At 47.5% G+C, this 218263-nt stretch overlaps 2 protein-coding genes across 3 annotated transcripts; one reads left to right on the top strand and one right to left on the bottom strand.

Moving 5' to 3' along the window:
- The first annotated feature begins 11833 nt into the window (after positions 1-11833).
- On the top strand, positions 11834-22731 carry PHETA1 (PH domain containing endocytic trafficking adaptor 1). Its single transcript, XM_054995804.1, has 2 exons — positions 11834-11897; positions 19158-22731. The coding sequence occupies exon 2, from the start codon at positions 19242-19244 to the stop codon at positions 20085-20087; it is 846 nt and encodes a 281-aa protein (XP_054851779.1). The 5' UTR covers positions 11834-11897; positions 19158-19241; the 3' UTR covers positions 20088-22731.
- A 5237-nt stretch (positions 22732-27968) lies between these two features.
- On the bottom strand, positions 27969-191942 carry CUX2 (cut like homeobox 2). Of its 2 annotated transcripts, XM_054997110.1 has the most exons (21): positions 119277-119384; positions 116997-117044; positions 90715-90793; positions 71626-71763; positions 69020-69143; positions 66228-66304; positions 65029-65095; positions 61175-61223; positions 60949-61053; positions 59506-59697; positions 58094-58152; positions 51876-51924; positions 51668-51767; positions 48951-49610; positions 45545-45646; positions 40913-41688; positions 39709-39868; positions 34177-34446; positions 32569-32757; positions 30841-31114; positions 27969-29697 (listed from the first exon to the last, which is right to left on the bottom strand). In XM_054997110.1, the coding sequence occupies exons 2-21, from the start codon at positions 117030-117032 to the stop codon at positions 28923-28925; spliced, it is 4281 nt and encodes a 1426-aa protein (XP_054853085.1). In that variant the 5' UTR covers positions 117033-117044; positions 119277-119384; the 3' UTR covers positions 27969-28922. The 2 variants fall into 2 exon arrangements, with proteins under 2 accessions (XP_054853085.1, XP_054853084.1); XM_054997109.1 differs by lacking the exons at positions 116997-117044; positions 119277-119384 and adding an exon at positions 191864-191942.
- Between the last annotated feature and the right edge of the window lie 26321 nt (positions 191943-218263).

The raw sequence follows: 218263 nt of genomic DNA, 5'->3' as shown, positions 1-218263 counted from the left end.
AAAGCTATCTGCTCGCACGTGCAAGTTCCCAGCGGCATACAGGAAAAGGTGGCTTTGGTGTACACCAACGGCAGCTACATGCTCCAAAATAAAACCACTTGGAAGATTTCTTTCCCCCACCCTGTTAAGAAAAAAAAACTACTACACAATGCCTAACAGTATAGGAGGAAGTCCACTCCCACCATCTCCTCCGTTTTAAAAGCTGAGTGGGTATGTTTAAGAGTTATTGAGATGGAGGCAGAACTGCGTAGTTGGTGGAGAACAGCCAAGGACTCCTCCGGGCATGCCCAAACGGTTCCCCCTGGCACAGAGAGGGTGCTGCCAGAGAGCATTAAAAAGCTGCACACATATACACTCTGTGTGTGTGTGTTGGGTGTGTGTGTTTGAGAACTTGCTGGTCTTTGGCTAGAGGGGTGTGGTCAACAGGCAATTTAAGGTGGGAGGCACCACATTGATCTTGTGGGGTGGGGACAGACAGGAAAGATGGACAAGGAGAGGGAGCAAATGCGTGGCAGAGAGGAAAAGAAAAGGAAAGTGAGGGCGAATTATTTATTTCACATTTCTATTCCGCCCTCCCCGCGGGCGGCATCAGGGCGGATCACAACCCATTAAAATGCAATAAAATTCCATTTCCATAAAACATTTAAAAACATCACTATAATAAAAATGTATTTCTAATGATGCAGTCAGCCTTACAAACTGAAGCAGGATGGTGGACAGCCTTCGCAGGGAGGGTTAGAGTTTATACACCCCCTTGTTGTTTCAGGCCAGCAGAGGCCCAGACCTCAGCCATGTGCCCGGCGGAACAGCTCTGTCTTACAGGCCTGGAGAAAAGATAGGAGGTCTTGCCGGGCCCTGGTCTCAGTAGACAGAGCGTTCCACCAGGTGGGAGCCAGGACTGAGAAGGCCCTGGCTCTGATCTAGGCTAAGTGGGCCTCCTTGGGGCCAGGGACCACCAACGGCTGCTTATCCCCTGATCGGAGTGTCCTCCGGGGAATATACGGGGAGAGACGGTCCCGCAGATACGCTGGTCCCAGTCCGCATAGGGCCTTATAGACTTATTAGACTCAGCGCTAAAGTTAAAAGTGTTCCTCTTCTCTGCTGTGTTTCTCAAATTTTCTGCCTCAAAGGAATCCGCACCTGCCGGAGAACCCTGGGGTGTGGCTGGCAGGGGCTGCGGGGCACAGTCTAAAGTGCAGAGCCAGTTCAAAAGGGGTGCTGGCTAGGTCCGGCGCACTTCCCTCAGCCCATGCCATGAATGCACTCAGTCCTGCCTCATAAGAGCAAACACAGCGAACAATCTGCCACTGGGACCCGTCTTCTCTTTGAAGAACCCTTCAGAGGGATGGCAGAGGGACTCTCCCGCCAGGATGCCCAGAAGACGTTTCTAAAACATGGGCCCAGCCATTCTACCCACCTGGGACCGTCTGCCTGGCTTTACCAATTGTTGACAAACGTACAATGCAATTCTAAGCAGAGTTGCTCCAGCCTAAGCCCGTTGAAATCAATGGGTTTAGACTGGAGTAACTCTGTTTAAGACTGTATTGTTAGTGTGGCTTCTGCAAAAGAGAATCTGAAAGAGGGAGAAGAGTTTTGCCTAAGTGCCAGATTTTTTCAAATGCCACCTTTCGTTGCTTGCAAAGAGAATTGTTTTGACCACTGGAGAGCAAGCAGTATTCTAGCCCTCCTTGATCAGGGGAGGGACAAGATCCTACTTGCATTCTGCAGCTGGGAGTGCTAAACAAACTGGCCTCTTTGCTCCGGCAACCAAACTACCTGCCTGCCTTGTTCATCAATAGAAGCAGCAGTAAAAGACCTCCAAATGTGGGTCAAACATCAAGCCTAGGGCAGGCATAACAGTTAACCCTGGTTTAAGGGTTGCATCCAAGTAGCTACACTATGCTTAAGGATTAGCTGTCAGGCAAGGTCTGAAACCAGGTGCCTGAAGTAGGTTTGCAAATGTTCACTTCAAGGTTCCCTGCCTGGTGACTTTCTTTCTATACAGAGGCAGAGCTCAGTTCAGTTAGCTAAAGCCAGGTTTCCCTGGGCATTTGGGGTCACGTAACAAGCTACAGTTTGCACTGAGCACAGTTTAGCATTATATCTGTTCTGGGCCACAGCACTTCTCTTCTACAAGCTTCACACCTTTTGCTGAAGCAAAGGTATCCTTTGGAGCTCCAAAGAATTGTTTTCCATACCATTAGGGACACTCTCTGGTTAACTGCCACACACTGTAAAATCTGTGATTCCAGCTTTTATCTATTATTGCACCAAAGATTAAAGCATCCAACGACACGCCATCAATTTTTTAAATAAAAGTATCAAACCTGGGATGTCATATTTGGTCCTACTCTTTAGCCCTGACCTGGGTGGCCCAATCTCATCAGGTCTTGGAAGCTAAGCAGGTTGGGTTAGTACTTGGATGGGAGACCACTTGAGGAAGTCCAGGGTTGTTAGGCAGAGGCAGGCCATGGCAAACCGCCTCTGAACATATCCAGCCTTGAAAACCCCTTGAGAGGTCGCCCTAAGTTGGCTGTGACTTGATAGAACTTTACACACACTAATTCACGGGGCTATGTGCATAGCCAAATGTTTAGTTCACTAATAAAAACAGTGCATTCAAATGAACAATCAAGGCTTACAATCTATCACTGGATTATTGGTAATGGCAAATGTTAACGTCTTTAAAGGAGACACAAACTACAGCTTTGCACCATCAACGTGCACAAGCAAAGAAGACAGTAGCTCCTGCCCCGAGGAGCATGCCCACGGAAGGGGTACACGGTGGCTTACTTCAGTTGTGCCAGGCGGACAAAAATCACTTAAGGGCACAGGAGGCCAGCTGGCTGCTGGAGGTGGAGGTGTGAAGGCTGCAGGAAGGGAGACAATGGGAAATCAAAGAGGGTCTGGCCCAGCCCCTCTTCAAGCTTCCCGTTCCTCATTTGTTCCACAGAGAAGTATATTTTGCTTGGGGAGGGGAGGCCCGTCCCTCAGTAATGAGAATCAAATGTTTCGGGGAGACAGGGATGCATCCTCTGCAGAGATTAGGGAAACTGAGGAATTATCTGGGCCTTGAGCAGTGGAAAGGAGGAGACGGCCATTGGCAGGCAGAAGCTCCGCTGCGCCAAGGAGCAGAAAAAGTGGGGCAGCTTGTTTGGCGACCCCCCCCAAGGATGAAAGGTAGCTGCCCTCTTTTCCATCTGGTCTGCCTAGCTGCTGGAAGGGGCAGGGGTCATCGGCCCTAGCCGGTCCTCTTACACACCCAGACTTTCGAGAAACTCTCTAGCTTAAAGGGGTTTCCCATTCTTGGATCTTCAAGAGCCCATTAAACAGATGACCATGCCCGGCGCACACAAGGTGGGCAGACACTTCCGAGAAGCGCAACTGGCAAGCTCAGCCTGTGCCTGGCCCACACAGCCCCAGTACAGAATAAGGGGTCCCGACAACCGTGGCTTCAAGGAAGAAAAACGTGTCTGGTTCTTAAGAATTGCAGAAGTCTTATAGACACTTGGTATCCCTCCCCACAAGCAGCCGTGGGGCGGGTGGAGGGGGTGACTGGGTGGCACCCAGAATCCAAGCCCCTTGAGTTCTGAGCTGGATATTCAGGAGGGGGGGGGGCTGTGCTCCTCTGCTGGCTCTCGGGCTGCGGGGAGGGGATCGCGAGCAGGAGGACAGAGGCAGAGACCCCCTTCCCAAAGATCTGCCAGGTCAAGCACAGGAGCAGAACCCTGCGAAAGCGGGCAGCCTTCCCTGCAGGCAGAAGACAAGGTGGGGGACGGGGAGGGGGCACAGGCCAGAGGCCGAAGGGAAAGGCCTCCTGCACCTTCCCATCGACCGGGCAGCAAGAAATCCAACAGGTGCAGCTTTGCCCTGCCGAAGGACGCGGCACCTGCTGATTCCGGCCGCGCCACCCGAGGGGGAGACGGGCTTTGAGCCACCCCCATCCCCCAGCCGGATTCGAGCCGACATCTAGCTGGGCCCTCGGGACGGGGCTCCGGACCGGCCCTGCGCCGCCCCCTTGGCGAGCCGCGCGGCCCGAGGCCGAACTCTCCCCTGGCGATCGCTCCCGGGCTGGGCAGAGATCCCCGCCCGGGAGGGAGAGCGCTCTCGCGGCGCGAAGCTCAGCCCGGCGCCGCTGCTCGGAGCGCAGCCGCCGGCGGAAGGAGCGCGGGGCAAGTCCGAGGGTTGCCAGCTCCCGGAGGGACGCTCCCGGAGCGTTGGGGTGGAGCCTGGAGAGCGCGGGCTCGGGCGGGGAGGGGCCTCCGCGGCGTTTCATGCCAGGCGAGGCGAGGCGAGGCGAGCCGCGCCGAGGAAGCCCTTCCGGGAGAACTCCAGCCCGCCCCCGCGGGAGGTTGGCAACTCACCTGCACGAGAAGGCGGCGGCGGCGGCGCTGCGCTCCCCCCGGCCCATGGCGCGCCTGCCCAGCGGCCCGGCCACCCTCGCGGCGCGCTCCCTCCTCCGGCCGCGCCTCGACGCCGCTCGCCTGGGCAGGCTTATGTAAAGCCGGGCCCGGCGCCGAGGGGCGGGGAGCGGCGGGGCGGGGAGCGGCGGGGCGGAACGGAGCCGCCCGGCGGGCCCCGGCTGCCCGCGCGCCCGACGCCGGCGCCCTCCAGAGCCCGCCGGGCGCCCCGCAGCGCCGCCAGGGCCGGGCGGGGAAGGGCCGAGCCCGGCCGCCCCTGGCCGCCAACGGACGCGCAGCCCGGGACGCCTCTGCCCCGGGGACCCGGCCGGGGGCTGCCCAGAGCGCGCCCGCCCTGCTCCGAGAAGCGCCCGCTGCGGCCGAGCAGGGGCCGTCAGGCCAGGCAGGGGCGCCGGACGTCGCCGAGGAAGGGCGCGGCCGCCCTGCGCTCCTTTCGCTCGAGGGGTCCGAGGGGGCCCTGGGCCGAGACCCCTTTGGGCCAGGGGTAGGGAGGAGGCCTGCTGGTCAAGCTAGAGAGGGTCTCAATAGTCTAAGAGTCCAGTAGCACCTTGAAGACTAACCAACTTCACTGTAGCATAAGCTTTCTAACAGCAGCTCTCTTAGTCACCAAAGGCATCTGACGAAGAGAGCAGTGGTTCTCGAAAGCTGACGATGCATCTGACAAAGAGAGCTGCAGTTCTCGAAAGCTGACGATGCATCGGAGGAAGAGAGCTGTGGTTCTCAAAAGTGGATGGTGCATTTGACAAAGAGAGCTGCGGTTCTCAAAAGCTTATGCAATAAACTTGGCTAGTCTTAAAGGTGCTACTGGACTCTTTACTATTTTGCAGCTACAGACCAACATGGCTAACTCCTCTGAATCCAAAGCCATGTATAAACAGTTTTGTGTTTAATTTCATTGATTCCTACTTTATTGGGGCATTTACTTCTTATCACAATTAGAGATTTTGTTTTTTTTAAATGGCCAGATGTTCCAAGCATGTCATTTAAAAAAAAATTAAAATCAAACATTTTTACTAAAGCAAAGCGTTAGGGGATTTTTATAACCATATAGTTTTAGCTGTCCGTTTCTTGTAAGTTTGGTTCTTCCGAAGGGCTCTGTGGAGCTACATCTCCCTCCTCCTCTCCACCCCTAATTTGCCCCAAAGCTTTTTAAAAAAATGCAGCTTGCACAGCCACATAAATAGCCAGGCCAGATTTCCAGAAGCTCCTTCACAGCCCAACCCAGGTTTTATTTTAAATGTTTAGGGAAACAAGATCTTTTGTTTTCCTGGGTGCTCCGCTTAATAGTATCGGCAGCTCTCATTCGACACAAGGGCACTTCTGTCTCGCAAAGGCTTTTTTCTTTCTTTCTTGGCTTTCTCTGAGTGGCTTTTGCAGGATGAAGCCAGATCCCTGGAGAATTGCACCGTGTTACTCAAAACCGGTTTATTCACAGATTGGACAGGTTGAGGCAGAATCAGAGACGCTGAGCTGCAAGCCCAGGCAGTGCTGAGGGCCCTGCGGCCTGCTCAAGCGGGCAGGAGCTGGGCTTCCTTGAGTAATAATTGCATGCTCTCAAGTCGCAGCTAACTTATCGTGACCACACAGGGGGGTTTCAAGGCAAGAGATGAGCAGAAGTGGTTCACCACCACCTCTGTCCTCTGTCCGGCCACCCCAGTCTTCCTTGGTGGTCTACCCATCCCAGTACTGGCTGTAACCAATCCTGCTTCGCTCCCAAGCTCTGACAAGCTCAGGCTGTGCTCCCTTTGGAGTCTGGCAAACGCCCAACCAGACCGCCCCCCTTTGGAGACGGCCTCAAGAAGCCACAGAGTAAAGATCTCCCTTCTGCCCTGTGCTTAAGTGGTCTTAAGCTAGCCACGCAGAGGCTACGTGGCCATCGGACAGCAGTGCTGATTCTGTGAACCTGGGCAGATCATGAGAAGGGAGGGCAGGAAGGGTTGCATCAGTGCTTAGTTCTCGTGGCCCCTTCTTACATGCCCAGGGTAAGGCCGATTGCAACCTTAGGGTCAGGTAGCAATTTTCCCCAGGCCAGTTTGGCTAGGGATCCTCATGGGATACCCTAGCTGTCATGGATTTTATAAGAATTGAAGGTGTTGGAATTCTGCCACTAGCCATCTACTCCCCCAACAGCAGAGAGGCTTTCTGTAGGAAGGGTAGAGATATGTGTGGATAAGTCAGCCAGGCACAATGGTAAAGAAGACGACAACACACAACATTAGATGACCTGGAAGGAAGTATAAATTTGCTAAAGGATTGCAATAGGGGCCCTGACAACAGCCAATTTAATAAAAGTTTGCATGTCAAGGATTTTTTGTCTACCCTTTCTGAGTAGATCCTGATGAAGTTTTGCCATCTTCTGGGCATGGAGTAAGGATCCCTGTGTGTGTGTGTGTGTATCGGGGGGGAGGTCTTTGGGAATGTCCTGCATTTTGCAGGGGATTGAACAAGATGACCCTCGAGGTCCCTTCCGACCCTATGATTCTTAGCCCACCCTGTCAGCAGGGTAGTGCCCTCTGTAGTTGACAACCAGGGCTTCCCTATGAACCTGCCCAAGAATCACCACCTTCTGCTTCCATTTTGCTTGCTCTGGTTGCCCCTGCTGTCAGAAGGGAGGTGAGTAGCTACCTGTGAAAGGGCCTTGCCTGGGGTGGCCCCATGAGTGGGGCTGCAAATGGTCTCTGTGGATTTGGCACCAGGCTCAAGCTTCTCCTGAATGTTTGGTTAGTTTAGTAGAGTTACCCCTGCCCCCTTCCTCCTGTAGTGTGAACTGGTTTTCATGGAGGATGGTTAGATAAGGAGTCTATCGATGGTTTAACTTTTGGAAAATACCTTAATTATTGGATAGTTGGCCCTGACCTGGAAAGCCCAGGTGAGCCTCATCTCATCTCAGATGCTAAGCAAAGTCGGCCTTGGTTAGCAATTGGATGGGAGACCTCTCAGGAAAATCAGGATCTCTATGCAGTGGCAGGCAATGGCAAACCACCTCTGTTAGTCTCTTGCCAGGAAAACCCCCTCAAGGGGTTGCCATAAGTCAACTCTGACTTGAGGGCACTCTCCACCACCATTGAACAGTCAACACTTGTGTTTTTTTGCGGGTTTCCTCTGGAAGCTTTTGGTTCAGGGAAAAGAGTAGAACTCTTGTAAAGAAGTAAAGGGAATATTGTCCTTTCAGAGGGTAGGGTTCAGCAGAGACCCTGTTACAGCAAACAGTCCCACACTAGAGGGACCACTGCTGTAACTCAGTATACGGCAGCTTCGTGGTGGTACAGCATCAGCTTTACATACAGAAGGCCCCGAGTTCAATCCTCTTAAACATTCTCAGGTAGCAGGAGCTGGGGCATCCCACAGCCCTGCCCAAGACCCTGGAGAGGCCCTGCTGGCCAGAGGAAGTAGCTTCAGGCCAAACGCTGCATCGCGCTACGTGTGATTATTCTTATTATGTGTTGTTATCAGTGATAAGGCAGAATCTATGCAACAGGGGAAAGAGGAGGTTTACTTGGGGGGCAGGGGACACGTACAGTGTGTGAACTACCTCCCCAGGGTGCAAAGACAACACTGGGCCAAAGGGGGCTGGGCTGTGGTCCAGAAAGGCAATTCTTCACATCCTGCTTTATGCCTGAACCCCTTTCTCGTTGCCACGGCTTCGGGTTCAGCACTGATTTTTGCCTCTTTCTTTCCTGCGTCATTCTGATTTGAGCCCCCACTGACAGACTTGTGTGCTTCTAAGGGGTCCAGTCACCCCCACCCCCCATTTCCTTTTTAAAAAACACTGCAGGAAAGATGACAGCACAAGCGCTCGTGCCTTCTCCTGCAAGTAGTCAGCTGGGGCTCTACCAAGGCCCAAGCCAGGGGCGGGCAGTGCCAGGCACCAGACGGGGCTCCCGATAAGCACTGGAGCTCACACCAGCTGAGAGTCCCAAGGAAGCAGAGGCCAGCCCCCTCCAACGCTTCCCTTTCTCCCCTGACAGCAGAGATCAGGGGGCTCTTCTGGGGTCCCCTTTGGCCAAGCAGGCGTTTCTGCTTCCCCCTTTCTTAAGCAGCAGGAAACTCCAGAGCAAGTATGAAGGGGTGAGGTAGTCACTTTTGACAAGTTATATCATACACCTACCCCCTGCCTTGTACCCCTCCCCCCCACCACCCAGAAAATCTGGGAAGCAGCCCTCTTTAAACAGAAAGGTCTATTTGGTTAAGAGAGATAAAGTTTTAAAAAGTGAGTCTGACGTGCCACCTAGTGGCCATTTCCATTATTGCCCTCGGCATTTGAAAGCCCTTGAAAAACCGAGTGGCGCCTTCCAGATTAACAAACTGTAAACTTTTTAAAGTCCGATGCTTATCAGCTCAGTGAGTGGGCGAGGAACACTCCCAGCTGTGGGCAGAGAGGCATCTTTTTATGGACGGGACACTTAAGTGCATCTGATGAAGTGAGTTCTGACTCACCAAAGCTTATGCTGGAATTAACCCTGCCGGTCTCTAAAGTGCCCCTGGCTCCTATTTTATTGTGCTGCTACAGTCTAACATGGCTACCTCTCTGAATTAAAAGTCTATGGTGTGGTCCAGGCATAGAGTTCTGAGTTAAAACAATATGAGAGGGAGTTCTAGGAAGGCAGAAAATCCCATTTTTATGGAGCAGTAGGAAGAGGGAAGAGGGCACCTGCAAATCTTTATTCTCCCTCCCTTTGGCTGTCAAGGAGGGCCACCATTTGCATGGAGCAGTGGCTGAAGGATCCTCCCACACCAGCTCATTCCCTCACTAGCTGGGGGCAAAGGGCACCTTCCATGCCAGCGGGGACAGCAGCAAAGGTTTTGGCAGAGCTTCCCCTCCTCTGCTCACCCAGTGGGTAGACTCAGGCGGAGGCAACGAAGGGCACTGCAAAGGCCTCTGTTGCTGACAACCTAGGAGGAGGAGATAAAAGTGCCCTTTGCCTCTGCCTTGGGTCCCCTGGGGCACAATAGCTGTGCTATGTAATAAGATCCAGAGGAGTTAGCCATGTTAGTCTGTAGTCGCAAAACAGTAAAGAGTCCAGTAGCACCTTTAACACTAACCAACTTTATTGTAGCATAAGCTTTCGAGTACCACAGTTCTCTTCATCAGATGCATCATCAGCTTTCAAGAACCACAGCTCTCTTCATCAGATGCATTGTCAGCTTTCGAGAACCACAGCTCTTTTTGTCAGATGCATCATCAGCTTTCGAGAACCACAGCTCTCTTTGTCAGATGCATCTGACAAAGAGAGCTGTGGTTCTCAAAAGCTTATGCTACAATAAAGTTGGTTAGTCTTAAAGGTACTACTGGACTCTTTACTACTGTGTAATAAGGGGGCTCCTTGGAATTGGGTGAGGGTCTATGCTAATGAGAAGGCCCAGGGGGCTGCATGTGGGACCTCCCACTGCACCAGTTGCTGCTCCTTGGCATACATGACAAATTGTGCCACAGTGATGCTGGGCAACGAAGGGATGAACAAACGAGCTGGTGACATTGCACAATCCTTTAACTCACATGGAGACACTATTACTTCCTGCTGGATGTTATTCCTGTTGCAGGGAAGCATCACGGCCTTTATTGCGAAAGCACCAATGTTGATAATGACCAGACTTGAATGATATGTGCAAATGAGAAGACTGAAGGTGAACTCCCCCCCCCACCCCGTGCCTTCTCCTACTTTGAGCAGGATTGTAGCCTTGCATCCAACCTCTGCGTGTGAATTTGGAGATAACCTTAGCAGTGGAGCAAAGGGTTGTGGCCTTCCCTAACCCCCATCCCGTACCTCTTCTCATATATGAATAAATAAGAAATTAATATTAACAGTAGCACTTGGGAGAAACCTGTATTATCTCAATAATCCTTACAAACACCCCGGAAGGGCAGGCCACTGGTGTTATTCCCATATTGGAAATGGGGATGGGGCATCCAAGGCCAAGAGGGTAGCTTGTGGCAGAGGCAAGATTTGGACTGGGAAATTGGCCGCCCCTCCAGCCCCGTTGCTTCTCTTCCTGCACGCTGGTTCTTTCCTGGGTGGGATGGCACGCACACCTGTGCAGAAATCTGGCCTGTAAGAAGGCAAGGGCAGCACGCATCATACACAGGGCAACCCACGCAGCCACCTGGGGAACCAGGCTCCAGGTGCGCCTCTTACTGCAGCTGGAATGAGCACCAACAGTTCTGGGTGTGCTTGTCACAGCAGCAGGAACCAGTTCCAAGAGACCCGTCAAACCAGCAACACAGACAAGCGTGGAGTTCGTCTTTCCTTCTACTTCTCATGAAATGTTGCATCTTCAGTGGGCGTCCAACCAGCAGCCCGGCCTCACAGAGGTGAACATCTCAAGATCAGTAGGGATGCCATCCACATTCAGCACAACACGGTCCCTTAGTGCTTCATGTGCCTGAGATAAATCAGGCGGGCAACTCGGGGGAGAGAGTGCAGATCAGTGGCAGGGCGTCTGCTTGGCACCCAGCAGGTTCCAGGTTCGATCCCCAACATAGAGAGTGGGAGGTGTTGGGAAAGGCCCGAGACGCCAGAGAGCCAGGCCCAGGGACTGATCAGCGCAAGGCCGCTTCATGTACTCCAACGAGCTACATAAGAGTCTCTCGACAGGAGACATCTGACACATGAAGAACACCTGTCCAGAGATGCAATGTTAGCTGGGAAGGGTAGTTTAGAAAGACAGAGCAGGCGGCAGGGCAAAGGCTGTGCTATACACTGGAGCTGTGTGAAGGGGCTGTGAAATGCCAGAAGGGAAACTTCAGCCCATTATAACCTCTCCAGGTCCAAGCCCAGCTCTGGAAGGCAGCTCCAGCCCATTTCCATTCCTGGCTGCCCTCTGGTTGTGATCCCACACAGTTTTGGACTGGAGAGGTGAAACTGACAGAGCCTTTGGGGAGGTGAAGAGGAAATTAACAAAACCCTCTGTGGAGCGATCTCTGCCGGCTCTGTCTTTTACAACTACGCTCCCCGCAAGCATTACCTCTCCTTACACTTAATCAATACCTGCACAGGCGTCTGGTACAGAGCCGCTAAGTCACAACCGTTTGAGAAAATCCAGGCGAGGTTTCGCAGGGGCCTGCAGGGCGCCAGGGGGCTGCCGGCCTGGGGCCCTCTTCGGGCTGGGGCTGTTTGTATGCAAGGAACCCCTCTGGAGTCGGGCAGGGCTGGCGCCCAAGGCTGACCCAGCAGCGCCTCGCCAACGGAGGGAGAGGGGCCGGCCCGTGCCCGGGTTTATCGCCCGCCTCCGGCGCCGGGATAGGCTGCCCCTGGCCAGGGAGGCTCTGCTGCCGACCGGCGGGGCCCGCTCCGGCCTCCCGGCTGGCTCCGAGGCGCCTGGCTCTTTAAGATCCCAGCTCCAGCCTCCGGGACTGGCGGAGGAGGAGCGGCCGAGGGGGCAGAGCCGGAGGAGGAGGAGGAGAAGGAGGCGGCGGCGGGCGGGCGATGGCAGAGCCGCCTGGGCAGACAAAGGGGCGGCGAGCGGGGGCGCCGGGAGGTGAGTCCGTGCGCGGCCGGGCTGCACCCCGAGGTGGCTGGGAGAGGCGCGGGAGGGGGCGCAGCAGCTGCACCCCCCCCCCGGGGAAGGGGGCTCGGGGAGGAGGCCTGGGGGCGGGGGGGCCGCAAAGGCAGCCTGGCTGGGGGGGGGGGCAGGCCCAGGATTCCTGTCCAGGTTCAGCCTGCACCGGGGGGGGGGGGCTTGGGGGGTCCTGAGAATGGAAAGGGGGCTGGGGGGGGCTCTGGGGGCTGAGAACACACGGGGGGATTTTGCGGGGGGGGACTAGAATTTGGGTCCCCGCCCGAAAGGGAAGGGCCGGGGGTGGGGGGCAGAGGTGGCGCCCCTTCGCGTTTTTGGGGGGGGGGCTCCTTCCTTCCGAGCGGCTTTTTTAACAGCCGCATCACTTGGACGCTTTTGTGCCCCTGGCTGGAGTCCAGCGGCGCCCCGGAGATTTCAGGGGAGACGCCTGGAGAGCCGAAGCCCCCTTGGCGGGCCCCGAAAGAGACCCCTGGGCTCCAGTCCTGCTCTTCTGCTGCAGACCAGGGCAGGCTGCCCCCCTGAAACTTTATACCCTGGTCTGCTTTTACTGGCCGTAAGGTTTTTCTTGATATTGATTGTTTTTACCATGATTTATTTATTTAATTGAATTTATAACCCACTCTCCCCACAAGGGGCTCAGAACCAATAGATCGGAACAGCAACCAATAGATTACATTAAAATCCATTCGTTACATTAAAAACATAAACATCGGTACAAGAGGCTGCAACTTTTAACAGCGACCCATATGCCAAACCGGATCTAACCCATCCCATGGGATAGGAGATGGCATGTCTTAGGTGGGATTGGGAGATGGGGGCTGCATTCTCCCTGCTTTCTCCTCTCTGCTGGGGACCCAAAGCAGCTTTCAACGTTCTCCACCCTCACAACAACCCTGCAAGGCAGGTTGAGTGTGCAAATGGCCCAAGGTCACCCAGCAAGCTTCCGTGACAGAGGGCGGATTCGAACCTGGGGCTCCCAGATCCTGGTACACTACCGCTACACAATGCTGGCTTTCAACACCACGCTGGCTGTGGATTTTCTTCTTATTGATTTTGGGACGTCACAAGCAGGTCTGGAGAGACAGCATACAAGCTTTCTAAATAAAAATAAAGAATAATACAGAAAAGGGTCGCAGCTGGGTACCAGCTACCAGTGGCACTGAAATTTCCCTGGGCTGAAATGTCGGGGGCTTGGGATGGAGCTGGCTGGAATCTCAGCAGCTTCCCAATTCAAGGACCGTTTAATGATAATTGGCCCTTTAGTCACCATTTTGCCTCCCCCCCCCCAAAAAAAGCTGGGTAATACCGGGTGGGCATAATGCTTGCTCAGGAATTTGTTGGAGACGCTTAAATGCTCCGGGTACAGCCGTTTGTAAGAAGTTGGTAGCAGTTCTGGGTGCCCCAGGACATGGGGAGGGGGGCATGGACTGAGCAATCCCTGTTCGTCTGTAGAAATTTTATTTAAGCCTCCCTCAAAGAAAAGGGATCTGCCCTCCTACATGCATAGAGTTGCCAGCTCCAAGTTGGGAAATTCCTGGAGATCTGGGGGGTGAAACCTGGAGAAAGTGGGGTTTGGGGAGGGAAAGGACCTTGGCATGGCATAATTCCATAGAGTCCACCCCCCAAAGTAGCCATTTTCTCCAGGTGAACTGATCTCTGTGGCCTGGAGACCAGTTGTAATTCCAGGAGATCTCCAGCCACTACCTGGAGGCTGGCAACCCTATACATGCAAGAGAACGGGGGGGGGGGGGTGCCTCTTGTAAGCACACACAGTTTTTGTAGGTGCTTGTGTTACAACCATTTTAGAAAAAATGCCCGTCTACTGATCCTGTAAGCCGTGGCACCGTTTTAGCAAAGGGTTTAAGTCAATCGCTCGCATTCTTGTCCTCAACAGTGCAACCACTCCGTGTAGCTGCAGAACTACTTAGGAGGTTAGCCACTGTGCGTTGGTGCTGGAAGAGCTGGACTCCCTCCCTCCAACTCCAGCTGCCGGCAAGAGATAGAGGGACACCTCCCTGCTGCACCACCTAATATCAGCTAACCCCCGTTAGAAACTCTCTGCTCTCTCATGACCCCTGCCAAGTTCCCCTGCAAAACTGAACTTTCTCAACCTGCACGCTACAAAGGAGGCATGTGATAAGATGCCCTGCCTTCTTCTTAAATAGTATTAAACAACTGGGGGAACTCAATATATATGACAGCATGGCATCCCCCCCCCCCCACCACAGAGAGGGATAAATGCTTCTCTCACGCACATCATTTTCCCTTATAGAAATCCCCCTCTGCAGGGAGCTGCTGTTAGCCACCGAGTGTGTTGGGAAGGGAGGAACATGTACAATATATATGCATAATATAGCTGTACGATATATATGTACAATATATATCCCCCCCCTTCCTGCCATGTGGCTGATAGTGCTGCGGGGCGACTGTTTCTGTCACAGAAATAATTCTGTGTTGGAAAAGTGAATCTTCTCAGATTCACATTCGGCTTTCCGATGACTTCTTTTTCATGTTACTGAAGCACCGGGAGAGCAGATCACGGATCTCCTAGCGCCATTTGGGCCTCGGACCATCTGCCAGGGTTCAGGACCGTATTATTCATAGGGCTGGCTAGGCCGAAGCCTAGGTCAGGGCCGTATTATTCATAGGGCTGGCTAGGCCGAAGCCTAGGTCAGGGCCGTATTATTCATAGGGCTGGCTAGGCCGAAGCCTAGGTCAGGGCCGTATTATTCATAGGGCTGGCTAGGCCGAAGCCTAGGTCAGGGCCGTATTATTCATAGGGCTGACTAGGCTGAAGCCTAGGTCAGGGCCATATTATTCATAAGGCTGACTAGGCTGAAGCCTCGGGGCCCCACAGGGAAGAGGGGCCCATCATTTTTTTTTGCTGAGGCACCCCCCCCACATAAATTACGATTAATTGATTCTCTTATATGAAGTGAAACAAATTGTCTTATATGAAAACGAAATATATATATATTTAATAAACAACAACAACGTTAAATTTATATACTGCCCTTCAGGACAACTTAATGCCCACTCAGAGCGGTTTACAAAGTATGTCATTATTATCCCCACAACAAAACACCCTGTGAGGTGGGTGGGGCTGAGAGAGCTCTGAAAGAGCTGTGACTGACCCAAGGCCCCCCAGCTGGCTTCACGTGGAGGAGTGGGGAGTCAAACTCGGCTCTCCAGATTAGAGTCCTGCCGCTCTTAACCACTACACCAAACTGGTTTAATTGTTTTAGCACAGATCGTGTTGTTCTGGCTGTATCCCAGAAAGGCCCAATGTGCTTCTCAGTTTGGTGTAGTTATTTATTAATAAAAAATAAAAAATTATTCACTTCAAAATATTACAGTATTGAACAATTATACCCACCAAATGTGCTTTCCTGAAGAGTTCTACTTGTGCAATAAAAATATTTTAAAAATTGTGAATAGAATTCTTCAGGAGACCCTCAAAATGGATCTAGGGCAATGTACTGCAGTCTAGTACCTCCCGTACCAGGGTCAGGCTGTCAGCTGTAGCGGGGTGAAAGATTGAAGCACTGGAGGGGCCCCGAAATACCCGAAAGCCTCAGGGCCTGGCCATGGGTGAATATGGCCCTGGCAGGGGTGGTTCCGTGCCTGTCTCCAGCATTTGGGAAACGCCCACAGACATGGCAAATAGAAACTTTTAACTGAGTATCAGAAGTTCAGGCTGTGTGCCACTTTTTCTTCTCATGACAGTGGGGCATCCCCTTTGCCCCATAGGAACGGAGCTCGCTCCCTGGGGCTGTAAATTGCCAATTGCTTCCTCTGTTCCAGGGACTTTGTCACTCCAGGTCTTGCCCACGAGGAGCCAAAGTGTTTGCAACCTGGAATCTGTAGCCAGTCCCTGGCTGTGGGGCATAAAGGGGCCTGACTGCTTTAATCTCTTTGGCCTTGCATTGTGGACGCTCCCTTGGCACCAAGAGTCAGTCATCAAGGTGCGTTTCCTTGAAAGCAAAGCAGAGAGTCAACACAGCCCCCACGGGGCCTTCAGAAACCACCAGTCTTTGACTAAAGCAAACTGCTCCTGAGGACAAGAAGTGGGGGGCGGGGAAGGGGAAGGGGAGGAACTGTGTGAGTTACTCAGCACGGGATGGACAGGATGAGTTGTTCGACCAGATTAACAACCCACTTCAGTGCCAAGTCCTTTATCTATTTTTCCCCTCCATTTGAAAAGCAAAGGCAGGGAAACTGGAAGTGAATGAGCTTGCAAAAGTATTGTTTTGGCTCTGTCTATTGTTTTTTTCTGAGCTCACAAGTAGCAGTCCAGGCGTGATACCGCTTCTCCTCTTGACTCACAATATTGTCACTGTCCTTAGTGGGCACAGGATCTAAAAATACAACTTGGATATAAGCAAATACCATTAGATAGTCTGCACACACTCGAGGAATTTGGTGTTGATGTACAGTATTTGACAGGGCTGGCCCAGCCCATATTTGGGGGATGGCACTCTTTGCTTAAACTTGTATCTTGCTTTTCCACCAAACAGCATCCACAACAACTCTTAAAAAAATATAGGTAAACTAATTTGCAAAAAGAGACACACGAATCTACTAAAAGCAACAAAATGTCAATTTAAAAAGCAGCACAGTTATCAAGCTATAGAACAAACAGATAACAATCCACACCCCTTCAACTGCCAATGGACAGTCTCCTAAGGCAGCCCCAAGCAGAGCACACAGAGGAAGTCCAGCCTGGATGTTCCTAGGACATGCAGAACACCATGGGCCAATCTGTTCTGGTCACTCAGCCTAAAATGACAAAAGCTATTATTGGTGACTGTGGAACCACACATCTCCCTGCCGCCCCCCATCTCAAATGGGTAAATGGGGAAGGGTATGGCTCAGTAGAAGAGCTTCTGCTTGGCATACAAAAGGTCCCAGGTTCAATCCCCAGCATCTACAGTTAACAAGGACAAAGCAATGGGTGGTAAGAAGGACCTCTGCCTGAGACCCTGGGAGCCACTGCCTGTCTGTGTAGATAATACTGACCTTGATGGACCAAGGGTCTCATTCAGTATAAGTACTAAAGAGTCCAGTAGCTCCTTTAAGATTAACCAATTTATTTGTAGCATAAGCTTTCGAGAACCTCAGCTCTCTTCGTCAGATGCATCGTCAGCTTTCGAGAACCACTGCTCTGTTCGTCAGATGCATCGTCAGCTTTCGAGAAACACAGCTCTCTTCGTCAGATGCATCTGATGAAGAGCGCTATGGTTCTTGAAAGCTGACGATGCATCTGACGAAGAGAGCTGTGGTTCTCGAAAGCTTATGCAACAATAAAATTGGTTAGTCTTAAAGGTGCTACTGGACTCTTTACTCTTTGGCAAATGCCTGACCTTGCTGCCCCTGGGAACTGCCCCTAGGTTCTGAAGCTGGGATGCAGCAGGGAGATTTTAAAGCTGGGACTGGGGAGAGCGTGTTGGATCTGGTGCTTTAGGACCAAACTGCACGATAAGTTTCCTAATGAGTTGGGTCTGGGGACTGATTCGCTTTCCCTGCATCCACACAACAGCTGCAGGGAACAACTGCAGGGGCCTGATTCGACTCGGGCCTGCTGCACTTGCAGACATAAAATACTGTCTCTGCAACTGCTGTGCAGCTACCGGGAAAGTCAGTCAAGTCCAGTAAACCAGCAACTAGTTTAAAAAAGTTTGGCCTCTCATTGGCCCTCCCGGCTTTCACAGTTGCCACGTGGGACTCCGAAGGCACTGCAGCTCAGAGCCATCCAGCATATGAGCACAATAGCCTGCATGCTCTCTGTCACAGAGCTTGTGTGCATAAGGTAGCTTTTGAATTGGGATGTGCGGGACACCTGGTTTTGTGAACTTTTCCCTGAGGATCAGTAACAGTGAAAAGGTTTCCCTGTAAGGCAACTCCGCCTGCCTCCAGCTCCCTGGAACTGTCAGTGATGCTGCCCTTTCTCTTCCCAAATGAAGTGCTTGGGATAAATGCTTTAAATGGGAGAGGGGAATGCAAAAAACAGAAAGGTCAGAATGGGCTGGAAAGGAGCTTTGCACATTTGAAAGGGCTGATCTCATTGAAGCCAGAGGCGGCAGTGAATTGAATGGGTATGGGGCAGCTTCAGCTATTGAATATTTCCTGGGCGGTCTATTTATAGGGAGGTCCCACCCCTATAAGCCAGTTTGGTGCAGTGGTTAAGAGCGGCAGGACCCTAATCTGGAGAGCCAGGTTTGACCCTCACTCCTCCGCTTGAAGCCAGCTGGGTGACCTTGGGCTAGTCACATCTCTCTCAGAGCTCTCTCAGCCCCACCCACCGCACAGGGTGATTGCTGTGAGGATAATAACAACACACTTTGTAAACAGCTCTGAGTGGGTGTTAAGTTGTCCCGAAGGGTTGTATATAAATCGTTGGCATCTCCACGGAAGAATCTCAGACTGCAAGTCTTGGGAAAATCTTGCCCTGACTAAGACCCCATGGAGCCTTGCCAGCACCGGACTCAATAGAAAGCAGCTTCGGATATTCTCTGTGCGGGGCAACAGAGACGGGCCGGCATCTGCATTCCACCCTGTCCTCCCACGCACGAAACCAAACCTTTTTCATGGCCTAGATTCAGTCAGCACCACCTCCTGCCGTGCTCATGTTTTAGTACTTTAAACCACAGAGCGTCATGTAGCAGAATGCGCATAGCTATGCACTTTCAGAAATCCACAGGAATTGAGGTTCCTTTTTTGTGAATATTTTGGTGTTGGTCTGGGTCATGCCGGAAGAAGGAGCCGTTTTCATTTCCAAACTGTGTTTCAGGGGATCTGCTTAGTGGCCCTGGTTTCCTGATGAGTTGCAAATCAGGAGTGGAGCTGTCAGAGGATGTGAGCGCATATGCGCTCACATCCTCTGAGAGCTTCATTCCTGATTTGCAATTCATCTATATATTTTATTTCAGTCTCTCCAGCTTAGTTTAGCTCCAAGGGTACCATCTGGCTATCAGTTGCTGAGGAAGAACTGCCGTTCCCCACAAAAAGTGAAGACCGCTTTTCTCTCTTGAAATCTGGAAAGCGGGCATCTCCCGGCCCATTCAGAAGAGGTGGCTGCTCTGAATCCAATAACAGCAGCTATTCTGTGGCCAGAGATGTAGAAGTGGCAGCCGTGCCCCACGTCAGATTCCTGGAGGGTGTCCGCCAGTTACTTATTGTGTCTATCTGGCGCTGGCTAATTCCTTCTTCCTCTTGTTCCAGATCTCTGTGTCTTTGGTTTGGGGAACTGTCAGCCAGAAGTCTCTGACAGCACCTCTGCTGTTCCTTTTCAAGGGGGAGGTGAAAATGAAGCTCAATGAAAGGAGCTTGGCCTTCTATGCCACCTGCGATTCCCCCACGGACAAGGCCGGCTTCCTCTACAAGAAAGGCGAGCGCAACACGGCCTACCACAGACGCTGGTTCGTGCTGAAGGGAAACATGCTCTTTTACTTCGAGGAACGAGAGAGCCGAGAGCCGGTGGGGGTCATCATCTTGGAAGGCTCGACGGTGGAGCTGTGTGACTCCACCGAGGAGTTTGCCTTTGCCATCCGCTTCGGCTCTGCCAAGTCCCGCACCTACATTCTGGCAGCTGAGAACCAGGCAGCCATGGAATCGTGGGTCAAGTCTCTGTCGAGGGCCAGCTTTGGCTACATGCGGCTGGTGGTGAAGGAACTGGAGAAGCAACTGGAAGAGATGCAGCGGAATCTCTCTGGCTCCCACCGGCTCCAGAGGAGATTGCCCCTTTGCCGGAAAAATAAATCCGCTCCGAATTTGGAGCCAACCGCCTCAGGCCGAGACTTCCCTCAGGAAGCGCCAACCCTCCCGATTTGCGTCCCACCGAAAGAAAATGGCTGTGCTTTATGGTATAATTCTGAAGGCCCCTGCAGTCTGCCCAGTGGATACCCCCCGGTTGATCCAGGGATCATGAGGATATCAGGAGATGACAGCTACGAGGGGGGCCTCAAGCCGCCACCTTTACCGCCACGGAGAAGAGCCTTGTCGGGGAATTCCGGTGCAGCTGGAGGCTCTGGGACTGATGGCCTCGCGTACCCCAGCAGCTCTTGCTTTTCCCAGCTCCACAACTGGTACGGCAGGGAGGTTCTGGAACTGCGAAGGGCCTGGCTGGAGGGGCAAAGGGCTGGCGGTCTATGAGTTGGATCTTTGGTTGGAAATGATGAGCTGTGTGGGAGCACGGCCGGGCAGTGACCAACGGTCATCAGGTGCCGTGACCGTGGGGTGCGGCTGCTGGAAACTTCGCTTCTCCTCAGTCTCATGCTGGTTTGGCCTGCCTCCTGCCCGATGCGCAGGGAAAGGAAAGCGCCCTCTACAAACTGGTGCCACTCTCCATTGCCCGGGGGCCAGCAGCTCTTGACTGTCCCGGATTGGGACACTTTCTTAAGAGATGCCACTTTTAGAAAGCCCTCACCGATAATCGTTGGCCTCTTCCTAGATAAAAATATGAAGGAGATGCAAAACAAATAATCTAGGCAAGGCCGTTCAGCAACAAGAGGCTCACTCTCCTACGCAGGATATGCATCTTGTTCTTGAACGGATTTTCCCCTTCTTGGCTTTGCAGCCGAGGCCCGGGCAGGCGCGGGGGTGAGGGCGTGTTCTTTTAAGCGTACAGGACAGGCGGAGGCACATATGGAGAAATGGGAGCAGAAATGTCGTGGGGCTTGTATGGATTTGTTTACAAGACTGTTATTTCTAAACTTCTTTAAATGGTTTGTTTCCTCTGCATGAGGGGAGGGCAGCTGGGGATTTCTGAAGAGAGGCGCTGGGGCCCCTCGCTCGGGCTGTGTGGCCCCCCTGCTACCTGCTGGGGCGGCTTTGCTCATTAATGCCGAAGGACACTGAGATGGGCTGACGTGGCTTAGTGGTGAAGGAAGGCACTCTGTACATGCTCTACGATGGGAAGCTGGTTTGTTATAAGGCAGCTCTGGCAAAGATGGAGAGAATGGGGGGGGGCAAATGGGTGTGGTTAAAGGGGGAGGGGGGCTTCAGGGACTGATCAATCATGTTTCTCTTCTGACACCACTGATGGTGTTTTATTCTACTACACAGAGTAGTCCCATGTGCCTCCAGCAACTTCCAGGTGGCAAATCGAACCCTGGCTGTTTTTCTCCTGCTTTAACTACCACATTTATTATATCATATAGGAAAACAGAAACCTAAATATTAAGGAGGAAGGCAATGAATTCTTGGTGCATTTGTGGCTGTCAGGGAACAGCAAAACTATCGGCTGGAGTCAGGTAGCCTGGTTTCTGTAAGCCAGGAGGGGGCAAAAAAGAGCAGGCGCATGGCATTCATCCTGGTATTTCTCCAGGTAGGCTGTCATTCCACTGGTGCTGAGACAAGGCAGGTTTCTCTTAGGCTGCAGCAAAGGCAATGCATAAAAATGGCCCGGGGGGGGGGGATGGATCAGTGGCTCCGAAGCTCCTGCTTCTGTGGTCTCTGCTGCCACAAACCGGATTCCTGCTTGTGCTGCCCCCTCTATAGGTTTACTCTAGGGACAGGGCTTCTGCTGCAGGCCACACTATAACATTTCTTTCTGCGTTCAATGTTGGAAAATGCATTTATGCAAAAAATGTAACAGAACCTCCACCTTACAATCTGAGGTTTTCCGGGTGCATGACTGAGAGCGCTTGAGCTACTTGGAAGTTGCAACAGAGCCGTAAACTGTAAGATCAATAACAGTAGATAAGCTTCCTCAGAACAGCCGCTTGCTACCGATTCCCTTGCAACTTGCATCTGCAAATGAGGGTTTTGGGGGGGGGAGGTCGGGGGGGGGTCATGTTCTCAGTCCAAGGAGGGCACAGCCTGGGCGTCTGATCAGATGTGGACTCTAAAACAGAACTCTGGAATCTTCTTCAATCCGTGAAGTACCCTTGGCAGAGAAGTTGTCCTGGAAAGAGTTTCCTGAAGGTACGAGATTTTGGAGAACCACCCTGCTCTGCTTTTGAAGCTGTTTGCAGCTGTTTAAAAGGAAGTGTGTTGCTGAGGCCATATGATGGGGAATCACATCTTCTGTGGTAGGAAGCAGGGTCAGCCATTAGGCAGTGAGTCAGTGCAACCACAGGAGTCAGCAGAAGGATGAGGCATTGTGCCCAAAGGTTTAGACTTTAAAAAAAATATCAGGTAAAGAGACATGACAGACAATCCAGAGTTGGTTCAGGATAAGCACGAGAGGTTTCCTGACCGGCTCTCACAAGCCTTTCTTGTGCACAAAGCTCGAGCAAAGACTTCCTGGCTTGGTCTTACTGCAATTTCTTGTGCTGGCTGGAGGGAAGACCCTCAAGACGAGAGCACTTCTTTCCCAGCCCCCCCCCGGGATTATAAACTGCAGTTCAATCCCCGGATATTTGAATGCACCCTGCACTGCTTGTACGGGGCGTTCATGCCAGCAGGGCTTCTTCCTCCACTTCTCATGCACTTCCTCCACTGGTTGCCTCTCTTAGCTTCAAGCTTCCCGGCACCTGTGCTGATTAGCTCCATGTGGTGGCCAGCATTTACACTCAAAGTTAAAACCTGTCCGAAATGGATTTCACTTCCCCAAAGAATGTCAAGAAATTTTGGGGGGGAGGTATCGAGAATTTGTGGCGAGATAACCCTGGTTTCAGCTCTCGGGATTTCTCGGCTGGGAGCCATGACGGCCACAACAGATTTGGAACTGGTTTAAATTTCCAGTGTAGATTTGTCATCTGGGAGTCGCCAGCTCAGAGAAATGGGCCCTGCCCAGAGCAGCACATTCAACCCTGTCAGTATAAACTGGCATCTCACTTTACTGCACTGTGGCTCCTCCATCCGCAGGGGGGAAGAACCGTAAAATGTGGGGATCTTACCTAATGGGGGGGGGGGAGGATTCCATGGAGCCATCACCATCCAGGCCTTGTACGAGGAAAGTGAAGTAGAGGAAGAGAGCCAGGGTCGAGATTGTGGCTTTTTGCCTCTGTGCTTTGACTTTGCGGGACAGAAATGCTACTATTTTTGTATAGTTCTCAAAGTTCCTGAGCAGCACCAAATCAAACCCAAATTCTGCCTCCCTGTCTAAGAGAGGAAGGTGGACAGGGAATATGTGGAAAGTTTCCTCCTCGCCACTTTTGCGAGGGCATCAGTGAGTGCAACATCCATGCAATCTCCCCGAGGAAGCTTTGTGTAGCTGGTGGTTTGCACAAGGCTGGGCTGCCCTCCTGCCTTCTGGGCTTCTGATGAAGCAACAGTTTGTGGCCCATTCATCTCTTCCCTTCACCTTTCAGAAAGAAAACAGAACTAAAAGTTTACCCTTAAAATAACCGAGAAGCACAAGTAAACATGTTGCTCACCGCACCCCTCTCACAATGTAAAGAGCCTCTGCAACACACACATGGGTGTGATTTGTTAGAAAGGAACTAGCTGGGAAAAAAAGTTTGCTATTCCTGATGAAAGCTGCAAAGTATACCTGGCTGATCAGTCTCCGGGTTCCTGAAAAACGACTGCAAAGTTGGGGAAATGGGCAAGATGCTGTGAATAGTAGTCTTACGATTCAGGTAAAGTGGTGGCAGCCGCCATAGCACTTTTCTAGCTTGCTTTCAAGCTTCCTGCTCTTTTTCACCTGATGGAAGGGGGAGGGGCGTTCCCTTCCCCCTCCCATCAGGTAAAAAAGGTAGCAGGGCAGGAAGCTCGAAAGCAATACTTTTCATGCTATTTGCAAGCAGCAAGAAAAGTGCTGCTTCGAGCTTCGGTTTGAACGGTTTAAACACCCGAATTGTTGTCCCACTTCAGGTAAATCCGAAGTGGGAAACCTGAATCTTTTTCTGGTGCACACCTCTACTTACTACCTCCTTGCAAGACTGTGTCGCAAAATGCATTTATTTAGCCCACCCAATTCTACAGAGCAACTCAGAATAATATAAACCCACCCACCCCCAAAGAAAAAAACCTTTCAGGGCTGCAGCAAAAAGTCTCCTTCACCCAGGAAAATATACCAACTGTGTAAGTTTATGAGACAAAAGGCTTTGGGCTCTCTGAGTCCCCCGTGTGGTTATTAGAATTGTTACAGGGCTTCCGCAAAAGACAGAAAACTGGAATGTGATGTGGTTGGAGCCCAAGAGTCCCCGATTACCAGAAGCACCTGGAAATTGGACATCTTTGCTTGCCTCCTGCAAAACCTGGGTCATGACAGACGCCCACACCTTCCGACTAGAGTCCAACTTCTATAACCTTTCCATTTTGAATTGGGAGCTGCGCAGGAAGGAAGCCCCTGTCTCACGGCGATGCTGAGTCTGCTCCCATGGGATTCTTGTAGAGTCATCCAATACTCGCTGGGGCACCACCACACAGGAAATGCTGCCACATGGGGATAAAAACCACACCCTGCTCAAGACTGGACAAACAAACCTTTGAACACAATAAACTAAGACACCAAACTGTGTTATTAGACAACTTCTGTATTTTTTTTTTTTAGTGGCTCTTTTACAGAACTTGTGGTCCTTTTTCTTTAAAATGTTTAACAAATTTCAATCTTGTAGAAACGTTTTAAAGTACAGTACATGAACCTAAGAAAAGGTGACTGACATCCCACCAGCTGTAAGTACAATAGGATTCCTCTCCGGGTTCAAAAGACGATACCTAAGTGCTTAGTTCAAATCCTGTTCCACAACAGCAAATCTCTAGTGTGGTCAGGGGAGAAAGTCAATGGAACTGAATCAACAATCCATTTCCTGGCAGCTTGCAAGCAACTAACTTCAGTAAAACTTTTTCAGGAGCAGCTAAAACCTGGGTAGACGAGTTTCCCCATGCCTTCAGAGGGCCAAATGGACTGGGCCAAGTATATGTAAAATATTCTCCGTCTTGATAAAACTGCATACAGTGAGAAAGAAAACACCCCTTCTCCAACGCAGGACCTCAAAGCTCGGGCGACGGCCTTCTTGGCCTGTCCTTTTGAAATTATCTTCACCTTGCAAGAGTTTTAATTCATAACGCTGAACAGAATAGCAGTTGGGCAGAAACGGGGCGGTCTGGCCCTTTAACTTACCAGGAAAGTTTGGGCGGGCTGCTGCCCTAGCAGGCCACTAGGGCAGTGGGGGAAAATAATCTAAGGTCTGCTGCCATGGTGCAGGCAGTGCCACAGAATGGTGGCACAGTGGAGGGCACAGTTCAGCTTGCTCCAGGCGTAGGGTTTTACCATCACCACCTACCCCTGGCAGAAAGCTCCACACGAACAGCCATGTCCTCTGAAGAGCTGAAAACAAGCAGCCCCCAGGTTTCTAGGACTAAGAGCCAAGCTACAAGTGACGCCTTACACAGGTTGGGCACTTGTCAGCTTCCCTCAAGTTTTGATGGGAAATGTAGGTGTCCTGGTTTTACAGCTTGGCTCTCCATTACAGCTGCAAGACCAGGATGCCTACATTTCCCATCAAAACTTGAGGGAAGCTGACAAGTGTCCAACCTGTGTCAGGCGTCACTTGTAGCTTGGCTCTAAATAAGCAGTTCTCGACTCTCTTTAGGGGAGAATTGTCCCTTCCACTGCAGGTTAAGCAGTACAACAGGAAGAGATCGTGGATCTCCCACCTTCTATGTTACTCAGCCCACACATGATCTAAAGGTAAATGTTTGGGGGCATAAGGGGGGGGGTGGAGCTCCAATGTCAATCAGAAAAAGAAAATGTGGCAACTGTCAGAAATTTGGGAAATAGGCGTGACAGACACGGAACTCCCATCCGTCCTCCTTTTTAAGTAGCACTCAGACAACAGCAGGGGGAACATCCCAATTCTGCAGATTTTATTCTACCGAAGTGGGGGAGGGAGCAACATATGTGGAAGGGTTAATGTGATCACACACACAGGCAGCAAGGACAGTCCAATAGCACCTTTAACCAACTTTATTGTGGCATAAGCTTTCGAGAACCACAGCTCTCTTCGTCAGATACATCTGACGAAGAGAGCTGTGGTTCTTGAAAGCTTACGCCACAATAAAGTTGGTTAGTCTTAAAGGTGCTACTGGACTCTTTACTATTGGGAGAAGAGGCATCCCGGAGCTCTGTTCCTCTTCCTCTGGTCTGCAGGCCCATCTCGGCCTTCCTAACCTCTTACCCATTTCCCCCTACCTGGCTTGCAGTGGCTGCCATCTGCAAGCCCTTGTTCTTCCCAGCCACCGCAAAAGCTTGCCACCACTACAAATGGCAGGTGCTTGGGGCAAGATGACGGGCCTCTGAATCACCCATTAGGCAACTGGGCAATGTGCTTGTCAGATTAAGAAATGAGCTAGCCTTTATCTGGAGACAAGGAGAAATCCCTTCCTCTGGAGGCGGGGTAGAATCAATGACCAAAGTTCACCAAAGGGAGGGATTTCTCGTCTCTCTTCTACACAGTAGTACCTCCATGCTTTGTCCACTGTCAGCTAAACGTATGCTGCAGCCCCAAGTATGGTTCTGTAAGATTCAGCTGCGCCCATCTGTTTGCAGCCTCTCTCTGCCAGTTTTGTAGTAGGGCGAATCAAATTCTGCAATCCAAACAGATTAATGTAAATTAGCAGAAACTTTTTTTTTTGCATATTATATTCCACTAATTTATTACGGTTTCTTATGCCATTTTGTTATCTCAGGGTGTATCAAAGAGGGGTGCTGGAAAATCCCAAAACTGATACCCCATTACCACCACCACCCCAATTCCGATCAGGGCTGTGCTTATGGCAAAGAGTGTCGCCCTGCCCACTATGCTGTTTTCCCAACCTCACACATGCCCCTCCTTTCTGAAACAGTTTACTTCATTTGGAGAATCATACAGGTGATGCAGGTTTTTGTGTGTGTACGACTGAAGTTAGGAAAATGGCACGGGGGAACAGTTCCTTTCCGCTTGCTGCATCCTCGCTGAATTGCAGTCCTTAAAGCCGCTGCTCACCAATTCAAAAGCCTGGGAAATCCATTCCTGGATCTTCCAGCATCTTGCTTAGTTTGGTATTCATGAGAACTGCGGTAGCACAGTGGTTCGGCTGCAAATCAGAACTCTGCTGGTTTGAATCCCACTACTGCCGTGAGCTCAGGAGGTGGCCTTGGGTACGCCACTCAGCCCCAGCTCCCCAGCTGTATTGTGGGGATAATAACAACACTAACTTGTTCACTGCTCTGGGTGGGGCACTAATCTGTCAGGAAGAGTGGTATATAAGCACATTATTATTATTAGGTTTTATACAATTGGTAGCATGTAGAATAGATACGTGCATAGTTGCGTATGGCTTTCAAAGACCATTTTTTAAGGATATGCACTTTCAAGGCAGCTAGAGGAAAAGAACTGTAGAGGTGGGGTCCAGGGAACTGTCACTGAAAAATCCTATGTACAAAATACTAAAGCTCCAACACTTCCTGACCACTGGATCATAGAATCATAGAATCGGAAGGGATCTCCGGGGTCATCTAGTCCAACCCACTGCATGATGCAGGAAATTCACAACTACCTCCCCCACCCCACCCCCCGTGATATTGTGCTTAGTGACCCTCAGCTTCTGAGATTCCAACAGGCACTGCTGCTTTCCACAGCAACAAGGACTAGAAACTTGATATATTTTTAAATGAAAACCAAGCAGTGAAAGCATTAGTTTTCAGGAAGTTTTCAGAAATACGAGATCCCTGGCTTGAGTGGCAATCCAGTAAGGACTGTAAGCAACACCTAACCCTTGCCATTCACCACATATCGCAACTAACACTGCCCCCCGCCCTTTGATACACAGTAGAGCTCCAGGATGCCCCCCGTTCTACCAGGCACAGGCCTCCACTGAGATGAACAGGGGGAGTTCATATCGGCAAGAGTTCGGGGCACACATCAGATGGCATGGGGGTTCTAGAATGGGTCAAGAATTTTAAAACTTCAGTGCTCCAACTGGCAGGCCCCTCAATTTTTGCTCCTTCCTGTGATTTTCATGCACAGAAAAATATAAATTGGTAGGAGTTTGTCTTGGTTATCATTCAAGTCTATCTTTGCCAAACCAAACTGATCACAGACTTCCAAGCTGCCAAATGCACCTTTTTGAAATATGAAAGATTTCAGTAGTTGGCAGAAATAAGTTTGCCTCCAGCTGCTGCTGAACGCTTCTTTTTCTTGAGTTTTCTTCTCACATGTACCTTTCTTTCGGTTTCTCAAGGGTTGCTAGCTAGAGGAAGCATAAGGACTAAGGAATCAGTTCTGAAACCATGCTACATCTTGTTCAAGAAGGCTATGGGAAACATATTTCTACAACATATACAACGGCACGCAACACTTTTTTTTTTCCTGCGTTACAAAAAAGGGGTTTCAAAACATACCACCAGAACTAAATAATGGATTTAGGTTGGCATCGCAGATTCCAAATTTAGAGTCTTTGCGGACTATAAGACAAGTCTCCGGAAAGGTCGTAGCAATGAGGTGTCTTACAGACAAAGGTGGGGAAAAATGTACCCCCTCTGGCGACTTTTAAGTGTAGTAACATTTCAGTCTCGGGGCGCTTCTCGATGGCTTTGATCAACGAGTCGGGTTACATCTTTTTAATTTTTAATCTCATCCAGTGGCAAACTACAGGACTTCAGTGGACATTTAATGACACAACTGATACAGTTTATAGCTATCTTTTAATATCAAAGCAGCTTGAGCTGTTAATAAATTCCAAAGGTTCCTTTTATTAAAATATCTAAAAGAGGTCTATAAATATTATTTTAATTTTTTTCTTCTAAAAGTGTTCCCAGGGTTTTTTTGTTTTGTTTTGCTTTCACATTTAAAAACAAACAAATGAAAAGTCAAGTTTTCATTTTCCTGCCAGGAGCTAAGAAAAAAGAGTTAATGGGAGTCGCTGTTAATAATTTCCCCCCAACAAAATGGAGCTGGGTTTTTTTGTTTCTTCCTCAATCCTTGACGAAATTAATAAAATATATATGTGTGTTTGTGTGTGTGTATACATATATATATATATTTCTATATATATATTTCTATGTACACTCCACTCTGGTCCCCTGCTTTGTTAGCACATCCCACAGAGTTCGCGTCAGAATTCCCATTCCAGGGCCTCGTCTCGATTAGCTGCCCTTTCTAGCCTGTGAATGATGCTGTTGAGGTTTGCCATCTTCTCGTGCCGTCGCTGGATGTTCGTAGGCAGCCTGGCGTTCTGGGCAACACAACCCGTGTCTGTGGCAGGACTCAAGCTCTGCGCTTTGGCAGCCACTGTGCTTGGTGGCGATGGGGAGATGGGGGCAGAAGAGGACGGGACGGGAGAGACAGACATCATGAGGCCTGGAGAGGAGGCTGCCGACGGAGAGTTCAGGGAGACCTCCAAACTGCAGCGGGAGGACTCGGAAGCAGATTTAAAGCTAATGGGGTCAGGGTGAGGCCTCTCGCCACTGTCCGACTCCAGGGGGTTATGCAAAGAGGAATAATCGGGAGCATTTTTGCTATGCGGGGCGCTGCCCCATGTGAGGCTGGGAGGCTCGTTTGGGCCTTCTGTACATGCTGCTTCCATCTGTTCTTCTTTGAGGACTGATCCAGAAAGAGGCTCTGTCTCTCCATGCAGGCTACTGGGATCCCTGTGGTTTGAACAGGCCTCCTTCTCACCAGCCTCCACCTGCTCTTCCTTGACCTGGACCCGCAGCTCATTTCCCCCTTGGCATTCCGCATCCCTGAATGTCGGTTTCCTGTCCTCTTCTTCTGAGTCGGGACTCTGGGGATGGGGGCCCTTGAGCGAGTTGCCAGCCGGGGTCATGCACTGCTCCAGATCCGTGTCATCTTGAGCTCCCTCCACCAGCATCTCTCGGCGCATCCGGGACCTGCCAAAGAAAAGGTAGTGTGGCTCACAAGGCAGGTTCCTAAATTTTACCAAGAACGAGAGCCACTGTGGTCCAGGGGATAGAGAGCACACTGGGGGTGGACGTAGGAGACCCTGGGCTGAAGTCTCTCCTCTGCCAGTGACTCTTTATGTGGGCTTGGACCAGTCTCTCTCTCTCTCTCTCAGCCAGAATGCCTGGTCTCTCAAATGGGAATAAACATGCCATACCACAGTGAGTTGCAATGACGACAAAAGCGAAAAGCAACGACAATAAAGCTGTCACAAGTTCACAAGAACAGTTAATACTACCAGTAACCTGCTACCCCTTTGCGACTTCATCTGGTCTGCACTAGAGTTGAGCAAACAGCGTGAGAGTGCGCTGCAGTGCCCTTTGAGGTCATTTCTTTAATGGTCAGCAAGTGAACCTATAAATTTTAGAAAAGAGCAAGAGTCCAGTAGCACCTATAAGACTAACAAAATTTGTGGTAGGGTGTGAGCTTCCGTGAGTCACAGCTCACTTTGTCAGACAGAAAAGAACAAGAGTCCAGTAGCACCTATAAGACTACCAAAATTTGTGGTAGGGTGTGAGCTTCCATGAGTCACAGCTCACTTCGTCAGATAGAAAAGAACAAGAGTCCAGTAGCACCTATAAGACTAACAAAATTTGTGGTAGGGTGTGAGCTTCCATGAGTCACAGCTCACTTCGTCAGATAGAAAAGAGCAAGAGTCCAGTAGCACCTATAAGACTAACAAAATTTGTGGTAGGGTGTGAGCTTCCGTGAGTCACAGCTCACTTCATCAGATAGAAAAGAACAAGAGTCCAGTAGCACCTATAAGACTAACAGAATTTGTGGTAGAGTATGAGCTTTCATGAGTCACAGCTCACTTCGTCAGATACTTCCAATTCTTCAGGTATCTGAAGCTGTGACTCACAAAACTCATCCCCTACCACAATTTTGTTGGTCTTATAAGTGCTACTGGACTCTTGCTCTTTTCTACTGCTACAGACAGACTAACGTGGTTACCCACTCTGATCTATTAATTTTACTGAAACTCTGCTCTCTGCTTGGAGAAACAACCACCCAGGTGGAGCTGCTATACGGCATGGCAGAGAAGAGGGGTGCTCCCCTGGCCCATTCTGTACCTGTAGTTATGGAACCAGTTGATCACGGTGTTGGTCTTGAGATTCAGCTGGAAAGAGAGCAACTCAATGGTCTGTTGGGAAGGGTACGGCTCCAGCTGGTAGGCCTTTTTGAGGGCCTCTTTCTCTTCTGGAGCCAGGACCACTCTGGGCTTCTTCATTTGCAGGAGGCTAAGATCTTGGGACTGGAGGCTTGGGCTGGGGCATTCGGAGCGGGTGTGGGGAGACTCGCTGTCTGAACTGGTAGTGATCAGTCCATAGCGGCGCTTCAAATATGCTACAAATAGAACAGAAAAGCAACTAACCTTTAAGAGATGTTCTTATATTCTCAGTTCCTCAAGTGTTTGCTGCTTACAGTCCAGGAGGAATGTCTCATGAGCAAACATGAACTGAGTGGATCAATAGTACTCATTCCACAATTCACGGAGGGCCACATTCGCAATTAACATGCACCAAAGATGGATGCCCTGTGTGCTAAGCCAACACACACACACACACAAAATAATATAACTATACTGTAACCTTTTTAATGACCGAAGTGCCTCGGCTCGTATAGAATTGTCTCTCCCCACCGCTACTGAGCCTTGTGTATTTGGCGTGCGGAGAAGGGCTCCTCTCTCTGCCTTCTCACTCCCCCCCCCCTGCATGAGGCACAGTGAATTGGGGGGGATGAGATTGCCAAGGCACCCAGAGGAATGCCTGCTGGCAGGGGAAGAAAGACGGTAAAACCACCACCACCCTGTTGTGGCTGCTTTGCTCTTCTTCTGGGTTGCGGCCGTGATGGCAGTAGCTCTCCACTCGCTTCTCTCACTCTCTCCCCAACAGCTGCACGAGTGATGAGATGAGAATGCAGAGGGAGCAAAGAATGGAGGGACTGTGGGCGAAGACGGTCCCTTGACATCCACCTCTGGCATGGACGGTGCTCAAGGGGGCGCACAGCTTACCCATCATCCTCCAGTCCCTCCAGCAGTGGCTGTTTCAAGGTGGAAGCCACCTGCTAAGCTCCACGGGTCAATGGCTTTGCCCACTTTCCTGGAACATGGGGCAGGTGCCATATTGGGAAGCCGTGATCAGAACAGCTGCGTTTCGCTCCTGAGCCACCAGGTGGTATTGGATTAGGAGATGCACACGAACACAGGTGTGCATTTTAGGGATGCACCAAATATTTGCGGATTTTATACTTGGGAACCACAAACAGCATATTCACAGATACAAGGGAGTGTTCCAAATAAATGAGGTGTTTACCACAGATCCATAATTTAAAAGAACACCCCCCCACACACAAATTTGTTGCAGAATATAAACTGCACATTAAGGAGAAATCTGCAACATTCTGACGTTTTGAGAAACAATCTAGGATCACAGGCAAGATTGCTCAGTACTGAGATGGGCAACAAAGGTGAGAAACAGCTGCACACCGTGTGCAATAGCAAGTCAGTCAGCGCTTTGAAGAGAGAACACTGCCTGCTTATGCTAGGAAGTGAAATAACATTTGGAAAATCCTGCCACTGCAAAAAATCAGACATCTGCTTTTGTGGATAAGCGTCCTGAACATATAACGCAATTCATTAGCTAAGAGCAAATAGGAGGGGAAGCCTAACACAGGCTCAGTGCCTTTGTGCATCTCTCCATTCAGCACTGGAGACGCAGCATCTCCGCAGATGGTGTCATCTGTAGAGGGGAAGAGCAAGTGCTCCACTGTGGATATGGCCTTGGGTCCCAGATCCTCACCTTTCTTCTCCAACTTCTTCATGTCCCGGAGCTTTTCAACGTTGTGTGGATCATTCAACCACAGCTGCATACGGACAAAGGGTTCCCTCCCTTTTAAGCTCAGTTTGTGCCACGGCTTGGGCCTCGAAAGGAGGTCAGAGACTGATCCCTGGGTCAGACCCAGAATACTCTCTCCAAAAAGTCGCTGGCCTGGTGGGAGAGACAAAGTGGAAAGTGAGAGCACAAAGTGTCCAGCAGTGCGCGAGAAGCTGTTTGGACATTGCTATTGTCTTGGAAGCCACCCTCACCGATGCAAGGCAAATATCGGTCAATTCCACATGGGGCTTTTCCCTTCTGTGCACAGCTGGATGCCTCCATTCTGGGAGCTTCCATCCTATGTCATGCTCTTTCCCAGCACGGTGGATAGAGCTTTTCCCTTTCAGCAAGACTTAAAAGGGGAAATGCTGGCTGGCTGCACGTGGAGTTTCCCCATGGAAGCTCTGTCTTCAAAATGACCAAGCTCAGCTCTGCATCCAACCCACCTCCCACAACCATTCGGGGCTTTTTTTCAGTTCACAGCTAAGCCAGGCACACTGTGCTCCATGGCTCAGCTGTGTGGGAAGGGTGACCAAAAACAGACCCAGTGCAATGAATTGAGAGACAGGGTGGGGTGGCAAGATAGTAAAGAGTCCAGTAACACCTTTAAGACTAACCAACTTTATTGTAGCATAAGCTTTCGAGAACCACAGCTCTCTTTGTCAGATGCATCTGACGATGCATCTGACGAAGAGAGCTGTGGTTCTCAAAAGCTGATGATGCATCTGATGAAGAGAGCTGTGGCTCTCCAAAGCTTATGCTACAATAAAGTTGGTTAGTCTTAAAGGTGCTACTGGACTCTTTACTATTTTGCTACTACAGACTAACACAGCTAACTCTATGAGGGTGGAGTGGGGAAGTAGACAGCAGTGAGCACGTGTCTCTGCCAGCCCCACCCCCAGCTTGCTGCTGATTCTGCGGGTGGGGTGGGGGGGCGCATTTTGTGACCCTGGCTGAGAGCAGTCATTGTGTTTCATTAGCAATACCACTGGAGGGGGAGTGCTAAAAGGTGGAGCAGGCAAAATATTTTTCTAGCTCCATCCTTTTAAAAAAATTAATTCTAACTTTTTGGCTTTGAGTTGTAATGCCCTTTCTCCGTGTCTGTCTTCTGGTAAGTCTTCTAGAGTCAGTTTTGCAGTCCCACAAACTGAGATGGTTGCAGACGCACCCCCCCCAGGTTACCTCCCCGCTCCCCTTGTGTGTGGCCAAGCTAGTGAAAGACTTCCAAGATTTGCAGCAGATCGTTTGGTTGTTCAGATGTGATAACATGCCATGATCTGCCATCAGAACAGAGGTTGTTGCCTCTTCTTCATAGAGTGTTGCTTAAAGAAATCTGCTGCCTGAAGACATCTAGACTACAAACAGCATTTTGGAGCGTGGATTCCCGGTCCAGGAGCCCAGCGGACTGTGGTTTGGTTTCCCTAGAGCTGTGGCCAAGAGTTCTTTGTGGCTTCCCTCCCTCCCTCTGCCCAGCTGGCCTGCATTCCCCCTATCCTGCCATCGTCTGCTGGGGGACTCCTCAAGGATCCATACCGAGGTTGTTATCTGTCAAGACCTCCTTGACCTTCTTGGTGATGGAGTACGTGTCCAGCTCCGGAGACATGGCCACAATTTCCTGGATGCCCACAGATGCCTGGCTGTTGGGACAAACCTTCCCGCTCAGCGAGGAAGCTGACCTACTCTCCGGTTGCTGGTTTTCTTTGCTGCTTTCCAAGGTCAGACTCAATGGTTCCTGGGGGCTTTTCTCTTGCTCAGAAGGACTGGGTGGTGGGGAGGGAGAAGACTGGGCCTCCCCGGGACTGGCTGTACACAAAAAAGGGGGAGAGAGAAATCAGGCAACAGTCAGTGGAACGCGGGAGGCTGAAATCAGGGGTTGCATTTTCTCCCTCTACAAACCTTTCCTCGAGACTTGTAGTAATTACACTACTATTATTTTTTTGCACCACTGTTTGAAATTGCTTTTCCTCCCCGTCTTACTGCGCACTACAGAACAAGTTCCCATGTGGGTCTGCACAGAAGACACGATGACAAAGCTTGGTTTTGAGCGGCTTCATCAATGCCACCATGATCTTTCTTAACTCGCTAACAGCCAACAGCTGCCTGTAAAGATACATTTGCCAGGCATGGCGTGTTCTCTTTGAATGTCTCCTTTTTTCCGCAGATGTTATTCATTCTCACTGTATTTGAAAGCAACTTAGCTAATGGGAAGAGAGAATATTCCTAGTTGCATTGTGGCTGTTTCATACAGGTTATTTTCTCAAGGTTCAATGCTGTTGGGATGTTTCCTTTGCTTCCCTTACCTGCTTTGCTGCAAAATTTTGGGAAAGAACTCACAGCTAAACTACACGAGATGACCTATGCGAGTTTTGAAATATGGGTGCTCCAACATACCCATGTTCCCATTTTTCCAAGCTGAGCCCATGTCCAGTAAGATTGGTGATTGGAGATGGCTGGGGGCACCTTCTTTGGGGGGGCCATATAATGGCCCCCGAAGTCCAATCTTCATGAAACTTGGGGGTCATTAGAGGACAGTAAGGAGTAAGTCCCCAACAAATTTGGTAAAATTTGGTCCAAAAGTAGCCTCTTCCAGGCCCCTGGAAAGCCCCAAATTGTGTTTCCCATTGGAAACAATGGTAGAATTTTACTGAATTTGCTATGTATTGCCAAGGAAGATTTGAGCATGCACAAAGAGAAGGTACATCATGGGATACCATCCCTTGTCTCAGAGGAACAGGGAGGAAACCCGTGCCAGTCAGTACACAGGATCGACTGCTATGTGCCTGAAGTGTGTGAGTGAACAGGAAAGTAACGGGGGAAACATGAGTTAGTGCAATCACGTGCTCTACACGTGTGATTCGTCTTGTGTAGTTCAGCTCTCAATAAAACCTGGATAGCTGTTGTGTGGGTTTGAGTTTCCAGGTCCCGCCCACACAGCAGCCACTTTCCCTGACCCTGTCTCTGGACTTTTTGTTTCAATTCAACAACTGAATATTGTTATATATTGTTACAACCAGGGCTTTTTTCTGGGAAAAGAGGTGGTGGAACTCAGTGGATTGCCCTAGGAGAAAATGGTCACATGGCTGGTGGCCCCGCCCCCTGATCTCCAGACAGAGGGGAGTTTAGATTGCCCTCTGCACCGTGGCCATGGCGCGGAGGGCAATCTAAACTCCCCTCTGTCTGGAGATCAGGGGGCGGGGCCACCAGCCATGTGACCATTTTCAAGAGGTTCCGGAACTCCGTTCCACTGCATTCCAGCTGAAAAAAAGCCCTGGTTACAACAATTCATATCTCAAGTTCTCTAAATTCCCAGCTTCCATTTTTTTTAAAAAAGTCAGTCTCTAGTCCATTTCATTTCAGAAATATAATGGGAAAGGTATATCTCCACAATAAAAGGAGCTAGAGCCTTAGGGTTTTTTTTCTTTAAAGAAAGCTTGAAATTCAAAGAACCTGACCCAGATTATGTCCTTACAATATATTCAACTGCCAATTTTAAAAGAGCTAAAAAAGGCCAAGCGGTAGGTGACAGGGTGGCCACTACAGGGGGAATGAGGCAGGGAATCCTGACATGTGGAAGTCCTGTTGCCGCCACAAAAGGAAAACTATGTAACCTTGTCCCTGTGCAGAAACCATCTTCCTCCTTGTAGTTTTGCATTTGGGCCAGAGAGGAGCAAGGCACATCAAAGGCTGCAGATATGTATTCACATATATGTATGTGTAAAGCAGGGCTTTTTTTCTGGGAAAAGAAGTGGTGGAACTCAGTGGTGGAACACAGGACCACACAATGATGTCACTTTGGTTCAGCTGGAACAAGGGGGGGGAGTTTTTTAAAGTTTAAATCGCCCTTGGTGCCGGAACTCCGTTCCACTGTGTTCCAGCTGAAAAAAAGCCCTGGTGTAAAGAGACATGAAAAATAATTATACTTTCAGCACTTACTATCATGGCCAACTTCTAATAACATAGCCAAGGCTGGGTTTTGATGTAGGGGGAGCCACATTTTACACAGTTCTTATTGCTGCAGGTTTGTGATAGATATTTTAGTACCACCACTGTTTTGCATTTCTATTTTATACTGTCATTTTATTGTTTTATTGGTTGATATTTATATTTAGTCTTCTTGGTATTATTGTAGAATAGTAAGTTGACGGGTGTGCCTCTCCAAAGCAGGGCATAAATTGCTTAAATTAGTAAATGCTGCAAGGAGAGAAGAAATGTCAAATCTTATAGTGGGGTGTGTGTGTATGTGTGAGTTTTGGATTAAAGAGAGTTCTGTGCACAATTAACATAAAACTCTCAGTTGCTCCTCAATCCTAGGCACAAAGTTTTGAAAACATTCTTTTCAAAGAGCCGTTTGATGGAGCCGCACAACAGTTTTATCTTGTTGAACATACTAATTAAGGAGGCTGGAAAGAGAGGCGGATGTGTCAAAACAGCCAGCCTTGGAAAGATGTAAGGAGCAGTCTTATTAAGAAGAACAATTTAAAAATGCAGTGCTGTCTGCGTGCATGTGCGCACTGGTGCGTACATGTCTGTATTAGGAGGATACCGAGCAGTCGGTTTGCTTTTTTGTTGTTTGGGGTTTGGATATCCCACAGTCAACAGGGAAAGAAACAAAAATTATTTTTGTTCATGAAAAAAAGCCCAAATTGTGCTTAATAAAAAGAGAATTATCTTGGAGTTGGTGCGATATTGTGATAACAGTAACAGACTAGGACTGGGGAAATCTGGTTTCTGATCCCGGTTCAGTGATGAAGCTCAATGGGCCAGCCACTGACTCTTTCTTTCTCACCCTGAACTACCTCATAGGATCGTTGTGACTATAGCACCCCAAGCTCCTGGGAGCAGGATAAGAAATTAAGAGAGGTATCAGCTTCTTTGCTCACTGCATTCCTTTCAGGAGGCCCTGCCCAGGGTTAAATATACTTTCAAGCAGGGCTTTTTTTCAGCTGGAATTTGGTGGAACAGAGTTCCGGAACCTCTTGAAAATGGTCACATGGCTGGTGGCCCCGCCCCCTGATCTCCAGACAGAGGGGAGTTTAGATTGCCCTCCGTGCCGCTGAGCGGCACGGAGGGCAATCTAGACTCCCCTCTGTCTGGAGATCAGGGGGTGGGGCCACCAGCCATGTGACCATTTTCTCCGAGGGCAACCCACTGAGTTCCACCACCTCTTTTCCCAGAAAAAAGCCCTGCTTACAAGAAAGTAAAACATTCTTTATTAAACTGCTTTATTGCTGGGTTGAAACTTGTTTTTCAATATCTATTTTTAGGATTAGTTAAATTGCTTTTATAAAAACTACTGAAAAGGTAGAATGAAAAAGTCTCACTAAATGAAAACGAATTATATTCCACAGTGGACAGTAGTTCCACTGGTTTGCTGTCGGAGTACAGCAAGTCGCAGAAAGCAAATTGCTCCAGCAACATCCCTGAAGGTTAGTCCGCTTGTGGCATGAGATATTTGCGAACTGGCGCAGTGCTGAGTAATCTGTGGCCGGTCCAGAAACACCTATCCTCGGCCATGAACTCCACAGGAGATATTACCCTCCCAGCATTTGCCTTCCTTGTTTGCAATACAGGGATAATATAACTGCCTTAAATTATAGGGGTATTATAAGGATTCCTGAAATAATATGTATGAATTACTTCACATTCTGCAAAGCTATACACACAAACACACCACCACCACCACAATTTTGGCACTGCTCCCAAAACATAGTCCGATGTAGGACTCCCACAGGTAGACTCTTGAAATGGCAGAGTGGACAACGGCATATTTGTTTACATTCCCCCCGCAGGACAAAATCTAGCACTTTGCAGAGGGAAGCTGTCTTCTGTTTGCAGAGACTTGCTGATGTAGGTGGGCCTTAAGGAATGTAATATTTCCCCTGCATTCTAAAATGGTACGTTCTTGTCTGCCCCTCCCAGAACTCGACCATTCCCTTCTGTTAATGGGTCTGATTTCTCAACCTTCAAGATTAAATGCTTCTTTTTATCCAACAGCCATTACCACCTCCTACAGGCCTTGAGATATTTCAATCGAGGGAGCTTCCAAAGCTGGAAGTGTTATACCAATATAGGTAAAATCACATAATCAATACTGAATAATACTAGGCCCAAACTCTTGTATTCTCTAGATGAACTTTTAAACTTTGCATGAACTGTCTGTGTGTTTTTTCTGTGTGTTAGGTAATTCTAACAGGTGTGCTTTCATCCTTTGACAGTTAATTAAAATAGTGGACTCTGTCGAGATTAATGCTCCTCTATCAGAGATTCAACCAATGGTGATCATTCAACTTAACTTTTCCTGACACTTCTCGGAGATTTATAGTTTTCTTTTGCAGATGTGAATATAACGTAATTTTTTACTAACTGGAAGGCAGTACTATAAAAATTATGAATATTCAGAGAAGCATAAAACCAATCATTATTTGTTTGTGCTATCATGTGAATAGACCTTAAATATTTGCATATGATGAGGTATAAAATTGCAAACACAGAAAGAATGGCAGGGTCCTGATGGAAGAAATCTCTTGAGAGAATTTAAGTGAGAACTTATTTTTACCTATGCATTTCATAGAAACGTTGAGTACGTTAAACTTGGATTTATTAAGAAATGTTAGCAAACTTATTTCTCATTGCCTTTCTTTGTTCTGTTTTTATAGGATTTATATTAATAGCTGTTTATATTTTGATTACTTGCTTCATTAAAAAACTAGGGTGTATTTTCAGTAAAGTGAAATAAACTCTAGACAGGTGTCTGTGTGTTTGATAAAGAGTTGCAAAGCAATATTGAACCCTATATAAATAAATGTACTGATAAACAGCTGGTTCAAAGAACTTATCTGTTTGACAGGTCTGAAAACTAATTGCTGTAATGTCTCCCGGAGAGAAATACATCTTTCTCTTGGCTAGTAGAAGCTTAGTTTCAGACACGGGCAAAAGCTCGTTACAGAAGGAAGGGTAGGGGAAGTCCTGGGAGCGTCAGATTAGAACATACCACTTCGGAAGACAGGGGGGACCTGAGATCTAGAGTTTCAGCTTGACCCTATGGCCCCACAGCAGAAAACCTACCATGAGGCTGGCCGGCCTGCTGGCTGATCCCCTGGCCGAGCTGGTCTGTGAGCCACAGCTGCATCCGGATGAACGGTTCGCGCCCTTTTTGGGTGAGTTTGCTCCAGGGCTTAGGCCGCGACAGCATGTCACTCACGCTCCCTTGTGATAACCCCAGCACCTACAGCAGAGGACAGAGGCAGGCTTGGTCCACGCTCAGACCCCATCTCTAGAATAGCAACAAAATGGCAGAAGGGGAAACCGGCTCAGCCGGAACACCAAGGGGAATTTTTAGGGAGAGTTACTGTGAAGGCTGCATTGTCCAGAACGTCTTGGGAAAGACGGAAACCTAGCAAAACGTTCAGAGAAAATTCTTGGGGAATGTAACTGAGATCCAGAGAAGGCAGCATGGCCAAAAGCTACGCATGAGATAAAGAAAGCTCTGCTAAAATTTCGAGGGGATCCTTGGGAAACAGAATTCCATTTATGGACCAGCAGCTGGGGACAGAGAAGAGCAGCTTTTGCCATCGCTGTCTCCATATTAGGACACTCAGCACGTGCCACATTTTTGTGTACAGGGCTTTTTTTCTGGGGAAAGAGGGGGTGGAACTCAGTGGGCTGCATTCGGAGAAAATGGTCACATGGCTGGTGGCCCCGCCCCCTGATCTCCAGACAGAGGGGAGTTGAGATTGCCCTCCGCACTGCTGGAGCGGAGCGAAGGGCAATCTCAACTCCCCTCTGTCTGGAGATCAGGGGGCGGGGCCACCAGCCATGTGACCATTTTCCAAGAGGTTCCAGAACTCCGTTCCTCCGCGTTCCGGCTGAAAAAAAGCCCTGATTGTGTGTGTGAAAGGCGCAAGAGGAATACAAAAAAACCACACACATAAAGACGGCAATCAGACTAAGAAGGTGTCGCTGGGAAGCAGAAAGGGTCCTGTCTTTCCAAAGGTGGTAAACTGCAAGTGGAGAGAGCTTCATTCCTGTCTGCTGCTGCTTCACAGCACGCACTCCCCCACCTCACCCCACCCAGTCTTGGGCTTTTAAATGATTTCTTTCCTCGCTCTTAAGCTAACGGCAGTTTCAGCATTTAAAACATATTTGTTGATTATTTGCCCACTTCGCTTTCACATGGAGCTCCCGCTAGCCTCCTCTCCAGGGGACCGGAGGCGCCTCTGGAGTCCCCGGCTACTTTCTGGGCCCCGACTTTTCAGCAACGTTGAGGTACCTTTTCCCCGAAGATACGTTGGCAGATCCCGTTCTTGGCCAGCTTCTCCTTGACTTGCCTGGTCAGCTCCAAGGTGTCCACTTCCCTGTACATGTACATTTCATACTGCTCCGGCGTCAAGGGCGGGACAGTGGGCTTTAGGGTCCTGGGCACATAAGCCGGGTAATAAGCCAGGCGGCTGGAGCTCTGGGCCTCCGAGCTGCCCCCTTCCGACTTGACCTCTAGCGCCCTGTGTGGCTCGTCCTCGGAAGTGGGGAGGTCTTCTTCGTTTGCGACGGTGTCGCCAGCTTCTCCCCGCTGCCACCCCCGCCCATTGGCCATGCTGGAGTAACTGGAAGAGGAGGAGAGGGAGGGTGACACCGAGGGGTAAGGGCGGCTCAGCAAGCTCCTCTCCGATGCCCAGTGCTGGTCGAAGTACGAGCCGGCATCCCCGATCTCAGACTTGACCTTGCGAATGATGCTCTGCACAAAGGCGGCCGGGGAGAGCACCGTCAGGGGCGCCTGGGCCATGCTGCCGCTGGCGTTTGGGCCCAGAAGGCCCTCCTCTTGCTTGATGTAGGCCTGGACGATGTTCTCGCTGACGGCGGCCAGAGTGGCGCGTTCTGCGGGTGGCGTGGCAAGGGGCCTGCTGGAGCCGCCCGACTCGATCTCGAGCAGGGCTTGCTGCTGCGCCTGCATTTCCCGGCGGGCCTGTTCCAGAATGTTCTTGATGGCATCCTCCGAGTTGCTCGTGCCGTTGGCGACAGCCTGGGGCGCTGAGGAGTTCTTGGTGTCCCCTGAGGACGGAGCAGTTAAAAACATGGATGAGGATGGGAAGCGGGAGGTCGCTGGTAGTCAACCAAATCACCCCAATGGAAACGTAATGCGCCAAGACACACCCACAGCTCTGCTCCGTGGCACTGAGCATCTTGTCCCCAGGCGTGGCAGTTGCTGATGCCCCATCAGACCAGGAATGGCCAAGTGGCACGCCATCCTCTCTCCACCACGGCCACTTTCTGAGACAGCTTTATCTGGCAGCTGCACCACGTATGAATGAGGGCGTGCAAACAAGCTCGGCCACACCTTAAGGAATCCCTTTTATACTTTGGTATAGAATAATAAGAACAACCGTGTGCTTATATATTGCTCTTCTGGAGAGATTAGTGTCACACTCAGACTGGTTTACAAAGCCAATGTCATTCTTATTCCCACAAACAGACACCCTGTGAGGTGGGTGGAGCTGAAAGAGCTCTTAGAGAGCGGAGACTGACCCAAGGTCACCCAGCTGGCTTCAAGCGGAGGAGCGGGGAATATCTCTCTCTGATTTGCTATGGAACTACGCCCGCATGCATGGCGTTGCTCGAAGGCTTCAAAAGGGCAAAGTCCTTATTGCTAGACTACGCCTACTTTATTCTGGAGCTTGGCCACTCAAGAGAAAATCAGCTTAAGATGATGTGGGGACCACCTCCCAAGATCTTTTGGGAAAAAGTTAGTGTGGGCCACAACTAACCAGAATGGATGAAAGGAGAGAAGCAGGATTTATATTGTCTAGAAACACAAACCAAAAGCTAAAGGCCTGTGGGTGGCTGCTGACTCACCAATTACCAGAGGGTTTCTACCGCCCTGTGTTGTTTCTACCTAGCCAGAATGCATGCGCATCTTGGGGACCCTTTCAGAGGCTGTGGAATTCCTACATGGAAGTCACCAGCAGAGGGCGATATGCACTACACAACTTTGGACTCTGAGTTAGAGCCAATTACACTTGCCCGGCAAGTGAACAGACTCACGTGTATCACTATGCCAAGCTACAAGTGACGCCTGACACAGGTTGGACATTTGTCAGCTTCCCTCAAGTTCTGATGGGAAATGTAGGCATCCTGGTCTTGCAGCTGTAATAGAGAGCCAAGCTGTAAAACCAGGATGCCTACATTTCCCATCAAAACTTGAGGTAAGCTGACAAGTGTCCAACCTGTGTCAGGCGTCACTTGTAGCTTGGCTCTTTGTGATCAAGTGGAGGGCAAGTGGAGGGCAAGTAAACAGAGAGGAATACATGTGAGTCTGTTCACTTGCCAGGCAAGTGTAATTCGTCACTTGTAGCTTGGCTCTGACTTCTCTCATCTCACACACAACTTCAGCTGCCCCAAAGTGATCGTTTTAAAAGCTTAAAGCTGCCCCAAGGCAGAAGTGAGTAAGTGTCCTGTTTTAAGAGTTCGTTCTTATAAAAGGGTCACCCCACAGCCACAATGGAACTACTTTCAAATTGGTTTAAAATTTGCAGAATATACGTAGAACAACAGGATTTGAATCCAGTAGCACGTTAGAGACCAACAAGATTTTCAGGGTGTATATATGTATTCTCAATTAAACAAATTCAAATTTTACCTGGGGAAAATCTGGATTCTGTGAAGTCATATAAATTACATAAATTAACAAGTTTTGCATATAGTCACTTAGCTGGCTAATTCATATTTCTGTTTGCCATGAGTGTACTCAAGAAAAAAAATCCATCTAACATTGGGGAACATTGCTGCAACTTGACAAATTAAAATATGGCACGGGTAGTCTTTATCCTGTGGGTTATGACCCAGCACAAGGAAAGTAGGAAGGAGAGATGGAAAGCAAAGGAGAAAAGTGGGGGAAATAGAGAAAAGAAAGAATAAGGAAGGAGCAAGAAGCATGGAGGAAGCATTTAAAAATGGACCTTATTTTATAGACTGGAATTAAAAGGGGTGTCTCAAACTTGCTTACTGATTTATGGGACGTTAAGGAGCAACTTGACTCACTTTCTCTTTCTTCTGCTTCAGCCTGCCAACTGTTAAGTTGGAATACTAATTACCCCTCTCTCTTTCAAAGAATGAGGATGAATGTCATTATACTATGTATGCTGATAACATTTCTAAACTTGCACAGCTTGCTAAGAGACTGAGAGCCAGTGTGGTGCAGTGGTTAGAGACCCAAAACTACCTGAGAGTCCCAGAAAGTCTTAGGTTCAAATCCCCACTCTGCTATGCAGCTCATTGGAAGCCACGCTATCTGTTACGGTGGCCACAGGTCCATTATGTGGCCACCTATACCATTTTAGGGAAGAATTTAGCCACTTTAAAGTGGTACAGCAGTACTAAGCAATCTTGCTGTCTTCTGCCTTTTCAAGTGCCAAAATAGCCCTGGGGGGCACTGAAGGAGAGAAAAAGATTGCATGTTGCCACCGGACTGCTGGATTGGGCCTTTGCAGCAATTTTTAAATGGCTAAATTTTCCTCTAAAATGGTGTTGGCAGCCTTCGGTTGGACCTGTGGCTGCCGTACCATGTAGTTTGGCCCCGGGTGACTTTGGGTGGGATATTCTCTGTCAGCCTACCTTACCAGGTTGTGGAGAGTATAAAATGGGAGAGAGGAAGGAAATTACATATGCCACACATAGGACCAAACTAAACATGGCAGCTTCCTTGTGGTTGCCATGACGGTGCTACCATTTTAAAATGCCACAATCAGGCCTGCAACAGGGCAGGTTGAGGGGCTCCCCCTTCTTATCAAGTGCTGCCCCCCCCCATGGCTGGTTTGGCACTTGAAAAAGTGAGGGGGAGGGGAAGAGCACCACGCTATGGGCCCAATCAAGATTGGGTCCTTGTGGTGTTTTTAAATGTTTTTCACATGGTAATGCCGTCTCATGGCCATCACAACTAGTGAGACACTAAAGAGGAGGGCAGGATCTAAACGAAAAAAGAAAGAAAATGCCACCATAAAACTGATAATATGAAATTGTGTCACAAATGACTATGAGCAGAACCACAGGTGACAAAAGGCACAGATTGGACACTTGCCAGCTTCCCTCAAGTTTTGGCGGGAAATGTAGGCAGCTTGGTGGAATGCTGGACAAGTGACAGTTGAAAAGTCCATTGGACAGCAGTCGGAGAGCCAAGCTGCGAGACCAGGATGCCTACATTTCCCATCAAAACTTGAGGGAAGCTGACAAGTGTCCAACCTGTGCTTTTTGTCACTTGTGATTCTGCTCTACATTTCTCGAGTTAAGATCAGAAACTGAATGCCTGCAGGAATAAGACTGGGGACAAATGCCATTTTTTTCTTCAGAGAATGGAAGACACTTTGAAAGAGGGATGAATTGTGGCTCACGCTGCGGATCCATGTCCTGGGCCGTTTCCAGATGGCTTACCTGAAGCCGCTCCATGCCGCAATGTTGTGGATCATGCCGGGGAAAGCGGGAAATATTGTGTTTTCTCGCGCGAGTTTTGCGACGTTGCGCAAAACTCGCGCGAGAAAACGCGATATTTCGCTTTCCCCCCGTCATGATCCACAACATTGCGGCATGGAGCGGCTTCAGGCAAGCCATCTGGAAACGGCCATCGTCTCTTTACAGCAAAACCCTTTTGCGAGGCTTTGTGCCATTTCAAATCCCAGCCGGACAGAGAAAACTGCAGCCGCGGCACAACCAAACAGGTTCTGCACTGAACCGCCACGTCTCTGCCATTGCAGATGGAGCGCTACAGGAGGACCGCAATCAGGCACCCGTCCCACTACCTGTAAGGGGCCTGTGAGAAAGACCCCTTTAAACCACTTGGCAACTTCTAAGACAACAGAATACACGAGACGTGACCCCCGTCGGTCGATACTTCAGGCAGCCCTCTCAGGGTCCGTACCTCCTTTCTGTGACTCAATCTCCTTCTTGGCTTGCTCTAGGATGTTCTTGATGGCATCGTCGGAGCCGGTTTCCGGCGTTCTAATCCTGGGCGTGATGCTGCCTGGTCGAAGAAACACAACAGCAAAGCTTGTCACTGCCCTCCACTTTGTACCAGAGCTCAACTTGCGTAATGTCGAGGAAGTACTTACCAACAACACAAAGGCACGGAGCTACTTTTAGGGGGCCCTGTTTGAAGGAAACGTCTCTCACCACCAGCCTTATTTTGTTTATTTATTCAAACATTTATACCCTGCCTTTCCCCTTGTGGTTCAAAGCGGTTTACAACTCGGTGGCTGAGGAGGGCAAGAGTCTTTTCCCAAGTGATCTTGCAGACACGAACCTGCCCGTTTGCAAGGCTGAAGCTGGGCTTGCAATACTGGACAGGTGTTTTTTTGCTGGAGATCGGGTTTTGTTCCTGCTGACAGCACAACTGTGGAACGCCACCCCCAGGGATGTTCACCAGGTGCCCTCAGAAATACGCTTTATTTATTTAGATATATCATGCCCCACTTTTCTCCCCAGAAGAGATTCAAAGCAGCTTATAACGTGGTTCTCCCTCCTCCGTTTTATTCTAACGGCCGCCTCCCTGTGAGTAAGGGTAGGCCGAGAGAGTGTGACTGGATCAAGGTCACACAGTGGGCTTTATTGGCAATGTGAAGATTTGAACTTGGGACTCCCTGATCCTAGTTTGACACTCTAAACACCACCTTTAGATGCCATGCGAAAGCTATTTTATTTATTGAACCCTTGGATGGACTGTAATCTTGAATTTTTAAAAAGTTTTTATAACAACAATATTTGATTTATATACTTCAGGACAATTTAACGCCCACTCAGAGGGGTTTACAAAGTATGTTATTATTATCCCCACAGCAAACACCCTGTGAGGTGGGTGGAGCTGAGAGAGCTCTGAGAGAGCTGTGACTGACCCAAGGTCACCCAGCTGGCGTCAAGTGGAGGAGAGGGGAATCAAATAATAATAAATCAGTAAGTAGAGGAGTAGGAAATCAAACCCGGTTCTCCAGATTACAGTCCCACGCTCTTAACCACTACACCAATCTGGCTCTTTTATATGTGCCACTCTGAATATTTTCAAATAAATAAATATCCTGGTTTGCTAAAGGAGGCCCTGAGGTCAGAAGAGCCCCCACTCGCCTGGCTTTCCACAAACGATGCGAAACCAAATCATTCAAAAAAACTTTTTACTCAGTCAGGAGCGAAGAATTGTAGGGAGGGGGGTCTCAGATGCTTCGCTAATGAGTTAGGGACCCTAGACTTCACCACTATGTTGCCTTGCGTATTATCCGTTGCTTTAAATATGTACTCCTATGTACTACTTGTGCTTCACGTTATCTAATGTCAGTCCTAGAATGGATTATGTTCTGTTTCAGCAATTCTTCAGCTTTGTATTGGCTCCTTGCTAATGCTACATCTTTGTAAAATCCTATGACATTGTTTATGGAAATGTCCTTGACACTGTATGGAAATGTCCTTGATACTGACTGCGCTAATCTCACACTGTGTAATCCACCTTGAGCCTCAGTGAGAAAGGCAGATCATTAATGACATACATACATACATACATACATACATACATACATACATACATACATACATACATACATACATACATACATACATACATACATACATACATACATACATACAGAAAGAAAGAAAGAAAGAAAGAAAGAAAGAAAGAAAGAAAGAAAGAAAGAAAGAAAGAGCGCGTTACCCCTGGCAAGGCTGGGACAACCTTCTCTCTTTTCCCACTGAACTTCATTTTTTCCATCTGTTAAATGGGAGTTGAGCTTCCCTACATGACAACGTAGATGGTGTCCTGCCGTCTACTGGAACAGGGTGCTCCAGAAACACACTGCTCATGTCTCACCAATGAAAGGGCCCTACTATCTATTTATTAAGGGCTTTTAAAGGAACAGGCCTCAAAAAGCCCATCAAGCCACACAGCATGAAGAATTATGATGAATAATTAAAGGCTGTTTGTCAAAACAGGCAAATAAAACACATTCAGTAAGGCATGGAGTTTTTGAGGCGCTGTTTCCTAAGCCGCAGGGAGTCTTGCTGGAAGCCCTGAATGGCTAAAAAGGGCCAGTTTTGACTAGATCTTCTGTCCGGCATTTGGAGAAATGCTTAAATCAGCTGAGTCCCAATTCCTACGTATTTCTCCTTAGGCCAGGGGCTGCCGTAGGATGTAGGAATGGACACGGGCCCAGACATCTTTAAAAGGGGATGGGACAGAGTCATGGAAGAGAGATCTACCAGTGGCTCTACTAGCCATGGTGACTAAAGGGAACCTCCATATTCAGAGGCAGTCAACCTCTGAAGACCAGTCCTTGGCCTGCACTGGTCCTCCCTGGAAACCAACCAGCCACTGAATGAAACAGGATGCTGGACTCGATTGCAGAAGCAAGATCTGAACCCGTGACGCAGGACAGAAAGCCTTCCGATGTGTATTTTTCCTTGGACTATTTTCTGCCCACGTCTGTAACCAGGACTTTTTTTCTGGGAAAAGAGGTGGTGGAACTCAGTGGGTTGCCCTCGGAGAAAATGGTCACATGGCCGGTGGCCCCGCCCCCTGATCTCCAGACAGAGGGGAGTTTCGATCTCAACTCCCCTCTGTCTGGAGATCAGGGGGCGGGGCCACCAGCCATGTGACCATTTTCAGGAGGTTCCGGAACTCCGTTCCATCCACCTGGATTGAATCAAGACCTGGACTTCTGTCTTATGGTGAAGCCAATGACAATAGCAGGTAAATGACAATTGCCAGTGAATGACAATTGTCATTTGGCATCTGAAATCATTCCACCTTTCTAGATATAAGGACAGATGGACTCACATTCTAGCTGTATCTGAAGAAGTGAGCTGTGACTCACAAAAGTTCATACCCTACCACCAATGTTGTTAGTCTTATAGGTCCTACTGGACTCTTGTTCTTTTCTACTGCTATAGACAGACTAACACGGCTACCCATCTTGATCTACACTACCCGGTCCCTCAGCTACAGTGTGCTGGTCACGCAAGCAATGCTTACCATCTTTGAACTGGAGTTTTAAATCTTAAGTTACAACCACACCCAAGGCTTGTGCTAAGCACTGTTAACTTTCATTCAGACTTAACGATGGATCGTGGCTAAGGCTACCTGGAGTGGGTGAGAATTCGTACACCCAAGGGGCTTTGGAGAGGCAATTGCGTCTCCAGCTCCCAAACCTTTAAGTTTTTTTTACCAAGCTTAAGGAGCAGAGAGGAGCCCCATTTGCACTTCCCCTGGAGGGCTGCTCTCGGCATTAAAGGAAAACCATAAACCGTATCTTCCCCCCAACTTCCTTCCTACTTGGTCCACTCACCTCTCTGGCGCACCTGAATTGTCCTCAGAGCCAAGACGTTCTGCTCATCGGAGAGAAACTGCTTCATCTTGATGAACGGCTCTTTTCCTTTGACCGTGAGCTTGCGCCAAGGCTTCGGCCTGGCCAGAATCTCGCTGACGGAGCCTTGAGAGAGGCCTAGTACGTAATGCCCAAAGACACGCTGGCCAATGTTGTGTTTGAGGAGCTGCTCCTTCACTTGGAAAGCAATCTCGGCCGTATCCAGATGCTCCTCCTCGGCGGAAGCAGAACTGCTGCCTTCGGATTGGTCGCTGGGTGGGCTGGCCTCGTTGGCTGGGACGGTTTGACTGGGGTTGCCAGACAAGACTGCCCCTTTGGCGGCATAGAAAGGGGAAGGGAAAGACATCACGCCACTATTTTCGTTCTTGTACGCTGGAGGCCCCATCTGTTTAGGGAGAAGGGGGTCCAAGGATATCCGTTCAGTGGCGCCCAGGCTAGGGAAAGGAGACAGTGAGCAAGTCCTTGGTACTTCCTGAGCCACGGCAGGACCCAACAGGGGCTGGACAAGGGTGGGGGAGGCAGAGTCGTCCCTGGGCGTGTGCGAAAGCCGTTGAGGGGAAGAGTAGGATTGGTCCATGCCCATGGAGTCCTTCACCGATTCGTCCTCCGAGGGGTCCTCCTCTAGAAACCAGAGAGAGAAGGAGAGATACACACCAACTATAGCTTCCCTAGAAAGTTCTAATTATTATTCTGAGGCAGTTTGATGAAATCTCAAAACATGGAAGAATGGGGTGGGGGCAGTCTTCCAGAAGTTCAATTTTTTTTAAAAAAATAAAGTAACACTTTCTAAATTTCCAAAAGCAGAGGCATACCTTTATGCTTCCACTCGCAAAGGTTTACTTTTTAGACCATGTAAGAACTGGCCACCCCATTGTGTTCGTATGCAAGTGGACTGTGACTCATACAGAGATGCCACAGCCAGCCTACTCTGGGGAGCAATGAAGTCTGCCGCAGTCCTGCATCAGCTGTGATTGAAAGAACCGCTCTGACCTAATGTAGAGATCTGGCTGAATTCCTTACCTTCCCAGTGAAGGCTGATTAGAAAGAGGCACGGCCAGACTCATGCAGAGAGACAGCAGGCAGCTTCGGATTTCTGACAGCCTTTAATTATTTCGTTAATTTGTTTCTTGTGGCACATTAGCAGCTCTTTCATGGTACAGCTTACAAATGGTTGAATCAGGAGCTCAAAATGCTTGTACAGGGACCAATAACTGTGCAACAGCACATCTGTGCATTTGTGTGTGGCTTAGACATGGATGATACTAAAAAGGCCCTTGGGATTTTCATCACTCTAGGGGCTGCCCCTGGGGAAGTGGCGTATTTAGGCATTCAACCTATTTATTCATAATCTTTATCTTCCATCTCTCCTGCCACTCAAAGAAGCGGATAAAAAACAGCAATGATTAAAAAATGGTATAAAAAACAACATATCTACCAAAAACTTTTTAAAACAGCAAATGCAACCAGAAGATGCTGCTCGCGCTTCCTCTCTAAGCTGCAAAAGGTCGGCGCAAACAGATGGGCCTTGTGCTTCTTCTGGAAGCAGAGAGGGGCTTTCTTTTCCAAAGACCTTAGGGCCACAATAGAAAAGGTCCTGCTCTACTCCCAGCTAAGGTTTAAACCTCTCTGAAACAAGCTTGGCCTTCCCTGAATATCTTAACTGGGGTGGGGAAGGTCTAAAAGCACAAAAAGAAGCATGACGTCTGCTGTAGGGTTTCAGTTAAGAGCAGGGCTCATTTTGAGGGGGAACGCACAGGAACGCAGTTCCGGCAGTTCCCCCCAAAGGTCACGTCAGGTGTCCCTGCCCACCTGACTCTCGGCCATTTGGGGAGTGTTTCAGCCTGGATTGGGGCCGAAATGGCCTGGATCGGGCCTCTGATAGGTGGTGGATCACTCTCCCGATCAGCAGTGGCCTGATCCTGACCATTTTGGGCCCCCTTTCGGCCATTTTCAGCCCCTTTTTGCCATTTTGGGCCCAATTTTGGCCCTGAATGGCCAGTATTGGGTCCAAAACAGCCAGGATAGGTGATGTCAGGGGTGTGCCATATATAACTCAGTTATGCTAATGACACTTCTGGTGATGTCAAGGGGTGTGGCACATGCTAATGAGTTACGCTAATGAGTTATGTTAATGAGTTCCTCCAGCTCTTTTTCTACGAAATGACCCCCGGTTAAGAGACTCAGTTATGAATCAGGAAATCTGTTTGAATCTCACCTCAGACATACTATGTATGTCTCAGGCCCAGACATACTAAGTGACTTTAGGGCAAGACACTCTTTTAGCCTCAGGCCCACCTTCGCAATACGGAGATCTACTTTGACGGATGTCGTCAACGTCACAAACAAGACAAAATAGGTGGGGGCGCTCTTGAAAGAGCTATACAAATGCTAAACGTAATTATTAACAAAAATAAAAACACCATTTTGAACTGAGCCCAGAAAACTCAACAACAGTAGTTGTCATTACACACACCTTTGCCCAGCTAGATACGAATCTACCTATAAGCAGAGACTATTAGAACTGTCTGTAAGATTCCTCATGATTTACGGTATGATCTTAGGAGGGGAAAGCTGTCTTTTTAAGGGGGAGAAACTCTCCTCTTGCTAAAACCAACAAGAAACTTCTTAAAAAACTCTATTTTAACCCCCACCCCTCCAACATCCTATTTCCAACCTACCAGTACTGTGGCCAAGGCTGGGTTTTTCCAGAAGGTACTTCTGAGATGGATAGAAGGTCTCTTTTCCCAGAAGCAAAGCATCGCTGGGCTTTGATATGCTCTAAAGTAAGCCAAAAAGAAAGAGCAAGGTTGGGAACGAATTCCTCAAGAAGGTCACGGGATTTTACAAACTTTTTTCTGAGCAGTCCCTCGTGCCAGGAGCACTTGCCTGCGAAAGGCTGCAGTTGGAGGAGGCCAGCTTCATCGCCTTCAAGATGCTGTAAGAGAAAGGGCAAAGGAACGTGAGTTCGAGAAGCTGCCTCATTCTGGACCAGACCTTTGGTCCACCAAGATCAGTCCTGTCTACCCAGAGCCAAGTTACAAGAGACAAATTACACGAGGAGGCGGAGCACGTGAAAGGAGTCGCAATGTTAGTTGGGAAGCTGAGCTTTAAAAGAGATCGGAAGGCTTTGCCAATTTCTCCTCTCTACAGAGCCAGGGAGATGGCTGCTCAGAGGGTTTGTTTATTTCCTCTTTGCCTCCTGGAGATCTTCCCTGGCTCTGTAGAGAGGGGAAATTGAGAAAGCCTCCCGATCTCTTTTAAAACTCAGCTTCCCGGCTAACATTGCGACTCCCTTCACGTGCTCCTTCTCGTGTAATTCGTCTCTTGTAGCTTAGCTCTTAGACTGGCAGCAGCTCTTCGGGGTCTCAGGCTGCTGTGGAATTTTGCATCATCTGGTCCTTTAAAACGGAGACGCTGGGATTGAACCTGGGACCTTGGGTATGCCAAGCAGGTGCTCCACTGCTGAGTCACAGCCAGAATTAGAGGCTGGCTGGAGAAAGGCCTGCATGCAGGTCTCGCCCTCTGTTCGCTCACTGCACGGCTAGGCTTGTAGGGCAAAACAACTGCTGTGGCTCTGAGCTGCATGCCTCAAAGACAGCCCCCTGCTCCATTCAAAGCTCGCCTCTGCCAAGAACTCAACAAGTGGCCTCAGGCAATATTCAGGGCCACCCTGCTGAGCACTGGCAACTCAGATTGCGATGATATATATGAAACACATTGGACGCGTAAAATTTAATAAGGGGATGTTAAGCATTCTTTCAACTACTGGGTAAATGTTCTGCACCAAGATACATACATGCATTGCATACCCCCCACAGGGGCAGAGGCCCCTTGGATTGGGGTAGAGGTGGTTTTGCATGCAATAAAACAACATTCTAATAAACAGGAAGTTAGAAAACGGAAAACATTCAGTTATATGGGAGAAATTAAAGCTGGAGATCTGGTAATAACATGTGCAGGAGCTGAACCAGTGCCTTGTGATCTCCTTGGAGTGGGGGCCAGATTTTACCCTCTACACCCTCTTCCTAGTCTGGAAGCTAAGAGAATGAGCTGTGACCTGGGAGACCTCTGGTTTGAATCTCACCCTGTCACAAACTTACTAGGAAGCAGCTTAGCCCATTTGCAATATGATATAGGCCTCTGTTACTGGGATATTTTAAGGTCTGCAAAAAGATGGTATACCTGAAGAGCTCTGAGTAATGGAAGTGCTACACAAATGCAAAATTTTTATGTTTCAGGTTGCAGCCCCTTTAATTTGGTCCCTCCGTGCACAATGAGAGCCACTGGGAGTCACACAGAATCGCCTCCTTCTGTCCACTCTGTCCTGCTCCACCTTCCATTTCTTAGTCATGCCAGAGTGTAATGCAACAGAGTGAGGGAGTGTCACGGATAGAGCAAATTAGGATACTTACGGCATAAATAGCAAAAAGTCCAGTAGCACCTTTAAGACTAACCAACTTTATTGTAGCAGAAGCTTTTGAGAACCACAGCTCTCTTCATCAGATGCATCATCCGATGCATCTGACGAAGAGAGCTGTGGTTCTCGAAAGCTTATGCTACAGATGCATCTGATGAAGAGAGCTGCGGTTCTCAAAAGCTGACAATGAATCTGATGAAGAGAGCTATGGTTTTTGAAAGCTTATGCTACAGATGCATCTGATGAAGAGAGCTGTGGTTCTCAAAAGCTGACGATGCATCTGATGAAGAGAGCTGTGGTTTTCGAAAGCTGACGATGCATCTGACAAAGAGAGCTGTAGTTCTCAAAAGCTGATGATGCATCTGACGAACAGAGCTGCGGTTCTCGAAAACTGACGATGCATCTGACGAAGAGAGCTGTGGTTCTCAAAAGCTGACAATGCATCTGACGAAGAGAGCTGCAGTTCTCGAAAGCTGACGATGCATCTGACAAAGAGAGCTGTGGCTCTCAAAAGCTTAGGCTACAATAAAGTTGGTTGGTCTTAAAGGTGCTACTGGACTCTGCTATTTTGCTACTGCAGACTAACACAGCTAACTCCTCTGGATTTATGACATAAAGGTTCAACTTGCAAACAGGAACGCGCTTGCCCCTGGGAAGATGAGTTAAAACTAGGGGTGTGCAAGCCAAAAATTTTCGGCTATAGCCGAAAGTAGAAAGCCGAAAGAAGATTCTCTATCGTTAAAGCCGAAAGCCGAAACAAGAATCTCTTTCGGCTTTCGGCTTTCGGGATTCTTTCGGCATTATTTCGGCATTCTTTCGGCTTTTCTCTATGGGAAAATGTCTCCGTCTTCCAGGACGCCTGGAGGAGGCATTTTCCCACCGAATAAGCCCAAAATTGGTGGGGACCTTCCTCTAACCCTTCTCTAACAACCACCCAAGTTTCAGACAGATTGGACTTTGGGGGGCCATGTTATGTCCCCCCAAAGCAGGTCCCCCCATCCTCCCATAAGAAAGCGAAGGAGCAGCATATTGTTAGCATGCTGCTGCTCATCTTTCTTCATTATTTCCTATGGGGAAAAAATGAAGAGGCAGGCTTCCTTTGCCAGGGTTGGCATTTTGCATGCAAAATGCCCCCTTACCCTCAGGGGCCCTTCTCCCACCCCTCCTCCCACCCCCCACCAAGGCTCAGCCTGCTCCCACTTGGGGGGGCCATTTCATGGCCTCCCCAAGTAGGTGCTCTAATCTCTACCACTGACAGCTGGGGGAGGCTTGTGTTGCCAGGGGTGGCATTTTGCATGCAAAATGCCCCCAAGCCCTCAGGGGCCCTTCTCCCACCCTTCCCCCCACCCCCCACCCAGGCTCAGACTGCTCCCACTTGGGGGGGCCATTTCATGGCCTCCCCAAGTAGGTGCTCTTTTCTCTACCACTGACAGCTGGGGAAGGCTTGTCTTGCCAGGGGTGGCATTTTGCATGCAAAATGCCCCCCAGCCCTCTGGGGCCCTTCTCCCACCCTTCCTCCCACCCCCCACCAAGGCTCAGACTGCTCCCACTTGGGGGGGGCATTTCATGGCCTCCCCAAGTAGGTCCTCTCAGCCCCTAAAGTCCACCCCTTACAGCCCCACACAAACCCAATTCCCCCCCAGCTGCCACACACAGACCCAAATCCCCACATTAGCCCCTCACAGACCCAAATCCACCCCCACCTGCCCCACACCCATAACCCCAGGAACAGGCTGGCAAAGGCCAGCCCTCTCCCTTTGTTCCCTATGCTGGGAACTTCTAAACTCTCTTTCCCTGGGCAATTCTGCACAGCCCAGGGGTGCCACAATGGTGGGCACACTTCTGAGTGCCAGCTGGTCCCTGTGAAAGAGCACCTGAACCACAGACACCCTCCCTCAAATTCCCCCACCACCTACAGAGATGGCTGGCCAGCCAGCCCCATTGTTCCCTATGATGGGAACCAACTGCACAACAAAGAATAAAACAAGAACAACACAAAATAAAGTTTTAAAAAAATTATTTTCTCCCTTCCAAAGTACAAGTAGGCAAAGCATTATGACACATTACACCAGCAGTCCCCCACACAAAAATTAAAACAAAACTCACTTAACATCAGAGAATCACAAAACACGATTCCTGTCAAAAACACTTTATTTCTTGAACAGCTTTAGGTTACACAGCAGGGGGGAACACCAAAGGGCATGGCAGCACTATCTTACACAAAAATAACACAACTCACTTAACATCAGAGAATCACAAAAGCACAATTCCTGTCAAAAACACTTTATTTCTTGAACAGCTTTAGGCTACACAGCAGGGGGGGAACACCAAAGGGCATGGAAGCAGCATCTTACACAAAAATAACACAACTCACTTCACATTAAAGAATCACCCCAAAAAATTGCTGTCAAAAGCACTTTATTTCTGTAACTGCTTTAGGTTACACAGTAGGAAGGCACCACAGAGCAGGAAAGCAGTGTACTACACAAAAATAACACAACTCACTTCACATCAGAGAATCACACAAACACAATTGCTGTCAAAAACGGTGAAGTGGGTTGTATTATTTTTTGTAGTACATTGCTATCATGCCCTGTTGTGCCCTCCTACTGTGTAACCTAAAGCTGTGGCAGCTTTATGAAGAGGCAGGCCCTGAGAGGTCCTGAGAGGACCTACTTGGGGAGGCCATGAAATGGCCCCCCCAAGTGGGAGCAGTCTGAGCCTGGGTGGGGGGTGGGGGGAAGGGTGGGAGAAGGGCCCCTGAGGGCTTGGGGGCATTTTGCATGCAAAATGCCACCCCTGGCAACACAAGCCTCCCCCAGCTGTCAGTGGTAGAGATGAGAGCACCTACTTGGGGAGGCCATGAAATGGCCCCCCCAAGTGGGAGCAGTCTGAGCCTGGGTGGGGGGTGGGAGGAAGGGTGGGAGAAGGGCCCCTGAGGGCTGGGGGGCATTTTGCATGCAAAATGCCACCCCTGGCAACACAAGCCTCCCCCAGCTGTCAGTGGTAGAGATTAGAGCACCTACTTGGGGAGGCCATGAAATGCCCCCCCCAAGTGGGAGCAGGCTGAGCCTTGGTGGGGGGTGGGAGGAGGGGTGGGAGAAGGGCCCCTGAGGGTAGGGGGGCATTTTGCATGCAAAATGCCACCTCTGGCAAAGGAAGCCTGCCTCTTCATTTTTTCCCCATAGGAAATAATGAAGAAAGATGAGCAGCAGCATGCTAACAATATGCTGCTCCTTCGCTTTCTTATGGGAGGATGGGGGGACCTGCTTTGGGGGGCCATAACATGGCCCCCCAAAGTCCAATCTGTCTGAAACTTGGGTGGTTGTTAGAGAAGGGTTAGAGGAAGGTCCCCACCAATTTTGGGCTTATTCGGTGGGAAAATGCCTCCCCCAGACGTCCGGGAAGACGGAGGCATTTTCCCATTGAAAAGCCGAAAGAAAGCCGAAAGAATCCCGAAACGTTTCGGCTTTTTTCTTTCGGCTACCCGAAACGTTTCGGCATTCCCCGAAACGTTTCGGCATTCCCCGAAAGAAGCCGAAACACTTTTGTTTCGGCATTCTTTCGGCATTCTGAATGCCGAAACGCACATCCCTAGTTAAAACTGTTGGGAATGTATTATTGTACTACCCTTTTTATGGTGATTTCAGAAAAAAGTCTCACTACTCCTTGAAAAAAATGTCAGGCTGATCTGAGGATTTGTACACAGACTTTCTTTTCTGGGACTGTAATCCTGGGTCCCTGGACAAAGCGGCCAGATTCTGTGCAACCGCTAGAGCCCATCACTCTTCTACATATTACGTCAGTGGATGTTACCCACTCATTTTAATAAGATCCAGGGCTTTTTTTCTGGGAAAAGAGGTGGTGGAACTCAGTGGGTTGCCCTCGAAGAAAATGGTCACATGGCTGGTGGCCCCACCCCCTGATCTCCAGACAGAGGGGAGTTGAGATGGCAATCTCAACTCCCCTCTGCCTGGAGATCAGGGGGCGGGGCCACCAGCCATGTGACCATTTTCAAGAGGTTCCGGAACTCCGTTCCCCCGCGTTCCTGCTGAAAAAAAGCCCTGATAAGATCTATGTAACTTTTAATGTATTAATTGTACGTATTTTAGAACTGGTCTTTGACCCTAATACATTATATTTCTATTTAAAATAAATAAATTAATATTAAAAATTGGAGGGGAAAAATCCTTGCACACAGATGCATGGGGGCATCTCTTTCTGGACTAAGTACATGCTGGATGGGAAGGGAGAACTATGCAGCAGTTCTCCCCAAACCTGAAATGTTTGCAAGCTAGAGGAAGCCTGCAAACTTGCAGCTGCTGTTGACAAGACAAGGTCAAGCACTCCCGTGCTGCTTTCACAAAGACAAGCCCTATCTGATGTGACAACCTTACTTGGGGCTGCCTCTGGGTGTGACCGCCACAGATGCGCAACGTTTCTCCGAAATCCGCAAGGCTGGGTGCATTCATTGTCGCCGGCTCCCAGTGACAGGGCTGAGAAAGGCACTGCAATCTGCTTGCCCCAAAGCTGAACATTTGGGGAGAGAAAAATGGGCAATAACCCAGCACTGACCCCTCAACGGCGAGGAACAAACTATTGCTGCTGAGGTCCCCGAGCGTGGGGAAAAAACAGAACACATAGAGATCACGGAAATCGAGTCACTGAAATGGCGGAAGGGGCTTACCTCAGTTCAGTCTTGATCTCCTCGTAGTCTGACTGGGCTCTTAGTTTGTCTTCCAGTTTCTAGGGGGGAAAGTAAGAATTGCACAAGAGCAGCCCATGTTGGATCAGGCCCAAGGGGCCATCTCACCCGGCACCCTGTTTCCCACAGCGGCCAATCCAACGTCCCCCTCGAAAGGCCCGCAAGCAGGACATGAAAGCCAAACTATACTTCTGTTATTCCTTCTCTGAACATGAAGGTTCCATTTATCCATTGCCGCTAACAGTCACCGGTGGAACTCTCTACCACAGGTTTGTCTCATCCCCTTCCCATTTGAGATGGCTGTTTTATAGGGCTTGGAACTGGCTGTATAAAACAAAGAGTAGAGCAACCTGCTCATTAAGGTTTAAATGGGTCTTGAGCATATCTGTGTTTGAGAGCCATCTAATTCTCAGCCCCTTTGTCCTCAAAAGGATCTGCATGTGTTTGTCCCTTCACTGGCAGATAGCAGAGCCAGGAAGCCAAGACGACCCAAAGGCACCAGCAGCCACCATTCTTCCCTTAAGCCTGATGGACAGGCGGCAAGACGAGGATCACAGAAGTTCACATCTTGGAATGCTCCCTACGTGAAAAGCGCCCCGAAAACAGAAAGCCGGCACATCAAAGAGAAAGGGGGCAGCTGTTCTCCGCCGGGCGATGTCTATTTGCATACAGCTTTCTATGCAAACGATGGGTCAGAGTTGGAATCCCCCACCTGCATTCTGAAATGGTGCGGCCCCCTCTGCCACTTCATTTTTACAAGTCTTACTGCCTGCACCCCCTCAGGTCTCTATTTTGAGCCCCTTAAAAGGGGAAAAGGTGGGATATAAATCCGTTAAATAAATACACATAAGGACCAGTTTTGGAAGCGCTTATCGAGACATGAATGCAGACACCTGGTTCTCTTTCCTGCAGCCCTTGGCATCTTTCCTGGCAGAACCAGATGTCTTCCCGTGGGATCACCTGCCCACCTCCCGCCTTTGCCTCCCCAAGACCTTCAGATTACCAGACAACAGTAAACCCAAGCCAAGGGCCTGATTCCAAAGAAACCTGCCCCACCTCAGTCCTGTAACCCCGACACACCCGTATCTGGAGGAAGGCCGTTTTCACACATCTTTACAGCGCGCAAAACTCATGGAATGAGGGTGTCTTCATGGCGCGATTTCTGACGTCACTGCGCCACAAAAAAGGTATCATGACGGGGCGACGTCAGAAATTGCACCATGAAGACGCCCTCGTTCCGTGACTTTTGCACGATGTAAAGACGTGTGAAAATGCCCGAAATCTGAATCCTTCCAAAAGCAGCTTCGGGGAGGAGACTCAGGGAAAGGGGCTGGCTGTGCCACCCTGCGCCAAGTCTCCGGGGAGACCCTCTGGCGTTCAAATCCCCCGCATACCTCGATGGCCTCATTCTTAGCTGCCACCTGCCGTTCCAGGTCTGCAATCTGATTGGCCGAAGACTCTTCCAGCTCCTGCATGGAGGTTTGCAAATGCTGAATCTCTTTGAGAAGACGGAGGATTTCCCGATCCTTCGCTGCCAGTGCTGCTTCAAGCCGCGGCCCCGGACACAAGGAGTAGTTCACTTTATCCTGCAAAAGAAGAACTCTGAGCGAGCCTCACAGGACAGACATGCAAAAGGACTTTGCAGCAACAGGATGGGAGAGGAAGGAACTCTTGAGAAGTTGCCAGGGCGTAATTATATTCTCTGAACCAGCAGTTAGTGTGTCAGCCTAGGATCTGGGAGACCCAGGTCTGAACCCCTGCACTGCCATGGAAGCTCACATGGGCCAGTCTAACCTACCTCACAGGGTTGTTGTATCTAACAGAAGAGGAGAACCATGTATGCTGCTTCGGTTCCCCATTGGGGAGAAAAAATGGGGTATAAATGAAAGGAAATAAATATTCTCTTCTACTTTGAGCTGTTATTAGGTATCCTTTGGCATACAGATTAAGTTTTAGATTCACTAGTTGAAAGATTTAATGGTAACAGAACTAACTAGACAAAAAGCTGAGAGTTCTATGAGAATCTTCCAAGGTTTTTTTCCCTGTAGAGAGCAGATTCCTGCTTCCCCTACCCGCCTCAATCCGAACTGGGACTGTGAGCGAAGGGTTAACCCTTTCCCTCCTATGCGACTTTCTCGAAAGCTGCTATTTGCCCAGTTGGCAGCAAAAATACCAGCGTGTCATGTACAGTTTGTATCTTCACTGAAACAGGGAAAATTGCAGCTCTACAGGGCTGTTAGAAATGGGGTGGGGGGTGGTAATCCTGCCCCAGATCTTTATCAGTCTTGCATGAACCTGGTACTTGTAAAGTAAAACTTCTTGGGAGTTCCCAACAACATGGAATTGTCGAAGGCTTTCACGGCCCGAGAACGATGGTTGTTGTGGGTTTTCCGGGCTGTATTTTCCGGGCCAAGACCACGGCAATACAGCCCGGAAAACCCACAACAATCAACATGGGACTCCCCGCGCATCATGCCTAGCTTGACCTGCAACTGAAGACTATGCCAGAGCCTATTCCCTCCTGAGCCTGAAAAGCTGCTCCCAACAGGCCCACCCAGCTCTCTCGGCTGCCCCAAGCCTTGGAGGTCCCCCAGTTTTGGTCCCCGAACCCCTGACAGTCAGCCCTCAATTGTTTCTCAAGGGACGCCTGGCATCAAAAACGGACCCAGCTAGGCCACTTCGGACTCTTGTTTCTGAAGAAGGGAGTCCGGACGCTTGAAAGCTTACACCCTGCAAATTTTGTTGGTCTCTGTGGTGCCACTGGACTCAAAACTTGCCAGCTAGGCCTGTTCCTGATCCGCTGGGCGCTGGTGAGCACTCCCCTCTTTGGCCCTTACCCCACTGGGTCCCTGCGGAGAACAGCAGGCCAGGCGCAGGGAGCTGTTGACAGATGCGAGCTGTTCCCGCAGGCTCTCCACCTCCCTCTGGGCGGCCTCGGCTCTCTGCCAGGAGAAGAGACAAAACGTCACAGGGGACCCACCGCTGCGTCCCACCGAGAAGGCAACTCAAGCTCCTCAACCACTGCTCATTCGGTGAAGCAGCTCCCTTCGCCTGGATCCTTACCTGATTGGCTTTTTCAAGATTCGTCATGATCATGGCCACTTCATCTGTCCTGGGACAGCAAAACACGGACAACTGGTTACAAGTCAGAATGCACAACACTTGGAGGAAGGCATCTGTCGAACTACACACCCAACAGGCAGCCTACGCTTGGTCCCTAGCACAAATTCGTCTGACCACTGGGGACCCCTCCCATGATGAGTCGAGGAAAGGTCAAGTGTTTGGCCACAGTCTTGCTCTTCAGGGCCAGGTTAGGAAAAGATTCTAAGAACAGGAAACAATCCACATTCTCAAGTTACGAGTCTCCCCTTTGGTTTAGTATGCATGTGTAACCCTATGGAACTGCCAGAAGCTGCCATGTTCGAAGAATGTGCTGTAGATCCCTTTCTACAAGATGGCACCAGCTTTGATATGCAGCCTGGACTCTCAGGAAAGAATCAAGTTGATGAGAAAATACAGTTCAGTCCAGTGCCAGAGGAGGCACCTTGTTCGCCTGCTGTGGCCCAAACGACAAGGAGTCTTGTGACATACGAAAGCTAACAGATTGAGGTTTGAGATTTCGTAAAATAGCCCAGTTTCTCAATGCATGATTAGCCTGACGGAGCGGACTCTGACTCACAAAGCACAAACTGCAACACTGGTGTTAGTCTTTAAGGTGTCATCAGAGGGGTAGCTGTACTGAGTTTGGTTTTGTGGAAACTATTCCTTTAAATTTATGCATCAAACATTCATAAGCCTGCTTTTCTTGCAGATATGTGGGAACTCAAGCTGAGTAACAACAGTAAAACAGTACAAAAATTGCAAGAGTCCAGTAGCACCTATAAGACTAATACAATTTGTGGTAGGGTATGAGCTTTCGTGAGCTGTGGCTCACGAAAGCTCATACCCTACCACAAATTGTGTATTCTTATAGGTGCTACTGGACTCGTGCTTTTTTCTACTGATGCAGACAGAATAACATGGCTACCCATCTTGATCTGTCTCCATAGAAAGTACAAAAATTGTAATTCTGAAACCAGAATTAATACAGCTGGGAGGGGGGAGGGGGCTTTAAAACATAAAATTCAAGATCATCTTTCAAAACACCCACGGAACAATCACTTTGAGGTGGCCAAGGGTCTGCTCTCTGAAATTTTAAGGGATGTTTAGATCTTCTAACTAGACCCTCTGCCTTCAGAGTAGTCCTCTGGTCTTTTTATCGCTCTCTGATTCCTGAGTTCTTCCTCACCCCTCCCACAGATCTGCCCCATCCAATTCTGCCTGGCGTGCCATCTGACTTTGCAAGAGTGAGCGCCCACACATCTCCTCGGAACAGCCACCTGGGATATCCACTTTTCTGTGGGACAACTTCCAGGATGTGATTCCCCCTCCACCCCTTTCCAGTTGCTGCACTGTCATTTGTCAACAGAGGAGTATTTATAGCCACTTGGCTTCCCACGCACTATTTCGACAGGGGAAACAAAAGCATCCCTGACGCAGGCTCTGTTTTTCGGGGGAGAACAAACACCCGAAGTTTCTAACATGACATCTCCTCTAGGCTGAAGCACGCTGGACCATCTGGTAAACTGACAGCTATGCTGGAGGAGGAGAAGACGCCTCACGGCATCAACCCCAAAAGGGATGGAGCCCCCGAAGGAACGCTGGTGCCGAACAGCAGCAGAGCTTCCTCCCCCTCCCCCCTCCCCCAGCAGCTTCATTCCTCCTCAGACAGAATGCAGCTGCTACAGCCTTAATCGAAGGAAATATTATTTACAGTCCTGCACCCAGCAAACAGGTTCAGGGCACGATCACAGAACATCTGCTTTGGGATGATATGATTAAGCGTTGCAACTCGGTGGCGTAATCAACATGAGAAGTTTGGGGGTGGGGGTAGCTGAGGTTAACATTTGCAAGTGCATCAGAACATTTAAACAGCTGGTAGGGGGGCAAAGCCTCCCAATTTTGGCAGCTTCTTGGGGCTAGTGCCTGCCAAAAAAAGAAACAGGGGCAGGGGAGAGCAAAAAGACAAAGAGGTCCCTGTCACACGTAAAATAAACACAAGCAAATAGGTTTCATTGAGCCTGTTAAAAGTAATCTCTCTCCTTGGGGTGGAGTGTGTGTGGAGGGTTCCTCGTGTTTATGGGAACCTGCCAGTTAGCAGAGAAAGGCATCTCTGTATGCCCAGGTGGCCCCTCTTACACAGAATTGGCAAAGGGGGGAAACTGTTCATGTTCTTTGCAGAGGAGCATTGTCAAGATCTGTCTGAAATTCAGTCTCTGCCCACCCAACCTTTCCTTCTTGGCCTACAGCAACAGTAGCCACCTGATTAGGAAAGGAAAAAAACCCAGTCTGGCCAGCCCCTGTACCTTTAAGAGCACTGGCGCCTCTGAAGAGATGACAAGATGGCACACCCACCCGTTTCTGTCCTTGATCCTTGTATATCTCAACTCTCTGTTCTCTTTGGCTTATCATTCATTCATCTCCTTGCTGCACTATTCCTGTAGCACACACCCCACCCACTCTGCAGTCCTTGTTTGTTCAACCCTCTTCCCACTTACTCCTCCCCCGGCCCAATTTCTTTGTGAGGTACAGCTCCACACCAGTCAGTCCTTTATGAATCTTCATAGCAGTTTCATTTCTAAATTCTGCAACTGATCCTTCTCCCATCCACCCTCAGCAAACAGAATCTTTACCAACATCCCATGACATCACAGCAATTCAACCAATGGCTTGGGAGGAGGACTGCAAGGAAAAACCAGCACTTGCCTAGATGCTTGAGACCAAGGGTGTGCGATTTGGGTTTCTGATTCAGGATAAATACCCGAATTGGGCCCGATTTGTAAAGATTTGGGATTTTTGAATTGGGCCCAGCATGCTGGCCCTGATTTGGCAATGCCGAATCAAAGCTTCCTGAAGCGATTCGCGTTGCTTTGGGAGCTTCGGGGCACTTTCAAATCCCCTCCCCCTCCCATTGGGTGAAATAAGCGGTGAGGCAGGAAGTTTTGGTGTGCTCAGAATCTTTATGGAGCATACCAAAGCAGGGCAATAGTTGCTTATTTCCGATTATTTCCTGCTTCGGAAATTCCGAAACAGGAAAACCGAATCTTTCTGTCCCTGCATGCCCCTACTTCAGACTATGTTACTCATTCATGGGGTTGTCAAAACTGTTCAACTCCTTCCACCTGAGCTAGAAATCTGAGATCAGGTCCATAAGCAGTCAGACACCCTACTAGGTGGTTACCAGGAAGATCTTCAAAACAGGATGTTTGCATATCTCTCCCTGGAAATGGGGGATGTTAAGCTTATCTCCCAAATGTTGACAGGATTGCCACACTATCCAGGCAGTTGAAGCTTCAAATTCGGTGATGAGTATCTTGTTGTGCCAGAGGCCAGCACTCCAGCACAGAGCAAACCTGAGATGTAATGCAATGTTAGTCTTTGGGAGTTCCGCTGTCCCTTCAGCCTGGAACGTGCATCTGTTTGTGTGAATCGTAAGCTAAATGTACTCGCATATGTACACAGAAGTTATTTCTTTTGCCGTCCCATCAATGATCCTAAACAGGGCTTTTTTTCAGCTGGAACACAGTGGAACAGAATTCTGGAACCTCTTGAAAACGGTCACATGGCCGGTGGCCCTGCCCCCTGATCTCCAGACAGAGGAGAGTTTAGACTGCCCTCCGCGCTTCTGGAGTGGTGCGGAGGGCAATCTCAACTCCCCTCTGTCTGGAGAGCAGGGGGCGGGGCCACCAGCCATGTGACCATTTTCTCCGAGGGCAACCCACTGAGTTCCACCACCTCTTTCCCCAGAACAAAAGCCCTGATCCTAACTCATTTGTAATACCTCAATAATGCCGAATGCACTAAGCCGTCCAACTTACTTCGAAGCAGCCTCTTCGTCATACTTGCAACGCAGATCGACCAGTTCCGTCTGTGTTGCCTTTAGTGCTGACCAGCAAGGGGAAAAGAAGACAAAAAGACACACACACAACGGAGGGTAAGGATAATCTCTCGGTTAAGAACGGCCTGTTTGGTTTTGCCCCACTTTTTGAATTCAGGTGGGTGAGCGCCAAGGATGGGGCTTTTCAGTTGTGGCCCTCCTTCGGTAGAATTCCCTGCCCACAGAAATCCACCTGGCCCCTGGCCAGAGCAGTGCCTGTTTGTGCAGGGTTTTGGCCAGTTACATCTAGCAGATCTGCATTATTCTTCAAACGTGGTTGTTTTTATTTTAATATTTATGGGAACAACCCTAAGCTAGTCTATGTGGATGTAAATCCCTTGGTACTAATTCGGGCTTACTTCCAGGAAAATGCCTCAGGACTGCACCCTATACCCCACTTTTCTATTAATAACAACGACAACAACAACAGTGCGCTTATATATCACCCTTCTGGACAGATTAGAGCCCACGCAGAGCGGTGAACAAAATCAGTGCTATTATTATCCCCACGGTACATCTGGAAAGCTGAGGCTGAGAAGAGTGGCTTACCCAAGGCATCTGCTGAGCTCATAGCAGTAGTGGGACTCGAACCAGCAGAGTGCTGATTTGCAGCCCAGCCACTTAACCACTACACTACATGCTTCAAAATTACCTCCTAGAAGGGGAGGTAAAACTGACAGAGCCTTCAGGAGGCGAAGAGGAAATTAACAAACTCTCTGAGGAGCAATCTTTGCTGGCCCTGTAGAGAGGGGAAATTGACAGCGCCTTCCCATCTCTTTTAAAACTCAGCTTCTTGGCTAACATTACGACTCCCTTCATTTGAGCGTCCTCGTGTCATTCGTCTCTTGTAGTTTAGCTCTGAGGCTGAGAAAGAGGGTGGGTGGGGGAAGGCTTGCTTACTGCCACCTAGTTTGCAGCAGGGGTGAGATTTGAACCATCCTAAACGTCAGTCTGTTCATTTAGTCTACTCTATGCCAGCTCTAGCCACTCTACTCTATGGCACTATTCTGAGGCCCAGGGCAGCCGTGGCTACCAGAAATGTTAAGAAGGCATCACTGGGGAGTGGGTGGGCACCAGGGTGAGCTTGGCAAATCGAGGCAACTTGAGCACAACAAGGGATCTCAGGATCCCTTAAGCTACCTGAATGTAGGACTTTGATCTTTTCTTCTGCTTCCCCCAGCCGAGCAGCCAAACTGATCTGTGCTTCTTGTAGGCCCCTGGAAGCGGCATACAGGGAAAAAAAACACATGCAAAATGATAAACATGAAAAATAAGCGATACAATGAGCGAGGCAGCCAAATTCCCTCCCTGAACAAAAGACACATTCTGAACAAAACAGAACCAAAGTTTTGCCCCCCGTGGCTGGCTGCCAAGCTTTACTTTAGGTGATGGATATGCACAGGGCTTTTTTTCAGGGGGAATGCGGGGGAATGGAGTTCCGGCACCTCTTGAAAATGGTCACATGGCTGGTGGCCCCGCCCCCTGATCTCCAGACAGAGGGGAGTTGAGATTGCCCTACGCGCCGCGGGAGCGGCGCGTAGGGCAATCTCGACTCCCCTCTGTCTGGAGATCAGGGGGCGGGGCCACCAGCCATGTGACCATTTTCTCTGAGGGCCACCCACTGAGTTCCACCACCTCTTTTCCCAGAAAAAAAGCCCTGGATATGCAGATAAAACAGATCAGAGATTCTTCCGAAGAGAGCACTCTACATACGCCAACAATTACGATGTGCCTTTAAAAAATTAGTCCTGTCCCTTGTGAAACGTACTGTGCTTAAGCTTCTGTTCAGCCCCACAAAGGATTTTGTTTCTAATTGCCACATATGTTATATAAATAAGAGTGTCTACTCTATAATTTTAATCTCTATGTGAATAAGATTCATACAATATTAATAACGCTTCAGCATTTCCTGTCCTCCTTCTCTATTTTAGGAACACGTCATGGAATTTGGAACAGCAGCCTGTCAATAAACTGTGGCTCCAAGAATCCACTCCTGGCCTGTCTCCCGAGGTCTTGTTCGGAGAACTAAACAAAATGGGCAGCCATGTTAGTCTGTCTGTAGCAGTAGAAAAGAGCAAGAGTCCAGTTGCATCTATAAGATGAACAAAATTTGTGGCAGGGTATGAGCATTTGTGAGCCACAGTTCAGCTGGGGCTCACGAAAGCTCATATCCTACCACAAATTTTGTTCGTCCTATAAGTGCTACTGGATTCTTGCACAGAAGTGAGAAGAGAAGAGGGGGCTCGCCTCTGACCTTTGCAAAATCTCCACGTGAACTGGCACAAGCACCAGGATAGAGGGAGAAGGATGGGGTTCCTATCCTTAAGAGACAGGTCCCCTGGGGGCAGCTTGCTCTTTCTTCCCCATCAGGTCTCTCAAGTTGCTTTAGACTTCAGTGAAGTCCAGTGCAAAGCAAATAAGATACCTGTCCTTCCCTCTGGCATGCAGAGTGAACTAGGGAGACAGGTCGGGGCAGTTACAGACCTCGGCTGCTTACTAAACCATACGAGACAAATTACACAACGATGCTCAAATGAAGGGAGATGCAATGTTAGCGGGAAGCGTAGTTTAAATTTCACCTCTCTATATAAAGCAGACAACGATCGCTCCTCAGAGGGTTTGTTAATTTCACCTCTGTACAGAGCCCACAAAGATCTTTCCTCAGAGAGTTTGTTAATAATTGACAGAGCCTTCTGGGAAGCAGAGAGGAAATTAACAATCTCTTTGAAGAGATCTTTGCCGGCTCTGTAGAAAGGTGAAATTCAAACTACACTTCCTGGCTAACATTGTGTCTCCCTTCACTTGAGCGTCCTTGTGTAATTTGTCTCGCGTGGTTTAGCTCTAAGAGTCTCGACACAAGACATCTGATACATGAAGAACACCTGTCGCAAGATGGAATGGTAGCTGGAAAAGGTCATTTAAAAAGACACAGTCAGTGGCAGGGCAAAGGCTTTGCTATACATTGGAACTGTGTGAAGGGCCTGTGAAATGCCAGAAGGGAAACTTCAACCCATTATAACTCCAGTCCATTTCCATTCATCACTGCCCTTTGGTTGCGATCCCACACAGCTTTAGACTGGAGCAGGGGTCATTTCATAGAAAAAGAGCTGGAGGAACTCATTAGCATAACTCATTAGCATATGCCACTCCCCTTGCCATTGCCAGAAGTGTGTCATTAGCATAACTGATTTGCATATGCCACACCTCCTGACATCACCTATCCTGGCTGTTTTGGACCCAATCCTGGCCATTCATGGCTGAAATTGGGACCAAAATGGCAAAAGGGGGCTGAAAATGGCTGAAAAGGGGCCCAAAGTGGTCAGGATCAGGCCGCTGCTGAGTGGGAGAGTGATCCACCACCTGTCAGAGGCCTGATCCGGGCCGTTTTGGCCCCAATCCAGGCCGAAACGGGCCCCAAATGGCTGAGAGTCAGGTGGGCGGGGCCATCTGTCATGTGACCTCTTTGGGGAACTGCCAGAACTGCATTTCTGTGCGTTCCCCCTCAAAATGAGCCCTGGACTGAAGAGATGAAATTGACAGAGCCCTCCCAGAAACAAAGATGAAATTAACAAACCCTCTGAGGAACAATCTCTGCCAGCTCTGTCTTTTTAAACTCCATTTCCTGGCTAAAATTACTTTTCCCTGCACTTGACAAACACGCACCAAGACATCTCACATAGAAAGAGTCTCAGCCAAGTCAAAGTTTGTGAACCCCAGGAAGGAGGGCTCATCAGGGTGTGGGGAGGAGGGGACACAGTATGTGGAGGACTCTGCAGGCTGGTGAGAGGTTGAGCTTCACTTGCCTCTTCTGCCAACCTTGCCGTCCTCCAGTGCGCATGCGCCCACAACACATATGCACAAGCCGGCTTCAATTCCCAAACGGATTTTAAGGCAGTTGTCCCAGCGGCTCTGCCACTCAACTACTCACGTACTTTTGCTTCTCAACTTCATTTCTTTGCAGCAGGTTTTCCGTCAGGAGTGCTTTGCTGCTGAGGCTCGTGAGCTTGGCTCCCTCCGGCCCAGCGAGCCCTGCTGGAGGTGTCCCTTCCCTCTGCTCTGTGGGTAAAAAAAACCACATCAACAGCATGACATCCTCAGGCAGGGAGGGAGAACAGGAGCGGAGGGTGGCGGAAAGCCTTCCAAGGCCAAGAGATCAATCTTGGTAGAGAATTAAGCATCCAGGCTCCAGCTACAGACTTAATACATAGCCGGTCAATTGCATTTCAGAGTCCCAGCAGGAGCATGGCGTTCTGAGAGCAGGCCTGGTGTCTACTGCAGTGGTTCCTTCCTGGCTAGGTTAGGTCTGCTAATGGCCTCCTTCGAACCGCTTCAGCTTCTAATGATTGAGAAGGCTGCCAACAGCCCTGCGGGGCTGAGGAAATTGTGCCAGAGCGGGCCGTGCCAACCTTGGGTTCAGCCATGCTGCAAAATTTCATCTCTCTTTTGCATTTTTGCTCTCCAATGGACAAGAGTTCCCACTACCCCCCTGCCATACTATGAATTGTCTACAAAGCTGTGAAATGAAGTCCCCGAGTCTCAGATCTGATCTCAGTCGCTGAGAGTCTCTCTACACGAGACACTTGACATGTGAATACGTGATGCAATGTTAGCTGGGAAGGGTAGTTTAGAAAGACAGAGACAGAGAGGTGAAATTGCCAGAGCCTTCCGGGAGACAAAGATCAAATTAACAAACCCTCTGAGGAGCAATCTCCACTGGCTCTGTCTTTTTAAATCACGCTTCCCGGCTAACATCGCATCTCCCTACACTTGAGGAAAATGCACTGAGGTGTCTCATGTAGAGAGACACTGAGTCTCAGCCCCTTATCTGCTATATTATTACTTTTATTCAAGGGCTATCCTGCTTTTCTATTTAAGAATAGGCATGCTATTATACATTACGCAAACATGACACACACACCCCTCCATTTATCGATCTTTCTCAATGTTAAAGAGAAAAAAAGTCTACAACACATACATACCCCACCTACCAGGCTGATCTCTCCTGACATGGCTGACTCTACAAAAAGGCAAGGTGAAGAGATGGCCTTGGGTGACGGATTTTGGAGAATGGCAGTCCTGCAATTGTCCAGTGTGTAGGCACGCACAGACACATGTGTACATGTCATTGCCACCACTGTGTCCTTCTCCCAGGGGCTCACGCCCCTTCCTTCCTTCCTTGTTCCCTAAGTGTCTTTGACAGTATGGAAGCCACACATGCCCAAGAATTTTCTCCAAACTCTTGCATGAAGCAAAAGTTCAGGAAGCCCAACTGGGCATTCATGTTTTGACAATGCACGAGGGAGGAGGAGGGGGGTAGGAACAATGAGCCCTACCCCCTCGTGGGATGTTGAAGAGGTAGCAGGAGGTAGGCAGTGGCGGGCTCAGACAGCACCGCTGCCCACGTCGAGCTGCCATTCCTACCAGCAATAGGGGTAGCCTGTGTGATTCGGGAAAAGAAATTTCCCTTTTCTTACAAGTGGAACATGGTAATCTATATAAATTATGCAAGTTTGCAGAGTTATACAATAAGCTTTACTTGTGCAAAGAGGTTGCTGAGAATCCATGAAACGAACAGTTCTCATGGAACAAATTGGGCGGGAGAGGTCAAGGGTTTGCAGGAAACTGCAGTGCAAGAATCAGGGCAGAAGAGAGGAAAGTTGGCTTCTGTTTAGAAGGGGGGGGGGGAATGAGGGAAGCGGCTATACCTCCAAACGGGCAAGGGGTTGGGACGAGAAGAAACTGGAAGGTCAGAGAGGGTGTGACAGCGGCTCACGGCAGAGCCCCTGCTTTGCATGCCGAAGGCTCCTGGATCAGTCTCTGGCATCTCCAGAGAAAGGCCCTTAAAGAACAGGTGTTGGGAAAGACTTTTCTCTGTCCAAAACCCTGGAGAACAAACGCCAATCAGAGCAGACGATACTGTGCTACACACACCAATGGGCTGGCTGGATATGAAGCACTTGTGTACGTTCGTGCATAATAGGAGGGTTAAGCCACTGCTGGCACCTCTATCATGTGCTCAGAAAGATGGCTGTCAAGGACTGTTATGGATATTTTACCCATACATCTTATTTACATACTTGATATTGTCTCTGTTCTACACGGATGGGGGCCAAGAGGAATGCAAGGAACAAAATCAAAAAGAGTCCAGTAGCACCTTTAAGACTAACCAATTTTATTGTAGCATAAGCTTTCGAGAATCAAGTTCTCTTCGTCAGATGCATGATCAAGGAACAAAAGCTCCCCACCCACCCCCCGGCTTTCAGCTACTAAAACTCTTGTCCCTCTGGCTTTTGAGATTTCAGCAAGCATTGTTCCCGCACTTGTAATTGCATCTTCAGAGGCATAAAGGCTAGGAACCTGGCCAGGGGATGAGGGGTAGAACAAGAGCTGGGATTTTCAAGGAAGCTCCGTTCTGTCTCTAATCCCGTGCATTCTGTGTTCCGCTGTGAAGGCTCAGGGCACGCACCACCCCTTACCCTTTTGCCTTGTTGCATGAAACACAGAATCAGGCCAAAGTACCAGGTGGGGTGTCTGGTACCTTTTGGGCACAGGAGCTCTGAGTTCTTCTTCCACTGTCTGTTCAGTTCTTTCAAAGGCGGGTTCTCTGGGCTGAGGCAATGCAGCTGCTGCAGCCGGTTTTCTAGGCTTCGTGCCGTTTCCAGGACGGGGACAGGATCTAGACAGGGACAGGCGAAATAAGAAGAGTCAGAACTCACCACTTCAACAGAACAAACGTACCCCCCACCCCAACAGGAGAACGTTCAAAACAGGAATTCCAGTACCCCCAACCGTGAGAAGTAGCACAGTCCATTCTATCACCTTGTTTTCCTGAATCAGACTTGGTTTATGCAAGAAGCAAAGTGAGGAGACAAAGTGGACTACACTTCTTTATACTGCAGTTGGGGTGGGGGGGTAGGAGTCACTCTTCTCTTATGTAAGAAACTTCCTGCAAGTAGAAAACTAGCACATCAGGGATGAAAATTCTATTGTAACCTGCTCCTTGAAAGGCCAGTTTTCTACTTGATTTCTCCTCACCTGCAGGCTGAAATGAGAAAATCCATTCCACAACCTCAGGACTCTGCCACCTCATTGCTACCTCAGTAATTGCAAACGTCTCATTTTGGTTTCATTTCTGCCCCGTTTATATCCCAAAGGGCCCTCTGGGTGGTTTACAAGGAATGCAGCCACTATTTTTTTTTTAAGACAACACCACAACTGTCATGCCAACACTAAAAATAACCAATGAGAACTGCCACAGCATAAGAAAAGGTGAGTAGAAACATATTTAAGGATCATGGCAAAATTTACCCCCCAAAATTACTTCCTTTCTAAAAAGACTTCCAGGGGCCATGCAATTTCGCCCTGAGGGCAAACAGCCCCAACGCAAGGGCTGTTGACTTACCTTCCTTTCTGTCAATGACCTGAGCACCCGTCATTGAAACACTGTCACAAAATATTTGGGGACATGTTCTAGAGGCCAAACACAGCAATCCTAAACAAGTCTCCTCAGAAGTAAATCCTAGGGCTTACTCCCAGGAAAGCAGAATTGCAAGCCCCCCCCTCCCCGCCATGAAGTGACGCCTCATTCTGACTCAAAAGCAGACAAAAATGGCCAGACTCTTTCTGGAGTCTTTGGGACTGAATGCTGGAACAGTTAATATGTTATGAGATCTAGTAATTTGCAGAGGAGGGACCTCACCCAGCTTTCTCTCCGACAGGCTAGTCCTCCAAGTGCAGGGACTTCTTCTTCATACGGAGGAGCAGCCTGAGCGGAATCAGTACCGCCCAGATGCATTCTTTCTCCAGACCTGCACAGAGGAGGCACTCCCGGCAAACTCCAACCAACTCCAAGAACAACTTCTATTTCCATTCTGAAATGTCACAGGCAGGCCTGAGCAGCGCCCCTTCCCCCAGACTCCGGGGTATCCCCCCTGACCTCTGCCCAGTGCTTGGGCTTTGGACACAGATTTCTGCCCCCTTTTGCCACTTTGCCAGAGAGTTTAATGCTCCCACAGGCTGCACCCGGCAGGGGAAGATCAATGACCCATCCCATCCATTTTTATCCTGCCCTTCCTACAAATAGCTCAGGACAGCGTGCACAGCCCTTTCTTCCCCATCTTTTCCTCACAACAACCCTGTGAGGTAGTCTCGGCGGAGAAGAAGTGGCTGGCCCTATGGTGTTCAACAAGCTTCATGAAAGTGAGAGGATTTGATTCTGGGCCTCTCAGTTTCTAGTCTGACACGCTGACCACTATGCTATATTGACCACTGGCGAGGAAACCCTCTTGCAAAGTCCATCCTCTACTGTCCCCCCCCCCTCATAAAGAATCCCAAACAAGGACATCAAGTTCCCATAGAGTTGTATTTACAAAAGACAAAACAAAACATCCGAATCGGTACCAAGCCCAAGCAAGGCACCCCAAAAGCAGGGCTCCCTCGGAATATCTAAGGATTGGTTCATGCACAAGAATGTGGCATCAAGAGCCCTGTGGAGGTTGAGTTAGCTATTTCAGAGAGCAAGAACTCCAGCTTTGAAGGCTCCTTTGCATTTGAAGAAGCAAAACCTCCTTGCAAACAGAAAACTAGCAGAGTATAGGGAAATGTTCCACTTCATAGCTGCTGAGGAGTCGGCCGTGTTAGTCTGTAGTTGCAAAATAGTAAAGAGTCCAGTAGCCCCTTTAAAGCTAACCAACTTTATTGTAGCATAAGCGTTTGAGAGCCACAGCTCTCTTCGTCAGATGCATCTGTAGCATAAGCTTTCGAGAACCGCAGCTCTCTTTGTCAGATGCATCTGTAGCATAAGCTTTCGAGAACCGTAGCTCTTTGTCAGATGCATCGTCAGACAAAGAGAGCTGTGGTTCTTGAAAGCTTATGCTACAATAAAGTTGGTTAGTCTTAAAGGTGCTACTGAACTCTTTATTACTTCGTAGCTGCGGTGTTTTTATTTGCAGGGAAGCATTCCAAAATGCGATCCTCCACCCACAGCCTGAAATGGTCCAGCGTATTCCACCACCACCTCCTTTTGTGTGTGTGAACCAGGCCTAAACAGGCAGGGAGGTTTAGCTTCTTTCCCTTCTTTCCTGGGTCCTCAAAGGAGAATAAGCAAGGCCACTGAGAGAACTGCTTCCTTGGACAAATAAAGGTGGCTGGCTGCCCATCTGGCTTCTGAGATTTCAGCAGACACAACCCGCCTAGTTTCAAGCACATCTTTCATCGTCCTAAAGGCTAGAAACATTGTTTAAGTACAAGCGGAATCCCAAGTTTCTCAGGAAGTTGATTTTTCCATTCTCCACAATTTTTCTAGACGCTTGAAGAACGGTGGCACGAATGCCCCTGAATGTGAGGTATGGGTTTAAGTAACAGATCTGAACTCAGGGCGAGGGCTTAAATAAGGTGCGTTACTGATCGGAAGGGAGGACCCCAGGCTGAAAAAGCCAAGACCTCCTACTGCATCTCTGCCGGTGAAGAAGGACGGCTACGAAGTTCGAGCAGCCCTCTGCAGCCGCCAGCCACCAGCTGGCTACGCTGCAGGGCTGGCGGAACGAGAGCCATCCCAGCTAAGCCTCTTCCATCCCCTGCTTAGAGGATGTTCCATTCAGGCCGGCTCCCTTCTGCAAAGCCACCCTCCGTAACCATCCAACGGCACGTTCTGCCGATAATGTCTGTTTGCTTAGGCCCCGGCAGGCGTAGACAATGGCAGTTTCTGCCGAGGTAAGCAGGTGCATTCCAAACAGGGCCATCTTCTCCCGTCAGCCGCCACCGTCATTAGCCAGCCTCGGCTCAGCAGGGGTGCGCCATTATGCCTCCCAGGGCCGATGTAATTATACATTGACATAATTAACCCAGCAAGCCCATTAGGAAGGCCAGCTAAAAAATTCATCCATAATTATTTGTTGTGTGCATGCTAATGAGTCCATCTGCACTGCCATTGTATAACACGGACAAATTAATTTACAAGTCTGGATCTTTTTTAATAAGTTCAAGAAAATGGCTCCTATTGTATTGGGCTCCTCTTTCCTCTCCTGCTCTCCCTACCACCACCACCACCACCACCACCCTCTCTCCTTACTTCTGAGGAGCGAGACAAAAAGAGAATCAAGTTTCAAGGGCCAAAAAGTTAGGTAAACATGAGAGTGGGGAATGAGGCAAGCTTTCCTTGTTCAAATGGCAGAGGGAACCAGAAAGAAATCCTCAGTCAACAACCGAGAAGAATGATTTTAAAAAGAGAGAATGAATCAGGGCTTTTTTTCAGGGGGAATGTGGGGGAATGGAGTTCCGGCACCTCTTGAAAATACTCAGCAATGGTGCTTGAAAATAATATGATTTCAAAGAATCCTGTATGTTTCTTCCTCATTTCCCTCTTGAGAGTTCCGCCACCTCTTTTCCCAGAAAAAAAATCCTGGAATGAATTACAGATGTGGGTGGGGAGGGAATCAAAAGGAGCCATCCTATACCCCCAAACCCAGCAAAAACAGTACTGAAGTGCCATTTGGTCAAGGGCCCCAAGCCCTTCTACAAAAATCAGGGAATGACAGAACTCTGCAAGGCATTTGCCAAAAAGGCCCGACTCCTGACTGCGACAATGTCTACTTTCTCCCACCTACTCAACACGTGGGAAAACTTGGCCCACGTCTTGACCTGCATTCCCTCACAACACTGGGGGCTGGAGGTGGGGAAATGCACAACGGGATGGCCTGAAGACATGAGGTAAAAAATTTACCAGAGGTTACAGAGGGGATAGGGAAGACTTCCTCATGGGCATCCTTTCAAACCATGTAAGAGAGAGCCAGTTTGGTGTAGTGGTTAAAAGCGGCAGGACTCTAATCTGGAGAGCCAGGTTTGATTCCCTACTCCTCCACTTGAAGCCAACTGGGTGACCTTGGGGCAGTCACAGCTCTTCCAGAGCTCTCTCAGCCCCACCCACCTCACAGGGTGATTGTTGTGAGGATAATAATAACCCTGACGGGTGGGGTATAAATCAAATATCATTGCTGTTGTTGGTGGTGGTGGTGACCTTGGGTCAGTCACAGCTTCTCGGAGCTCTCTCAGCCCCACCCACCTCACAGGGTGATCGTTGTGAGGATAATAATAATACACTGTAAACTGCTCTGAGTGCGCGTTAAGTGCTGTATATAAATAGAATGTTGTTGTTGTTGTTATCATCACCCTCTGGGTTTAGGAGCCTACTGTCTGGATTGAACCCCAGATGAAATCACCTCAGATTGAATAAAACAATGAAGGTGGTGCGGGAAAGCAAAGTTTTCGCTCATCACCCAGATAGCCAAAATGCCGGCTCCTTCAGCAGTACAGTCAAGGCAAAGCAATAAGCAGCCTGTGCAGGCCAAACATCATTTATCTGGACAATTCCGCCTTGGAAGCGCCCCTCCACGTCTTTTCGACTCTGCTCGTGTGCCGCCACCCTTATCAGGACAGGCCAGAGAAGTGATTTGCGTGGTGGAATGATCTATCTCCCCTGCTTGACCCAATGAGGGTTTCCATCCACATCAACAAAGGCTTATCAAACTTGTACATTCCTCTCCTCATGCCCAAGCAAACTTACACCCTCAGGCAGAAATAAAGAACCAGCTAACTAGACAGAAGTTGCAGCCGGGATGAATTCGCAAATACAATGGGGCCAAGGGCTGAGATCTATAACCCAGCCAGACAAGCGGATGACAACTAGGGCCGTTTCCAGACGGCCCCCCGCCTCGCGAAACGTCGCGCGTCGTCGCGCGTCGTTGCGCAGAAAACGCGAAATATCGCGTTTTCTCGCGCGAGTTTTGCGCGATGTCGCGCAAAACTCGCGCGAGAAAACGCGATATTTCGCGTTTTCTGCGCAACGACGCGCGACGACGCGCGACGTTTCGCGAGGCGGGGGGCCGTCTGGAAACGGCCTAGATTGCGAAGGGTGGCATCGTGGAAACAATGAGTGTAAGTTTAGAGCCACAAAATCAGTACCCTGCTCTTCTCTACATTGGGCGGGGGGAGCTGTGCAAGATGGGAACATTTCTTTCAAAAAAATTACCACACAAACACGAAGCTTGCTTTCCCGCCACAATGGCCCTCCAAGCAGCTTCCCAAACAAAGGCAAACGAGACCGTTTGTTTTGAAGCCACCGTTGCCAGGAACAAAACAAGCACAGCAATATTTTGCAGGTTGTGTTATGAATCTGAGCAGCCACGTCATTCCTCTTCTGCCTCTAGAGATTCAACCGCAGAAAGAGCCAGCGTGGTTGCGTTCAGATCCCCCCTCCTCTGCCGTGGAAGCTCGCTGGGGGAATGTGGGCCAATCACACACCCTCAACCTAACCTTCCACCCAGGGCTGCTGTGAGGATAAGATGGAGAAGCTGAGAACCACGTTGCAAGCCATTTAGGGCCCCCACTGAGAAGAAACACGTGGTATAAATGAAATACGTACATCCATGGGAAACTGCACACCAGTGAGCTCTGGATCAGAAATGTGTGTAGCAACAACTGAGCCAGGTTCATTGAAAAGGATAGGTGAGCAGAAATACTGGATAGTAAACTGGAAGATAGTAAAGAGTCCAGTAGCACCTTTAAGACTAACCACCTTTATTGTAGCATGAGCTTTCAAGAACCACAGCTCTCTTCGTCAAAGATGCATCGTCAGTTTTCGAGAACCACAGCTCTCTTCATCAGATGCATCGTCAGCTTTTGAGAACCAAAGCTCTCTTCATCAGAGCAGCTTTTGAGAACCGCAGCTCTCTTTGTCAGATGCATCTGATGATGCACCTGACAAAGAGAGCTGCGGTTCTCAAAAGCTGACGATGCCTCTGACGATGCCTCTCAAAAGCTTGTGCTACAATAAAGTTGGTTAGTCTTAAAGGTACTACTGGACTCTTTGCTATTTTGCAACTACAGACTAACATGGCTAACTCCTCTGGATCTATAAACTGGAAGATGCTACATGTATGCCTGAACCCATGAAGCTGCCAGATACCAAATCAGCCCCCTTGGCCTATCAAAGTATTACCTATTCTGATGGCAGTGGCTTTCCGGTGTCCCAGGTAGAGGTCTTTCACATCTCCTGCCACCAGATCTTTTTAGCTGGAGGTGCCATGAATTGAACCCAGGTCTTTGTGTATGCACAGCAGATGCTCTGCCACTGAGTCGTGGCCCACCTCCTAAACTAAGCCATGGTCTCAGAGGTCTCCTTTTCCTCTATTAGTCAGCGGAGTGCATATTCTCAATCAGCCAAATCCATATAGCTCTTGACAGCATTTCATGACCTGAAAGGCCCCCGTGCCAAATCCCACATCGGCCATTATGATTTCCCAGGTTTAGCATCCCACTGACAGGCTCTTGCAGTGGCTTACAAAAGACAAAGAGTGCACATGCAAGCAACAAACACACACAGATAAACTGACGGATTTCATAAAAATCAACTTCAGACATGAAATCACCAAATAGTCTTTGGCCAGTTGCTCTCTTTCACTCCTAAACTCCTTGCCCTTTATCTGCAAAATGGAGATAATATTACTGGCCTACCCTGAATGGTAGGTTGCCGTTGTAAGGATAGCCATGATAAGAGGTGCCCTAAACGTGAGCACAAGATAAAACACTAAATTTAGTAGAAAGAAGTCAGTGATTTCTATTTTGTGCATACTTTTTAACCTTGGTTGCTTCACGCACGTTGGATAATGCTCTTGTAAATGCTCTTTAGTGATAATTTGGAACTGGGTTTTTGTGTGTGAAACAAAAAAATCCACTTCCAAAGGATTGCTAAAGTGCATTATTCAACGTGTGTGGAAATGGCCATTGACAAACACATCTTGTCCTTAAGTTAAAAGGTGACCAAGTAGAAACCTGACTCACTCCCTGACTGCACACCCAAGGAGCAGCAAGAAGCAAACTTCTTCCTCTTTCTCACAGTAACAAAAGATACCCTGCAAAATTGGAAAGCAATACATTCAGAACCAAAGGGCAGCATCGTCTGTTGCACAGCTCATGACCCACCTGTAGGACTCCCAGCTGTGGAGGAAGAGGGAGAGATACCAAGCGTAGCTGCATTTGTGGGGGGAGGAGGAGAGCTGGACTGGATAGCTTTACAGCCCTTAAAACATTTGCAGCTATGAAAGCTAAGATAACGATATGGGTAATTAAGCCTCATGCTTCAGGCTGCCAGCAGATGAGAGTATGCTGGCCGGAAGGAATTTCCAGCCTCCGCACATCGTCTGGGTGGACTGGCAAGCCTTCGTTTTGGCACATCATTGTTATTTTGCAACTGGGGCTGAAAGTAAAGAAGCAGAGAAAAAGGGGATACATGGAATGGGCTGCCTGGGGATGTGGTGGGTTCCCCTTACTGGCAGTCTTCAAGGAGCGATTGGACGAATACTTGTCGGGGATCTTTTAGGCTGTCCCTGCATAGGGCAGGGGGTTGGACTAGCTGGTCTATAAGGCCCCTTCCAACTCTAGGATTCTATGAGGACTTCTTTGATTCAAGCTCAGGCAGCTGGGTGGGGTAAAAAACTTTGCACTTAAAAGACTTGGAGACCTGCTACAAAATGGAGACAGTTGCTATTAGTGGTTGTTGTGGGTTTTCCGGGCTGTCACTGAGAGATCTCTGAGAGATCTCTGTCTTTTGGTGCTACACCTCTGAAGATGCCAGCCACAGCTGCTGGCGAAACGTCAGGAACTACAATGCCAAGACCACGGCAATACAGTCCGGAAAACCCACAACAACCATCGTTCTCCGGCTGCGAAAGCCTCCGACGATACAGTTGCTAATAGTGTCAATTTTGGGGGGATCTTTTACTTGCAAATTGACTGAACAGTTGTGACCGTATCAGTTTTCCACCTTGAATCCCAGTGAGAAAGAGAGACTATAAATAAAGATCCAGAGGAGTTAGCCGTGTTAGTCTGTAGTTGCAAAATAGACTCTTTACTATTTTATAAATAAAGAAAATAAGAAAAAGTAGCAGTAGTAGTAATAGTGGTAGTTTTCATTTTTTAAAAGGCAAAACCATCCAACACTGGGGCTCTATGTTTAGATCCCCAGAAATATAACAGACCTTCAAAGCAACAAGCTAGGAGTGGGGTGGGGGGAGTTAATCAGGATTTACAGCACCAGGGAACAGAGGGAATGAGAGCCAGTTTGGTGTAGTGGTTAAGAGCGTGGGACTCTAATCTGGAGTACCAGGTTTGATTCCCCACTCCTCCACTTGAAGCCAGCTGGGTGATCTTGGGTCAGTCACAGCTCTCTCTGAGCTCTCTCAGCCCCACCCACCTCACAGGGTGATTGTTGTGGGGATAATAATAACACACTTTGTAAACCGCTCCGAGTGGGTGTTAAGTTGTCCTGAAGGGCGGTATATAAATTGAATGTTGTTGTTATTGTTGCTGCTGCTGTTATTATTATTATTAACTTTTCCACCTCAGGCCATTTTCCCTTAAAATGGCTGTCCTGGACAGCTTTAATCCCTAGACAAGAAAAAAACAACTGTTTTTACATGGAAAGCTAGCGTTTATTTTTTTCAGTAAGAAAGCTGGGGTATTAATATTTCAAATAGCTTTTTTTTGTTAATTTTTTTTCTTTATTTAAACTATTTCAAATATCTTTTAAATGATTTAAATGTAACCCTTCCTGGGGCTTAAAGGAGGGATCCTTCCCCAGCATGGATTCTGTATACCTAAACAGGTCTATCTCATTTTCTTCCTCTATGAGGACTACTCACATGCTTGGGCGGACACTGGTAAACCTTAACCCAAACATAGTACTTTAAAGTAAACCCCAAGGCCGCCAACCTCATTTCTGCAGACGCCGCCACACAAAGATGGGTAATGTATTTTGATTGTATTGGGTAGAATCCTCACAGGAGACCAGACTTGCCTCCTTTTTTTCAAAAACACTCGAAGGCAAACTGAAATAAAAACAGCTGTGTTATTAAACAAAGATCAGCTATTTAATGTCTAGTCACTAGAGGACACTGTTGCATACTTCTAGCAATCTACCGTTTGTTCTGAAAACCATTTTTGGATCAACCAGTAAAACTTTCCCAGATAGTCAATTTGAGCTTTCGGGTAATAAAGCATCGGCTCCTTATGGCTTCCTTAAGAAAAAACAAGTATTTATTTTAAAGGCTGGCGACGAAGAGAAAACAAACTGCTTTCCAACAGCATACTCCGAAGGAGCCGTCACTCACAGACAGCACGATCGACTCTCTTCATTCTGGCTTGCAGCTCATCTGTGCATAGATAGGAAAGGGAACTCAGATCAGGAGGGTTTTTTAGTGGCAAGTTCTAGAACTTTTTCTGAAGTTGGAGAGGAAGGGGCAACTCTCCATGGCCAAGAGCATAGCAACGACACAAGAGAGGCCTGTTGGGACCAGCCAAAAGGGAGCTCTGACTCGTGAAAGCTCATACCCTTGAAAAACAGGGTTGCCCACCTCCAGGTGGTATCTGGAGATTCCTCAGAATCAGGGCTTTTTTCTGGGAAAAGAGGTGGTGGAACTCAGTGGGTTGCCCTCGGAGAAAATGGTCACATGGCTGGTGGCCCCGCCCCCTGATCTCCAGACAGAGGGGAGTTGAGATTGCCTTCCATGCGCAGAGGGCAATCTAAACTCCCCTCTGTCTGGAGATCAGGGGGCGGGGCCACCAGCTATGTGACCATTTTCAAGAGGTGCCGGAACTCCATTCCACCGCGTTCCAGCTGAAAAAAAGCCCTGCTCAGAATTACAACTGATCTCCAGGTAACAGAGATCACTTATCCTGGAGAAAATGGCTGTTTTTGAAGGTAGAGTGTATGATGTTAAACCCAACTGAGGTCTCTTGCCTCTCCAAACTCTGCCCTCCCCAGGCTGCACTCCCCAAATCTCTAGGAATGTCCCAACCTGGAGCCGGCAATCCTATTGATAAATCTTGTTGGTCTCTAAGGTGCCACTTGGCTCAAATCCTGCTGTTCTACTACAGACCCACACAGCTACCTACCGGAAACTAGCCTTCTCCTTCATGGCTCTGCTAATCCGTGCATTAAGACATCTTAGCCAGAGGACACCTAGCAGCAGGGAATTCAAGAAGTGAGCAATTCCTTAGAAGTACTTTCTTCCAGCTATTTGGCACCTAATGGCCAGTGAGCTGATTGCAAGGGTGGAATCAGTTTTCCTTGCTCCCTGCTGCCCAGAACTTCTCCGGCCTGCCTTGTCCCTTTTCCAAACAAAGTGGCGGCAATCCTAAAAATAACCATTGAACTGCTAGTCCCTTTTGGCAACCAAGGAGTTTGGCAAGAAGACTTGCACACCCTCTCTTCCCGCATCAGAAGCTCACTGGGAGCACCTTGAGCCAGTCGCCCTCTTTCTTTCTCTCAGCCTAGCCAACCTCACAGGGCTGTTGTAAGGATACAATGGAGAAGAGGGAAACCAAGTAAGCTGCTCGTTGAAGCAAAGACAAGGGGAAAATTGCAATGGAAGTTACATCTGCTTAACTGAAACTAATTCTCAACAAGCACATCTTTGCCAAGGCCTATCTGGGGCCCGCTAACTCTCTTTTGGCCTCCCGTTTATATCATGGGGCCTGCTACACTACAGGTCTGCTGTATGTTAACAAATGCCTGTGTGTGCCATCTGCAGTTAGCACAGTGGCCAGCCAGACATGACGCCACCCACTCAACACTTTCCAGTGGAGCGCCACTGAGCCCTTTGGAGAAGCCGCCCAGGAAGCCCTTGAGAGCCCAGGCTAGAGGCATAAAAGAGCCCATTCTGCTGCACTCTGCACCATGCAGGTAGACACTGCCTGAAGCTGCTGCAGTAAAACTATGATTATTCCAAATAATGAGGCTTATTCATAATGGGGGAAAGTCCAAAGAGTCACTTTTCCTGCATTGTGCGGAGGGTTGGACTAGATGACCCTGGAGGACCCTTCCAACCCTATGACTCTATGACCACAGCAGCCCCTGCAATACATGACACTGAAAGCCAGTGTGGTGTAGTGGCTAGAGTGACAGACTAGGATCTAGGTGACCCAGGTTCAAATCCCTGCTCTGCCATGGAAGCTTGTTGGGTGACCGTGGGCCAGTCACACACTCTTAGCCTAACCTACCTCACAGGGTAGTAGTGAGGATAAAATTGAGGAGATTGATGTACACCACTTTGGGTCTCCATTGGTGAGAAAGACAGGGTATAAATGAAGTAAAGAAAGACACCTTTCTAAAACTTCAAAGTCCACGGCTCCTCCTAGCAATTTTCTAGTTACTGTTCTTTGTAGCAATGGAATTCTGAAACAATTCAGGAGAACAAAGATTGCCTCCGAAACTTGGAAATCTTATTCACCCGCTCTTCTGGTTCCTGAGGTTTCCTGAGATACTGTGGCATCTTCCTGGTTTAGGATATTTGAATCTAAGCCTGCCTGACTGCTGAGTTTTACACCATGTTTTCCACATGCTCCCATGGCATGCACACAGCTCTCTCCTTGGTTGTTGTGGGTTTTCCGGGCTGTATTGCCGTGGTCTTGGCATTGTAGTTCCTGACGTTTCGCCAGCAGCTGTGGCTGGCATCTTCAGAGGTGTAGCACCAAAAGACAGAGATCTCTCACTGAGAGATCTCTGTCTTTTGGTGCTACACCTCTGAAGATGCCAGCCACAGCTGCTGGCGAAACGTCAGGAACTACAATGCCAAGACCACGGCCATACAGCCCGGAAAACCCACAACAACCATCGTTCTCCGGCCGTGAAAGCCTTCGACAATAGCTCTCTCCTTACTTAACAAGTTTATTTCTTCCGGCCTGAATTTGGTTTTGCACCTAAAAGCACAATGAAGAAATCAGCCAGCACCAATACATAAGTCAAAAAGGAGGCTTAAATCAAACCATTTTCGACAACAATGACATTAATTATGCTTTTAACGCAATTTTACTGCTTCCCCCCCATCCTAACATGCAGACGCATGCACATCCTGCTTCTTCATGCCACATCTGTGTGAACAATATCAAAAAGATTTATGATTTTCTTTCCATAATTACAGACATCCAGGCTGAGGCTCACTTTATCAAAATACTTGCTGAGCAATCACACTCGGGCTGCTTTTCTTCGCTTGAGGTTTGCGTTGACAGAAGCCATTCAAGGGGGTGGGGGGGAGACCCACAAAAAATGTTGAATCAGGAGCTTGTTTCTTGCTTTTACAAAGAATTCACCTGCCGACAAATATATGTGTGTTTATAGGTAACTACCTGTAGCTGCAGTACTGCAGCCCAAGCTCTGCTCACGACCTGAGTTTGATCCTGGCGGAAGCTGGGTTCAGGTAGCCGACTCAAGGCTGACTCAGCCTTCCATCCTTCCGAGGGCCGTAAAATGAGTGCCCAGTTTCCTGGGGGTAAAGTGTAGATGACTGGGGAAGGCAATGGCAAACCACCCTGTAACAAAAACTCTGCCAAGAAAGAGTTGCGATGTCCCCCCCCATGGGTCAGTAATGATACAAGGGGACTACCTTTACCACCTTCTTTTTTCTGTTTACCTGTAGGAATGTTTCATTCTAAGGGGGAGACATATGGGCACAAGGAAAACTGAATAAGGATGTAGAGCCATAGGAGTTAGCCGTGTTAGTCTGTAGTTGCAAAATAGTAAAGAGTCCAGTAGCACCTTTAAGACTAACCGACTTTATTGAGGCATAAGCCTTTGAGAACCACGGCTCTCTTCGTCAGATGCATTGTCAGCTTTTGAGAACCACAGCTCTCTTCATCAGATGCATCTGACAAAGAGAGCTGTGGCTCTTGAAAGCTTATGCTATAATAAAGTTGGTTAATCTTAAAGGTGCTACTGGACTCTTGAATAAGGATGGGTTGTTGAGGGAATTGGGAGGACCCATGTGTGTTTGTGTGTGTGTGCGCGCACGCCTAAAAGGCAACTGGTTCTCACAATGCAGGATGAAACACAATGTGAGTTAAACCAATAACCTGCAATCCCTCAGCCTGCCTTAATTCCCTGAAGAACCCATTAAAAACATTTCTGCTGTTCCTAAATGCCTAGAAAGTGAATGAACGTCCCCACCAGAGCTCTCCTGAATGTCTCCAGCCGTTCGGAGCTCTTCATACTCGGCAGGAGAATGCTGCCTCCGGGGTAGAGACAGTCAAAATGGCTCTCCAGGCCGGGCCTGGCCGGAGCCATAAGTTGTCATCGTTTCAGATACATGAAAGCATGAGATCCTCTTCCCAATGTCCTTGCAGCTGGATGTGAAGCCAAAGGAGAGCAAGGGCTAACCAAGAAAGAAGGCCAGATTCAAGGGCCAGTGTTGTGTAATGGTTAGAGCCTTAGCCACGGTCAGGGAGACCCACGTTCGAATCCCTTCTCTTGCTGGGCAACCTTGGGCCAGTCACACACGTTCTGCTCAACTTACCTCACAGGGTTGTTGTGAGGACAGAATGGAGGAGAGGAGAATGGAGTAAGCCATGTTGGGTCCCCAATGGGAAGAAAGTGGAGCATGTAAATAAATAAATAAGAACCTAATGCCAGGTCAGCTGTCTAGAGCCTGCCTACCAATCAGAGGGGCTGATGTTGCACACCCAGTCCGTGCCTAAAAGGGCAGGCGCAGTGCGAGAGGTGAAAAGGCCCAGACCCTGCTGAGTCTTCCCTTCTCCCCTGAACATTTTGCTGCCTCTAATTTTTGCCTTCCGGCTCTCTCAGCCTTTGCAACAGGCTTCTCCCTATCTTCTGAAATAATCTTTAAAGAGGTTTTTCCTACCTAACTAGAAAGATCAATGCTACAGTATCATCCGTAAGGATCAACCTGCTCTTTTCACTCCTTTTACAAAAATCCTTGTCCCCCCAACCATATATAGAGCACAGTGGGCGAGGCTGCAGAGGGCTTCTCTGCAGTGGCCCCTCAACCGTGGCCCCTCTCCCTCCCGAAGGAGACGGCACTCGGCTTCCTTGTTGGTGAGCTTAGTCAAAAGTGAAACATCTGTGCTTTAGATTCCTGCTTTAAAAGAAAATGGTTAACTGTTATTTAATTTTGTTGCTGTACGTCCCTGTGCTGGTTTTGATTTCATTTTGATATAATCCACCTTGCTGATCATTTTTCTTTGAACCCCCTTTGCATGCCACCCAAACTAGCGGCCAGCACTAAATCTTGTGAGTGCCAAAAATTAATTAGACTTTAGGCGAAGAAGAAAGAACTTCTTTTTAGGTAAAGAACAACAGTGCAATCCTATGGAGAGTTACTTCAGTCTAAGCCCATTGACTTCAATGGGCTTAGACTGGAGTAACTCTTCATAGGATTGCATTGGAAAGCTTTCTTTGGTCTGTCCTGAAGCTATTGACCATCAACTTTGTTGAGCATTCACAAATTCTAGTATTATGGGCGAGAGTTTTCTCTCTATCTTCTTTCTCCTCTAGAGAAAGCATCATTGTATAAACCTTGATCACATCCCTCCCCCTCACTTGTTTTTTCCTCTAAAGTGAATTAAAATAAAATTGTACACACACATTCTCAATTAGATGCAGAGGAGTTAGCCGTGTTAGTCTGTAGTAGCAAAATCAAAAAGAGTCCAGTAGCACCTTTAAGACTAACCAACTTTATTGTAGCATAAGCTTTCGAGAATCACAGCTCTCTTCATCAGATGCATCTGACGAAGAGAGCTGTGATTCTCGAAAGCTTATGCTACAATAAAGTTGGTTAGTCTTAAAGGTGCTACTGGACTCTTTTTGATTCCCAATTAGGGTACACATGTCAATGCATATTCTTACCACAGAAATTCAGATTTTAGCACCAACTATATATAATGCTATCCAAAGCTCTCAAAAATTAACACAGGCCACTGGAAGATAAGGAACAGAACATCATAGAAGAAGAGATGTTTGGAAACCTGAACCCTGAGCCGCAGGCTGAAAAAACACAAATTGTAAAAACCTGATCTAAGTCATGTAAAATTACCTGCAAACTTTCATACAGATTTTGCCAGCCCTGGAGATCAGGAAATATACATGACGAGGCAATGAAACTCTGCCACAGACTTCTCCAGTTTTTGAGGACTGACTAGGCATAGTGACTGTGGCGCCTTGGAGAAGGGAGCTCCAAGCTCTTGAAAGCTTACACCATGAAAATCTTGTTGGTCTCTATGAGCCAAAACACACGTTAAGAAATACCTAGGTTCAGCACGTGTTCTCTTACCTCAAGGTTTGCCGGGATCTGTAGGCGTCCTGGAAGCTTAAAGTTTAGCATTTACAGAGCAGCAGAAAGGGGAAGGGAAATACAGGCACCTGTATTTCCCTCTCTGCTGCTCTGTAAATGCTAAACTTGTTCTCTTACCTCAAAGTTTGCTTGGATCTGTAGGCGTCCTGGAAGCTTAAAGTTTAGCATTTACAGAGCAGCAGAAAGGGGAAGGGAAATACAGGCGCCTGTATTTCCCTCTCTGCTGCTCTGTAAATGCTAAACTTTAAGCTTCCAGGACACCTACAGATCCCGGCAAACCTTGAGGTAAGAGAACACGTGCTGAACCTAGGTATTTCTTAACGTGTGTTTTGGCTCTAAGATGCCACTGGACTCTAATCCTGCTGTTCCACTGCAGACCAACATGGCCACCTACCTGAAACATTATCTTAGTACTCATAAGGACTAGAGACTTCCTCCTCTCTTAAATAAAAGCCAAAATGCTCCAAAAGAATTCCAAAGACTAGGCTGCCAAGTTGCAAGGAAGAGCCGAATATACACCACGGTGGTGATATCTCTAAGATCGTCCCTTCCCTCCCCTGGCCAGCTTTTGCCAAGCACATGGATGCTGTTTGTGCAGAGGAATACCCGAGAGATGCCGCCATGGGCACTGCAACATCGTCTCCACCCCCAAACCTATCAAATCTAAATTCCATTCTCTGCCCCTCTGCTGTGAAGAGAGTCCAGTCATCTTAGTTAACCAGCCGTCAAAGAGACGAGTGTGGATCGCTGCAGCGTCATTACAAGGCTCGAACAAATGTATTCCTTTTTTATTGTCAAGAAAGATTTGGCTCAGCTGCCGAGATACAGCGAGAGCAAAAGATGTTTCCTCTTGTCTGTTGCGCCAGCACTTCAAAACGGAACAGGGGGGATGCCAGCTCAACGCTGTCCCTTCCTGCAGCGCAGGGAACCGTTTGGCCAAGGCGATAAAAAACAGTTCAAGAGCTGTTAGAATCCACGGAGCTTATACAAATAAATCAGTTACCGTCCTACTCCATGGCTGATCAGTTCATCTGTACCAGGAAAATCTGAAGTCTGTGACCACTATACATTAAAGCGGGGGGGGGGAGTTATTCAGTGGGAGAACATGGGCTTTAACATGGGCTTTATCTAGAGAAAACCCAGATCCAGTTCTCAGCATCTTCAGCTAACAAGAGCTCTAGAGGAGGTCTCTGAGAGCTAAACTACAAGAGACAAATTACACGAGGAGGAGCACGTGAAGGGAGTCTCAATGTTAGTTAGGAAGCTGAGTTTTAAAAGAGATTGGAAGGCTTTGTCAATTTCCCCTCTCTACAGAGTCAAGGAGATGGATGCTCAGAAGGTTTGTTTATTTTCTCCTAGCCTCTTAACAACAACAACAACAACAACAACAACAACAACAACAACAACATTTAATTTATATACTGCCCTTCAGGACAACTTAATGCCCATTCAGAGTGGTTTACAAAGTATGTCATTATTATCCCCACAACAATAATCACCCTGTGAAGTGAGTGGGGCTGAGAGAGCTAGACGCTGTAACTGATCCAGGGTCACACAGCTGGCTTCAAGTGGAGGAGTGGGGAATCAAACCCGGCTCTCCAGATTAGAGTCCCGCGCTCTTAACCACTACACCAAACTGATTCTTAGAAGGGGGGTGAAACTGACAGAGCCTTCAGAAGGTAAAAAGGAAATTAACAAACCCTCTGAGCATCCTTCTCCTTGGCTCTGTAGAAAAGGAAATTAACAAAGCCTTCCGATCTCTTTTAAAACTCAGCTTCCTGGCTAACATTGCAACTTCCTTCACGTGTTCCTTGTAGCTTGGCTCTGTGATAGACTCTGGAGGGCAGTCGCCTGTCTGGGCAGCTCCAATTGGGCTGAGGAACTGGTGTCATTAGTAGCTAAAACACCGACAGACTCCAAATCTCATCTGTGCCATGAACTCACTATGCAGTCTTAGGTACTGACTCAGCTTCACCTTTCTAATCTGCATTATGGGAATAATAACCTATTTGTTGTAAAGATTACGAGACATTGTATGTGCTGTGCTTATAAGTTCTAATAAACATAAGCTATCATCAGAGAAGCAGCTCCTTGCACCTCTTTATTTATCTGTGCATATTAAACAGTTGTTCATTTTATGTGCTCCTTATGAAAATATGAATTTGCCTTACACCATTTCAGATCACTGGGCCATCTAGCCAAGTATTATATTACTCTTACTGGCTGTGAGGCTCCCCAGGGTCTTTGGGACATAAACAAAGGCTCTGTTAATTTCACCTCTCAACAAAAAGGTAGTTTAAAAAGACAGAGCCAGTGGAGATGGCTCCTCAGAGGGTTTGTTAATTTCATCTTTGCCTCCCTGATGGTTATGTCAATTTCACCTCCCCTTCTGGGAGGGGAAAATAAAATTAACAAACCTGCTGAAGAACCATCTCCAGTTCTGTCGTTTTAAACTATGCTTCCCGGCTAACATTGTGTCTCCCTACACTTGAGCGTTCTCATGTAAGATATCTCGTGTAGAGACTCTTAGTTATGGCCCCTTGTATGATTGAAACCTGGACTGTCAGGAGGAAAAAGATCTTTCTTTACACCTGCTGGGTGAAGATTATCTTTGGAAAGGATGTACCCCAGGGGGAAAAAACTAACCCCCATCCCAGACATACACACACAGTCCCCATACTCCCCGAAAGCAAGCATGCATACAGACTCCACAGTCACAGTTTCAGGCTAAGATGGGAACCCAATGAATAATGTTATGGTTCCTGCCAGAGCTGCTAGCCAGAGGAGGAGAAGCGCATGTACATCCAGTTGGGACATTTGACCAACAGCCCAGAGTTCTGACCTGTAGAACCACCACACACCCAGGTCTGTGCTACTGACCGCTGTAAAACAATTCGCCATTCTGCTCATGGTTGGGGCAACATCACTGAAGAAAGTTACCAGGCCCTCCTTCTGCACTGCCAACCTAGCAGTCGTCCAGCCACCCAACTGACAGTGGACTGATTTCTGCCTGCTTGCCCTTAAGAACTTTTAAGTCCTTAGGCCTGAGCCCCTGAGATGGTCATCTCTGTGGACTGGCAGCCCATGTTCCCCATGCGCTGAGGACACCTGCCTCTCCATCCTTATTCAAATTTCTCCTGCAGACCTGTTGTCAATGACTAAAAGGGCAAAGGGGATGAAGGCAACTCTTCCTCCATCTCTTTATCTGCTTCCTTGGCTTTGGCAAGAACCTCCAAGTCTTCAATGGCAAAGGCCTCCACTCCTCTGTGACATCATTTCCAGACAGAGCAGAGTTGCCCACGTTTTAAAACAAAGCTGGCCCAATCCACGACATCAGTATACGAAGTGGCCCAAGCAACACATTCACGGGCTTCTTCAACGCAGGAGAGTCTCAAAGCTGAACCTGTGAGCAAAGGCTTCTGGGTAATCTCTACCAAACCCTTGGAGCGACCATTTCCCTCCGACTCCGCCACAAGAGACACGTTCCGTACCTGGCGCTTGGATTATCTGCTTGTAAACAGTCAGGAACGCGGCTTCTGCTTCCTTGCTTCTTTTACTAAGAGCGACCACCTGAAGGGAAGGGGGACACAAATGAAAAAAACAGAGGAGGTGAGGAGCTGCAAAGCCAAGGAACGAAAAGATGCCGCCAGAATAAACCTCGTGGTTAGGACTTCCGAAGTCTGGAGTTCATGGGAGAAGTTACATGCAATTAATCCACAGGCATTTACTCGACACAGTTTCAAACGGGGCCAGGCCCAAGGCAGAAAACCCAAAACACCTTGCCCACTTCCCACCTTGTTGGTAAAAATATAATGAGCTAAATAATCGATAATTGGAGGCTTTTTATAAATTTCATTTCATTTTTATTTCATTTTACAAACCTAGATTACGAATTTTATGTTTGTACGTTGGATAACTGGAATGCTTTTCTAGTGCTCCCAAACCAGCTGCCTCGGCTGGGCTGCTTCTATTGGTTGATCGTTCATTCATTCATTCATTCATTCATTCATTCATTCATTCATTCATTCATTCATTCATGTTATTTCTAGTTTGCCTTTCTCACTGAGACTCAAGGCAGATTACATGGTGTAGATCAATACAATTAATGGGTGGGACATTCAATAAACATTCAATAAAGAATACAACAGGGTAAGGATTGCAGACATTTGAAAACAAGCAAAAATCTGATATAAGACTGAAAACAAAAATATAAGCAAATTGTCATGACATATTGCATGATGTGGAACTATCCAATTGGAACATACTTACAGCAACAGAGAGTACACAGTACTACAGCCTATAGTCCCTATCCCATCCCGGCGCATCTCTCTGAACCATTTCCTTAGAGCACAGTCTTACTACCCATGTAAAAAAGCTCTCCCGAATAATTCAGTTTTGCTTGGTTTGCAGAAAGCCAGGAGAGGGGGAGCTTTCCTGACCTCTTCAGGCAGGCTGTTCCATTAGGTGGGGGCTACCACAGAGAATGCATGTCTATGGGCAGCTGCTGATTTTACTCGTGTGCTGTGTGGCACCTGTAGAAGGCCATGGCAAAGCCGCAGTGGCAGGGCATGGGAAGAGAGGCAGTCCTATAGACTGAGGATTACAATATTCATACCCTGCCTTTCGCAGAGTCTTCAAGATGGCTTACGACCATGCATATATAAAATCTGAGCAGAACAATAGCGAAAGAACAGTTGAAAATCAATCAATCAAAGAATCATGTCCAAGCCAAGGAGCAAATAGATACATAGAGCCAGGGCTTTTTTTCAGGTGGAACGTGGTAGAACGGAGTTCCGGAACCTCTTGAAAATGGTCACATGGCCGGTGGTCCCGCCCCCTGATCTCCAGACAGAGGGGGGTTTAGATTGGCGCAGAGGGCAATCTCAACTCCTCTCTGTCTGGAGATCAGGGGGCGGGGCCACCAGCCATGTGACCATTTTCTCCGAGGGCAACCCACTGAGTTCCATCACCTCTTTTCCCAGAAAAAAAGCCCTGCATATAGCGAACACTAAACTGTTTCCAAATTGAAACTGCATTGTTCCCTAAGGCAGACAACAGGGCTGGGTAAACTGCCCTATCTTTGGTGCCACTCTGAGAAGGCCCTGCCACATGTGGCCACTTTCTTCACCTTGGGTAGTGAAGAAATGAGCGGCATGGCCTCAGAGGAAGAACACAGGCTCATGGGAAGAAGGCAGTCTTAAGACACCCTGGGGCAAGCCTTTAGCGGTCATAAACACGACTTTAAATTGGTCCCAGAAACCAGCAGGAAGCTACTGATGGCTCAGCAACTCTGGCAGTATGTGTGCTAATCTTGGCTGCAATTTAACCCAGCTAAAGTTTCTGAAGAGCTTACAAATCCTGGGGCATATATTGCTCGAAGGGGGTACATCAGGCCCTGCTGCGTCACCTGGCAGGGTCTGCCTCCTGGCACTTACTCTAATTAAGTGTACCTACTTTGTGGTAGGGGTAGAAAATACTGCCTGAAGCCGCAGTCACCCCTTCAAAGCCCTCTTTTCAAAGTGTTTCCAGACTCTGACATTTGTAGAATATTCCTTTAAAATGGATATGGCCCTCAAAACCCAGACCAATGCATTTTGGAAAAGAAGGCCTGTTTGGCATGGCGCTTTTTACCGCTGCCTGCGATTTTTCAGAGTGACCCAGAGCTGTGTTTCTCCAAGTTCAAGCATAACAAAGGTGGCCTACTCTGTCTGGAATCTTTCAATATCGATGGCCCAATTTTACAGCTTGGCCCATGACCCAGTTTTACTGAAATGCTGCATTTAAACCAATTTGTGTTAAATAATGAGGATGGAGCTAATATCGGCAAGGATCGCCCCTCCTCTGTGCGTGGCCTAGATCTCCTGCCTCCCACCTCCCGGCGATCAGGGCTTTTTTTCTGGGAAAAGAGGTGGTGGAACTCAGTGGGTTGCCCTCGGAGAAAATGGTCACATGGCTGGTGGCCCCGCCCCCTGATCTCCAGACAGAGGGGAGTTGAGATTGCTCTCGGCATGGAGGTCAATCTAAACTCCCCTCTGTCTGGAGATCAGGGGGCGGGGCCACCAGCCATGTGACCATTTTCAAGTGGTTCCGGAACTCCATTCCCCCCACATTCCCCCTGAAAAAAAGCCCTGCCTGTGATCAAGACGGTTAGTGAAATCACATGATAAGTGTGTACCACATTTCAAACCTCTTCCCCAGCCGCCATTCAAACTGGCAGGAAGACTCAAGAAACAATTAATCTCCTCTAATTATGTGTCAGACATGTGGACCAGCCTCCTCTTCAACCCTGCTAAGATAGCTGGGGTTGAAAGGAAGTGAAGAAAAATGAGCCCATATACATTCCGTTGTAGACACCACCGATGATACAGGAATATTATGGGAGGGGCTTGTGGGCCTACTACAGATGGCAGTTGTCAACAGCTCATGTTCCGTTTAGCTCTGAAACAGGCGATCTTCTACAGGAGCAGGCACCCACCATCTCCAGCCATCATTGCAACATCATAATTGGCTGACTGGTGACACCCACCTTCCTCCAGCACTCTTAGGAGAAGAATAGTAAAAAGTTCAGTAGCACCTTTAAGACTAACCAACTTTATTGAGGCATAAGCTTTCGAGAACCACAGCTCTCTCCGTTAGAAGCATCTGACAAAGAGAGCTGTGGTTCTCGAAAGCTGACGATGCCTCTGACGAAGAGAGCTGTGCTTCTTGAAAGCTTATGCCTCAAAATAGTTGGTTAGTCTTAAAGGTGCTACTGGGCTTTTTACTTTTTTGCAACTACAGGCTACCATGGCTAACTCCTCTGGATCTTAGGAGAAGAAAGCGCAGTGCTGGCTTACAAATGGCCTCCTCTTCACAGCTGCCGAGTAGATCCAACATAGCCCTCCTGTGCTTTTAATAGTTATGCAGAAGAAGGGATTTTGGCAAGCGCAATGTCACTCAGTCCTGCAGCAAGAGGATGTGACAAAGGATGGAACAGAAGGCACGGCACCAATCCCAGCTGTTCTCCATGGAGAGCACCCCAAGATTACCTTTGTGATGTGACCTGGGGGCACACAAAGCCTTCTCTAGAGCAGTGGACTTAGGACAGTGATGCTCCCAGGAGATCTTGAGATTCCTCAAAAGCTCCCCCCAGGGGTGATGTGGCACCTTTAAGACTAACCAACTGTATTGTAGCATAAGCTTTCGAGAACCACAGCTCTCTTCATCGGATGCATCTGATGAAGACAGCTGTGATTCTCGAAAGCTTATGCCACAATAAAGTTGGTTAATCTTAAAGGTGCTACTGGACTCTTTACTATTTTGCAACTACAGACTAACACGGCTAACTCCTCTGGATTAACACACACCCCTCAGGGGTGAAGTAACCAGTCACAGTAGACCAGCATTTTCCCCTACAGCCAGAGCACGTTAGCCATTGGCTTGTTTTTCAAACTGTAGTCTCTTAGCTGACGCTGAGGCCCAACAGATCTGGTCTCTGTCCCACGTGGAATGTGTGTACATAAAACCTCCAATGTGCACCACCATCTTTTACAGCATGTCTCTCTCTCACACGCCTACACAGCCTAACCTGTCTCACAGGGTTGTTGTAAGGATTAAAAAATGAGGACGGGATAACCATGTACAGCATCTCAAGATCTTTGGAGAAAGAGTGCAATTTTTAAAAAACACACACACACATAGAATCCACAAATGCTCAGGGATTTATTTATTTTATTAAAAAAAAATTGTACTTCACTTTTCTGCCCAGTGGTAATCCAAAGCAGCTTGCAATATCATTTCTCACCTCCTCCAGGCAGTAACCAGATGTAGGAAGTATTTCTGGAACCCAGAGAAGTCAGAAGACTTTCCTTCAGGGCATGGGCACTCATTTTTAATTCCGGACACTTCTGGATTACAGAAAAATAATCCGAGCAGTCCATGATACATTAAGAATCTCCCCCTATAAAATTATACATAGGTGGTACCTAACACCTAAAAAAATCTCTTTAATTTATTCTTCAGCATCGCCCTCTTGTTGGAAGAAATGCAATAATGAGGGTAATTTTGCTCACTGTTGGTGGGAATGTCCCTTGATATCTCGATTTTGGTCAGAAATACTAAATATTATTAAGGAAATAACAGGGTACAGTGTCCCTATGTCACCAAAAGTAATCTTCTTGGGACTGTGGGATCAGACATCAATCCCAAATGTTAGAAGAGACCTTATCAACTCTCTCCTGGTGGCAGCTAGGAGTGCAATAGCAACCAAATGGAAAGACCAATCTCCACCTACTACAGAACTTTGGTTTACAAAAATCTGGAACCATTTGATAATGGAAAAAATAACTGACAATCTACATCAGACGGAATATCAATCTTCGGGATCAAACTTCTGGGAAAAATGGATCCCATTTTACAAATTCATAGAAGCAAGAGATCTGCAACCTCCCTCTTCACACCACTCATTGTTAATGTATTAAAGTTGAAGCACTGTGTTAATATTTGTAAATGCAATGTATTATATTGGTTTGTTGTTTGATTATTGTTACAGTTCTAAAATTGAATAAAAATATTTTTTTTAAAAAATCTCCCCCACCCCTCACCGAATAGTTTGGTAGCCAAAGCATCACCTTCCCTCTGACAGTCCCACAAAGACGGTCATAAATTTCCGAAAACTGCTACAAATTTGAGCCTCTTTGCCATTATGTGTCTGGCACAGCATTCCATAAGAGCGCCCCACGTCCTCGGGCAAAAACTTTAATGCTCCTGTAACATCACACCATCGTAAATCTTTGATGTACTTTGAGTAAATGAAAATTATAATTTAATGACAAGGTTTAAATAAAAAATCAGATTCCTCCCCCCATTTTGTTTAGTGGTAGGGAAAATGATTCCTTAGGAGATGACACCAACTGCCCACCCGTCTCCTCTCAGCTAGCCAGAAGATTCAATGTCTTTTAAGAGAATGGGACAGCGAGGGGGGCGGACAGAAACAAAGACTTCACATCTGTGCTTCTCCCCCCATTTCACAAATTAAATGCACCCCCCCCCAAAGCAGGATCCACATTGTCTCTAGGATGGCCTGAGACAATTGAGCTTCCATCCTATAACGCAACAAGCCCAAGAGGCACGAAATCCGGGTGCGCTGGAGTTGCTGGTACCTAAGGAACTTGGCAGCATTCGCTCTCTCTCACTCCCTTTGCCAGCCCAGATTGTCCCCCCAACACCACCTCACTTGCACTACAGCTGGGCTCACAGCGATCTCCGAGCACCTCTTTCACTTTGGGCCATTCCACAGAAAATGTGATGGCCCAAACTTGGGGCTACGAGAATCCACCGTGATCCTTGAGGACCTTGGTTCAAATCTTGCCTCTGCTACTTTCTCCATCTCACCCCCACCCCCTTTGCAATGTGGCCTACCTTCCAAGACCATGGGAAGGATTTCGAGATAATGGGTAGTATCCAACCTTCCCTGCACTGAACGCTTCTGCAGCCCCTTCCAATCTCCAGAAAGATCACTCTTGGGGGGTCTGGGATCCATGCAGAGGAACAGCTGTGAGGTTGGCGGGATGGAATGAGGAGGGGTCGGGGACAAAACTAAACCCTTTCCTCAGCAGAGCTGCGCTTGCAGAAGAGTGGAGTGGAGCATGCCCTCAAGTCATAGCTGACTTATGGCGACCCCCCCCCCCCGTGGAGTTTTCATGGAAAGAGACTATCAGAGGTGGTTTGCCATTGCCTGCCTCTGCAACCCTGGTCTTTGCTGGAGGTCTCCCATCCAATTACTAACCAAGGCTGACCCTTGCTTAGCTCCCAAGATTTGATAAGATCAGGCTCACCATTTCTTGTCACTCTGGGTTGCCAACCCACCCAGCTATTTCCCCCACACAGGTCATGCATCAACTACTGAATGCTATTTGTTGTGATTGTTAAGACCAGAACATACTGACGGATTCTCTCTCCTTGAAAATCTCACAGGCTCGTAAAGTTTTTGTAAAGCGTTTTTGCACCCCTGCTAAGGTGATAACTGCCTTAAGGCAATCACAAAGTTAAGGGTATATGCTTATACATTATGTATTCTGGGGAAATGTGCTGTGTTCCTTTGTAAAAACTTAGGCGATTTCCACAACTCCATTCGACTCCAGCTGTAATTAAAACTTTGCTTAGAACTTTGGTTCCTGCTGGGCGCGAGGGCTTTGCCACCAAGCAGCTCTGCCCACCCTCACCCCCCCAGCTTTTCCTTTCTGCTGAAATCACAGCATCGTCACCTGTCATCTTGCAGTTCTCACATGGGGGTGGGGAGGCTTAGCATCAAACTGGGGAAGGCAGCAAGATACAGGAAAAGACACATTTCCTTCCAAAAGAGAATTCAGGTGTTAATATGCCTACCAAGCTGCTGATTTATCACAGGGCGTAGATACCAAAATAAGACTCTGAAGGAATACAGTGTGTGTGTGTGGGGGGGGGGGGGATTAAGTTAGGTCTGGGTATGTTTCCTGAAGATCTGGGACACTGCTTGTGAAAGGACAGTACCAATGGCAGGGACAAATTAATCACTCGGAATTCACAATGGTTTCCCCACCCCTTAGCCTTCATTTCTTCCATGTTGGGATCCCTCAAAGCAGCTCTTTCCCCTCCGTTGCTTCTTAAATCTCAGCAACCTTTGGTTTCAAGTAGGTAGCTGTGATGGTATGCAGTAGAAGAGCAAGACTGAAGTCCAGTAACACCTCAAAGACCAACAAGATTTCCAGGGTAGAAGCTTTAGAGAGCATTCTTTGCAGCAAAGTTAAAATAAAAAGCAGCTCCCCCTACTGATAGTTACAGAAAACAGCTCTATAAGGGAATGCAATAAATCGCAGTGTGGTTCGACCAGGCCTAAGGCATTTTGAATCATTCCAGACACACACAATCAGGGTTTTTCTGGAGAAAGAGGCAGTGGAACTCGGTTGCCAGCACCCGGCAGGAGGCAGCAACCCTGTCAGCAGAAGCGAGGGGATTCCCTCACCCCTCTGGCATCGGGTGAAGTGGGCGCCCGAGTGGCAGGATGGCAGGTTTGTAAACCTACCACCCTGCCGTGCTTCCTTCACCCGGTGCAAGGGGGGCGAGGGGATTCCCTCGTCCCTCTGGCATTGGGCGAAGTGGACTTTTTTTCAGGGGACTGATCTCTGTCTGGTCACCGGCCACGTGAGCATGGGCATGGTGGGCATGGTCACCGGCCACGTGAGCATTTTCAAGAGGTGCCGGAACACCGTTTCACCGCATTCCAGCTGGAAAAAAGCTCTGCACATAATAAGGTAAGTTCATTTTGAAGACACACATGGTGACTGGTCGTATGCTGAAACACAAGCCAAGACGACATGGAGCACTTTCAGTCAGGTAACATTTGGAAAGTACACCGGCAGGCCAAGTTTGTAATCTCAATATAGTTAGAGCATTCACAAGATCAACCTAAAGTCATGTTCTCCTTAAAAAGAAACATCCCTGCAGAGCTTCAAATAAGACTTCTACATCTTGATTAGCAAAAGCATTTCGATCTGTGAGGTGTAGCCCACACTGTCTTCTAGAAGCCTCTTTTAATTTTATTCTGCAAACACACAGCTAAAAACTCCAAAGGGCCTGCCATCAACATTTGAACCTGGCAGAGATGTTATTAGCAAAAGTGTGATCATCAGTTACAACCAATCCCAAGCGGCCGATTTGATAATTATCAAACGAAGTCCAGCCCTGGTGCAGTAGCAGCTAAGCCAATCTACTGAATCTAAAGGGGAAAAGAAGATGAATTCCCCCCTTTCTTTTTGCTGCTCAAAATCACTTGCAAGTCCTCCACAGAAGACTGAATTTAAATTGCTTGTCATTCAGAACAAAAGCCGCACCAGTCATTTGTAATTCACCAGCTACCTGAGCAAACCACCTTCCCTCCTTCGCTGCTCCCGGGCATTGAAGCACAAAGATCTTTTCTATTTCCCCCACCATTGTTAACATTGCATAAGTCGCTGTCTTTTTTTAGCACCTAGTATACCGACCCGCATTTCATGTTGTTTTTCTTTTTCTGCTTCCAGAAGAAGGAGAAATTTTGCGAAGTGCTTCTTTGTCAATTTCCATAAACCAAAATTGCCCTCAAGGTGTTTGATAAAACCACAATCCCAGTTCTACTCTACTCGTAATCTAAACTGAAAATGACTGGAGTTCTTTAGTCCAGCATGTACACACCATAGCCTTTCTTAGTTTTACTATTTTATAATTAACCACAGTCCAAATTTTGTATTAAAGAGATGCAATCTCTGGCCAGAATATTTGCAGCCAGCCAAAGATGCCATCAAGGCATCTAAATTTGGTAGGAGCAAGGCATGATGAAAATTTACAGGCTACTAAAAAGCAAGGTATAAGCGGACTCCTACTTGTGATGCTGACCACAAGATCCAAGCACCTCACTTCCCAATTAAAGATGGGCATGAACTGGGAAAATACCAACCCATGCGGTTCACGGTTTGTCACATTTCACGAACCATGAACCATGAACATTCACGAACTTGCCCCGGTTTGTGGATTGGTTTGTTTGGTTCTTTAAAACATCCCTTACGGGGCAGCAGAAGGCCCCCCCGTTGCCTCGGAAACTGATTGATCAGTGCCAGGCTGTCTGCACTGATGAACCAAAAAACGAACCGGCCTAAAGTTTGTGGTGGTTCGTCAAAAATGGGCTCAGACAAACTGCTGGTTCTCAAACCACAAACCGGCCCCATTCGTGACAAATTTTGGTCCATATTTCAGTTCGTGCTCATCTCTATTCCCAATTCAACTGCAATGGGTGACCCAGAAGAGGGAGCTACAGACCTGTTACCCACTGCTCTTGGGCATAGCTGGTCAAAAGAAGGCACTGCTACGTGCTAATTTCGCAATTGTCAGAAGACACAAGAGGTCAATGAAGTTTCAGACCTTGTTCTACAAATTCTCAGGACCCAGACTGGGCACTAAGTAACTTATCACTAGAAAAGATAACATAAGGAGGGCTTTAATAGTCCAAGGAACTGTCCAGCATTGTGTTTCCCACAGTAACTGACCAGATGTTCAGAAGGACCAACAAGCAAATACGAGGAGGATAAATAGTCCGCTTGTTAGGTCTCCCAGAAAGTGATATTAAGAGGTACCATGGTACTTTCATTTACCCATAATAGCTACTAGCCCCTGATGGACCTATCCTCTGTGAATTTGTCTACTCCCCCTTTAAAGCTGTCCTGACCTGGATAGCTCAGGTGAGCCTTATCTTGTCACATCTCAGAAGCTAAGCAGGGTTGGCCTTGGTTAATAACTGGATGGGAGGCCTTCAAGAAAGGCCAGGGTTGCAGAGGCAGGCAATGGCAAACCACCTCTGATAGTTTCTTGTCATGAAAACCCCACCAGAGGTCATCGTAAGTCAACTCTGACTTGAGGGCACCACACACACACACACGCGCGCACACACACACACACACACACACACACACACACACAGTTTTAAAGCCAGCTGAACTACTGGCCATCCCAACATTCAGTGGCAGGGAGTGCTTGTGTGAATAAGTACCTTGTTGTTTGTTTGTCCTGAATGTATTGCCCGCGGAGGAGGAAAAGAGATCTCTTCGGGAAGACCGAATTGAATTCAGATGAGGTCATGTGGCTGCCGTCCTTACAGCTCCTCTAGGCCACCAGTTTCCACTTCAATTGTTGGAATTAAATGTTACATTTTCTGGAGTGTGGCCTGATAGATTACAGACTGATATTGTACCCGAGTCCCTACCTAACTTTCTGTTAAAAAAAGAAAACGAGGAGGATGCTAAATGTCACAGTGCGGCCGCAATCTGGCATTCAGTGATTAATGAACCGAAAGGCTTCCTTTCATGTCCGAGCTTTTCCTCCAACCAACTTGGCCCCCTCCAGCTATACTGCCAGCTTGAAGTCTATGGTAGCCTCACTTCTGCGTATGGGTCAGCAGCATCTCAGAACCACATATCTGGGAAGGCACGCGAGGCGTTCACTAGACAGCTCTCCTCACTCAAGTAGGCTTTCCAGCCACTTCTGAAAAGTCAGAGCGAAACCACCACATGGTGGCCACATGAAGGCCACTTAAAGTTGTTCCATGTGGTAGCTGCATTATGTACACCATAAATCCTTTCTTTAAAACACATACTTCACTGGGAAAATTGAATGAAATTGAACATGACGAGACTAGAAGATGCTTTTCCTATGTTGTCAATTTTACCACTTTATTCATTTATACTGGATGTAAGGAACTGGCTGACATTTAGGAAGGAAGGAAGGAAGGAAGGAAGGAAGGAAGGAAGGAAGGAAAAGAAAGAAAGAAAGAAAGAAAGAAAGAAAGAAAGAAAGAAAGAAAGAAAGAAAGAAAGAAAGAAAGAAAGAAAGAAAGAAAGAAAGAAAGAAAGAAAGAAAGAAAGAAAGAAAGAAAGAAAGAAAGAAAATGCTTTTCCTCCTGTAAAAGTGATACTCCCACACTACCCCCAACCGATTTCATTTGTCTGGTTATCTTGTCAAGTCCTACAACACGGTTTATCAAATTAACTTACGTGCACAAAAGACCAACAGCAGAATTTTGGAAAAAATGTAAAGATTTCTTTGACTACTTAGGTTAAAACTAAGATAAATTAAGGCAATATTATATAAAGATAAAACACAGGATAAAGAGTGATTAAAAATTATTGATACTAAAGTTTGGGTATAAGCAATTAAGGAGAGAGAATGAGAACTACTACATAATTTAGCGGAATATATCTTTTTATTAGCCTAATTTAAACTCAAATTTAGTGCCTGTGTAAGTTCTTACGCACTTTCTACCGTTATATCTTTTCTTTTTAAATAAAATTTAATTTTTTTAAAAAAAATTGCTTATCAGAGATCTCTTCCTATTGACTGCATTGCCTTACACTGTATGATCCACCTTGAGAAAGGCAAACTATAGATATAGAAAATACATAAAATTTAGTTATGTATTATTTGTTGGCTATTTGCATTATCCTGCTCTCACTACATTGTTTTATACCTGCACAATAGCATTTTCTACGTTGTGTAACGTATCATGATTCATTCTGTATGCTTTTTCAGATTTCTGCAATCCTAGTCCTATTGTATTGCTTATTCAATATCTCATCCTATTGATTGCATTGACTTACACTACGTTAGCCACCTTGAGTCTCAGTGAGAAAGGCAAGCTATAAATAACTTAAAGAAATAAAGAGTGGCACAGGTTCTCCACTGGGCACACAACATGGATCACTGATTTTGCTTCATTATAATGGTTCAAAGGTTCTCTGGCTGGCCTGAAAAACAGTTCAAGGTCATACCCCATTTTAAAGCAAGCCTTGTTATGAGCTATAACTAAGGGGCTGAGCGTAAGAACATAGGGGCTGTTTCCACACGTCTTACCTGCCTGCAGAACATTGCGCAAAAGACCCAGAAGAACCGTCTTCTCATGCGAAATTGCGCCAGGAAGACGCTGTTATTCGGGAGTTTTGCATGAAATCATGAGATTTCCTGGCGCGATTTCACGTGAGAAGATGGTGTCTTCCGGGTCTTTTGCACGAAATTGCACAAAACTTCAGAATAACAGTGTCTTCCTCATGTGAGAAGATGGTGTCTTCCAGGTCTTTTGCGTGATGTTCCACAGGCAGGTAAGACGTGTGGGAATGGCCAGGATCAAAAGAAGAACCCTGTAGAGAAGACCAGTGGTCCAGCTACTCCAGCATCTTGTCTCACACAGCAGCCAACTAGTTACTCTGGAGGGCTGTCAAGGCATAGGGGCCAAGGCCACTCCCCGGTGTTGCCTCCTGGCACTGGTATTTAGAGGCCGACTGCCTGAGAATGTGGAGGTTCCCTTCAGTCAACACGGCTAGTAGCCACTGATAGATTTCTCCTCCATGAATCTGTCTAATCCCTTTTTAAAGCTATCTATGCCTGTGGCTATCACTACATCCTCTGGCAGCGAGTTCCACATCTTAATCAGTCATTGTGTAAAGATGTACTTCCTTTCGTTCTGTTCTGAATCTACTTCATTAGATGCCCTCCAGCTCTAGTATTTTGGGAGAGGGAGAAAAGGTTGTCTACTCTATCTACCCCGCGCATAATTTTATAAACCTCTATCATGCCTGCCATTGTCTCTTTTCCCAGCATACAGTTTGCCTTTTTCAGTATTGCAACAAACTGATTGACACTTCCATTGACCTATCCATCATGACCCCAAGGTTTCTTTCCCTCTCAGTCTTAGCAAGTCCAAACCCAATTAGCAACGTGCCTGCTGTAGCATAGAGTCTCTCTACACGAGATGCCTCGGTGCATGTTCGTCAAGTATAAGGAGACACAATGTTAGCTGGGAAGTGTAGTTTAAAAAGACTGATCCAGCAGAGATTGCTCCTCAGAGGGTTTGTTAATTTCATCTTCCCCTCCCCAAAGGCTCTGTCAATTTCACCTGGCCAGTTTAAAACTGTGTGAGATGGCAACCAGAGGGCAGCCAGGAATGGAAATGAAGCTGCCTTCCAGAACCAGGCTTGGGCCTGGAGAGGTTGGACTGCTCATCAGCACTCAGCTGGTTCAACTCCCACTATTTCCATGAGCTCAGTAGGTGGCCTTCCAGCTCCCCAGCAGTATTGTGGGGATTATAATAACAACACTGATTTTGTTCATCACTCTGAGCACTTATCTGTCTAGAAGAGTGGTATATAAGTGCAGTTTTTATTGTTGTTGTCATTATTATTATAGCAGATACTTGAAGTAGATACTTCCAATGTGTAGCATCAATGCAGTTGCCTACTTTGGATTTCGTTTACCACATGGTTGCCCACCCACCCAATCTGTGGAGATCTTCCTGGAGCTCTTCACTTTTGGTCTCGATTTTCACCAACCCGAACAGTTTTGCGTCCTCTGCAAACTCGGCGAATACACTGCTCGCCCCCCAATTCCAAATAAATTACAAACAAATTAAATATCACTGGCCCCACTTCCAATCCTTGCGGGACCCTACTACTTACTTCCCTCCATTGCGAGAGCTATCCATTTATTCCTACTAATTGTTCCCTGTCATTTAATAATAATAACAACAACAACAACAACAACAACAACAACATTCGATTTATATACCGCCCTTCAGGACAACTTAATGCCCACTCAGAGCGGTTTACAAAGTGTTATTATTAACCAGTTTTTAATCCATAAGCGGACCCGCCTTCTTATCCCGGGAGTGTTTGGTGCGAAACCTTGTCAAAAGCCCTTCGAAAGTCCAAGTAAATAATGTCTCGGGTTATCGTTATCTACATTTATTTATTATTTATTTATTTGTTCAATTTTTAGCCCGCCCTTCCCAGAAGCGGGCTCAGGGTGGGTTACAGGAATATAAATGGTACAAAAATAAAACATTTAATAACATACAAAAATAAATCAAATAAAACCATTTAAAACCAGAACAGCAATACAAATATAATCAGAATCTCAAGATGGCGGCCCCCTCCATTCTTCCCAACCACAATATAACAAAGAGAGGCATGGGGGGAACAGTTGATGTTCTCATTGTAACTTCATACATGAGGGGGGCAGATGGTTTTATAGCCCCCCTGATGGGAGACCAGTAGGGAGGCATTTCTAAGTAGCCTAAGATGGGCCTCAACAATATGCCTGGTGGAACATCTCTCTCTTACAGGCCTGCAAGGATGTACATTCTTGGTAGGCCTGGGTGTCCTCCGACAGAGTTGCAGCAGGCTGGGGCCAGGACTGAAAAAGACCTGGCCCTGGTCAAGGACAGCTAAGCCTCCCTGGGGCCAAAGACCACCAGTAGCTTTTTATTTGCTCATCTCAGCGGTCTGTGGGGTACATACGGGGAGAGGCACTGGTCCTAGTCTGTTTAGGGCTTTAAAGGTTAGAACCAAAACCTTGAACCTGATCCAAAACTCCACGGGGAGCCAGTGCAGCTGCTGCAAGATCGGCGTAATATGTGCCCTGTACGGTATACCCATCAAGACATGCTTGTTGACTTTCTTAAAGAACCCTACAAGGTTGGTGAGGCAGGACTGAATATAGACCCCCTCCAATTCATCCAGGAAGTTGTCCATTTGTGATAATGAACTCCACATATTCTGCTCTCATTCAACCCACTCGTGAAATCACGCTCTGAAACCAGGCGAGTCCTCAGCCTCTCACATTTATACATTAATGTATCATTAACTTTTTTGTGTCTTTCCACCATGTGCACCAACTCAAGGTGAGAAAACACAACTGCACCCAGCAACGACTCAAGATTGATGAATTACATTTCTGTGCTGGGTCCTTTTCATGGCTGGTGACTTTCCAGCAAAGCAATTATCACCGTAGAATGCATAATGGCCTAATTAATTACTACTGTCAGGCTGGCCTCTGTACTATGATTATACCTTATCAAGCCAACTTTAGGGGGGAAAAAACATTTGGAAGCAAAAATATTATTGTAATTGATGGGTAAAAAGGGTTGTGCACTCTCTGGCTCTGTCTTTATCTCTTTGTTGATACGCTGTCCCCAGATCAAGCCTTGGTTAAACACAAATAGATAAAAAGCGCAATCATCTCCTGGCCTAATTGCAACGGAAGGAGATCTGGAACGGCAGCAAGCTTGCTCCAGTCTTTCAAAATACCAGACTGATGACAATTATATTTTAATTTAAATTGTCATTCAAAAGAGAGAGAGAGAGAGAGAGAGAGAGAGAGAGAGACAAGACGAAAACCTAAATTTGAGTAAGTATCCTGCTACCTACAGATCCCACAAGAAACCTACAGAGATGGAAGAGGAAAATGTTGTGCTGATGCATTCTTAGTTCTCTTTAGTTCTTTTTTCTGGGAAAAGAGGTGGTGGGACTCAGGACTGCACAATGACGTCACTTTGGGTCAGCTGGAACAAGGGGGGTGTTTTTTAAAGTTTAAATCAACCTCGGCAAAAATGGTCACATGGCTGGTGGCCCCGCCCCCTGATCTCCAGACAGAGGAGAGTTTAGATGGTGGCCGCTGGAGCGGCGCGGAGGGAGATCTAAACTCCCCTCTGTCTGGAGATCAGAGGGTGGGTCCACCGGCCATTTGACCATTTTCAAGAGGTGCCGGAACTCCGTTCCACCACGTTCCAGCTGAAAAAAAGCCCTGTGTTGCTGTTATTGCCATGACCCTACTACTGTGGGTCCCCATCTATACGTGATCATTCCCTCTACAGTACAAAAGCTCAGGGTCGAATGCCTACTGCAGAGGGAGCGAAATGGGGCCTAGGATTCTATCTGGGAGCAGGGAGCTAGAATCACCTCCAGAAGCAGCAAACCTAGTTAGGATTCTCACGGAGGAAGCGCCACAAAGAAAAGAGCCACCTCTATCCCTTCTTCCTCAGGCGGCAGCTATTCTCTCATCTTCTGACTCTCATAAACCAATTGCAACTCCGGAGAGTGGTCGTCAGGTCTCAAAAAAAGATCTGACGCCCTCCCATTCAAGTAAGAGCGGGACACAAGTTCTTCACACCATTGGACGGCATACAGCAACATCCAGGGCCTCCTCTTCCGGTTGTGCTGAGAGAGGAGGCGGCTCCATTGGCCCCTGGATTTTGCTCTCTCTTTACCCCCCCCTCCCCAATTTCCTCTTGCAAACTAAGCAGCAGGGGAAATGAGCCAAGTGAGATAATAGGAAAGAAAAGGCCCCCCTGTTTTCTTTCAATGGAGATTTTGCAGAGCTCGGCTGTTTTTCATACTAGTGACCAAGAAGCTCTTGCAACCAAGAGGGCTTGGTTTCAGAATGCCTCCACATTTCATCCAGGAAAAAACCCCACCAATCAAAAGCTCAGAAAACACCAAAGCTCAGTAAATGAGACTGTTATTCATGATAGAAAAATGGAACCTCTGTGTTCAGTGAGAGTGCTATTTTAAATACAATTCCATGTTGGAGTCTCCCTACACAAGACATATGACATGTGAAGGACACCTGTTGGGAGATGTAACGGTAGCGGGGAAGGGTAGTTTAAAAAGACAGAGCTGGCGGCAGGGCAAAGGCTTTGCTATATACTGGAGCTGTGTGAAGGGGTTGTGAAATGCCAGAAGGGAAACTTCAGCCCATTATATCCACTCCAGGCCCAAGCCGGGCTATGGAAGGCAGCTCCAGCCCTTTCCCATTCCTGGCTGCCCTCTGGTTGCCATCCCACACAGTTTTAGACTGGAGAGGTGAAATTGACAAAGCCTTCCTGGAGGCGAAGATGAAATTAACAAACCTTCTGAGGAGTGATCTCTGACGGCTATGTCTTTTTAAACTACACTTCCCAAAGAACAATGTGTCTCCCTACACTTGACAAACATGCACTATCTTGTGTAGAGAGACGTAGTGTATCACAGCCAAAACAACAAGGAGTCTTCTGACACTGTATAGATTTACTCATTTATTGCAGCATAAGCCTTTGTACACTTTGCCAGGAGTTCTGAATACCAGCTTTCTTGAGGGGGGGGGCAGCTGGGGGAGCTTAAATCCATCATGCCAGGCTTATGGGCCTTCCAGGTGGCACCATTGTGGTCTCTGTGGGAAATAGCATGCTGGCCTGGATGAAACCAGCAGGGCTCTTGTTATGTTCTTATGTGTATGTTATGTGCTGTCAAGTTGCTCTGATCTACAGTGACTCTATGAATGAAAGGCCTCCAAAACCTCCTATCCTTAACAGACTTCTTATGAGAAGCCATATTTAAAAACAACCAATCTGGCTCCCAAATTATTATTTTCTAACCATCAGACAATTGTTACTAAAAAACAAACTCCTCTAGCTTTTTTTTAAAAAAACCCTTTAGCAATTCACACCTCCACCAATACTGCAGACGGTCCTGCACTGACGGCCACTCTGAAGCCAAAGAGCTGAGAGGAGGCAATTGATTTTGGACGGCTGGGTCCCGAGAAGGTCAAGCTGCAGACGAGCGGTTTTGCTTCTTGCTTTCGGAACTATTTGGTTCCTTCAAGGCAAGGGGGGTGGGAGGGAGAGAAGGCAGCTTGACTGGGCAGAACCAGCGCTGAAGAGAGGGACGGAAGAGAAGAAGGAACTTGTGGCAGATTAAAAGGTCTTTTGCGAAAACAATCTACTTTCCATTTTTGCACACGAAGTTACGGAATTGCTCAGCAAGATTGCCGTAGGGTTTAAGTAAGACCCGACTGGGTCGTTCTACGTTGTCTAATGTCAGTCCTAGAATTGCTTATGCTCCATTTCAGCATTTCTTCAACTCAGTATTTGATTTCTGCAGATGTTATGTCTTTGTAGACTGGCATTTATTTATCCTATGGCACTGTTTATGGAAATGTCCTTGATACTGGCTGTGCCAACCTCACTCTATGTAATCCACCCTGAATCTCAGTGAGAAAGGTGGACTATAACTGACATAGAAGGATGGATGGATGGATGGATGGATGGATGGATGGATGGATGGATGGATGGATGGATGGAACGCTAGCTAGCTAGACAGACAGACAGACAAGGTATGACTCCTTTTAAGATGGCCAGACCTCTTCATCTCTCCAGTCGTGAACTTGTAGTGCTGCAGATTATCTACAGTGGACTCACTGCTGCTTCCTCTTCTTGACTCTATAGAAGTCATCATGTCACATCACAGGACGTCAGCCAGGGACTCTGGCTACCAGGCCCCAAACTCTTTGCTCTCTGCACTACCGTGGCAGGAGTTCCACAGATAGAGTTCCTGGCCTGCTATCCTTAGGGCACTGCCAATGCAGCTGGCCCCAAAAGGCAGTGCTGCAATGAGAACTGCCACGTGACACAGAGGGATCAACCTATCTGGCTGCAGAAACCCAGGCCAGCCTCCTTACTCTGAGCAAATCGGTCATGAGAACAGGTCTGGCTGCTCTCCCACTCTGCAACCTCTTGCTACTCCAGCACTTCCTTTGCTTCCCCATTGGTGGGAAGCCAACCAATGTCTCACCCAGCCAACCCAACAGAGCAGCCTTAGGGAGCTGCAAGCCACACCCCTCGTCATCCTATTGGTTCAAACCAAGGGAGGCGGATCTTAAGACCCCAGAACAGCACCGGGGCTCAGCCAGATGCTACCTCCAATGAGAGAGGGACTAAGGCCTGAGCTACCCATCAGGACCCAGAACTTCAAGGGTACATAATCAGACTTGTGCACAGGCTCTGCTTCCCCTGGAACCCACACAGAGTTCTGCTTCTCAGCTGTCATGTTTAAAGAGTCCAGCAGCACCTTTAAGACTAACCAACTTTATTGTAGCATAAGCTTTCGAGACTACAGACTAACACGGACTAACACAGCTAACTCCTCTGGATGTTTAAAAAAGGCAAGCTTCTAGTCCTTAGGTTTGCAAAAATGTGCTTCATAAAGCATAAGGAACGTCTGCTGAAAGCTCAGAAGCCTGGGCAAGAGTGACAGAACTCTAATTTGGAGAACCAGGTTTGATTCTTCACTCCTCTGTTGAAGCCAGTTGGATGACCTTGGGTCAGTCACAGCTCTCTCAGAGCTCTCTCGGCCCCACCCACCTCATAGGGTGATTGTCCTGAGGATAATAATAACACACTTGGTAAACTGCTCTGAGTGGGTGTTAAGTTGTCCTGAAGGGCGGTATATAAATCGAATGTTGTAAGATGACAGCCATTAGAAGTACAATGGGACTAACCGGAAGCGCTTTCGTTACAATCAGCATAAATATATCTTTCCCCCGTAGGGATAAGCTCAGAAAATATGGCCCTGCACGTTTACAGCGAAAGACAGCTATGAATACTGTCAACTGACCAGCACCAGTAATGTTACTAGGACATCCCCATTACAATCTCTGGAACAGGAAACCATTTTAAACATTTCCATTCTATTCCGAATAAAGCAAAGATTTCCATATAAGCAGATAAGACATCGATGTATTGTCGAAGGCTTTCACGGCTGGAGAACGATGGTTGTTGTGGGTTTTCCGGGCTGTATTGCCGTGGTCTTGGCATTGTAGTTCCTGACGTTTCGCCAGCAGCTGTGGCTGGCATCTTCAGAGGTGTAGCACCAAAAGACAGAGATCTTTTGGTCCACGGCAATACAGCCCGGAAAACCCACAACAGATAAGACATCCATGTGAAAAACGGCAGCCAGTTTGCTTAACAGAATGGAACCCCTTCCTTAGATGGAAAAGCTGAAGAGTTTAGGGCTTTTCAATTTAGGAAAGAGTCAGGGGGAATCTGCACACATGCATGGTGTAGAGTATGAGGGCAGAGGGGACTTTGTCTCCCTGTACCACAATACATATATACACATTCTTGAGGTCATCCAATGAAATGGTAGGTTTGAGGCAGACGCAAGGAAGTATTTTTCTGGGCAATTCGTAATTACTTTATGTAATTTTCCGTCACAAGATATGGCAACGCCTGCTTGCATAGATGGCTTAAAAGACCAACTTATGGAGGAAGAAGTCGATCAAAGAACTATTAACCACAATGGCTAAAGGGAACGGGCAGTGGTTGAAAGCAGATAGTTATGTCAGTTACTAGAGGGCAAGAGGGTGTGCTTTGCTTTGCTGTTTTACTTCTGGCCTTCCCAGGGCTGTAGTGGGAAACAGAACACGCAAGTGAATGGACCTTTGGTCTAATCTAGCTGCCTGAATAGCTCAGTTTAGCCTAAGCCTGTGCTCATCAGAGCTCGGAAGCTAAGCAGGGTTGACCATGGTTAGTATTTTGAAGGAAAACAGTAAAGAGCTCAGTAGCACCTTTAAGACTAATGAACATTATTGTAGCATAAGCTTTCGAGAACCACAGCTCTCTTCGGCAGATGCATCTGTAGCATATGCTTTTGAGAACCACAGCTCTCTTCGTCAGATGCATCTGTAGCATATGCTTTTGAGAACCACAGCTCTCTTCGTCAGATGCATCTGTAGTATAAGCTTTTGAGAACCACAGCTCTCTTCGTCAGATGCATCTGTAGTATAAGCTTTTGAGAACCACAGCTCTCTTCGTCAGATGCATCTGTAGCGTAAGCTTTCGAGAACCACAGCTCTCTTCGTCAGATGCATCTGTAGCATAAGCTTTCGAGAACCACAGCTCTCTTCGTCAGATGCATCTGTAGCATAAGCTTTCGAGAACCACAGCTCTCTTCGTCAGATGCATGTGACGATGCATCTGACGAAGAGAGCTGTGGTTCTTGAAAGCTTATGCTACAATAAAGTTGGTTAGTCTTAAAGGTGCTTCTGGACTCTTTACTGTTTTGTGACTACAGACTAACACTACAGACTAACATGGCTAACTCCTCTGGATCTATTTGATAGGAAACCACCAAGGAGGACCAGGGGTTCCTATGCAGAGAAAAGCAATGGCAAACCACCTTTGTTTGTCAAGATCAGACTAATCAAGTTTCACCTTCACTAATAATACACCTAAACTTTTAATTTCAGTTTTTTTTCATCCGCCCATCAGAAGGCAAAGAAGGAAGAAGAAGAAAAAAGCAGGGGAGAAAAATAAAGTTTCAAATAATGACTGTAATAAATGAAGGTAATTAATTGTAGTTTGTTCCTTAACTGTCTAGTCAGCTTAATTTTACCTTTTCATCTAATAATGAGAAAATAATTTTTGTGCTCTGAGGGTTAATGATATGTAACTGCAAGAGCTGCTAATTGCATGTTGCAAACTATTCATCAGAAATCCCCATCTGTGCTACTTGATTATGTTTGCTAAATTATTGCTTTGAATTATCTTTCATAAAGCAACTTTTGTAATTAGCAGGGTTCTGGCTTTGCTCTTTTCTCCGTGAGCAAGGGGACTCAAAAAAACTTTGGCCATTTCAAGCTGTCGCTGTTCCACAGCCGTCACCGGCAGCCTTTTGTCTTCTCCATGACAGAAAATTAAAGCCGAGTTTTATTTATTTAATCAGGTTACAAGAAGAAAAACTGCTCCTTCCCTCGCTCTCATCCACCTCCCCCACAAAGGACACACTTTATATTCCTTTCTCCGTGGCAAGCAGTAGGAATGAGCACTGCGGGATGCTTGCCAGCCAAGGAGCTGCTCCGGGCCCCCATCAGGCAAGAGGAGGGTTCCTTCTGTGGCCCTTCGGAGAGGGTTCCTTGGGAAGGCTCCCCGCCCAACGAAGGGGTGCCGTGGAACTCTCCGTATCATACCTTTGCCTGGTTTCTCCAGTGCCAACCACTGCTTGCCAGTCAAGGACCGGGGGGGGGAGGGGTCTTTTGTCCTAGATGAACCAAATTCCTACAGCCAGCCCTGCCGGTCTCTTCCCACTAGTGCGAACCATTTCCCCTCCACCAGCCATGGTTTCCTGCAGGGCCGGATCGACGGGGATGGGGGGCAGGGGGGGTAGTCTGCTATCGGCGCCATCAAAGAGAGGGTGCCGGGAACAGCTGCCAGCCGCCGGGAGCACGCGGGTGGCTGAGCAGAGGGCTGAGAGCCCGCCCACGCCATTCACCTGCCCCAAGGGCAAGGGGCGCGTGAAAGCCTGTCGCCCCATCAGCGTGTCGCCCGCGCAGCGAGCTGGCTGCCCTGGTGCACTGCAGAGCTGGCGGCGGCAGTGCAGGTGGCTGGGAGGCCGCCCACGCCATTTGCCTGCCCTGCAGGACAGGGGGTTCGCGGCAAGCCGGCCACCCCCTCAGCGGGGCAGGCGAATGGCATGGGCAGCCTCCCAGCCACCCGTGCTGCTGCCGCCAGCTCCACAGCATGCTGGGGCAGCTGGCTTGCTGTGGGGCGGTGTGCTCCGCCCTGTGTGATGATGTCATGGAAGTGACATCATCACACAGTGCCAGGAGCACGTATGCACTGCACTGGGGGGCCGGACTTGGGTTGCCCTAGGCGCTGGCAACCCTAGATTCGGCCCTGGTTTCCTGCCACTGCCCGGCTGCCACGGCTGACAAGGGGGAAATGGCAGGAAACTGGCAGGAGAAGGGGCAAAGTTCCAATGCACTGATGTCACTTCCTGTGTGTCTGGAAGTGACATGAGCATGTTTCCCGGAAAAGCCGAGGACGCTCTAGTATTTGAGTAAAATACTATAGTTAAACCCTAGAGTGTTGCCCAAAGACTACAGCATCCCAGGCATGCCCAGCCATGGCCTGATGTAACTTCTGGGCACATGAGGAGTGGTGTCTGCACATTGCCAGTAATGGGTGGAAGGGAGGGAAGGAGGGTTGCTGGGTTCTCCTGGCAACCTGGTAAGTCCCCCCTCCCCAGCTGGTTGCCAAGGGGCACCTGGCTGCTTTATACTAAATCAGATAGCAACAGCTCTTCACGGTCTCAGGCAGAGGTCTTTCCCTTCACCTACCACCTAATCCTTTTAGCTGGAGATGCCGTGGATTGAACCTGAGACCATCTGCATGCCAAGCGGACGGCTTTACCGCTGAACCCCTGCCCCTCCCTCATCGGCTTGCTACAGATAACATCACAAACACAGTTGCATGCCTGAATTCTAACAAGCTTCCATGCAAACTAGGAAGACAAAACCTGGCTTGCTTTTCCATCAACATTACGGATGAGCAAGAGGCAATACGGGTTCGTACCCAAACAGAAGAACTTGGACATAGCATTGTCAGACCCACCTCTCGCCCCTCCTACACTGCATAGAAGATTAGCAGTGTTTTCGAGCTCAGGCCACTGGTTTACAGTTAATTAAAGCTGGGGTGGGGGGGATATTCCACTGGTTGTGAGTCAGAGGTATATCCTAGATCTCATTCAAGAGAATTCCACTGACCCCAGGGGCCCTTTGGGTTTAATTATTCATTTAACCATTTCTATCCTGCCCTTCCAAAGTTCCATGCAGTTTACAAGTTAGTAAAAACCCTCTATACACAATCAAAACCAACAACACAACCTTCAATACAATCACAATAAAATCACAGTCTGGAGACTGAGCCCTACGAGGCAAGGCTGAGGGCCTTGGGAATGTTTAGTTTGGAGAAGAGGAGGTTGAGGGGGGACATGATTGCTCTCTTTAAGTATTTGAAAGGCTGTCATTTGGAGGAGGGCAAAGAGCTGTTCCAGTTGGCAGCAGAGGGTAGGACACGAAGCAATGGGCTAAAACTACATGCACAAAGGTACCAGCTGGATATTAGGAAAAACTTTTTCAGTCAGAGTAGTTCAAAAGTGGACTCAGCTGCCTAGGGAGGTGGTGAGCTCCCCTTCACTGGCAGTTTTCAAGAAGAGGCTGGATGAATATTTGTCAGAGATGCTTTAGGCTGATCCTGCACTGGGCAGGGGGTTGGACTAGATGGTCTGTATGGCCCCTTCCAACTCTATGATTCTATGATATCAGCCCACAGGAACGTCCCAGCAGGGGGCATTAAAAATCCCATTAAAGATTGGATTAGAAAGGAAATGTCTTGCACCCCTTACAAAAGTTGAAGGAAGAATCTGTCTTCCTCACCTTAACTGGAGGAGAATTCCAGAGGACAGGAGCTGTCATGGAAACAGCGCCTTTCTTTTAGAATTCCAGAGGTGGACAGATGCTGCATCTGGCAGCACATGCTGGCTGAATCTTATTTGGCAAGCGGGCTCATGGGCGGAGAGGCAGTCCTTTGCCTAGGCCGCAAAGGGCATTAAAAGCCGAGACTCCAAATCTGGATCCAGGCTCAGCCGCTGCTGGCCCTATTGAGACTTCACGGGCCCAATTTCATGGCCGTTGTGAAGAATTCACAATCTGTGTGCGGTCACAGCTCCCTCCCCTGTCCAACAGATCATGTCAGCAACTGCAAACCATTCTTGTGTTAGCTCATCCCTCATCCTCTCCCAGAGGATCTAATGACGTCTATCGGGGGAACAGGCAGTATTTAAAAACTCTGGAAATATATTCCTATTGTTATCATTCTCTTTTATGTGTTTATGCCGAGCATTTCGGAATGAATCAATACCGGATTGCCCTATAAATAAATAAGCATATCAGTAAAAACCGGGTAATAAAATGAAGTGATGAAAAATATGGAAATCAGCTCGCATTTGTGTAAATCCAGTTATTGTTTACTTTAATATTTTCCTTATGCCGTTATGTCGTTCCAAAGAGACAGATTTAAAAGTAACGCAAAGCTCACAAGATGACAGACTCTAATGTGCTGTTGCCGAGTGCCAGCATCTCTCTAGGGGTTTCATTCTATGCGTGTAAGAAGCCGCGCAGAAGGCAAAACACTTCCTCCCGCCTCCCCCCACCCAAAAGAAGAATCATCATTTTAGAAACATTCCTAAGTGTGATATTTCTCCCACGGCTGCTCCCACACTCACACCACCCCAGAAGGGTTTAAATCTCTAAGAGTCACAGCTCTACCGAAAGCCGGAACATATCTTGCTTCCACACTAAAAAACATATTGTTGGACAGAACCGAAGAAGGGAACCAGCGCAGTCCATAACTTCAAACTTTTACCACCGCACATCTAGAAGGAGAAAGTTTGAACTTGGAAGTATGAGAATTTGCAAAGAAAAAGAAAACATGGATTTGACCCAAACAAGACAGCCAGGTGCAATATGCGACATGCACATTTTAACATTTTGCCCTTGCGTGCACATTTTAACAAAGGGAGCAGATCAACAACCTCACAAGAAACTGCTGAATTAGGGAAAGCACCACAATGTTTTTTAAGTTGATCAGCAATCGCATACCAGGATCTATGGAAGCAGAATGCACATGGGTGGGCTGTGCAGTACTATGGCAGCTTGCCAGAGGGAGAAGGTGCTTTTCTGCCATCTTATAGCCCCACCACTCTGGATGGCCAGAAGTGGTATTGCTGCCACCAGCTTAGCCAGCTGTCAGGTGACACAAGGAGCCAATAGGGTTCCACCTGATCCTATAAAGCTGTCCATTCTGTACTAGTGCTTCATTTTGAGCATCACATTACTCATGTGGAGGGAGTCAATAATGCTAGGAAAAGTGGAAGGCAGTAGAAAAAGAGGGAGACCCAAAACGAGATGGCTGGACTCAGTCAAAGAAGCCACGTCCTCCAGTTTGCAGGATCGGAGCAAGTCTGTTAATGAGAGGACGTTTTGGAGGTCTCTCATTCATAGGATCGCCATAGGTTGGAGGTGACTTGATGGCATATAACACGCACAGAGGGTGGCACCTGCAGAAGTCCCTGTTCAGTTAAGTGAAGCTGCCACGGTGGAACATAGGGAGAGAGGCAGTCCCATAGATATGCAGTCCTACCCCCTGCAGCTGGAAATGAAACACCCCAGGAAATGTTTTATCACTTGGATTCTGCTGAATGAGATCCTTCAGCTACAAAGATGTAGGGCACTGCTCTTGGTCCTATTCCCTGTCGAGCTGCTGGCCTGTTCAGAACTCCTGACTGCTACAAATTTAACAGTTTGGAACAGCTCTAAAAGAAAGCCGGGTCTTGTAATCATATGAAGGGAGTGAGGATTATTGGACACACCTTTCTATAGAGAATGACATCCTGAGGTTCTCCAACTGACCGCCACAAGAGTGAAAGAAGTTTGAAAGTGTGAACAGGGAGGACAGATCTACTGACAGCTGTCAGTCATGATAGCCAAATGGAACCTCCAGGTATAAAGGCAGTATATATTCAAGCCCCAGGTGCTAGACGGAAAGGCCATTTCCTTCATACAGGTGCACCGAGCTGTTGACTGTTACAAACACGATGCTGAATTAGAGGGGCCTTTGATCCAGCTCAGCTTCTTCTGCTTTCGTAGTGCAGATTAACTCGAAAGTCAAAGATGACCCTAAAATCGAGAACAAGCTTCGGTCCTGTGCACTGTACCAACCGCTGGCTCCCCACAGCTTGTGTGTTTCCCCATAGCTGTTAACAATTGGCAGAAGGGCCAAAGCGTGCACGAGACACAGATGCTTTCTTACCTCTGCCTGGAAGCTTTTTAAAACAGGAGCCACCATCTCTCGCACTTCCTAAAAGAGAAAATTGGGGAAACGATTGAGGGCATTTTGATAAAGGAACAGGGCTATGTTATAACAGAACGATTCAGGAAGACATTTAAACAGAGGGAACGGGACTGTGGCCTCTGCTACTAACAGGCATTATCTGTCGCTGCGTGTTTTTATCTTACTTTCACTGCATTAAACGTCACTTTTGTAATACCATTTCTTGCATTAGCGTCTCGCGTTTAATACTTTTGCCTTTTTCAGATTTCTGCTATCTTAGACCTGTGAAATTGTTTATCAGATGTCTCCATTTGATTGTACTTACTTACATGATGTAATCCGCCTTGAGTCTCAGTGAGAAAGGTGGACTATAAATAACATCAATTAAAGCATTAAATAAAACCGATGGGACCTTGCACTGTGGTAGACAAACAGGGGGGAGACAGAGGTTCAAATCTCCACTGCGCCATGAAGTTCACTGGGGGATGTGGGGCCAGTTGCTCCCTCCAAGAGCTAGATGTGTGGAGGACATGCACCAGTTTCCCACAAGGTTCTACGGGATGTGTAGTGAGAAAAAACCTTCTCCCTGGCAGAGGTTCTTTCTCTAGGCGTCTCCTCTAGTCCACTCGGCTCCCTCTCGCTGCCGCCAGCTTCCCTTGTTCCCCTAAAAGCGCTCTGCACCCAGATGTTGGCTCCATTGCCCAAAGCAAGTCTGTGCAAGCTGAGATGCACACAAAGGACTTTGTCATCCCCATGTCTCCAGGTGAACAGCAAGGGGGACTGGGGCACAGCCTCCCTCACCCAATCATACCATTCACTCTCCTGCACTCAGCCCAGCCAAAAGTAAAGGACAGCGAGCAGCCGAGGGGTATAAGATGTGGACTCCACAAAAACCTCTGGTACAATTTGTGTTGGGAAGGGGGGTGGGCTGAAGAGCCCCTGTGTCTGTGTATAATGATCCAGGTAGCCTGATCTTGTCAGATCTGAGAATCTAAGCAGGGGCGGCATGGCCAGTATTTGGAGCGGAGACCTCCAAGGAAGGCCAGGCTTCCTATGCAGAGGCAGGCCCTGGCAAACCACTTCTGAAAACTCCTTGAGGGGTCACCACAAGTCAGCTGTGACTTGACAGCACATGCACACACTATGCACACAATGTTGAGAGGAGTGGAGGTTCTTTTGGAAACCCGCAGGGAAGTGTTTCAGGGCCAGAGCGAGCCTTGAGAATGCCATAGATCCAAAGGAGTTAGCTGTGTTAGTCTGCAGTTGCAAAATAGTAAAGAGTCTAGTAGCTTATTTAAGACCAACCAACTTTATTGTAGCGTAAGCTTTCCAGAACCACAGCTCTCTTTGTCAGATGCATTGTCAGCTTTCGAGAACCACAGCATCTGATGAAGAGAGCTGTGGTTCTCAAAAGCTGATGATGCATCTGACAAAGAGAGCTGTGGTTCTCGAAAGCTGACGATGCATCTGACAAAGAGAGCTGTCGTTCTTGAAAGCTTATGCTACAATAAAGTTGGTTAGCCTTAAAGGTGCTACTGGACTCTGTTCTGTTTTGGAGATGCCAGTTGCTGATCCCTCTTCTAAGGGTTGGATGCTGAGAAATCCCTCTCGCTGATTAGGAAAGGGAGCTGAAGGGCTCATTTTGTAAAAGTTGTCTGCTTCCACAATAATATAAGGCCTTTCCTCTTAATTTAGATGCAAGCAAAAAAAAAACCATAATTAAGAGACTGGCAAGAGAAGGGGGGGGAAGCCCTCAACTGTCAAACTGATAAAAATAAAATTTATTTGAGAAAAAAGAACAGCAACAACGATAACAACAACAACCTGCTTTTCCATCTGGCTCTGAGAGGCGAGCGCCAGGACTTCTGCAAGAAGCCTTCAAACATTTGCTTTTTATAAACCACTTCAGAAAAAAAAAAGCCAGACCCTCTTCGACGAAAAGAAAGCACCAAGAACCTGCTTCTACTCAGCATCCCTGGATTTCAACAGCTCCCAAAGGCTGAACAAACCCCCCTCCAATGCTCACTGCCTGTCAGGATTGGGACCGCGGGCCCATTTGCAAAAACGGCGCCACTGGAGGCAGAAATAATAAGCAATAATTGAACATTTGGGGCTATAATTTGTCTTTGCGGCTAATTACCTTCTTCTTTCCTTGTTAGTCACTGATGTCTTCAGTTTGTTTTTAAGAAGTTTGAACAGGAGGGGGAAGAAAATACGCCTACCCACCGAGTTAATTCTATAATAGGAAATATACTATACCTCAGGTACATTTTTCTTAAATTCCCGGCTGAGTTCAATTAAATGTTTATGAGAATGTTCGCTTTCTTCCTGCCGCGCTGCCAGTTCAGAAGCCACGGTATTCAGCTCCTTCTGGAACAAAACAAAAAACAGAACATACAAAAAAGGGAAGAGAGAGAGAGAGAAAAAATGGATCGGGCTGTTTTACATCTATGCATCATACATAACATTTCCCTAAGCAAGCATCTTCCCAACACTGACGCGGAGATCAAAGATGGTTGCTGGATGTTCCCAGGACTTGGAGAAGGACCGTCTTTGTCCACCTGCCCACTAGACAGTGGGACACACCAAAATCAGGACCCAGAGAGGCGAAAGTTTTCCTTTCAGAGAGTTGAAGCTGAGTTGCTACATCCCCTGGTAAACAGGCATTGCAAGCGTTGGTATACTGGTTGCAAAGCCCATGCAAACGGAGACGACAATGGAACCAGAGACATGTGTGAACACACCATGGGCAGGGAAGTGATACAACTCTCACTCGGCCAACAATTCTCTGAAAATCCTCTGCCCTTCTCCAACAGTTCCCCCACTGGCTCCCAGACTTCGGGCTCTTTTTTTTGTGGGAGGTGAATTTTTGCTCATATGCTAACCGTTTTCATCAATCTGGTCCCAGAGCAAAAGGATGAGTATCTCCCTTGCAACTACAGCATAGTCCAACCAATACAGCCCGCCCAACACCATGTGCCAACCTCCTGCTCTGAGCAACACATCGTTCAGAAATACGAGGGGGGGAAGGGGGGAAACAGAGGGGCCAAGACGATAAAATGCAATCAGAGGTGAACAGATCTATGTCACCAAAAGTAATCTCCTTGGGACTGTGGGATCAGACATCAATCCCAAATGTTAGAAGAGACCTTATCAACTCTCTCCTGGTGGCAGCTAGGAGTGCAATAGCAACTAAATGGAAAGACCAATCTCCACCTACTACAGAACTTTGGTTTACAAAAATCTGGAACCATTTGATAATGGAAAAAATAACTGACAATCTACATCAGACGGAATATCAGTCTTCGGGATCAAACTTCTGGGAAAAATGGATCCCATTTTACGAATTCATAGAAGCAAGAGATCTGCAACCTCCCTCTTCACACCACTCATTGTTAATGTATTAAAGTTGAAGCACTGTGTTAATATTTGTAAATGCAATGTATTATATTGGTTTGTTGTTTGATTATTGTTACAGTTCTAAAATTGAATAAAATATTTAAAAAGAAAAAAGAAAAAAAAAGAGGTGAACAGATGATCCTTGACGTGTTATGCATATCTTCTTCAGAGAAAGTTACTCTATAGTTAAATGAGTACCTTTTATATATCCCCCAGTGGTAAACAACAACAACAACAACTGTTAAAAATCGAAAAGTTTGGATAATAGACACTGCAATTCTGGGGGATGCCAGAGTCGAAGAAAAAGAACAGGAAAAAAAGATTAACTATGGAGATCTGGCAATAGAAACCACTCGACTATGGATGAAGAATACAACAGTAGTCCCCATTGTCATCGGGGCACTGGGAACCATTTCGAAAATTTTTGCAACTTATATGGAAAAACTGCAGCTTTCTGACATAACACCTACAGAACTGCAAAAGACGGTGTTACTTGGAACAGCATACATATGGCACCAATACCGGGCTGATACTTAGGTCTTTGGCAGAAACGTGTATCAGCTCAACCAGGCCAATCAATGATAACATGCGATCTATATTTATTATCGATTGTGTTGCGTGTAATTCGAACAACAACAACAACAACAACAACATTTGATTTATATACCAGCCTTCAGGACAACTTAACACCCACTCAGAGCGGTTTACAAAGTATGTCATTATTATCCCCACAACAAACACCCTGTGAGGTGGTTGGGGCTGAGAGAGCTTCGAGAGAGCTGTGACTGACCCAAGATCCCCCAGTTAGCTTCAAGCGGAGGAGTCGGGAATCAAACCTAGTTCTCTAGATTAAAGTCCTGCCACTCTTAACCACTGCACCAAACTGGCTTAGAGGAGTTGCATCTCCAAACACAAAGGTTAGTGGGTGCCTGTTTAACCACTAAATTTTCTGTTTAACAAATGGTGTATTTCATTGCCTATGCCCTTGATATATGCAATTCTTTAAAGCTAATTTTAACCCCTCTACGTAGTTGTTACTCTGTGCATAAAAAATCACTAACCTGGCCCGCACCCTGGAGAAAGCCACAACACTTGCTTTGCATGGCAATGGTCTTTGGAGTAACTTTGGGCTTCTCCTGTTACTGCAGGAAGCTGAGCTGGGAAATTTCCCTGTCTGAAATTCTGATGCACTTCTTCTAGGCTAAGGAGACCCTGAGAGCCACGCTGCAGCGGCTAGAGTGTTGGAGGCCCATGTTCTAGCCTCTCCCCTCTGCCATGGAAGCTCTCTGGATGACCTTGGGCCACTTACACATTCTCAGCCTAACCCTCTCTCACAGGGTTTGTTGTGAAGATCAAGTGAGGAAGGCAGAACTAGCCGTCCTGAGCTCCTTGGAAAAATCTGCTAGATAGATAAGCCGACAGTCTAAGTCAGTACAAGGTGGCTCTTGTTTCCAAATAGTTCGTCTTCAACCAGCAGGTGTCCCCAGAGTCACCCTAATGCCCCCATTCTATCCCAACGGGCATGGAGCCCCACTTCTAAAGTCCAGGCAGGCTGTCACTGGACCCAGCTCATCTTCCTCCTAACTCGTAGAGAAGATACTGGCCACATACACTGGGAATGGCGATTGCCACCCTACCAAATGAATACGAACAACCGCCAAAATAACAGGGGTAAGCAACCACTCCTGCCCCTCTTCCTGGAGCCCTCCACGGGGCACGGAGCTGCTCTTCACTGCTCTCTTTCCCAACCCACTGCCCAGGTTTCTATTATGGTGCCTGCCGATTCCTGCCGCCTGGCACATTTTGAACACAGGGGGTGTCTGTTATATAGCTAAAAGAGAATCCAGATTAGAGAGATTTCCATGTAAACAAATACAGATGGGGTTCACATTAAAAGGAGCTCTTGGCTGATCGATACCCTTAATATCCTCCCTCCCCTTTCTTCTTCAGGAGCTGCAAGAAAAACACAGCGATAGTGTCAAAATACTAAAGGAGCAACATATTGCGCGGCGTGATCGCTTGTCTTCATTCTGAGCCCAGGCCGCCCCCCACCCCTGCTGATGGATATCAGCCGAGAAGGAAGATGTCCAAAGCTATAACTTACTTATGCTTTTAAGCATTCATAAATAAGCTTTTAAAGACCTGTATGACTTTTTAATTTCAGTGGAATTTGGGGGGGAAATTGAAAGCGCCAGGATTAAGTAAACTGACCTTTTGTGTACTGTGCTGTAAATCAAGCACAGGTCACTTCAAGAGCAGGGAAACATTTCATTAAAGAATTATGGATTCATCCCATGCTGGTTTTGGAGGACATAAACCTGCATGCGCGAAAGCCATTAAGGAGATGTGGAATTTTATCTTCTTCTTCTAGAGGTTTCAAAAAAAGAGAAGAAGAAACAAAGGACCCAGGCTGCAGCTATTAAAAGGAAGCTAACTCACCCCACGATCAGCCACAAAGCGTAACTGTGACAGAAGTGCATTTGGCCCTGCTGTCCCGCTGCGCATTTCAGCAGAATTCTTGCATGTCCAGCCGCTTTCTTAAGGGTTGCCGCATAACTCATTTGCTTAATTTTGTTTTTAAAATTGTTTCTTGGCCCAATGTAAGTCAGAACAGACAATACTGAGCTAGAGGGATCGGTGGCGGGACAGCGTGTGATGCAGCCTCATAGGTCCAGCAAAGCTGTCCTTAAGAAGAATGTGTCATCTCAGGTCCAACTGTGGACCTCCTTAATTTAGGGAAAGGGTTTTGAGTTTTTCTACACGAGGCGTCTCGGCATGTGTTCGTCAAGTGTAGGGAGGTGCAATGTTAGCTGGGAAGCGTAGTTTAAAAAGACAGAGCCAACAGAGATCACTGCTCAGAGAGTTTATTAATTTCATCTTCCCCTCCCAGGAGGCTCTGTCAATTTCACCTCTCCAGTCTAAAATTGGGATCGTAACCACAGGGCAGCAAGGAATGGAAATGGGCTGGAGCTGCCTTCCAGAGCTGGGCTTGGGCCTGGAGAGGTTTTAATGGGCTGAAGTTTCCCTTCTGGCATTTCACAGCCCCTTCACACAGCTCCAGTCTATAACAAAGCCTTTGCCCTGCCACTGGCTCTGTCTTTTTAAACTACCCTTCCTGGCTACCATTACATTTCCTGACACACGTTCTTCACATGCCAGATGTCTTGTGTAGAGAGTCTCTTAGTGACAGAGCATCACTGCGTATGCAGGAGACCTCCGGTTGAATGCCTGGCGCCGCCGGTTAAAAGACCACAGGCAACAGGGGCTTAAAGAGATCTTTCTCTGTCTAAAATCTTGGAGGCCAACTGCCAATCACAGGAGATAATACTGAGCCAGATGGGCCAATGGCCCAGCTTGATATATGTTTTAATGCTTTCCCTTTTTAACGGCCAACTGAGGAGTCGAAAACAGACCCTTTGCCTACATCCTGGTCAGTGGGCTTTGCACCAGGAGCGCCTCACGGCTTCCATGCATGTGGTTCCTCAAAAATCAGGCTTAGCATACCAGAGAGTGCACCTCTGAAGGATCGGAGTGTTGGTTGTGGGATTTCCCCAAAACGTGCTTGGTGAATTGTGTGGATGACAACATTTACCAGCACAGATGCCCCCCTGCAGCGGTCAGGTAACTCCTAAGGGGACAGAAGGCTGGGAAGGTTCTGCCCTAACTCCAGGTTGGGGGCCGAGCCTGCGGAGGGTGGAGTTTGAGGGAGGGAAGATAGGGATGTGAGGCTTACTCCTCCTCCAAAGCTGCCCTTTCCCCCAGAAGGACTGATCTCTGTAACCCCAATCCTTGCTGAGGCGAAGCCTAAGCACACCCAACTGTTTAGCTCCCATTCCCTGCCAGAGAGTGGTTTACGGGGGCTGGCGGGGGGGAATCACGGCCTTCCCTATCGGACTGAAGGGCTACCAGCTCCAGTTTGGGAAATTCGTGGAGATTTGGGTGGTGGAGCTTGGAGAGGGCACCACATGTTCACACAACCTCTGAATAACTCCCACAAACCTCGCAGGGCCTCATCCCTCATCCCACCGAACTGAAGATGTTTTGGGAGACATGGCCGCACTCTTGCACTTCCGTTTCTGGATCTGTGTGATGCGTAGCTGTGGGTTTTTGGACCCTGTTGTGGGGTCGGCGGGGGAAGGCTGCTAAAAATGGGGGGGGAATGCCTTCCCTCAGGGACAGCGATGCCAAAGGAAGGTGACACAAAGAGGCACCGTGTCGCTGCCACGCTTGTGATGCAGGGCAGGCCATGACAGGCCGCAGAAGGCAAGACGGATTGCTGTGTGCCCGGCCTCTTGGTAGACAGGCTGGTTTCCAGGAGCTATCAGTCATTTTCCAGCGTATTATGTAAATTCTTGATGCTAAAGATGTATGGAGTCAATTACCAGGGGTCACGGCTGGGTGTTAAATTCATACAACAATGCTCCTCTTGGTCTCCAATGAATTTGAGAGAGATTGCAAGCTTTCTGCTTTTTATTGGACCATATAAATATTTCACTGTTAGATATAAAAAAATATTGGAGAAAAAGCAGATAAAACCAAGTTCCCATGTGTATACAGAGAAACAAGGAGCAAGAAACCAGAGTCAGCAGCTTTTTAACGGCCTTGCAGCATGTTACAGGAACACTGCAGTCCGGAGGCAAGTTTTTACTATGGGTTTCTGCATCGCTCAAGGCAGGGGTGTGGGTAGTAACCTCCCATCCTCAGCCTTCTAGAATTAGACAAGACAGCTCAAGTGGGGAAGCCGCTCAGCCAGAAATTCCTGAACCGTCCACTGCAAGAAATACAAGAACCCACCCAGGTATTGAGTCCAGTGGCACCCCAGAGACCAATAAGATCTCCAGAGTGTAAGCTTTCGAGAGTCACAGTTCCCTTCTTCAGACACACCCACCCAAGAACCCACTCAACAGAGGAGGCTGCCCTGTCTGCGTCTGATGAAGAGAGCTGTGGTTGTTGAAAGCTTATGCTACAGTAAAGTTGGTTAGTCTTAAAAGTGCTACTGGACTCTTTTCGATTTTGCTCTGACTTGGTTTCCTGGTTTCCACTGGATATAGAACAATCAGCTGCACCTGAAACAGATATCGCTCGTCTTCAGAAGGTGCCGCCCAATGCCCCTCTGCATGAATTGCAGATCTAGGCTCATCTGTTGCCTAAAAGGAAGCCCACCCAAAACAGTGATTCAGTCAGAAACACAGGAGGATTGTAGGTTAAGTGATTTTCACTCTAAAAGGGAACCTTTTCAACTTAAGAATTTTAATTGTAACTTTAATTGCAACTTCAGCTTATGGAAGAATGGGGAAATGATGACCTATTAAGCTGATTCAAGCTTGCAGCTCTATTATTTTTTCAAGTTAATGTTGGAATAAGCCCAGCAATATGGGCCACCCTTGCAAGCGTGTGACTTTGGTAGGGTGATACTATTCTTACTACAGAGGAGGCCCCTCCCAGGCTTTCAAGAGAGATCCCCTGGTGCAGGTGTAGATACATCCCTGACCTTTCATGCATAAATCTCCCCCCACTTTACTTTTCAGACCTAACATGGTTAGCATCATGTCAGTGCTTCCATCAACCATGCGTGGCTCCCAAACAACACGTTGCAAACCTGTTTCAAACCATTATTGTACAAAGTGTGTTTTGGAGCTAATTGTAGATAGTGAAGATGCCAGTACAAATGATAGTTTGGAAACTTATACGGTAATTCAGATATGGGGAGAAACTTGAAATTCTACGGAGCATTTCCAGTTGCCTTACCAGAGCTAGGCAGTCAAGAAGCATTACATCTTCCATTCTAGCACAGCATCGAGGGCTGAAAGAGCCATTATGGTAGGTAAATAGCATTGTGTGTTTGAGCAGATCGCCTATCGCCCTCCCTTTCTGGACTCCCTGGCGCACGCCGCCTGTGTTTGTAATATGGTACGTGGCATCACTCGCTATCCCCCCTTCCCACCCCCGAACATCAACTTTCATATCTTCCCCTGGAACGAACATCTAATGCGCTTCTGAAATCGCTGTCCTTCTCAAGATCCCATTACAACCGTTTTGATAAAGCACCCAAAGCCAGAGATTCCATTTTAGATTAGGGAAGATCATAGTCGACAGAGGAAGAGAAAGAAAGAGAAAGAGAGAGAGAGCGCAGAGATTGCCTTCAAAGAGCTGTGCTTCGCGGCCTGTTGATGCTCAGATGAGACACAAACAGAGATTTTGGGAGATGGAGCATTTTAACTTTTAAAAAAATGTATATCCCCTTTTCTCCCTAATCAGGATCCAAAGCAGGTTATCACATCGTTCTCCTTGCCTCTACCTTATCCTCACTACAACAACCCTGCAAGGTAGGTTAGGCTGAGATAGTTTTGTTTTTTTTAAAATTTTTATTGGGAGAGTAAAAATTAATATTACAAATTTTCAATTAAAACCCTCACTTCCCTGTTCTCCCACCCTTTCCCCTCCCCCCTTAATATAAGACTTCCAACAGTTTTCCAACCCGCTGTCTGAATCTACTACTTATATCCCCTTTTTCTATTCTTAACTTGTTAGGCTGAGATTGTGATGGACCCAAGGTCACTCGCCAAGCTTCCGCTGACTCAGCGAGGATTCAACCCGGCTGTCCCAGGTCCCAGACTGCCACTCTAACCACTAGGCTACACCCGAGCATATAAAGTAAATGTAAATGCCTCAGAGCGTGTGCAAAGTATCTATTCCACCACAGCAAATAAATATAGGCAGTCTGTACGAGATTAGAATTAGCATTATCACAAGATTAGGAAGTACATTTATAAACCGGTCTGTATACATTAAGAACAGGCACAGCATGGCCTTGGCTGGCATTCCTCACCCTCATCCTTGCCTCTCCAGTATGGACAGAATAGTGGCCTCCTGATATTGTAGCACTGTTGCAAGGCTCGGCTATTTATATTACACACACGGAGCTCCCCCTCCAAGAGATCAGAGTGGATTTCATCAGCAGGCATTCTCCCGCCCATTGCTTCGTTGCAGTGGCATCTGAAGTTGCCACTGGCCCACCAAGTTCAGTATTGCCAACTCGGACTGGCAACAGCACTCAGACAAAGAATGAACTCTTCCCAGAACGTACCCTCCCAGATTAGACCGTTGGTCCACCGAGCCCGGGACTGTCTACTCTGATTGGCAGAGGCTGTCAAGGTCTCAGGCAAAGAGGTCCTAGCTCCCTCCCGGCAACTGCTACGCACAATCCTTTTAATAGAGAAGCTAGGACTGAATCCAATTCCTTCTGCACGCAAAGACGGGGCTCCACCCGCTGAGATACAGCCCAGCCCCTTTAGATATTCTCCAGTTACCGAAATAATCTCCCATGAAATGCCTGGAAACTTTCAATGTATTGAATAATGCCATCTATCCAACGCACAGAATTTAAATTCCATGCAGAATTCAGTATTCACAGATGGGAGAATTCTCTCAACAGCTTTCAAAAGCAAGTCTCTAATGCTTCCAGCTGCAAAGAAAGGCTTGAAGGCACATGGGGAATGCCTGCCCTTGATCTCCGCTCCCAGAGACAGGATAAACACTGTTGCAATGCCTGTGTGGTGCTCTGCCCCTGCTAAGGATGAATGCAAATTATAGAATCATAGAATCATAGGGTTGGAAGGAACCTCTAGGATCATCTAGTCCAACCCCCTGCACAATGCAGGAAATTCACAAATACCTCCCCCCCACACACACACCCAGTGACCTCTGTTCCATGCCCAGATGGCAAAACATCATCAAATAGTAAAGAGTCCAGTAGCACCTTTAAGACTAACCAACTTTATTGTAGCATAAACTCTTGACTATTTTGCTAACATGGCTAACTCCTCTGGATTCAAAATATTGTCAGGATCCCTAGTCAAACTTGCGATTGGCCTTCCCTGGGCATGTAAGAAGGGACCATGAGAACCAAGCCCTGATGTAACCCTTCCTGCCCTCCCCCTCATGATCTGCCCAGGTTCACAGAAATGACACTGTAAAGCCTATTCTGAGAGACAAAACTTTGGTTATGACTACAAAGCTGAAATTGGTTCCCAGTTCCCAGTTCCTTATTCGCAGAGCAAAACACAAATATTGGGGGAAGTTGAAAAGCTCTGTACCCCAAAATAAAGACTGTAGGAGTATATATCATACACCTCCATATTTCAGTTCCTTATTCGCAGCTGTTCCCAACACCAGCTTCTGGGAGGCAGCCCAAACAGGAGGTCCTAGCTCCAGAATCACTGTTTGAATGGGCACCAGCACCTGTCTGGTTGTAGGGGGCAGTCTAGTGAATGCAGGGCTGTGGGATCTGGGGCCATCCAAGATTGTTTAGGGGTATAGAGGGCTTGTATCTCTTACCCTACTTTGAAGCTGTTAACACAAGAACTGGGGCTTGTAGCAGGACCCAGTATTATGTCCATTTAAGAGGGCAGAGTCTGCTGAATACGGAGGAGTATAGCATGTACTTCTACTGTCTTTATTTTGGGGTACAGAGCTTTTCAACTTCCCCCAATATTTGTGTTTTGCTCTGTGAATAAGAAACTAGGAACTGGGAATAAGGCACTGGGAACCAACTTCAACTTCGTGTTGTTAAACCCAAGGACTGCTGAGAGCAGACATCCATCTCTTCCACCCAAGCACTCTGAAAACGGAGATAATTTGTCCTGTGCTGGCACTGCAGTCCAACCGTTATTAAAGTCACCAAACAAAAAAGGGAACACCAACCACTTAGTACCATGTGCAGGACTGATCAGCTCTAATTTGGGGGTTGAGTATGCTGCAGATCTGGGATGGGAGGGGAAAGGCCCACGGCTAACCAGAGACGCCTGGCCTACCCAGAGTCACCCGAAAATGGAAGGTTATGGCATATGGATGGGTGCTTGATGTGCTAATCTTCTCTGCAGGGCTATTGTCGAGTATAGAGTGTTTTGTTAGCCATATGCAAAAGGACCTCCTCAGGATACAGTGATGCCTCCCTCTATTAGCATTCCACACCCTGGGAAACTCCTACAGGATGACTCAGCCCAAACCCACCTCCCTGAGTAGATATAAATTACCTGCCAACATCTTCTCCACACTGTGACACTGAGAGATCTCTGTCTTTTGGTGCTACACCTCTGAAGATGCCGGCCACAGCTGCTGGCGACACGTCAGGAACTACAATGCCAAGACCACAGCAATACAGCCCGGAAAACCCACAACAACCATTGTTCTCCGGCCGTGAAAGCCTTCGACAATACATTCTGGAAAGGGCTTTTTAGTATAAGGAGCAGCTAGCGAGTTGGAAGCCTCTTGGTTTGGTGGGTTCTGACTCTTGGGTTTGTAAATTAGAGTGTCTAACACAAAAGGCCACCCAAAGTCTTCCTTCGCCACCCTGACCGGGGGCTGGGCCAACACCTTGATCTTTTCATCCCCAGGCTTTGGCAACCTGGAATTCTCACGCATCGTATTATGACACCCTCATCAATTCTGGTGACCCAGCAATGCCCCCAAAAGGCCTTCCCAGCTCAAAAGGGGCGTCTTTGCAAAATAGATTGAACTGAACAGGAATTGCAATCAGCGTTACATGGGGCGCAGCTGGGACCTCTCAATGAATTATGGGGCTCGCAGCATATTATTCTTTCCCAGGTGCATGCTACCCTTCATGATGGCTCCAGACAGCATCACCCCATTGAGGATGCATCTACCACCACCTCTGCTAACGGTGGCTTCTGGGGGTGGCATTTCTATTGTCACAGAAGCAGTGTGTAACGCAGTAGTTACTGGGCATTTATCTCACAGATGTATAGGGTCTGTTACAATGGCAGGAAGGAAAGAGAATTTGCAATTTGGGATCTCAAAAGATATGGAAATGTGTTCATCAAGAGACCCATTATTGCCGGGCTCATGTGCCAGCAGCAAGGAACCACCCAGATTAACCGATCAGCTGCTAACATTTTAACTGACAGCTTGGCAGCAAACATTTTCTTATCCAGTTTGTTACTGCCTTTTTATAAATTCCTAATTGCAATAAATTCGCACTCTCCCTCTGAAAAATGTTCACTGCATTCCTTCATTGTGCCTGCACGGGAAATAATCTGTCAGCAATGAGTATATTTGCCTTGAGTTCATAGGTGAAGCTCCACCATTCTGGAGTGGGGGAAACAGCATATTTTCCTTGAGGGGAATTGTGTATACCAGAGAATTTCAGAAGAAAATCGGTTTGTGTTTTATAGATTACAGCAAGGCCTTCAACTATGTGGATCATAAAAACCTACAGGCTGTTTTAAAAGCAACAGTGGTGCCACGACATCTGACTGCTTTGATGTGCAACCTGTAATCTAGACAAGAGGCTACAGCTAGGATAGAATATGAGGAAACAGAATGGTCTCCAAATGGCAAAGGTGTCTGAGAAGGACGGATATTATCTCCCTACCTGTTCAACCTCTATGCAAATCATATCGTAAGGAAAGCTGGATTAGATCTAGAAGAAGGTGGAGTTAAAACTGGTGGAAGAAATACTAACAATCTGAGATATGCAGATGACATGGGCAGAAAACAGGGAGGACTTGAAAATACTTACAGACAGGTGGAGGTTAAAGGAGAAAGCACCAATGCAGGATCACAGCCGAACATCAAGAAGACAAAAGCACGGACTGCCGAGGAATTACTCAGTTCTAACGTTGACAATGAAGAAATTGAAATTATTAGTTTTTTTATTCCTTGGCTCAATCATCAACCAAAAGGGAGACTGGAACCAAGAAATCAGAAGAAAATTGAGACTTAGAAGAGCATCCACGAAAGAACCTTAAGGAGAGTTTTGCAGGTACCAAGGGTTGTCAAAAAGACAAATAAGTGGCGTTACGCTGAAAAATATTGTGCGATACAACGAAGGTAGGCCTCTACCTTGAGTCGCAGGTGTTTAGGTTCTGGACTCTGGCTTCTGACCCTCGATGGGGCGCTGCTTGCTCCAGTTCTGACAGTTAGGAGCTTGGGGGTGATCCTAGATGCCTCCTTGAAAATGGAGGCGCAGGTTGCAGTGGTTGCTGGGTCCTCTGTTTTCTACCTTCGACGGACCAGGCAGCTTGTCCCTTACCTTTCCACCCGCGACTTAACTATAGTGATCCAGGCAACAGTCACCTCTAGGCTGAATTACTGTAACTCGCTCTATGTGGGGCTTCCCTTGAGTCTGCTCTGGAGATCAGCTGGTTCAAAATGCAGCTGCGCGTGTTATTATGGGAGTACCAAGTGGAACACATATAACATTTATATTGCGCCAGTTGCATTGGCTGCCAGTGGAGCACCGAATCAGGTTCAAGGTTTTGGTATTTACCTATAAAGCTCTATGTGGACTGGAACAGCGTATCTGTGGGACCACCTCTCCCCATATGTACCACGGAGGATGCTTCGGTCAGGAGAGAAACAACTATTGGTGGTCCCTGGCCCCAGGGAGGCCCACCCGACCTCAACCAGAGCCAGGGCTTTTTCAACCCTGGCTCCAACCTGGTGGAACTCCCTGTCTAGCGAGACTAGGGCCAGGCAGGATTTGTTATCATTTTGCGGGGCCTGAGAGACAGAGATGTTCCGCCAGGCGTATGGCTGAGGCTGGGCTAGGCCTCCGCCGGCCGAAAAAGAGAAAGATCTGAACCCCTCCCTATTCGGGCTGTCCACCATCTGGTTCTCAAATTAGCACATACTGACGCTGCCATCTAGCTATTATATGTCTCTTTATGTTGTGCTGTTGGATATTTTAAAATGTTTTTATCGTTTTTTGTATAAATCATATGATGTGTTTTAAACTATTGTAATCCGCCCTGAGCCCGCTCGCGGGGAGGGCAGAATAAAACTTTGAAGTAAATAAATAAAATCCGAGTAAGTTCCACCCTAACACTAACCACTAGCCCTGAGTGTTTATGAAGACATAATTACTGCAGGGACTTGCCAGAAAGAATAAGGAATTTGCTGCTTTCCAGCAGGCATATCTTGGTTTACATGCAGCGAATAGTCTGGGCTGCTCCATGCCTTGGAAATGGGACTAGACACGGCTGTTCCAGATGTGATGTTTACAGGTTGCCACCCTGCAAATGGGTAAAATCAGCAGGTGCTCATTTGTGGGCATTCTCAGTGGTGACCTCACCCCACCCCCACTTTGTGGAACGGCCTGCCAACACTTCTGTCATTCCATAGAATGTGCAAACCAGTGAAGTTCAAGAGAGCATTTTTTAAAAGAGATATTAGACCTCTAGCAGAAAGGAACAGACCCATAGGGCACGTTTGTAAGAGAACAGGATTGTAGTCTATTGCAATGACTATTGTAAATATCACCTGCCTTATACCTCAAGGTTCTCTTTCTGGATTGTTTAGGATACCTTGTTGCAGGGCTTTTTTTCAGCAGGAACGCGGTGGAACGGAGTTCTGGCACCTCTTGAAAACGGTCACATGGTGGGTGGCCCCGCCCCCTGATCTCCAGACAGAGGGGAGTTGAGATTGCCTTCTGTGCCACAGATCAGGGGGCGGGGCCACCAGCCATGTGACCGTTTTCATCGAGAGTGATTTAAATTTTAAAAACCTCCCCCCTTGTTCCAGCTAACCCAAAGTGACGTCATTTTGCGGTCCTGAGTTCCAGCACCTCTTTCCCCAGAAAAAAAGTCCTGCCTTGTTGTAAAAGTTTGTTGGTAGCTAATTCTCTAATTCTGTAATCGCAGTTCCTACTGCATTGTTCACTGGTTGTCCTTTGCCATCTGACTGCACTGTTTTACATCCTGTAATCCACCTTGAGTCTCAGTAAGAAGGACAGATTATAAATAAAATAAACGAACAATATACGTTAGAGCTGTTATTGAGGAATGGGAACGTCTGTTCGAAGTGCCTATGAAAGGCAGGAGGGTACCATATTCCCCACCACTAATGACAGGGGACTGGGACTAACCTACACGAGATGCCTGACAATGTCGGGTTCCTGCAAGTTTACCTGGTAAATGTAGTCACCCCGTCCCCGAGCTCCTGGAGGAAAACCTGGGCGGAGCAGATCTGCTCCGAGCTCCCGGAGGAAAACCCAAGCAGAGCAGATTTTTGCGAAATCTTGTGAAAATCTGCTCTGCTCGGGTTCTCCTCCGGGAGCTCGGGGGCAGTGGGGAGACTGCACTTCCCAGGTATACTTGCAGGAACCCGACATGTGCCGGGCGTCTTGTATAGTTTAGCTCTGGATCTGACTCAGAGCAAGTGACAGCAAACAAAAGTAGGTGGAGCATGAGCTAGAAAAATGTTATTTCCGTTGGAGGATGCCATTCTGGAACAAGCACAAGCACAACACCCCAAAGAAAACTGAACGTTAAGAGCTTGGGCGGCAACTTGGTCAGTTACAAGTTAATAGGTGGGCTTGGCAGAAAACGTCAGTAGAGTTCTCCTCTTTGTACTAAACCCCTTCCTTGGCTGGCATGCCCCATAACTGACCAACTCCAGCCTTCAATACTGAGGATTAGATTTAAATTGCTAGCAGGAAAAATCTATCAAGAATGACGGACTTAAATGTTGCTCCAGCTCAACTGGGCCTGGAAGGAGGTCTGGAGGAGGAGAAAGAGGAAACCCCCTGCTTTCGAAGAGAAATCAGCCCCAAACAATCCCTGAATAGCCATCGCAAGGAAAAAGGAATGTCTTTGCAGAAGAGCCCTAAGCAGCGCTTGCTGGAGGGTCACATTGAGGAGTCCCCCAACAACCCATAATGACCATCCCTACCTTCTTATCTTTGCCGTAGCAACTGAAGGCCCAGCAGATATTTCCTGAGTGGGCACATCGGACATAGAGGCTGCCAGCTGCTGGCCTCCACAGCAAAACGAACTGCTGACGGTGTGTGGTGGGACTGCCAAGGCTGGCCAGACCAGGAGGAGCCGTGCCCAGTGGCAGCCGTCAAGGTAAGAGCTGACATCGGCTTCCTGCCTACCGGGCGAGGGGGGGAGTGGGGCTTTCAGACCAGCCGAGGAAGACGCCACAGGGCCCAGCCATGCCATTATACACTTTTTATTGATGCTGTTCTGAAGAAAGCTAATCAATATATTAGATTTCCCAAAGAAAGAAAAACAGCAGCTGCCAGAGAGTTTTCCATCGGGCTCTGAGAGCTTTCAACAGTACGGGCTGAGGTCATGCTCAGGAAGGGGATGCGCTCTCATTCCTCACAGAGTGCCTTCCCGAAGAGGAAGAAGGAAAGGTCTGGAGAAAAAGCAAAGGACTGCCAGGCTGAGCTGATGATCAGTTCAGTTAAACCCATTTCCAGTTTCATTTTCTTTTTTTTCCAAACCGCTGGAGGAGGATAAAATGTGCCTGAGATTCAGCCGGAGAAGAGATTCATTTTCTTAAAATAAAAAGTTAATGATCGTAAATAGATTGCACATTGTCAATAACATATATTATGGGGTAGGAGCCCCGTGGTGCAGAGTGGTAAGCTGCAGTACTGCAGCCCAAGCTCTGCTCGCAACCTGAGTTCGATCCTGGTGGAAGCCGGGTTCAGATAGCCAGCTCAAGGTTGACTCGGCCTTCCATCCTTCCGACGTCGGTAAAATGAGTGCCCAGTTTCCTGGGGGTAAAGTGCAGATGACTTGGGAAGGCAATGGCAAACCACCCCATAACAGAAATCTGCCAAGAAAACGTGATGCGACATCCCCCATGGGTCAGTAATGATGCTTGCACAGGGGACTACCTTTACCTTTAAGTTATGGAACCCACTGTTAGAAGATACCATGATTGCAACCAGCTCAGATGGCTTAAAAATAATTAGACAAATTCATTGGCCCATTAATGGCTGTTAGCAATGATGCATAAATGAAACCTCCATGTTCTGAAGCAGTATATCTCACTGCAGGGTGCTGTCTTCTATTGCTACAAGGGTCAGGATAATGTGTCAACGGCCAACAGAGTTTCACAGTGAAATCCTAAGCAGAGTTACGCCTGTCTAAGCCCGTTGAAATCAATGGGCTTAGACTGGAGTAACTCTGCTTAGGATTTCATTGTTAGAAGAGGCAGTCCACCCACTCCCCATTTGAAGCATAAGGAAGATGGTCTCTTCCAAAATGTTGTGGCAAGGGCATGCGTTACAAAGAGCAAAGAAAGCATGGTATTTCCCACTTCAAGGAGGATTGCTTTCATTTCTAGTACACAGCTTTAATCTATTATTAATTGCTGAAAACCAATACAATCGACAAAGACGCCATTAAAACAGTGACAGCCTGGGGTAGGGGTGGCGAGAAAAAGCCCTTTCTACTCATGGGGAGCTGGAACCTTCGGACTGCCTGTCGAATAAGGACCAGAGCTTCTTTTGGCTGCTTGAAGCACTTCATTACCTTGGTGGGGGGAGAGTGCCCTCAAGTCACAGCTGACTTATGGCGTTCCTTGTAAAGCTGTAATTCAGGGCTGGGTTAGAAAGAGAAGCTGGACCCAGACGCGCCACCCTGTCACAGGGCAATCAGAGCTTAGCTTGCCTGGGGCCTATCAGAACAGTCAGTCTTGCAACATTTCTATACCAGATTCGGGGAACAGGCAATACGGAAAGACCATGCATTTCCTAACGATACGTATTTCTGCAGAGGCCTCTCTGCGCATTTGTTACTAGGTACACTGAATGAGTCAGATGAACAATCCTGGAAGATAGATCAAGATGGGTGGCCGTGTTTGTCTGTAGCAGTGGAAAACAGCAAGAGTCCAGCGGCACCTATAAGACTAACAAAATTTGTGGTAGGGTAGGAGCTCTTGTGAGTCACAGCTCACTTCTTCAGATACATATGTCTGAAGAAGATACAGGTATCTGAAGAAGTGTGACTCCCCAAAGCTCATACCCTACCACAAATTTTGTTAGGTGCTGCTGGACTCTTGCTCTTTTCCACTGCTGGGAGAGTTTGATGAAGGAAGGAGTCGTATCATAGCCACAGTCTGGTTTGCCAGATCTGGCTTGGGAAATTGCTGGAGATTTGGAGGCAGAATCTTGGAGAGCAACATTTGGGATCTCAGCTGGAATGTGATTCCATAGATTCCAGCCTCTCAAGCTGCCAGTTCCTGCAAGGAAACTGATCCCTGTAGTCTAGAGATCAGCTGTAATTCTGGGAGAACTGCAGACCTCACCTGCAGGTTGGCAAGCCACAGTGCTGGTGTGCGTGGAAACTTCCTTCCAGTTTAAAATTGCTCCTTTACTCAGCTATTGTTTCCCAATGGGGAAAAGCAGCTACAAGGAAGCAATTTAAATTAGAGGAAACGACACTGAGAGAGTGGGTTAAAAACCACCATCTCCTTGGTACTGTGGCCCCAATCCAATCTACTCCCATGTGACACATGGTTATTTTTAATTCTTAAAAAACCCTCAGGAGACCCATTTCCAGTTTCAGTTACCGGTGTGTGTGTGTGTGTGTGTGTGTGGCGGTGTTCACAGCTAGGTCCAAAGAACTACACTTTTTGGTATATCCCCCTCCCCACAAAAAGCAGTGTTTTAAAAGAAAACAGAATCACATGTACCTTTGAGTCTAACCAACTTTACCGTAGCATAAGCTTTCGAGAACCACAGTTCTCTTCGTCAGATGCATGGAGGGTATGAAGAAACTGGCTAGATATATATAAGTGGTGAGGGGAGGGGGGAGTAGATGTAAATCAGCAAATAAAGGTGGTTAGTCTTAAAGGTGCTACTGGACTTTTTACTATTTTGCTACTACAGACTAACACGGCGAACTCCTCTGGATCTATGTACCTTTGAATACAACAACAGATATAAATGTCCTTCTCAGGAAAAAGTGGGTCGTCTGTCTCCATCACAGTGGGACCCACATTCTTTGACAGAGTGAGGGAGTGATTGGTGGGATCTAAGACACAAAAGGCCGAGAACCACCGTGATACGCCGTTTGGCTTCTACACCACCGGAGCCACGGCTCAGTGGCAGAGCACCCGAGCTGCATGCAAGAGAGACCACGACCAGCTAAAGGAGCTCCAGAGACAGGCGTCGGAAAAATTTACCCACGAAAGCTGCTGCGATTAATAACAACATCAACAACATCAACAACAACAACTGCGCTTATATACTGCTCTTCTAGACAGATTAGTGTCTCACTCAGAGCGGTGAACAAGTTAGTGTTATTATTGTCCCAACAATAACAGCTGGGGAGCTGGGGCTGAGAGAAGTGGCTTACCCAAGGCCGCCTACTAAGCTCATGGAAGTAGTGGGAGTTGAACCAGTAGAGTGCTGATTTGCAGCCGAACTACTTAACCACTGTGCTACAGCAGTTCTCTAAGAGAAGATAGTATTTAAGAAAAAACAATGTTTATAAGACAATGTTTAGACCCAGAACAGACCACGTTGAAGGACTGTGCGGACTAAGGACCTGATTTGGCACAAACCGGTGCACCGGATTTGTCCCCACAATACAGCTGGGGAGCACCATCAATCTGGGCCAATGGTAGCAGTTTGGGAAGGTGAATATCCAAAGTACCTTCTCCTCTGTTATTGGCACAGTACATCCAGGACCTTGGGAACGGTTCGTCTTTCTCTCCTGCCAGATTCCAGAAGGTCTCAAGTCGTGAACATCACAGACACACTGAGACCCTTGCAAAGACAGGGACTCCCTATTTCCCAAGGATTACCTGAACCACATCAGCGATAAACCAATGATCTGTAACGCGATTACACGCGGCTACACTGGGCCACACCAAAGGGGCTTCTACCGGAAGCGCAATCTTTCATCCAGCCAGCTGTAAAAGGTTTGGGGGAGGGGAGGGGAGGTGGAAGGGGAGCTCAGAGAGAAGCAAACAAAAGAGGAGATTTAATAAGCAGAAAGAGAGGGGGAGGGGAAGAACACAGCCCTTTAGGCCCAGATAGTTTTACATATTTTTTGCAGGGGGGGTGCAGGGGGGGGTGCTTATTGCATCTAATTGCAATCAACAGCAGACATCTGACGCAAATGACAGGCTCAGCAAAAAAAATTGCTGCTGAGAGGGGCGAAATCTTTGTCTAAAAATAATCAGCCATTCCGCACACTGCTGGATTTTTCTTTCTCCCCCCCCCCCACCTTTTTTTTTGCTATAATGGTAATCGATGCTGGAGGCTTTGAATTCCATCAATTTATAGATCTGCCCCGGCTCTGCGCTGGCGATTGTCTGCCGGTTGGCAGAAGGGGGAGAGGGAGAGGAAGCAGCCCAGGCCCCCACTGTGTGATTCAGATAAGCTCAGATGCTTTCTATAAATTCCTTTATCAGTTGTGTCTTTTTTTTTTAAAAAAAAAAAGCAAATTCTCCACCAGCCTGCGGGTTCCTCCTCCCCAGATGTGGGCGAGCACACACACACGCCCACCCCCCTGCCCCCGGGGAGCTTTGCAGCAGTTAAAGATTCGCCCTGGCTTTTCAGACGCCAATTTTTTTTTGAGGGTATCGATCAATAAATCAAATCAGAGCCGAATCAATCGCCCAATCAGAAGCGTCTCGCCGATGCATTACGCCTGGCGCCTGCGAGCCAGCCTGGCCTTCCAGGGCTGTCGTCAAAAGCGGCTCCTCTGGCCCCCCGCCAGCTCCACTCCCGCCTAATAGACTCCCCGGCGCAGGAGCTCCAGCCCGGCGCAAGAGCAATAAATTTCCCATCTAACAGCAGATCGAGAAACAAGGTGAACATCTGTTTTGCTGCCGCGGAAGCCGCCGTGAGCCGCAAACCGGCTCTGACGGACCACCCCAAAGGCTGCAGATAGGCACACAGCCCAGCAGCCACTTCCACAAAGGCTGGGGGGTTGGGGGGGCTTCCACCAGTTATGCCTATTAAGTAATTTAAACAGACTTTGCATCTCTGCTCCCCCCCCTGCAGCCACCTTGTGTGCCCCCCCCCCAAGCTGCAGCTGCAAGACAGAGAAAAAGAGGAGAATTGCAGCTTGCTCAGTCGATAGTAAAAGCCGTCCTGGGACCCTGTAGTATGGAGGCAATTTTATGATACCCATTATGTAGCACTGTAACTTCATTAAAAGCTGTTTATCCCCTCTAAGCATTTCAAAGCACTTCCCCTCACCCGTAAAATGGGGACTGGATTAAAGCGGATGCCAAGAAAGGGCAGCAATGGGGGGAGGGCTGGGCAAGGGGCTCACCTTTCGGCTGCTCTCTCATTCGCTACTCAATAAGGTTGTCCTGGAATAGGACTTAGTCCAAAAAGGCTTTACTCCCCAAATGTGACGCAAGTTCGAATCCTCACCCTGCCATGGAAGCTCATTGGGTAATACAAGGTCAGTCACTCTCTCAGACTAAATTACCTCGCAGGGTTGTTGTGAGGATAAAATGCAGAAGGGAGAAGAGAGATATCCTGCTCTGAGCTCCAGACTGGGTGATCCTTAGTGCAGCTTATTTCATAAGCATGTTCTAAAAATAAAAAAGCGGCCTTAGACCAGCCATTTGCCCACCTCACACAGGATTATCTGCCTTTGACTGGAAGCAGCTCTCCACGGTCTCTACGATCCCCCCCCCAGCACCCTTTCATCTAACAATCCTAGGGACCGAACTGAGGCTCTCCTGAGACCTGGCTGGGGAGGAAAAGGAATCACGTGGGCGGGGACACCACCCACGTGATCTCTTTTCAGACGTTCCGGAATGGGATTCCAGTGTGTTCCCCCTCAAAATGAGCCCTGCCTGTGAGTAAAGCCACTTCCACTGAGCTGTGGATCCATTCCCATAAAGCTGTTTTATACGGAGTCCAGTCCTTGTTCCTTTCGCTCCCTACTGTCTCCTGTGCCTGGAAGGGCCTTCGGCAACACCTGTCCCCTGAGGTTCCAGGGGTGGTACGTGGACCTTCTGGCAGGCAAACCAGGTGCTCTGCCACTGAGCTAGAGTCCCTCCCCGCCTACCCTCTCCCCTGAATGAAAAGTATGAACAACGCTGCAACCGTCACCTCCCTCGGTTGTGGTCTTTTTATATTATTTGGCAAGGGGAACCCATATATTTTAAATCCTATTATAATGATATCAAAACAAGACAAAAGCTGGTGGATCTTCACCTGAGGGAGAGAGAATTTAAGTAAATCAAAATTCTGGTTTTATTGTGTACACTGATAAAGGGGGGAGGAGAACAACGCTTTTCAAATGAATGGTGGGGGGAGGCAAACTGGTTCAATACCATTTTTTGCTGCATATAAACAAGACCTTTATTACAACTCTGATATATCCTCCCCCTAATGACTTTTAAGAGCAGCCCAATAAAGTTGAAAAGGAACAGGGAAGAAACCAACAAATGTTTAATATTCAATAAATGTGTCAATTTTACATACAGAGGCAAATAGGCCTTTATTGAGGAATTGGTAAATTTCCTTGGAGAAAAGTAAGTGCGTTTTAGCCTTCAAGGGGTCCCCAGTGAATGAAAATGGAATGTGATTTGTGATAAAACTCAGCTGCTCCATAAAAGACGTTAAATAAATGTTGCTGTTTCACTTGGGATATACAGAATTGATTGCATTATAGACCTGTTCTAAGATGCACAGTTCCCCCGCAAGGTATCTCGCTCTTTTCCATGTGTTTTGAAGCCAGAGAGCGCAGACAATTTAGATTACATCTTAACTCGCTGGCTAATGGCGGCCTAGAATTTACTGGGAAAGAAGAAAAATACACATTAAATGGTTTGTTCCTCCTTTGTTTGAGTTCTACATGACGGCCACGAGCTCAGGCACCTTTAAAGAGGGTTAAACAGATTTGTGCAGGGAGAGGGGCCCTGAATACCCGCAGCTCGAGCGTGGGAGCTTCCTGGAAGCATCTAGGTAACCCCACATTCTGTGGGAAGCAGCAAGTTGCCCTAGATGGACCCTGGGTCTGATCCGATAGGGGGAATTCTTGTGTTCTTGAATGCTTTGCTTCAGTGGGGAAATAAAGCCACCCTGGGGGTGATCAGCCTGTGTTCTTTATTTGTTAGATTGTGGTCGAGGGACTGGAAGCATATTTTATGCACAAAATTTAGTCAGGCTTGAGAACTCAGCGGACACATATAATAGTAACTGCTTCTCAATTTGCATAGCACATTACTGAGGCACAGCATTCGTTGCAAAAATGTATATGCAAAAGAGAGATGCAACATCAAAAGTGCCGAATTTTATCAAGTTGTTATTTCTTGTTCAATGAAATGATGTAAATTGCAGTAACTTGATTGTAATTTGTTAGGGCTGTTGGAGGCCAGATAAAATTACCCTCAAAGCTGAATCAAGTTCCAAGAGTCATGACCAGATTTCCTTCACTCATTTGTTCATGGGTTCCCATAAATAAAATTTGTAGGGGTAAGTTGGTAAGCTGACCAACTGGAAGGGCTTTTCAATTCCACACAAGGAGAAAGAGGATGACTCAGTCCTTCCAGCCATGCTAAACTTAAGTGCTTATATGGATCACAGCTCTGTCTGCATGACAGGACAAATATTTCTGTCTCTTGTTGGGACCTCTGAGCATATATAGAGTAATTGTACTGTTTTTGCTGTATTCTCACAATCACTCCAACCGGGCCAAGGCAAGATTAGCTAGCCAAGCAATCTTGAGCTGAGAAAACCTTTGAACCTGGTTCATCTTCCTCCAAACCCACTTCTTCCCTCTTGCAGCAACTTCTTGGCGGCTCCCAACAAGTTCAGGCTCCAAGAACTAGATTTCATTCAAACATTCAGATAAACAGAGAGAACACAGATCAAGATGGGTAGCCATGTTAAGTCTGTCTGTAGCAGTAGAAAAGAGCAAGAGCCCAGTAGCACCTATAAGACTAACACATTTGTGGTAGGGTATGAGCTTTTGTGAGTCACAGCTCACATCTTCAGAGAGAACACAGTCTTGACGGGACTGCACCTTTCAGAAGGGTGGGAGACATGAGGAAGTCATGAGACAATCTGAGCTTCCCCGGGTCCCGCCTCGTCTCTTCCACCACCTGCAACAGTGTGAGAAGAGCAGGAGTCCAGTTGCACCTATAAGGCTAACGAAATTTGTAGGGTATGAGTTTTCGTGAGTCACAGCTCACTTCTTCTTGAAGTCCCAGAACTGTCAACAGTCCCAGTTGCACCCCCCCACTCAATATATGATACATTCAAGAATGTTAACATGCCCCAAAACTATTCCAAGCAAGTGTCTGAAGCTAGGAACTGAAAGGCGGGGAGCATTCCGAGGGCAGTCAATTATCTCCGGATAATCACAAACAGTAATAACACAGACGAGAAATAGTAAATGAAACCCAGCACAGCTAATGTAAACAAAGCAATCTTCATACAGACAAAATGCTGGGAGGGGGGGAAGCGCCATCGCAGTGAGCCCTAGCAGCAAAGTAATTGTGCTGCTCCAGCATCGCCTAGAATCAATCACAACCTGGGGTTGCTACCATTCGGCTCGGCCTGAATCTCCGGCTTTGCCAGGAATCAGCACGGCGTTCAACAGTTTGGTAGCTCCTTGCTAGCTAATATGTGGCTTGCTCCTTCAACCCTGCTGGTATTTTAAACAAACCTAAACTCCAATAATTGTTTAATGCTTATTTTTCTTCAGTTCTGGTTCATATCCCCATGCCTCTTCATGACAGAAATTGATATTTTCCACTTCGGGTTTAAAAAAGGAAAAGGGAAAAAAAAAGAGAACACACTGTAGACTTAAGTCATGTGCTTCAACAGAAGGAGAGGTAAACTTGCAGTGCCTACACCAAACCATTCTGGCAAGAGAATTAGCTTAATTCAATCAAGCAACTAACTTGGGAAATCTAGGTGCTCCTCTCTAAAAACAACAAGAGCCGGAAACTTGTTCTCTCTTCTTTAAAAACAAAAATCACTGCTAAACATTTAGATCGATATTGCCAATTTTAAAAATCCAGGGGCAGATGGGAGCGCCTGTCCTACTCTTTCCAGCCTCAGACACTTCTTCCTCTACTACTTGACCATTTTCTCTATTGTAGGAAAATGATTGTTGACTAAAGGGCTAGATCCTGCAACATCCGGCCAGCCCTCCTCAACCATGCTAAATGCAGCCTGCCAAACTCATGCAGTTTTTAGCAAAGCCCATTCTTGAGTCTCTCTACACAAGACATCTTACACAGGGACGCTCAAGTGTAGGGAGATGCAATGTTAGCCAGGAAGCGTAGTTTAAAAAGACAGAGCGGGCGGGGATCGCTCCTCAGAGGACTTGTTAATTTCATCTTCGCCTCCCAGAAGGGGAGGTGAAATTGAAAGGTGAAATTGACAGAGCCTTAGGGGGGGAGGAGATGAAATTAACAAACCCTCTGAGGAGCGATCTCCGCCAGTCCTGTCTTTTTAAACTACGCTTCCCAGTTAACATTGTGTCTCCCTACGATTCAGCATACCTGTGTAAGATGTCTTGTGTAGACAGACTCCTTGACAGGGCCTCTCATTGGGCAAAATCAGTAACTGATGGCAGGTATCATAGCCCATGCCCTCCTATAGCCTGATTCTGAAGGCTCATCCTCCATGCCCAGACATGCAAGCAACAACCCACCTGCGGGCCCCAGCACCAAAGGGGACCGAGAGACGTTAATGCTCTCTTAGGAGGACGCTTGCCTGGAAGACAGCACCCACAGACCCTGCTCAGTCCTGGAGGCGCACCCACTGATGCACGCCAGGGCTCTTCCTCTAGCTTAGTTGTGTCCCCAACAATCACTCCTAAAACAGAGAAAGAAGGAGGAAGATGAAGTCCCTACCAGAAAGTGGCAGCCTGAGGCCTCACTTCTAACAGTCCTCCATATGAGGAAGGACACTGTCCTTGAATATGGCCTGGCCTGGCTCTACTAATGGAGCTACAGAGGCAGCTAGAAAACTTTTCAGTAGCTGCCTGGACGTTGCTGCAGCAACCTCTCTGCAGAAGAGCTCCTTGGCACGTGCTGCAGTCTGGACAGCTCCTCTGCTGCTTCATCAATCCCTCCCGGAATCCGGCTGGACAGCTCCCCTGAGCTCCTTGCCCCGCTTCTCCAGTAAGATCAAGCTATGAGGCTCACACGTTGGAAGGAATGGGCCAGAAGTTGTGCCTTACTGAGAACCTCTCATTCCATTAGAGACCATTGTGGAATGAGGGCGCACAATTGCATAAGAAGAGGCTTTCCGTGTGCATGCACACAACCACATTTTACCACCGCAGCTCGGCCTAAACAACATCCTCACTTCCCATTTTCTTTAATCCTTGGTTGAAGGTGCCCCCGGAAAAGTTCGGGAAAGCAGCGACCCCTCTCCCCCGGAGAGCCATCATGTCATATTAGCAACTTGGTTTCTTATTAGCAATTTCCCATCCTATCGAATTAATATTTGTTTTCACTGATACAATGCAGGAGTCTTATCAGATTAGCAACTTTCGGATCACATTAGTGCCAACAAATACTAATTTGATACAATACTAATATGACGTGCCCTGATGGGAGATGGCTAATGGGAGATGACTTGTGCTCTGCCGTGTTAGTAGCAACCTCCCTCAGGTTCTAAGCGGGTGAAGGTTGCACCTTTCTAAAAATACCAATACGAGGTTCAGAGGAAGGTGAGCACACCTGTCCCCTCAAAGCAAGGAGCACTGCTCAGTCTGGGAATTAACTTAGAGACATACACAAATCTTGCTCATGCAATCAGCAGGGAGCCACGATGTGGTGCAGCGCCGCTGACCTCTAGACACAACGCAAGAGCCGCCGTTTTAAGAAGCAAACTGACCGCCAGAAGGAGCAAAACCAAATCGCCACCATTTTCACCTAGAAGTGGCTCAGTGGGCCACCAAATCCCCACACAGTATGAACTACTGGGCCTACCGTGACTGTGGCTCATGAATGAAACTTAAACATCCTCTGATCTTAAAAGACACAACTCCGCATTAAGATAACAAGAGTTTTGCTGCCTGTTAAAATATGCAGACTGTTCTTATTTTGCATGATTTACTCTCCTTTTGTCTGCTATAGGGAACGGGAAAGGAGATATGCAGGGAACCGAACTCCCCACTTACCCCCCAAACATGGGAAATTTCATTAATTTATTTACAAAAAATAAATATTTACTTACAAAATTTATACCTGGCTCTTCTGCCCTCATCAGAAGTTCAGAATGTATTTGTTCACTTGCTTTCAAGTGTCTCTTTGCATTCATGAGGCCTATTCGTTTTCTTTCAAAAATAAAACGGGAAAGCATAATTTTCAGGCAGCTGGACGAAGCAGCCGAGACCACGTTTTGCAGCTTTCACCCGGCAATCTTGCAGAATCGCAACACAGGCGTAGCTCTGGCCAGAATGCGACCATCACTAATACGTTTTCCAGAATGAATCCAAAGGTGGGGTGGCATTGCTGGATGGTGAAGAAGCCTGCTGATAAAAGCTCCTAGGTGAGGCGGGGAGGAAAAGACCTAAATCAGTTATAAGCATTAGCCTGAAGTTGGGGGATGGGCTATATAGGAACTTCTGGACCGCTTGGTTCTCAGTTTAAAGTAGGACCCATCACAGAGAAACAGGATTTATTTTCTGCTATTTTATTTACTTACACAACAGCCTAGGAGCTTCAACCCCATTAAGTAATTTTCTGTTCTCAGCAAATTTTTGGTTCTACTGAATTAAAATTTCGTATTCAATTAGTATTCGCATTCCCTAATATGATATAAAAGCGTAATCATGTTAACAACTTGGAAGTTGCATGAAGAATGCATAATGGGAACACGTTCCTGCCTAGAATTGCTAGTTCTGTTGCTTTTCATATATAGGAACACAAAATTATGGGCTAATGCTGCACTGCTGAGCACAGAGACCTGGGAGAAAATCTTGTGGAAACCTGAAAGATGCCTTCTGAGTAGCCAGGACCCAGCTGAGAATTGCTTTTTTCTTGCTTAAATATATAGCCAGATGAACCAAATGGGCTCAAATGTCTGCAAAGGCATAGAAAAGCACAGGATAAGTTGGCAAACAGTACAATCCTAGGAAAAGTGACTCCAGTCGAAGACCACAAGAATCAATGGGCTTAGACTGGAGTAACTCTGTTTAGGATTGAACTGGAAACGGCCCAATACATAGGGTTGCCAGGTCCAGGTTTGAAAATTCCTGGAGATTTGGGGGGTGGAGCCTGGAAAGGGCGGGGTTCGGGAAAGGGGAGGGCCTCGGAATGGTATAATGCCATAGAGTCCACCCTCCAAAGCAGCCATTTTCTCCAGGGGAAATGATCTCTGCCACCTGGAGATCAGTTGTAATTCCAGGAGATCTCCAGCCACCACCTGGAGACTGGCAACCCTACCAATACACCAAGATTCAGACAGCCCCCCCCCCACAAACACACAGGAAAGAGAAGCACTCAATGGCAACACTTATGGAAATACGAAGCTGCCTTATGCCAAGGCCAACCATTGACGCATCCCATTCAGTTGTGCCTACTCTGACTTGCAGAGGCCCTACAGGGGACGATGTAGGCAGAAAAAGGTCTTCTCCAACACCTACTAAATGGAGATGCCAGGAACTGAACCTGGGATCTTTTGTATGCAAGGCAAGTTCTCCACCACTGGCTTAGAAGACCTTCCAAGGGTATCGTGCTTCCATTTTAAGTGGAAAAGCATCTCCCATTCTCAGCACCAATTGCAAACGTTAGTGTTCTTTCAATATCATGCTTTACAGGGTCATTTTCCTCCTCTTCTGCCCTCACTGCCCTTGACCTTATTTGCCCACATTGTCATTTAATTATATTAGCAGTGATGCCATTTTGTTTTTTATATCACAATATTATGTCTGAGCCGATGATGTCTCAGATGCTTGTAAACAAAATCATACAGGTCACTGCAGCCAACTAGATTAAATGACACTGTGGGCAAACGAGGCAGAGGACAGTGAGGGCAAATGAGGCAGAGGACAGCGAGGGCAAACAAGAAGGAGGAAAATGGTTCCCAGAATCAGCAGCAGCAGGAAAACAAAAAGGGGAACACAGAACAACAAATATGTTCAGTAATTTTTCTGATAATTAGATCAGTTATGACGAATATGCTCCTTTGGAAGTAAATACCAAAAGATACTTCAGAATAGCCCCATTCAAAATCAGAAACATTTTCGGTGGGATATATGATGGCAAGGTTTCACTCTTCACCCAGAACCAGTTTCTTCAGTGTTTCCTTTGCCAGGGGTGTGTGCATTTCTCCACCATGTGCAAATGCTGTGCTACTTTTGCTGAGGGGAACATTGCTCAGAATCTCAGCTTTTTATGTTTTCTTATAAAACAAATTTCCAGCCCTTATGGCTGCTAAAAAGAAATCCCATCAAAGTGCATGGGAAAAGCCTCAGGAAATCTCAGAAGAGGATTCTGTCTATCCATTCAGACAACCAATTTACCTCAACAATGGTGCAATTTTGGCAGGAAGAAAGTGATTGGCTATACTCAAAGTGGTTGTGAAAACAGACCCTAATTTCAGGCATTACAAAGAAAGGGATGAAAATTTCAATTCCGTGCTGCAACCTGAATTCTCCCCTCTCCCACTTTAACTCCCCCAAGGACCGAGCTGCAAGAAACCTGTTTTACATGCTGTATAGACAGAGCGCATTTGCGTGGCAGGGAACTGATGGAGACGGGCATGGAAGACGGCAGAATTCCTTCACAGGTTTGGAGGAGGTGAAATCCTTTGCGTCGCAAATGAAAAACGCTCTGCCTCATTCAAAATGAAAGACTCTTAAAGCTGAAAATTGCAACCTCACAGCGGAAGACGAACAGCTTCCAATCCACCCGCCAAATCTCCCCCTACGGGCACCAGCGGCCTTCCCTTTTCCTACGTATCCATTAGCACGAGGGCTTGACAGGCCAGAGCTGCTACCCAGTGGTTCTTCTAACTGCCCTGTCCATCTTTCACTTTTCATTTTCTGGAATTAAGCAACACATACAGAGACCAAACAAAGTGCCCTCAGGGCCAGCTGCTGGCTCCTCAGCCTGTGCCTGCCACAGAGGCCGGACTCAGAAGCCTAGCAGAGAGCCCAGCTTTGTTAAACTACCTCAGGGCAGCCATTCTTCCCACAGAGTTTCCACCTGGTTGTCTGTCACCCCAGCTTTGCCCTTTATATAAACCATTCCCTGCCCTCCGCCACATGAGGTTTAAAAAGAAAAGAACAGAAAAAAGCCGTGATTTCCACACAACCCACAGGAACTTGTAGAATCCCCTTACCAAGCCTAAGGAGTTGGAATCTATTTCTTAGTCGTTCCTGGAGTGTAAAAACTGAGTAACAACAGCTATTTTCCCCCTTCGCTGATTTAATTTTGTCAGTTTTTTAATACTGGAAGGTTTCCCCACCCTATCCCCCTATAATAATAATACTCAAATTATAACTTTCATACACCCCCAAGTAAACACACATGCAGCAACTTGCCATATTTGCTAAAGGGGAACTTTTTAAAAGAACCACTGAAACATGTTAAAGTAGACAGGGAAAGATGGTGATTTTTTAAAAATACAAGCCAAGTCAGGAGAAAATCTTGGACTGTAGCACTTAGGATGTGATCACTTCTAACCTGAAAAGTTCCTTTTCTTTTTCTTCTTCTTCTTTTTGGAAAGCTCTTATTCTTTAAATGGTATCTGTAACAGGCATACACCTATGCACTAACCTACCTCACACGGTTGCTGTGAGAATAAAATGGAGGACAGGAGAATTATGGAAGCCGCCTTGGAGCCCTGTTTGGGAGAAAGGTGGGGTTTAAATAGAGTAAATAAATAAAAATAAACAAACAATAAAACCCTGCCTCTAGGGTCCCGTTAAAGTGGGAAGGCTTACTTTAGCCCCCCAAAGTTTCTGATGAGTCAAGATACACCATGAGGGGATAGTTTCAGGTGAGTGGCCATGTTGGTTGATTGTAGAAGAGCAAGATTTGGGTCCAGCGGCACCTTAAAGATCAACAAGATTTCCAGGGGATGAGCTTTCAGAAAACCAGAGCTCCCTTCGTCAGATGAGGGATTGGAGACATTTTACTGGGCATCCTGAGAATCAAGCACATTGCCATGATATGATTCTACTTACGGCGTTTTTGAAATAAGATAGAGAGGAGTTAGCCATGTTAGTCTGTAGTTGCAAAATAAGTAATGAGTCTAGTAGCACCTTTAAGACTAACCGACAGAGAGGTAGTGGAGAGGCATCTGGCTGCACTGGATGAATACAAATCCCCTGGGCCGGATGGGGTGCACCCAAGAGTGCTGAAAGAACTTTCCAGAGAACTTGCAGAACCCCTGTCCATCATCTTCAAGGCCTCCTGGAGGACTGGGGATGTGCCACAAGATTGGAGAAGAGCGAATGTTATCCCAATCTTTAAGAAAGGGAGGAAGGATGACCCGGGAAACTACAGGCCGGTCAGTCTGACTTCTGTTGCTGAGAAGATATTAGAGCAGATTTTAAAGGGATCGATCTGTAACCATCTGAAGGACCACTCAGTGACCCGAGGAAGTCAGCATGGTTTTGTTCCTAACAGATCTTGCCAGACCAACCTGGTTTCCTTCTTTGATCGAGTGACCAGCTTACTGGATCGGGGGAACTCTGTTGACGTGATTTATCTGGATTTCAGTAAAGCTTTTGATAAGGTTCCCCATGACATTCTGATGGGCAAACTGGAAGACTGTGGAGTAGACTATAGGACAGTTCGGTGGATAGGGAACTGGTTGGAGAACCACACTCAAAGACGGTGGTCAACGGCATTTCATCAGATTGGAGGGAGGTGTCCAGTGGGGTGCCGCAGGGCTCGGTTTTGGGCCCGGTACTTTTCAATATTTTTATCAATGATCTGGATGAAGGAGTGGAAGGGCTGCTCATTAAATTTGCTGATGATACCAAATTGGGAGGAGTAGCAAACACCCAAGAAGAAGAATTAAAATTCAACAAGACCTGAATACTCTGGAGAAGTGGGCAGCTGTGAATAGGATGCAATTCAACAAAGACAAGCGCACAGTATTACATCTGGGCCACAAAAATGAGAAGCACAAATACTGGATGGGGGATACACTTCTGGGCAGTAGTATATGTGAAAGGGATCTTGGGGTAAGAGTGGACTGTAAACTGAATATGAGCAGTCAGTGTGATGCGGTGGCAAAAACGGCTAATTAAATCCTGGGTTGTATCAAAGGGGCCATAGCATCGAAATCGCAGGAGATCATAGCCTCTCTCTATACTGCCTTGGTCAGGCCACACCTGGAGTACTGTGTGCAGTTCTGGAGGCCTCACTTCAAAAAGGATGTGGCCAAAATCGAGAGGGTGCAGAGGAGAGCGACGAGGATGATCAGGGGTCTGGAGACTGAGCCCTATGAGGAAAGGCTGAGGGCCTTGGGAATGTTTAGTTTGGAGAAGAGGAGGTTGAGGGGGGACATGATTGCTCTCTTTAAATATTTGAAAGGCTGTCATTTGGAGGAGGGCAAAGATCTGTTCCAGTTGGCAGCAGAGGGTAGGACACGAAGCAATGGGCTAAAACTACATGCACAAAGGTAGCAGCTGGATATTAGGAAAAACTTTTTCACGGTCAGAGTAGTTCAAAAGTGGAATCAGCTGCCTAGGGAGGTGGTGAGCTCCCCTTCACTGGCGGTTTTCAAGAAGAGGCTGAATGAATACTTGTCAGAGATGCTTTAGGCTAATCCTGCACTGGGCAGGGGGTTGGACTAGATGGTCTGTATGGACACTTCCAACTCTATGATTCTATGATTCTACGACTTTATTGTAGTATAAGTTTTCGAGATGCATCTGACGAAGAGAGCTGTGGTTCTCGAAAGCTGATGATGCATCTGATGAAGAGAGATGCAGTTCTCGAAAGCTTACAATGCATCTGACAAAGAGAGCTGCAGTTCTCGAAAGCTGACTAGGCCTCTGACGAAGAGAGCTGTGGTTCTCGAAAGCTTATGCTACAATAAAGTGGGTTAGTCTTAAAGGTGCTACTGGATTCTTTACTATTTTGAAATAAGATAGTAATTTTTCTTCAATTACACATAAGAACATATCTAAGTATGCAATGGAATCAGGGGGGACAAGCTTATGAACTGGGACCACAGAAAAGATATCAGACCCTGTGTGGGCCAGTTCAGGGCTGTGTGCAGCCAAAACCTCTGGCTCAGGATCCCATGGTCAGCAAATGGACCTAAAAGGCGGTTGGCAGAAGGCATTGCTTTGTCGATCAGGCCTGGCCAACCCAAAGTCTATCACTCGTCTTCCAAGGAGCTCATGGCTACCTCTCCTCCATTTTTATCTTCACATTTATTTTAAAAATGTATATGCCACCTCTCCAGGAATCCCGCAAGTTAAGAAACCCAAAAGTTTACAATGAAATAAAAACAACTGCCATAAAAGTTCTCATTATTAAAACAAGCCAGCGAAACTAGCCAGGGGCCCATCAGGGGCATCAACAAAAATTTGAGGGGCCTAATGTGATATCCATTCCCTGACCTGGATAGCCCAGGTGAGCCTGATCTCGTCAGATCTCAGAAGCTAAGTAGTGTTGGCCTTGTTTAGTAATTGGATGGGAGACCTCCAACGAAGACTAAGGGAGTCTTCTTAAAGTCTCTTCTTTCCTATTGAAATTGTATTTATGCCGAAATTGTGTTCAATAGGAAAGAAGCAGAGAAGTTAGCCGTGTTAGTCTGTGGTAGCAAAATCAAAAAGAGTCCAGTAGCACCTTTAAGACTAACCAATTTTATTTTAGCATAAGCTTTCGAGAATCAAGTTCTCTTCATCAGATGCCTGATACATCAGGCATCTGATGAAGAGAACTTGATTCTCGAAAGCTTATGCTAAAATAAAATTGGTTAGTCTTAAAGGTGCTACTGGACTCTTTTTGAATAGGAAAGAAGAGACTTTAAGAATGAATACAGCATGGCTTCCAGCCCTGCAAAACACCAGGCTAAGGAAATACTCCACATCCCACAATAGCCCTGCAGAGAAGATTAGCATATCAAGCACCAATCCATATGCAAAAGAACCTCCTCAGGATACAGTGAAGCCTCCCGCCATTAGCATTCCACACCCTGGGAAACTCCTACAGGATGATTCAGCCCAACCCTACCTTCCTGAGTAGATATAAATTACCTGCCCACAACTTCTCCACACTGTGACACTGAGAGATCTCTGTCTTGGTGCTTGTGAGTTTCTCCGTCAGCAGGGGGCGCCGCGTCCGTCGGGTCCGTTGTGGCGGGGGTGCGGTCAGCGCAGCCGGCGGGTCCGGGGGGTTGTCCCGCTGCTACCTAGGCCGGGCAGGCGGCCTGTCTGCTGGCTCCAGGGGTCTCAGCTTCCCTTTTGATTGGCCTCAGATGGCCCCAGGGCTGTTAAACCGTGTCTGGCAACAGGTAAGCACAGCCTCTGGGCCCAGGGATGGTCCTTCCCTCAGGACAGCCTCCCTGTTTCTCCTCCCCGGCCAGGGAGCCTCTGACCCCTTTTATCCCCTCCCTCGCTAGGGGCAGCCCCGCCCCGCTCCCCAATCGCCAGCGCCCCAGGTGAGGCTCATTATCTGTCCCAATGCCGGCAGCAACACCTGCCTCCAGCCTTTCCGGGGTGGGAAGCCTGGTGCTCCTTCCTCCCGCCTCCCAGCTGCCATTGGGCGCCCTTCCCCCGTCTCCCTGGTGGGCGGGCGGGCCGGCCTATCGCCTGCCGACGCCGGGGCCGGTTCCCACCCCCTCGCTGCCTCGCGGCCCCGGGCGAGGCTCGGCCTCGCAAGCGCGGGCCTCGCGGCTGCGCCGCCTCGCCTCTGCCGTCGTCGCCGCCACCGCATTGGGGCCGTCTGCCCTGGAGGCGTCCGCTCCGGCGGCCGCCCAGCCTGCCGGTTTGCTTCCCCCGGGTCGCTTCCTCCCGCCCGGGTTGCTGCCGCCGCCGCCTCCTCCGCGGCGCCGCGACAGCGCTTCGCCCGGCCGCCGGGCCGGCTGCCGCGGCCGCACCCGTCCGCCGCCGCGCCTGCCCCGGCTAGGTGAGTTGTGGGGCCCCTGGAGGCGGGGGGGGGGCGGCGGCGAGGAGGGAGGGGAGGCTCATTCCCGGACAGTGCTACACCTCTGTCTGAGTGTGACACTGAGAGATCTCTGTCTTTTGGTGCTACACCTTTGAAGATGCCAGCCACAGCTGCTGGCGAAACGTCAGGAACTACAATGTCAAGACCACGGCAATACAGCCCGGAAAACCCACAACAACCATCGTTCTCCGGCCGTGAAAGCCTTCAACAATATAATTTAAATCCAGCTACCCATGTCTTTGACCCTCCCTCTACAGAGAGTTTTTGTATTGACTTTTACACGTTTATTTAAAGGATTCCTATACCATCTCTCGCTTAGAGTTGCCAACCTCCAGGTGGGCCTGGAATTCTCCTGGAATTATAATTGATTTCTGGACTACAGAGATTAGTTCCTCCAGAGAGCTCCATAGGGTAGAGTCTATGGTAGACTACATGTTTTAGGTGAAACGGCTTCCCAAAGCCCTCCTCCACAGACACCTACAAATCTCCTGGAATCTCCCAGGCTGGAGTTGGCAGTACTACAGTCTCACTCTTTATTCTTTTCTATGGCTGAAGAAGGCTCTTAGATGTGAACTTCCTGCCTGAAACCTGGCAGGTGTTTTTCAAGGGGGACAGGCAAGCACAGCCCGCTTCACAATTTAACTAGATTATTACTAGGTTAAATAAGCATTGCTAACCCGATTTAGTGGCTAACTGTTGCCTCTTCCTGTGACCTTAAGTGGCTCTGCTCTGTGTCCCACCTGAGACCTTAAGTGCAGCAGAGAGGCATGTGGGACAGGGCCTTTTCAGCTGTGGCCCCAAGCCTTTGGAATTCCCTGCCTTCAGAGAGACCCTTCCATCTCCCAGCCTATCTATAGGCATGAATTCAGGAATCAGGGAGTCCTTGAACTGGCTTTATAATTTGATCTCCTATGGAACTTCCTCTGTAGTTTTGTTGTTTTCATGTCTGCCGCTAATTATATTTTCTGTTTTCATTCTGTTTTATTGTAATGTTAGCTGCCTCAGGAATCAATCGATCGATTGATCGATCGGTCAATCAATCTATTTGGTCTTCGACCAGTACAAATCAGAAGCAAGCTATATAACAATAAGGTCAAAAACTGATCCAACTGATGACTGATAGTTAAAATTTAAAATCCATACATAGAATTTTGCAACGAATTCTACAGGCTGCTGAAATAAATTTGGCGCAGTCACCTGTGGGTTATTTTAAAGCTTCTTTAAGATATCAACATCAGAACATCCAGAATAATACTTAAACAGAGAGGAAATTGTATTTGACTGAACTTCCTGATAAAAGCAGCAGTAAAACGGTGCATGTTCAACTGATTCTGCCTCTTCAGTGCCATATGGACAGGTTCTCTCCTTCACAGGAATCTTTTTATATTTCCCCTCTAAGACTGCAGAGGGGAGGTGCCTCAGGTATCCCCATTGATGGCTCTGCAAGGGGAACAGACCACCAAGGCATGGCTACTATGCATAATGGCTGGGCTTTTTTTTCTAGGAAAAGAGGTGGTGGAACTCAGTGGGTTGCCAGCACAGGGGGCAACTCTTGGTGGGAGGTGGTGCCCCTGGTACCACATGTGTGCGTGCAATGTGCGTGCATGCTCCCAGGACCAATGATGTCACTTTGGGTCAGCTGGAATAAGAGGGGAGTTTTTAAAAGTTTAAATCGCCCTCGGCGAAAATGGTCACATGGCTGGTGGCCCCGCCCCCGGATCTCCAGACAGAGGGGCGTTTAGCTTGCCCTCCACGCCGCTCCAGCGGCGTGGAGGGCCATCTAAACTCCCCTCTGTCTGGAGATCCGGGGGCGGGGCCACCAGCCATGTGTCCATTTTCAAGAGGTTCCAGAACTCCGTTCCACCGCGTTCCAGCTGAAAAAAAGCCTTGCATAATGGTGAAATGGAATTTCCGTGTCCAGAGACAGCACACATTTTAATGCCAGTTGCTGGCAGAGGGGCAACAAGGAGAGATTTTGGCCTTTGTACCATGTTTATGGGGCTTTGGGGAGGATTTGGGTAGCCATTGGGTGGTTCTGGATCAGATCAAAGGCAGATCAGAAATATCATCATCATAACAATAATAAAACAATATTTTTAATAATATTGATTTTTTTTCTGTTTTGACATGTATAAGGCCTAGCAGTTTCAGGTGTATCTGGCTTAAATTGATTGCTGAACTCATGCTTAAAATTCATGGCCAATTACCCATCCAGTAGAATTATCAGCCAGATGCTGGATCCCAATGAGAGAGAGGGGGAGAGAGAGAGACAGAGAGAGACAGAGAGAGAGTGTCCTGGGAGAACATCTGTTTAGGGTATGCAGTCTACACCCCAGTCCATCCTCGACTATGTTGTTCCCATAACCTCAACAGCCTCTTTAGCTCACTGTCACTCACGCGGCCACAGGCTGCCCCCATCCAAGTGCCAGAACCCTGAGAAAATCCCAAATTTGCTCCACTGGTGTTGTATATCACTTTGAGATATATACCATATTAGCCAAAAGAACTGAATTATATTGCATTCATGATGCAATTAAACACTTCACTAGGAATCAATGTAAAACCGATGAGGCCTGAAAGTACCGCATATGGCTTAGAACATTATAAAACATTACCTTCACTCAAATCCTTTTCAGTAGCAATTTAAATCTTCTTACAGTTACCGCTGCCAATGGTAAACCATCTACTGATTCATAACAGCGCAAGGGAATGGATGAATTTAAAAAAAAAATTTATTCAACTACTAAATTACCCATGAAACCGGAATAGCTGACAGTAGTAATCTGAATTATTATTGGGCCCGGCAAGTAGTCTGCATTAGCCAATTTAAAACCACGGCTCGTGGGTAGAAGCCAGTTAATACAGGCAGGGTGTTAAATGACGACCATGGTTCTTCATTTTATTGCTGCTTATGTTTAAAAGGTCAAGAGATAAAAATTACAGATGACTGCAAACACAGAAAGAGTGTTTATCTTTTTCTCCTCCACCTCCTCTTTTCCATTCCCTCCTCCCTGCCAAAATCTCCTCCTTCGGTCAACCATAAACTACAGGGGGAAAAAAATTAAAGATAATCACATATCAGTCTTGGGGAAAATAGTTTTTTAAAGAACCTCAGAGTGGCTTTTAAAAAAATACCCAGCAGGGGCAAAATAATCTTCTGTGCTCTTTCCCCTGCCTTTCCAAGAGTTTTTTTTGTACACAGCAAGCTACCAGTAGGAAACCTTTATAAAAAGTCAGCGATCTACTCGATCATACGTGGCTAGGTAGAAGCAGGCAGGCAGGGGGAGGGGGGGCTGAGAGAGAAAGAGAGAGGACTAGGAACCTGAGGGGTTTGAGAAATAAGCCTGTGTATGGAACCTGTGGTGTAGCTGATTCTTGTGCAGAACCGATGACCAGCTGTTGCACACTGGAAAACCACAACTACTGCCAGCCCTGCTACTGAGATTCAAACTCTGGGTTTCAGGCATGGCAGACTGCGTTGAGGTCTTATTGGAGAAGTACCCAGTGGGCTGCTGCCCTGAGGGCCCCTGGCAGCCTGCAGCGAGTTCAGTAAAATGGCCCCTGGAGTGTCAACACCAGTTCAGGCCTCATTCTTATATAAATTAAGTTAGGAATTTTTGCCCCGTTTCCCTTGTATTTACACGGAGGCTCATATGCAGCTCTCATACCCATTCATCCACTTGGAGCTTTCTGCAGTTTGCTACGATTTGCACCATCCCGAATAATTTGGTGTCAGCCACAAACCTTGTGTTCAGTTTAACGCTGCAGACATTTTATGAATTAGTACTCATAAGACTCCATCCACTGCTTATTTCTCTCCTTTGCAAAAAATCTGGTCAGCCCTACCCTCTCCAAGTTGTTCTTTAACCAGGTATTATGGTGGCCACCATTGATTCACCTCTCCAAGTGGCCCTCCAGAGGGGAAAAAACCAGTTGTTGACCAAGAAGATATCCGATTCTATTTTCAACAAAATTTGCTCACAATTCATGATGTGTAGCAATCACACAAGCAGGAACAAACCCAACAGTGTCTCTTGAAAAACAAGGAGCTACCCTGGAATAATGGGTGAGAGTCGAAGGAACAATTGTATCATCATAAATAAGCATAGAAAAGCAGCAGGGAGCCTCATCGCATTAATATAATGAAGAACGCACAATAAACCGACAGTCAATCAAGACACCATAAATCCGCGGGTTTTATGAAGCTGTCCAAGCCGGCTGGCATTTTCCCTCCCCGCTCAAAGAGACGCCGGTGCTTCATTTATTCAAGCACAAGCTCGGTCAGGATATATTTTCAGTTGTGGCAAAAAGGACCCTACAAAATTAATTCACTTCCCCCCCACCCTTTTGATGGGGCTATACAAAGCTACTGCATACCGCCTAGCTCGGTTTTAGTTCTCGGAGACTGCAACGGCAACACGCAAGCACTACTCAAGTCAACACTTCTCGCTATGCTACATCGGTTAGAGTTTTGGATTAGGACAAAGGTGGGACCATGACTCAGTGGCAGAGGATCAGTTTTGCATCCATATAGCCCTATGTTCAATCCCCAGTACCCCAGTTAAAACAGTCAGGCGGCAGGTGATATGAGACTGCCTGTACCTGACAGCAGCTACCCTTCAGAAAAAGACAAGGACACGTTTGATAGACCAATAGTCCAATTCAGGTGAAGACATCTTCATGGGTGTTCACTTAGGCTCAAATCTTGACTTGCCATGAAACTTCTTGGGTGACCTTGGGGCAGTCTCTCTTCTTCACCCTAACTGACCTCACGGGGCTGTTTTGAAGAAGGAGGAACCAGGCACACCATCCCTGAGCTCCATGGAGGAAAGATGGGATAAAAGCGCACTAAACAACTGGAAACTGAGATGCACTGCTCTGCCCTGGGAAATAGATCCACAGGAGTTAGCTATGATAGTCCGTTGTTGCAAAATAGTAAAGAGCCCAGTCGCACCTTCAAGACTAACCCACTTTATTGTAGCATAAGTTTCTGAGAACCACAGCTCTCTTCATCAGATGCATCGATGCATCTGACAAAGAGAGTTGTGGTTCTTGAAAGCTTATGCTACAATAAAGTGGGTTAGTCTTAAAGGTGCTACTGGACTCTTTGCTATATTGCCCCGGGAAAGAGTGCCTTTAGTTAGAGGCTGCAGGAACGAAAAGAAGATTGGGCTGTTATTTATATAGCACACCAGGGCCGTTTCCGCACAGCTTACGTCAACCCGGAACGCTGCGCAACATCGTGCAAAACTCGCATGAGAAAATGCGATCTTCCGCGTTTTTTTCGGCATGTTACGCAGTGTTCCGGGTTGACGCAAGCTGTGCAGAAACAGCCTATGTTATCCACTTAACTTATCAAGGTACACCCAAATGCCTTTTTGTTTGGCTGCAACTTCTTGGTTGTGATTCAGACATGCTAAGATCTCCCACATGAAGACAGCAGCAGATAAGTAGCGGAGATGGCTTAAAAACCAATCAGGGGTGGCCAGCTTCCAGCTAGCAATTCTACACTTGACAGTTTTGGAGTGGGCTCTTTGCTAATAACAATAAATGTATAAGTAGCACAGTAGCAGCCATATCAGTTTGTGTCAGCCAAATCATAAAGGAGACTCTCAGCACCTCAAAGAACAAGGGATCTATTGTGAAGCATTGTTTCGTGGACAATTTTTTTAACATTAACCTAGTAGAACAGCCATGCCCAATTTCAGAAGGAGATGGCTAGCCCAAAAGGACTGTGGGATAGTTGGTGTGGTTTTGCCATAACAGACCAAAGCAGAACTTCTTTTGCACTTCGGAAGGAAGTGGTCAATGGGACGTGGGATTATCAGAGTGCACACATGCTCTGAAGTGTCAGCCCCCTCCAGGGCTTTTTTTCTGGGAAAAGAGGTGGTGGAAATCAGGACCGCACAATGAAATCACTTCGGGTCAGCTGGAACAAGGGGGGAGTTTTTTAAAGTTTAAATTGCCCTTGGCGAAAATGGTCACATGGCTGGTGGCCCCTGCCCCCTGATCTCCAGACAGAGGGGAGTTGAGATTGCCCTTCACACCGGAGCAGCACGGAATACAATCTAAACTCCCCTCTGTCTGGAGATCAGGGGGCGGGGCCACCAGCCATGTGACCATTTTCAAGAGGTGCTGGAACTCCGTTCCACTGCGTTCCCGCTGAAAAAAAGCCCTGGCCCCCTCGTTCTCACACACCCACCATTGAAGCCCGCAGAAGGCCTCGAATAAGCATTCCGCCAGGTGTCTGAAAGTCTTCTTAGTCCATTTTACCTCATCAATAAAAGGTGACAAGATCGGTTGGGTTTTCAAGAAGAAAGAACTAAGCTGAGGCAGAGGGAGAAAAAGAGAGGGAGAGAGAGAGGCGCATTGTCTCTTTAACTGAACATAACAGTGTATCATCCTTTCTGTTCCTATTCTTGGTTTTATTAGCAAAGCAGCCCAGTGTTTATACTGGTGGGTATTACATTTGCCACAACAATTACAGTATGACAAATGGCCCATCAGTGCAATCCATCAACCCAGCCCAGACAGGAATCCTTTAGACGGGGCTGCCATTAATTCCAAGGCTCCACTCTCAGGGGTCCCATACCTCAGTATCCATGACAACGCAGAAGACGCGGAGCAAAAATGGCATCCCGCCATGAAAGATGGGTACCTTATTGGCACCGATGGAATTTAACCTTTTGACACCTGCGCATTAGTTTGCGGCAAGAAAGAAATTATAGGTTCAGGGGCTGTAAATATATGCAGGGGGGTCTGCATCACAGACTTTGGATCCTCAGCCAAACACTTTTAAAATTGCTATTGTGGGGGGCAGGAGGGAGAGAGAAGCAGGATGCAAGGAACAAGGTAAAAGCTTCCACCAAGCTTTCAAACCCAGGAGTTCAGTTTCAACCCCAGAATCCCAAGTATATCATCTGAGATGTAGAAAAGAGCAAGAGTCCAGTAGCACTTATAAAGCTAACAAAATTTGTGGTAGGGTATGAGCTTTCGTGAGGCACAGGTCACTTCTTCAGATGCAGCTAGAATGTGAGTCCATCTGTTCTTATATCTTGGAGAGTGGAGTGATTTCACATGCCGAATGACAACTGTCATTCGCCAGCTATTGTTTATTGTCATTTTTGTCATTCGCTGGCTATTGTTTATTGTTTATTGTCATTTACCTATTGTCATTTATTGTCAGGTATTGTCAGTCATTGCCCACCAGAGGAGAAAAAATTGTGAAAGGCAGAACAAAGGTCTGACTTGGTATGTAGTAGAAAAGAGCAAGAGTTCAGTACCACCTATAAGACTAACAAAATTTGTGTTAGGGTATGAGCTTTCGTGAGCCACAGCTCACTTCTTCAGATCTGTGGCTCATGAAAGCTCATACCCTACCACAAATTTTGTTAGTCTTACAGGAGCTCCTAGGGCTTTTTTTCTGGGGAAAGAGGTGGTGGAACTCAGTGGTGGAACTCCAGACCGCACAATGACATCACTTTGGGTCAGCTGGAACAAGGGGGGAGTTTTTTAAAGTTTAAATTGCCCTTAGCGAAAATGGTCACATGGTTGGTGGCCCCACCCCCTGATCTCCAGACAGGGGGGAGTTTAGATTGTCCTCCGTGCCGCTCCAGCAGCGCAGAGGGCAATCAAAACTCCCCTCAGGGGGCGGGGCCACCAGCCATGTGACCATTTTCAAGAGGTGCCGGAACTCTGTTCCACCGTGTTCCTGCTGAAAAAAAGCCCTGGGTGCTCCTAGACTCTTGCTCTTTTCTACTGCTATAGACAGGCTAACACAGCTACTCATCTTGATCTGACTTGGTATGAAGCAGGTTCGTACTATCCTATATGGTTGCAGCTCTTCAAAAGTTCTCTATTCACAACAAAAGAGCCCGTTCCAATTATCCTGCATTCAGGATACAAGATTTCTAAACGGAGATGCACTTCAAAAGTCCGACAATTGAAACACAAAAAGGGCTCCCTCTCCTTCCCTTCTGACAAATCAATCTGGCCCCAACCCAAAGATGGAAGCAGAGAGAGACAGCGCTGCCTCACCTGTTTTATTAAGCCATTACTAGAATCATTTTATTCCCATTTATAATGTTCAATACATGCTCTGAAGCCTTTTCTAATGTAGTAATTAGATGGAACACTAGATAGATGGATTAAATTGAGAGAGTGTTTTATGCCAACTGCACCGTCACTTTATCCCCTTGATTTAAAACCCAAAAAGGTGCCATTTTATTTTTCTTTAGCTCTGTCTAGAATGAATAAGCAACCCCCCCCCTCCATTATTTTATTCATCCGTTTTTGGAAATCAGATTGTCACTTAACAGAATTAAAGATATCCTTCCCAGTGGAGCTTGTGTTAAAAATACAGTCAGTGCATCAAAAGCATTAGAGCTTTGCGTAGCTGTGCCATGATTTTCTTCTGAAGTAGAACTGGAGGCACCCACAAACTCTAGCTTTTAGAAGATCTTCCATTTTCAGAGATTTCCACCTCCTTGTATCTCAGTACAAGTCACCAGAAGGAGGCAAACACAGACCTGCGACTCATGCAGAGACACAATATGAACACTATTTACTTTATTTATAGTCTGCCCTTCTCGCTGAGACTCCAGATAGATCACACAGTGTAAGACAAAGCAGCTGAATATCATGAGACATCCATGTGCTTTGCCACTGATCTAGAAGTCCCCTCTCCAAAAGCACATAGCCCAGAAGCACCACGGCTCTTAGACCCAGGGCTTTTTTTCAGCTGGAATGCGGTGGAACGGAGTTCCGGAACCGCTTGAAAATGGTCACATGGCCGGTGGCCCCGCCCCCTGATCTCCAGACAGAGGGGAGTTTAGATTGCCCTCCACGCCGCTCAGCTCAGCAGCGTGGAGGGCAATCTAAACTCCCCTCTTTCTGGAGATCAGGGGTGGGGCCACCGGCCATGTGACCATTTTCAAGAGGTGCCAGAACTCCGTTCCACTCCGTTCCTGCTGAAAAAAAGCCCTGCTCACAAGTCTCAGCTGAGGCTTCCAAGGTAGCAGAGGCCCAACCAGACCTGCAGAGGTAGAATGGATCCTCCCCAGCAGAGACTTAATGGAAGGAGGTAACTCTAGGATAGGTCATCACTCAGACATGCAAGCAGGTGTGCCTCTGCATGGTGGGGTGCATTGAACTTTAATATTTAACAGATCCAGAGGAGTTAGCCATCTTAGTCTGTAGTTGCAAAATAGTAAAAAGTCCAGTAACACCTTTATGACTAACCAACTTTGTTGTAGCATAAGCTTTCCAACAACCACTGCTCTCTTCGTCAGGTGCATCTGACGATGCATGTGGTTCTCAAAACCTTATGCTACAACAAAGTTGGTTAGTCGTAAAGGTGCTACTGGACCTCTAATATTTAATGGTATTTCTCACAGACACAACACACAGCTAAGGAACAGGATGTGTTTTAGAAGTTAAGCAAAGGCTCAAAATACAAATTTCATGTATGCAGTGTTCTGGTTTACACCAGGCAAAAAAAAAAGTGGTGGGGGGGAGAAGGTTTCTGCCTCCAAGGAAGTCACACTTGGAAGAATGACAGGATGGGAAGAGGTGGGAAATGTAATTGTGCACTTGGGACTTTATTGGAGTCAGGGAGGAAGACAGAGGTTAAGCTAAGATGGGTTTAGGAAGAGATCTGACCAAAGTGGATCACGTGACAAGATTCAAAGTTGTTTTGTTTTCACAGCTCCTGTGTCGAGCATCCTTGGAACCATAAATTGGGAGGATGTAGGTGTGCATCCCAGATTGCGTGCATAAAAGAAGCAAAGCTCTTTTTTTGAGAAGGGAAAACATGAAGACCATCTACTAACATACACAAGGTGTTTTAAAAACTCCAGGAATTAGAGCCAGTTTGGTGTACTGGTTAAGAGAGGCGAGACGCTAATCTGGAGAACCGGGTTTGATTCCCCACTTCTCCACTTGAAGCCAGCTGAGTGATCTTGGGTCAGTCACAGCTCTTCCAGAGCTCTCTCAGCCCTACCCACCTCACAAGGTGATTGGTGTGGGGATAATAATAACACACTTTGTAAACCGCTCTGAGTAGGTGTTAAGTTGCCCTAAAGGGCAGTATATAAATTGAATGTTGCTTTTAATCATCATCATCATCCAAGCCAGAGGTGTCAACCCTATTCAAGGTTAAGTGGGGAATTTCAACCCATATCCCAGTTCAACCTCTAAATACACCACCACTCTGGTGATAATGACAACACTGAGTTATCAGCAATAACAGCAATTCAGAACCAAACGATCCCAAAATTGCAACTCAGTTTTGCAGGTACAGAGATGGGGTCCTTCCCTACATGTACGATGCCCTGAGAGCCATGTACTTATGCTCCTCAGGACCCATCGTCACCGTGCAAGTACATAATTTGTGCTACATCCACATACTTAGCATGCCGTACCTGCTGTGCTTTCGGATCATGGGCATATATGTGTGTGGAGGAGGAAGAGCACGAGGAAGGCACAAACAAGAATGTGTGCTACAACCTTCACGTACCAAAAGAGTAAATCAAAGAGGAAAAGCAGAAGGCAGGAAAAAGGATGTCAGAATTTGGTCAGCTCTGCTCTCTTACTCTCATACAAACAGGCCAGAGTTGGCCATAGGTTGCCAGCAGCTGATCTGTATTTAAATCTATCCACTAGAGATGGATAGAAGAAACTTTGTTGGTTCAAACAGGGAAGCCATGCTGGAAAATGTTGCCAAAGAAGATCCTAAAAAACCCAAGTCCCTCACCCGACCAGGCAGCCCCAATGTATTGTGCTCAATTCAGGAACTAATGCAGTCAAGGCTTAAAACAAGAGGGTTTTTCCCCCCTCCTCCCATCTGCCAGGATTCCCTAAATCACTGCAAAGCAGTTCTAACCATTTACTGGCGGGACATTAAACCTTACGGGCAATGACTGTATCAAATTACACTATGAAAGATTAAGTTGAGTAGGAAAATGAATTTTTTAAAAAGCTGTTAAATTAAAACCTATCCAGAATAAAATTAGAGGCTTCTGAACTCAAATACTTTTTTAACATTTCCACACACACATACTGGGGGAGGTGGGTAAAAATCCCAAACAGGTGTCATTGAGATTGGAACTTAAATGGAATCTGGCAGCCTAAACTCATGGCCAGAAGAGCAGCATCAGCTGCTTGGAAGAGCCTCACACTTTGCCACCCCACTGTAAAACAGAAGCCTCCTTTAAAAGTGTTATTTCCATGTGGCTGGCTGACTGTGAACTACACACTCTGGCAGCAAATGGGTTTTGGCAGGTGCTTTTATCAGAGACTCCTGTACTTGGATCCACTGACCAGCAAGTCTTGAGACACAAGCAAAGGCAGAATGTTAAATGCTTTCATTAATAAATCCAGAGGAGTAGCTGTGTCAGTCTATAGTTGCAATACAGGAAAGAGTCCAGTAGCACCTTTAAGACTAACCCACTTTATTGTAGCATAAGCTTTTGAGAACCTCAGCTCTCTTCGTCAGATGCATCTGATGAAGAGAGCTGTGGTTCTTGAACACTGATGATGCATCTGACGAAGAGAGCTGTGGTTCTCAAAAGCTGACAATGCATCTGACAAAGAGAGCTGTGGTTCTCGAAAGCTTATGCTACAATAAAGTTAGTTAGTCTTAAAGGTGCTACTGGACTCTCTACTATTTCATTAACAAACAGGCTCTCCCCTGGTACACACAGCTGCAGACAGAGTGAAACCTGGGTCCTCCTGGCCATGGCTGGTTCTCCAAGCAAGCCCCCTCCCCTCCAGGTGACTGCTTGGGACAGTAGAGCACGGACAGCATGGGTGCACCCCTGGAGCTTCACTCACTCCCAGGCTGTAGTGGCCTGGGAAGCTACCGGGAGGGGCGGCGCAAGGGTTTGTGGCGCTCGTGGCCGGCCGGCCGGCCGGGCGACCCCGCACGCGCGCACACCGGCCTGCGTGATGACGTCACATGTGACATCATGCTGCCGCCACCGCTGTGCCAATCGCTGCAGCGGGTGGCCTCCGAGCTCTCCCGCTCGGTTGCCTGCGCCACCGCAGATGCCTGCCCGCGGCGGCTGCACCCGGCCGGGGGCTTGTGCTGGCAGTGGCAGCGGCGGCGTGGGGTGGGAGGGATAGGAGCTGCTGCTTTGTGGTGTGCGCTCCCGCCCCCCGCACCTCCTCCAGCGCTCCCTCCAGCACCCCGCACCTGAGGCCACCGCCTACCTAGCCTCTCTGGGCGCTCCGGCCCTGGCTACCGGCACCGTCTCTTGGGCCTCTGCTGCTAACGTCCAGGTCCAAGTCAAAGGGGTGTCTGGGGCCCAGCTGACAGCAGTTCATGCCTGGGAAGAGATGGGAGAACTCTGCTTGGGGCAGCAGAACATTTCGACCCAGCACATTACTCTTGGTGCTGATCATGGGCAACAGCAAGGTAACAGAGATGCCATTCTGGGTCCTCAACTGAGAGCCTCAAATTAGGCACCCAGTTCTTTGCATGGCCTGCCGAACCCTCGCCCCCATCCCAGCAATGGGCCTCTAATGTATATTCCCCTAATGTAGAGATTCCTGGTCTTCTAAGCCTGTAGGGATTTCATCTACTCCGGAGCCACTACCCCACTAATACGGGGCCTGGCATTTACCTCCATCCGCTCCATTTCCCCCGCTGCTGGCACCATTTTATGCTCTCCGTTGGCCCCAGGGAGCTGCTCTTTACCCTGCCGGGATATACACAGATGTGCATACAAGTCTTAAACCATCTCACACCTGGCCACAGGCCTGATGAGACCTGGTCCAACAGAACCCTTTCCTGTAAGATACTTTTTTAAAAGCCCGATGCCACTTCCAGTGAGCCCCATCTCCTCTTCTGGAGCCTGGAGAGAGTTGGGCACACTCTGCAAGAGGCAGCGAGGAGACTTGGCAAGGCCTGTAGCCTAGGGGACTGCTAGCAAATGCTCGTCTAGGTAGGGTTGCCAACCTCAAGGTGGGGCTGGGAGAGCCCCTGAAATTCCAACAAATTTTCCAGAGAAAGAGATCAGTTCCTTTGGAGAAAACAGAGAGCAGACACTACGGCATCACATTCTTGCGCCGCTCTCACCCTGGGCTCTACCCCCAAATCTCCAGGAATGTCCCACCCTGGAGTTGGCAACACTACGTCATCTCAGCAAGCTGCAAGACCCTCCAATGTTCCTCCCTGACACCGCGAGCACCGCCACTCGCCCTGGCAGACTTAAGCTGTCCCCCTGACGGCCAGGCTCCGGGTCCCTTTTTCCTCCCCGTTTTCAAACGGTGCCCTCAGACCGGCCTTCTCTGCTCACATCTTGATTCCCTGCTGTCTCCACATTGATAGAAGAGTTGCATAAACAGCCCAGGCAACGGCATGCATCTATCGATTATTAACACAGGCAGATTTAAACACACGCACACACACTCCACAAGGAGAGGCCAATGCAGATCAAGAATGCCACCCAGGCCCCTTAGAACAGCCTCGCTTGAAAGCCGGGAGCAAACTTAATTATACTCAGGTGTTGTATAAAATAATTCTTAGGCAGGGAGCACCAATTCGGGCTCCCAACAGCTACTGCTTCACAAACACGCAATCCAGCCAGTGAGAAGGAAGCCGCTGTGGATGGTGAGGAGCCCTTTCTCTCCCCCTCAGGGTTTCCTCTGCTGAAGTCCAAAGCAGCTTTCCCAGCTTGGCTACGTCCTCTCAGAGCCAAACTACAAGTGACGCCTTACACAGGTTGGACGCTAGTTGGCTTCCCTCAAGTTCTGATGGGAAATGCAGGCGGCGTCCTGGTTTTACAGCTTGGCTCTCCATTACAGCTGCAAGACCAGGATGCCTACATTTCCCATCAAAACTTGAGGGAAGCCGACTAGTGTCCAACCTGTGTAAGACGTCACTTGTAGTTTGGCTCACAGTCACACCAGCATCTCCCAAAGTGGGTCTGAACTGCAGCTGGACTTTCCCAAGCCACATCCAGCAATAAGGCTCAGCTCGGGCAGCTAAGGAGCAGTCAAGAAAAGAGTGCGTGTGAGCATGTACAGAGCGCTTTCCAAAGGTCAAAGTAGATGAGATCCCGGAAGGTCTGCAAATGGATCCCAAACATATTTTTTTAATTGCTAAAATAGCAGCCATGTGTGGGAGGGAAATAACTCATTCCCCCCCGCCCCAGCATCTTCTCCCCCCATTGTGGTGCCAATCTCCCATTGTCAAATAGCCCCTTTGGAGCTGCCATTCGCCTAGCAGAGGGGTGAGGGTAGGATACAAGTTGCTTATATCCCCCAATAAGGGGTCATCTGAGACCGAGCAATGAGTATGGTGGGGCAGAAAGCCCTGCCTGCACACCACAGACCCAATCTGGCATCTTTTCTTAAAGTAGAGAACTTCTGATGGGGCCGCCCGGTCTTGCCGAGCTTGACTCTGCGCAACCATGTCCAGCAGCCCCTCGCTAGCATACAAGGCCCCAAATCAGAAGCTACAGATGTGCAAGAGACTTAGGGCCTCTCACTTAGCACTGCCTCTGTCCCAAAATGTTCCCACAAGACTCTTCTCGTGAGCATGAACGGCTCTCGCTCCAACCTGTCTCAAGATCTTCACTCCCTCCTAAAGTCTCGGAAGAATGAAAAAGCTGCATGCCCATGTATAGGAATGAACTCCAGGCAATGACCGCACAGGATCAAGAGTTTGCAGGTGGCTTTCCCTAAGTGTTCCTACAGACCCATTCAGCCCAGCACCTCCCCGCACCAGGGGCTCCTCCGCTCAAACCCATCTGTATGTTCGGCACTGTGCTCTGATAAATGTGATGGCACAGAACAAAGCCAACTGCCCTCTCTCCAGGCATCCATCAAGTTAAATGCCTTCAGTCCGAGCCAATTTTAAATTATTACCTAGGCGCATTTAGACGTGGAGCAAGACACTTTGCTCCCCCCTTGATGCTCATCAATATATTGTGGAACTGGCTGAACATGGTAGGAATTCAAGCAGTTCCCCTCATTCAAGTCGTGACATTGGGAAAGAAAGGCCTTACAATCCTTCTGATGGCTGGTTTTAAACAGGTGTCGGAAAAGTTACCAGAGAGATAAGCAGCCTGTAGTGGCCAAGAGTTCATCGCAATGGGTTTCTTCAGTCTCACTGATCCAGAGGAGTTAGCCGTGTTAGTCTGTAGTTTCAAAATAGTAAAGAGTCTAGTAGCACCTTTATTGTAGCATAAGCTTTCGGGAATCGCAGCTCTCTTCGTCAGATGCATCGTCAGCTTTCACGAACCGCAGCTCTCTTCATCAGATCTGCATCTGACAAAGAGAGCTACGGTTATCGAAAGCTGACGATGCATCTGACGAAGACAGCTGCGGTTCTTGAAAGCTGACAATACATCTGATGAAGAGAGCTGTGGTTCTCGAAAGCTTATGCTACAATAAAGTTGGTTAGTCTTAAAGGTGCTACTCTTTACTATTCAGCGTCACTGCCTCTTACCGTTGTGAAGCCACATTCACAAAGCACTGAACAGTTCACCCACTAAGAGGGTACGTGAGCTGGGTCCAGGCCATCGAGCTTTATCTTACTGGTGAGGTGTTCTTGCAATAGCCTTCTTGCTCACTATGACTGCTGGGACTTGGTCAGGTGCCTGGCTGAGCAGCCAGTGGGGTGAAGTGACCAGCCAGGTTTTGGGGACCCCAGAGATGCCCACCACCTGCCCCTTCCTACCTACCTACCCACACACACACCTTTCCCTAGTGCTTGCGAGCTTTCCTATCGTCTGCTCCCCTTCCCTGGACAGCATATGCAGCTGGGAGAAAGGGGGATGAAGCACTCCTAAACAAGCAGGGGAAGGCCATGTATGCAGGCATCAGTGGAGATACACATGGTGGGGGGGGGGCGTTGAGAGCAGCCTGAAGCCCTGGGACCCAGCAACTGCCCCACCCTCCTGGTATGCAGATACTGACTCTGCTACCATCTGTGGGATTATGACTGAATGCCTCTTAAGTCAAAATTGCCCACCCCCCACCCCCCGCCAATACTACAGCACTATGGAGCTGGCCTCAGATATTTAGGCTGTCCAGCCCAACACAGCACACACATTTGTTGCACTTAGAGCAGACATTGCTAGGGTTACCAGGCAGTGGCTAGAGGAGTCTGGGGGAGGTCAGGGACATGGGGGCGGGGGGAAATCAGCCAACAGCATAACATCAATTTAGGGGAAACCCAGAAGTGACATCAGTCCACTTTAGGAGTTACTGAAAGTCGGTGGTTTTACCATAGAGTTTTCCATGATTTCTAGAGCAGACTGACATCACGTCCCTGGATTAGGGTTGCCAGCTCCAGCTTGAGAAATTTCTGATTCTTGGGGTGGAGCCTTGAGACCCTTGGGTTTGGGTAAAGGAGGGATCTCAGCAGGATATAATGCTGTAGACTTCACCCTCCAATGCTGCCATTTTCTCCAGGGAAACCGCTCTCTGTGGCCTGGAGATCAGTAGTAATTCTGGGAGATCTCCAGCCCGCCCCCTGTAGGCTGGCACCCCTATCCTGGAAGTGATGTAATGCCATGAGCAATTTTTTAAAATTTAACTTTCTTTCTCCCGCTGGGCATAGCAGCAGCCACAGGAAACGGGAACCAGGGGCAGGGGACCCCCCCCCACCTCTAGCCAGAACCTGGCAGCCCCAGACAACAAGAAGAGGCTGGATGAATATTTATCAGAGATGCTTTAGGCTGATCCTGCACTGGGCAGGGGGTTGGACTAGATGGTCTCTGTATGGACCCTTCCAACTCTAGGATTCTATGATTCTACGAACGCTGAGCTGGACACAGCAGCCTGACACAACATAGCATTTTTTCACATAAATGGTACGATAATAATAACAACAACAACAACAACAACATCATTCGATTTATATACCGCCCTTCAGGACAACTTAATGCCCACTCAGAGCGGTTTACAAAGTATTATTATTACCCCACAACAATCACCCTGTGAGGTGGGTGGGGCCGAGAGAGCTCCAGAGAACTGTGACTCGCCCAAGGTCACCCAGCTGGCTTCAAGTGGAGGAGTGGGGAATCAAACCCTGTTCTCCAGATTAGAGTCCTGCCACTCTTAAGTGACTAGCCCAAGGTCACCCAGCTGGCTTCAAGTGGAGGAGTGGGGAATCAAACCCGGCTCTCCAGATTAGAGTCCTGCCACTCTTAAGTGACTCGCCCAAGGTCACCCAGCTGGCTTCAAGTGGAGGAGTGGGGAATCAAACCCGGCTCTCCAGATTAGAGTCCCGTGCTCTTAACCACTACACCAAACTGGCGTAGGCATCAACAGGGGTCCACCAGAACCCACCAGCACCAGAACCCACTTCCTTGTTCCACTGTGGAAGCCAAAGCAAATCAAAGACCTCCCCGATACACACCCTGCGTGCCAGCAGAGACTGCAGAACAGCTTCCTTAGCAAAGAATGTGCTGCTCCTTACACATGGGGTGGGGGGTGGGGGGAGAGCGATGAAAACTATCAACAGTGTTGTTTAACATGGAAGGGGGGGGTTAAGCTGCAGCATTCCGTCCCTCCTATGCCCGTCTCGTCTTCTGCTCCTATCAAATAACAGCAACATTGTGGCCGCCTAACTTTTTAAATGGTCTTTTATCTGCGGATATTATTTATTGCTCTGTTAAACCGGGCAGCTCCCTGCATGGTGAACCTCTCCCCCCCCCCACATATACACACACACTTGTTTCTTTTTCAGATCGCAGACAAGGGGGCTAGCCTTCCAGACGCCAATGGACTCATCTTCTTTCAACAACATTAATTATCTCCGGCTTTCCATAACAAGGGGCGGGGGGGGGGGGGGAGAACATTGTGACCCCTCCACTTGCCAGCAGTTAAAAGAGCCTGAAGCAGAGGAGTCTTTTATCTTTGCATCATGGAAACAGTTGCCTTTGATCCACCTCTTTCTCCCCCAACAGTCTCCCCCCCCCCCAAAAAACCCTTCTTTATCAGGGTTATCAAAAATGTCTTGCAAAAAAAAAAAATTAGGAGCTGGCGTAGGGGGGATGGAAAGCTAGAGATTCAGTTGCACCAGTGAGTATCCATTCCATTCTTACTGGTGGGCTTTGCCCCCCCTCCCAAATTCTTGGCAACGCTTCCATGGAGAGGGGCTCAAGCCTATGTGGAAACCGGAGCCCCCAACTGTGACCCCACAGAACACGTGCTGCCATCTTACACCAGGCACCTGAACCCCCAAACAAGAACTCAACAAGGAGGAGGAGGAAGAGGCTTCTGCCCACTTCAGCAACTGGAACGGACTTCTAGGTTGGGGGGGGCGGGGGGTTGCACCTGTAGAGTCTCTCTACATGAGACATCTGACAGGTAAAGAACACGTGTTGGGAGATGCAATGTTAGCCGGAAGTTTAAAAAGAGAGCCGGCGGCAGGGCAAAGGCAGTGCTGTACACTGGAGCTGTGTGAAGGGCCTGTGAAATGCCGGAAGGGAAACTTCAGCCCATTCTAACAGTTCCAGGTCCAAGCCTGGCTCTGGAAGGCAGCTCCAGCCCATGTCCATTCCTCACTGGCCTCTGGTTGCCACCCCACACAGTTTTAGACAGGAGAGGTGAAATTGACAGAGCCTTTGGGGAAGCAAAGATGAAGTTAACAGACCCTCTGAGGAGCAATCTCCGCAGGCTCTGTCTTTTTAAACTATGCGTCCAGGCTAACGTTGCCTCTTCCTACATTTGATGAACACGCACCGAGGTTTCTTGTGTAGAGAGACTCATAGCATAGTGGTTAAGTGGCTGGACTGTGAATCAGCACTCTGCTGGTTTGACTCCCACTGCTGCCATATGCTCAACAAGAGGCCTTGTGTAAGCCACTCCTCTCAGCCCAATTTCCCAGCTGTATTGAGGCGATAGCAACAACACTGGCTTTGTTCAGACCCTAATCTGTCTAGAAGAAAGGTATATAAGTACAGTTATTATTATTAAATTCTTTTTTATATTTTGAACCTTTCAGCCGTTATTAAAATAGGCAGTGTGACGTAGTGGCTAGAGTGATAGAGCCAGTTTGGTGTAGTGCGCTTCCATGGCAGAGCGTGGGACTCTAATCTGGAGAGCCGGGTTTGATTCCCCACTCCTCCACTTGAAGCCAGCTGGGTGAACTTGGGTCATTCACAGGTCTCTAGAGCTCTCTCAGCCTCCCCCCCCACCTCAAGGTTTTTTTTGTTATGCGGATAATAATGACATACTTTGTAAACTGCTCTGAGTGGGTGTTAAGTCATCCTGAAGGGCGGTACATTATTATTATTAAAAGGATCTGAGCAACCCAGGTTCAATTCCCTGCTCTGCCATGGAAGCGCACTGGGTGACCTTCGGCCAATAACGAACTCCCAGCCTAATCTACCTCACAGGGTTTGCCGTGAGGAAGAGGCGAACGATGTGAGCTGTTTTGGGTCCCCAGTGGGAAGAGAGTTGGGGTATGTGGTAGTGGAGCATGCCATCAAGTCATAGCTGACTTATGGCGACCCCTGGTGGAATATTCATGGCAAGAGACTAATAGAAGTGGTTTGCCCTTGCCTGTCTCTGCAACCCTGGTCTCCCTTGGAGATCTCCCATCCAATTACTAACCGAGGCTGACCCTGCTTAGCTTCTGAGATCTGACGAGACCAGGCTCACCTGGGCTCTCCAGATCAGGGCGGGGTATAAATAAAGGAAAATTAAATAAATAAAATCCCCGCAATTGCTGTAAACTCTGGCAGTGGTATACTCGTGGGCCCTGATTTGATTCCCATTTCTCACTCAATATATATCTTCATAAGAAATAAAAATGGCTTAGCGTATCTTTCTCCTGCAAGCCGTCACAAAAAGCAATGTTCTTGAAAAAAATTAGAAGAAGGATGGATGCAAGTCTGGAAAAAAGATTTCATTTTAAATTAAAGTTCAGGATTAAAGGCAAATAGGGCTCTCGTATGTTATGGTGAAAAGCATTTTCAGAAAGTCTCAAGTGGTTAGCCCCGTAATCTTTTTGCAAAGGGCTAAATTTAGAACTTCTGTATACAAGTTCTTTGGGACTACAAGCCACATACAAGACTGCAGGACTTCTGCTTCACTTTCTAAATCAGTAGAGTACAGAAAAAGAAACCTGTGTGCCATCCAAAAGAGAACCTTTGGGGTTGTATTAAACTCCTACTCAACACTGAAGTGTCTGCAGCCTCTCTGAACCAATCTGGCAGGGTGCTAGGGTAAAGGGTTGGGGGTGCAATCTTTCTCTTTCCTTTTTAATAGCCAATCAGGAGACTGCCACTCCCCACCCCACCCCACAACCTGATGCCTTATCAGGATTAAGCCTGAGCCAAAAGATCAGACCCTTTCCATCAATGCTTTGGAGTTTTTGCAAGGAGGGGCTCCAAAAAGTAGCTGAAGTGTCTGCCTTCTCAGAGCTGGAGCAGGAAGCAGGGCCCTCGCTCTGAACAGGCTTGCCAACAATGCACCAAAGCAGCCAAGTCTCACAGGCTACATGACATGGTAACATTCACAGCACGATCCCCCAAATGGCTGGAATCATGTTCTCAGAAGAGGACACTGCGGTTTGAACACAGAGGCAAAAAGGAAAGAAGGGCTGAGAAGCACATTTTTGCCCTCTTCCAAAAGAACTAATTTTGCACAGTTGCTGGCACACTCGCAGTTTATTTATTTATTTAATTAATTTGTCAGTTATTGCAACTGGGCGCAGTCTGGCATCAGCAACTGGCCGCGCTGGGCTCTTTCTAGACCAGATGCACGAAGGGGCATAGCAGCAGCCAGCACCTCTGCCTCTGCTCTCACCGCATGGTGGGCTCATTTGGGTCCCAGAAAATGTGTTCCAGCATCTGGCCAGATTCCCAAGTCAGCTTGGGGTAGGTCTCCTTACTGGCAGGGCCCCAGGGCCTACAAAGAATATGATCTGGCACACCTGTCCAGTAAAACTGGGAATAGAAGTGCTCTCTGAGCTCTGCTCCGTAATTCTGGAAGCATCTTCCTTGGAGAGTCAAAACCTGAACATAGTAAAGAGTCCAGTAGCACCTTTAAGACTAACCACTTTATTGTAGCATAAGCTTTCGAGAGCCACAGCTCTCTTCGTCAGATGATGCATCTGACGAAGAGAGCTATGGATGTTGAAAGCTTATGCTACAATAAATTTGGTTAGTCTTAAAGGTGCTACTGGACTCTTTACTATTTTGCTACTACAGACTAACACAGCTAACTCCTCTGGATCTAAAATTTGGACGTGGTTCTGAAGCACCATGCAGTATACTTTAAAATTAAGGCAGTGTCATGTTTGTAATCTGCGAGAGGTATCGGCGTCCCATTTTGATTTAATTGGAAAAAGAGAAAGAGAGTGCGCTTAAGCTGAGGCTACTCTGAGCTCTGGGGATAGGCAGGGCAGAAATTCAAATATAAAAATGCCATCATCACATCTAATAAATAAAAAAAATTGACTAAGTTCATAGCTATTTGAGATGATGAATGCTCACAGATATATAACCACTGTTCAGGCAAGTACTACATTACACGTAAATCAATACCATAAAGAACAATTTGCTAAAAATATCAACACCCTGTTTACTTCCAGACTGTATTAATAACATTTGGATCTTCACAGCCTGTAACAATGAATTCTGCATCTGTTCCCATGGTCAGAATAAGAACAAAGTTATAATGAATCCCCGTTCTGCCATGGCAACTCAAAGTGACCCAGACCTAGTCACACCGTTTCAGCCTAACCTACCTCACAGGGTTGTTTTGAATAAGCTGTTTTGAGTTCCGCTGGGAAGAAAGGCTAGGTATAAATTAAGTATATAAAGAAAAATATAATAATAACAATAAGCAGGGCTTTTTTCTGGGAAAAGAGGTGGTGGAACACAGTGGGTTGCCCTCAGAGGAAAATGGTCACATGGCTGGTGGCCCCGCCCCCGATCTCCAGACAGAGGCATTTGACAGATGAGGGCATTTGAAATTCCCCTCTGTCTGGAGATCAGGGGGCGGGGCCGCCAGCCATGTGACCATTTTCAAGAGGTTCCGGAACTCCGTTCCACCGCGTTCCCGCTGAAAAAAAGCCCTGACAATAAGTCAAAAGAGTTTATTGTCTATAGCCATAGGCTGTCACAATTCACCAAACACTGACTAATAAACAATTAAATCCCTTATCACAGTTTATATAGGTTACTAAAATTAATTAAAATAATACAGTATGCCAAACTATCCCTGGAGTCACGAAACAGCCTCATTCAGTACCACCTTAGATCTTATCTTTTGGCTGCGAGTGCAAACTGGGAGACTCTACAGGACACATGATTATCAGTGTCAGATAACAAAAACACAATCTTCTCAATTTCAGAGTATAACAACAATAACAATAACAATAACAACAATAACTGCACTTATATAGATCCAGAGGAGTTAGCTGTGTTAGTCTGTAGTAGCAAAACAATAGAGTCCAGTAGCACCTTTAAGACTAACCAACTTTACTGTAGCATAAGCTTTCAAGAGCCACAGCTCTCTTCCTCAGATGCACATATCTGATGAAAGGAGCTGTGGTTCTCGAAAGCTTATGCTACAGTAAAGTTGGTTAGTCAGATGCATCTGACGAAGAGAGCTGCAGTTCTCGAAAGCTGCCGATGCATCTGACAAAGAGAGCTGTGGCTCTCAAAAGTTTATGATACAATAAAGTTGGTTAGTCTTAAAGGTGCTACTGGACTCTTTACTATTGTGCTTATATACTTCTCTTCTAGACAGATTAGGTCCCCACCCAGAGCGGTGAACAAGTCAGTGTTATTATTATCCCCACAATGCAGCTGGGGAGCTGGGGCTGAAAGGCGGGGCTTATTGAAGGCCACCTGCAGAGTTCATGGCAGTAGTGGGATTCGAACCAATCGAGTGCTGATTCACAGCCGAACCACTTAACCACTGTGCTACAGCAGCTTGAAATGGGGATGCTTGTAAGTAAGTTCTTTTGAAAATCAATGCTCCCAAGGAAGTGTTTACACTCGACTGCCAACTGTCTTTGAAACTCCATGCTCAAGAAGGTCCTCTATGTAACTGAGCCAGGATGCAGCCTTTCGGCCCTTCTCACACATTGGTCATAAACCCAAGTTTGCTGCCAACTGCACACTTGACAGGGAAAACTCCAGAACTTCGCATCAATACACGAGGTTGCAAGAGAACCCTGTGCAACTTGACCATGCTCCATGATTCCCCGGGCACCAGTCTCGACAGAGGTGGAACCCCAACATTTGGGACCATTACCTCCTTGCATTTCTATTCCTCCTCCTTCCTTCACAAAGGACAGAGATTTCTAGGAGGCCTCCCGTACAGGATCTGACAAGAGTAGGCCTTGCTTGGCTTCAGCAGGACAAGTATATCCTGTACCTTCCCACTGAACTCATTTACCATCAACAGCGCCAGAGAATCTCCACTTTCATACAACCACATGACCAGAGAATGAAGTCAAAAGGCCAGAGAACTAAACGGCATACCCTGCAGCCCAAAGAGACTAGCTAGGATAAGAAGCCAACTCACTTGCCTGGCACTAAGGACTGGCTTGGCAAACTCAGTATTTCCCAAGTCCAAACGGCACTGGCTGCCCAGCCCAACCCACGATTTTTGCGTCAAGTACCCCAAACGGCAGAGATGAAATTCAGATTTTCGATCCTCTTTAGTAATTCCTCCAGCTTTACCTAGTACTGTTTTAGTCACAGCTAGGGCTTTTTTTCTGGGAAAAGAGGTGGTGGAACTCTGGACTGCACAATGACGTCACTTTGGGTCAGCTGGAACAAGGGGGGAGTTTTTAAAAGTTTAAATCGCCCTTGGCAAAAATGGTCACATGGCCGGTGGCCTTGCCCCCTGATCTCCAGACAGAGGGGAGTTTAGATTGCCCTCCGCGCCGCATGGCACGGAGGGCAATCTAAACTCCCCTCTGTCTGGAGATCAGGGGGCGGGGCCACCGGCCATGTGACCATTTTCAAGAGGTGCTGGAACTCCGTTCCACTGCATTCCTGCTGAAAAAAAGCCCTGGTCACAGCATACTTGGCCTTCAAGCATCTGAGCTGGGGTTGGGGGGGGAAGGGGCTGGCCAGAAGTCAGTTTCCCAGCTGATTGGCGGTTTCAACTTTGGTCTCCGAGGTCTAAATCCAACATTCTGTCTATCGCTTCACACTGGCTTGTATATGGAATTCCCTGCCCCACAAAACGCCCACCTCTGTTCAGTTTTAGAAAGCTGGAGTAGACCAGTGGCTTTTCATCCTTAATCCACTACCACCCATCAAGTCAGCATTATTACTGAAGTCCCCCTGCCCCAAAACCAAAAGTAAAAAATCAGGACCCCAAAAATGCACACCAGGCAAGAGGTGCATATGAACACGATACACAGATCTCAGACCTACGTTCAGTCAGATGTTTGCACCTGATAACCATCAGCCAACTCTTTAACATTTGATTTCTATTTGTTGCGAGCCACTTTTTTAAAGAGCCTGTGGGAGAAATCTGGGAATTTATCCGAGTAAGGTGACTCTCTGCTGCTGGTTGTCAAAAGCCATTCTAAGTGGGAAGATGGGGTTACCTAAAACCCCCATGTCCCCCATTTGTCTCCAAAAGTTCTCAATTCCCTCCCTCCCCAGATTTGTAGCCCACCCCTGGAGAACTGTATGCCCCCTGCTTAGAATCGCAGGAGCAAACTTTATGAAAGTTTACTTAAAATAAATGAACCCTTCCTTTCAACCATACGAGAGTCTCACGAACAACAAGGGCCAGAGTGTGATGTAGTGGTTAGAGCGGCAGTCTAGGATCTGGGAGACCCAAGGTTTTTTTTTTTAAAAAATTATATTTTATTCAGTAATTTTTCAGTTTTTTAAACAATTAATAAACACAAAAACAAACATTAAGAGAGCCAGTTCGGTGTAGAAGAGCCAGTGGTTAAGAGCACGAGACTCTAATCTGGAGAGCCGGGTTTGATTCCCCACTCCTCCACTTGAAGCCAGTTGGGTGACCGTGGGTCAGTCACAGCTCTCTCAGAGCTCTCTCAGCCCCACCCACCTCACAGGGTGTTTGTTTGTTGTGGGGATAATAACAACATACTTTGTAAACCGCTCTGACTGACTGTAAAGTTGTCCTGAATGGCAGTATTTAAATCAAATGTTGTATATATTTATTTATGTATCTTAATTTTTGGATGTTGTTGTTGTATATAATTTTTGGATGTTGTTGTTGTATATATATATTTATGTATCTTAATTTTTGGATGTTTTTAATTTATGGTCTTCAATGGTATGAACTATCTGATGTAATTTTAACTTTATGCGTGAATTGTGATCCGCCCAGAGCCTGCTGTCGTGGGGAGGGTGGAATACAAATCTAATAAATTAAATTAAATTAAATTGTTGTTGTTGTTATTAAACCAGTTTAAAACATTTGGCTACATAGTTCTTGCCTTCCTAACAATACTCAAGCGAAGTTGACTAGGTAATATACAAGACTTACAAACTATTTACATATATTGCATCTATACAATATTCTACAAAAAGAATTTAAAGATAAGCCAGGCTTTGATAGTATTCCCATCTTGAAGGTGTATATTTGAGGGTTCATTGTTATTTAAATATTCCAAAACTAGAAACTGTTGCTCCAAGAGATTAGAGTTGCAGGGCTTTTGTTCAGCTGGAACGCGGTGGAATGGAGTTCCAGAACCTCTTGAAAATGGTCACATGACTGGTGGCCCCACCCCCTGATCTCCAGACAGAGGGGAGTTTAGATTGCCCTCCGCGCTGCATGGCGTGGAGGGCAATCTAAACTCCCCTCTGTCTGGAGATCAGGGGGCGGGGCCACCAGCCATGTGACCATTTTCTCCGAGGGCAACCCACTGAGTTCCACCACCTCTTTCCCCAGAAAAAAAGCCCTGATGAGTTGTGTTTTCAATGTTCCATTTGGTCTGCCAAGGGAGACAGAAGTTTGACCTTCCACTCGGCCAGCCACTTATTCTCAACCCAACCTTCTTCACAGGGTTCTTGCGGGGATAAAAAGGAGAAGAGAACAAGGTAAGCCACTTTGGTTCCCGGTGAGGAGAAAGACAGGGTATAAATGAATTTAATTAACTGATTGATTGATTAAACTACGGTTGACATAAGCTGCCAATCAACAAACAGCAGAGGTGCTGCAAAATTTGCTCATCTGACCAGACACCTGTAAATGCTTGGAAGAAAAAACAGCTCTACACAGCAGCTTACCAACGTGAGTTTTTTAAAAAAGTAACATAAATAAAAGTCACAAAATCCACAACACAAATCCAGCAGCTGCCGGAGACACCATTTTGTAGCAAAAGTCAATGGCTGTTAAAAGCACAGCCAGAACAGATGGCCTTAGCCCATTTCCTGAAGGGCAGCAGCAGGTGGCTCTCCCTAAGGATATGGACGGGAGGGAATGAAAGCTCCATCCCTGACAGCCATCCACGTCCCCTGCTTGGAGACTGGTCGGCACCTCGGACCTTGGGCAGCACCCACCAGTGGGACCCCCTGCACCCCGTAATGGCATTTTGTGGGTGGCTCCTGAAATGGGTGGGTGCTGCTTTGACCTTCCCTTCCTGGAAAAGTTTGTAGTATCTTAATTCCTGCCCTGGAGGGGGTTTAGCATAACATTATTTTAGATAATTTTAAACAATGTATTTTTAGATTTAGTTTTTGGGTCTTATTTACTATTTGAGCTGCTACAAGAGATGTGATATATTTAAATAATGTGTAACCAAAATATCAGAATAGTAAAGAGTCCAGTAGCACCTTTAAAACTAACCAACTTTATTGTAGCATAAGCTTTCGAGAACCACAGCTCTCTTCGACAGATGCATCTGTGGCATAAGCTTTCGAGAACCACCGCTCTGACGAAGCATCTGACGAAGAGAGCTGTGATTCTCGAAAGCTTATGCTACAGATGCATCTGTCGAAGACAGCTGTGGTTCTCGAAAGCTTATGCTACAATAAAGTTGGTTAGTCTTAAAGGTGCTACTGGACTCTTTACTGTTTTGCAACTACAGACTAACGGCTAACTCCTCTGGATCTCTTCCTACACAAGTGACTCTACATACTAAACAAACAAACAAAGCTAGCATGCTAAACTGGTGATTTCCCAAATGTGTGTCACAAGAAATAAATGAATAAGGAAAGATTCCCACGAAGCCACGGGAAGCTGCCTGCTGCATGATCTACTTCTCTGGTGTGCCTCATTCCTTCTGGTCCACCTGTGCTGATGATCAATCATGCTGTGTTTCTGCATCAGATTTGACTCGATTGTTCCATTTCTCCCAATGCAAAAAATTACCTCCTCTGAAAAGAGTCGCATCTCTGAATGAGTCACTGCTCTGTGCTTGCCTCTTTCCGTAGCAGCATATGCCTCCAAATTTAACATAGTGGAAAGAGTGCCTCAGCTACCGGAAGTCTGGGAAACCCTGATCTACACCTAAGAAAGCTACACTTGACACATTAAAAGCCCCTTCCTCTCGACTTGCCCGGAAACCAGGTGCCGACTGTTCAAAGAGATATCTCCAGTTGTAACTACATAACTCAAAATAAAAAGACGAAGCTTGAACACGGTGCAATTAAAGCAAGAGGCATTGATTTCTACACGGTACTGGCCTGCCTCATTAATTCCAGATGCTCCTACAAACTAAGCCTTCTTTGCAATAGGAGGCAAAAAAGGAGGATATTGAATTCTGAAGTTTCTCTGCACAACCACCTTTTATTGCCAAGAAACAGACTTGGAAACAGACACCAACAAACTGACTCGGTTTCTCTGGACCAGCTGCCTGTACGGCTCCCGAAACAAGCCCTTGTGTATTGTGTGATGGTGCCAAAATGTTGTGCAGTCCGAGATCATGCAAAGCAGAAAAGAAATGTAAAAAGTGAGGTGCTGGATCAGACCAGACCCCTCTAGTTCTGGTCCAGCATTCTGCTTTCCACAGCTTCCAACTACATGACTGCAAATATGTAAAAATGCCCATCACCGAGACAGACAACGGGTGCATCTATCTCGGGGTTCTTTGTGCTGATTGGCAATGGCTCTCCAGGCCAGAGGAAGTCTTGTCTCGAGTCCCCTTTTCTTGAAGAAGTAAAGGATGAAACCTGGGACCTTATCAGGGCTGTTTTTCAGCAGGAACGTGGGGGAACGGAGTTCTGGAACCTCTTGAAAATGGTCACATGGCTGGTGGCCCCGCCCCCTGATCTCCAGACAGAGGGGAGTTGAGATTGCCCTCTGCGCTGCTGAGTATAGGGCAGAATATCTCACTTGTTTAGTGGCCACACATTATCGCAGAGCTTATTCGTTAGCTCGGTTTAATGTGCTACCTTCTGCGATACTTTATGGGAGATTCCATAAAACGCCATATGCTAACAGGTTATGCACTTGCGCTCAGCAAGACATAGAAACCCTGGAACATGTGTTTTTGGTATTGTACTTATTACTGTGATATACGTCCCACGCTCATTGACCCACTGTTGAGATAGCAAATTGGAAAATCTGATAAATGTAATCTTCCTACTGGCTACCCAGAACCAAAAAGTTATCGAAACTGTTGCTAAATTTTTGTATCTTGCATCTATGAGGCAAGTTGTGTATTTGTAGACTGAGTTCTGGTTGCGTCGAGTGTTTTTGTTAACATGGATGTAATGCCAATAAAGATTGCTGCTGCTACAAACTTTAACAAGTAAAAACAAACAATAAAATCAATAAAGCATAAAACAAAGCAAACAGCATCATGCTCTATCCCCAGACCACGGGGCTGCAAAGACACTCATTCCCAAGGCTCCAAAGCCTCAAGATTGTCTTTTGTCAGGTTCCAGAAAGATATCACAATACAGAGAGTAACATGGTAAAAAACTTACAAAAGCAGAGAAAATCCCGTGTCGACTTACTAATAAGAATTAACATATCAATCAAGGTACAAATATATGATATTTAATAGTAATCCACAACAACTTAAGTCCACAGTGGAGCTTCTTAATACACAACAATAACCTTATAAGAACTCAGACCCATAGTTGGAGTAATAATTCATACGAGTGCTACAACATTATAGACCTTAAAATATAAATATAAAGTGCTAATGCTAAAGTGCCTATTAATTATATTATTGCATGTCCCTTATAAAGTGCAAAAACAAACTTAGCACAACACAATTATATAATATACAGGTCATAAGCCCTATGTATCCAAAAGGGGAAAAGTCCAGGAAATATTTACTCCAGCGGAGACCACTCCCAGTGGCTGTGATAGGTTCCCGAAACGTTGATATCTGTCCTCTAACGGGTTGTCTAGATCATATTTGGTCCCGTTTCAAATTCCATTCTTTATCAAAGAGTACACAGTCAAAATTTCCATTCAGAACATTAGTAAACAAAGACCAATTTGCATGTTCAGTAACAGTAACCAGAAAGAAGCTGGCAGTGGAGCCAATTACACTCCTGTTCCACAGCTCCTGCTGAAAAGATTCAGCGCCCCATGGATACCAGCCTTGCACTGCAAAGAGAGCCTCATAAAAACATAGCGGGGGGCGGGGGGAAGGAGGTGTCTGTATGGGAGATGGCCCTTTCCAGACTAACTGTCATGGATTGTGGTGGTGGAGAGGGCCCTCCAGAGTTGACTTATGGCGACGCCTTGGTGGGGTTTTCATGGCAAGAGACTAACAGAGGTGGTTTGCCATTGCCTGCCTCTGCAACCCTGGTCTTCGTTGGAAGTCTCCCATCCAATTACTAACCAAGACTGACCCTGCTTAGCTTCTGAGATCTGACGAGATCAGGCTCACCTGGGCTATCCAGGTCAGGACGGGGTATAAATAAAGGAAAATTTAAAAATTAAATAAATAAATAAAATCCAACAAATTATGAACTTGCCTAAGGCCGTTTGCATATGCCCTTAAAGGGACGGCACACTAATGGAGTGCCGGCAATGTCTCCATTTGTAAAATGGATGTAGGCCATTTGGCTTCCATTTCTTTGGTGCCACAGAAAGTGCGTTCCGAAAAAAGGCACCGAAAAAACAGAAGCCAGACGGCCCGCACTTGTTTTGTGAACAGAGATGTCTGGATTCATGAGGAAAAGCCACTAGTGTTCAGTGAATGGTCTGTCCCTTTAAGGGTGTGTGGAAATGGCCTAAATCTTCTTTTCGGAATCATCAGAGCTAGCAGCAAAAGCTACACTTTGTGGTAGAGAGTTCCGTAAGTGAACAATGTTTTGGGTGTGTGTGTGTGTGAGAATAATCATTTGTTTCTGTCACTTTCACCAGGTGATCCAGAGACAGGAGCATATGGTAGGTGGGGGGAGGGGAAGAGAGAGAGAGGGAACTGTCTCAAATGTTATTATATTATTATGTCTCCTTTACATAGCTCTTTTTCTAAACAAGCAGACCTCCCTCATACACAAAGAGTTCCAAACTCTTGCTTCAAGCCAAAGAATTCAGAGACTTAGCCATGCAAATCAAGAAAAATACACATAAGAAATGTGTACAATTTGCTATAATTTAAAGCCAATTAACATACTTCATTTGAAAATAAACTTTTCCTGGCATATCACTGGATGCACTTTAGCAAACATGTTTCATTTCCTCTCTCTGAACATCAGTTGTAACATTCTGCACAGAAACAATATCCATTTTCCCAGTTCTGTAAGGCACCCCCCCAAATTTTTATTATAAATCAAAGTCAGGGCCTTTTCTGTTGTGGCACCTTGTTTTTGGCTCTCCTTCCCCAGAGCTGTTCACAAGGGAAGGTTTAGATTAGAGGCGGGCATGAACCAAACCGAAGTTTGTCACAAACTGGGCCAATTTGTGGTTTGCGAACCAGTGGTTCGTGGGAACTTATTTCTCACGAACTGTGATGAATTTTAGCCTGGTTCGTTTGGTTCGTATTTCAGTTTGTCACTGCAGACAGCCTGGCACTGATCAGTTTCCTAGGCAAGAGGGGGTGGAGATGGACTCTCTGCAGACCTGCTGACCCGGAAGTGACATTTTCACAAACTGGTTTGCGAACCAGGGCAAGTTTGTGAAAGTTTGTGGTTCGTGAAATGCGACGAACCAAAAATCGCACAGTTCGGAATTTTCCCAGTTCGTACACATCTCTAGTTTAGATGCCAAGGCATTTTTTAAAATTCTCCCAGGCCTCTACAGATTCTGCTGAATCTGGCAGGCATTTTGTTTTGATGGATTGATCTGTTTTACTTTCCTGTGACATGTTTCTTTGTGCTAACAGATTTTCATTTTTGAGCTTTTGGATACAACAGTTTTATGCTTCTGCTTATTTGCAAATCTCATTGTCATAATTGTATGGTGAATATAATTTCATATTAAGGTGCTGTATTACATGATGTTTCTTGATACACTGTTAACAGTTACTTGAAATTTGTCGTTTCCCTGTGCTTTTAATTAAGACTTTAAATGTGTATTTAATCTGTTCCTCTCTCAAGCAATTAATAACTTTTCCAAGAAGCTGAATTTTAAAAAACTAAAAAATAACAGACAAGCAATAAAATGCAACATACCATCTTAAAACAGATTAAGAGAGCAGCACCAAAATTTTAACTATTTAACCTAACGTTGAATTTAAAACCAAAACAGCTGAGTTAAGGAGTAAAAACCGCAGTTAAGACTCCACCATTAAAAAACCTGCACAACACCAACACAATAAAAACCTGGGTAACACTGACTGCAGTGCTTAGTCAATTAATTGGCTAGATCACTTTATAAAACCCCTTTGATAGACTGAAACACACTCCTCCATTAACAGAGGAACAGTTTTTAAAAGATTATAATAATGAAAGTACTTATAAAAATACCAGCTGGCATGTGCCATGGTAGAAGAGGCATTCCTCCAAATCTCATACACAGAAGGGCACACTTCTGCTAAGAAGACGGATGCCAGCGCAGGCACACCTTCTTTAAAAACAAAGAAAATATGCTTTCCTAACATTCAACCAATTTTATAACTCATGCCCTCAAAAAAACACACACACACACACTACAATTCTACGCATACTTTCCTGGGAGTAAATTTTATTGAATGCCATGGGACTTTCTTTTGCAAGTTGTACAGCAAGTTCTTTGGCGGGAGGGGGTTTAAATCAGACGACAGCCTTAAATAAAATATTAAACCACAGCGGTGCAGTCACAGTCACTGTGTATCATTCATGGTTATCACACTGAAGTTCCCCAAAGTTTACATACTTTTTGGGCTCGCACATTTCAGTTTGAAAATTCAGTTGGCAAATGCTAAATAGCTCCAGTTTGCTGTTTTCCCTTCCTGATAACCAAGAAGCCTCTCTGCTTCAGATGAACGGCTTTCTTTGTCTGGCTACTGCCCCTGCTTAGTTATTGGGCTGATAGAGGGGTGAGCGGCATTTTACGGCAAATAAAGCGCCAGCCATTTGAACCACCAGTTCACGTTACCCATGTATCTCCTCGGTTTTCACAGTTATCACGATGAATAGAACAAAGATCATTTCATGAGCCAAATACCATGTAGTTTCAATTGTCAATTCAGAATTCTCACAGTTTTAATGTGTGCCAAAACTGGGTGGGTTTTTCTTCTCCAATGGGAGCAAGAATCAGAGATTAGAAGGGGGGAAAATACATCTTGGTTTTTAACACAGTTTAATAAACAGCGACAGCATTAAGTCGGTTCTGATTAACTGTGCTGAAAGACACTGTTGCAGTATGCAGCATGAAATCATTATGGGATTGAGAGCAGCGCATAAAAATGAAATGCGAGTTTTTATCTTTGGTGCCCATGCTCCCACTCTCAAAAGCTTTTTAGTATTCTTTACCAACACACACAAATATCACTGATCAGTCTGTATCTAACTTGCCTTGTTAAGGGGCAGGGTTTTGTTTTTTTTTGCTTTGTGCAAAGAACTTCACAACAGAAGTCTGAAATGAAAAATCCTGCAAATTGACTTTCTGCTCAACACCCCCCCCCCCTCAACCTGCTGGTCAGAAGAGCAAACTGCAGGCAACTAAATCTGGGATGCTCACAAATAGCCAAAAATCTTCCTGGTCTGATGAGTCAGGTAACTCCAGAGGACTAGTATGGTACTACTGGCTAATACAAAGTGCTTACCACAACCAGTTTCCATCAGTCTTGGAAAAGTCTAGCAGACTGGCTGACTCTTGGTCTTTATTCTGTTGCCTGCCCACTATTGCACAAAGCTATTGCTGAGTTTCTACCAAAATTAAACTTTATGCACACACACGAATCCTCAACAGTAGGTGCCGGAACAAAAGAAATTACTGGTACCCTAACCAGAAACTGTTACTTGGCTGCTGCAGGAAAAAAATTGATGGAAATCAAGGCGGTCTCCCTTCATTTATATTTGGGATCTAGTTCTAAATCAGAGTTCATGATCTTGATTAAACAATTCCCAAGGAGGATAATGGGGGGAGAGGAATACCATAATTAAAGTAAAACTACCATAAATAGGAAACATCCCAAATTATTTCTCAAGCACCATAGTAAAAACAGACAGCAATAAACGGCTGGATTTGCACAATGCGTTCATACTCAAGGCACAGAAAATGGTGTGCAATAATGGTACGCTCATTCTACTGGGGTAGGTTCCTTTATTTTTTTACGCTTTCCACTTCATTGCGTTCCTGTCCTCCATTGAGGGCATGGAATACCTCCCCCCCCCTTACAATCCATGCTGCCAGCTTCCCACCTCCTTCTGCATCGAGTACAGATTCCTGGGTCATCCCACAAGACTCTGCTTTGGTCTCAGTTTTTGTCCTCCTGCCCGAATTTCCACTGAAAGCCTACATAGGCCATTTCCCCACGGTCTAAAACTAGTCCGATACTTGTGCAATTTCTGACATTTTGTAGCAGGTGACGTCAGAAATTGTGTTTTGTAAACTGGTGACGGCAGAAATTGTGTGAGGAAGCCGGCAGCGATCTGTGAATATCGCACTATTTTTAGACCATATGGAAATGGCCATAGTTGCGTCACCTGCATCCAAGCTCCAACACCCCCCCTCCCGCGCAATAAAGCTGGTCACCATTCAGCTGCCTCTTTGCAGCCGCCTCCTAGCATCGTTCACATAAGTCAAAGCCTGCCTTTGCAGTCGTGAGAGCTAGAAACTTGGGGTTTTAAAAAAATATATTTCACAAACGCTGAATTTCTCAGGAGCTCTGTACTCAGCGCCACATTTCCGAAGTGTCTGAGGAATCCTGGTATGCACAGTGCCTGGCCCTTAGAGCATCAAGCACGTTCAAGCACGGGGGCATTTGCACACATGCACAGCAGCGCCTTTTAAAAGAGACATTAAAAAAACACCCAGTTTCAACAAACTGTTTGCTTTCCCTGTACTTTCAATTTTCCTTTAGAAGTTTTCAAAAACATCACACACACACAGAGTGCAATCACATAAGGGGCACTGCCTCATTCAGGAAAGAAACTGGGTGGGGGGGGGGGTGCTGCTGCTCTCCCTTGGTTTTCCCAGGCTAAGTTGACCACATGCCAGGGATATCATTTGGGTGGGAGAATGGTGAGGGAGCCGATAAAGCCTTTGTATCTGGTTGTAAACAGATTAAGGCTGGACTCAGCCCCCCCCCCCCACCCGAACAGACAATGATTTAGTAGATTGTATTTCCACGTCTTTTTAAACCGTAACGCAGCAGTAAAACACAGGGCTTACGCTGGCACATCCATTTCATCGGAACCCCATTAACCCACTGTCCATTCCCCCTCCACCCCCCACCCAAAGCATCAGCTCCAGTCCCCTGCTAACTTTCTAGTGCAAAGAGCAGAAATATTACAGGGCCCCAGACTTTGCCAGCCAGCCAAGGAAACTCAATTTGGTTGGTTTTTATCTGCTGAGTTCTCACACCCAACGCTTGAAAGGAAGAACTATCAGCAGCCACGAAATATCTGCTCAACTGGCACCCAGGACTGGCCCGAGATATTTTGGTCCCGGAGCAGGCACGGGGCGGAGAGGCATCTTCGACCATCAAAAGGAACTCACCAACTTACTCTGCCTGACCAGAATATTCCACCCACCACAGGCCTGCGTCCACTCACAAATGGTACACTCCACTGGAACTGTGTACTCATTTCGACGGCGCTCCCCCAGGAGTTGACAACAGATATGCCTATATGTTCGGGAAATATCGGATGGATAAACTAAGTGAGAATGATACATATCATACAGGAAGAATCAATCTAATGATGCATATTATGGTATGAAACATATATGCTTAAAACAATACTTTCCTTCAATCATAAACCAGGACTGCAAACGCTGATGAGTTTATTTGCCGCCGGAAGCTAACATGTTTGGTTTTTAAGTCAGTCATTCACATTATGTGACAGAATTTACTTCCCTTTAAGTCTGTATAAGAGTAACTGAAGTCTCAATGACTAATCTGCAAAAGGCATTTCATCCATGAGATTGTCTATAACAACAACAACAATAACAATAATAATAATGCACTTATATACCGCTCTTCTACATAGATCAGTGCCCCACCCAGAGCGGTGAACAAGTTAGTATTATTATCCCCACAATACAGCTAGGGAGCTGGGGCTGGGAGGAGGGGCTTACCCAAGGCCACCTGCAGAGTTCATGGCAATAGTGGGATTCGAACCAGTACCGTACTGATTCACAGCCAAAGCACTTAACCACTGTGCTACAGCAGCTCTGTAAAATGCCCACATTCATATTTTTGAAGATATTATTATTGAGGAATATTAAAGACTACTTTACTTTTAAATAAGCAGCCGTCGCTGTATTTACTTGAACGTTGGTTATAAAAAAGGCACTGAGGACTCAGCAATAGGGAAAGTTATACAAGTTTACTTTACTCAATTAAAGAGGCAGGTTAGGTTACTAATCAACTAAAAATTCTTTAAATCTAGTCGGCAGTCTTCATATCTAAGCAGGCTGTGCTGGCGTCACTTACAAATATAGCCCACAATAAGAAAGAAGATTTTAACCCAAAACATTTCTTTTAAGTTTCCAACTTCGACGTGTGTCTCAACCATGTTTCCTTGAGATAAGCCCAATTATTTCATTAACTTCTTGGCTCCGGCCTGCCTTGCAACCCCCCATCGCAGCAGCACAAATGGAGCTGGCAAGTGAACTCAACATGGGGCGGGTGGGGGAAGAGGCTTTTCTATTTTTGATGCAAAGTATTTGCTGCCAATTAAACCCCTGAAGTCAAGGCAGTCGCACAAGATGTGGATTTAAGTACATTTAAAATACACCTCTCTGTCATTTGAATCGCCTTAAACAGAGCTGGCCCCAGTACTGATATTTCTTTTTGCTTTGTCCCCACCATGAGACTCAAAGTAGCAGACTATCCCATAATTCCATGCACCAAAGGAGAGAGAATGGATGACGCCACCATTGTACAGAATATTCCGCCCAGCTGTTTGGATCCATACGCAAAGAACAAGTACAAACATCTAAAGATCTTCCACACACACACAGAGCTCCGAACACCATGCAATATCCCTGTAAGGTAGATCCAGAGGAGTTAGCCGTGTTAGTCTGTAGCAGCAAAATCAAAAAGAGTCCAGTAGCACCTTTAAGACTAACCAATTTTATTGTAGCATAAGCTTTCGAGAATCAAGTTCTCTTCGTCAGATGCATGATCCAAACCTGTAAGGTAGGCCAGTCTTACCTTACGTCATCTGACGAACAGAGCTGTGGTTCTCAAAAGCTTATACTACAATACAGTTGGTTGGTCTTAAAGGTGCTACCGGACTCTTTACTATTTTGCCACAAGGTGAAAAGCTGAAGACCATAGCTGGTGCACAGGGACAAAAGGCAAAGATGGTCCTTGCGACATGTGGGTCCCCATGAACGGCTTTAAAGGCCATTACCGGCACCTTGAACTGATACCAGAAATAAACGGACAGCCAATGAGCGGTGTTAAAGTCGGCAAGACGTGTTTCCGACCACCAGCCCCTAACAGTAATCGGGCTGCCGCATTCTGAACCAGCTGCAACTTCCAGATCGTCTGCAAGTGCAGCCCAACACAGAGCATGTTCCAATAGCGCAACTACGAGGCTACAGAAGCATGGATTCGCATGGCCAGTGAAGCCTAGGGAAGGAGAGAGAGCGCTGTTTCGGCAGCTGGCAGAAACAAACTTTGCCAGAAAACACTTGCCTGTGTTTACTCATCTCCTCCTCAGCGCACAGCTGCATGAGAGTGTGTTGGGCAAGTACATGGCATGCTCCTGGTTTGCACACGTGTAGCTAAAGCCTCCCTCCTTGACCCGAGTATGTGCCCTACAACAGGCCCCACAATCCTTCGTAATGTGCTGAGTTTCCAAGGCTAGCTATCCGGCTTCCACAGCAAGCGCACTAACGTAAAAAGGTTCTCTGAGGTTAGCCAGCTCGGCATGCCCCTTTTTAGGGCAGGACTGGTTCACGCCTTCTCCCTATGGTTAACCATGTCCACCACAAGACAATCACATTGCCTGCTTTAGCTGGACCGTGAGGATCCATTTCACCAACAAGGTCACTTTTTCCCAGAGCAAGAAGCCTCTTGCTGGAAAAATCCCAATCCGTGGCACTAACCCGACTCACCAAACAAGCAATCGTCTTTGATGTATAAAGAAGGGCATATCTGCAAAGATCACCAGAGCTCAGCAAGATCAAAATTCACGTGCGCACAGCACGGAGACCTAAAACGGCTCTTGAAGGTATTTCCTCAGAGACAAAAAGAATCAGCGCTTCTTCCTTTTTAATATTAAATATTTCAATCAGGCAAGGATGCTTTGAGAAACTGATCGGTAATGAAAGGAGCTTCAGAACAACATACTGTCAGTTCCCATCCCCCCCCCTTTGCAGATTTGTCAAAGATGACTGACAGCTGTCAGTAATCATCATAAGGTACAATTAAAAGGGCTCACAGAGCAAATCTTGGGGCATGTGGAGCAATGCTGGGGAGGAGCTCCTGCGGCATACAGAAAGCTGCCACCTGCGATAGGAAGGGGATGATTGGAACTCAGAGGCAGAGTTCGAGCAGAAACAGGCCCCCTTCTCCCCAGGACGAATCCCGAAGGGCTGCAAAAAGGAATCAACCGGCTGGTTTTAATCTAGTACAGCTATCAGCAGGCAAGCCCTGATTTGATTCGGGTCTAAGGAATTTATTTCAGTAAAGTATCTCCTAGCGAGCTCTTTTCTGGTCACTTTCTTTTCTTTTTGAAAACAACGGAAGAAGTGTCGATCCGTGCTAGAGAGGGGGGAGCCCCCCTTTGGGGCCCATTTCCAAAGAGAGAACCTATTCTTGCGTTCCAGGAAAAGAATTAAAATAAAAATATTTACTCTAGGACTGCTATCGCTGGGCCGATCAGCGCAATGTTTGTGCAACCACACCACGCTGTACCCAGGCAGTGTCAGGATCACCTGGGTCGATGGGCCCTTGCATGAAGCCAAGACATGACAGAGGAGAAAGGGCCTTGCTGCCCTGTCCTGGGCCCACCAGAGCTCCCACCAAGCCCTGGTGCCTCCTGCGATCTCGCCTGGCCAGCAAGCAGATTCTGGCTCCTGAGGAACATGAGAAATGTACGAAGCTACTTCATCCGGAGTCAGCAGCCCCCCCACCAAGGACTCAGCCACAGAGAGATCTTCTCCAGCTCCTGGAAATCACTTACTGGAGCCGAACGCAGGACCTTTTGCACACAAAGCATGTGTTCTCCCCGCTAAGCGACGCTCCTTCCCTGGCTTCTCCTCACTGCCAGCTTATCCGCCTCATTGTTCCAGCTTCCTTCAGAGGGACCTCTCAACCGGCAGTCAACTCTTCTTCTGAGCTGACCCTCCCTTTGGATCTCCCCTGTACAGACTCAGTCCCCGTCTTGCAGGAGATACGGCTCCATCTCTCCTTGTGCTTGCCTACCAGAAAACCACAGATGGGTCAAGAACAAAAAGCCGCCTTCTCTTTTGCATCACCGATGCGGCCATCTGAGCACTGGGGAAACGCAACAGCCTCCCCCCATCATTCGTGCTGCCTGTGCAAAGAGTCTCCCCCAACAAAACTCCAAACGTGACAGACAGGAAACCTCTTACCGGAAGTCGGCCGTGATCTTCTGCCATCCCTTGTTCCTCCATCCACCATGCAGCTGGAATGTTCTTTGCATGAACAGACCGGCTAAAGGAGTACAGCAATCAGTAATCTCAGATTTCTAGCACTCAGCAATTTCAGCCCAAAATGTTCTCCTATGTTTGCAGCTATTGATCCTTCAGTGTGTTCTTTGGAATCACAAGCTGTTCCGTGGCATTTCCCCACTCCTGCCCCCACCCACTTGGATCCAAAGGGTCCGAAATGCAACAGAAAGAAACATGTACCCCCCCATAGAGTTTTTGTAGGCCCTAGATCCAGAGGAGTTCACCGGGTGAGCCTGTAGTTGCAAAACAGTAAAGAGTCCAGTAGCACCTTTAAGACTAACCAACTTTATTGTAGCGTAAGCTTTTGAGAACCACAGCTCTCTTCGTCAGATTTCGAGAACCACAGCTCTCTTCATCAGATGCATCGTCAGCTTTCAAGAACCACAGCTCTCTTCATCAGATGCATCATCAGCTGTTGAGAACCACAGCTCTCTTCATCAGATGCATTGTCAGCTTTCGAGAACTACAGCTCCCTTCATCAGATGCATAAGCTACAATAAAGTTGGTTAGTCTTAAAGGTGCTACTGGACTCTTTACTATCTTGTTGACCCTAGAATTTCCCATGATGTCCCTTCTGATAAAAACCAGAATGGATGTCAGCGCACTGGCAAGACACTGGCATGCTAGACCCAGCCCCCTGAGCGCCAGGAAACACGTCAAGCAGGTATCATACTGCCCTCGGGCACCATGTTGGGAACTGCTGCCCTACAATGTAACAGAATTTGGGACATGAACAAAAATTGTTTTAGGCAAATGAATCCACAGGCAACTCTGCCTTCAATTGACTTACGTTTACTCGTTACTTACAATTTTCTTTACTTATTCTATTTACATGTCAATGTGGATCGTTGCTGAGTTTGTGCAATTCTTTGAAGATATGGAAGCCAGGCAAGTAGCTGGAGCTCTTTCCAGCAGCAGCAAAAGGAAACAACCCAGCCCCTTCCTGATGACCCCTTTTGGAAATCCAAAAGGACAGTAAGTATGCAATACTTACTGTCCTAGAAAATGGCCAGAAAGAATAGCCTGTTCTAGACCATTGCCGTGAAAGGGCGCCATTTGCCCTCATGTCCCTGATTAGCTAGAATTACTCATGTGGCTAGCCCAAGCAGCGTTTCTAAGTCAGCTTTGTTTATTCTTAGCGATGATCACACACAGCCAAACCTGACCGGCTATGGATGTCACACTATCACCACATTCGTTGTGTGATCCCTGATTGGCTGGAATCACGGTGAAAAAGACAGAAGCCCTAAAGGGATCAGAGGATACCTAAGCAGCAGAAGATCCTGGCACCAACCCCTGAAAAAAAAAAGTAATGCTCTTCAAGTTCAGGAAAAGTTTCAGGGAGGCCCAAAAGCACAATAATCAAATAAGGCAAATGTTTAGCCTAGCCCCCCCCCTTTTTAAGTGACTATTATTTTATCACTTTGCAAGACTCGAGTTTGCTATTATTTATTATTATGCAGAAATCTATTAATACACACACCCCTTTAACACCAGGTGAATCTCTAGAGCTCAAAATAACACTAACTACAGAGTGTACAGAGGAAGGCAGGGAAGTTGAGCCTTCGGCCACCTGGAAGTGGCAGCCAGTCGCTCTGCCCGGGGCCTGGGCAGCCACTTCCTAATCCTTTGCGCTAATTGCAATCAGGGGATGGAGGGGGGAGAAAGTTTTTGCTTTACTGCTCTCCCTTTATTCCGCTACCATCACAGCATGCAAATTGAAGAGTTAATGAATTAAAATTTCAGACGATGGGAGAGCATTTCCCGCCGCAAGGGCCCCCGTTCTCCCTCTCTGGGATGTGCACTGCCTCCCGTAACAGACGGCGCTCATTTTTCAAACAGATTAGCATTGCTTGGAGGGAAGTGAAATGAACAAACCCACTGGGGTGAGCCTCAAAGTTAAAGCAAACAACCACTCTTGCTGCCACCCAGCCCCACAAATGCCAAACCTCAAATCAAATCCAGCTAAACATTTTGCTTATTTGGGGGGGGGGGGTGTCTCTGCAGATTCTATGAACTTTGCAAGACCTGCGTTGCTATAATCTCCTTTGACACATGCACAGACTTTACATCAGTGAGTAACAGGAGAAGAAGAGACCAATCCTGGCAAAATCCAACTTTAGGAACATCTAAAGCTTAAATTCAAGAACTACAGTACATCCCAGGACATTTGTACCTAGAAATGTCCAAAAACAATCAAAGCCAAGACTACCAGGCAGGTTGTCTGTTCACATCTGTGCTGCCTACAAGAGATATAAAATGTCCAGAAATTTTGAAGCCACAAAGGGCTTCAAAATTTTAGGAAAAATATGGGAGGGGGGGGGGGGAGACTGAAATATATGCAATACTTACTGTCCTATCAAACCTATTACTGCTTTAACAACATAAAATGCATCCTTTATAACGTTTTTAGCGTATAAAATTGCAATAGTTTTCTATAAGCAAGATTGCAAATATACCCAATATTTAAAAGAAAACTTGCAAGCTGATGCACTCTATGCTACCATAGCACATGTATCTTAATTTCTGCTATCTGAAAAGTAGGAAAAAAACAGGAAGTAAACGGAAAATAAAATTGTTGTTGCAAATAACATGAAATATATAATAATAACCACAGCAATTCATTTGTATACTGCTGTTTTGCCCACTCAAAGTGGTGAACAAAGTCAGTGTTGTTATCCCCACAATGCAGTTGGGGAGGGGGGCTGAGAGGAGGGGCTTCCAGCTGATGTAGTGGTTAAGAGCGGCAGGACTTTAATCTGATTCCCCACTCCCCCGTCTGAAGCCAGCTGGGTGACCTTGGGTCAGTCACAGCTTCTCAGAGCGCTTTCAGCTGCACCCACCTCACAGGATGGTTGTTGTGAGGATAATAATAACACACTTTGTAATACACTCTGAGTGGGTGTTAAGTTGTGCTGAAGGGTGGTATATAAACTGAATGTTATTACTGTTATTATTATTCCCAAAAGTCACCTGCTGAGCTCATGGCAGTAGTGAGATTCAAACCAGCAAAGTGCTGCATCACAGCCCAACTACATAACCACTACACTATACCAGAGTAATAATATATAATTACATATTACATGCCCTGACCTGGATAGCCCATGTAAGCCTCCTCTGGTCAGATCTCAGAAGCTACGCAGGGTTTCCAGCAAGGACCAGGGTCGCAGAGGCAGGCAATGGCAAACCACCTCTGTGAGTCTCTTGCCATGAAAACCCCATAAGGGGTCGCCATAAGTAAGCTATGACTTGAAGGCACTCTTCACACATATGACATAAAATATAATAACATTAAACCAAAAAAAAATTAAACTCGTGCAAGCTTGTTTCGCTCACGCAACACAGACCTAGATCCAGAGGAGTTAGCCGTTTTAGTCTGTAGTTGCAAAATAGTAAAGAGTCCAGTACCACGGTTGTTGTGGGTTTTCCGGGCTGTATTGCCGTGGTCTTGGCATTGTAGTTCCTGACGTTTCGCCAGCAGCTGTGGCTGGCATCTTCAGAGGTGTAGCACCAAAAGACAGAGATCTCTCAGTGTCACAGTTAGATCTCTCTGTGACACTGAGAGATCTCTGTCTTTTGGTGCTACACCTCTGAAGATGCCAGCCACAGCTGCTGGCGAAACATCAGGAACTACAATGCCAAGACCACGGCAATACAGCCCGGAAAAACCCACAACAACCATCGTTCTCCGGCCATGAAAGCCTTCGACAATACAGTCCAGTACCACCTTTAAGACTAACCAACTTTATTGTAGCTTTTGAGAACGATGCATCTGACAAAGAGAGCTGTGGTTCTTGAAAGCTTACACTACAATAAAGTTGGTCCGTCTTAAAGGTGCTAGTGGACTCTTTACTATTTTGCAATGCACACAGGTGCAGAAAACTCCTTTTCCTGGTGACAGATTTGGAATTTCCTTCATTTTCTCAAACTAGCTGAGGACACAGAGGGGGCCAGCCGAGTGAGGTCCAAGTTTTCCATTGCCCTGCCAAACCACTGGAGAGCCAAGGGCTCTTTCAGGGAGCCCACTGAGAAGGCCCTCCTTTGAGCAGTTGGAGAACCCCCGGGGTGAGACTAATGAAACCCAAATCTCGTCTTGCATCCTAAAGCAACCCCCTGAATGGCCGTGGGACCCAGAACGAGAAATTCCACTGCCTTGCAACTTACTTAGGAGGTCATTTACAAAGAGTTTCCCTAGACTCCACATTCTGCACATTGTTGAGGTTTTAAACTGCACCAGCCATTTATTGGTCTTCTGATTGGTGGGGGAGAGCTGTCCCCACCTCGCTATTTGCAACACAGAAACTAGAAAACGTGGACCAAAAAACATTTCTCACCCCAAGTCTCCAACCAGAAGAGCCTCTGCAAGCCTTTGCAAAGTCTCACTGGCTGCGGAGGGCAAGTTCAGCCCTTTGACGCGGAGGCAAGCAGCTCCCAGCCACAGTCGATAAACCAACAGGTACTCCAAGCCAGGTCCAGCCCCCTCCAAGGCTCCAACAAGTTTGACAGAAAGCACCCAAATTGCTTTACTGGCGTGGAAGTCTTAGCTACGCCACAGACACCCCACGCAGACTCCAAAGCCCAAAATTATGCCGGAGAGGCCAAACACCGGGCCCCACACCACCCTCCATATTTTGTGACTCCATCCCCCCTTTTCAAATCCCTACTCAAAATCCATTCTGTTTGCGAGGGGTTTTTACTCCCCTTTCCCCACTGTGAATCCATTTAGGTGCCTGCAGTTTCCTCCGTTTAGTCCCTCAGCTTTTCTTCCCCATAGCCTGCTGGCGTCTGTATGCTCCTTGGGGCAGATACCAGTCTACGATCTTGCTTGCCATATAATGCGCCCACAGACACAAAAAGTTGCCAACAGATGACTTGTCCCTCCAGCCCAACGTGGCCTGTTCAGACCAGCAGCTGCTGTCTAGTGTCCCAAGCAGAAAAAGAACTTTCTTGGCCCTTCCTGAAATCCGGGAGCTATCGGGGATTGTCGCGGTACCTCCAGCAAGCAAAGCAGAGACTCGGCCACTCACCCTTCACCACTGTACAACAACTCAAAAGAATACTAATAGTTCTGAACACCATAAACCAGGGCTCATTTCGAGGGGGAACGCGCAGGAACGCAGTTCCGGCAGTTCCCCAAATAGGTCACGACAGGTGGCCCCGCCCACCTGACTCTCAGCCATCTTGGGCCCGTTTCGGCCTGGATTGGGGCCGAAACGGACCGGATCGGGCCTCTGACTGGTGGATCACTCTCCCGCTCAGCAGTGGCCCAATCCTGACCATTTTGGGCCCTTTTCCAGCCATTTTTAGCTCCTTTTTGCCATTTTGGGCCCAATTTCGGCCCTGAATGGCCAGGATTGGGTCCAAAACAGCCAGGATAGGTGATGTCAGGGGCGTGGCATATGCAACTCAGTTATGCTAATGACACACTTCTGGTGCTGGCAAGGGGCGTGGCATATGCTAATAAGTTATGCTAATGAGTCATTCTAATGAGTTCCTCCAGCTCTTTTTCTATGAAATGACCCCTGCCATAAACAATGCGCTTTTTGCACCAGGGGGAAGGGGTAACATAGCCGGAATGAGTTAATAGAAAATTTCACACGGTTGGGTGTTAGGCTATCACATTCATGTGAGAAATGTCAGGCCCCTGAAGTGATGATGAGGACCACAAAGATCAGAGGGCAAAAGTTTGATACGTTCTTTTCACCATTCCGAATCCTTGCAAGACTTCCTTTTTTGCACAGTGTAAGCCTGTGATCTGCTTGACTTTTATATCTGTACACAGTAAGCTGAAAAGGGCTTTAATAGCATCTTGAGGCTTGGCTTCTGCACAGATACCAAAAAGCCACTTCATTCCGTATCAGGTACAGAAATGAACATCCTAGCAATCATTCTTTTTTAAGGCAAGTTTCTAGTCCTTGTTGCCAAGGGAAGGACTTTACTGCCTCCATGTAGCTCCTCACCCCTTCCTAAGAGTAGGAGAGATGGAACGAATTCTACAATTCAAGTGAATGTGCATGACATCTATGAGTCTCTCTGCACGAGACATTTGACAGGCGAAGAACACTTGTTGGGAGATGCAATGGTAACCAGGAAGGGTAGTTTAAAAAGACAGAGCTGGCGGCAGGGCAAAGGCTTTGCTATACACAGAGGTCATTTCATAGAAAAAGAGCTGGAGGAACGTATTAGCATAATTCATTAGCATAACTCATTAGCATATACCACGCCCCTTGACATCACCAGAAGTGTGTCATTAGCATAACTGAGTTGCATATGCCACGCCCCCTGACATCACCTATCCCGGCTGTTCTGGACCCAATCCTGGCCATTCAGGGCTGAAATTGGGCCCAAAATGGCAAAAAGGGGCTGAAAATGGCCGAAAAGGAGCCCAAAATGGTCAGGCTTGGGCTGCTGCTGAGTGGGAGAGTGATCCACCACCCATCAGAGGCCCAATCCGGGCCGTTTCAGCCCCAATCCAGGCTGAAATGGGCCCAAAATGGCCGGGAGTCAGGTGGGCGGGGCCACTTGACATGTGACCTCTTTGGGGAACTGCCAGAACTGCATTCCTGCGTGTTCCCCCTCGAAATGAGCCCTGGCTATACACTGGAGCTGTGTGAAGGGCCTGTGAAATGCCAGAAGGCAAACTTCAGCCCATTATAACCTCTCCAGGTCCAAGACCAGCTCTAGAAGGCAGCTCAAGCCCATTTCCATTCCTCACTGCCCTCTGGTTGCCATCCCACGCAGTTTTAGACTGGAGAGGTGAAATTGAGAGCCTTTGGGGAGGTGTGTAGGCCGGAGTAGGCATGCCACACAGCCTCCATTAATTGCTCTTTACATTTCTACATTCCTGATCTCCTGGTCAGTTGGCATGCCACATGGGAAGACTCAGGGAGTAGTTTAAATGTGTAACAATAAGTTTCTCATCATTCTCAGAGCACAATATTCCCATACACTCTAAGTAATATTCTTACATGTCTTAAGGTCCACTGTGTTCCTTTCGCTATGCTTCATAGATAAGACAAAGGCTGATCACAGCATGTTTGCCCATCTGCCTGTGACTGGTTTAGAATGTGTAACTGTTGCTATAGACATATATAGGCATTGCTCTTTTCTGGGTTCCTGAAAAGCTTTCTCAATAAAACTCTCGCCTCCATCTTGGAGGGACAGACTTTGCATCCAGATCTTGGTCTCCAGTCGTTACTACAGAGGTGAAGATGAAATTGACAAATCCGCTGAGGAGCAATCTCCGCCGGCTCTGTCTTTTTAAACTACGCTTCCCAGCTAACATTGCGTCTCCCTACACTTGATGAACACGACGCTGAGGCATCTCGTGTAGAGAAACTCTCTAAGAAGCAAAACAATTTCTTAATGCAGGATGTGTGCTCCTTGGCCCCAAAGTTCTATTATTTATTGCTGAAGTGCAAAGAGCACGCACAGTCTTTCCTCCCTCTGCTCTCAGTATGGCCAGAGACCCACATGTACACCGGGGGAGGGGATCCTGGCTTCTCTGGATGTGCTTCATTCAGGCCCAACCAGCTGCAGCAGACCAGATGGGGCTGCCGAGTGTCAAAAGGTGAGCTGCAAAACAGTCATCCACAGCCTTCCGCATTTCCCAGGATTATCGATCGCAAGGCAGTAACAGCTGATATAATTTTGCTTAGCTTCAAACACTTGGCGGATCGAGGATGCTTTGGCCGTAAGGTTATAAAGCATTCTCTAAAAACACGAGAAAAAGATTAAACGTGCTTATAGCTAATAATGCGCTGTATGCTGTCTATCAAGTCTTGCCACGGAGAGAAGCTACCATTCGGCACTTATTTAAAGGCCTTTCAGAGGTTGGAAAGAGAAGTGCAGCTATGTATTTTTTCCCCCTCCCCGCTCCTTGGCAAAGAATACTGGAGATAAACATCAATTCACTCCTGCAGATCACAGTAGCAGTAAATAAATTTTTCAGGAACCGAAGTTCCACACAAAGGGCTCTCGTTTCACACAACATCAATGTTTTTGGCCGCGGAGAAATAAAAGCCTCCAAGGTGGCTTTATCCGAAAGCTAAAATTATCAATTGCCATTACTTGGAAAGGAAGGGGGGAAACAAAGAGATACAGTGGGCAGAGAAGCTGGGGCAGAGAAAGGAAAAGGAAATGGGGAAATTCTCAAACAGTGTTTTGCCCAGGTACTTTGAGGGAGGGCAGGTGGCAGACCACAGTGGCAAAGTGAGCCAAATTGGTATAGTGGTTGAGAGCAGCAGGACTCTAATCTGGAGAACCGGGTTTGATTCCCCACTTCTCCACTTGAAGCCAGCTGGGTGACCTTGGGACAGTCACAGCTCTCTCAGAGCTCTCTCAGCCCCACCCACCTCACAGGGTGATTGTTGTGAGGATAATACTAATACACTTTGTAAACTGCTCTGAGTGGGTGTTAAGTTATTCTAAGGGGTGGCATATAAAACAAATGTTATTATTGTTATTATTGCCCTCCTTTGGACCTGTTCCAGCTTGTCAACATCCTAGCCAGTTTGGTGCAGTGGTTAAGAGCGGCAGGACTCTGGAGAACTGGGTTTGATTCCCCCAACCTTGGGTCAGTCACAGCTCTCTCAGCCCCACCCACCTCACAGGGTGATTGTTGAAGGGATAATAATAACATACTTTGTAAACCACTCTGAGTGGGCCGTTAAGTTGTCCTGAAGGGCGGTATATAAATCAACGTTGTTGTTGCTGTTGTTAAAGCCAGCCAAGGGTTCTTTCACCCATGGCTGGAATCTACTGCCTCCGACGCTGCTCTTGAACTGGCAACTCCAGGCAACCCCTGAACACCTTAATGGGGTCACAGGGAGGGGCTGGTGAACTGGCATTACAGCTGCAGTGTGTATGTCAAGGACTCTGTCATGGCTGGCAAGATGCTCTCAAGTGCCCGCCCCCTAAGCACAGCATCATAGCTCACTCTCCTTCGGTCGCTGCCTCTACACACCTTACCAGGCTGAAGAGAGCCAGGGGCCCAGCTCCATGCCATCATCCAGCATCTCTCCCTCTAGGGACGGGGAGATCAGCACAGAGAGAGTGCCTCTAGAGTGATCTTCCATTTCCTGGCGTGGGGAGCAACAACCCTCTTGAGCAAGTGTGGCAGTCTCACTGCCTCCCCTTGGCATTCAGCCCAGGAGGAAACTGGAGCCTTGCAATATTCTAAAGAACGGTGAAAAGAAGCACTACGCTCCACTGTGTTGCCCGGGCATCCCTCCATCTAGAAAGCACAGATCATGCCAGAGGCCCCAGTGATTTCACAGGGGCACCCAGGGCAATGCCCCATCTCCCGGTGGGAGCAGATTTACCAAGTGTCTCAGGCTGACAGCCAGCCCTGCAGGCCTCAGTAGATGCTAATGCATGCCAAGACCTAATGAGGCCCTGAACTCTGTAGCTGAACAGGCACCTGGGGCTGTGAGTGGGGATGCCACAGAGCCCTCTTCAGGCACAGAAAGGAACTGCATCATGCAACAATCTGCACAAGACGGTCGAATTTATTGATTTATTTACATTATTTGTAGTCCGCCTTTCTCGCTGAGATTCAAGGCAGATTACACCGTGTAATTCAGTACAATCTACAGCCGTGACAGTCAGTAAACAAGACAACAGGGTATAGATGGCAGAAATGTGAAAACAAGCAGAAATCTGACACAGGGCTCAAACAGTACATAAGCAATCGGACACGACATAATAAACAACAGTAACAGACAGTGCACAGTAGTATTGCCTACAGTTCCTATCCCTTTAGCAAAGCATTGAGGATCCAATTTCTTCTGAGGCAGGAGTTTCTATCCCACCACTATCACCACATGTCAGGGACACACTGACCTTATGACATTGGGGTGGAAGAAAAATCTTCTTGCTGTGTACTCTAACTTGGTTCTCCCAAGTCAGTCCCTCAGCAAACTGTGCCAAAGAATCACAGGAGTTAGCCGTGTTACTCTGTAGTAGCAAAATAGTAAAGAGACCAGTAGCACCTTTTAAGACTAACTAACTTTATTGTAGCATAAGCTTTTGAGAGCCACAGCTCTCTTTGTCAGATGCATCGTCAGCTTTCGAGAACTGCAGCTCTCTTCGTCACATGCATCATCAGATGCATCTAACGAAGAGAGCTGCAGTTCTTGAAAGCTGACGATGCATCTGGTGATAAGCACTGTGGTTCTCAAAAGCTGACGATGCAACTGATGAAGAAAACTGTGGTTCTCGAAAGCAGACGATGCATCTGAAAAAGAGAGCTGCGGTTCTCAAAAGCTGACGATGCATCTGACGAAGAGAGCTGTGGCTCTCGAAAGCTTATGCTACAATAAAGTTGGTTAGTCTTAAAAGATGCTACTGGACTCTTTACTATTTTGTGCCAAAGAAATGGCTCCTCCCACAGACCTCCTGGTCCTTTTCACCACCTCCACTGGAAGCAGCCTCTCTCAGCGAGGCCCCTCAGCAACAATATAGTACAAAGGAAGGTTGCCAACTTTTGGGTAGAGCCTGGAGTTGTCCAGGAATGCCAACTGGCTTCAGGGATCAGCTCCTCTGAACAAAATGGCTGCTTTGGAGGATGGGCTGTATATGGCATCACAACCTTAATGAGCTCCCCCTTAAGTGCCACCCTTCCTAGGCACCACCTACCTATCTCCAGGAATTTCCCAGGCCCAAGGTGGCAACCCTAGTACAAAGCCTGTGGGTCAGCCAAGCCTGCCACAGGTGCCATTCATTCCTGGGGCTGTGCCCCTCCCTCAGTACAGGACAAGTTCCCAGTTCTAGCCCCAAAACAACAGGCGACAAATACCAGTCAGATAACAAGCGCACCGTGTTCATTTGCAAGCCACTCAATGCTGAATGCTTGAATCCCGACACAGAACGCGCCTCTTCAAGCACCCCAACAAAATACAGAGAGAAACTATTTACCATTCCGAGCCAGTGTCCCCATCCCTGAAACATCCTTTGTTTGAGAGGCGTAAACTCCTGCTTTCAGCCACTCTGGAGAAAATAAAACCGCCAGGGATGATATAATATGCGTATTTAACCTTCTGAAGTCACTAATGTTTTTAATCAGGAGCTGATATATCTTGTGTTCTGCTGACACACGGGAGAGTGCATAACAAGCTATTACTGCGGTCATTATAGGGCAGCCTCGGTCTTCCAGGAGGTTTTTTAAAATGCTACATTTGTACCATTGTAATAACATGGGGGGAGGGCTGTATTAAGGCAGTCCAAGAGTTCATCTGTTAGGAGCTCCAGAAGAGGGGAGATTCCCGGTGTGTGCCCCCTCCCTCCCCAAACCATCAGCCCATTTTTTCCCCATCTGTGGCACTTTTATCCCGCCCCCCCCTCCTTATCAAAGGCCCAAGGCAGGTTACAATGCAAGCATTTTTTCAAAGTATTTCTTAAAAACCTTCTTTGGGTGCCCCCACTTTCTGAGATTTGGCATGTAGCGACCTGAAATATGGCCTTCTTGGTCGTGGCACCAAAACTTTGGAACTCTCTTCCTAAGGAGATTAACCTTTCCCCTTCTTTTTTGTGTGTGGTTATTTACAAAATAGAAACAATAGAGTCTAGACTGGTTTCATCAATACCTGCTTAGCATTAAGATTGCAAAAAAGTTCTACAAAATTCTACAATTTTTACTTTTTGTAACTTTTAGATTTGACATTGTGCGCTGAAGCTTCTTTATTGATTTTGAGCATATTCATGAATTTAGGATTGATCGTATTGATTGAATTGATCGTACTGATTGAATTGATCGTATTGATTGAATTGATTGTATTGACTGTATTGATTGAATTGATTGAATGAACCTCCAAAAGCCACTCACCCTTCCCCCAAGCATTTCTGAAACTAAAGGCAGGTTGAAATATGAGCAGCCTGTTAAATCCATTACAAAACAAGTGGCAACTCTAAGGCTGTTTACCCGACACGTTCTGAATGACAGCCATCGAAATCTCCCTTCATTAAGGCATACTAGCAAGTGTTTCAGTATTATGGGGAAAGGTGTTGCTGTTTTTAAATCACTGAGAAGGAAAAGAATACATATATATTTAAAATAAAGACAACTCCTCAAAGGGTTCACAGATATATAAACCACCGCCTGATAATCAAGTTATCTTAAAACAGAAAACCATCAGCATTACAAGGCTTTGGAATGCTAATTTAATTGGGTCAGTTGGTCCCTCTGAGCCTTCCAGGAAAGCCAGACGCCCGTTCCATTTCAGTGACTTCTTTTTTAATGCACAGAACAGAAAAGCACCAAACTCGCATTCCGACGGTCAAGAGGCACATGGCTCATGCTCCTCCTCTCCCAGCTTTGCAGGCCTGACCAGGACATCTTGCTCAGGGTGCCCGAAAGGCAAGTGGGTGGCCCTTGCCCGTGGAGACGCAGCTCCCTGTGTCATGTCTGCATGCCATTCATCCATGCCATCATGTATTCTCTGCTCTCTGTATTGATCTGATCACTGTATTGATATCCTCTGTGCCTGTGTGTTTTCATGTCATGCTCATATAATGTAATCATTATAATCATGCCATCCTTGGCCTGCCTAAAAATGAAAGTACGAATGCTGAGAAAGTAGTCAGCCTGTTATCTCTAAAAGTATGCTTGACCTTGCAGCTGTACTGTAACTTTTCACAGGCGACAGAGGGAGTTTGGCTCCTTGTAATCTTTTACCTTTCTCTGCCCAGACAAAGCTATTGTGTTCTCATGAGACTTTGGGATTTTCGTGCCTAGCTGCTAACTGCTCAAGGGGAGAGGGGAATCATGCTCCTTACATCAGAGTGCCTATGCTTGTAACCCCATTCCTGCCAACTTACTCATCTATGGATGTACCCATGGACTTACTGGATCTCTAAAATAAAACCTTTTCATCCAATGCACCAGAGGGCTTGTTGTGAGGGGTTTGGGGGTCTATCTGCCACGGACTGCCATCCCTAGAACTGACACCCTGTCTGTACCTGGCCACCTTCACTAGGTGGGGTCACAACATTCCCAGGCAGGGCTAAGCCCAGAGGGTGGAAATGACACCCACCAGAGATTTTCTTCCAGTACTCAAATGGCTTCGCAATTTGGCAGGAACCCTGCCTGTAGACGGGAATGCTGGCAAGCAGGCCAATGCACCTCAAAAATGGCTCAAGGGCCATTATTGATTGATTGATTTGATTTGATTTATAGCCCTCCCTCCCCATGAATGGGCCAAGAGCCAGTTACAGCAGCATAATATTACAAAAATAAACATTTAGATAGCATTAAAACCATGGTCGTCAGTATTTAAATACTGACGACCAATCATTCAATCACGTACAAGCAAACTCCCAGGATGGTAGCCCCTTCCACTCTTTCCCGATTTGAATGTAAACAGGTGGGAAGAGAGGGGGTACAAGCTGGTGTCACCACTGTAACTGCGTGTATGAGGGGGGAGGGAATTATATATAGCCCCCCTCCCTTGATGGGAGACCTATAGGGAGGCATTTCTAAGAAGCCTTAGACTGGCCTCAGCCATATGCCTGGCGGAACATCTCTGTCTTGCAGGACCACCAAAAAAAAATGTAAGATCTTGGCAGGCCTGAGTATCCTCAGACAGAGATTTCCACCAGGTTGGGGCCAAGACTGAAAAGGCCCTGGCCCTGGTCAAGATCTGCCGGACCTCCCTGGGGCCAGGGACCACCAGTAGATGTTTTCCTGCTGATCTAAGCGCTCTCCGGGGTATATACAGGGAGAGGCAGCAGAGCGGGAGCAGAACAGGAGGGGTGTGCCACCTCTGAGTCTCCAGCCACTCTGGAAGCCCCTAGAGAGCCACCATCTGAAATGGAGCGCCCCCCCCCCCCCACACACAAAAGTGGACAGACGTGGTCCTCAGGCAGAAAAATTGCCAACACCTGAACTGGCTGCTCCCCAGCCGACTTCGACTGCCTTCTCCCATCTGAACCTCCCCATTCACTCCGGTCATCTTTCAAGGCCCTGCTTTGGGTACCTCCCGCCATCGGAGGCGAGAGACCCATTTAGCTTCGGGGGCAACCCAAGACAGCTCGAGGAAGCAGGCTCCGTTCCTCAACCGCCTCCTGCAGCAGCTTTAATGTCCCAAGTAACGGCAGTTCCTCCAGGTTGCCAACCCAGCAGTATGTCACAGAAAGCTGACCGTGGCACGTGCTTCCCCTCCACCAAAGTTCGAAATTGCAGCTCTCCAGGAGTGGGGGTGGCTTGAAGAATTCCCTCCGGGGGGGGGGGGGAGGAGAAAGGAGAGTGATCAGGGGATAGCCGGAAAGTATAAGATGCTACAATCTTGCTTGAAAATACTTTCAGGCGGGTAGCAGAAGAGCAAGACTTTAAGGTGCTACTGAACCCGAATCTTGCTCTACCACCTTGCTGAAGCTGAGCAGTTCAGGATTCAGTCAGGGAGGCTTCTAATGCCCCCCCCCAACACGTTCCATGAAAGACGGAAGATATTAATGGACTGTGAAATAGAAAAGTTCACACAGTTTGATGTTTTCAGTGCAGCTCCGCCACCAACAGAGTGTTTCTCGCTGCTGTTCGCGCCCTCCCTGAAACACCCCGTCCCTCTGACGCACTCTCCCTTGGAGACTCGGGGGCCTGCTCCCAGCCAAGGAAGGAGGAACGCACCTGGGGATTACTGTTCTTTCGGTTTTCAGCACCGAAACGGCTCCAGAGCTGACCCAAGGTGCTCCTCGCTACCTCTGCTCCAACTCGCCTTTTGCTTTTAAGCATCATAGCAGGGGGTCGGGGAAGGTTTTCAAGTGATTGAATCAATACTAAAACAGGGATCATGCAGTGGGACTCGAAAACCTCTTTCGAGAAGAGGATGCATTTTCCAACCACGGTGCCTCCGTGGAGCAACCTCACAGTGGTTTTGCACGCAGCCTCTCAAGCACAGAAGACGGGCCAGCGCCAGAAGCCTGAGCTGCCAGGGGGCGGTTTGGTTGGAAGACTCTTAATGGTTTTGTTTCTGAAAAAGCTTGTTCGTAAGAGTCTCTTGACGTTTCCTGCCTGCCATTTTATTCATGTATTCTTTCACAGCCTTGTTTCTTAGAGATGGGAGTTATATGCAGTTTTATTCTATTAAAACATTTATATCCCACCTTTTCCCAAGGCAGCTTACAATACACAATTAAAATAATCAAAGAAGAATAAAACTGCAATTCCCCACCAACAACAGCCGGTCTGTTCCAGGGGAGTCCCCTGGCTTGGGATTTAATTTGCGAGAGGCTGTGACTCAAGGGCAGGGCGCCTACTTTGCGGGCCGAAGGTCTCAGGCCCAGTCCCTAAGCATCTCCGGTAAAAAGACCTCAGGTCAGACTCTTCCTCTGCCCAAAACCCTGAAGAGCTTCTTCTGCCAGTCAAGGGAGACCGTTCTGAATGCCTTACATCAAGCAGATGTTCAAAAATTCCTCAGCCATAGTTTTAAGGATATCCGGTTACCATCAGCCCAAAGCTGCTGTGGTACAACCCGGGGAGAAAATTCCTGTATTATTCACAAGCTCCCTTCTGGAATGTAAAGCCCCAGTTGGTGCCGCCTCACTTGCTCACAGCATCTTGCTCTGTGAAAGGATCGGCGCAATCCTGAGCTTAGACTGGAGAAACTCTGCCTGGGATTGCACTGTCAGGCTCCACTGAGAAGTCACAGCAGAAAATTCACCTCTGTGCAGCCGGTCTGTTCCCCACCAATTCCTGAATATGCACTCTCGCCAAGCAAGCTCCTTAGTTGAAGGGCGTGCATGCTCTGAGTGCCAAAACCTCTCCTCTTGGGCTGCCTTCCCCCCTGCCATTTCTGAACATCCAAACACACCAACTTCATGCAGGACATCCGGAAGCCTAAGCCACTTTCCTCCTCCACCATGGACTGAGTAGGGAAGGCCAGATGCCACAAGGTAACCTGTCCCAGTCCCTACAGACTGCGCCCCTGAGACAACTGTTCAGAACTGCAGATGCTCCAGCGCAACCAGAAGCCGCATCTGAAAACTCCTGAGAAACAGAGCAGTTGAGTTAGAGAACCCAAAGGCTCCAACCACAGGCCATGTTCACCTACGTAACCTCCTAGATCACTGCAGCTCTCCGTTCTGAGCAAAGTGCCGAGAGGCCTGGCTGCTTGGACGCTCTCCTGCTGTCTCTTCCCAGGCAACCAGGCACCTGCCATGCCCTTCCAGCCTGCCCCACAGTCCTTGCACCCACCTTTCCCCACTCCATGCCCTGCCGACCCAGCGCTGACTGTCCTGGCTTCCGCTCCCTTGTCCCGACTGCCTACCCCTTCTCCTCTCTCTGATACATCTGGGCCTCCGGCTCCATCTGCACTCTGCTTTGCATCACTCCAGCCTCACAACCCCTGAAGCCTGCATGTGAAAAGATGCAGTGCAAAACCATGCAAGGACTAAAGCCCATAATGGGTCGAAGTGCTGGTTTTGAACCACAAAGATCTGCACCAGGGGTCTTCAACCCCTGGCTCAGGGCCCTCCGGTGGGTTGCAAGCTGCTACAGAGCACAACATTTCCTCCCATTCTTCTGGATGGACTTGCTGCATAAACAGGAACGAAGCCATGCCTTCTGCCTCCCTTTGCATGCATACTAAAAAGAACAGCGGGAACACAAGAGGTGCTCTGCTGGGTCACTTCGAGTCCAGCAGCTTCTCTCTTAGAAAGGGCCCACCAGCTGCACAGAAGGGCCGACAAATGGGGCACGGAGGTCCTCCCCGCCCTCCCCTTGATGTCGCCTCTAGCACTCTTTTTGATTTTGCTACTACAAACTAACACGGCTAACTCCTCTGCCTCTAGCACTGGGATACAGAGGTTCAGTGCCTTCGGGTGAGGAGGTTCTGTTGGGAATTTTTGCAAGTGTCCTACGCTCAGTCATGAAAGAGTTAAATTGTTGTTCTGTTTGTTTAGTCAGATAGCTAGTTAGCATAGGACCACTTAGGCTTCGAGAGAAGTTCCCGCCAGAGAAAGTGGGTGCCTTTAGTCCTAATGAGAGAATCCAGGAATGTCTGTTGGATGAGCCAGTTTATTGGGGAGCAATTAGCTAGCAACGTATACTAAGGTTTTATTGCTCTTTGTTCAATCGTCTGCTACTACAGTCCACTACTACTACTTCACTAGACCACGCAGTCTATGCTTTTCTCTCTCTAGGACCTAGTTGAGACTACCAAGATGTAGTCACAAACTGTTTGTCGTTTTTCCTACCAAATGTACCCTTTTAACCCTATTATGTAGTAAAGTATTTTTATAGAGCTAGAATCACAGAAGTCTGTCCTTGAATCATTCTGGCCAATTGCCACCGACAAGCCCCTCCTCTAGGAATCCGTCTAGCCACCTTCTTAAAGGCATCTATGTTAGCAGCCTGCTCTCAGATGGGGCCTCGATGGCAGACAGGATTCTTCCCTGGCTCTGTCCCTGGGTTTCCCCTCCCTATGGCACCCCTCCTGGTGCTCAGCTGGTGCTTCCTGCCCCCACCTCTTTCCGTCTGATGCCTGCGTCCCTGGCCTTGTCATTGGAGAGTTCACCTTTCTGGCTCCTCCTCTTCCTGCCACATGGTGCTGTCACCTGAATTCTGGTCACATGCTTGCAGCTCAGTATGTCCCAGGTCTGGAAAAGGTGAAGACCACCACCCTGGCCTGGGACCAGGGCAGTAAGAACCACCTCCTCCTATACTGTCATGCCCAGACACAGAGCAAATCATCACAGGCCCTCCTCCGAGTGAAGTCAGGAGGGGCGCCGCAAGAGCGCCTTTGCTGTGTCCTCCATTCCACATGCTCCATGCCCCCCATGTAAGCCAGCCCATTCCCCTCCATAGGCTCCTTTTTGTGCCCACCCTATTTGGGTGTCTCCATTTCTCTGGCGTGTGCTGTGACAGCTGTTTGCAATCAATTGCCTCCTTATGCCAGCGAACGTGGCATTTGATTTCATCGTCAGCTGCCATGAGCAGCAGGATAGGAATATTTTAGATAAATAAATAGAACCAGCCGCCCAAGACACCGCAGACAAGAATGTGGCGCACTACCATTCAGCCGAGTAGAAGGAATTACAAGGAGATCGGCTGAATCACCCAGAGGTGCCTTCCCTCATGAGGTCAGGTTATATACCAACAGGCCCTGATCCTTATAAATACAGGTCACACTCGCTTGCTGGTCAGAACAACTAGAAGACATGCTCTTGCTAGCTTCAGACTCCTTTCTGCCACATGCCATTACACACAGATTGCCGCTGCCCTGTCCCACCCTTCGACTCCACAGCAAATCAGGTCCAAGTCTCTCTGGTGCTTAGCACCGCTGGAAGCCCTCCGCTATCCCACTGAAGCACACGCTCTGTCTGCATCCAGACGGCACCAGATTTAATCCCCAAGGATCAGGTGAGGGGTGATGTGAAAGAACTCTAAGACAGAACCCCGGAGAGTTGCTGCCAGTCAAAAGTAGGTAAGAGTGAACTTGATACGGCCATCGTGTGATCACAGAACCAGAAGCACGAGGAAGTCCCAATTCAGGCCCACTCGATGCTGCCACCGGCATAGCCATCCACTCTGCTACTTAGTTCCTCGTGAACTCCCATCCTATCCTTCCAGAAACGGTTACTCATTCTTCTCCAAAGTCCCTCGTCTTCATTTTGCTTCCTCTTTGAGGTGTACTCCCCAAGGTATCAGAGAAGGCTTGGAATTCATGAAAGTGGAGCCACTCAGAAGAAAACAAAAATTCTTGCTTGGAGCCACTGCCCAAAGACACCCCAAAGGCCCCCAACGGACTTGGCATCTCCACATCAAATTCAAACAGCAAGCAGTAAATGGAGGGTAAGCCAAATTCTCTCTCTCTCTCTCTCTCTCTCTCTCTCTCTCTCTCTCTCTCTCTCTGCTTTTTTCCATCAAGACAAGGAAAACAATACTGCTGATGTAGCTGCAATATTGCTTTTTAATTGGATTCAACGGCGGCATCAGACTGACAGGCTGGGGTGTACTGAAGAGGGAGCAGATGGGACAAAGTTATACTTGAATTAGGTTAATCATTCGTACCGGAAAGAGGGAAAGGCCCCCAAGAGCAGCACCGCAGACAGCCCTCCGAGAAGTCAAGGTCCCAAAGGGATTTTATGGTCCTGCCAGGACGTAGCCAGAGCCATGCACGTCACTTCGAAGCCGGGCTTTTTTTCTGGGGAAAGAGGTGGTGGAACTCAGTGGGTTGCCCTTGGAGAAAATGGTCACATGGCTGGTGGCCCCGCCCCCTGATATCCAGACAGAGGGGAGTTTAGATTGCCCTCCGTGCCGCTCGGCAGTGCAGAGGGCAATCTAAACTCCCCTCTGTCTGGAGATCAGGGGGCGGGGCCACCAGCCATGTGACCATTTTCAAGAGGTGCCGGAACTCTCTTCCCCCGCGTTCCAGCTGAAAAAAAGCCCTGCATTGAAGCAAGTACACTGATATTGACAGTAGTGTTCAAGCATCTGTTTTCTTTAAAGCAAGTTTCTAGATCTCATGGCTTAGGGCTGACAATCTGTCAATAACGCCTGCTAGAAATCAGAGGGAGCCAACGCTATATTTTGACATTTACTGAAGACTACACAAACTTTTCATCTCTTGCAGTGACAAATGCAGGTTGCAGGAAGAAAAGCTCTTCTGAGACCTGAAAGATACTTCCAATATCTAAAGAATAAGATTCAGGAGCATTTTTACACATTGACAGGAACCCACCACATTCAGGAACGAGAACGGGGTGCGTGTGTCAAGATTCAGAGGCAGCATCAAATAAATAAAATCCCGAGTTTCAACATTTTACAGGTAAAAAGAGGGCTGTGCCTGTAAGACCCCAATTTCCACATCACAAAATAATGGCCAGCTCCATACTGAAGTAACAGGTTTGCAAAAGATGGGTCGGAATGCCCAAGGTATGCCGACAGAAGGCCCAGCCATCCTTAGAGGCTTTTTAGTGGCTTGACTTGGCCACTGAACAGGGGCAACAGACACCAAGAGGCAATCCCCGAAAGCAAGAAATACATTGGACCTTGACTTGCATCCCACCACCAAGGTGGAAGCTGACACCAGATTTGCACAGAAAAACAGAAGAGAAAGAAGTTTCTGGACAGAAGGCATGTTTGGAGTTAAAGGGGCAATGACACCTCAGGACTGCCTGCCCTGCTATGCCCTGCCAAATAACATTTTTAAATGCTTTCTGCATCAATTATCACATTTTTACCCTACTTTTCCTTCAAAGAGCTCACAGCAACTTATATGCTTCTCCCTTCCTTCATGCCATCTTTACAACAGTCCTGTGAGATAAACTGAGCTGCGAGGCAGGGACAGGTCTAAGGTATCTCATCAATTTCATGCCCAGGTGAAGATGTGAACCTGGATTCCCCCAAATTCTAGTTTGACCCGAACCATGACAGCACACTAGCTTACTATTAAGATTCTGGCCCTCTCAAGGAAATAGATCCAGTAATGATTTTACTAATCCAATAAAGCCACAATGTAATATTCTGCGTTCTAATATAGCAAAGATGCCAAGGTGAGGCCCGGTGACCACATGCCCCATTACCTAGATGACATTCTATTGGCAGCTCCCCACCCCTCTGTTCCCCCCCCCCCACTCCATCCATTAAGTAGCATTCCCCCATTGGCGAGTCAATAAGAGCGGATAACGGACTCAAGCATTTAGCTGGCGCTCTCATCTCTTAAGCCAGGACCAATGGATTTTCTAACAGATGGATCAAACACACACGACTTGGGAGTCAGGAGTTGCTGTTTCTTTTCTTTCTTTTTTTTTAAGTGGTCAATTTCATTTTGAGGTGGGGCTTTGTTCCAGCCGTGAGCATTTGCGTATGGCGAAGGAACAAAACCCCATCCTGTAAATAAGCCAAGCCCCCTCCTCCGCCCCCTCCGCCACAATGCTACACTCTTATTGAGTGGGTCAGATGTTCTGCTGATTAAAAATTGATCCATTTCAAAATCTAATCAAGAGAATAGGATTCTTTCATATGTTATCAAGCTAGCTGCTGACAACAACGGTGGAAAAACCCGCCCCCAAACAAAAAAACCCCGTTATTAACCCATGAACCTCAATGACCCGGCCCTGCCGGAGACCCGCCAGTGTAAATTATTCAGTAGTCCAAGAGCAATATTGGAAGCCTGATGAATTTACGCACCGACTGGAGCCTCCATGGGTTAAAGCCAATATCACAGACCCAGCGGTCCCTGGGGAAACGCAGTTCATGGCATGCTGCCATTCTGTGTCATGACTGGGAATACATTACCGGTGCCTCGCTTACAAACCCTCTCCTCCTCCTCTTTTTGTACAGTTTTCAGCTCAGCCCCACACAACCCAGTCTGTGAAAGGACTATTCTAGGGTGTACACATTCGCTGCTTCCTTCCCGTCCCCTGCTGTGGCTTTCCACATCCGCTTGGTCTCAAGCTCCTGGGGGAAGGGTTCCATCTTTTCTGCTTATGGAAGTGCCACACTCATCCAGAGGACTGTTTTAATTCATATTTGTCATTTAAAACATTTCTATATGAGACTCTTCAAATAAAATTCATCAAGGCTGTGTCCAAACTAAAGCAACACCAGTGCTTTGCACCTAACCTCTGCTGCTTTCACAGCTGACTCCCAATTCCTCATTCCACATGTGTCCTGCTAGCAACTTGCCCACCTGCAATCTCTGCCTTGGGACTGCCATTCTAGAATGACTGACAGGCCTCTCTGGCCACCTATATCATCTTTGTCTTGTTCCATCCGGGTCAGGAGATGAATCCAGAACTAGCAAGCAAAGGTTCCCAGAAGCTGCAGACAGGCATAGCTGTTCAGCACTCAGGACAGCTCCCAGGAAAGAAAGACGTTGCTTTGTGATCAGAGCTCCGCTGAGCCTTTCAGTAGCTACACTGAAGGCCCAAAGCCAATCCCATTGCAAAGAGCTCAGAACAATTGCTGGTTGGACTCTACTTGCAGAGAATCCTTTAGATCCTGGTTCCTCAATTCAGTCTTGGGGCAGAGTCAGGTAGCAAGACCTCTTCTTCTGGGGGGACCTGCAGAGAACTCTCTCATGGATTAGCTTTGGTCTGGCAGAAGCCAGAGCCAAAATGGTCCTCTCAGCCTCACAGTAACTAACCAAGGGATCTGGGATAGTTTCAGGATCTGGGAAATGATCGGCTTGCCCCTCGGTCCAACACTCTTTAGCTAGAAAGAGAGCCACCTATGACATAATCCAGGCCCTTCTCTTGCCCTGAAAAGCCTGACCCTGCGGGGGAGAAGCACAGTGTTCGCTAGTTTATCACAACATAAAAGGGAAAATAAGAGATTCATACAAAGCCCCAGATGCAAAACTGCATGAACTACAGCAGTACACCTCATCCTTACACTCCACATGGGCAAAACCAGCACAACTTCAATGAGATCCTATTTTCTATAAAGTGACTGCAAATTGCTTACTATAAAGACACATTTTCAGTACAGACTGCCTGTCTTCCCCCTCCTTTCAACCCTGCTCAGAACCCGTTTTTGCCAGGAGGTCTTTCACTTAGTAAAGCTGAAGCATATGTGTGTGTGTATTAGCAACCCTTGGCCAATGTCTGATTCAGATTGCAAGTTCCTCGGGGCAGGGATTTTGTGGGTGTGCATATGTGTTTTGCTTATGAACTCTTTACAGTGTCAGGGATCTAAGATATTTCTATCCTGTGTTTGAGCGGGGGGGGGGGGGATGGCCCAAGAAGGTTAACAATGCAGGCTATAGTAACAATCATATATAAGAACAAGGTAATAAAATCAGCAGTTAAAACCAAACAAGTAACACTACAACAGCAAAGATAATAAAATCATTCCCTACCAAAGATTATTCACAGAGGCAGGCGTCTTCTTCCAAAACACTTTGTGTACAGAGGAACAAACCCCAATTTCAGCACCCCACCCCTAGTTTTCATTGAAAGCCAAGTAGGGGTGAACGGATGTCTTGCTGCTCCCCTCCTGGTGATCTGTTTTCCTTTCTGGGGAGGAAATCCTTGTAATCCACTTTAAAACCAAGAACCTGCCAACAATGTAAGCTACAGAGCTCTCAACTGCCCTTGCCTCCTTCCGCAGTAAAAGGTTTACTATCCTCTAATCCCCACCAGGGGTCACCATAAGTCAGCCATGACTTGAGGGCACTCGCCACCACCAACTAGTCAGATACCATTTTTTTCAGCCAGCTCTAGCATATAAACTCCCTTTTGCATGTTAACATGGATTTTCACTTGAGCCGCGATAAAAATACTTTTTTAAAAAAAAATGAAACAGAACATAGAAGGTTTTCACTGTTTTAAGGTTGCAACACAGAATGTGTTTCTGGCAGCCACTGTGTCTGCCAGGAAATATTTTCTTGAGAACGGCAGGCACCGGCCTGCAGCACAGAATGGCCAAATCCCAGAGGCCAGAGCAGCCCAGGGAGTCAAGGCTCAAGAATACCTAGCATCTGACAATCTCAACTTTCATTTGAAAACAAGAACAAGTTTCTACGGTTGTGAAGATAAGCTGGAAAGGGCAGCATCAGCATCTGCTGAAACGGGCTCAGTAGGATGGGCAGTAAGCAGAAGGCTGGGCTCAACTTCTCAGCATAAATTAAGTTGAATACATCTTTTAAAATTTGTAAAATTTATAGTTTGCAGAATGCAGGTTCTTTTGGCATATGGGGTTCTATGTAAAGCACAGCACACACACAATCTTGATTGTGCTAATAGCATCACCAGGGAGTAAAAGGTAGGTAAAGGTAGTCCCCTGTGCAAGCACCGAGTCATTATTACTGACTCATGGGGGGACGTCACACCACGACGTTTTCTTGGCAGACTTTTTGTTACGGGGTGGTTTACCATTGCCTTCCCCAGTCATCTACATTTTACCCCCAGGAAACTGGGTACTCATTTTACCGACCTCAGAAGGATGGAAGGCTGAGTCAACCTTGAGCCGGCTCCCTGAACCCGGCTTCCACCAGGATCGAACTCAGGTCGTGAGCAGAGCTTGGGCTGCAGTACTGCAGCTTACCACTCTGCGCCATGGGGCACCACCAGGAGTACCACATAAACATACTGCAAAGATGTTGCACGTAGAGAGGGGGGACTTGATCAGGGCTAGGGAAAACTGACCTGAGGAGCATTTCTGCAATCAAACTGTGATGGCACAACCAGGCACAACCCTAAATCTCCAAACAGCTCCGAAAGCCCCTCACCACATCCAGTGGCCCTAAGTCCCACAGCTAAAAAATTGTAAGCTTAGCTCACTGTCTACTTCCATGCATGGAGTCTTACTGCTGCCGTCTTCCTGGTGGAAAGCAAAGGAAGCTGACTTTGACATGTACTGGTGCTCCCAAAGATCTATCTCTGCTCCACTCTACAAGTCCATCCCGTGGAATCTTCGGAATAAGCTTCCTTTTATTTTTATTTTTATTTTTTTTGGCCACACCACTAAATCTTAAGAGTTACTGGGTTAATTCAGCAGGAGAAACAGCCATAAACTATGACTGAGTGGCAACCTGGCGCCACAGACCAATTGAGCCCTGTCTCGTTTGAACCTTCTCTTAAATAATAATATATTTATAAGTGTGGAGATCTTTCAGACCTCTTGTGAAAACCAAAATAATCAGCCCAGGAGGCCTCTTGGACATGATCATATTGATCCTGTCTGGCTTATGATTCCACAACAAGGCGTCATGCAAATCCACACCATGAATTTTAACACGTGTGTTTGGGAATACCTTGAAAGTCACTTTCCCAGAGGACGGAGGAGTCCCAAAAACAGGAAATGTCTCTCTCACCCTACACAGCTTTTCTCCCTTCCTACTCTGCTCACCCAAACTTGGAATAGCCAAAGGGCCAATGAATTTCTCACTGCCACCTTTTCTTTAGTGAGGCTAAGTAAGCCGGCAACAGAAACCTGTGGAAAGAAGAGCGCCCAGCCTCTGGCAAGCAGGCCCTGATTCCCATCCTGGTATCTCCTTCGTCAGTTCCAGAACAGCAGTAGATCTCCTCTCTGGGTGCAGCAAAATGCAACCTTCCACACAGGGCTACTGCTGAAAATGGCAGGTCTGTGTCACTGTTCCCCTAACATTTAGTTCGGCTTACCCTGTTGTTTCCATGGCCCCATCAGCTGTAATCAACAGTCACCAGGCTGAACTCAATGCAAAGTTGCCCTTTTTTTCAGGGCTTTTTTTCAGCAGGAACGTGGGGGAACGGAGTTCCAGAACCTCTTGAAAATGGTCACATGGCTGGTGGCCCCGCCCCCTGATCTCCAGACAGAGGGGAGTTGAGATTGCCCTCTGCGCCGCGGCACGGAGGGCAATCTAAACTCCCCTCTGTCAGGAGATCAAGAGGCAGGGCCACCGGCCATGTGACTATTTTCGCAGAGGGCCATTTAAACTTTTAAAAACTCCCCTCTTATTCCAGCTGACCCAAAGTGACATCATTGGCCCTGAGACTGCACACGCACTTTGCACGTGCACACGTGGTACCAGGGGCACCACCTCCCACCAAGAGTTGCCCCCTGTGCTGGCAACCCACTGAGTTCCACCACCTCTTTCCCTAGAAAAAAAGCCCTGAAAATACATCTAAAGCACAAACGTTAAGCGCTATTATACTTAAGCTCAGTTTGCAGAATGGGGCAGCCTGTGTGTGTGTGCACGCACGTGCGTGCACGCGTGTCTGTCTGTCTGTCTGACTCCTGGTCTTCAGCTCCACAAAATCCCAGGGCTTCTTGTTTTCACCCCCCTAGACTTTCACTGCTAAGAACTGTCAATGGATGCCCCAGAAGGCAAAAGGCATAGACACCTGAGCAGCCCCAGGGGGTCAAGGAAGATTACGGTTTTGTGTGATTTTCATCCACACCACTTTGGAGAATGTCAACAGAAGGGAGCTGAGAGAGGCCGTACAACTTAAGATCCCGCAAGCTTTGCTGA

Source organism: Eublepharis macularius, chromosome 13 (genome assembly GCF_028583425.1).
Source record: "Eublepharis macularius isolate TG4126 chromosome 13, MPM_Emac_v1.0, whole genome shotgun sequence".
Classification (NCBI taxonomy): Eukaryota; Metazoa; Chordata; class Lepidosauria; order Squamata; family Eublepharidae; genus Eublepharis; species Eublepharis macularius.
Note: the sequence above shows the minus strand (reverse complement) of the source record. Positions and strands in the feature narration are given on the sequence as shown.

Bases quoted from the DNA above. Each gene is read 5' to 3' on its own strand.
- PHETA1 (XM_054995804.1), top strand. From the start codon at position 19,242: ATGAAGCTCAATGAAAGGAGCTTGGCCTTCTATGCCACCTGCGATTCC.
- CUX2 (XM_054997109.1), bottom strand. From the start codon at position 191,899: ATGCTTTGTGTGCAAAAGGTCCTGCGTTCGGCTCCA. The intron at 71,764-90,714 runs GTACGGAACGTG...GTCCCTGTCTAG, and splicing joins GCAGATAATCCAAGCGCCAG to ATCCTGTCCCCGTCCTGGAA. The intron at 34,447-39,708 runs GTAGGTTTTCTG...TTTTGTGTACAG, and splicing joins GCAGGCCGGCCAGCCTCATG to CCAGTCCCGGGGAGGCCCAG.